The sequence below is a fragment of the Podarcis erhardii genome (assembly GCF_964252035.2).
Source record: "Podarcis erhardii genome assembly, chromosome: 2".
Taxonomy (NCBI): domain Eukaryota; kingdom Metazoa; phylum Chordata; class Lepidosauria; order Squamata; family Lacertidae; genus Podarcis; species Podarcis erhardii.
The window spans coordinates 55570613-55858970 of record NC_138498.1 but is presented as its reverse complement, the minus strand read 5'-3'; the positions used below and the strand labels follow the sequence as shown (position 1 = coordinate 55858970).

At 41.8% G+C, this 288358-nt stretch overlaps 2 protein-coding genes and 1 long non-coding RNA gene across 6 annotated transcripts; 2 read left to right on the top strand and 1 right to left on the bottom strand.

The window, feature by feature from the left end:
* Positions 1-89859: 89859 nt before the first annotated feature.
* On the bottom strand, positions 89860-99123 carry YIPF5 (Yip1 domain family member 5). Of its 3 annotated transcripts, none has more exons than XM_081852184.1 (6): positions 98967-99123; positions 97273-97389; positions 95266-95438; positions 94372-94517; positions 93132-93313; positions 89860-91559 (listed from the first exon to the last, which is right to left on the bottom strand). In XM_081852184.1, exons 2-6 carry the CDS (start codon positions 97377-97379, stop codon positions 91397-91399), a joined length of 771 nt encoding a protein of 256 aa, XP_081708310.1. In that variant the 5' UTR covers positions 97380-97389; positions 98967-99123; the 3' UTR covers positions 89860-91396. The 3 variants fall into 3 exon arrangements, with proteins under 3 accessions (XP_081708310.1, XP_081708311.1, XP_081708312.1); XM_081852185.1 differs by lacking the exon at positions 98967-99123 and adding an exon at positions 98758-98780; XM_081852186.1 differs by lacking the exons at positions 97273-97389; positions 98967-99123 and adding an exon at positions 96237-96328.
* A 13591-nt stretch (positions 99124-112714) lies between these two features.
* Positions 112715-261016, top strand: KCTD16 (potassium channel tetramerization domain containing 16). Of its 2 annotated transcripts, none has more exons than XM_081852133.1 (3): positions 112715-112774; positions 115693-116872; positions 257611-261016. In XM_081852133.1, the coding sequence occupies exons 2-3, from the start codon at positions 116041-116043 to the stop codon at positions 258060-258062; spliced, it is 1284 nt and encodes a 427-aa protein (XP_081708259.1). In that variant the 5' UTR covers positions 112715-112774; positions 115693-116040; the 3' UTR covers positions 258063-261016. The 2 variants fall into 2 exon arrangements, with proteins under 2 accessions (XP_081708259.1, XP_081708258.1); XM_081852132.1 differs by lacking the exon at positions 112715-112774 and adding an exon at positions 114670-115435.
* Positions 261017-265791: 4775 nt separating this feature from the next.
* LOC309335953 lies at positions 265792-272165 on the top strand. The gene is made up of 2 exons (XR_014153822.1): positions 265792-267618; positions 267662-272165. It is a non-coding gene; the product is annotated as an uncharacterized lncRNA (long non-coding RNA).
* Positions 272166-288358: the final 16193 nt, after the last annotated feature.

The window sequence follows — 288358 nt, the reverse complement described above, 5'->3', positions numbered from 1 at the left end:
CAACCTTTCTCCCTCCTCTATGTGACATCCTTTTATATATTTGAACATGGCTATCATATCACCCCTTAACCTCCTCTTCTCCAGGCTAAACATGCCCAGCTCCCTTAGCCGTTCCTCATAAGGCATCGTTTCCAGGCCTTTGACCATTTTGGTTGCCCTCCTCTGGACACGTTCCAGTTTGTCAGTGTCCTTCTTGAACTGTGGTGCCCAGAACTGGACACAGTACTCCAGGTGAGGTCTGACCAGAGCAGAATACAGTGGCACTATTACTTCCCTTGATCTAGATGCTATACTCCTATTGATGCAGCCCAGAATTGCATTGGCTTTTTTAGCTGCTGCGTCACACTGTTGGCTCATGTCAAGTTTGTGGTCAACCAAGACTCCTAGATCCTTTTCACATGTACTGCTCTCAAGCCAGGTGTCACCCATCTTGTATTTGTGCCTCTCTTTTTTTTTTGCCCAAGTGCAATACTTTACATTTCTCCCTGTTAAAATTCATCTTGTTTGTTTTGGCCCAGTTCTCTAATCTGTCAAGGTCGTTTTGAAGTGTGATCCTGTTCTCTGGGGTGTTAGCCACCCCTCCCAGTTTGGTGTCATCTGCAAATTTGATCAGGATGCCCTTGAGTCCATCATCCAAATCGTTGATAAAGATGTTGAATAAGACCGGGCCCAAGACAGAACCCTGTGGCACCCCACTAGTCACTCTTCACACAGTCCTTGTGTGTCTCATATAGTAATAGATTTAAAATAGTGCCATATTGTAACATGCGTATCTATGATTTGTATTTAAAGGTTTTTTGGTGGTGAGCATCCACATGACATGGGACACTAGCTTGAGTGCTCACCCTCACACAATTTCAAACACAAGAATGGGGAAGGCGGTTCATTCTCACTAGCCCTGCCATCTCTTTGACATTCATGACTGGTTCCGTTACCCTTCATGTATTGGAGGGGAAAGGTCTGAATTGGGGGGGGGGGAGGGCTGCTCTATGGATGTAGTCTCTCTTTGTGATTTAGAAACCTGGACAATCACGTGGAGTTCTACATTGTGTGGGGAGTCTATATATGTATGGCAGATTTCCCTCTACAAATCTCCTTCCTCCAACACATAGGGAGTAATAGAACCAGGTGTGGGGAGGATGTAATGGGCAAGCACAGTCTCACTCCTCCCCTTATTGAGTGAGTGACCAAATGACCAAATACGGCTGGTGTGTATTCTAATTCTGCCAGTGGGCATGCAAAATTAAAAGCCGAAATAAACACCCTTAAGAAAATTAGGCTATATTCATAAAAGCACTTGAAGATAAACTGTGTCTATATAGCATAAGCCAATGGTTACAACTCAAACTGGCAAGAGCTTGAAATCACTACTGTAAATATATTTCAGATGATTAAATCTCTCTTCAGTTTTAATATTTTGTTGATGCTTACAGAAGGAGGGCTGAAAGAGTTGGCATATGAAGTGATGAATGCCAATATACCTTACTACACTCGTTTCCTCTGGGATATAATATACTCATCAGATATTGCTGCAGTGGCAATGGCAGGTTCCCTCGCATGATTTCATCCCATGGGAGAACATCAGTCACATGGGTTGCTCACTGACTTGTCACCTGGCTTGGAGTTAAAGCGATGAACATGTAGGAAAGAGCAGCATAACTGGTCCTGTCCATGTGGTTCTTTATTATTATTACCGTATCGGCCTGAATATAAGCCTCACTCCCCCCCCCCATTCCAACCGTGAAAAGTTCAAGCGCAGCTTAAATTCGCAACCTTACATAAATTGGCTTTTACGATAGTGCTGCTGAAACAGACATACGGTAAAACGGAATGGGTGTGAGTGCCTGCAGAATTTTAAGGGAGTGGCTTATATTTGGGTATTGTCCCCCCCTTGAATTTTAAAGGTGCAGCTTATATTCGGGTGCAGCTTATACTTGGGCCGATACGGTATTTATTAAATTTGCATGATGCCATTCATCTGTACATTTCAGGACAGTTCCCTGACTTCTGCTATTGCAAGGCCATGAGACGAAGCTACAGAAAAGTGTATTTCATATCACAGTGCTGAAATGTAAACGTCTTTACTTTTGAATATGCTGCTATTAAAGGGGATGCAATGATTCGTGAGGACACAGCCAGCAGCACAGAATCACTTTGTGATCATCACATAAGTATCACTTCACATCAACAGACTATAATATGCCTCCTATCGAAACTGAGTATTTAGGAGCTCTTTCTTTCTCTTTCTCTTTCTTTCTCTCTCCCTCTCCCTCTGTCAATTCATTGTCTCTGTTGCATATTTCAGCAAACGTGGGGGGTTGAAATTCTTTTGTCTAACTGATCTTGATAGGCAAAAGCAGACCAATCATAATAAGAGCTGCTGCAGTCCATGAAATTAGCCTGATTGTCTATGTTTCCAGGGCTTGGGAGTGCAACTTTGTTCCACTACTACTGTATGTGGAGAGCGCTCCAATTTGTCATTAATCATTAATTAAATTTGTTCTGCATTTATGGATCAACAGATCAATGTGGAAAATGATTTATGCATGGCCTTCAGAGTGCCCCATATAAAGCATGACAGTGAAATACTAGTTTAATTTCTTTCAGAGTAGCTAGCAACCACTCATCACGCACAATGCAGGCATATATTTCCAATGCATATATAGTTTTTGGTTTCTGACAGCACTTTTCTCCACCGTGCTGGCAAGCTATTGAATTTTCACTATGCTGCCCATGCGGCTTGATTTCTCCTGGTCCCAATGGCAGCAATGGGGTTTTTTCTTTTAATGAATCATTTTGATGGCTCTTTAAAAAAATGAATGTGGGAGGCATAAAAAAAAAATCCTTCTGTGCATATAGAAGAAAAAATCACAACAGATAAAAATTATTTCAAAATATTATCATTGGTGGCTATGATAAAATGGGCACAGGACATTGGGCATAACATTATGTTTGAGGACTGGGAAAGGTTGTGGACCACTGGGCTGAACTTCACCGCATGTAATGCTCTGAAGGAAAATGTTATGAAAATGATATATAGATGGTACATGACCCCAGTTAAACTTGCCAAAATATACCATTCGTCTGATAATAAATGTTGGAAATGTAAAGAAAATGAAGGAACATTCTTTCACCTCTGGTGGACATGCCCTAAGGTGAAGGTCTTCTGGGAAATGATATATAATGAGCTGAAAAAGGTATTTAAGTATACCTTCACAAAGAAACCAGAGGCCTTTCTTCTGGGCATTGTCGGCCAGAAGGTGTTAAAGAAGGATCGAACATTTTTCATGTATGCAACAACGGCAGCAAGGATTCTCATCGCAAAAAACTGGAAAACTCAAGATCTACCCACACTGGAAGAGTGGCAGATGCAGCTGATGGACTATATGCAACTGGCCGAGATGACCGGCAGAATCCGTGATCTGGGAGAAGAGAAGTTGGAGGAAGACTGGGAGAAATTCAAGATGTATTTACAAAAACATTGTAATTTGGTTGAATGTTAAGAAGGATGCTAGATTATAAAAAACTGGTCACCACTAAACTAGATTTAAATTTGATGATAAGTGAGACTAAAGAAAATATAAAACTTTTTGGAAGAAGCGCTAGATTATATGTGTGAGTGGACATGAGATTGTAAACAAGTTGATAATTTGTTGGGAAAAATTTTTTTAACGATGTAAATGGGAGCGGGAGACGTGAGTGAAAGAAGTAAGATTGTTTATTATGTTTTATATTTAAAAACCTTAATAAATATTTATTAAAAAAAAAAAACAACAATTCTCAATATCAAATATTAATTGGATTCGACAACCAGAAACTTAAATAGATTCTAGTACAGAAGCTGAATTAATACCGCAGGAAAAAATGTTGGACAGATACCCATATCTGAGGCATTTTGGGGGAAAGGGGCATCTGAAAGGTGACAAGAGATTAAATATCACGGTATTAAAATAAGTTAAACATGTAAAAAGCACAGGGTCTGGATGGTATACCCTGGGGAAATGGGGAAATTGTTAATATTTAAAAAATATGAGCATTGTTAAATCAGCCACCTTATCGCAAGGCGGCAAAAAATTACTGGCCTATTATCTCTGACTCATAAATTGGTAGAAAGCATAATTAAACCAGTATTATGGAATGTGTAGAAGAACAAGCGTTGCTGAGGCAGAATCAGTATGGCTTCTCCAAAGGGAAATGCTGCTTCTTCAACTTGATTGTGTTGAAAGTGGTGGTGGTGGTTTTGCTTAGCAACTAGGTAGGGTGGCATGATTTTCACGGAGCTAACAAGTGTTCTGATTGGCTGTGTATAGAATCACAGAATCATAGAATTGTAGAGTTGGAAGGGACCTTGAGGGTGATCTAGTCCGACCCCTGCAATGCAGAAATCTCAACATGCAGTCCCCCATCCAGTTTGAAACCATACCGAACCCTTAGCTTTGCAAATGCGCTAGCAGTATTATGGCTACAACACTAGTTCTGAAGGAGCTTTTCTCTGCATGTTTGGCTGAACCTTTTCCTGCTATGTTCAAGGCCTGAGCTAAGAAAGACAAGAACTCTTTGTTCATTTCTCCTAATTTTTGCTCAGTTTTCTCAGTAAAGTGTTATCAAGAGTTTTCTCTTGGGAATCGGTGTTATTTAGGTGACTTTACTAACACTTTTTCTCAGCAAGCATGTAGAATGTAGGTGCTTGTTTGTTTGTTTGTATGAATGAATGATTTGCAAGATTATCACATGATATGAGCAAATTTGCACTGGAGCAAGCTGTCATTCAGACACTGGTCCCAAGCCAGAGTTTTATATATTCATATTAGCATATTAAATTGTGCTTATAAAGTCATGGGAAGGAGGCGAAGTTTTTTTTGAAACCCTATAGTTGCATTTTGACTTGACCCAGTTCAAGTTTCTGGGTGTTCAAGTAGAGGCCCAACAAATAACAGAATGCAGTAGTCAAGCCTGAATGTTACTACGGCACGTAACCATTTGGATACTCCATGGAAGTATTCCCTTTCTACCTCACCCATGTCCTTTTCTTTGACTTTCTACCCAATATCTTCTTTTTAAAATGGCTTCCCATGACTCACTGTGGAAAGGCACCTGATACCGCGTTTAAAATGAAACACATTGTGTTGGAAAAGATACCACTTTTGCCATATTCAAAGGATCTGGGTGAAACGGATTATGTTAAACCAGCCTGTGGAAAATTCATTACATCTTTACATGTGACCTTTTGTTCTTAAATCATAATCTGTCATTATGCATTATTAATCCAGGCACACTCCTCTTTAAAAGCTTGGTGCTGCTGGGGTGCTGCTGAACCGAACAGAGTTTATGAGAGAAGATGATGTCTCCGAAGATCTGGGGAGGAAGATAAGGAGACTGACAAAGTGATTAGAATGTTCCACCTTGCATTACCAGAAGTATTATCAAAGCAAGCAAGCCGTGTGTTTGACCTTTTATGTGACTTCTTTCCAACAGACTAATTATAGGCTTTTGCTATTCGATTAAAAAGACAGGTTTAAATACTCTTCTCCCCCACCCCCACCCCCTGCAACAGCTGAAATGAGATATTGATTTCATTTTTAACCTTTCTCTGTCCCTGCTAATTTTCATTTAGGCTTTTATTTTCATTGCACAGCAATATTCAAGACTATTCCATGCAATGCGTTAAAAACAAAACAAAGCAAGCAAGCTGGGAGTATCAAGGCCTCCGCTCAATTTAACCCCCAGTTTTGCACCGATAAATAGTGGCGTTCACAGTTTCCTGAGTTTTTATATGTTGAATTACCTCATGCTGCCAATAAATCTCAGAGACATCCATCGCAGAGGGCTGGCGAGGCATTTGGAAATAGCTGCAAATTTGAGGAGCGTCATTAAGAATGCACTAGAGTCTAAGGGGTGGAAAGTCCAAGCAACAAGACATTTTTGTAACATTCCCTTGGAACAGGAAAATGGGAAGGGGGGTTTTCAACTAGGGAGCAAGGTAAGGATATAAATAGATGGTTCAGGTACTTCCAGATGTTAGCATTACTTGTACATGGTTAAAATACTCACTCATTAGCTGGAAAACTAGTATGGATGTAAGATACCTTGATTACTTAAAGACTAACTAATTTATTATGGCCACAGATTTTGCAGACTCAAGTCTGTAGATAATATATTTATGTACGTAAGATGGATGCATATTTTTCTACTGTATTTGGCTGCATTTTACTTCTGTAGCATTCTATTGGTGAAGAGAGTAGCTGTGGGTGGCCTATTTTAATCCTTGCAATTCTACACTTATGTTTGTGAGAAACCCCCCTTTGCCTCCATCATTTTCAAGGAAAGAATATTGACAGATAGATAGGTAGGTAGGTAGGTAGAGTACTTGATATATTTGCCTTCAGTCGCTTTATAACATGAAATGGAAATGCAATTAGCGAGACCAAGAAAGGCAACAGGAAGAAGGTCACTAGTTCACACAAAGGTGACAGCTCGGTACATTATGGAATGCCCTTGATGTACTGAAATTTGCAGCGTAGGTGGTGCTGCCTACCTAGGACTCGTGGGATGGCTTCTCTTCTCCACTCACAAACTCTGCAACCATTATTGCGGCTTTTGCATTTGAATAGTACCAGCATCCCACACATTCCCATTCATTGGATAATACATGTGGAAAAGAATACCCAGGTGGGTATATGTAGAAGCATGCGGAAAAATCTGGTTAAAAGAAATCCAGTTATAGCACTGGAGGTGGTACACCTGGAAGGGCCCTAAATTATAGGAAAACCTAACCCTACCAAAAAACACACAACCATCTTCAACAAAAATAGATTGGTTAGGCATTCACATTTGCAAGAAGAGCATGCCAATGAATATAACAAAGTAATAAAAGTATGTGAGCAATGTTGCACATATAGACTTATCCTTTCAGGGCTGCTATTTAATTGCTCCCAGGCATTTACTTACGGAGCGAATGAAAAATCAATAAGTGAATTAATCTTATTGCAAAGTGGCTAAAAAGAATGGAAGTGGCATAGCCCAGCATGTTAATTAAAATGTTGCTATTTTGGATTCCTTTGCTTTCTCAAATTCTTTGATCATTGCTAAACAACATAATTAGCTAATTAAGATCAAAGCCAATTATGCCTGAGCCACTGATTGTCTGAAATAAATGTCATTTGCCCAGAAAAAATACTTGAATCTGCAAAATATTGCCTGTCTCCATTATTAACATAGCAACAGAACATCATAATGACAAAAGAGAGACTGATTAAGAAATGGCAAGGTGTTTTGTTTTGGTGCTCTAGTCATAGAACCCTGGGCATATTATCACCTGATGCAGAATTCTGTGCCCTGTGTTAGAACAGAACTGATTGTTGTAATAGAATGCATTGCATCATTATTTTTAAATGATGGCATAATTAACATACTGTATCACCCTTATAATTTTATAACCATAGCAGATCTGCTAATTTGAATTGTGCCCTAGAGGTAACTAGCAATGTTTAAGCAAGATGCTATTTGCGGTGGTTTTCCTGTGCACTCAGCCGCCTAATGGGTGCGGTCTACTTTTAACGCTGGAAAATACTGTCCCTGTATGCTGTAGTGCAGCCACCTGATCCTGCCCTTAAACAGACACCAGAGTCTGTCCTGACTGGAGGACAGGCATCCAGGCCTCAGCAGTCAAGCTGGTGAATGCAAGAGCAAGAACTGAGTCCTCTGCTAGCTCTCCGTCTCCCATTCCCCAAACCCTTAGGCAGACAACAACAGAAGAGATGGAGTGGGGGACGTGTGGGCCACAGGATTGTGGTTTTCAGCACCACATGAGATCACCAAAAGCATTGGTGAAAAGGTGATAATGGAGAAGGCAGGCTTCAGAGGCTGATTCCACGGTCCCATACTACACACTGCCATCTCATGCCACCTTAAGCTACCTCTTAGATCCTGCCTGCTAAGCTGACAGTGCTTGCCTTCAAACTGCCTGCTCAAGGCACCCTTTAGTTGCTACCAGCATACGCTGCTAGAATCTTACCTCCTAGCTGCCTTTCTTTCTGACTGATGTGTTGGGAGTCAAGGCGGACTCTAACCAGCGAGGGCTCAGAACCGCTCCATAGATCTTTGTTTCATTACTTTGCCTAATAATTACAATGCCATCTAAAAGCCATTGTCCAAGTTGTGGCAGTGAATTCCATAAGATGCGTGAAGAGGTGCTTTCTTTGGTCTGCTGTCAGTTTAACAGGGTGTCCAAAAATTATGAATGAGGAAGGGGAAACTATCTCTCTCCATAACAACCCTAATTTCTCCCCGTGCAAACTCATTAATAAGCTCATGTGGAGCCCTCCAATCTTCAACAACTTACAAAAAGTGACCTCAAAGTCAAACTTCTAGGAAACGCCTTCAAATAAATTGGCACCACTTTTTATTTTATTATGTTTAAGGTACTGAATTTATTACATTTGAAAGTATCCTCATCTGAAAAATGGGGAATGGGGTAGGGCCCCTACAATAAACTCTGCTAATATTAATGAATAAACATCGCCAGAAGATGAATAGAGTCTTTTCAAGTGCTGGCGAGAGTACAACTTATATATCTCCCAGTCATTACAGGCATATGTATTCCATTCATAAATTAAAAGGACATTTTCAAGGTTGGTGGACCTGAAAATTACCTTGCCTTGACAAGGGTGCCTGATTTAGAGAACTTGCTGAACTGAGTAATCAGTTAGGGACCTGCTCACACAACCTCCTCTGGATGGCTGTTCCCTCTCCCTTCTTCCTTCAGCCCAAATGGACTGTTTGGCATTCTCAAGCAGAAAGCAGTCAGGCTTGCATGCACCTGCAAAGACACTTCCATCCAGTCCCGATGAGCCCTCTGGGTGTGCTTGACTCGAGATCTTTCTCATCCTACATGCAGCAAAAGGGCAAGTACAAGCAGATTGTTCTTTGCTTGGATTGCCCCCAGTAGAATCTTATTCCTGTAGCATAATTTGCCATGGAGACTGCTATCAAAGATTTCTGCATTAGCCTCTCTGCCTTTGCTCAAATTCCAATTGGGGGGGGGAGAGAGGGGCAGGAGTGGCACGTTTAGTGCAACAGAGCCATAACAATAGCCCCCCGAAAGCAGTGTTGCAGAGGTGGCAGCAGGGTTGTGGCTGCATGAGTACACCAGGGGGGACACTGGATGTGTTGTGCCAGTGTGCTTGCACAGCCCAGACCTCACTGCTGTCCTGTCCTGCTCTTCCCCTTCCCAGGAAGAAACACTGCAAACAGGAGACTGTCATAGTGCCTTTGCCTGGTCAGGCAAGCTATTCCTGAGTTCCGGTCAGTTCCAGCTGGAAAAAAAATGCCCCGGTGTTTAGTGAAACTGACAGAGAATCCAGCTGCAAAAGAGACTGCTTCCTGGCCTCCTCCATCAGTCACCAAGCCCAACCAATCTTACAGAGGTGAAGTAAGATAAGAATTGTTAACCCAGGTCTGGGTTGAGGTGAAAGACAAGATTGTCCCCTGCCCCCATACCCAAATCCCACATACAGAAGCTGACCAGATGGGTAGCTGAATTGAAACTGCCTACCTTTGACCTGAAGGGAGCAGGCTAGCTTAGGGGATAAAAGGCAGGTTGTGTGGCAAATACAGCTCTGGAAGATTGGCACTCGCTGTCTCCTGTCCCCAGCACCCATTGCCTAAGGTGACTACCTCACTCAACATAGTAGTTGTGCCAGCTGTGAATTAACCAATGAGACTAAAACACATTTCAGTCTCCCATGGTTGAACTATTGACACCACAGGCAACAAGTTGGAGGATCTACGTTATCGCAGTGCTTGAAGCGGTTCATCTGGTAAACCTAAAAAACAGCTGTGCGCATCCCAGTCTCTAAGCAGCAAAGGACTATGGGAGACTACAGTCCCCATGTAAAATGCCTGACCCCTAGGTCAAAGGTTAAGATTTTGACCACTTTTCTCCCCCACGGATCAAGAGATTTCTGATCCTGGTTGAGGGCTGGCAAAAGCCTTTTCCCCAAATTGGCAGTGAAGGGAGAGCATGTGGATAAGAGAATTGTAGATCTGGTAAGAAGGTGCCTTTCTGGGTAACAGCTTGAGCATTTTTAGGGAACCCTGCTCCCCACTTTGAGAGCATCTGGAGCAACTGGAGAGAAAACTGTAACATTTGGCTATCTTTCCCCCCTTGCAATTGCTTCTTGCATTGCTTTGCTGTTTTCAGTGAATCTTTAAACATTATGTGATTTCATATTTCCCCCATATACTTTTACATTTATAAATCCCAGACGTAAAAATGAGATAAGAGCTTATGGGCTCGAAAATTACTTAATAGTGCCCTTTAAAGCATTGCTTCCCTTGTAGCTCCTCATCTTGCAAATGCAGAAGAGATTTAAGTATATGCTTATGTTCCCCATTGAAATCAAGATGCTTTGTTTGGGCCAGATATGGCATTTTAAAGCATCCGTACTTGCATGCTTCCCACAGAACATGTTGGTTCTATATAAAGAAATCTTTCCGAAACCTATCCTCAAGAAAAACGAGGAATCATCACACATTTTGAAATACATACTCTTTTAGGCCACTCTACAATGATTATATTGTTTAGGCTAGATTAGAACCAGACACGTTTTTAAGTAATATTTTCCCATTGTCTCCTCCATGACTCTAAACGCCTGAAAGTATCCTGAAACCACCCGCTTGTGTTTCTGCCAGTAAGGCCACAAAGGAGAGCTGCATGAGCTCTTCTCGTAAGTTATCAGTAACATCCCAGGCCTGGGATCAATGATCAGCCTGATCAGGTACCTGCCAACGCTCAGGGCCTGGCACAGGGCCACCACCAACTGGAGACCCTGGGGCCATCTCCCATTTCGTCCAGCCTGAGGAGAGACGTGCCTGGCAGCGGAGCCTGAGAAAGGTGCACTCTGTTCCCTTCACAAGATGAGAGAGTTGGAGAGGGCCTTGGGGCCCACCTAGTCCAACTCTCTGATTGGTGCACTAGAACACACCCCCTTCAGCATTTCTCTGATGAAAATAGGGACATCCTATTCCATAGTAGTAGAAGTAGTGGTAATAATTTTACTATTTATACCCTGCCCATCTGACTGGCTTTCCCCAGCCACTCTGAGCTGCTTCCAACATATATAAAAACATAATAAAACATTAAACATAAAAACCCCCAAACCCTTCCCTATATTGGGCTGCCTTTAGATGGCTTGGGGACTGCATAACTCCACATCCTCCAAGATTTCTCCGATGTCCTAAGGAAAAGCGGGACAATCCAGGATCAAATTGGAAACTGGGACAGCTTCTGTAAATCCGGGACTGTCTCTGGAAAATAGGGAAACTTGGAGGGTCTGAACATCCCTAATAGGCAGGGGTCTAAGGTCTAATCAGTGATGGCCAAACATGGCCCTCCAGCTGTTTTGGGACTACAACTCCCATCATCCCTACCTAACAGGACCAGTGGTCAAGGGTGATGGGAATTGTAGTCCCAAAACAGCTGGAGAGCCAAGTTTGGCCATCACTGGCTGAACACTTCCTCCAGTGACAGAGAGACCACCACCACTCTAGGTAACTGGTGCTGCTGTCAAACTGCTCAGAGTATCAAGGCATTTTGTCTAATGTTTAGGAAATGGGAGATGGTTTCAAGGGCTCTAGCCACCCTGCTTCTTGAGAATGCAGAGCCTTCCCACCAGGCTACATGACACAGTGGTGTTAAGTTCCAGACCCTGTAGCCAAATCCTGCATTTCAAGCCATCTGCACTGGATTTCCTGATGGTGTAATATGCTATGCCAATTTCCACGGTAAGTTTTATACTGAAGACCCTAACAATGAATAGCATTCTGAAAGAGCTGAAGAAGGAGAAAGAGAAAAACAATGATTTGCCAATATATTGTGGTGGAGGGGAGGAGGAGGAGGAGGGATCAGCAAGCAATAGACTGCTCTCAGTTTGAAAATGAATGGAACTAATGACAAAGAAAAGGCTCACAAAGTGCCGTCCCCCTTCTCTTAGATCAGTGTTTGCCCACGCCTCTTGCAAATAACAAAAACAGAATAAGGATTGTGAGGTCTGGCACAGTGCCAGTGTGATTTTCTTATATATAGCCTGGCTACAGTTTCCAAAAACTCCTGTGAAATTTGCCCATGATAGTATGATATATACCTTCTCAAATGAAAGGTTTTTTTGGGTTTTTTGCAACTTTTCAATGAGTTGTGGGAGCCTCAGTTGAAACACACATTTGAGCAGTATTTAAAACAAATATGCACTCTTTTTCATACATGTATCTTATTGAGTTTTGTACAATCTAAATGGTACAATAAAGAATAACAGCAATAACAAAACAAACACAGGTGTCTTGCTATTTGTTCCATTCTTGAATGTATTTTAATGAAGCACTCTCTATAACGAGTAAGTGTGTTTTAATTACTACTAATAGGAACTGCACTAACACTAATGGAGAATCTATTTTAGTTAATTTCACATGCAGGTTTTCATATCAAAACAATGAAACTATTACTGTCAGATATTATATTCTATTGTAATGTCAGTATATGTATAGGTTTGTTTTTAACTTACACAGTTAAGAAATTTGTAGTTATGGTCTTAAAAACTTTAAAAGGCAAAGCAGATGTTATGAGGAATGGGAGCCACTGCGGAAAACAGACACTATTCACCTTCAACCCTGAAACTTGCAACTTCTAGCAAAATTTACATTCCATCATGATGTCACTGTAGGAAGGATTCACACAACCTCCACCAAATGGTGAAAAGAGGTGTGTGCGTGGAGGGAGTTTGCAGGACCACGTGGGACTCTGGTTCAATGAGGCTTCCTCCTTGTGTGAAGGCGCTCCACACATGTATATCAGTACATGAGCAGAGTTCCTTCTGACATGCATGGAGCATAATAGTGGTACATGATGGTGGGCCCACCACCATGTGCCACTATTACTGTTTCATGTTTTATTGTGTTTTTATATATGTTGGAAGCTGCCCAGAGTGGCTGGGGCAACCCAGTTAAGATGTGTGGGGTATAAATAGTAAAATTATCATTATGGAATGGGACATTTCATCGGAGAAATGTTGGAAGGAATATCAGTGCCTATGTGTGGGAGCCACGTGTAGCTGCCTGGCAAGCTTGCCCACACAGCCCCAAGCCCATTTCCACATTTCCTTTCAAGGTTGGATGGCTCCTTGGATTACTCCTTCTGGCAACTCCTGCGGCTGAGCTAGTGCCTAACATATTGTTCTGCTTTGCTTTGGACTACACCAGCAAGGCTGAGAGGGGGGTCTTGTTATCTAGGCAGCCAAAGACCTCCATATACCTGAAGGAGCATCTCCACCCCCATCGTTCGGCCCAGATACTGAGGTCCAGCTCTGAGGGCCTTTTGGCGGTTCCCTCACTGCGAGAAGCCAAGTTACAGGGAACCAGGCAGAGAGCCTTCTCGGTAGTGGCGCCTGTCCTGTGGAACGCCCTCCCATCAGATGTCAAGGAAATAAACAACTATCTCATGTTTAGAAGACATCTGAAGGCAGTCCTGTTTAGGGAAGCTTTTAATGTTTGATGTTTTATTGTACAGTGCTACCTCGGGTAAAGTACTTAATTCGTTCCGGAGGTCCGTACTTAACCTGAAACTGTTCTTAACCTGAAGCACTACTTTAGCTAATGGGGCCTCCTGCTGCCTCTGCACCGCCGCTGCACGATTTCTGTTCTCATCCTGAAGCAAAGTTCTTAACCTGAAGCACTATTTCTGGGTTAGCGGAGTCTGTAACCTGAAGCGTATGTAACCCGAGGTACCATTGTATTTTTAATATTTTGTTGGAAGCTGCTCAGAGTGGCTGGGGAAACCCAGCCAGATGGGTGGGGTATAAATAAAATAAGAATAAAATAAGAATAATAAGTATTATTATTATTATTATTATTATTATTATTCACACTGCCCAGGCTTGTGCCCCAGGGAGGTCACTTCGGTGCTCCCTATTTGTGGAATGGTCTCCCCAGGGAGGCTCGCCTGGCACCTTCATTATACATCTTTAGGTGCCTGGCAAAAACGTTTCTCTTCAACCATGCCTTTGGATGATTAACATCCTATACCCTTTTAAATGCCTTGACATCATTGAATGAAAGGTGGTATACAAATAAATAATAAATAAAAATAGAATAAAATAAAATTTATATTGACTAGCAGCAGATTCCCATGGGTTTCCAACAGAGAATCTCTCCCAGCCCAACTTGGAAATGCTGGGGATTGAACCAGATGCTCTAGCACTGCGTTATGCCCCTTCCTCAAAGGCCTTCCCAGATAATGAGGTCTGCTGGGCCTGGGGAGTGTTCACCACCAATTTTTGTATCTTTATCCTAGAAGAACATTTAATGCCGCTGGTTCTTCCAGCTCTGTATCTACACGGGCTAGCAGCACTACAGCACTGAGGCGGGATGTCCTTTCAGTGCTTAACAGGAAATGCTAGCGATTGAATGGCTACCCCTTTGCATGCAGTGCTCTCCCATGGAGGTATGTGAATTAACTTTAGCTGGCAGATCAGACTCATGGTGTAGTCTTATTCTCTCATGCTGGTGTCTTGATTGCGATATTAAACCTGGCTAAGCTAATCTGTCAGCAAAATTTGTTTCATTAGATACCACTGTAGCACGCCAGTCAGAACTTCAGTTTGTGCAATACTTACATAATATGGAAAGAATTTAAGCACACCACAATGTTAAAAAGTATTTCAAATTATATTTCATCCCAACAGCCTTATGAAGGCAGAAATAGCACGGCCCATGCTTTTTCTGTGGGGGAAAATGGCTGATTTTGTAGCACCCAATTGCAAAGTGTTGTCCTTTTAAACTGTAGTCAAGACTGCAGTTTGGTCAACATATCCTTATTTGATCAAAGGTTCCTAAAACAAGTTTGATGAAGTTATTAAATGGAATAAAGTATTAACATCATAAAAAGCAGGAGCAATAAAATGATTTAGCAGGCTCAAGTGGAAATCTGCAAGATTTTTAAATCCTTAAATGAGAAAAAAATAAACCCAAACAAACTCAAGAACAAGCTAAAGAGACCTCACACAAGAATGATTGTGTCAGTGATTTTAGAAATATTGGAAGCCACATGCAGAGTCAATCCAGCTATTCTCATGAGGTCAAATAAGAATTTCCAGTTTCTCAAAAGGTAACATGGGAATGCATGGCAAAAAAATCATCACCATCATCCAAATTCTACAAACAGCAAAGGGCTGTTAGAGGACCACAAGAAACACTACTAACATCTCCCATCCACACCAGGGCTCTGAAGATCGAAACACAATATGTTCCTTCCCTTTATAAAGCTAAATGCCTATCTGCATCATGAATGGAACTTCACCATGGTCAGCCAATGGGTTGTCTTCAACTTAGCACTACAGTGAACACACCACCCATACAAGGATTTTTCCCTGTGTAATGGAATGTTCTACCCTTCCTCCACCCATGTGCCCCCTAAATCTGTATTGGGGTTTTCCCCAACCCTCCAGACCAGATTTGGTAATGCTATGGGGGGGGCACATGGGTGTGTGTGTGTGTGTGTGTGTGTAGGACTAGTGCTACTACACATAACTGATTTCTGTGAAATGCAAGTATGGTGCAGCCACCTTGCACATTTTCCCTGGTACTGCAGAATTCTCCCTGTTGCCATTAGACAGCAACAGCACCAGTGGGTGTGCATGCATGTAGGTGTGTGTAAAAGCAATATTGTGTGATATACCACAAATCAGGACAAGCAGCACATGGTTGCCTTCCTGTGGTAAGAATAAGCTTGTCAGGGGTACCTGTCTCTTTAATTTTGTGTCATACCATGCCCCCATGGCAGCCATTTTGTGGTTGAACTCCAGCACTCTCTCAAAGTGTAATATGTGCCCATTGATCCAAAGAGATTGGCATCCCCTGTTCCATGCCATTCACAAGTCCTTGCCTCCTTTGCAAAAGAAAGCCTATAATTCATTTTATCTTTGGCATTTGCTTTGCTTCTAAGTCACTCCTGTATTTGCATATCCAATTACATTTCTTTCTGAAATAAGAAATACTGGATGGTGCGCTTTATTTCCCCCCAGCCTTTATGTTAAGAAAACAGTCAGCATTTTTCCTGCTATGTTTTGATGCTAATGATATTTCCTCTCTCATTGCCAAAGTAGCGTTCTTAGCTGCATACCAAAACACAGGCAACAATGGATTCTTCTTTGCTCTGTAGAGCTATTAAACTTGGCATAGTCAAGACATGCTTTCTTCTCCCCCTTCCCCCACCCCAGCAAACTGGAACATAGTTAATTCCAGCTTCACTTTGTTTCCCTGTTTGTGGTTGGAAGTGTGTCCCTTTAGGCTGCAATCCTAAACACTTACCTGGGAGTAAGCTCCATTGAACCCCATGTTTCTGAGCAGACTTGGACTCTCAGTGCTGAATCCAACAAAGTTGTGGCTGCATGCACAAAATGACTTCTGCTTGCACAACGGAGCTTCTCCTCTCCCCCCCTTCCTCCGTCATGTTCCCTGTGTCTCTCCAAATCTGCTCAAAGGGGCTGAGGGGAACCACATGTGGGGTGTTTGTGTGTGGCATGGGGTGCATGTGGGAAAGAGAAGGAGAGGGAAGTTCATTGCACAAGTGGAAGTTGTTCCACTTAACAGAACTGCTTTGTTGGATACAACCCATAGAGTGTCTGTCAATCTAATCCTCAGGACTGGATTTCCCACTCTGCTTAGACAGAAAGGGAACACAGGGGAAGAGGTGGAGGAAGGAAATGGGCATGGCCTGTAGGGAAGGATGTAAAAATAAACAATAGTTTTGTGCTTCAAATCTTGTGCAGCGTGTGTCCCTCCCCTCCTTGCCAAAGATCTGCTACAAAAAATAATCTAACAAGACATTAACTCTGGTAACCTGCTTCCCTAATACAATTCTATTCTAATACAATTCTACCTTGTCATCTGAAAGGGCTGGCATTTGGTCTTGCACCAGCTGATGAGAGCAAACCCTTTCCTTCATGCTAATTTAATTAAAGGGATGTTTGGAAATTAGCCTGTTAAACACAGGAAACATAGTTTGTGCTCACTTCAAAGAGGGGACAACAATGTGTGCTTTGAATATCAAAGCCACTCCCTAATGTCTGCTTGACTCATCCCAAGACTCAGGGCTATGAAAATACACTTGAGGTTGATGGAGCCTGCTGGAACTGCATGGGCTTTGCAAATGAATTAGATGGTTGAACCAAAGATCAGTGGGGTAACAAAATAACTTACTATTTCCATTTTTTATGGTGCACAATGAGATCGTGCCTACTTCATGCACACCCGCAACCCAACGTGACTACAGAATACAGTGGTACCTCGGGTTACAGATGCTTCAGGTTACAGACTCCGCTAACCCAGAAATAGTACCTCGAGTTAAGAACTTTCGCTTCAGGATGAGAACAGAAATAGCGTGGCGGCAGCAGGAGGGCCCATTAGCTAAAGTGGCGGCAGCAGGTTAAGAACAGTTTCAGGTTAAGAACGGACCTCTGGAACGATTTAAGTTCTTAACCCGAGGTACCACTGTATGTGTGACACATGGTCAGGCCTAATCCAAGTCTGTCCTACCCCCCTGCAAAGAACCACACAAAAAGCTATGTGTGTGTGTGAATCTGGAATGTCATTCTGGCCTCATATCACAGCCACCCAGGAAATTGGTCTAGTGGTGTGGCATCCACATATCTACAAATGTGTGCAGCACAGTCAACACACTGTGGGGACCACTGATGCACCTTCCTTCCAGATACACACACACACACACACACACACACACACACACACACACACACAGCTTTTTGTTTGGGGTAATTCAACTCACATGTTTGGAGTTCTAATTGCTCTGCAGATGCGCAGCTCTTGCATGCATGGCAAAACCAACCAAGCTAGAAAAAAGAAAGGGGGCGAGAAATTCACACATACACAAACACACCATTCCACCCTGACCCATACAAGCATGGCTTACGATGTAGTGATGATTCCATCACTTTGATCCTTCTGAAGCCCAGTTTAGGATTGCTCTGGCCAGCTGCTATTCTATAGACACCTACCAGGGAGTAAGATCCATGGGACATAATAGGACTTCCAGGTAAACACAAATTGGATTGCAATGTTACTGAAGTCAGTGGGCTTATCTAGGCGTATGTGATTAGATGAGCATTTCTATTTCAATAAGTTTTCTCTTCCATTTGGTGGATAGTAAAATGCTCACCTTCTTCAAGGAAACAGTTCAGTTTAATCAGAAGCCCCACACAACTGGCTCAGATATCCGGGCTGTTCAGTTCAGTAAAGGCAGTTTTCATGCATGCATTGGTAAAATGACCAAGCTTAAGACTAAAGAGTACCAGTGTACCGAGGGTTAAAAATGTGCTGTCAAGATGCTGCAGGTAGTCTGCAGCCTAGTTAGATCATCCCCAGTAAAATGCAGATTCTGCATATTTGTCAGGCTACTCCCAATGACATTCAGCCACCAAGTCCTCACCTCACCCTGTGGTTAAGAAACAAGTTTCGTCACCAGCAACATCACATTGCTTTAGAAAATCAGGAGAAAAATAATTAGCTTGTAAAAATTAAACAAAAACCCTTATGGGATGGCAGGCACCCTAAGTGATTTTAAACTTCCTAGTGAGGTAGCCCTGTTAAACTTTATTGCATTATTTCACACACACTTCAGATGCAGATTAATCAAATATCTCTCCTGGTGAGCTTGGTGTTTTTTTTATGGCATACTTGAAAGATGGAGTCATCATTTTTATGGATGTCGTTCTTTGTTTATCATTTTATCGTGTTTCAGATTTCATGTTTTTGTTCTATTTTAAAATAGTTATTTTATTTTATTTTAAATTTTATTTGTAGACCACCCAGAGAAACCTTGTTATTAAGCAGTGTATAAATACTGTAAGTAAACAAAGCAATAAAATAAAGTTTGTGGTTTGTCTAGATTCAGCCAGCTTTTAAACGCCTGCTGAAAACCTTTCTATCCAGATAGTTTTATAAATAACAATACATATTTCATTTCTGTATGTTATTTCACTCATATGTGCATTTCACCCCAAATGGGGTGTTAGGGGAGGGGTAGAATCTCTGGTGTGAGAGAGATGCACCCAATGCTTTTATTCTAGGGGAAAAAGGTGCCACTACTGCATACCTTTGAAAAAGCACTGGATGCACCAACAGCGGTGGAGCAAGCCGATCAGGCGCCTGAGGCGGTGTGTGTGCCCTGCGCCCAGGGACGGTGCCAGCCGCCTGCAGGGGCGGAGCCAGTTGCCCATGAGGCAGGACACTCTGCGGGGCCGCCAAGGATCCGGCTGCCTCCACCCTCTCAGCCGCCCTACAGCTGAGGGGGAGGCGGCGGGCGGACCCTTCGGGGCAGCGTGGAGTCTGCAGGTGCCCAAGCCACTGTGTCACTCCCAGGAGTGATTATGGATTTAACTATGGATTGTGGATTTAACTATGGAGCAGTGGTTTTTTTGGGGGCGGATGCAGGGGTACGCCATACCCCTAAACATTTTGTGAATCTTTAACAGGAGAAGAAACTAAAAATGGAGGCCTCATTTCCTGTCATGTTATTTCCTGAGTCTCAGATGGAAGTGAGCGTTTAATGTGTGAAGCAGTGTGGAATGTGGGTGTTTGGTGTTTTACTGATGATGACGCACACCAACAGCAAGCAGAGGAATCGGGAAGATGTTAGTGCACACAACCTCATGCCAATGTGGAAGTTACTGTGAGCTGTCAGCTATGTAATACAGTGGTACCTCGTGTTACAAACGCCACAGGTTACAAATGCTTCAGGTTACAAACTCCGCTAACCTGGAAGAGTTACTTCAAGTTGAGAACTTTGCCCCAGGATGAGAACGGAAATGGTGTGCCGGCGGTGCAGTGGCAGCAAGAGGCCCCATTAGCGAAAGCACACCTCAGAGGTTAAGAACAGTTTCAGGTTAAGAACAGACCTCCAGAACGAATTAAGTTCGTAACTAGAGGTACCACTGTATGAGGTAATGCATGTTCTTTGTACTTTTGTCCATTTGCTGTATTTATTTTCCCCGATTTGAACTATAAAAATGGTGATTTTCTTGAGTCAAAATGAGAATACCCCATAACATTTATTTTAAAAAACAAACAAACACTGGTTAAGAGTAATCACAGTTTGGGGGTCAGACATAACAATAAACCATGGTAATTTGAAAATGGAAGCCAAAACCGTCAATCTCTTCCTCATGGCATGCTGGTAGAGAAAGTACCTAAGCCCAAGGCAAATTCAAGTAATGCTAAACCATAGTTCAGCATTATGCCAGAAACAGACCACTAAGATCTAAGCATGTTTTCTTCAGAACATATGCCACTGGTTAAATGCATCTTACTTTCAAGTAAGGGTGCACACAAAGCAGCTTTAGTGTCTGGTGTTTAGCCAATAGTGGGGTGGTATGACCTAAGAAAACACATCCAAGTACCATCTTAAGCATACCAACAGTCAAATACTTTTGTTTGGGCAAAACCCCCTCATCATGGCGAAGAATAGAGAGATTTGTGGTCTGTCCCTAGCATAGTATCTGATAGTCGTCCATGACATTTGTTCATCTGGATCCCACAAACTATCCAAATTGCAGGGATGTGTTAGCATGACGGGGTGTGTAGGATGCTGTAATCTCTCAGTGACAAGAATAATAATAATCATGATTTGAGTATTGGGAGAACCTGATGACCTCATTAAAAAATTGCTAATATGAGGGAAAACATCTGGCTCCGCAACAATGCATGAGTCTTTGATGGTTCTCAGAGATCATAATGGAGCCCAAGGGAGGAAGCAGTCTTAAGTATGTTGGTATAATTAGTGGAATTCTCCCAATTTTTTATGTATGCTCATGTGGAATTGTTTTCTCTGAAAAGAATCATTATTTTTTATAGACTCTGTAATGGTTGCGGGGGGGAACCTACCTATTATTCGCTCCTGTGACATTTATTGTAATAATATTAATCATAACGATCACATTCAGCTTTCATGTTGTGAAAAGGATTTTTATAACAGCATCACTGCCTTAATCAGATAGGCAATTACTTTTATTTGCCTTTTTCAAAAGTTAACTTAATGTGTTTGAACAGCTCTGAACTGGAAAACTTCAAGTTGCCTACAAAACAAACAGATACCACCACTATGGAATGTAAAGATGTTTGAAATGTTTGAGAGGCCACTACAATATGAAATATCTAGAGAAGCATTATATATTCTCTCTCTCTCTCTCTCTCTCTCTCTCTCTCTCTCTCTCTCTCTCTGTGTGTGTGTGTGTGTGTGTGTGTGATTTTGAAGAACCTAATACCAGGAAACAGGGCCAGCCCAAGACATTTTGGCACCTGAGGCAAACCACAAAATGCGACTCCCTGCCAGGGAAGAAAGGATGAAGAAGAAGAAGAAGAAGAAGAAGAAGAAGAAGAAGAAGAAGAAGAAGAAGAAGAAGAAGAAGAATTTGGATTTGATATCCCGCCTTTCACTCCCTTTAAGTAGTCTCAAAGCGGCTAACATTCTCCTTTCCCTTCCTCCCCCACAACAGACACTCTGTGAGGTGAGTGGGGCTGAGAGACTTCAAAGAAGTGTGACTGGCCCAAGGTCACCCAGCAGCTGCATGTGGAGGAGCGGAGACGCGAACCCGGTTCCCCAGATTAGGAGTCTACCGCTTTTAACCACTACACCACATTTACATCAAGAATAAGGGATTTAAAGACTTATGTACATTAGGAACAAGGTGTGTGTGTGTGTGGGGGGGGGAAATAAAATCAACCTTACCCAACAGTAAAAGTAGGCCTGCCATAGGTCCGGATTTTCCCAAACATTACTGGGGTTTCAAAGGCGGAATTGATGTATGGGGATTTTGGGGTTTTTGTTATGTACTGAAGTTATGTCCTGGGCCAGCAGGGGGAATACTGTAGATAGTTTTCACTCAGGTCCACATATGCAAATAAGGAATTGAAAGTAACGTTCAGTGATTGGGTAGTTACAGAAAGTTGTTACTGTTGCCTTGCAGTTGAGCTCTATATAAGCAGGTTGGCTGAACCCTTCAGCCCACTTCTGTTCTGGCCTGTGAATAAACAAGAGCTGTTTGAAGAATCTGATATGTTCACCCACAACTTAACAGTTTTCCTTAAAAAAGCAACCCTAATTAAAGTGGCAATCAAATGCCATTGAAGAGGGGAAAGGGCCCCACTCTGAATCACACTGGATGAATGCAGAGCCCAGGAGATCCCAGAGGGCTTAATCCCTGGGGATAAGAGTCTCATGCTGCACCATCTGAGCTACTCTCATTCCTACAGGTTGGGGAAAGCCAGTGTATGGTGTGAAGTTGTCATTACTGAATTATTATTATTATTATTAATACTAAAAAGGTCACTAAAAGCAAATAAAATGGCAATGCTATAAGTTTAGGGGTGTGTGTGTGGGGAAATATTTGTGTCGTTACTACATAATCAGTAAAATCTGTTCCATCTAAGAGGCATCTGTAAAATATACAAAATTATGCTGTTTTTCTAAGGTACAAAGTTTAATCAAACAAAAGGCATCTCTATTCGAAATCTCCATTCAAAATGTACAGCCTTCAAGACAAAGATACGCCTCACCCATTTAATAAGGTATTCTTACAGTTTAAACTTACCTTAAGTTCTTAAATTTGCGTGTAAATCAGCTTCTTAAGGCAAGTAAATAACATAGAAGCATGAAGATGCTATGCATGCAAGCATATGCATGTCTATTCTGAAGTAGGTAAGCGTGTTTGGGGCTCTAGCCTTAAACTTACCTCGACACAAAAGGAGTCAATATTCCAGCATTATTGTAAGTAACTCATCTCTAATAAAGATGCCGTCCATAATTATATATGCAACACCAGATGTTCCTATGCACCAGTTTGAAGTAACCAGAAAAAAGTTCATTTGAGGATGTACATATTAGAAAATCTGGATACGTTCCCTGTTTGGGGTATATTTTAAGACACAGTTTATCATGCCAGGCAAGGGTTTTAAAAGATAAATAAATCTTGGATTGTCACTAGATTAGAAAAAAAAAATGAAGTTGTAATGTAATCAAAATCAGCACTTGGAATGGAGACAACCACATGGAAAGATAAGGCAGAGAATGGAATTTTCAGTATGAGTCTAATGCTAAATTAGACAACAAAACTTGCAGGAAATGTTTACATGGCTTCTAGAATATGTTTAGAGGACCTTAGCAGCTGCTGTTCTTGGAATCAGCTGTGCACAAACAAAACCTGCTCTGCACATTACCTTATACTCTTCAGTATTTTCCAGCTCTGGATTATTTTTATTTTTTAAAAATGGAACTTTCCAGTGTGATGTGGTCAATAAAGCCCCCATTTGGTTTTTGGTTTTTTTAAAAAAATGTTTAGAAGGCCAATCTTGTAAGAAGGCCATCTATTCATTTTGTGAACCACAGACCATTTCCTGTCGTCGTCGTCTTCTGGCTGTCAGAAAGAAAATTGCTCAACAATTAATCAGTCATTTTTGTTTGGTTTTGATGCTTTGATACACATTTTGAAAAGGTTTTTTTTGCCCAAAGTTATATGCCTTCATAATGTATGCTGAGGCATGTTTGGGTTCGCTTCACTTCCTCCGATAGAAAGTCAATAAAGCCAGTTTCTCTGGGAGGGTAAACGCCAAGAACATTTGCTTTGGGCTTCTCCTCCTCTGCCTGCCCCAGTCTGAATTTCAGTAGAGAATAATGTCAAGGAATCAGCAGCAGCAGCAATTGTGCCTGTACTATATCAATGTAAAAGTTTTAGGAGAAACCACATCCAGGGAGAGGGGGAATTGGTGACTGGAGCTGATCCCCCCTGTACAAGGTTTGATAAATTTCCCCCCTTTTTTTATTTACACCAAAATAATATTTATTAGTTACTACAACGATTTACATCGCCCTGTCAAATCCTGCCAACGTTACTTACAAGTAACATTTGGGGCCTTTCTGCACTACAGTAGTACAGTTGCTGAGTCTTAAATTAGAGTTGCCAGATTCCCAAAAAGTGAAAATCTGGACAAAGTTGTTGAGTTTTTTCTTTTTTTTTCTAATTGCCCTACTTGCCGTACGCCTGGGTTTCCGTGGACATTTTGCCAATTCAGCAAAAATCCGCCTGGACTCCATTTTTGTAGACCGATTCCCTGATGTGTTTGGGAAAATCCGGGTGTATGGCAGCCCTGTTTTAAAGAATGTTTTGGCATGACGTCTCATGGCGTCATCGTGATTCAGCTAGCAGTCTGGAATAATGTACTAAAAATGCCCAGCCTTTTATCCTCCCTACTAAAAAGCTGCCTTTTGTGAAAGAACCAGAATGGATCTTCAACATGAGTCCTTCTGGATCCCATACCCTCCCAAGTGCCCCAGAAAAAGTGGAGCGGCCATTTTGGGCATTGCACTCTCTCGCTCTCTTGCCCCATGCTCTTGCATTGAAAAAGCTCTTTTTCAGGAGCATGTTTTGGGGCACCGCACAAGATCTCACCCTGAAAAGGCACTTTTTTTGATTGAGAGCATAGACCAAGTCACTTACCAGGAAGTATGGCTTGGAAGATGCATTTGGGCTGATTTGGGCTCTGGAAAAGTGGGATGGTATGGGATGCAGTGCTGTCACTTGTGGACCGAGTGACTTTGATAGGACGCATTAACGTCCATCAGCTTTGATTGGTTGCCTAGTGTCAGGCTTCAGGGAATCTGCTTCCACCACCACCCTGGTGGCAGTAGATAAGAGATCAAATGAAAGCAACGCCTTACCAGTTAGAATCAATAATCACAGTGAGAGAACAAAGAAGGTCTCTTCTAGAAATGGCGGTGCTCCCAATTAAGAGAAACTCCCTCCTCCTTCCCTATTAATCTACCTCACTCCTACATCTTGTAATCTGAGTTTGTAGTCTCTGTGCTTTCTGTTCACTTTTGATACTTTCTGAGCTCTCTGTGACTTTGGAGAAGGGGGGTGGGTGCTATCCAGAGACTGTGAATCTGTTAACCGTCTCTCTTCCAGTGTTTCTTCTCCTAGCTGTTCCCCATCCAGTATTTCCCAGCTTCTGCCTTCTGAACTATGCCCCTCTGCAAACCACTGTTCCACATCTATACTGTCCTCCTGCTCCTGGCAGATTCAGGAGCAGGAGCAGGGAGAGGGGGAGGGGGTGGTTTCCACCATTCCTCCTCAGTGCAGCCGTCCTCAGCATGGTCCCTGACATCTAGCTGCACCCATATCTTGACAGGGACAGCCAAACATCTGTGTATACATTCTGGTAGCCTCCAGGCTAGATTACTGCAATTCATTATGTGGGCCTACATTTGAAGATGGTTTTAAACCTGCAGCTGGTACAGTAAGATGACGACATATGAACAGCCTTTTCAGTGGTGGCTCCCCCTCTTATGGAATGCTCTCCTCAGAGAGGTATGCTTGGCACCATCACTATCTACTTTAGACACCAGACAAAAATATTTTTCTTTGGCCATTAACTGGAGGGTTTTTGATATTCCATGTCCGATTTCAGTGGGTGGAATGTGTTTGACCTTGATTTTATACATATGGATGTATTTTAGGTTTTAATTCTGTTTTGATTTTTATAGTTTGCAATGTTTTGTACAGATAGGTAGCCGTGTTGGTCTGCCATAGTCAAAACAAAACAAATTCCTTCCAGTAGCACCTTAAAGACCAACTAAGTCAGTTCTTGGTATGAGCTTTCGTGTGCATGCACACTTCTTCAGATACACTGAAACAGAAGTTTCCAGACCCTTCTATATAGTGAGAAGGTGGGGAGGGGTATTACTCAGAAGGGTGGTGGGAATGGGTGATTGGCAGATAGCTGTGATGAGCCTGTTGATGACTCTTAACGACTGCAATAGGTCTTACAGGAAAAAGCAAGGGGTGAAAAGGTGAAAAATGGCTTTGCCATGTATAATGAGATAAGAATCCAAGGTCTTTGTTCAGACCAGGTTTCTCCATGGTTTTAAGTTTGGTGATAAGTTGTAATTCAGCAGCTTCTCTTTCCAGTCTATTTCTGAAATTCCTTTGTAGTAAAACAGCTACTTTGAGATCTTGTATAGAATATCCTGGGAGATTGAAGTGTTCTCCTACTGGTTTCTCTGTCTTGTGATTCCTGATGTCCGATTTATGTCCGTTTATTCTTTGGCGTAAGGTCTGGCCTGTTTGTCCAATATAGAGAGCTGAAGGACACTGTTGGCATTTTATGGCATACACAATGTTAGACGATGAGCAATTAAATAGTCCCGAGATGGTATGTGTGATGTTGTTGGGGCCAGTAATGGTGTTGTCCAGGTGTATGTGGCAGCAAAGTTGGCATCTGGGTTTATTGCAGGCTCTGGTGCCAGTGTCCGTGTTAGGTCTGGTTGTAGTATTATTGTGGGTTAGGAGTTGTTTAAGACTGGGTGGCTGTCTGTAGGCAATGAAAGGTCTTCCTCCCAGAGCTTGAGAAAGAGAACTGTCATTGTCCAGGAGAGGTTGCAGATTTCTGATGATGCGTTGTACTGTTTTAACTTGGGAGCTGTATGTGATGACTAGAGGTGTTCTGTTATTTTCTTTTTTGGGTCTGTCTTGCAGCAAGTTCTCTCTGGGTATCAGTCTGGCTCTGTTGATCTGTTGTCTAACTTCATCTGTTGGGTATTTTAGTTCTAATGTTTTGTAGGTCACTCTGAGGTTTTTATTAAATAAAAAATGCAGCTAATAAGCACAAATATTAGTAATAGTAGTAATACTGTAATACTGTAATATGCTTTTCCACACCTTTGGCACTTTGTAAGCATATATTTGTGTTGTTTGTCTTAGTTATGCTAACAATATAAACAATGCTAATATGCTAAAGACCTTGATATTTATAGCATGCACACATACAATATTAAACCAATTCTCCTCTCATATGGTTTAATATAATAATGCAGATTTTCTTTTGGAAATGTTCTCCCAGATAGAGTCATCACTAAACAACACACCACCCCTGATTAGTCTAATTTTTGTTTGACATTAATTCCTTTAGCTTTTAACACCAATTACATATATTTTTGGTATTTCACTTGGCACTAAACTGACTTTCCTAATTTTCCTTATATTTGTAATCTATCAACCTTTGCTTAGGATACAGCTGCGCCATGTGTTTCTCTAGGCAGCCGTCCTCTTGAGAACACATACATGTAACTGGCTACTATGCATGACTGATTATTTTTATTAAAATATATACACATTTAATGAGACGTGCAAAGGAAGTAGGGAACGAGGTTTTTTTAAATATGCCCGCATCTTTTACAAGCAGCCTTGGGAAATGGGTATTTTCCATTATTTCCCTTAATGGTGATGAAATCATTCAGTAACGTTTCAACTTAATTGAGACAAAAAATGCAGTCTTTTGTCGTCCGGATGAATTGATTCCACCTCTTTCGCCTGCTCCTTTTCTCTGACAAACACACCGAGTTCCTAAAGGTAAAGGGAATTAAGTACTGCAATATGGAATAAAGACTCCACTCAGGGGATGAAGAATTCGACGCCAGCAAATGTATGGATGAACGATAATTGCAAGCATGTGCATACTAGTTACCAGCAGCTGTATCAATCTTCTTGTGGTCTATAAACTCAGCTCCATGGTTCCTTCAAGCCTAATGTCTCCAGAACTGTTAATAGTATTTCCCCCCCTAAGGCATGGGAAAGGGGTGGGGTGGGGGGAGAGCACTTGTGCCTTTCTCACAGTTAGAACTTGTAATGAGAAGCGTGAGGGAAGGGTGGGAGCGCTAGACAATCCAAATTCCTTTCAGAAAGAAACTGTGGGGAGTGACTGAGAACGGAGTCAGGTTTTACTTATGGTGTGAACAATCATCCCATTTCCCGTAAGATGTACGCTGTGTGGGTTTTGTTTGTTTAGCTGATTTATTATTTTAAGATTTTACTTCTACATAATCTCTGTGTGTATGGCGCTTTACAGAGTACACAATGTCAGGTCCCTGCCCTGAGGAGCTTACAAATTAAAATTCACCACGGGGTAGTAGCAGGGGGTGGAGACCAATGGGAGGGAAATGAAGGCAAGGGTAAGTAGGGACCCAGCAGGCAGTTGCTTCCCTTGCATTCTGCTTAGGCTCAGTTTCACCTAACGCAGTTAGTTATTGAGAGCAGGAATTCATTTTTGAGCCAGGGCTTGGCTCCATTTTACTGCTTTTCCACTCCAACAGTGAGTCCTGGAACTAAGGGTGGGGGAGAAACTCTGTTCAGTTTGCTTGAACCCACCTATTTTGCATTTTCCAATATGTGAACTGAAATGCAGGGATCCTTCAGGGTTCGCACTGTTTCTGAATTTTGCAATGTAGCCATGTAAAGTCTGTAAAAAAATAAAAATAAAAATGCATAAAACACTCTATGATTCTCGGATGAAGGGGGGAGGTATAGAAATTTAACAAGTAGATAAATAAAATAAAACATGTATAAAAATGCATATATTGGTAGAAACAGTGTACAAAAATGCATTATATTAAGAAAACTCGCTTTGCAAAAATGTGTGTATTGGCTCCTGCCAGTCACTGATGGATTTTCATGACGTCTATTTTTAAATCATTAAATAAAGAACATTCTGACAGTAAAAGCTGTTCAACAATGGAACAGACTCCCTCAGATGGTGGTGGACTCTCCTTCATTGGAGGTTTTTAAGCAGAGGTTGGATGGACTTGTGTCATGGATATTTTAGTTGAGATTCCTGTATTGCAGAGAATTGGATTGGATGACTCTCAGTGTCCCTTCCAACTCTACAATTCTTTGGTTCTGTGATGCTATGTAATCAACTACTGATGTGGCCCTTTGGGCCTTGCTATCTGGACCTTGGGAGCCTCCCCTAGTCATACTCATTCCTCAGCCACATCCCTCATAGGCTTTGCTTCACATCCTGCTTGAGTGTTTTTACCTGGCTGAAATGTGCTCTTGAACTCTGATAATGCCTCTTGTGGCCTGAATGGAGAACAGAGAGGCGTGCGTGTTGAATCTCGCCTACTGTACAAAGCTAATGTTTATATCCACTGCTCTACCCACTTTTTCCTCTGGTCCCACCCACCACTGGCATGAGACCCCTGGAAAGTCGCCCAGAATAGGATGTGGCCCTTGGGCTAGACAATGTTCTCTGTCCCTGGTTTGAAAATACCCCGTATTTAGTCAGATTCTCCTGCCTTTCAATTATGGAAGTTGAATCCTCAAGAAGGTGGTTGTTTGCTAAGAGCCCTCTGATTTAATCATTTATAGGAATTATGAATTAAGGCTGCTGAATAAACATGACTGGCAATTAATAGATTCTTTGTTGAATTCTCATATGAAACCAGATGGTCTAGTGATGCATGCAAACAGATCATTTATTTCATTTGGAGAATTGAGTGTTGAATGAGAAATTAGATATTTGTAATTAGTTGGTTACCAAATGCTGTAGCGAATGCAGAATTTAACCGAGAGGGTAGGTTTTTTTTTTTTGGCAGATAAGAATTAATGCAAGCATTTATCTAGAATTTGCAGTGCATACGAAGGAAAAACATTTTTACACTAATTACAATGATGATAGATAATAATTATTTGTTCTCTTGTATATTTTAAGACCAAAATAACACATTTGGCAAATATTTATTTATATAGTCATAAAGAAACAAAGCTTAACACAAAATATTGATTGCTTATGAATAGCTTCCAATAATTTATAAATATGTTCCACGGCACAGGACTTCACAGGAGCTATGCTGCATTTTACCCAGGCAAATTTAACCAATTTAACCAGTTTTAAAATTCCCTATATTTGCAATAAAATGTCTCCTTTTGAAATGAGGAACATTATTTTTCATATTCATGAAGTGCCAGGCAATGTTAATTATTTCATTTCATGAAACACAGTTATACAACTGAGTGTTCATGCTGGGTAATGTCGAGCCAGTTCACTCATAGTTGTTTTAAATACACCTTAGTCACTGATAGGTTTTAGAAGAGCTTTTACAACAGTTTTGGGATAGAATATATCTCTGTTTTAAGACAAAGCTGCACTCATTCTCTGCTGTGTCTTTAATCTGCTACTGCTAAAGCTGAAAATAGCAGACCTCTAGCATGTGAAACCAAGTGCCTAGGCCAGGGATGCTCTGAAATGTTTGCACATAATAGCAGCAACTGTTTCCATGATACTGATCCCTGTGGTTTAACTGTTCGATAACACATGCATATGCATCTAAGGCATTGATAAATAAGCCCGCAGATAAAGCCACAATGCCTGCTTAGGTATTTAAAAAAGTCAGACTTGTTATTTTGAGCAGAGTAGCATTCTTAGTCTCACTGTGACAAACCCTACGTAAGGGAGATGTGTGGGGATAGCAACCTAGACAAATACAGAAAGCAGTAGCACCAACTCTTGTATACTGAGAGCCAAATGGATTGTGACATAGCTGGTGTTTCAGAAGTATTTCAGACTCATTTGAGAAGTATTTTGGATTCAGTTGATGACAAAGGGACTCCCCCTTCCTAGACTCTTGTTCGAAAAGGCACTGTAACAGACAAAGAGCACATTTCTGGGCAAACAGTGTTCCGTTGGTTTTGTTGTTTTTTTTGCAACAAAACCCAGCATGATAAAAGACTAACAAAACAGTGCATGTGAAAAAGCATTAAGCCGTCCCCCCCACCAGATTTTACCCAAACAACATTTGAAATGAATTTTGAAGTTCCACAGTTCTTCCTTTAAAAAAAAGAAAGAACTGTGGAACTTCAAAATTCATTTCAAATGTTGTTTAGGTAAAATCTGGTGGGGGGTTCTTCCTTTAAAAAAAAGAAAGAAAGTGAAGGAAACCAAAGATTTCAATAAAACTAGCAGAAATGTCAGGTTTTATGCAGCTCTGGATTTAAAATGTGGACTGTCAGAACTATGCAACAAGCTGTAGTAGAATGAGATTTGAATTGCTCAGCTGTTCTCATATCAGGGGAGCAGATAAGCATCACCATGTGGTCCCCAGTGTGAAGAAACAGGGGAGAAGTGAGTGTACATTCCCCATGTCATCCATTTGCCGAAATGGAGAGCAGCCTTAATAGATGCGTCGGTTCTTTGCAGCAGAGTTCACCATCTCTGTAATGTGGTTGATGAAATGCATGCCTCTGGGATTTGAAGCTATGTTTTTCAAATCAGATAAATAGATAGGTATTTGTCAGGTCGCCACAGTAACGTAAAAGAAAAACCCCCCAGGAAAAACACCAATATTTTTGAAGTGGCTGTCATCAGGAGTGCCTCATGAGGCTGTTTACTCCCAGCTTCTGCCACTAGGCCCAGATTTGTTTATGTTATGTTAAGTTTTATGTTGTTATGCTATATTATGCTATATTATATCCCACCTTTTCCTTCAAGGAGTTCAAGGTGACATACAAGGTAGCGGTCCCAGTTGCAGTGCCACCCTCCCCTGGCAGTGACTAAAGTGGGGTGTGATAAAATAAACTCAAGCAGACAATGATATGGATTTTTAAAATGGCCACAGCTTTATTGATTGCATATGTAGGTGGGTTTTTGGCTCAGGCATTGGGTGTTGTCAGGGAACTGCCATCGGAGCCAGAGGCGGAGGGAAGGCTCCAGAGCGATGCCGGAGAGGGTCCCAGCAGGGAGAGAGGCAGCCCATCTGCTGGGGAAGGAAATCAGCGTAACACCAGGGGTGAAGGGGGGCAGATGGGGGAATCGGAGAGAATGCTCCAGGACTCTTCACCGGAGACCAGTGGGGAGAGCACGGGTACTCCGCTGCCCACACCCTCCCTGTGCAGAAGACTTCCGCGCAGGGAGAGTAGGAGGAGACTTGGAGTCAAAGAACTTCTTTGCTGGAAGAAGTTTAAGAAACGCCCACTGACAGATTCTGCCAGTGACTGAGACAGCCACGAGTGCAAGGCTGTCCAGAGAGAAAGGGTTCAACCAGGCAACCTAGCCAGGAGTGGCGGCAACTTACGCACGAGCAACCCCCTTAGAACCATTACAGGTGTATATCCATTCCTGTTTCTTGCTGGAGGGCTGAAACTACTTCAAGGTCATGCCAAGGATTATGGCCTCCCCACAATGCTGATCTACTGAGGTAGCCATCCAAAGGCCACCTCTGGAAGCTCTCAAAAGGCCATAACTGCTGCCCACCTGAGAAAGAGGTGAGCGGCCGATGTCCTCCTTCTCATTTAATCCCCACAACAACGCTGTGAGGTAGGTGAAACTGAGAGGCAGCGATTGGCCCAAGGTCACCCAGCGAGCTTCATGGCTGTGAGGATTTGAACCCTGATTCCCAGGTCCTAGTCCAACATTCTAACCATTACACCACATTGGCTTTCAAGAGCTTTGCAATTCCTGTCAATCAGAGGTCCCTGCAAACTCCCTTTGGCCTAGTTGTATCTTTACCTGCCCCACACCTGATATTATATATGATGTCAGATGTAGGCCTTGGCCAAAGCAGCCTGGTGGCCCTAATTAGGCAGGAGGTTCTCCACGCCTGCTGTAGGAAGAAGCTGATACCCTGAGTAATGTGAAGGTGCATAGCTATTGAGTGTCCAACACTAACTGCTGGTGTCATTGCATAAGCCAGCAGTTTTTTCGACATTCCCAGCCACTCAACAGCTGCATATCAGCACAGTGCTGAGCTAGCAACTCCCATCTTTCCACCACTGTTCCCCGCTTCCCTGCAACAACTTCCAGTAATGTGTTGCATTCCCTTTTCTCATGCAACAGTACACAGGGGCAAAAGGCCTCACAGCGAACCATTGCTGGAAACTGTTGCATTGCAGTGTAATATATAACCACATGAATCGCCAGTGCTGTGACTGGCATAATAATGAGAGCTAGCATTAATACACTGGAAAGGCTTTTCATTTAAAACTGCAATGCAGTGTAACATAACACAGAAGCAAGGAAGCTGATACTACATTTCTAGAAAGTATGCGTTTCTGGAATAGCTGATAAACTTCACCCTGCCAAGGTTTAAGTGCTCCCTCTAATGTTAGCATGAAGGCTCTCTGATGTTTGTTGCTTCTGCCTCATTCATAACCACTGGAGATTGCTCCAGCCCTGGGAGAAAGTGCACAATTCCTTTCTCCTCTGTTGTAATAAACACAGGAGATGATTCATGCTTATCAAATGGGTAAGTTATCTTGTGCGTCACATCGGGAGGTTTATTGCTCCTCTGCTGCAGTCACACATCTTGGGGAGAAGTGAATACGTTCTTTCTTGTGAAAGTGGTGACAATTTTCCTATATGCACAGAAGAAGAGTGATTATTCAGTCTGATGCCTTTAACACCTTGTAGCAGGAGCCATATTTTAGAATTCATGCATGTATTAAGAGCCCACCATTTTATGTTAAACTATAGCAAGTGTCTTGTGCAGCGTTTGCAAGTATAGCAGCACATCTCCTCTCTCAGAAGTTCCAGTGAGAAAAATAAGGCCCAGGTGTCTCTGGGACTGGCCTAGCATAACACTGCACCAGAATTAAAATCTGTAACCTGACAGCATTAATGGCATCAAATTGGCCATGGGATGATGAGTGGGCATCGGAAAGGAGGAGGATTATTGAGAAAGGAGCTATGTGCTGAATCCTATGATCTAATTGTAAACTGAGGGATGAATGTTGATTGAAGTTGAGCCAAAATGAGGCACCTAGAAGCAAGAAAGAGAGAACCCTGAGGTTTGCAGGTGTACAATTTGTTTGGTTGTTTTAAAGCAAAAGGACAAAGGAGCACACCTCAAAACAAATCCGAGAGGATTTCACATGTTCTGTAGCTTCTGAATGCTGAGTGTCAGGTGAGAAAGAGAAACAGGAGGTGGTGGTGATAGAGGAGAATCCTGCTTGTAGGGAAGAGTGGGCTGAAATGATGAATAGGAACACTTCTGTTAGGAAGGGAAATACGCTGCAACATTTTACTGCAGGTTTCACTTGAACCAAAGCTTACTGTAGATTTGAGAAAATGTGCACCTGACAGAAGGGCCATCTTCCAAGGGGTAAGACTTATGAATCTATGATCTTCCTTTGCCATCAGTTACCTGGTGAATGTTCATTGCTAGTTGCTACTTACGTTGAAACTGCAAAAACCTGAAATTAGCTGTCGTTGTTCTTTCTCCATGTTCCTTCTTTAATTTTTGGAAGATTGTCAATGCCCATGAGACCAGGTTGCCATCATATTCCTATATCCACTTGCTGGGTAAAAAGCCCCACTAGGACTGAGTAGTCATGTATAGGTTTCGACTGGAAGAGTCCATTTTCTTGGGCTATTTTCATCACAGCTATATGACATGGGTCCAAGATGGATAAACTATTAATAATTTTGCACAACATTAAAGGCTAGCATATGCATAGTGAGCATATGCAAGAAGCTACAAAGTTATGTTTTAATGCTGCAAAGAGCATTTATTTTACTTCCAACGTAGGGCCATCTTAGCCATAGGCGCTAGTTGTGTGGGGCACCTGGGCTCTGGGCTCTCAGGGGCGTCAGGCCGCTGCTGTGGGTGGCTCTGTGCCACAAGTTTGGGGGCAACCAAGCCAGCGAGATGCTGAGGCGGGTGGCCGGCTCCGCCCTCGTGCACGCCTGGGACTGGGCAACCTGGGGGGGGGGTGGTGCTGGGTGGCTCTTTGCCCCTAGCACTGCATAGGCTTAAGGCAGCCCTGTTCCAATGATAGGCAGAAACATGAAAAAACCATAGCACCCTATCAATGACTATAAGTGTAAGGTTTAAGGAAAACATACTTTCAATATTATTATGTTACAAAAACTGTTCTGCTCAGCCAGTCTCATTTTGTTCCTCTCAGATATTGACCTAAGTATGGCATCCTAAGGCTGCACTTGGACAATCATATATGAATCTGTGAACAGGGCTGTGCAATCCTCTTTTCCTTTGACTGCATATTTGCTTCAGCACAAAGATCCCGGCCTGCATTTACTCATACTTCCCTCTTGCATCCAAACAAGGGAAATCCAGTGTTATGATGGTTAACAAAATAGGGCAATGAGCCAGGATATAAGATTCTGCCAGCTTACCTCTTTTTTAAAAAACTGATTCAAGTCGACATCCCCTAGTTTGGGTGTAATGGGAAACTCTTAATACAAATCAGGATCTTAAAGCTGAAGCTGAACCAGAATGGGAAGGGGTGTATGAGGGGAGACCACACAGTCACTGCACTGGTCCGCAACTTCATAGACAATGATTAATAAATCCACAGATAATCTTCCAAATGTGGCATTAGGTTCCAAGAGAGGACTAACACTGACTGGTTTCCTGTTGAAACCTTGCTCACATAGTGGCAGAGTGCAATGTGCTAATCAGTTTCCTGCTAAGGCTTTGACAGCAGAAATGACAATGAAGATATTAACGAATACTTCCTGTTTTAAAGATCATGGTAGATTTGCTTGAATAACAGAAGAGGTAGCCTTCCAGATGTGTAAGCCTAAACAGCATCTTTATGCAGATGTGAACATGTATCCATGTATAAAATACATATAGGTTCCCTGTGAATATTATATATATATTGCTTAGCAATTCTAACCAAATAAAAATATTTTAAAACCATCCTACTCAGAGTCAGCCTGGTCAGACATGCAACATTCTGAATTACAGTGTTTTTGTTGTTGCTGTTTGTCATTGTTCTCATAAAGGCAAAGGGACCCCTGACCATTAGGTCCAGTCGTGGCCCACTCTGGGGTTGCAGCACTCATCTCACTTTATTGGCCGAGGGAGCCGGCGTACAGCTTCCGGGTCATGCAGCCAGCATGACTAAGCCGCTTCTGGCAAACCAGAGCAGCGCACGGAAACGCCGTTTACATTCCCGCCGGAGCGGTACCTATTTATCTACTTGCACTTTGATGTGCTTTCGAACTACTAGGTTGGCAGGAGCAGGGACCGAGCAACGGGAGCTCACCCCGTTGTGGGGATTTGAACCGCCGACCTTCTGATCGGCAAGCCCTAGGCTCTGTGGTTTAACCCACAGCGCCACCCACGTCCCTATAGTGATTTTAGTTTTTTCTTAGAGAGATGAAATGACCTTGTTCATACCTTAGGTGACACAGCTAACTGCAGGCTTAGCCCAATTGTGAGATACTCCTTTATTATCTCCCTTGCTTTGTGTTAATAAATATCAATTAAAATGGAAAGAACATGGTGAAGCTACAATTATCATCCGAAAGCTCCAACAGTGGTAGCTGGCTATGCTGAGAATCAACTTGCCCCTGGACTGACCGAGTCAGAAGCACAACTTAGAGTGTTGAATGCTAGATGGATTCCCCCCCACCATCACCACCACATCTGACTTCAGTGCATTCAGGAAGGCTGATCTGTATTTTTTGGATTGGGGGTAGACTGCTGAATGCAATTAAAGTAATTTGATGTGTATATTAAAGGTAGGGATGGGAGTAGAATATGGTTTAGTTTGCCTTTTAAAGAAAGCCTACTTCATTTCCACTTTCTGAAACAGTACATGAACCAAAACATACCTTAAAACAAAAAATTCCTTCCAGTAGCACTTTAAAGACCAACTAAGTTAGTTCTAGGTATTTCACCTTCTCACCCCTTGCTTTTTCCTGTAAGACCTATTGCAGTCGTTAAGAGTCGTCAACAGGCTCATCACAGCTATCCCACCACCCTTCTGAGTAATACCCCTCCCCACCTTCTCACTATATAGAAGGGTCTGGTGACTTCTGTTTCAGTGTATCTGAAGAAGTGTGCATGCACACGAAAGCTCATACCTAGAACTAACTTAGTTGGTCTTTAAGGTGCTACTGGAAGGAATTTTTTGTTTTGACTATGGCAGACCAACACGGCTATCTATCTGTAAACAAAACATACCTTTCTTTTGAAATTTGCACTTCTCCAAATTTTGCAATGCAGCCCCCAGCCACAAAATGTGTATAAAAATGCACACATTAGCAAAAGTAACATACAAAAATTCACTATATTTGGCACAGTTGCATACAAAAAGGTTTATGTCATGAGAAATGCACACTATGATACTAATGATTTTTTTCTGAATTTTTCATCAACAGATATGGAATTATAGTAGCCCATCTAGGTGAAAGATTGGATTTTATTGGAAAACACCGATGTCCTAGATCTGGAAGGGTTTGACAATGCTTTTGGGTGGCATGCATACTTGTGGTATGACAAGGTTAAAGTTCACAAATTGTTTAAAAACCATATTGTCAGAAGAGCAATTTTGATGGTCTGGACAAAATATAAAGACTTATTGGAGAGTAAGACTCCGAGGTGGCTCTCACCGGTGGAGGCCAAGGCACGTAAGAGACTTAACATGGAAGCCTACTGGCCTAAATATTGGGAAATAATTGAAAAAATTGGAGACAATTGGAGGTTGCTGAGCTTGGAAAAATTGAAAAACAAGGTGCGAGATTGGTTGCACTATGCTCAAATCCAGGAGGTTTTTAAAGTGGATAAAAAGGTTGGATTCCAGGTGGAAAAATCGAAATTAGAGACAGAACTGTTAGAGCCAAAAAATAAACTACTTTCGAGAATGTATAACTTGCTGCTTAAATGGAATACACAGGACGAGACAGTCAAATCCGCCATGATAAAATGGGCGCAGGACTTGGGGCACAACATTATGTTTGAAGACTGGGAAAGGTTATGGAACACCGGAATGAAATTTACGGCATGCAGTGCCTTGAAGGAAAATATTATGAAAATGATATACCGGTGGTACATGACCCCAGTTAAACTTGCTAAGATATATCACCTGTCTGATAACAAATGTTGGAAATGTAAAGAGGCGGAAGGGACATTTTTTCATCTCTGGTGGACTTGCCCGAAAGTGAAGGCCTTTTGGGAGATGATTCATAATGAACTAAAAAAGGTACTTAGATATACCTTACCTAAGAAACCGGAGGCCTTTCTTCTGGGCATTGTGGACCAGAGAGTACTTAAGAAAGATAGAACTTTTTTTATGTATGCTACCACAGCAGCAAGGATCCTGATTGCTAAGCATTGGAAGACACAAGATTTACCCACGCTGGAGGAATGGCAGACGCAGTTGATGGACTATATGGAACTGGCTGAAATGACTGGCAGAATCCGAGACTTGGGAGAAGAAACAATCGAGGAGGATTGGAAAAAATTCAAAGACTATTTGAAAAAACATTACAAGTTGTATGAATGTTAAAAAATGCTCTTTTCAGAAATTTTTGCTTCAGCATTGGTAAACTAATGAAATGGAAATTAAGGCACAAGAATTTAAAGGTGGAATAATGAAATAACTTTATTATGTTTAAGTCAAAACATATAAGATTTGTATTACAACAGCATGAAAATTAGGAAACATGATAAAATGAAAGATACAACAAGTTTGGAAATAAGTTAACAAATTGCTGATATTCTGTATTACAGAGAATGCAGGGTTTGGAGGATGTGGGGAAGTCCAATAGATGGAAAAAAGGATTATGGAAATTTGTAATCTCTTTATTGTATTTTTCTCTTTATGTCTTTATTTCTTTTTTCTGTACTTTATAAACTTAATAAAAATATAATAATAATAATAATAATAATAATAATAATAATAATAATAATAATAAAATATAGTAGCCCATCTAGGAGAAGGAAAACTTTGATCCTAAACCTCCTCTGCCTTGCAGAACATCTTTGGGAGAAGAAAAGGCTAAGGAGTAAACCCTACACAAATCTAGAGTGGAGACCCAAAGATGGTTGGATGGCGCCTTGTACACCTCCTTCTGGCAACTGGTGCCAAACAAAGCAAAGCCAAGTGGGGGGTGTATGTGTCTTGTCATCTGGGCAGCCCAGGACCTTCATACACACTGCCCAGGCTTGAAGAGGTCACTTTGGTGCTGCTAATGCAGCGGTTTGATCTCACCCCCCAGAAGCACACTCCATTGACTCTCGAGACAGACAGATGCCAACAAATCCTTCATTACGTGATTACATATTGCAAATGGCTCTCCTAATGAGTTTTGTGACATGAAAGTACCACTTACGCGACCTTCCTTCTCCAAGCCCTAACCTTGATGTTCAAAATACCCTGTCAGAACACAGACACAGTGACAGCAGCAGCAGAAATAAAGTCTTGAGCATGCTTTGTAAAGACATTCTCATCATTTTGCAAAGGGTTATGGTCTGAAACTGAGCTCTAAGACTGTTTTTTTATGTGCTTTGATTTTGAGACATGCTGCTTATGGCATACGTTGATAGGACGCTGGATTTCCCCCTTTAAAATACCCAGTTCTCCAAGCACATAATGATGACAACGATGATGATAAACAGCAGTACTAATTTGGACATGATGGTGCTTTGCATGAGAGAGCCCAAAAGCACTCAGCGATCGCCACCCATTCACACGCACAAAGCCTGTATGCTTCCCCACTATCTCATTTACACTCAATATATGGTAGAACCTCAGCTGGCAAGAAGGGATAAGTATTTACTTTACCCCACACAGAATGCTGTTGTTACTGCAAATTACTAAGTGTCTCATTTTGTTGTCGGTTATACATAGAGAACAGCCTGCAGTGTTGTTGCGCCATAAACGGAAGGAGCTTCCATTCATGGAAAGCCCCTTTCCAATCACAGAAGCATCCCTTCTGTGAACACGACTCTTGTTCCATGAATGGAGGCTCCTTTCTGTTCACGGGAAACAGCATTGGCTGCCTCCCAGCACTGCCTATATTTTATCTGAAACTACATGATGCAGTTTCCTGGATACACTTTTGGGAATGATTAAAGATAGCACCAAAGTAAATAATGGCATCTTGCTAGAAAATTTACGTTGATCATTGCAATTAATTTTCTGAAGATTTTCCAGCTAATAACCACATCCTGCTATGACCACTTTCATAAAGGCCACTGGCACCGTTTGGAGTTTTGGAGATCACTGAAAAAGAGACTTAAAAAAAAAACAGTCGACACTTTGGATTCCAATGTGTCATTTGAGAAATAAATGTTTTAAAGGTAATGTGTATTTAGTGCTGTTTCTGTTCTTGTTTGACTGGGGCTTAGAGAAACAGGACTTTTTACATTCACAAATCATATTAGATTGCTCGCCCCTCTTTGATAAGTGTTCAGATTAGAATTTACACTCTGAGAGTTTGGGCTTTTGTTTTTATTTCAGCAGTTGACTTTGGCAATGGTGATGTCACCTGGTTTGCTTTAACCGAGTTGACAAAAACTAAACAATGTATCCTGTTTCTGGTGCTATGGTATCCGTCACACACAGTTTCCGGACACAGACAGTTTCACAAATTATATTTGACTGGTGGCAAAACCAAAATTCCAGTGGCAAATATATAAATAAATCAGAATTGTAATCCGGCACATAGTTACAGAGTCAAATTCTGTTGATTTTAATAAGACTTAACAGCCAGATTCTAAGCAATATTAGAAAGACAGAATCACAGAATTGTAGAGTTGGAAGGGAACGCTGCAGGAATCTCAACTAAAGAATCCATGACAGATGACCACCCAACCTCTGTTTGAAAACCTCCAAGGAAGGAGAGTCCACTGCCTTCTGAGAAGTCCATGGGACTTCTTTACCATTAGGATTGCAGTCATCATTAGAGACTTTCAGATCCATCTAAATCCTCTCTTGAGGAATGTGTTGGATTGGGTGGAGCCATTTCTTCACTTAGCCCTGTCAGCCTGCCTGTTGAGTGGTGCCAGTGTGACTCCACCGGCATAGAGATCCTTCTTGACCCGCCAAATGTGTGAACAGGTAGAACTGTCACTGGCAGATTCCTCTCTACTCCTTGCTAGCCTGCCAGTCTGCAAAAGGGATCTCAGGTAAGTTGGGGACCCTTGTCTTATATTTTCATTGCCTATCTTTGCCTTTTGAGCAGCACCAACAACATCAGTGAAATGGATCCATCTTGGGTGCTCACTTTCATCTGAAAGAGGTGCTGGGTCCCTTACTCTTCCAGGATGTTTCACAAATTGGGGAAAGCATTACAAATTACATACAGCAATTATTGTCATCTGCCAAAAATGATGGCGAGAGATTATGAATGCATGCATCACAACACTGATGAAACACTAAAATACCATGAGGTAGGTCACTTCACCAATTGATTCTAAATTCTTTATGAATGATGTATTAATTAAATACAGGTACTTGCTCAGATCTGACAACTAGGTGTGTGTGTGGGTGTGATTGATTACTTTTTCTGTTGTCCAAAGAAACCTAATTTACATAGATAAGGGATCAGTGTAGCAATAAGAAAATGATTCTTTAATATTTTTGGTATCTTTCCTCATATACCTGATTAATGGCAGGTGGCACTCCAGCCATGAGGGGTGTATGAAAAAGTGATCTGCAGTCAGTGAAATTGGCAGTTTTATGGCTACTGAGTTATATTTTCCGTTGAAGCTGATATATTAAGGAGATTGTTGAACTGTAAAAGCACATCCAACTTTCTCAGCTTTTCCGAATGAATGTATGATTTGCAGTTGCAGTTCTTCTGCAGAGCTCAGCAAGTAGTCAACGAGAAGAAGGGTCTCCATGCCTACAGACTGGTCTGGCCAAAGGCATTTTGCCACCTGATGCAAAAGACAAAATGATACCCTGCCTCATCCCACATACAGAGGCTGACTGGAATGGCAACTAAATATTACTTCAACACTTGCCACAGGACTACGTCCTTCATTGCACTTTAGAACAACAAGCTAGTTTGAGGGAGTGTTGGACAGACAGATCGCACACCTCTGCCTCCAGCACCTCATTGCTGCCCAAGAGCGGCTGCTGCCTGAGGTGACTGCCACATCCTGCCCCCAATAAGCATTTCCTCTGTAATCGTGATTTTGCACTTTTGCCTTTTTATAATAAATTTCCTTTCAAGATGGAAGGGCTGTAATCTTGATGGATTAGTGGAAATTAGCAGAAAGAGAAGGACTTTGTATATTTGCAGGTTAAGAAGGAATAGACTGAAGACTGCAGTCAGTACAGGTGAATGATTAGAGCAGGTGCCATTATCAAACACAATAATGATGATCCTACTCCAGTCTGTTCTGAAAAGCCTCTGCTTTCAGGATTCTAGACAAACAGTTCCAAAACAAAAAACAAGCAAACAAAACAAAACAGAGTCAGTACTACACTGAAATCCCTGCATTTGATTTCTAAGAAATGTTATAATCCTGTGTGGCTGGCAGATTTTGAGGCTTTCTAGCTGTCATGGATTGGGGATGAAACAAATTAAGTCATTGTAGTTAAAGCTATGGTTTTCCCAATAGTGATGTATGGAAGTGAGAGCTGGACCATAAAGAAGCCTGATTGCCAAATAATTGATGCTTTTGAATTATGGTGCTGGAGGAGACTCTTGAGAGTCCCATGGACTGCAAGAAAATCAAACCTATCCATTCTTAAGGAAATCAGCCCTGAGTGCTCACTGAAAGGACAGATCCTGAAGCTGAGACTCCAATACTTTGGCCACGTCATGAGAAGAGAAGACTCCCTGGAAAAGACCCTGATGTTGGGAAAGATGGAGGGCACAAGGAGAAGGGGACGACAGAGGACGAGATGGTTGGATAGTGTTCTTGAAGCTACCAGCATAGCATGAGTTTGACCAAACTGCGGGAGGCAGTGGAAGACAGGAGTGCCTGGCGTGCTCTGGTCCATGGGGTCACGAAGAGTCGGACACGACTAAATGACTAAACAACAACAACAACAGCAACAATTACATATAATCTATAAGGCTGTCTTTGACGTTTGTTTCAACCAGATACCCAACCTACCCCCCTTTACAAGGGGCAAATGTGCATGTTGGTACCATTGATTCATCTTTCTTTTTGCTTTATAGTCTAAAGAAAGGATGTTCCAGATTACACATTTATTGAGCATTCATCCTGATCTGCTTGTGCAAAATTTACATGGAGGATATATAATGTCTGCTTTTTACAGAGCATTTGTTCTGGTTTGTTTGCTGGAAGGTTATATAAGAATGAACATTCAGAATGATTTGTGCGTAGTGCTTTTTTTCCCTTCTAAAAAACGTTTAGGGGTATTCTCATTTCCTACTCATATTGAAATACTGCCCCTCAATGAGGCCAAACTTAGATTCACAAAATGTTTAGGGGTAAGTGCACCCCTGCGTCCCCCCAGAAAAAAGCACTGTTTGTGCGTATGTGAAGGTTAAATATCAAGCAATCCTTATCCCACACTTTTTAGTGCAATTCCACATGACTTTCCTAACTGCAAACAGTTGTTTGTTTTTTAAGAGTGGATTTGTTGTGACAGAGTGGCAGAGTGCTTTACTCCACCTTACACAAACAAACCTAAATTCTTAGTTCATAGTTTGCAGTATTCCTGCTGCAAAATATGACAGTCTGGAGGAGACTTAGCTGTTCAATTTTACAGGTGGTCCTATAATTACAATAGTAAGCTTTTTGTAAATTGTCTTGAATTTTCAATTAATAGAAGCTATGCTTCTTGGGTTCCATACTGCATCTTCCACCAGGAGGGTGGAGACAAGCTTTTGATTTCTGGTTCATCTATTGCCTTCATAGCTTAAGTATATGTTGATGAAGCTCTGCTTTAGCTTCCATGACTTTGGAGATAAGCAGTGATATTTTTCTAGAAAAAGTGGTGCTGGAACTCACTATGAATGCCTCCTTTGCTCTCTTATTGTGGCAATGGCTCCTACTGAGAGGTGTCAGAACTGAGTTTCACTGAAAATAAGCCCTGGAGATAAGGTTGCCATCTACCATGGCAAGGACCTTTTTGTGGTGACTCTGGAGCTGTGAAATGTTCTTCCTCGGCAAGTCTATAGTTAGGATTACTCTATTAGCACTTAAAGTTAATAAAAAATGTAAGTGTCCAGCTCAGTCAAACTCAGAGTATGGCCAATAAAATATATGTACTTAAGTCAGTCATGGCTAAGGATGAATTGTCAATTTTCGATTCTATCAGTTTCTTACTTTTCTGCACACTTCTGGTACAATCAACACTGGCTTAAATTACTCCTATTCCAAACTCCATTCAGGATAAATTTTGCTTACATCAGCCCAGCGAAACCTAGCTGGCAAAGGTGATGTAAGTAAGAAAAACTCACAGCGCAGTTCAAATTTGATGGATCATGGTATTTTACTAGCTGTAACTCCCTCACCCCAAAATTGGGAGTGGCTGGGATGTGAAAAGGCAAGGAGAGTTTTCCAGTTATTCCACACCCTTTTCAGTTCTCTCTTCTTGTTCTTTCACATCCAAGCCACACCCTATTTTTTTTTGGGGGGGGGGAGGATTTATGCCAGCATAAATTCTGCCATCTTCAGCTCAGCTGGCTGAGACTTCCTGGGGCTCAGCGGGTAAAAGCCCATCATTCATCAAATTCAAACTCTCTCATCCTGGGGAATATTAGGTTTGGATTGCACCAAAGTTGATTTGACTTGATTTTATTCTGGTTCATCTTGGGTTATATTTCTTGTTTTGTAAACTGCATTGTGAACACTTTTGTTGAATGGCAGTCTAGCCTAATTATTTATGATTATGATTAAGAATTGGTTGATAGTAGGAAAATAGAAGAATGGTCTCTTTTCCTATACTGCTGTGATTGTATTGACTACAACATCTCATACACAATTAAAAATAATATATTTGTCCGGTGCCACAAGAAGGTAATCTTATATTCCTTCCAAGGCTATTTGAATGTTCATTTTTAATAACCACCTAACCTTGAGCAGCTGTCCAATGCTTTTTGTTAGCTTAAAAAAAATCATAAAGAGCATTGATTTTATTTCTTCTGTCAAAATTTCTCATGCTGAACTAGAATTTAATCTCTGCATTAGCCGATCAAGTTGGCAAGGGGATATTTCTGAGGTATCTGAAAACTTTTAGAAGGATTATCTGAGGTGACATTGAGATGCAACAGCATCTTAGCACCATCTGTTCCCTGCTAAACTCTCCTAGAGGGGGAAAGACATTATCAAGTTATTTATTTCAAACTCAAATGCTTTATTGTTTTTGCAGCTGTAGGACAACACAGGTTATTCATTCTGGTCTCTTTCTAGACTTGATATCAATACCTTGGGCCAAACTTTTCTTGGTTACATATGAATCTTCAGTTGGTTTGAGGGAACTGTAACCAAAGGCATAATTTATCTCAATATATTTGCCAAAGAGCCATCTTCCCTCTTCTTTTAACACAAGACATCATTCTTTATTCTGCTCCCCACCCACATTATTTGCCTCCCTGACAGAACTGAATTTTTTCCCTTCTCAAATGCCCAAATGCGCTTAAGAACCAGCCCAGATCTGAATGGCAGCCCGAAAGTCAACCCTTAAGTCTTGAATTTGGGTCCTGCTCCAGAATATGAAATTGCTTTTTAAAAATAATACTGTTATTGTTCTTTGGAATTAGGAGTTGCATCACTATGTTAATATCTTTCAGTGCAGAAAAAAAGTCAACACCTGCTGCAAACATTGCTCCCTCTACCTCTCTTGCTACAATATGAAGAAGCAGCAGCCCTGGTGTCACTAAACAACAAAGGGCAAGCTTATAATGGAAGGAACTAAATTAAAATAAAATAAAATAAATGCATGGGCCCAGTAGTTAAGGATGGAATAAAATATTATCAGTATGCGACATTTGCTTCAATATGCCCATCACAGGAAAGTTATAGAAAATTAAATTTGTGTAAATAGAGCAGGAGAACATAATTGTTTAAAAATGAGAGTGTAGGTTAATATGGCCTCTAAGAACTTGGATGAAATCATTAATGGATAGATTGCTTAATTCATCAGTTGCAGATTAACAATGCAGATTTGAAACAATCTTATAATCATATTCTCCATTGTAGAAGGAAGCTGGTGGGGATGGTGTAACCCTAAGCAACTTTGATTTACAAATGGCTTATTTGAAACAGTTCACCCCACCTGGCTTTCTCTTTTTCTTTTTAAACTGCTTCCTAGTCTAATGTAAAATGATGGTGAAGTTTTAATGAGGGCAGAAGTTAGGTTTCAGTAGAAATTATTTGTTGAGCTTGTGGAGTCAGCTTGCATTCTGAATGACTATGAATATTCAGGTGGACGTGTTTTACTGAAAGAGTACTCAAAACAACAGAACCTGCATGGACAAAATGTACTCCTCTCTATTTTTAATTAATGTTGCATTGACACCAAAATTTGTATGTAGAAGAGATTTAATATTTCTCTGCTATGTCATCGTGAAAGAACTCGGTGAGTTCCATTAACTTTTCTTCAAGGGGCATGTAGACGTGTTGCCAATGTAGAAATGCTGCCAATGGAGCAACGGTGGATGTACACAGTTTTTTGTCTTTGTGGCTTTCACAAGCTTTTCAGCAATGTAGACTGTGCTTCTTGTTTTTGCAAGGGAGTATCAAATGGTCGCGGGTGGCGCTCTGGGTTAAACCACAGACCCTAGGACTTGCTGATCAGAAGGTTGGCGGTTTGAATCCCCGCGGCGGGGTGAGCTCCCATTGCTCAGTTCCTGCTCCTGCCAACCTAACAGTTCGAAAGCACGTCAAAGTGCAAGTAGATAAATAGGTACCGCTCCGGCGGGAAGGTAAACGGCGTTTCTGTGCGCTGCTCTGGTTTGCCAGAAGCAGCTTAGTCATGCTGGCCACATGACCCGGAAGCTGTACGCCGGCTCCCTCGGCCAATAAAGCGAGATGAGCACCGAAACCCCAGAGTCGGCCACGACTGGACCTAATGGTCAGGGGTCCCTTTACCTTTACCTTTACCTTTATCAAATGAATACTGATGCTTAGCCCTTAGACATTTTATGTGTTCCAAGCAATACAGATATTTGCAATCCTCATTTGCTAACCTACCAATGGGTGAATTTTATCTAGATGTTTTTATGTGTGCCTACTACATGTTTTCATCCTAGCATAATAGCACAGACCTCTTGATTCCACCCACCACCCGCATTTCCACAAAGAAGGGTTTTTAAAGGGTCTAGCCTTGAGGTGTAAAGAACATTATGTGAAGCTGGACAATAACAGCAATGCACAAAAAACATAAGCTTTAGATCTGATAACATTTGCCTGAAATTATTCATTTCCTAGCAGCATAGCCACTGGAAATAGGGAGTCTATTATACTGAATCATAAAGACTACAAAACTACTGAGAGTGTTTTAGATAGTTATTTATATCTTTTATCATAAAGTTCATCATGGTTTCACCTTCTCCAGTAATGAAATTCTTGCATTGTATGTGGTTAATAGGCTTTGATCATAGGCCTTGATCTAAAGTTTCACGGTTTTACTGAGGAATCAGCATTTGAAATGAATATTCTCTTTCTGGATGAATTTCAACTTTATTTATTTTTTAATCTTTAAAAATTCTAGAACAAATGGGGGCAGGAAACCTTGTATGTTGACTAAACATTTAGCATCAAGAAAACACTTGGTGTTAGAAATGCCGCAGTGTGGTGACCTACAGAAAGCAAGAAAAATATTTTATCTTCCCACCACCACCACAATGTTGAAAATTACATATTCACAAGTGTGTCACAAATATTGCACAAGATTCCAAACATTAAAGCAGATACATTGGTGGGGAGAGTGGAGGACCTTTACAGAACGTTATGCGAATTGAGTTCAATTCTATGCACACGTATTAGGGAATAACCCCCATTGTCTGCAGTTTTGCAAGTATTAGGATTTCACCGTAAGCCAGGCCTGATTCTTTGTGCCTTTAAATGGAAAACAAGAAGCTGTCTAAAGACGCTCACCGGTTGTTCTCAAAACATGAGAATTACAGAAAACTCATGGATATAAATCACTTCTAGTTCTGGCATGGAGCTTTTTTCCTTGAGCCAACTACTATAAAAAACAACAACTACACATGAATCATAGAAGCCAATGGAAACGTATCAAGAAGACACCATTAAAAATAACAGCCTGACAATGACAGAATTACTCAAATGCAATTTCTTCTGAAATTATAGACATGTTGGCCATAGTCCAACAGAGTGTTAAGCATAGCCAAGGGGATTTATTTCAATGGGCCAAAGCATGACTAGTTCTGTGGCTAGATTGTGGCTGCTACGTTTATAATATCCATACAGCAATGTTTATTTTTTAAATGGCGGGGGGAAAGATATTGCACAATGTTGCATCTGTGGCTGTTATATTTATTTATTGCTAGTTCCCTGAATTTTTCTGTTGATCAGTCTTTCCAGATGAGTAGCACTGCTGTGGTCTAGACCAGTAGTCTTCAACCTCTTCTACCTCAGGACCCACCCAAACTTGCATTTGGGGTTCCATTTCTTTCTTTCTCTCACCATACATTTGTATGGTGGTTGTGCTGCTGCTATGAACCACTTTTGAACAGGCTGTGATCCATTGCTGAGTGCAGAATACACAAATAAGCATTCCCTCCCATTCTTACAGTGTAATATTGGTTTCTGGCAGAGATCACGGAATCCAGTGCTATCTATCACTGTGGTGGAATCTACAAACATACACAGAAAGGTTCTGAAAATGCTTTTTTTGGTGTGTGTGTTTTTTAAAAAAATACATTGAATTTTCCATAAGGCTCCCCATTGCCAACTAGTGGCACATGGTATATTGCACTTAAAACATTTTATTGGCAGCTGTATAGCTGAGTCCTGTGTTTAGATTCCCAGAGCCACCCAAGAGACTACTGGACTTATTCCTCCCTGCCTCCGCTACGACAGTTTGTAACTCCATCCTCCTCTCACTGGTCATCTCCTCACTGTAATGAATTTCCTTAGCATGCTCTTGTAGCCACAAATAATAGCACATCAGAGGCTCTCTGCCTTTGCACCACGAACCCCTTCTCTGGCAACTGCTGTGTTGGCTAGACTACAGTGGTACCTCAGGTTAAGTACTTAATTCGTTCCGGAGGTCCGTACTTAACCTGAAACTGTTCTTAACCTGAAGCACCACTTTAGCTAATGAGGCCTCCCGCTGCTGCCGCGCCGCCAGAGCCCGATTTCTGTTCTCATCCTGAAGCAAAGTTCTTAACCTGAAGCACTATTTCTGGGTTAGCGGAGTCTTTAACCTGAAGCGTATGTAACCTGAGGTACCACTGTATTGGCAATTTATTCAGATGCACTCTGAATGGCATTGATTTGTCATGATTCCTTGCTGTGTCCACCAACTGCTTAATGACTCAGTTGAAAAGCAACATAATAATAATAAAGAGCTGCCGCATTACATAACAATAGGCAGAGCCATTTCCCAGATCTCCAGTTGTTTGCTCTCTTGGAGACTCGTTCTTTTACAAAGCAACGTTGTGCCTTGGATCTGCTTGCCTGCAGCACATGTCGTTGCTCCTCCAAAGGAAGGCAGCATGCAAAGAAACTTAATGCCATGTTGGTGCTCACAATGACTTGGCAAAGGAAATGCAATGGTCCTCCTTCCGACATCCTTGCCATAGTTGCATTGTTTATCCCTAGAAGATGCATAATTTCCAGTGTATAATTTTCATCGGCTTTAATTGAGAAATATGCTGAAACTTTCTTCTAGTCTGAGTTGAACATGCAGTTAATACCAGCCACATTTTCTGATTTAGCCATGGGGTGACCAACAGCAGACAAGAAGGGAATCTGGGTCATTTTACTCTAATCTCCTTTGAGTGTATTTGTTTACTTTCAGGCCATTCAGCTTTCTAGGGAACTGCTTCCATAAATGTCTCCCATAGTGAAGATGATAGAGGATATTATTTTATTTTCTAGCATCTATGTCCCACCTTCCTCATCACAGTATTTCTAATATGGGGAAAGTCTAGCATTCTATGATTGCCAAGAAATTTTATTGATGTATTCAGGGTCACTTCCGCTGTTAGGCATTTTTTTTTTTAAAAAAAATGTTTGATGTTTTATTGTGCTTTTGATATCCTCTTGGAAGCCGCCCAGAGTTGCTGGGGAGGCCCGGCCAGATATATAAGTAATAAATTAGGGAGGCCAGGGTATAAGTAATAAATTATTATTATTATTATTATTATTATTATTATTATTATTATTATTATTACCTCAAGCAGCTCATTATCAGTCAAAAAGGCAGTAGAAAGCTCCTTGTTATATAATTTATTCTTGCAATATTTTTACATTTAGGGAGGGGAGGAGATGCTTGTGGGATTTTCTGCCTCAGGAACAAAAATAATTTGGTCAGCATGGCTAAACACCATTTGCTGTTCAAAAATCACCTTGGGGACACCATTTGCTGCTTTGCCTCGGATAGCAAAATGTCTTTAGTCAGCCCTGTACACATTTATGCTTTTATACCTGTAGTTCTCCCCAGTCATTTTTAAGGAAGCACACACTAGATAAGCGGTGGGGAATTGGATCCAGCAGGTGGGCTGGATCCAGAAGGGGTGAACCCTCCACGGGTCCCTTTCACAGGTGGGAAAGGACCAGTATGTGATGCTCTCAATACATCGAATGACAGTGAATGTTATCATGCGTTTATTTTAAATATTTATTTCTTTTTCAAAAAAGTATATGCCAGCTTTCTTTGTCAGGATTCAGGGCAGCTTTGCAAGAAATAATACAAAACATTGTAATATGCCACATCATAAAATGCAAGTAATTAGTTGATATATGGTATTGCTTGGTTGTAAAAATGTATATGCCACTTGAATGTTTTTTAAAAAGAAAGAAATATCTTTAAATGGTTTGCAAAAAAAAATAATAATGGTTTAAAACATGTATTTAAAAATATTGCAAAAAAAGGATTTTATAATCACCAGTAGCTTAAAAGAAATAAAATATATGCATCTTCTACATGTCTGGAATCTGGATAGGCTTGCTTGATGTCCCATCTATTGGAGTGGTTGGTGATAACAGATATGGCATTCTCTGTGGTAGCATCCTGCAGATGGCATTCCCTCTATTATTTGCACATAGCAGGAGGCAGTGCTTTTTCCGGGGGGGGGGGGTACACATACCCCTGAACATTTTGTGAATCTAACGGGTGAAGAAACTAAAAAAATAATAATATTAATTTCTTGTCTAGCACGCTGAATCATCAGTTCTGTTGAATAGCACAGTGATTGGTCAGTTTTGTTGTTACCACCTCCAATGGCGACTTCCTTTCCTTTCCCTGTGTTTCCTGAGTCTCAGACGGAAGTGAGCATTTAATGTGTGAAGCAGTGTGGAATGCGGATGTGTGGTGTTTTACTGATGAAAGTGTGGTCTCATTGAGGGGCAGTATTTTCATACGGGTAATGAATGCTCTTTGCACTTTTGTCCATTTACTGTATTTATTTCCCCCGATTTGAACTATAAAATGGTGATTTTCTTGAGAAAAAATGAGAGTACCCCTAAACATTTTTTTAAAAAGGGGGGGAGCACTGGCAGGAGGTGTTCAGAGCTGCACATGAAAATCCCTGAATTAGAGCTATTATCTACAAGTAAAATTGGAATATTACTTATAGGGGGTGAATGCCACAAATGTCCAGACAGTTCTGGTCTGTTTTCCTGCAGACCGTTGAAGTTGCAGACAGTCAGTGATACAAGAGAAAAGAAAATGTCCAAACCTGCCATCAGCAGTTGGCCTGCGTGTTTTCTTTCTTGCTGCCTTTCTTTCTTTCTTTCTTTCTTTCTTTCTTTCTTTCTTTCTTTCTTTCTTTCTCCTCCATGATGCTTACAGCTGGAGAAATGTGGCCTGAAGTTATGGCGTACGCGCAGGAACACAGACGTCTGGAACATGTGGTTTTCATTTTCAGCTCTTGTGGTGTTCTACTGTGTAATCATTTCAAAGACTTTAACAGTCTGGTAGTAGGGTGGATTGAAACTGTTACCAAGGTGCCTTAGGCTTTGGATAATAAAAATAAAAATTAAATGTAATCCTTGTGTCAAGACCCAGTATATACAGAACAGCTCTCAGAGGAATTAACTGGAGTGGATAATGGAGGCAAGAGATTAGCTGGAAAGCAAAACACCTGTTATCCAGGCTAAGCAAAGACCTGGTTATAAAGTGGCAGCTATGAATGGATGTGAGGGCACAAGACTCAAACAGTGAAAGGGAGGGAATCAAAACATTTAATGTTGCAACGTCTTGTTTTAATGTTGTGACCCACCCTGGGACCTTAGGGTGAAGGGTGGTTAATATATTAATGATGATGATGATGATGATGATGATGATGATATATGTGTACTTACAGTGGTAGCTTATACTCAAATGCCTTGGTTCCCAAACGCCAAAAACCCGGAAGTAAGTGTTCCAGTTTTCGAACGCTTTTCGGAAGCCGAATGTCCGATGTGACTGTTGGCTATTGTTTCTGGGGTGTCTGCACCAATCAGAAGCTGCACCTTGGTTTTTGAACATTTCAGAAGTCAAACAGACTTCCGGAATGGATTAAAACAAAATAAAAAAATTCCTTCCAGTAGCACCTTAAAGACCAACTGAGTTAGTTCTAGGTATGAGCTTTCGTGTGCATGCACACTTCTTCAGATACACTGAAACAGAAGTCACCGGACCTTTCTATATAGTGAGAAGGTGGGGAGGGGTATTACTCAGAAGGGTGGTGGGAATGGGTGATTGGCAGATAGCTGCGATGAGCCTGTTGACGACCTCGCAGCTCATCGCAGCTATCTGCCAATCACCCATTCCCACCACCCTTCTGAGTAATACCCCTCCCCACCTTCTCACTATATAGAAAGGTCCGGTGACTTCTGTTTCAGTGTATCTGAAGAAGTGTGCATGCACACGAAAGCTCATACCTAGAACTAACTCAGTTGGTCTTTAAGGTGCTACTGGAAGGAATTTTTTTATTTTGTTTTGACCATGGCAGACCAACACGGCTACCTATCTGTAACTGGAATGGATTAAGTTTGGCGCTTTTGTTTTTGCTATTTATTTTATGTTTTTGTTTTTGAGACTTTTTCGGTGGAACCCAGTTCAGCTACTGATTGATTGATTGATTGATTGATTGTGTGACTGCGGAAATGGATAAAAGCCCCCCAACCAAACAATGACTATCATCAATGCGGCTAAGAAAAAAATAAATAATTTTTATCATCTACAATACTGTCTTATTTATTTTATAGTGCAGTACATTGATTATTGCTTTTTATGGTTCAATGGTCTCATTAGATAGTAAAATCCATGTTAAATTGCTGTTTTAGCGGTTGTTTTTAAAAGTCTGGAATGGATTAATCCTTTTTGCATTACTTTCTTTTTAAAAATATTTTTATTATTTTCCTCCTTGAACAATATTTTCAACAATACAATACTAAAAACTTTCTGCTCTGCCAAGCATGCAACTTCCCTCCTTCCCTTCAGCAGGTTTTCCACTTTCAAATCCAGTCTCGCAATTTTGATCTTTAACCTATTATCCACATTGTAGGATTTATTTCAGTCCTGCTAGTATCTTCAGATTTTTGCAATTATTATTCAAATATACAATAAATTTACTCCAGACCCTTTGGCATTTTTGATCTTCCTGATCTCGAATCCTGCAAGTCAGTCTAGCCTGTTCTGCAAAGTCCATCATCTTCGCCTTTTTGCATTACTTTCTATGGGAAAGTGCGCCTTGGTTTTGGAATGCTTTGGTTTTCTAACAGACTTCCAGAATGGATGAAGTCTGAGAACCAAGGTACCACTGTGTGAGATAGTTGGAGCATCTTTTGGGGTGGGGACTCAGTAAGCAAGCGGGCACTAAAGATGACATATCCAAATATTCAGATCCATAGGACATTGAAAATAAGCATACAGTGCTCCTAGATTGATTTAAGGAACACAGGAAGCAATGCTTTGTGCCTTTTGTCTGTCTAGTCCAGTACGGCAGGACTAGCTGGTGGTGTTTGCCTGGCCTTCCGGACTCTGGTGCTGCTGAGTCTTATTGGGAGGGAGAGAGGGGCAAGGCAGCAGCTGTGACCCACCAGATTGACCCACCAGTTCCACCTGCACAGTGCTCAACTTCCCCCACCAGGAGGCCATGTGTGTGCCATTGCCCAGGCAGACTGGCTCCTCCTGCAATTGTTTCTACTAGAGCTCTCCAAGGTCTGAGGCATAAGAGAGTGTCCCCCATCCCCCGACGTCACCTGCTACCTGATCATTTAAATGGAAGATGCCAGGGATTGAAACTGGAGACTTTTTGCATGCAAAAGTGTGCTCTCAACAACAGACCTACAGTGGTCCCCATGAAGGAATCACTGAACTATGGTGCCTTTAAGTATAGAGTGGACATTTCAAGAGAATAAAATAGGTGCTACCAGTCATGACTCATGCTACCAAACAGTTTATCCTTTTACAAAGAACATGATTTTGACTCACAGGCTGAGTAATTTCTTTTCCATGAATCAGGGCTCATTTGTAGCTGAATTGTTTAGATATGATTGAGCACATTGAGCTTTCAGTGTAGTGTGCTTTCCTGTCCTTCTCAGGGCACACACATATGTTGCTGTGACCAAGGGATGGCGGAGACAAGGAGTTTTTGTGTGTGTGTTCTGTTTACGAAGGTCTCAAGCAGGGTCCAGACTCCGTTGGTGCTTCATCAGTCTCTCTGCAAGTAACTAAGACAAAGAAGGTCAGGAGAAGCAGGTCAGGACAAGCTCTTCCCAGTGCTTCATTGAAATACAGTACAGCCAGACATAAGACTGAGAAAGCTGAATGCTTTGCCATATCGAGGCATAATTTGTAAAATCCAAACCCATACCTTTAATTCAGGTAGTTTGTTGTTTTGTAAGGTTTGATGGGAGTGGTCTAGTTTGTCCAACTGTATGGATCCTTGAAACAAAACTTATTTCACAAAGTATTTATGGAGATGAATCGTGGGAGCTTTGCAAATATGAACATTTCACAAATTATCCTTAGAATATTTTTAAGGTGAGTGCTTCCTTTGCAAAAAATAAAGTAAAATATCCAAGCACCCTCTGATGTAGTGGTGGATGTGCTTTTCCCTCAGGCCTGCTGCAAAACATTTGTGAGAGGTGTTTTTCTTCCTCTCTCATAGTGCTAGAACTTGGAGCCGTCCAATGACGCTGAATGGAATGGCCATTTTTGCATGTAAATTATATATCAGTTAATAAATAATATTAATAAATAACATTGGGAGAGTCAGGCCAGGCAAAAGAAAGTACTTTTTTGCATAGTATATAGTTAAAAGAGGACATCATTGTGAAAGAGACATGTTAAAAATGAGCAAATGTTGACTAAAGAGCATGAAGCATGGTGTTGTTGTTGTTGTTGTTGTTTTTAAAAACTATTTAAAGATGGTAGTAATAATAAAGCCATCAGGCAAATCAAAACTGAAATATTGCACTGATTATTAATTAATTAATATACTGCTTAATTGCCAAAGTGCCTTCTAAGTGGTTTGCAAGTATCAAATCAATCATCCACATAATTAAAATACATAATAAAACCATCTCATAAAAACATTAAAATAAACACCCACAATTAAAATGTCCATTAAAAACAAGTCCTTGCATAACATTGAAAGCAGTGTTTTAAATGGGAGATTTAGGTCAGGAGATCAGGGCAATTGTCTATGCAGATTTCGATTTTGTCACAGACGCTGAGAAGTTTTTGATTACTGAAATGTGACGTCCTTCACAACGACTAATCGGTTACTTAGTCATTTTCCGTTTCTCCAGTTGCCAAAATCTCACTATTAATTGAATGTATTTTGGCCATTCATCTCTAATTTAGCCATTTTGCCCAATATCTTTGTAGTAATAGTGCCCATGGGGCCTATCCTTTGTCTTCAGCCTTTTTATCCTCTAAAAGCTTTGGAGTCTCTTAAAGAAATTGTCATAATGTCTGAGTTCAGAGCCTAAAAATACTTGGTAATTAGAGTTACTTTCATTATTGGTTTAACTTGAATGGTTCCTTAGCAGTCATTTCTCTTTATGAGGCCTTATATGACTTGTACTGTGATTAATCTTGACACTTTAAGAAAAGTCACAGGCACAACTGTAGGCAGTTTTAAGGTTATATAATCGGGAACTGGGATATAGAAAAGACTTTTTTTTCATGAATGTGGCTACTCACACATTCAAGTCAGGTCAACATCTGAGGCCTGCTCCTCCGTATGTTTACACAGAACTGCCACATGTGTTCAATGGCAATTTACTCCCAGGAAACTAAACATTGGATTGCAGCCTCAAGGGCCAAGAGCCATGCATTTCTGAAGTTGAATGTCCTCAATTTTCAGTATGGAGTTACTTCCTACTGTGTGTGGGTGTGTGCATGCACACAGACACACACACACACACACACACACACACACACACACACACTGGAAATAGCTGCTTTTTCATAGCATGATGCCCCTTCAGAAGTCTAGCTCTCTGCTCCTCTTTGTAGGTGGCCAGATGAAAAACCAGGCAGTGCTCCCACATCTTTAACAATTGTGTAGAAGAGGAAATTTTAACAGGTTTAACTTGCATTGCACTTCCTCTGAAGTTCCTCTTCTAGACAATTATTAAGCACCTAGGATTTGTACCTGTATTGTCTTCTCCTATACCGAGGTCCCAGGGAGACTGGATTGAAGGTGCCACATCTCAAAGGACAGGGCAAGTCTAGTTCGATACAGATAGGTGCTGCCAGATGAACAGGAGAGGTGGACAGTACCCTGGAGAGCTCCCTGTGGTCCTACACCTCTCAGGGAAAGCTGCTGCTTCAACAACATGCTAAAGCTTTATGAGTCCTTATAATGGCTGAAAAGATACTTTGGCTGCTGCTGCAGAGCCACTGAGGACTGCTGTACTGGAAGGGTGTCATATGAGCCAGAGCACTCAAGCAAGGCCATCTCCTAGATGGTTTCAGAGTGGTGGATGATTGTTATCCAGGGGATGCCTACTGTTCTTCCTAGTCTGACTCTGAGCCTGATGGTGTGGCTCATGGCCAGAGAACATTGCACTGCCCCCTTTTTCACCTAGTCACCTTACTTCACATATTTAACAGAAACAGAAGCTTACTGTCCCTTTCTGCAATGGCCACTGTATTATTTGCTCAGGATCTGCAGAGGACTCTTCCTTTTCCTTTGTCTCAAATTTGTTTCATTAAATGTCTTGCCTATGCACATCCATCATACATATGTGTATAATGGTGCCTACAGACATGAATTTCTGCCTCTTTCAATAACCATCTGCATAGCTCACATGCAGGTAAATGTTCCTCTTTTTTTTTTGGCTGCTAGAGACAACCTCGTGTAGGTAAAAGGTAAAGATAAAGGACCCCTGGATGGTTAAGTCCAGTCAAAGGTGACTATGGGGTTGCGGCCATAGCTGTCAACGTTTCCCTTTAAGGGAAATTCCCTTATTCCGAATAAGATTCCTTGCAAGAAAAGGGAAAAGTTGACAGCTATGGTTGCGGCGCTCATCTCGCTTTCAGGCTGAGGGAGCTGGCATTTGTCCACAGACAGCTTTCTGGGTCATGTGGCCAGCATGACTAAACCACTTCTGGCACAACGGGGCACCATGACAGAAACCAGAGTGCATGGAAATGCCGTTTATCTTCCCACCGCAGTGGTACCTATTTATCTACTTGCACTTTGACATGCTTTCGAACTGCTAGGTTGGCAGGAGCTGGGATAGAGCAAAGAGAGCTCACCCTGCCGTGGGGATTCAAACCGCCAACCTTCCGATTGGCAAGCCCAAGAGGCTCAGTGGTTTAGACCACAGCACTAAGCTACTAGTATGTTAATAAGACTTCAGTTTATGGCCCCTCCTCTTATCATATTGCCCTCTTCCCCTCTACCTCTGTTCCTGCAATCATTTCAAGTTTCATTTGATTTGAGCTGAATTACGAGTTGGCTTATCTCAGATGCGATGGAGCTGATGGACAAGTTTCACAGCTCCCTTTTGAAGTTTCAAAAGCTTGGCTCTTTCGGAATAAGATTGGGTGAGTCTTTTGTTTGTTTGTTTGTTTTGCAGGCTCTGGCCCATCCACATGCTATGTTGCTTGCTTTTTCACAAGTGCCTTAAGCAACATATTGTCACAAGCAATGCTGTTCTTTTATTCAGGGTATCTCTGCCCAGAATGAATTATGTTTTGGACTTGGTACAGAAGTTCCTTGGTTTGACTGACAAAACTAAAGAAATCAGCAATGCGGGGTGGGAATCCAGAGGGAAAATGCCATTTCAGTGGCAGTACTGTGATAAAAAAGAAGGTCTGAGAAGAGTGGCTGCTAATTAAGTGTGCTTGGTGTGAAGTGTGACATTTTTACATTATGTTACAAACCTTTTTTTACAGGGGTTAGACAATATGACTTTTTTCTCTTCAGAATACTTTGTTTAATTATGTCAGTTCAGAGGCTATTTTGGTTCTCTGAAATAAAAATGTGATCTCTCAGATCAAAATGCTGTGACAAAAAGAAAACAATGATAATATTCTTTGCAATAATGAGCTATATGATTAACTAAATGGCTCACAATGCGAGCTGTTCTCATTGCTTCAGCAAGATTTGCAGGCTTGCTTTGCACTTAGCAGAGTAAGGTCATAACCTGGTCATTTCAATCAGTATGCAGACCAGGGAATAAATTAGATAAAGATGGGCTTCCAAATATCAGTGTACAACTGCTAGAGTTAACCAAACTTGCCTTTTATTAAGCTAATCCTAAAGTCAGTCAATGCAGAAAACTACTCAGATGATTAATTTTTTTTTACTCTCTGCTTTCTGTTATCAGAATAATTAGAATCACAGAGTTAGGAGTGACATCAAAGGCCCTCTAGTTCAACCTGCTGCTGATCTGGGAAAATACAGGACTACAGCGTCCCTGAGAGGTGGCCATCCAGCCTCTGCTTAAAATCCCTAATGGAGAAAAGCCCACTGTCTTCCAAGGCAACAGTGTTCCACTGCTGAACTGCTTATGCTGCTTCCTAATGTTTAGTCTCATTCCTTTCTCTTGGAAGTTTGACTGATGGTTTAAGCCCTACCTTTTGGAGCAACAGGAAACAATTTCATTTCATCATCTGTGTCAGGGCTGGGGCTGATTGTGGCCCTCCAGCCCTCTCTATCTATTGGAACCATCCCCAAGGCTACACCCATCCCCAGACCACATTCCTGCTCTCTGGACCACACTCCTCACCAATTCTGCTCCACACTCTCCTCGACTACTTTTGCCTGACTGAAACGTGTCATTGAACTGTGACGCTGCCATTTACTTGCCTAGCTGGAGGATGGAGAGAGATGTGTGACTATAGAACACACTGTGGTTGAAACGTAGCCCACTGTACATGTGTAGCCACACCCATTTCTCCACCTACTTTCCCCTCGGGCCTCACCCACCACTGGAAAGTGGCCCCTAGGAAAGTTGTTCTTATGAGAATGTGGCCCTAGGACTGAAAAGAAGTGCCACACGCCAGCTGTATGTGATAGTCCTTCAAATATTTGAAGATGACTAGCATACCACCTATTTAGTTATGTATGTGTTTATTTAGGTGATTTATAACTTGCTCTTGATTAAAACCAATCACAGAGCGACTATGGCACGAGAACACATAATGCATAATAAAGTAAAGGAATCTGAAAATCAAACCACCACCATTACATTTCAGAAGTCCACCAGAGTATTGTGAAAGTGGCCAAAAAATCTAGTCTTCTCTTCTCCATTCAGAGGCTAAACATTCGTCACAAAGACTGCAGTTTTTCACACCAGGTTCTGCTTGTGGCAAATTACTTAGATGACTCATCTGCAGTGAGTAGGAGCAAAATGAAAAGAGTGGCTCTCTGTACTGGTCCCAAATTGGCCAAGTTAATAGCTAATGACTTTATTCCATATTTCTTTATGGGTCTCTAGTTGCCCTCATATGGTTGGTACATAAAAGATGATGCTACTGTAGAATGTGGATATCAAATAGTCTTTGTGCTATCTTGGGAAGCAAGGTCAGAGGAAATGCTTTTAACTCAGTGAAATCAGTCTATCTAGGGACCTGGAGGTTCTTTTTGCCCTTTTCTGTGCAGACCCGCACAGCTTGGGACCCACCACATTGGACGCAATCCACCAGCTATGTATTGTGCCTGAACCCTCCTCAATCAGGCAGCTAAACCAATAAAACCAGGAGATTTTCCAACCCCTTAGTGCACAGGCTCACAAATCCTCCTCCATCACTGATCACTTGAAAATTGCTGAGAGTCTTGGAGGACCACTTAATAACTTTCCTGCCTGTTGCAGTAGGCATTAATTATTTTTAATTGTATTTTTACAAACACACGGTGGACCACCTGCATGAAGCTTCCCAACCACCAAAGGTCCGTGGACCACAGATTGAGAAACCTATGTGCTAATGGTTCACTGCCACCAATAAGCTGCTGTGCATACAGTCGTACCTTGGTTTTCAAACAGCTTATTCTTGAACGTTTTGGCTCCTGAACGCCACAAACCCAAAAGTGACTGTTCTGGTTTGCCAACTATTTTTGGAAGCTGAACGTCCAACAGGACTTCTGTTGCTTCTGATTGGCTGCAGGAGCTTCCTGCAGCCTATCAGAAGCCATGCTTTGGTTTCTGAAAGTTTTGGAAGTCGAACAGACTTCCGGAACAGATTCCATTTGACTTCCAATGTACGACTGTATTCATGGTTTTATGAATCATGATTTGAATTGTATTCATGCCTGTTCTAGAAGGTGGAGCCTTCCCCACTTGCACTTATCTGTTTTGTTTTACTAAGTTGTCCTTGAGCTGACAAAATATCCTTTGAATGGAGATCCTCCCCTCAGCTCCTACTCCAGTGGTGCTGGTGTCCATTGGGACTGGTGCAGTGGAAGGCAGGGAGACCAACAATAGACAGAGACAGAGACAAGTGCAGCCAACTGATTCTAGTTTTATTCTCATACTTGTCCATGAGGACAACACTGAGACTAAGGAGACAGTAGCTGAGAGGCAGTTCCACCCCCTACGTAGGAAGGAAGTCAGATGGTGGCATGCTGAGAGCAGACTAAGGCTGGTGGGGTAGTGCCGCATTTCCCCCAATGGGCTTGCATCTTTCTACAGCCCCAGATGACTTGAGACATTTCATAAGAGCAGAGAATGGAATTTGATACATAGACTGTTCATTGCATAAGACACCTAACTGGGGTTGATAATCAATGTTCCCCCAGCACTGTCATTCTGTGGGTCAGTTTACTTCTTTGTTAGATTTGTCAGATCAGAGAGCATCACTTTGTGATTAGCCCAAAATTTTGTCAAGCACTAAAACTGCCCATTCAGCACGGGAGCTAGGGCATTAGCTCATGAGAGACCTTAAAAAAATAACAATGACAAGACCTTTAAAAAATAACGATAAGACCATTTATTTGCAATTTCCACTCCAGGTGACCGCATTCAGAACCCTTTTGCTCAGGAAGGAAAACAATTAACCAACTAAGTGATTCCCATGCAGCAATCACTCAAAGAACATCAATCAGGAAGTGTGTGGAAATAGCCGAAGAGTTCAAAAAAGTACAACTCATCAGTCAAAGCAAATATCTTACTGTACCTGAAACATTTCTTGGAAGTGTTTGGACATATTTAGTATGTTTAAGCAAGAGCAGAAACCACCAAATGTGGTTTTTCTGATAGGAAAATCCAGAATTGCTTACTTCTCAGATATGACACTGTTCCTTTGAAATGACACCTTTCTATATAAGACCCCCAGAAAGTAATGTAAAAAGATTTAACAATTTCCAAGCCAGTGCACTGCACAAGTCAGAAGGTTCTCACTAATAATATTAATTTGATACCTAGTTTATATCCTGTCTTTAAGAATACCAGTACTTTCAAGGTGGCTCACCAAAAACAACAACAGTTGAAGTGAAAATACAGCTGTAAAATTCATAAAACCAGATCATTCCAAAAAGGGAAAGGCCTTTATAGAATAAAAACTTGGCCCCACATGCAACAAAGAAAGGGCTTTGCAGAGTTCCTGAGGAAGAGCATTCCTCAGCAATGGAAAGCCTTCTTCCTGGTACCTACTATTCTAAATCTAGTGTGCCTCCCTCAATCATCCACTGAGTGAGCAGTTTTTCACTGACCCTCAGGGCATGTTAACCCAGAAGAGTGGGAAGCCACAACCAGTGGGAGTCAGCCCGCCTACTCCTTCAAAGGCTTGTTCCATCTCCAGCAGCTCAGGCCATTTCTCCGAGAGGCAGCACACCCAACCCCTCCTTAAAGAGGTAGCATGGGAATGGCTAGTCACTGTTTTGCTGGGCTAAGTAGGAATTTGAGGAGCACCCTTATAACTGTGTAAGCAGGCAATTAAGAGAAATTATTTCTGTAACAGCCCATTGATCTGCACTTTTTAAAAATGTGGTTTTTATTGTGTTGTTATGAGTTTGTAGGGGAGGGACATATCCCACCCCCATAATTTAGTAAATGTAGGAGATCACGGAATGCTTGAAGCCTTCACCCAGGTGAGAGACAGTTTAGTCTAAAACTGCAGGCTGAATCAGTTTCCTGGCCAGGAATCACCTGGGAAGAAGAACCATCATGTAGTACAAAGGAAGATAATGGGTGATTGACACAAACAGTTATCCTGTGTGTGGGGGGGGGGCAACAGAGAGTATGAGCCCCTCCTCCCCTGAGAAGAAACAAAGACCTAAGAGGCATTTAAGGGACTGCCTTTATAGGACTGAAGCAGAAAGAGGCTTAATTATGATCACTTCTTCTAAGTGTTCACTATGGTTTCTGCTTACTAAAAAGATGCACTTTTGGGCCAGATATTTGACAAATCTTCCACCTGCCTCATTAAGAGTCGCCTTCACAGAACTATGCTTTCAATCTATGCCCTTGGCGGTCCTAGATGGATGATACAACAAAATACCTTATGAAGAGAGACTCTGTGCTTCACAGAACTATGCTTTCAATCTATGCCCTTGGCGGTCCTAGATGGATGATACAACAAAATACCTTATGAAGAGAGACTCTGTCTGTGTGGGTAACTATGTGTAGAGAACCTTTGCCATTTCTTACTACAGTGGTACCTCGGTTTAAGAATATTCCTGTTGACGAACAATTTGGTTTATGAACTCCGCAAAACCGGAAGTCGTGTCCCGGTTTGTGAACTTTACCTCAGTCTAAGAATGGAAGCTGAACGGTGGAAGGGCACTGGTGGTGGGAGGCCTCATTAGGGAAAGGGCGCCTCAGTTTAAGAACAGTTTTGGTTTAAGAATGGACTACCGGAACGGGTTAAGTTCATAAACTGAGGTACCACTGTACAATGCCCACTATATACAGACCCAATAAACCAATTCATAAAACCTCTTTTCACGAAGGAAGCAAATCTAACCAGAGTGGAGAGAGTGAAATGGCTGCTGAGTGGGCCAGTTTAGGGTTTCAGTGTTCGGTAATGTAAGCTGGGAGGGGGAGTTCCAGGTGGGCAGTGTGTGGTGACATGGGCTGAGGGAAAAAATGTGGTATTTTTAAAAAGAGGTTTGGAAAGGGGGGCATGAGGAGAACTTTGGGCAGGCTGGCAGAGGCAAGCTGGAGGAAAGACACAGAGAGGTCGTTTGGGATGCCTTTGAATCCAATGCTGTGCTCCTGCAGGAAGCAAGCCACTCTTGAAGTGTGAATGCTGGGAACTTCCTCAACAGTAGACTCGTGTAAATATGTATGAATAATTCATATTTCATAATGGCACAACAGAGACTGAAGGAAACATAAACCCTGCTTAAGTCCCAAGTTGGGATGGCCAGTAACAATAGATATAATTGTCTCACAGTAGTCTGATATTGTTTTTTAATGAATTGCAGTATATACATGTATGAAAAATCGAAAAATCAATCAATCAATCAATCAATCAATCAATTAGTGGTCAGGAGCAATGTGAGTCCAGCAACATCTGGAGGGACACAGGTAATCCATCCCTGGGTTATATAATTACAGTGCAGCATTGACATACAAGTCCAAGTTATAAATCAATAGGAAAGCTTATGGTACCTCCTCTAACTTGGGTTGTGTTACCTCAATGAATCTTAACATTCCTTTACCTTGTCTGTACCTCCCACCTGCAAAACAGGCTGTGGCATTTATTTTTTTCTGCTTGAACACATAACTGGATAGATCTGCCTAGTCAGACAGAGGCTGCCTTGATCGGATTTCACTTCTTTGTTTTGTCTAATGCTGTCAGGAAGACATACATTTTTAAAAGCTGCTAACAGTTATTGTCAAGCCAGACTTGATATCAGTCAAACCCTTCACCCTAACAAATATGTCCCAGACGAGGAATCAGTTTAACTGGTTATTGAGGCATTACAGTATTTTGTATTTCTGTCATTAAAATCAGTTATGGAGTTTACAAAGTTTTATGTGGTGTTTTCCTCTGGAGATTTTCAAACAGCATCTTCTGCCTAAGGAGCAGAATTTCTAACTCCCTGCGACATGATCACTCTTGCGTCTCCTGTTTGGGTTCTTTCAACTTGGGAGTGACGATTGCTAGTACCATAAAAGATTCAGCTCTTGCATCAGGCCCAGCAACAGCACCAGCAATCAGTACAGTGAGATCAATGCTGGGTCCCTTACAATTCCTACTATTACAGCTGATGAGACTCAACTAGGTGGCAGTCATCTAGGTGTACTAACTAGCTTAATTCAAATGGCAGCTATGGTTGCATGGGCCAAGACCTCTGTGAGGGCTGTGGTAGATCAGAATTATTTGGCTGTGGTGCTTACAATAGGCAATCTAAAACTACTGATAAATGTATTGTGTGGATATGACCTTGGTTACAACATCTGCAGCAATGACAACAAAACACTTCTGTGATGATGTGCCATTTTTCCATCTTTCCACATGGAACTTTTTATGAGAGCATTCCCGCCACATGAAAATTGCAAAGTTACTGTTTGAGACTTTGCCTCATTTCAGAACAAATGAGCTGCGCTTCAGCTGCAGTCAAATGAGAAAGTAGTCAAGTGGGATTGGCTTGCTTTTTCTATTGGAAGACATCATTGGCAGCCCTAGGTCAGTCACACCAGGTCCTGTCTTTTAGCTGAATCTGATTGAGTGAGTTGGCTGCTCCCACATTGGCATGGACTTTGGGTATATAGGACTCCTGAAGTTAGCAGGACCCCAGGAAGGAGAAGATCATGCATCAGACAGAGCATCTTCTCTCACCTCCCTGTCTTCCATTGCAGCCAAAGTATTACTGACAGCAAATCTCTGAGCTCAAGCAAAGGAGCTTTGTGGCACATCCTCCTCCTCCAACAGAGACAAGGAAGCAGAGAACATTCAGAGATGAAGTGTACCTGCAGAACTGAGCAACTTGAATATTCCCTTACGGCACAGGACTGCTCTCCATCATCCCACACTGACCTAGGAAGAAGAAAGCTTTGTTTATATTATGATTCTAGCACATGCAGTGACATCCTTGTATCTGTGAAGCCAGCCCCATTCCCTCGACTCCCAATCTTCATACAATGAGCAGGAAGGTCTGGAGGGGGGTTGTCAACACAATTCACCCCAAACTTGGAACCCTGATACCACAGAGTTCCTGAGCATGGGGAAGACTGCATACAAGTTCAGCTAGATTCAGATATAATCCCCCTTCAAAAATTCTTGCTAAACACTGAAAGGTCTGGGCGGTGGAGAGGGCAGGCTCACACAGTAGCAAACTCTCTCCATGGATACAGATTCCAAAAATCTGAAGAGAGCTTTGAATGTCACAGGTTCCCACATACATGACTGTGCACAAGGCTACTCTGCACTCTTTCCATAGATGGTTCCCCCATTTTTTACTGAGTTTGGGCCTCCAGTGACTGGACTAAATTCAAAACAGTGGCGGGTGGTGTACGTGGGGTCTGTAAGGTGGAAGGCAAGCAGGCCTATAGAGCCAGAGCTGAGGGCAGGCACAGACAACCAATTCTAGTTTTGCCCCATCCTCCTCCCCCTTGAGTTGTTTAGGGACTGAGGAGGAGGAAGTAACTGACAGCCAGTGCCGCCCCTGCAGCTGTTTGTAAGGAAGAAGGCAGGCAGGTGGAGACTGGCAGGTAGAAGGGAGACAGGTTGGTGTTAGTCAGAGCCCCATTCACCTTAATGAGCCAGCCTCTACTGCTTTAGAAAGGGAGCTCTGTTTACTACAGATTCCTAGCTTGGATGGTTACTGAAAGTGACACGCTTTTATTTTTCTTCCAGAATGACGATGTTTTCGGTCTCTTTCACACCTGTGTTGTGAAAGTCGAAGAACACCATTTTCACATTAAGTCTTTGTTGTGTTCTATAGCATCAGATGCTTTGGAAATTCACTTGTTTAAATTTAGCCACCCAGTGCCTCTGCTGCTGACATAATTGACTGTTTGGCCTTTTTGAGAAGTAGCAAGAATTAGGCTTGTGGTTTTGTATGGAAGCTATATGCTACCAGAAAGGTTAATGTGGGTGCAACTGGTTGAAAGAAATAAAGTCATTTCAGTGTTTTTTCCATTGTGTAATGTGTTGGTCTCCTGAAGCTGCCTTAGAGGCAGCACGAACAATGGAGATTTATGCAGCAGCAACAACAGTATTTCCACCTAATTTTTTCCCACAAATTTGACATCTTTTTTTTTAAAAAAAAACCAAAATATTGATTTTAAATTTCTCTCCCTTCCCCAATTTCACACTAACTTTTTCTGTTTTAGCTTTTCATCCCTTTCCCCAGGGGGTGGGGGTGGGGGAACCATAATCACAGGAACCGAAATAAATAACAATTGAAAACAATAGAGCACCGAGAAAGCTCTATTTGGGAAAAAAACATTTTGGTTAAAATTATCCTGATGGTATATTTCAATGGAAAAGATTTACACCAGGTTTTGCTGAACTGCTCAGCTTCCCACTCCCACTGGTTGAAAATCAGCAAACGACTTCCTTCCAATTATCAAAGCCCTTATGAGATGGGATGGGGACTCTCCCCCCCCCCCCGTCCCCCATGCAACTAACACCTACAGTTTCCTTGTCACTAGGTCTGTACTGATACCTGTGGCAAATTGCTTTGGGGTAATAGAGGGTAACATTCAGCAGGTGTTTTTTTTTTTTTAAAGTAGATGAACAAGTCTTGACAGACATTCTTCCTTGTTCAATCTGGCACTGACAAAAGAATACTACAAAGGAGTTTCAGGAGCTAATTTGGAGAGATGTGCTGAAAAGAAATAAAATTTGCAGTTTTAAGATCTGTTTCTTTGACCATTCTCAGCAGAAAACAGAACCCTTTCTCGTTGCATAAAGGCAGCAATATGCATTTCATCTGAAATGTGCCTATCTGTAATCCCCACCTGCTGATTCATATGACAAGCAATACTAAACTGGCACACAAGTGGGAGAGAAACTCTTGAAAATTCATTGTACTATCAGTTGACTGTGACCTGACCTTCCGTTTTAACTTGTCATGAGGAAGAGAGTGTTAAGAACAGTTCAACCCCTGAAATTCTAGGATGTACAGAGACCCAATGTGTAATTTTGCTGTGGGAACACCTAATATGACTTGCAGCTCAGCAGGAAAAGAATGGGAAATTCCTAGAATATATTTTGAGATGTCTGTGGGGGGTTTCTGTTCCAGCTAATTGAAAAGAGCAGCCGTTCCCCCACCCAGCTTTCAAATTTCCACAGAACCCTCTCACAAAACCCACTGCATCATGAAAAGCTCAGCAATGTCAGTGGGAAAGGGGCAAATAATTTTCCTACCAATAACATATGCCGATCTTGCTCATCATTTGAACTTGCATCTTGAAACTGAACAATGTTTTCTTAGTCTTTCTCTACATCTCAGGTGGCAGTCTTGAATTACCCCGATTCATCATCATTATTTTTTACAGGGGCAGCATCCCTTGTGAGGAGAAAGTGTTGGAGATGTATGGTGTTTTATTTATATCTGTTTAGTTACAAAGATGCAGGTTGAGAGAGGGATGTAGTCAGACAGTGCTAGTCTGCAAATGAGCACCCACAGTTTTAATCAGCCCCCATCCTTGCAACACTATCAATCAAAAGGCCACACACCCTGGAACATTTTGCTAATAGAGTGATGTAAAATGGAGGGTCATTTCTGCATGGGACTACATCTTGCACCCCTTTGTTTTGTGCTCTTTGCAAAGGCACACAAGTCTCCATGCAGCGCTGTTTCATCAAGGATGGTGTTACCCTTGCTGGTGTCCTAATATGGATTGGGCACAACTGCTTCTGCACCAGAACCTATGCCCTATGTAAAGGTAAAGGGACCATTAGGTCCAGTCGTGACCGACTCTGGGGTTGCAACGCTCATCTCGCTTTATTGGCCGAGGGAGCCGGCATACAGCTTCCGGGTCATGTGGCCAGCATGACTAAGCTGCTTCTGACGAACCAGAGCAGTGCACAGAAATGCCGTTTACCTTCCCGCCGGAGCGGTCCCTATTTATCTACTTGCACTTTGACGAGCTTTCGAACTGCTAGGTTGGCAGGAGCAGGGACCGAGCAACGGGAGCTCACCCCGTCACAGGGATTTGAACCACCAACCTTCTGATTGGCAAGTCCTAGGCTCTGTGGTTTAACCCACAGCGCCACCCATGTCCCTTCATGCCCTATGTATTTCATGTAAATTCCAAATAAAAAAATAAGACATCTTATTCTGAAGCTTATAAGCTAAACACATGCGGGAGGCATAAACATGAATGTGTCACCATTCTGGTAACCTTCTAACTCATGAAAGGCAACTTTTACGAAGGTTCCCCGCTTCAAGAGGCTTCCTTCAATGAGTCAGAAGGTGACTGGGATGATGACAGTCAAAACCTTATCATTGGTGCCTTTGAAATTCTGAAGAAAGAGGAAGAATTTACAACATAATAAGTCAGAGTTAACTGTCAAAAGGAAAGGCACCTTTAGCAATTTATTTTGTTTCCTGTTTCAGTAGCTCACCAGAATCGAAATAACCTCAAGGCAGCCTTTACTTCTTAGCCCCACAATTAAAACTCACCCTCTTTAAAACTGCCTCCACTTATTCATCAAAACAGAAACCTTGGTTGAACTAGCTACCAATTAAACCTGTAGCCTTATATGTATGCTAACTCGAGATGAAGTGTCATCACATTGGGATTTATTTCAGAGTCAACTTATCTAGAGTTGGGCTGTACAGCTTGCATGCTAGAAGCTTGAAATTCACTTTGAGATGATAGCACAACAAGCAACTTTTCTGGCCTTTTTTATTTTTCTGCAGTGCTGAATTGATATTTCCGAACGCCTTTTCCACCATCTTCCCTGGTGAATTACATTAATGCAGCTGAAGAGAGTCTGTCCTCATCAACTGTTGCATTCATGAACACCACTACTCCATGGGAATTTAATTACAATTTATAAGAGGACTGCAGCTGCAACCCAAATCCTGACACAACAAGGCTGTCCCCCCCACCCAGTCCTCTCCATCCACCCCTCCATTTATATACTCCAGTGATAGTAATTTCCAGCAAACTTTCGTGCAAAAGCAGCCCCTAGTGGTAAATGAAGCAATTAAATAGCTGTACATGTATTTTTCACTCTATAACATGCACCTGACCATAACACACACATAGTTTTTAGAGGAGGAAAATCCGTAGGCATGCCACCCGTAGGCATTCCCTCCATAACACGCACAGACATTTCCCCTCACTTTTTAGGAGGAAAAAAGTGAGTGTTATGGTGCAAAAAATACGGTATTTATTGACAAAACTATGAGGTATTTACTTTCAGTAGGTGTCATGCCATTTTCAAATTCTCTTTTCTAATATTTTCTTTTGAAATAAAATAAATCCAAATTATTCTAGTTGGGAGAAATATAAAGTTTTCCTCCTGACTCCTTTAAGTTCAAGCCAAACTGTTTGTGTGTGGGCTGTCCCTCTCCCTCGAGTCCTGTTGCTTACAGCTGCCTGAAAGGCAGAAATTCAGTACATGAATTTCCTATCACTGTATCATCACACTGGGAAGAGCTGCACTTGTTGAATTTATCAGCAGCTGTTTAAAAGGACAGGTGCCTGAGTTTTCTCTACAAACCAACAAACATGTAACTACAGAAAGCAAGCTGAACTGGCCTGCTGAGAATCTGATTCAGACATATTAAGTATTCCCATACTATAAACCTTAGGGCTTAGGGCTAGGAAGGGTGTTCTTTGTCGTTTATTGCGTACCTGATGCCAAATACGTAACCAACCAGCTTGCCAACTATCTTCTGCTGCTTTGCTGCTATACACTTCCAGTGCATTTTTTTTTTAGTTCTTGTACAGAAACTTAACTCCCCACAATGAAGGATCAGATTCTTTGCAAGCCTGCGCATACCAAGTGTGGAATCCAGTTGGTGTCATTGCATCTTCACTGGATACTTCGGCCCATGAAAGAAGATGGGAGGCAATTTTTGGCTGATTCCCCTCCCCTCCCCGTAGCACTCTCAAAAATTGGCTCCAGAGAGTTGAGGGTCTTCAAACAGGGTGGAGAGTGACATGTTTAGATGTGGCAGACAGCAGTGGTGGATTTATAGGCATGCAGAGTAAGCATCTAATAAGGGCAGCTGCTAAGGGCCTCCCAAGTCTTCAGTAAATTTGAGAAGATACCTTTGAGGTGTGACTAGAAACAGTGACTTGCTATTGCTGAATTCTAGTATTTTGGTGTGTTATGCCATTTCATTTCTTCTGTAATCCCTGATTAAAGTTAGTGGAGGGTTGTTCATCAGGGTAACCATACTTTAGCCCTACTAAACCAAATATCAAGCAATTATTTTTAAAGTTTCCTTCCAAAATCTCAAACCCACACTCTTTTCTATCCCACACACCTTTCTATAATCCGTTTGAATGCGGCTCAGGGAGGCATTTCTGTAAATCCCATTCTCTGGCCAGTAATTTCTCCACATCATTCAGTTAGTGATCTTCATTCATTTCCATCGGTCTACTCTGAGCAGGACTACACTGGATACAGTCCAAAGAGTTTATATTTCAGGTTGCCATTACTGTTGTGGAAAGCTCTTATTAAATCCAGAGATTTATTACTGGAGAAGCAGATGCACTCTGCATTTTCATGCCGTTTATTTCAGAGCCTCATAATTCTGTCTCCCCTCCCTCAATCAGATTTCATCACCTTCTATTTGAGATATTATTCAAATATACCATTTCATGCTTGAATTTTCAATTCGTTCATTCACTGAAATAACAGTTCCATGGAATAAAGTGCTATATATCTTCTGTCACCAGCCCTCAGAAATTACTTTCCTAGTTGCATTTTTTATTTTATTTTTACAATATACAAGTTCATCTCTGAGATTCCAGTACAGATATTCTCAGAGATAGTAAAGATGTATTAAATTTTAAAGTCAGGGTGGCTAACCTGGAACTGGGCCCCAATATTTCTTCTCTCTCCAAGACCCCACCAATTTTGGCAGCAGTGACAAAAAGAAAAATGAAAATAAAGTAGATGGAGCACTGGGGCACTCTGATGGGGGATGTAAATGTCCCCCTCCCTGGTCATTATATAGCATAGCTCAGTCTGTGTGTGAGACAGACTCTGAGTGTAAGAGAGGGGGGTGGTCACACCCTCGTGGCCCTTGGGGGGGGGGTTGGCCAAGGGTGAATGCAGCCTTGGGGCCAGAAAAGGTCAGCCACTTCTGTATGAAGTGAATTTTAATGATGTGTGGAAGGAACTTGTGGAAGAACTCCAGCATTGTACACGTGCCATGTGCACTGGCAAGGAAACTTGGAATGGCAACGCTTGCAGTCACATAGAATATTTGAGGACTTCTAATTGACATCTTTGAGCAAACTTACTGTAGACTTAAAAGTGTGTGTGGGAAAATATTATACATAGCAGGACTGAAAATCAACTGTTAAGATGCTTTTGCCAGAGCTGTGTGACAGCACAGGACTCAAATGACAATAAGCACGTACGAGGCCAAAAACTGCTAAGTGCTCAAATGTACAAACCGGCCCGTCTGTGTCAAGCCTGTCATTAGCTTGCTAGCATAGTCTGGATGTCGGCTTCAGATACTGGAATCACACTTGCCCAAATGTTTTCTTCACTGCTGTTGTTTTAATCAAAGCTGGGGAGAAAACAGAAAACATGGCCATAGCAACCAAGCTGACACAGTTGCTTGGTATCCAAACACCAAGCCTGTATATATTATAACGGAAAGAGCTATGTGCAGGATTACGCTGTCAGTTTCCATGGAAAATATTCTCGTAAAACCTCCTTCCTGCTGCCTTACTACGTGGAGTAAAAAACCTGAAAGCAGGGCTTTGAGATTCAGTAGGGTGATCTTAAGTACAGAAAATGGATAGGCTTTTGCCAGCACTCTGCCACTTCTTGCTATCCGGAAGCCAGCTGTATCCAGGATTCCCCCCCCCCCCACTTCTTCTTGCTGCCCTCTTTTTCCTCAGACAGCAGAAAACAAATTGCTTAAGGGAGAAAACAGAGGAAGAAACGTCAAAGACATGCACCAGAGGGAATACTTGTCTTATTTAAAACATACATCACATTGGTCAGGTAAAGTACCTCCCAGCATAGCTAACAGAAGTGAAACAAGCAGAACAAAAAACACAAGATATTTTGGGGGTAGGGCGGGGTATTCAACCAAGTTTTACTCGGAGCAGACCCGTTGAAATTAATGCACTTGACTAAGTTACAGTATATCCATTAATTTCAGTAGGTCTGTTTTTTAATAAAGTTCAGTAGAATATCACCACCTTCTTTTTTTTTAAGAACAGGGTGAAACAGCAGCAGAATGAACCAATGAGTGAGGTTCGAAACAAACAAACAAACAAACAAACCCAAACACTATATAAAAACTCAAGCTAAAAGTACTGGACAAATAAAGGCATTTTCACCTGGTGATTGAAACATTTCCCAGCTGCAAAGCTTGACAGTTCTGCAGAACTGATGATTCCCCATGATCCCCAGTTGCAATGTTGAACAGCTCCACCCGGTGACTCCATACAGCCTCTTATGGCAATCAATTATGGCAATTAATTGCTTACATCTGAGGGGTGTTTTGTCTCTTCATCCCCAACTGTGTGGACTTCTGAGGCAGGCTACGATAAGTATTCTGAGCAGGAAACCAGCAATATGCACTTCCTGTATTTGTTATGAAGCCAGAGAGAGTTCTCCCTTTGTGTGCCAGGAGCCCTTTCATGATCGTACCTGCCATCAAAGTTCCCCTATGGATAGACTCAGCAGAAAATGGCAGAATCATAGAACTGTAAAGTTGGAATGGACACTGAGGGTCATCTAATCCAACCCCTTGCAATGCAAGGATCAAATGAGGTGCACGTCGGTGACAACCCCATACCAACCACATGGCTTCTTCTGAGCTGTAGTTTTCCTGTCAGGTTTTTCTATACTATGCTGAATTTGGCTGGAATGGGAGGAGGTATGCGGGGCAGCTTTCTGGGGCTTCTCGTTGAATCACTTCATCTGTGGACAGCTCTTTTGCTGTCATAAAATGTATACTGGTGGGATGGTGGGACTTAGCCCTGGGGGAAGATAGGAGCCAGTCAAAGTTGGCAACTCCCCCAATTTTCCTCTCCCTTTCCCTGGAAACACCCATTTCCTCCCCACTTTATGGGGGCTTATAGTGTCTTCAAATTATTCCATCTGAACCACCCTAGGCCGTTGTAACTTGGAATAACTCTAGCCAATTTCTAGGTGTGGTAACATCTAGCAAACTTGAATGTGAACATGAAAACAGTGACACCACCATTAAGATGGTTGTTAAGTATTACTAGACACTCAAAGATGAAACAGTAATCAAACAGTTGAAGAAGAAGAAGAAGAAGAAGAAGAAGAAGAAGAAGAAGAAGATAGTGTTGAAATATTACAATGTGAAAGAACCAACACACTATGTCTGCAGATGCAAGTTCTATATGATTAGATTCATGAATAATTGGCAACACTTTTTAGACAATTAAGCCACTTTTTTCAGAGGCTGAATATTGGGGCATTGTACAGTTAATTAAATGTTCATGTTTGCTCTTTGAATCTGAACACTCTATTTATTTCCATCCCACAGCTATTTAATATGCAGGAATAAGCCTGTTTGCCTATATGGTTCTGGGACAAAATGTTGCCATGGAAAAAGTGTCTCCAGTGAATTAACTTACTGACATATCCTTGGTTCATTCTATACAGTATATAGTGATTTATCAATGTGTAGGAAAGCCAAGGAAATTTATTCCCTCCTGAAGTGCATTCTCTGCCTAAATACTGGAACATCTGATCCAGACAATGCATTGGGAATTGTTTTTCTTTTTTTCCTTTGTCTTTGTTTTTAATTTTTATTAACTAAACGCTATGAAATGCTGTTTACCTCATTATGAAACTTGGAGACCTTTCTGAGGCTCCTTCCCACAAGAAATTCCACAAGAAAATCAATGCAGACATGCAACAGGTTTTTTTTAAAAGCACATCTGCAAACTGTTCTCTTTATCCATATGTTTCCATAAGTTTAGGCAGTTTGCAGTGAAATATGATAGCAGTAAAAAGGGGAAAAGCTGGGTAAAGGGTGAAAGATGTCCTCTGAGTTATGATACAGTCCAATTCATATTTTATTCAGCTGTGTCAGTCACTACAATGAAATTCTGCACCTCCTGTATGAACATGTCAGATGTTCCCATACCAGAAAGTAATAATGACCACCAAGAACACAGAAAGATTTCCAAGATTAAGATTTTCTCTCTTTTTTAATGTTCCATTTTTTTTTAATGTATGAACCGGTCCAGTTTAATCAGTTGGAACCACGTGTTCATAGCCTCCAACATTTCTCCAATAAAAAAAAGACACCCTATTCCATGATAATAATAATTTTATTATTTATACCCCAGCCATCTGACTGGGTTGCCCCAGCCACTCTGGGCAGCTTCCAACATATATAGAAACACAATAAAACATTAAACATTAAAAAAAACCTTCTCTATTCAGGGCTGCCTTCATATGTCTTCTAAGGTTGTATGGTTACTTATCTGCTTGGCTCAAGGGGTCACATAACTCCATACCCTCCAACATTTATCCAATGAAAATAGGGCCATCCTAAGGAAAAGCGGGACATTCCAGGATCAAGTTGAAAATAGGGACACTTGGAGGGTCTGCATGTTTTGTACCATTTATATTAATGTTAACATAAAACCAGGATAAAGATCTACATACAGTGGTACCTCGGGTTACATACGCTTCAAGTTACATACACTTCAGGTTACAGACTCCGCTAACTCAGAAATAGTACCTCGGGTTAAGAACTTTGCTTCAGGATAAGAACAGAAATCGTGCTCCGGCGGCATGGCAGCAGCAGGAGGCCCCTTTAGCTAAAGTGGTGCTTCAGGTTAAGAACAGTTTCAGGTTAAGTACGGACCTCCGGAACAAATTAAGTACTTAAGCTGAGGTACCACTGTATATGTATTTCTGACATAAATAAGAAACCACTACATCAAAATGAACCCAAAGTTGTAATTGACCAGATCAGACAATGCTTTTCCCTAGTTTAATACCATGCTTATTATGAGTAGCAAGAGTGCACCAGCCCACCTGGTGCATTTGCTCGGTCTCCAATGTTCCTGGACAGCTGCACAAGGGTACAACTTTCAATATATGGCCTATATGCACCAATCCAGTGTGCATGGGCTTAGATCAGGCAGTCTGTTCCTGGGCTTCATCAGGGATACTGTCAGGCTGAAATGGGCTTCTGCCTGTTAGATCTTATGCAACCAGTTCCTATCTGAAGGCTCTGCTGATCAGAATGACTTGTTTCCATAGCTTTCTATCTCACCTTTCCCCCACCATGGAACCTAAGACAATATACACGGGGTTCCCCGGTCTCCCATCCAGGTACCGACCGAGGCCAAACCTATTTAGCTTCAGAAAGGCGGTTACATCATGGCCTTCAGACTGTGCCCTGTCATTCCCATCAAGAAGCAATGCCATGAAGAAGCAACTTCAACACAGCACAATGCCGTGGCGCCATAATGCATCAAAGGTGGTGGCAGAAAACAACACTGCAGCATTTCTGGTATAATTTTTTGGGATATTTGCTGGAAGCTATGGACCACACACAGAGTTCTACTTATGCCATGTGTCTGTGCTGGGCCCGGGGGTAACCCGAGAAACATGGTCCAGGTCCGGTCCAGAATCCAAAGGCTCTGCTAGGAGTCAGTCCGACAGGGCCAAGGCAGGACACAAGGCAAGAAACCAGGCAAGGACAGGTACAGGATCTCAGGCAGGATCTGGCATACAGCAATGTTGCTCCCGCAATCTGGGGCAGGGTCCGACAGCCTTTTATCTTTTTCGGGGTAATGGCCGGTCCTGATCCCCCGGAGACTCACCTCCCTGTTTTGCCCAGACACGAGCACTCCTCCTGCGAGTAGTCAGGTCTCTCCTTTGCTCAAACCTTAGTCTCTGCAGCTCGGGAGATGTCGGTGGGTTACTAGACTCAGGGGCCATCTCAGCCTCCCCTTACCAAACCGGTAGTGGAGCAGCTGTAAGTGATGGCCCAGCTGGAGGCAACAAGGTAATCCCCACATCTGGAGCCAGGGCAGGCTCAGGCCCCTGACTCAGCCCAGCTGGTGTTTGTTGCAGGGGAACCTGTGCAGACTGGGACTCTTCAGGATCAGGCCCAAGACTTGGTTCAGATGATACCTGAGGCAAAGGATCCAGTGCAAACTGAGACTCCTCTGGTTCTGAGTCTGAGCCTGAGTCCCAGGCCATCACAGTGACCACCCCAACACTGTTAAGGCCACAAATCATCCTGAATGCACAATAAAAATGACTTCTGGAGGGACTCATAGTCATCTTAGCTGCCTCCCCAAAGGCATGTTAAAAGCATTTCCTAGTATTAATAACTTTCAAAAATTCAAAGCTACAATCCTAAACACACTTGAGAGTATGTCCTATTGAACCCAATGAGACTTACATTCTGAGTAAACATGCATAGAATTATGGATTCTTCTGTGTAAGTTACTGAATGATCTAAGGATATTGCAAGCTCTAATGTATTATTTCTCAGTCAGTGCAATGGAATATAAAAGCTGTCCAAGCTGGTTTTAAAAAGTATAAAGTTCTTACCCACTGACGCCAAGAAAACCTTCATTTGAGAAGAAGTAGCTGTGGAACCAGACTGGCATTGCCGCAGTGTACCTGAACATGGGTGGTGTGCAACAAGGAGTTCTATGCTTAAGAAAATTAATATGGATTGCAGTTAATTCTAAACCTCTTTTGATGTCATTTAAAAGGTCACTTTAGCTAACAGACTCTGTTGGGCTGGGAAGCTTAAGGATTGTTGGACACATGTTCTATTTGGAACGTACCTTGCTACTACTGCGCTTTGTACTTCCTGAATGTTGTGATAGTAGTCTCAGTAGTTTAAACATATCAGACTACGTGTAAAAATAATGTCTGAGGAAAAATACATTTATACAAGCCTAGTTTGAGAGAACATAGGTTTAGAAATATGTATTCAAATGTGACTTTTCCATGAACCTAGCAGATTAAGGTGGAACCAAGATGGCAGACTCTTACAAAAATGTCACGAGCTGGAAAACCACTGATTGGCCTTTCCTAATTATATGTTCCATGCAACAGGACACACAGCATAGCCGATCTAGCATTAATTCTGAACTATAGTTCTCCTTGAGAGGTAACAAATTGTCTCCTTTCTAAATATTTAGGATGCTATCACTTTGTAATGGTCAGTTCTTGTCCTTTTGACGTAAACTAATAGCTTTAACACAAACTCATGTGAAACATTGACCACCGCTTATTATTATATACATCTGTCTACACATGAAGAACGGAACTGCTGGCAGAATTCTTAGAGAAAATGACAGAAGGGTCCATGGAGACACAGCATGTCTTCTGGAGAGGTGTGCTTTATATGTCTCATCACTTTACATCAATAGTGGTGCTGCTAGGGCAGGCATTCCCAAACTCGGCCCTCCAGCTATTTTGGGACTACAACACCCATCATCCCTAGCTAACAGGACTGGTGGTCAGGGATGATGGGAATTGTAGTCTCAAAACAGTTGGAAGGCCAAGTTTGGGGATGCCTGTGCTAGGGCTAGACTGCTGGGTGCAGGTATGATCACCTTAAGGCCTTAAAAGGCATGTAGCCCTTCCCTTCCCAAACAATACTGTCATAGTCGCAGTTTCCACAACATCTTTCTTTTTATTTTTCACAGTGGATGTGCTACTGTCAGAGTGAAGCTTTGAAAGCCCTCCTCTCCACCTTTAGTTCCTTGCTTTTGGACCCCACTTGGAGAACTGAGTACCTCAGAGGACTGAAGAGAATGTATACAACTAATTGGAGCTTTGCTCCAGCAGCACTGCACCCGCTGGGAAAAGTTAAAATGACATTGAGTGGACTGCTGTGGCTGCCAGCTGGCTGATAGAGGAGGAGGGGACCAAGCAGAGCCAGTGTGGTGTAGTGGTTAAGAGTGGTAGATTTGTAATCTGGGGAACCGGGTTCGCGTCTCCGCTCCTCCACATGCAGCTGCTGGGCTCCTTGGGCCAGTCACACTTCTCTGAAGTCTCTCAGCCCCACTCACTTCACAGAGTGTTTGTTGTGGGGGAGGAAGGGAAAGGAGAATGTTAGCTGCTTTGAGACTCCTTAGGGTAGTGATAAAGCGGGATATCAAATCCAAACTTCTCCTCTTCTTCTTCTTCTTCCCCCTTTTAACATTCCCCTCCCTCTCTTATCCCTGTAATCCTCTAACAAGATTTGCTCTAGGGAGTTGCTGGGGACCTGCAGAAAGAGATGTGGGGTGTTTCGTGGTGGGAGGAGAGGAAAGGTAAGTTCTGATGTGCAAGGAGAAGTCCTTGTGAGAACAGGATAACTTTGTTGCATACAATCCAGTTTTTTCATCATTCATTTTCTTTGCTATGCTATTTACGCGAATGAGATCCGGGTTTATAGAAGGATCAGGGAAATGGGGTGACTGTACGTGTTGATATCACAGTGCCCTATGGGGGGATATATCTACATTTGGAACCTTCAAGAGCCAGCTTGGGGCTCCTATAAACAGAAACCAAATTAGTTGCTTGCCTAAATGCTGTAAAGTGAATCTGGGAAGAGAGCCACAAAGATGTGAGGGGAGGGAAATCTGACATCTGTCACTGACTGTGGCTAAGTATGGCTCTCTGTAGAGTCTATACGTTGCATCTCCTAACCTTGTCTGAACCAAGAACTTCTAATTAGGACAAATAGCCTCAGAACAAGAAAATTATACTGAATTTAAACATTGCCAGCTGTGATCCAATAAAGATGCCATAGTTGCCACATATCTTTGCCAAGATGCTAGATTAACTTCTCCTGTTGATAATTAACATTTGAAGCAATAACGGAGGGTGAAATCAGCTGATGGCCTCGTTTTAATAAAGCAAAAATTAAGTCATCAAAGCAAAAGGCATTGATTGAGTCCATTAAAGTTATCATGGGCCATCCAACAAATGTTTAGTATTTGTCTCCATAAAGGTAAAGGTACCCCTGACCATTAGGTCCAGTCGCAGACGACTCTGGGGTTGCAGCGCTCATCTCGCTTTACTGGCCGAGGGAGCCGGCGTACAGCTTCCGGGTCATGTGGCCAGCATGACTAATTCGCTTCTGGCGAACCAGAGCAGCGCACAGAAACGCCGTTTACCTTCCCGCCGAAGCGGTACCTATTTATCTACTTGCACTTTGACGTGCTTTCAAACTGCTAGGTTCCATAGTTTACTGGTAATCCACACTGCAATCTGACTGTGACTGGCAATATAACCAACCATTAGCATTCCCACTTTTGTGGGCTGCTGTGGAGAGGGGAGGGGATGCAGAAGGCCACAGGGCTTTGCATTTGCTGGTCCTTTTCTAACCCCACTTCTCAATGCAGGCTGGGAAACAAATCCTGCTTTCTCAGACCTGAGCAAGATTCAACACAATGTGAAAGGCTGAAAATGGTAGCACTTTCTGAATGGGGCTTTTTCAGTCCTGACCTTGACTTCATTTGTAAAAATGTGTTTGTGAGAATGTAATTTGCACTGAGTTGTAATGCAACATAGGGGTTGTTTTTGAGTGGTATGGTGGGCAATGCCTGATATTCTGTATTCTGACAATCCAATGTGCACATATTTACTAAAACCAATGGAACTTTTAACATGTTTGGATCAAATCATATATTGCTACCTTGGAGTGATTAGTAATTTGCCGTTATGTGATGTCTGACTTATGGCTTTCCTTACCTGTGAAATGAGGAGTGCTATACAGTGGTACCTCTGGTTACGAACTTAATTGATTCCGGAGAACCACTCTTAACCTGAAACTGTTCTTAACCTGAGGTACCACTTTAGCTAATGGGGCCTCCCACTGCCGCCGCGCCACCGGCACACAATTTCTATTCCCATCCTGGGGCAAAGTTCTTAACCCAAGTTACTACTTTCGGGTTAGCGGAGTTTGTAACCCGAAGTGTTTGTAACCCCAGGTGTTTGTAACCTGAGGTACCATTGTATTTGTTTTTAATGACAGCAAATGTATTACTTTCCCTTAAATTAAAAATAAAATAACATTGGCAAGTTTTCCAGTGATAAAAATGACTGTCAAAGTGTGGTGAAAATGTCAGGTTGAAATTGTCTATTGGAAAAATTATTTGGTACGATTTCCCACATGATATGTGTTCCAATGTGTCTGTTCACCTCAGAAGTGCATCTCAGAGATAATCTTTCCCTGTTAATTTGGTAGATTTCCATTGCTAATGATTCTTAAACTTATGTGCAACAATAGCTAAAGAACATCAAGCTCAGTGTTTATCGGAGTATGTCCTTGTTTCTACCAAAAAACCCAAAGATTTCTCTTGTTGGAAGTGACGTGAGCAAAGAGGGAGATATGAATGCTGTGACCACAACAAGCAGCTGAAACTGTTTCCGCATTAGCGTGAAAAACAAAAGAATAGATCTGTCTTTTTTGATTACCAATCTTTTTGAATGTTAAGCTTACAAAAATGTAAGTAAGATTTCTGTTCTTCACTTTTGTGTAAGTTACTCCTTCTAATTCCTCAGGTGAGAAATTGTTCAGAGCGCACATGATGCACTGAAAATAACACGTCACAAATGCTCTTTGGTGCTTGCTAATGGGCTTTATAAAAGAAAGCTACACTACTCTCTCTCTCTCTCTCTCTCTGTGTGTGTGTGTGTGTGTGTATCAGACTGTGAGCATATGTGGAGAGGAAGCTTCTTTATTTTTATAGTGTTGGAAAGAGGATTTACTTTAGTTGAGGCGCAGAGACTAGGGTGTGGACTGAAAGGCTGACATAGGCTTAGTGAGAGAATCCTAGCTCTCTGTGCTGCATGAAGGATAGCTTAACACAAATTTATGTAATAACTCTTTGTGTTGGGGTGGGAGCTCAATATAAATAAAATTATTACCCACAAAAAACAAACGCAACCCCTCTATCCCTCTTAATAATACTGTCAAAGGAAAATGAGAATAACTTTGAAATTATGCAGAAAAGAAAACTTTGAACGGAGGAAGGCAAGAGAATTCTTTTTGGAATGGAAAAAAGCTGATTTTACGAGAGAGAGGGAGAGAGGATTGGCTTAAACTGCAGAACTGGAGCGTTAAGCATACCATGAAGTAGCAATGCTTTCTCACCCATCACCAGGGTTACCCAGCTCACTCAGGCTTGCAACAGCATCTGTGCTAATTTGAAAGGCCATGATTAAAACAAATCCCTTGTGTTTTTCAGGAAACAGAGGCCTGAATTGCTAAAGTGGTGAATTTAGCAACTCGCTTGGTGAATTCCTCTGGATAGAATTTAGGATGAAAGAAGAATATAAATCTTTTCTAAGTATCGGCTGTGGCAGCTTTGGATTTAGCTGTGAATGAGTAAATTGTAAAGTAGACTCTGTGAGATATGCTATAGGCCCACCCAGTGGAGAACTAGAACATGACACAAGTAAAAATGTAAACACTGCAAAATGCTTTTTTTCATAAACTACTTATTGAGGTTTAAGATTATATCTAACCTTTGCTGACTTTTGCTTGTGCACTTTGAAGCATAACATGGAGAAACCATAGGATAAAGCCTATGGTTCAACTAGTTCAAAAAGTTCTTAACTACATCTGAATGCTACTTTGGGCTTTACGCTTAAAGATACACACACACACACACACACACACACACACACACACACTTTGCATTCCACTATGTGTGTGTTTTGATGTTTTCTTAGTCTTCAAAAAAATCTTTATATTTCAACATGGTGCCATGCAACATTCTGAATGCTAGGAATTTTTTTGCCAAGGCTCATTTCTAGGGTTGCCATGTGTCCTCTTTTTCCAGGACATGTCCTCTATTTCAGGGGTAAAATTTCTGTCTGGGTGGATTTTTTAAATTTGTGAAAATGTCTCTGGCTATACTTTCCAGATGAGACATAGACATAATTGGTGGTTGAAGACTTGCTTTCCGCTTCTTTTTTCCTGCCCCCTTCAGCAATATATCACAGCTTCTATAGCCTACATATTAGGGCAGTTCATAAAAAACTTTTTTTGGGAAAATGCTTGCTCCAAATGTCTTACCTTACTACACTAGGGATTATATAGCTATATCTGAAATTTCATGCATATCAGTTAATATCTTGACCCTCCTCCATGAAAATAGCTGTTTACTTGGCCGTTTTCCTATGTCATGAAGGCTGAAATTTCAATTCAGTGGAGCAGTGTCAAGATATTAACTGATATGCATGAAATTTCAGATATAGCTATATAATCCCTAGTGTAGTAAGATAAGACCTTTGGAGCAGGCATTAAAGAAAAAAAGTTTTTTATGAACCGCCCTACTACATATAGTAGGGCTTTTTAAAATGAGAGTCATCAGGACATCCTCTTTTTTGCTCTTCAAAATATGGCAACCCTAGCTGAACTTAAACTGAACGGAGAAGTGAAGTGAATCAAACTAGATGGTTTTGTAAAGGGTTGAACATGAAATAGAATTATTTCTTTTTAAGCAGATAGATTTGTGCTTTTGGTGTGCATAAAAGGTAAAGGACCCCTGGCAGTTAAGTCCAGTCGCGGACGACTCTGGGTTGCGGCACTCATCTTGCTCTTGGTATGCAAAGCTGGTACCTAAGCCCATTTCACTGCTTAAAACAGATGCCATTCAATGATTAGGACTATAGAACTGGGCAGAAAGGTTGGCGCTGTTGAAGAATAATCCCATGGGATCAAATAAACATGAGGTGGGGCAGTGCTCCCTACTGCCAAGTCAAAATATATCCCTCAAAGGGTGAAAAGTTATATAGGTGTCTGAAGATAAGGGTCACATCCACACCATACATTTAAAGCACATCTAGTGCACATTTAAAGCAAATGGTCTTACCCAAAGAATCCTCAGAACTGTTCCCTCTGGCAATATCCTGAAAATGCTGATCAGACGTGCTTTTACTCGCAAGATTGAATGCATTGCCCTCAGCTGCACTTGAGGAACGATTCCAACAGATTCCACATGGAAAATGCTCATGTCCCTGTGGAGATGGCAGTACCGAATTGGTGGTGCATGGCCTTCTGGCTTGCATTCTTTATAAAGACTAAAGGAATGAGATTATTACCCCTCTTTTATTGTCCATTCCGGGTCGCCCAACCACTGCCACAGTGTCCTTTCTCTTGGCAGATCAAGATGAGCAGGTGACAGCAAAGGTTGCAAGGTTTTTAGCTGGGGCAATCAGAATAAGATCCACTAACCGACTATTGATTCAAAACCCTAAAATATATTTTATATAATTGACTTTTCATTTCTATTCTTTGTATATTGTATTGTTGTTTTATTGCTATGGCCGATGGCTGACACAAATAAAGATTCATTCATTCATTCCTCAGAACTGTGGTTTACCCTTCACAGAGCTACAATTCCTAGCACCCTTAATGAACCATAGCTCCCAGGACTCTTTGAGGGAATCATACACAATGAGATCCCCAGACTATTTTCATCATCTGGCCTTCGTGTAGCAAGCCCACAGGAATGTTTGTTGCTGGATCTGTAATGGAAAGTCTGTTATTAAAATAAACGTGAACTCACTTTGGCATCCCATTTCTCTGTATGGCAGAGAGCACAGCTTGATCAGCCTTATAGAAAGGAGCCTTCTAGACTAGGCATCCCCAACCTGTGGCCCTCCAGCTGTTTTGGGACTACAACTCCCATCATCCCTAGCTAACAGGACCAGTGGTCAGGGTTGATGGGAATTGTAGTCCAAAACATCTGGAGGGCTGAAGGTTGGGCATGCCTGCTCTAGACATAACTGTCCTGTTTCCACGGTTGAACCAGACCCCACAATTATTGAAGGAATCATGGCCACCCAAAAATTCTTGCCTCTTGCCTATTTGTGCTCCCTGCTGTTGCAAACATTCGTGAGGGAGCCATGGGCTTTTTTCTAGAAATAATTATTGGAAAGCTGTGAGCTAACCAACCATTGAAAACCTTGAAGTTTTAAGTGTACTTTGACTCTACCTAATTTCCAAGGAAAAGAGAGGTGGGGATTCTGAGGGAAGGGATAACAGAGAACTCCATCCTTTGGTATGAGTTCCTTCTAGTGTACTATTGTGTTTTGTGAGATGAGCTTGAAGAGGACAGGGCCTTAATTTTGGGAAGACGACATTGATATTTCTGTAGTTCCTGAATCATAAATTTATCTTTAAAAAGATATTCATTGTCTTTTTGGAGTCTGGTTCCTGCTTACAGGAGGTTGATAAACAGTAAACAGGCCTTCCTGGCAAATACAAGGATTAGTGTTCTGATCTTTTCTGCAACCATTAGGATCAGAGTGCTAGCTGTTCTTTCCAAATCATGTAGAAGATAATGTAGGTGCTTGTACCAGGGTCACAGTTCATTCATAAGGGATGTATTTTATATTAAGTTCATGCCAGCTGTTCAAATGCCATGAGCCGTGGAGATAAACCACATAAAATTCCCGACTAGTACTCATTGTTACATTAGGTTCTCAGAAACATGAAAATCCAAGCCGTGTAAGGAAAAACCAGGCAATTAGCAGTGCTCATCCATTCTCGACTAACACAATATAGTACAGTTCCCTGTTCAGGGCAAAAAGCAGCTTGATATGTGATTTTTTAATTGTGAAATGGTTTGAGGAAATCGCTTTTAAAAATCCTTCCTCATCCCTTGTGCACCAAACTTCTGCTTTAGTTTGCATCCTTCACAGCTGCATGGTGCAGAACAAAAAAAGCCAGAGATAGAACTACATGTGAATGATTATCAACACTGGAGTGGATATTTAAGTTGTAATTAGAAAAATCTTAATAATTGTTCATAAAGGAAACAGTTTATAAGAAGTAAATAAGGAGGGTTAGGATACAGGACAAAGGAAGTCTTTTATTTGGTTGTTTGTATTGTTGTATGTTATGCTCATGTTTAATGAGAGTGGATTTGTGTATTGGGGGGTGGGGGTGGGTTGTGTTATGTCGTAAATAAAATTCCAATAAAAAAAGGAAAAAAAAAGAAAAAAAGATTAACACTGGGGCAGTCTTTCAACTATCGGTCATGGTATGAAACTTTTCTGGTTTACAGTGGTACCTCTGGTTATGAACTTAATCCGTTCTGGAGGTCCGTTCTTAACCTGAAACCGTTCTTAACCTGAGGTAATACTTTAGCTAATGGGGCCTCCTGCTGCTGCCATGGCGTTGGCACACGATTTCTTTTCTCATCCTGAGGTAAAGTTCTCAACCCGAGGTACTACTTCTGGGTTAGCGGAGTCTGTAACCTGAGGTGTTTGTAACCTGAGGTATCACTTTACATATTGCAGATTTTTGAAATGCTGGGTCTGCTTGAAACCTCCGGGGCCTCTCAGGGTGCACATGGAACTCTTTGCATGTACAGATGCCCCTACTCAGCTGGGACTGCAATCAAGTTGAACAGAAAAGACAATATGTACACTAGAGCTATATGTATGCTTCATGGGGTGCCTATACATAGGAAAAGCTCTAAGTTCTTTTCACTGCACAGATTTTGCTTTTAAACCTGTCCTCACAACAGTTTTGTGGTTATTCATATTTTGTTTCTGAATCGCTCAATTGGTAGAGTTTGAGACCCTTAATCTCAGGGTTGTGGGTTCAAGCCCCATGTTGGGCAGAAAGATTTCTTGCATTGCAAGGGATTGGACTAGATGACCCTAGTGGTCCTTTCCAACTCTTGACAATTCATAGAATCCTAAAATTATAGTCACATCGTTCTAGAATCTGAACATGAAAGTGGCTTCTATCTTCATTTTAGGTAGATTTCTCTGTGGCACCCATGCTTGTGTTGCATTTTTACTTCCACTGACATTTCCGAGAACTGATGCATTTGCTCATTTACTGTTGCATTCAAATCCCACCTTTCCTCCAAAGAGCTCAAGGGTAGTGTTCATGCTTCTATCCCTCCCCATTTTATTCTCACAGTAACCATGTGAGATAAGTTAGGCTGAGAGAAGGCACTTGACCCAAGATCACCCAGTGAGCATCAAGGCAGGATTTGAACCCTGGTCTTTCAAGTCCCAGTCCAGCACTCTAACCACTGCACCACACAGACTCCATTATATGCAACGATTATAATGCATGTGTCAATCTGAACATCTTAATATGACCAAAACGACCCCCCCCCACAAAAAAACCCACATTCTACTGTTTCACACCTGTTCTCTGTCCTCCAAATTACAGCTTTGTGTAATGTTGTGCCTGAGAGATTTCTGGGGAAGTCAAAATTATCGCATGCTATTTTGCAATTTAATTGATCCTCACAACAGTATTCACTAACTGTGGACCCCCCCCCCCCTTTATGGACAAACAAAGCTGCCTTAAAAATAATAATGCTAGTATTATGTTTCAGTTGAGGTTTTAAAAATAACCACCCACATTGGTATTCTAAAGATTCAGCTTCAGAAAATTCAAACGCCCGTAGTATCAGATTTCTTTTCCAAGCATTAACAAGTCTATGTGAAGAGAGAGAGCTAACACCATTGAAAATTAAGTTCATAACAGCTAGTCCGTCACCATGCAAGCTAGCTGAAAAATTAAGAGCTAATTGCCATAAAAGGTCCAAATTTAAAATAAAATTGAAGTGAGCTATACTAACCTTATACAATATCCTAGTATTAGAACTTGATGTGCTCAGAGAAGAATTTGATCTTTCATATTTATCAGAACAGTTTGGAATACAATTAGGTCTCATTTGAAAAAGTAATCATTTTAATTTAGTTGCGCAGAAACAGGACACTGTGAACCATGAACAGATAATGTTCCTCATTAAAGCAGAGTAAGAACTTTGTGCACCGGGGCAGATGTACAGTGATAACCAGGATACAATGAAAATATACAATTTCTAGCTAAAAAGTACTCTTTAAAATTATAATCAGGTTTCTCATGATGCATGACTAAGAGATCAAAGGGACATGGGTAAACCTTAATCAGCAAAAGTTGAAATTAACGTTTTTAGAATAGCTTCTTCTGCATTCCTTTGCAACATAGGGCTTTTGGGGGGGGGCAGAATGCTTTATGTAAGATAGTAAGATTTAAAAAGATGGCTATGAGCAGAAATGCCCAAGTGTCATGAATAAAAGAGCCTTATGAAATCCCTTGTAATTAATTTCAAGGAACTAAGTGCTGTATTGCTGCTGCCTATGGACAGGATCCAGAAGACTTCAGGGATCACTTCCAAGGATTTCCATCACCACCAGTCCTAACACTATCCCCATAATTGTGGTTCAAATGCTTTTTCTTTTTAGATGCTAAATGCATAGATGTGCAAAATGCTGCAGTGAAACCTAATGATGAATGTAGTCAACAAAGAGTAACAACTATGGTGGAAACCACTGGGTTTTCCAAGCAGGCGGCTCCTGGACAATACCCTGTTATTTCCATTTTGGGCCTCTACCTAATCACCTTGGCTCAGAAGTCTCCCATTCTGCCTGGAAATACTAGCAAGTTGGGGAAGAATGCATTTGGAACTCCTGCCGCCACCCTACATTGAGACAGATCAGGAGTGTTGTCCTTTCTTCAGTATACTGGCCTAGGATCTCTTGGAACTGGTAAAACCTACACTTTCTCCGTGTCCTGACTCAATAAGGCACCTTGCAAAGGCATTCGAGAGAATACAAAAGGGTTTAAATGAGAAAGGGTGAGAGGGCATGCAAACCCCAGCCCTGATGTCCCCAGGCATGCACCACAGAAACCCAAGGTGTTTTCAGTGTGTTCAGCTGAATGTGCTTAAAACGCCTCTTTGTATATTTGGGATGAATATGCAAATATTGGGGGGGGGGGGGTTATAGAGGAAGAGGCTTGCATGTGTATTTCCCCTCCCTAATTTAAGCCATTTGCTTGTTTAAATACCAGGCTGTTGTCACTGCCCACTTGGCTATTGTTAGGCCCCTTCCTTTTTGTGAGATAAACATTCATCCTTCTTTTGCTCATTTCAAAATTCACTTCCATTCTAGCACCAGCCCAAGCTTCCCAAGACTGTAACTCATCTTAATACTCTGAAACTTGTGAAATTTTAGACTGACTCCACTGGATTACAGGTGCAGTGAGATATCAGAAACGGTCCTTTGTGCAGACATTTTGTCCGTCTAAAACTCCCAGTTGTGCCTTTCGTACACCCCTGAATGGCAATTTCCCTCTGGCTGCGGGCAGTAACTTTTTTTGGTGTGGGTGTGTGTCAAATTCCGATTCAGACATTGAGGAGGCAAAGGGTTAAAGCTCTCCTTTCCCAGATCATGGTCCCTGTCCGGCTTAGACCTATGCCAGCAAATCACACACTAGGCAAGGACAAGCTACGTGACATATGTCATATCTACTTTGACACTCAGATCATGAGTCCTCACTAGTCAGTGCATATACCCAAGCCCTGGACATCCGAATCCTGCCAGGCTATGCTCACACCTCCCCCCTCACTTACCTATGTTGTTACTCCAGCAAGAGGGCAGCCCCCATGTCCTCCTCCTTCTCTCGAATGCCTTTGTGTTAGACACAAGACACCTTGTGCACTTCCCCCCATTTTATACTAGTTTCGCCTGCTGTCATAGCAGCATGCTGGGCATTTTGAGAAGGAAAGTACACATACCTGCACATATCTTGTAGGAGGGGTAGTCAATGTTGTGTTCTCCAGATTTTTCTGGGCTACAAACGGCATCCTTGACCGTGCCTACTGGACATGATGGGAGCTAAAGGTACAGCAGTATATGGGAAGCATATTGGCTACCCACCCCTGACTTAAAAAAAAAAACCACAACAGGTAGGAATGTGTGGCAAACAGATGAAAGGCCTTGAATCCTCCTTTGGATAAGAATTAACTCCAAGTTGCAGAAGTACTGTAAGGTTTAGACAGCTTGATTTATATCATCCTAAGTTATGTCTCAGGTTGTGCTCAGGTAATGTTCCAATCCATCATTAGCTGCTTGCCTATTGCAGTTAAAAGTTTTTATAGGTTACCCAAAACGTAATTAGGAACAATTTGGTGACTGAACTCTTCACACAATGCATACTTACAGAGCTCCCAAGGGCATGCTATACTAATGGCAGGAATACAAGCACACTATAAAAGTGCAGAAGCTCAGATTACTCATAGTAGGCAATCTCCACAATCAATGCCAAAGTATTAATAGCTAGCCTACTTATTGTGCAGATTTCTAGTTGCAGAGCCTTCCTTGGTTAATTTTACCTTCCAATGATATCTTAAAACATTTTTCAATGTATGCTACACTGGATATCACTCAGTAGAATGGTAGGAAATATTACATGAAAATTAGATATCTTTTAAGTTAGAAAATAAAGAAACACAGAGAGAAACCATTCATTGCAGACCTGTGTTCAATTCAAGAAAGATTGAGGCATTAGAGACTCAAATTTTAAGCTATAAGTGGAAGAAGCTGGAAATGTATCTTTACCATGCATCTCATTGAACTTGCTACCCACAGGTAGATTATTTTTCAATGTGGGGAGAATGGGTATGAATCTGAGGATTGCTCCCCATCATGGTCAAATTCTGAAAAAAAATTGTCCCGTCCATTCTCTGCTAAAATAGAACTAATGAAAGATCAATATATATATTTCAGAGGAAAAACTGCCAAAGCACAGAATTTAATTTGCAAATACCCAAGATTTGAATGTGCAAAGTTATCTGAATTTCTTGCACAACATTTATTTAAAGTGTTTAGCCAACAACTCTGGGCTACATGAAAACAGATCACATGGAGAATTGTGCAGAGGCATGGAAAGGAGCAAAACCTAGTGTATGACCAGGTATTTGCTGACAAGGAGGCTGATTGGTTAAGTTACACTGGTTCACCGATATTATCCAATGGGATACTCAAAATCTGTACCACTATGACAAAATTAAGACTTGTGAGATACTGTTAGCTACTTCCATTTCTCAACAAAGGATGACAAAATTATTACTTTCTCAGATACATGCAAGTTTTTCATGTGAAGTGTAAATTAAAGTATTTGTTTGTCATTTTGGATAGGATTCCAACACTTGCTTTACAATTAATTATAAAATGCCATTGGTGCAATCCAACATTTGGCAAGAGCAACTTCACCTTCCTCTCCAGCAGCTCCCAGAGACCCCAAAATCTGCTCAAGGGTTCCCTAAACCTCTGAAGCAGATTTTGACAGCACACATGGGGGTGCAAGGGGATAGGAGAGGAAGGCGAAGCCCTGTGCTATGCTCCATTCATGCAGGGATGTCTTTGGATAAACCACATTGGATACAAGCATGCCGTGATTGAAATGTAGCATTTGCTCGTTAGGAACAAATTCTCCTTTGAATAAATGAGGCTTTTTTTTGTTATTCAAGGCTGGACAACATTACTGGGAAGATATATTGTTAAAGGTCAAATTGAAACACTTTCAAAGAGCATTATGGGGACAATTTAATTGTTGTAGGACAACATTCATCCAAACCGCTTTCTGAAACAGGTTGTTTTTGGGGAACCATTTGAAAGTCTATTCTTAATTTCTTAGTATGAAAATGAACATCTTCTTGGATTTATACAATTATGATAGAGTTATTTACAAAATACATACAAACTGAAACATTTATAAATGCGGTAGCTTTGAGCCTGGAAAGCCTTTTGGACCATTTACTGTAAACAAAAACATAATCTAAGTTGGTGCTGTAAACTCTTCAAAAGTTATATGTGGGACTCATTCTGCTTTGCTTCAAGATTAGGTTTTATTGAGATAGTTTTCTAGTTTGCTAAACTGGTAGAAAAAAAGGGAATGTGTATCTTTTGTTTAGGATTGTAGTTGCATGCTGCCATGGGAAAGCAACTGTAAAGTTCATGGTTTCATTTCCTCTTATCTATAAAAACTTCTGAACTACAAAAGTTTTCAAAATAATAATATTTTGCCAGAGGCTGTTGGACTGGGAAAGAAATGTTACATTTTAAACAGTATAATCATGAACCTGTATTAAAGGTATAGACATTACAGGACAGTTCAAAAACATATTCAAGAGTCCTATAAAAAGGAACACAAAAGGCTTGTTTGTTTTTGTTGCTCCAGACGACAATTCAAGCATTAACCTTGCATGATAGTGACTAAGAGCTGGTTTCTGGTCCCAGTTTTAAGTGTCTCAAAAGTGAAGGCTTTTTCAGTTTGGCCCATTTAAGTCCAACAATAAGGATAAGTCAGCTCAAAACACAGAAATGAGGGCAAAGACTCCATATAATAAAGCACAGGGATATGCTACTAAAAGTTGTTGTCCTTCCATTGCCAAGGCTGAAATGAAGATTTTGGAAGCTGAAAAGCTACACCATCCAATAATTCCAGCAGCAAGAATAACTCCCATCATACCCCTGAAAAACAAAATGATTTAAACACAATGTTGGGTAACAGCTTCACATCACTGTGCACACGTCAAAACAGTCCTGTGCATTCTTCTAAGGTATTCCAGTTGCTATGGCTTTTAAGCATATTTTGGGGAAGGATAAAAAAATTTATCCAGCTGCACTCTCAAGCATGCTACCACCAGTATTTGGGGCTTCAAAATATAACTATATCAATCAATTAAGCCCGCCCACTAGTAAAGAAAGAATGGAAGGAAGGAAGGAAGGAAGGAAGGAAGGAAGTCTTTCTACGTTCCTCCCAAAAGAAAGGCTTGCTGAAGCCCTACAGAGATAACTGTGTATAAAAGAAAGACCAGGTAATACAGGGACAATGGCATTCTCAGTGGTGACCCCACGATTGTGGAATGAAATTCTACAGGACATCAGATAAACCACAGCCCTTGCAGATTTTAAATGGGCATTAAAGATGCAGATCTTAACTACTGCCTTTGGGAACTAATTTAATCCCAGTTGAAGAACTCCCTGATTTTGCTGTGTTGATCCTCTTGTCTTTTAGTAATATTTTGAAATATTGTTTTCAACTATTAGGGGTGCTTTGTGGTTGTTGTTTTTACTATACATTTAATATGTGGCTTATATTTTTTTTCAGTTGAAAAGCAATATACAAATTTACCCAACAGAGCAATCTAAACTTCCCATCTGCCATGCTGCACAGGTTTTGGATGAGGTGGAGGTGTCCCTCTGCTCAAGCCCTACCAGCCTCAGCTTTTTGGGGAGCTCTGACATCAATGGGGGAGCTCCACCATCAGTAGGGAAGCTTGCTGGTAGCAGCCAGAGGGACCCCCTGAAAGAGGGTGAGACTGGGCCAGCTCAGCGGATCCCGTGCAAATCCTGCCGCCACCATGTGACAGAAACAGCCAAATCCAGGCTTCCTCAACCTCAGCCCTCCAGATGTTTTGAAACTACAACTCCCATCATCCCTAACCACTGGTCCTGCTAGCTAGGGATCATAGGAGTTGTAGGCCAAAAACATCTGGAGGGCCGAGGTTGAGGAAGCTTGGCCTAATCCATGTCTCTTCACTGTGCCACCCTGGGAGCTGATACATTGAAGGGACATTTTTCCCCCTTCCCTTTCTGTAGGGCACTGTGGGCTGCGGTGCGCTAACAAGTCCCACCACAACAAGACATGGGCTAGGATTGCCACCTAAATAAAAGCACTATGACCAAAAGAGAAAGGAACCAAAGTAAATCACTTGATTGGAAAGTAGAGCTGTCAGTCATAGAACTACACCCCTACCTCTTTGGTGTATTGTATTCATGGGGAGCATCTTTTTCCCCTTTTATAAAAATATAGCAAATGGCAAACAAAATCTTAGAAGCGCCCTCAAAGCTCCAAGGTGAGCTCATATTGCCTGGAACCTGATCTGATCCTAATATCTACAAGGTGTGGCTCTTTGTCTCCAAGGTGAATGCACAGCCCTAAGTTAATACAAGCTGCTTTTGTAGATTTCCCCACCACTAGAATTTATAGATGTAACATCAGTATATCAGTGTAACATAATATTTGACGGCAATACTTACTGTAGAGAAAATACAACTGCAAAGCTGGAAAGTATGATCATAGGAAGGAGACAGTATCCTAGCACACTGGCAACACAGCCAAACGAAACGCCCGTCATGCTCATTAAATTCAGGAGACAGAACATTCCTAAGCATCCGATTGCACTAATCCCATACACATAGCCAAACTGAATTTTGCCAGCCTAGAAAGGAGAGAATACAAATCAAAAGTTCAAACCACATTGTCTTATTAGGAGTTTTGTATATTAGATTCCCTTACTCTGAGCTATTTGGAGAATGGGAAAAATAGAGTAAAATCAAAGAGGGAGAAAAAGAAAATATTACTTTTTATTAACAGTGAAAATTAAGGATTACAGGCAGAATCATTTTCGTTACTGTTTTGGTATTTTTACTTACTAGGTTTACAATAGTTTTTAAAACTCTAGGTTGTTTATTTATTTATTAAAAAAGATGAATGGGGAAGATGTTGCAAGAAAAAACTGTCTGTGCATGTTTTTTCGGGTGGGTGGGGCCAAGGCACCAGATGAGTAACAATGCAACAGATAAATACTCCCAACAGTGAGTGGACCACAAGAAGCCAGGTCAGTCGCCCATACATCTTTCCAAACCAAAAAGCACCTAGCCATACATCACCAGAGCACTGTAATGGGGCAGGGAAGATATAGGTTCTGTAAATTAATAAAAAGGCTTTTCCAGGTGCAGAAGTTTATATGAGACCCAGCTCATGATGTTTCTCCCCCAGGAGCCAGTCCTTGTCTGTAGCAGCCCCACAAACTACTGAATCCTTTTCTTAGAGAAGTTTCTTATCCTTGCTCACTTTCTGAAGACGGGTGAGAAACTTTTCAGCTGGTCTTTGAGAATTAAATACTTACATGAAATCTTTGATCAAAAGCAATAGAAACAATTTAATAAATAAAAGTCCACCCAAATCAGTTTTTCATCTGAAGAACTGTGTAACTAGATCTAGCTCCTCTGAAACTTGTCCAATAAGGTCCTAACAAAATATTTCACACTCATGCATATTCACCACATTGCCTCTGTAAACTTATTATATTTTGAAAGTATGCACACAAAAAATTACTCTTGTATTTTTCTTCTGCATTTCAAACAGCCTCATTATGTATTTATACGTTTAAGAAACCATACCTACTAGGAATGCCTTAACTTGCAACTTTTGTTTTTGCCCAACATGTTTTAGATTGATGCCCCCACCCCCATATGCATACCACTGACATCTTACCAGCAATAATGTGGCACCAAAGGCTAGGCAGAAGACCATGGGCCCTGCCATATCAGTTTCATTCATTATGCTGCCATCTGCTGCTTTTAACGGGTGCAATACTGTAAGAGTTTTCTGCCAGATGTGGTCAAAATTGATTCCTAGTTCTGCATTATCAAACAAAGAACAGTATTTTAACATTTGTCATCAGTGGAAATATGTTGTTTTTATTGCTGTATAGACTTGCAAGGCATGGAGTGACCCAAGAGAAAACAAACAAACTCTTAGATATGGTTGCAGCTGCAAAATTCTGCTATGCAAAACACTGGGGAAAAGTTTGAAAGTACCTGCTGTGAGAGAATGCAAATCAAAAATCGTATCTGAATGTGCAGAAATTGGAAAGCTTACAAGTTACGTAAGGGTGAAAGAAGGGAGGCAAAAAAATCAACAGATTTGTAATATGTTTGTGGACTGGCACAATGAGTCACAAGCATCACTAGATACGAGCTATTAGACATGCTGTAACAAGAAATATTAATTGTGGAAAAATATTTGCAAGGTATGAATGTGTTATAAAAAATAGCATAGCACCACTATGAAATATATTTAAAATAAAATAAAAAACCCAGATGTTTGATGGGGGTGTGTGTTAGGGCCATAATCAACTTTATCTCAGCCCTGTAATTAATTTCCACTTAAATCATACAAGAGCAGTTTGTAAGAGGCAAGTTAATGGAATAAAACCAGAGACCAGAGAAACTGCTAACAAAACTCAATAGCAGCTGTCTTACTATGTAAAGATAAATTTAAAAATATATGCATTTATTCTCTTGAAAATCAGCTGTCAGTGCTCCTTTTTAGCATGCCCCAAATATATTAGCAGATAAATAGATTTGCAAAAAATAAAAACCATACCTTCTAGTAAAGGTGGCTCATCTTCAAAATTGCTTCCATAGAAGGATTGTGGGGAGGATGGAGTGTATGTTTGCGTTGGCTGAAAAATCTGGCCAGTGTAAGGCTGTTGTGGCTGCATCATCTCTGGAGGGACGTATCCGCCTTGCTGAGAATAGTCGTAGCCAGCATACTGTCTGCAGAAAGCAATTTTTAAAAATAGTATTAGATGAATGCTTACAACACAGGAATTTTAGAAACTCTTTCAAAGCCCTTATATACCTACTCCACAAGAGACACTTCCATATAAACGTTCCCTATACAATATCAAGGACACGGGTGGCGCTATGGTCTAAACCACTGAGCCTAGGGCTTGATGATCGGAAGGTCGGCGGTTCGAATCCCCGCAACGGGGTGAGCTCCCGTTGCTTGGTCCCTGCTCCTGCCAATCTAGCAGTTCTAAAGCACGTCAAAGTGCAAGTAGATAAATAGGTACCGCTCCAGTGGGAAGGTAAACGGCGTTTCCATGCGCTGCTCTGGTTCGCCAGAAGTGGCTTAGTCATGCTGGCCACATGACCCGGAAGCTGTCTGCGGACAAACGCCGGCACCCTCGGCCTATAGAGCGAGATGAGTGCGCAACCCCAGAGTCGTCCGCGACTGGACCTAATGGTCAGGGGTACCTTTACCTTTAAACAATATCAATGAATACAACACTGCAGACATGAATTCTTGGAACGTAATTTCTGGAAGATGGCTGAATATATTCTGACAACATGTAAAGGAGAAGCAGAAAGAACTCTACCACTGTTTATCTGGAATTCAATGGTTTGGAATGCCTCACAACTATCAGTCCTATTAAAACCTTGTTTTCTTTTTTTAAGCCATCATTTGTACAGTGCTTGCCTTCTGTCAAATGTTCCTGACAATTTCTCTCCTCGCCCCCATCCCCTTCAATGATCACTTCCAGACAAATCCAACTGCATACTCAGATTAACTAAGATTGTTGTCAAGGCTTGGTTACAAGTTCCTTAATGTAGTCCAACATATTTCCGGACCTTAAATGAGGACCTAATCTAAGTCACCTTACTCTCCTATTCTAAAGAGTTGAATGAATCAAGTGGATAGTAGCATTTGTTTTAACACCTGTGACATGCACAATGACCTGGTACCCATTATGACACAAACCACCACAACTGGCCTTCTGGGTTGTTTGTATTTGTACTTTTCCCTAATTTCTAAGCAAGCTTCTTCACAGACAAGAATGCAGAACCTATCCAGAATTGGGTTCTAAGGACACATTCTAAGTGATGCATTGTATTTATTCATTTTAAGGCTCACTGCTCTTTAAACCTTGTAAGACAGGCTTGCATTGAATAAAATGACTGGCTGCCAGGCTGCCACAGGCAACAAGAAATTCCATGCAGGTGAGTGTAGGTTGGTGGAAGAGGGCAAGATTGCCAAGTCCCCTTTTCCCTTGGTTTCTAGCCACAATAAAACAAAAGTCTCTTCCTCTACTTGGCTGTAGACTCCCCCCCCCCTTTCCTTTTTTAAAACCAATCCACTAAAAAACCAATGGCTTATGTAGTAGCTTGCATTTCAGTGATAGCTGAAAAGAAGACTTCTAGTCCGTGGCAGCCAGCTAGAAAATGTAAGCAGAATAATGTGCAGGCTGGTAATACTGATGGGCTTATTTACAAAGTTAGTTTTTGGTAAGTAAAGTACAAGACCTGCTATTAATGAACTGGTGATACATAAACAGGGCTCTCTATATATGAGCTACTTATAGCAGTATAAAATGTATTGGACTAAATGTGATTTTTTATGAACTGGAGCAAAGTGTAATTAAAGAGCATTGTAGTTTTATTAGTAACAGTGAATGTTTACAAGCATCCAACTTTTAAACACTTGCATATAAAAACTGGCCTATGTTTATGGCACCAATGTCCTATGTTTATCTTAAGGAATTAAATAATTTCTACATTTTTCATTTTCTATTATGATTACTAAAAGAATAAAAGAAACTCAAATTACTTGTTGTATGTTCCTCCTGCATAGTCTCCTCCATAGGACTGTGCTTGATCATCAATGCTGTAACTTGTTTGATAGAAATCTGTATTGAAGTTGTCGAACCCAGACATTGCAATCTGTCTGCAAAATAAATTACATTTCAATGTATTCAAAAGTTAACACAATTCAACTAATTATATCTTCACTCCTAAGAGGCAGCTGGTAATTTTGAAGCTCCTTCAAGCAGAATACAAAGCCCTACCACTACAAAAGCACGTTCTCAGTGTTCGAAACCCCCATTGTTCTAGGTGCATTTTGCGACAGAGAATTTCATTAGCGCAAACAGTTTTGAGTTCTGGGCCAAAGATTTCAGATTAAAACTGCAGAGTGGAAGGAAATGGGGACCTTTTTCTGTCTCCCCACTTCTATCTACTCTCTGAAGACTGAAGAAGAGACCCTCTTAAAAATATTAGGGGGTGGCCATAGGAAGGACTAGACCATGTGAAAAATGAACATAATATTTTAGCTGCAGTGCATTCATTTTTAGCTCTGTATTCTTGTTATAAAAGCATGCCTAGACATTCCGTTGTTGCACCCATAATTAAACCTAAGTTTAATGTGTCATTTAGCTCCTAGCTTTCATATCTCCGTTTCTAGCACTACATGTTCTTATAATCAATCACAGATATAAAAAGGCTCTTAGAAAAGAAATCAATTAAGTGCAAAAAGATACTACTGTATTGCCAAATCAAATAGTAAGTGGCATATACAGGACCTCTTGAAAAATGACATGCCTGTAACTTCAAGTGAAATACTATAAGTACGTTAACTTAGTATAGGCAGTGTCTCAGGTTCTGTATCAAAGTAGGACTACTGACACATCTGGCTCTGCACTGTCAACTCCAGCCATTCTCAATGTGGTGCTCTCCTCCAGCTGTTTCACAACGCCCATTAGCCATGCTGGACACCAGGCTGGGGAACGCTAGTTTAGCCCTGCTACTCAAGGACCTTTAAACTAGATCTGAATATGGAATTCTGTAGATGCAGTGCATATGCTCTACCACTCAGCTACTGCTCTTCTCTAAAACAAAACCTCTTTAAACCAGTTTGCTGTTAATTATACCCCATTGCATTTGCAGCACTCTAGATCCCGCCCCCTGGCAGGTTCTACACTGCCATCACTGCACTGAGAAATATGCCAGGGCATATGTAGCCATCACCCACCATGTTTTATGCATAATAAATTATTTCAATTTATCCAAGAAAGACAACCGAAGGGGAAAACCCTCACCACCATCACCACTACACACAAAGCTGCATGACATTACTGCAAAGGACGTTCTGAGCAAGGTTATCTGCCTCCGCTAAAACCAGTTATTTTAAACGGGATGATTTCAGCATTTCTTCCGACCTCTGGCATGAATGAAACTGGGATGCGGGTGCTTGGAAGCCACTAGCTTTTAGGATCAGACCCAGTTTGGGGGGGGGGGAGAGATCAGCACTGCAGACCTTCGTGCTACACAACAGAGAACGGGGGAGGCGATGACGGCCGCTTGTGGGCCACGTCTCTCGACGAACCGCCTGCTGCAAGTGTATTTAAAGCTGAGTGGAGCTCAGCATCCCTGCCCCCCCCCCCAGCCCCTTGCCTCCCTTTCCCACGGCGCCTGTGGTTGCCAAGAGAGGGCGGGTGGCGGGTGTGACGAGCCCCCTGAGCTCACCTTCAGGCCCGGGCACCAGACCCCCTTCGCTACGCGCACGTCCGGCGGCCGCAACCCCGCGAAGACCCCTCACCCCTCCGCTCGCTCAGACGCTACGTGTCAGACGCCCAAGGAGAAGCACTTCCGGGTCGACAGGGGCATGCGTAGTGGAGAGCCGACGTCTTCACTCCCAACCTCCTCCAGCGGAAGCCGGTCTTTCCCCGCGTCTCTATGACGAGGCGAGGACGGGCGAACGTACGCCAGCGCGCGTCGCAATCCGAACGGCGTGAACGTGGGCGCCTTCTGGTGCCCCGTGAGCATGCGCAGAGCGGAATGAGCCTGCGGGTGTCGCGGGCTGAACGGTTAATACACAAACACAAACGCATATGTTTAATAAAGGGGAACCACCCCCTCTTGTTGTTGTGCCTCTTCGAAAATAGAGGGCTTTGCCTTAATGCTGTTTCTCACGATGATCCTTTCTAGTTTTTGAGCTTTGAAGATAACGTCCTTAAATATATATATTTTTTTCTGAGGGGAAATTAATGCGCTGCTGGCTCAGGTGCTGACCTGCGATAAGGCGCCCATTGCTCGTTTCCGCGCTGGCCCGCTTTCCCGCTTCAGTGCACGAGGCATTTCCGATAAGGAGGATTTATTTAGGAAACCCCTCGTGCGGCTGGGATGCTGGCTTGGTTCTCTGGCGTCACATGGCCTTATAAAACTCGGAACAGACCGCGCTGATCTGCTTTGCCAGCAGTCTTTGGACGCCATGTGTAACACGTAGCGCTCTCTTTGTGTGTCGCTTTTCTTTTGTCTACCGAATGCTCTTGGTCTCATTTTACTGGGAAAAATATGGAGATGGGATTAGAGAGACGTTTGAAGCCTCAAACCTCTTGCCGAGGTGGGGAATCCACATTCCAAGCCACAGTATTTCCCTGCTGTGCTTCACTTGCCACTTCTCTTCCAAGTTGAGGAGGACTCCACCAACCAGCCAGAAATCCACCCAACTGTAGAAAGGCTTGCTGGAATAAAGAGATGCTGTATCCACAGCTTTCTCTTGATCTATTGAGCTCCTGTTGCGCTCTTACTCAGATTAGTCTGTCTTGTTTTAAAGGAAAACCAAGCTGGCTCTTTGTAATCATAGCATTATCTTCTAAATTGCTCACAAACTGAAAGTTATTGACCTGCTCTAGAGCTTTCTAGGTATCAAGATGACCAGTCAGTAAGTTGCATAGATCCTTTACTTCACGGACCCTAATTCTTTCTGAAGATGGAAACGACATTTCCCCGCTGCCAGTCTCCCAGTACTTCACCTGTTCTCCACTTTCCCCTTGTGGATTCATCACTGCAGATATGTATCTAGTAAAACTGCTTAACCCATTGAACATGAATGCCAAGTAAGACACTGAGAATAGGTAGGGGCCTGAAGAAGGAGAAGGGGGAGGAGGAGGAGGAGGAGGAGGAGGAGGAGGAGGAGGAGAAGAAGAAGAAGAAGAAGAAGAAGAAGAAGAAGAAGAAGAATAAGAATTTACAGGAACATCTTCCTGGTTCAAAGCAGTGGATTTCCTGCAAGAAAAATGGTTGGGTGTAAGAGGGCTTCCTTCAGTATTGACGGGGTAGATGCTGATGGTGTGATGTGATGTGGCATGGGCTGCCTCAGCTTCTGCTCTTCCTCTCTGACTGCTCTCCTTCATTTCTGTCTTCTTGAAACTCAGATGCTACTGCTGGAGAAGGGGTCTGCCTTGCCACTGCCTCAGAGTTGCTGCTGAGGACCTGCAATGAGAAGGTGGCTCTTGCCTGATGCAGTGGTGGTAAGCTGCTCAGCTCCAGATGTAATGGCCGCTGTGGGGTGAGAATGGCTGTTGGCAAGTGATTAGCCTTGGCACAGTTGTGCAGCCAACCCATGCCAAGCTTCCCTGATCCCTGGCCCACACCTTCTGTGAACCACCACCTGTCACAGAGCACTGGCCTCCATACCTGCTCCCATAGCTGAAGTATCAGCACATGGGAGGTAGGTGGAACACCACTGAGGGCACCATGATGCTCCTGGTCCTTGTGCTCCAGATGGAAGGACAATTTCTCAGTCTTCTGCTGGCAGTGGAGCATTTTGTTGAGTGCATGGGCTTTGGAGATACCACAAGGCTCCTAGTGCTGGTCTTCTTGTCTCCTATAATCTATTGAAGCTTCATGCTATGCACGTAGCCTTTAGGAATTTATCTGCTAGAGAGATATATTTAGTAATTTAGAAATGGAATTCTGTAGGTGGCTTGAGACATATAGATCAATGAACTGCTTGTCAGTTCCTAAGAAGAATTTCATATTAAAGTTAATAGAGAATTTTTTTTTCTTAAAGCCTGCTGGATTTAAATGCCTTTCTACATTTTTCTACCTTAAAAAACCCCCAAAGAGTTAATTTAACTACAACGAGAACCCTGGAGCAAAATTAATTTTATGTTACTTTGACTGAAGGAAATGAAGCCAACAAATTGGTTGCACCTACATATATATATATATATATATATTCATAATTGAATACAAAAAGCTTTTCTTTACAGTGGAAGCATTGTTAGAGAACTGTCATTTTATAATGATTCCTTTTTGTGTGTGGAATCAATTTTCAGAATTGCATTATTGTTGGATTGTTATTCTGTTAGGGTTGAAATCAAAGATGAAAATACTGTTCAACTGACTACAAATCAGAATACCTGTGGGTGGGGAGGGTGAGGGGACCAAAGGAAGGAAGGAGACTGTTCAGTAGAATATAAAGATTTCATACATAAAAAATAAAAAAAAAATGATGCAAAATGAAACAGACCAAAATCAACCACAGAAATAGCATCAACATAAATAATTGTGTTATAGGATTAGGAACATTGGCTGTTGCCTTCTGCTAAGTCTAGACCACTGGTATTCAGCTGGTGAGTTAGGACCCATTAGTGGGTCACAGCCTGATCCAAGGAGGGTCACAACAGGAGCACTAACACCACACAATTATATGGTAAAGAAATGGGTCCCCAAATCGGTTAAAAGTGGGTGCTGGGTCTGAAAAAGTTGAAGATACCTGGCCAAGACTATTGATTGTCAACACTGACTGGGATTGGTTCTCCAAGGTTTAAGGCAGGACATGGGGCCCTTCCATACCTTCCTTTAATGTGGATCAGAAATTTCTTGTCCCACCCTTAAAATGTCCTATGTTTGTTTGACATACCCCAGGAATCATTGCTATCACATTTTCCTTTCCCTTAATCCAGATTTTCTTCACTTGACAATAATCTGGAAAGGAGGGGGAAATTCAGAGCAAATTGCAACTAAGAACAAGTGGGGGTTTGCATCTCCTGTGTGGGGTGGTTCAACTCCACCTACTTCCACTTTCTTCCTCACTTCCATTTCTGTTTCTGCCTAAGCCCCTGATTATTTCAGGATGTTGGTTCCATTTTTTTATGTTTACTGGCATACACACACACACACACACACACACTGTATATATATTGCAAGCAATCCAAACACACACGCACACGAGTGTTTGGAGGTAGAGTAAGTAGCACATGCTCAATTTGTTGCAGAGAAGAGGAGTGTGTACAAAGGAGGTGAAAAAGCAGCGTTAAGCTCCTTCATGTTTTCCTCCTCACATCAACACAATGATAAAAACAGCAGTTGCCAACCTTTATGGGCCAGTGGGGACAATATTTGGAATCCTGAGAAAGTGTTGAGGGTGCCAATCACAAAATGGTTGCCATGAAAGATTGACAGAATACAAAATGGGTTTCACATCTAAAAGAGCAGGAAAAAAATGCAAGCGTGGCTCCCATCATTTCCTTTAAATGGAAATAAAGCATTCACGTCATCACCCTTAAAGAGAGAAGCTATTTCCACATCTCTCCTGTTTTGAACAGAAGAGTGGGTGAGTGTCCAATGCTGGCATCCAATGAAATGTGCCTTGGTATGGTCTAAGTGGGACTTTTACAGAAGTCAGAGTCCCTTGCACTGCTTCTCCCTTCTGCAAAGCCAGGCTGAAGGAAACAGCCCCTTTCCACTGCCGTCACCACTGCCATTTGTGGAGAACTTAGGAGAGCCATGCTGTTGGTATCTGAGAAGCCCTCTGTCCTTGTCTGATATTTAATCATACTTTGATATAAGGGATTTGTTAGAATTTGATCTTGTACAACTTTCTAGGGTTATGAAAACATTTGTGGCCATCCTTTCTTTTCTTTTTCCCCTGTATGAAGGATGTTTCTGGGCATCCTTTGATCAATATGTCTCGCTTGGTTTTACCACATGCTTGAATCTTCCTTTGTGTGTCAGAAGGATGAGTTCTAGATTCAGGGTTGCCATGATTTATGCACCAGAGCAACCTCAGCTTTATTTACACTTCAGTCTATCAGAACTGTATCAAAGCACTTTATCTTGATCCACATAATTTGTCTACAGACAAAATACTGCTTTTGAATATACCGTATTTATTTTAAAACACTGTTATTTTATTGTGAGTTGCAGTACTATAGTTTGACACACTCTGTATCTGAGAACATTTATGAAAATAACATTTGCAAAGATTTGAGGGAAATTCAGTTTCAAGAAATAGATATGTTATTTTTTTAAGTCAGCTTCTTAACATTCTGCATGCTCTAAAAGCAGTCTAGAGACAGATTTGTATGACCACAAAGTGACCCCCCCCCCACTCTCTTGTAAGGGACACCACCCATATGGTTGCTATGTGTTAAAATGAGTGGTTTAAAAAGCAATCTCTCTCTCTCCAGGGAACTCTGGGAATTGTAACTTTGTAAAGGGAAAAGGGATCTCACAATGCTCAGCTCCCTTAACAAGCTATTCTTCAGGGGAGGCCATGAATGTTCAGAGTGGTATGATGATGTTTTAAATGTATAGTACAGATGTGCTCCTCCAAGGTTTGAAACATATTAAGAAATAATAAAGCTTTGCTCTTGGTATTTTTAGACCACTTGTCTTTTCTTTTTTTTTTTTTAAAAAAAAAACTTTCTAAAATGAAAAGCATATTAAAAGGGGGCACAAAGTATCTAAAAAGGTAAAGGACCCCTGACAGTTAAGTCCAGTTGCGAACGACTCTGGGGTTGCACTGCTCATCTCGCTTTACTGGTTGAGGGAGCCAACATTTGTCCGCAGACAGTTTTTCTGGGTCATGTGGCCAGCATGACTAAGCTGCTTCTGGCGAAACCAGAGCATCACATGGAAACGGTGTTTACCTTCCCGCCAAAGCAGTACCTGTTTATCTACTTGCACTTTGACGTGCTTTCGAACTGCTAGGTTGGTAGGAGCTGGGACTGAGCAACGTGAGCTCACCCTTTCGTGGGGATTCGAACCGCCGACCTGATTGGCAAGCCCCAGGCTCAGTGGTTTAGACCACAGCGCCACCTGCGTCCCATATAGTATCTACCTAGGGTTTAAAAGATGTGACCCTCCAAGCTGAATAAGCTCTATCAGCTTTTGGCCTGTGAGGTGCTTATGAACCCACTGAAACTGAGAGGAAAACCAACAGCTTTATTTATTTCCTGGCCAATAGTCCAAAAACTGTGCAGGTGTGATCTGCTGGATACTTAGACTCATCATGTCTGAGTATGCCTTGTGAACATAACTACTGAAGTCTATCAAGTGCCATTTTATTTTGTGGTTCATCATCAAAGAAAGTCATTGTATATCAACGGTTTAGGATTACCAGTCTCTTCCAATGAATCTGTTTTGTCAAATCATTGTTAGAGCTCTTGATCAGGTTATCTCGCCCTAAGTCTTTGAATTCTTAGATTCCCTTGTCTGTTGGTATTTAACCCCTAGGTGCAGTTACAACACAAAGATGTGACCCAAACAGACCTCTGGCTTTATGTAAGCTACAAAGGACTGTGAGTCGTTTGGTGCTTGGAGTCATCAATGGATAAGCCTCTTTCTCAAACTGAAAGTGATCATGCAAAGAAAAAGCATTGCACTGCTCCTAACATGGAGACATATATATCTTTTTCCTACTTATGCGTTCCCATGTGTTGGAAAAGATTATTACTTTCATCTATTCAAGCTTCAACATATGATTAGGAATGGTACATGAGAACACATTCAGATGTGCCCCCAAGGAAAAAAAGGCTATGTTTCATGTTTCTCCTACTGAATTTTTTAGGAAGAGACGACATGAAATATCGAAGAAAGTATAGCTGCCTTATACATTGGCAATGGATCAAAAGTTGGTTTTACCTTACCAGCTCCTTTCTTTCTCATTTTCATTTCTACAAAGTCACTTTACCCCAGCCCTGTTCAGGTGATGCAACTTTCACCCTTAGTGAGCATATTATTTGTAATTATTATGGCTTGCAAAGCTCAAGCTCATCCGTGTTTCTGCCTTGCTTACAGAGCATGCCAGATCCACTATGTTTATTTATACTGAACTCTGTAACTCTTTTTCATTGGGATACACACTTTTATTTCACCCGATGTACAAGTACAAGTAAGAAAGTCTCCAGTTTAAGCTTTTATGTCAAAAATATCAAAGGTCATTGTATGGATTTACAATGAGATGTCTTTCAGCTTCCATAGCTGTTCTCAGCTTATCTGGGGTGTTTTGTTGTATTATTTATTAATTACAGATGACTATGGAAGCAAAGTTGTTGTTGGATGGGTGTGTGTATGTTATAAAGCAGATTCTTTCTCTCACAAGCTTTCTCCAGAACAGTCTCGTTGGCTTCAGTGAGATCACACCAGACTGTGGTTTAAATCCTTCTTATATATTGCTAAAATGACACAAAATTCTGAAAGTAACAAGAGCAGGACTCATTCCCAAAGTGTGGATAAAACAGGCATGTGACACACTTGAGACCAACTGGAGGCCAATTAACATGACCACTCTTGCCTGATTTTCAGGCAGCAAATTACACAGCCTTCAAGAGCAGCCTCAGGCTCCACCTCACAGCTCCATGCAGCTTGGGGACGCTTTTACCAAAGTATTTTTTTACAACATAAAACAACCAAACAATCTAAAACTGGAAGATCAAAACCCATAGCATAAAACAACACCAAACTAAAAACCATCCAAATTAAAGGCCAGCTGGAACAAGTGAGTTTTTAAGGCTCTTGAAGACCATTAATGGTGTTGCCCAGCACTCTGGGATGTTGCAAGGTAAATTGAAATAATAACTTTAAAAGGACTTTCTGCTCTGGTGAGTTTTAATATTTATGGGAGTGTCCATACTTCCGTCAGCTTCTGTTGTTGATGTTCAATTAATTTTCTTAACATTATTATCAGTTTTCAGAATAATTCATAGTTTCCTTGTCTTCTTGAACCATCCACAAAGCAAAGTAAAGGCTAGTAACATTAAAAGAAGGTTGGAATCTATTGGGTAGCCAAGAATAAGGCTTATTTTATTTTATCCCTACTCCAAGCTTGAGAGTTCAGTATTCCCATCACGGATGGAAAAAAACCAAACTGCTTTGGATTCTGAGCATATCCAGCAATTCTAATTGCCATCTGTATATATTTTATTCAGATACTGTGAGGCCCTTGTGCTTTTTCAGTGTATTAAAATGTTTGGAATTAAGGCAAGATGCTGTCTTAAACATACATGATAGAAGATCCTTTGTTCACTGGATGAGTGAATCTATTAATCTTTGTTTCAGTTTCTCATTTTCTAATCTTGATTTAATTGGAATTCTTTTTTTATGTATGGACAAAAATTCTTAACGCATTTCCATATTCAATTTTGCCTAAAGTACACATTTCCTCAATTAATTTCCCCTTAAAAATACATTCCTGTATACTTTTTTCACTAACATACATTTCTTTGCACATTTTTCTCTAAGAGATGTTTTGTATGCATTTTTGTTGTTGTTGGAGAGGTGTGTTCCAAAATTGGGGGCTGTGGAATGCCCTCCCATCAGATGTCAAAGAAATAAACAACTACCTGATGTTTAGAAGACATCTGAAGGCAGCCCTCTTTAAGTAAGTTTTAATTACAGATGTTTTAATGTATTTTTAATCTCTTGTTGGAAGCCACCCAGAGTGGCTGGGGAAACCCAGCCACATGGGCGGGGTATAAATAATAAATTGTTGTTGTTGTTGTTATTGCTGGACTGCCCAATTTGAATTTTACTCTGGCTTTACTGTGCTGAAAATGCCATGCATGTTTACAGATAGAATCCACAGGAAGCTGTGTAATAATCAGATCATTGATTCATTTAGCTCAGTATTGTCTACACTGACTGACAGTGTTTCTCCAGGAGTTCAGAGAACTGTCTCTCCCAGCCCTCTTTGGAAAAGCTGGTGATTGAACCTGGACCTTCAGCATGCAAAACAACAATGACATGTGGCCCTTCCTCTTTAACTACTTTAAACTTGTCCAAGGGTTTGTCTGCACATGATGGATTTCTTGACAAGTTTTCTATGAACATCTGAACCTCATTTCGTAACAAGCTGTTTTTAAACTCAGCTTCAAATGCAATTTTCTATGAGGCATTTTCAACTTACCACACAGTGCTCTTGATCTTTGGTGAACTGTCATGCCTCTCCAGTTTTCTCCATCTTGTATTACTAACAGCATTTTCATTGTGGAGGAGCAGGAAAGTATTAGTACTTCAGAGTTTCAATATGGTTAAGTCAATGTGAAAGGCTTTTCTCTTTGATGAGGGTACAGGGTTCTTGGCCAAAACACCTGGACGCCGGTGGCACTGTGGGTTAAACGACAGAGCCTAGGGCTTGCTGATCAGAAGGTCGGTGGTTCGAATCCCTGCAACAGGGTGAGCTCACGTTGCTCAGGCCCAGCTCCTGCCAACCTAGCAGTTCGAAAGCACGTCAAAGTGCTCCTGTTGCTTGGTCCTTGCTCCTGCCAACCTAGCAGTTCGAAAGCACGTCAAAGTGCAAGTAGATAAATAGGTACCGCTCCGGCGGGAAGGTAAATGACATTTACGTGCACTGCTCTGGTTCCCCAGAAGCGGCTTAGTCATGCTGGCCACATGACCCGGAAGCTGTACACTGGCTCTCTTGGCCAATAAAGCGAGATGAGCGCCACAACCCCAGAGTCTAACTGAGGCTGGGCGTAAACCTCCAAAGAATAACACTGAGAGGTAGGCATGTTGGCGGCGGCTCTATGAATGAAAGGCTGCATCGGAGTTTACCTCAGTGCTGCGCAGAGGCTGACAAATCAGTCCCTGTGCTGCTGAAAAGCCGCATTGGAGATGCTTGCTGCCCTACCCCACATTGTGGTAAATGCCGACGCGGCCTTTCAGCCTCAGACACTTGGCGGGTGTTTTCAAATGGCAGTGCGGGCCGGATTCGCGACCCTTTTGGGCCGCAACCGGCCCCCAGGCCATAGTTTGCTGACCCCTTGTCTAGACTTCTTCTTCTTTTGCCAACAAAAGATTCATCCTTCCGAAACCAGCGTATCATCTTGACATACAATACAGGCCATGTCTTCCCTTTTCGGAGAGTGTGGATCCTAAGAATGGCAGTTGATGTGAAAGAAATGAAATGTGCAATTTTCTGTGCAAAAACCACGTATACACATTTTCATTTACATTGTGGCTGAGCACAAACTATCCATTTAAAACACCTCCCCCCTCAAAGAATTATGGGTGCTGTAGTTTGTTAGCTGTTGCCGGCAATTGTAACTCTGTGTAGGGTAAACTCCAGAGCCCAGAATTCTTGGATGGAAATGATATGCTTCAGATGTGCTTCAAAGGTATGTGAAGAAGCTTTATCTTCTTTCTTTTCCCTGTGTTGTAATTGCTTGCGTGCTCTTGCTCTCTTGCTCTCCCCCCCCCCACTGAACAGCTGGGGAAGACATTATTTTCTTTGGCATCTGGGGCAAAGTTGTATAATATCACACTATAAATTGCTGGAATGTATTATATTTTATGGCACTCAAGCTTCTTACATTGATGACTGCCAGGTTTGGGATAAAGCCTACCATTAAGTGGTGAAAGGTTTTTATTAGGATTTCAGCTGCATTTAAGTAGACATTTACCACTTGTAAGTCTTACCACTATGTCAATAGATAACCTCTTATTGCAGTGGATAATTTACACTTCATTTTGTCACACTCCCTTAGCAGTTTGTCAGATCTTGGGAACATATAGCATTAAAGGCAGTGGGATGCGGGGGGGGGGGAGCACCCTGTACTATGAAGCAACTTGCATCTTATGGCCTAGTTCAAATATGTTGAATAACCATGGATTTCTGATATGTGAATGAGCAGCAGTGACTCTGTGAAATCAGAAACTTTTGCTTCCAGGTTTTTAACAAACCACAGTTCCCTGTGATGTCTAAACTTGGAGTACTGTGGTTTGCTTAAACTCTAATTAGTGAGAACAAACCAGGATCAAATTGGGTTATTAGCTTTAGATTGTTCAATTAGAACTACAACAAGCCACAATTCCTTGAGTTTGGACATCACAGGAAATTGTGATTTCTTAAACAAAGATACTTCCTGTCTGCACTTCTGGCATGTAAAAGAGGAGGAAAGGAAAGGAAGCATGCACAAACCCAATACTTGTTGTAGCAGGAAACCATGGTTTCCACCATTTTATATCTGAATCAGGCCTATATGTGCCATGGTAGCATAACACATTTAGAGCAGATGCCTGGCTAGATTTTCAAGAGTTTCCTGGTGAACATCCTTAATTGAAATTTGACTTATTCAGTTTTTACTTGGATAGCAATGTGGATGTAAAATGGGCACTAATCAACTGTGCTAAAATCAAAGTGATGCACTCACCCCCCTGATTGAAAGTATTACTTGTAGACTCTATCGATTAAATTCCATGATTTGTTTACTCAGTGGTTTCCTAGATTTCATGTTCAAACAGAAATGACTAGAGTATGCTTTCCTGCTGTGAAAGCTAACCTCTTCAGTGAGACAAACCTGTCTTGGGCAAGGCTCTGCTGTTGCTTCAGCACCAGTCAGCCTTAGACTGAGCTGCAAGCTCTACCTTCATGGAAAGATGCTTCTTCAGCTAAAAGGGCCTAGCAGTCTTTTACTCCACTGGGGCAGCAGGGAGATTCTGGTTTCCCTACGCTTTCTACAATGGGGTTCTCTGATTCAGAGAACAGCAATGCAGCATCCTTGGGCTGGAGGGGCCAATGGCACCAGGGAAGTGTTTTTGGGGCTGGAGCTGCCCCCTCTAACTCCTAGTACTCGTCCTCATCCCCTGAAGAAGGGGCTGGTCCCAAACCTCAGGGTCATGATGCATGTTCTGAGAATGTTTCCCCAGAGTAATTTTATTGTTTCTTTGTTTCTTTGCCTTACTTGCAATTAATTATTCTCAGAAGTAAGCTCGGGTTTTGTTTTAAAATGATTTTATTGAACTTTATGAAATATGACATCCAATAATAAGTTACACTATATATATAAAAAATATTATTTGACAAATTGCATCAATATTAGTTGAGCTAAAAAGAACAAATCCAGTCTGCCAATTTATAATATTAACCGGGGGTGGGGGGACAGAAAGGAGGGAGAAACAAAAGGGAGACTGAAAAGGGGTAGAGACCCACTCCGCACTACATTTAAATGGGCCTTGAACTAGTTTTCTCTGTGGCATTTGGAGATAAGCTATGGCCTGTAGAAATGGTATCAACTAGAGTAAGTTTGGGTTGTGCTGGCTTTTAATATTTTGGGAAGGAAATCAATGTTTTAAATGTTCAAAGCATTTAATCGGCACCCTAAGCCAGTGTTGGCCAAATTTGGGTCTTCAGCTGTTTTGGGACTACAATTCCCATCATCCCTGACCAGTGGTCCTGTTAGGGATGATGGGAGTTGTAGTCCAAAAACAGCTGGAGACCTAAGTTTGGCCCTCACTGCCTTAAGCAGTGGAGAACACCGTCTTGTGGTCCCACAAATGAGACAAGCCCACCTGGCATTGGGCCTTCTCAACGGTGGCACCTCAGCTCCAGAACTCTCTTCCCCTGAGATACGAATGACACCATCCTTCATCTTCGGGCGCCAGTTAAAAAAATTCCATTCCCTTAGACTTTTTGTGGGGAACAGATATAAGTTGTAGATTGGCTTCTGCTATTGTTTTATTGGTTTGAACTTAATTGTTTACCCTTTAAATTGTTTTTAGTTTGTTGTTATTCTTAATGGACATTATTCCTCTCTTGTAACCGCTGGGATTAAGAAATGATGATGGGCTAGATAGAAAAGCCTGTCTGTTTATCTAACGTGTTTTCTTCGTTATGGGTTATATTAATGATATGCAACAGAGGAATCCAACATTAATCCAATCTGATTTTCACCATCCCCTCCTTGTGCTGCTGTTGCTCCAAGTGGGCCAGATATTAGTTGGTAAAATGGCATGACACAGGGAAGGATTAACCCCCTCTGACTCAGTGCCACAGGTCACACCGCAATCTCCTTCCATCCTAGCAGCTTCTTTAGTCTTTTAAAAAGCCTGTTGAAGTTAATAAGGAACGCACCCCTGCTTCCTCCCCCTAAAAATACAATGCTATACTACTTGTGATGTTTCATTTAAATTTAATAAAGGGGCTAGCCTCTGTAAACTGCAAGCACAACTCTGCATAAATAATTTCAAGTAATCATGCCTTTGCATAAATTATGTTTCAGTCTTATGAACACACACCACATTCAAATGTCTACCGCTGATAATTACGTAGCCAAACTATGCAAAAAAGCTGAGCCATTCTTATGCATGCAAACACCATGCATATAAACTCTCTAGCCACTTTTTGCGGGGAGGACACTGTTGTTCTGCGTCACTTACTGGACAATTTAAAAGACTAGAAAAGGTAAAGGTAAAGGACCCCTGACACACATGTTTACTACATCTTTTGATGCAGTAAATATGCAGAAATTCAGTTAATTCATTTTAAAATCATGACTCGGGTCCAATGAACTGGGACCAGAAGGTGAAAATGTATATGGCTAGTGCCTGCACAAGGGCCAATGAAAGTCTTGCAGCACAGCGTTGAAGCGTATTAGGGGTTGTGCAACAGTATAAGAAACATGGTGAAAAAGGGAGATACAGGCTGTGGCACATGAATTCTACTGGGCCAGAAAAAGTTTCTGAGAATATGCTTGTGGAAAGTTGTGTGTAAGACCTCACGAAAATGAAATGCCTTGGGCCTGTTCTGTTGGAACACCCTCCCATCAGATGTCAGTGTTGAACAATTAAGGCAGCCCTGCTCCGAGAAGCTTTTAATGTTTGATGTTTTGTACCTTTATATTTTGTTGGAAGCCAGCCACAGTGGCTGAGCAGATGGGTGGAGTATAATAAAATTATTATTATTACTACTACTACTGCTACTACTATTAGTACTATAACTACTACTTTTTTTTAAATAAGACCCTGTATGTAAGTGGCCTCCCTAACCCTTTCCACTGGCTCATATAAGACCAGCACAAACAGTTGGGCCTGGTGAGCACTCAGTGCTCCCAACCCCTATAGTTATAATCCGTGGGTTGCCATCTGATTTTATTCTGCTGCAAATTTGATTTTAAGCTGTATTTTAATCAATTGTTTGATTTATGTTTTTAATGTATCCTATACTTTGATGTTAGCTGCCCTGATCCTGGCTGGGGAGGGTGGGGTATAAATAAAATTATTATTATTATTATTATTATTATTATTATTATTATTACTACTACTACTACTAGTATTATTATTATTAGACTTGGGGTCATTTTTTCTCACACAGCACTCTTACTTTAGATCAGAATCAGCCCTTCCACAAGCTAAAGAGGCTTTCTGACAGCAGAAGCACAGCTCTGGATACAAGCCAAAGTGTAATGACTTATGAACTGGGATGGATTTAACCTGGAGTTTCTAGGGAATCAGATTTAGGTCAAAGTGAAGCAAGCTCAGTCATGGTAAGCTTTCTCAATCTATGTTGCTGATATTTTCTTTTTCACAGGACTGTTATCTGTGGCTCGTGCTCTCTTTTTTTTGGCTTGAGCCCAACACATCCTAGATGACCACAGAAGACAGCGGTTGCTTCTAGACTGCTGCTATTTTTTGGTGGGATTGAATCACAGACCAGCAAATTTAGGTTACATATTAGAAGGTATGTTCTTAAAAAGTCTGCCATCATCTCATTTGGCCATGAGGTGGTGCTGTAAACATGCAAAATAAAACCAGCAGAAGGTTTTATTTTATTTTGCTGGAGCGAAATTATTACAGAGGCAACAGCAGATAAATATGTTATGGCCAAAGCAAGACTGAAGTTAAATGCAACTAAAGGTTTGTGTGTGTGTGTACGTGCACATGTGTGTTGAATTTCCAGAATTTGCTGATCACTCTTAGCCATATGGTTATCAGTTTTGCTAGGACAGAGATCTATGTTTTTGAAGTCCCTGGTCAAGATTATAAAGATTTGAAATCTCAGCCCTATAAACCAGGCTGAAGCACCCAACTATATTGTAGCAGAACACCCAGTGAATGCTACCTGGTTGGCACTGATCCATCACAGGGCCTTTTGGGTGGTGCTTTCCTGTTTCTGGAATAACTTCCCTAGGAAGGTGTGTCTGTCTTGCTCATTATGAGCTTCAGGGAGAACTTAAAAACATTCCTGTTTACCTGAGTGTTTGATAGGTGAAAGAAACTGCTCCTGACAGCCTTGAAACTATTATCCGTGAGAGCATGTGACTTTTGTACATGTTTTTAGTTGTGTTAAATGTTTTTAGATGTTTGAAATTGTTTTAACATGTTTTAAATGTGTCTCATCTTAATTATAAATGCATTGTTTTACCACTTTGGTGTTGTTTACCACCCTGGTTCCCTTTCGGCAAAAAGGTGGGATAGAAAATTAATGAATTATCGTCACCATAAAGTTTGTTGCTGTGTTTTCTGGAGCCCATACAAACACTTTGAGCCAGTGTGTGATTTGAGTGATTCCCCCCCTCCCTTTTACAACAAATGTTTAGCTAACACATGTCAAATACACACAGTGTAATAAAGTTTTTGGAAGCTGCTTATAGACCTTGTTCAGAAAATGCCAAAGCCTTTAAGCAAATTACCTGGCAGCTTAATCCAATCCTTGTAACATCATCAGCAGTAACAGAATTAGCAACGACTTCATCCTTGAAAAGTGCAGAATATAAAATCTTGAGTATCTGTGTTGAATTGCTGGATTCTCTGCACTTAAGTGGGTGCAGGCGCTACTGCTTTTAAAAGCACATTTTAGGACCCTACAGACTTCACAATGAAACTTGGTTACGGTGCTTTATCATTTGACTCTTTCCCTAACTTTTCGAGACCATTATTACTACTGCACGATGCCTTTTTCTGTTTGCTTTCCATTCCACCCCCTGATTTTTGGTTGCTCTGCTTGACAGATCCTGATGAGTTAATTTGTTGTAGAACGGGCGACATTTCCCTGTGTATGTGTGTGGGGAAATCAAAGCTTTGATTTGCATATTTGTGTCATTTAATTTGTACTGTGTGTCTTCGAGGGAGCAGAATCAAACCATAAGGTTTCATTTTGCATCGCACCACAAAGCAACACAAGTTTATCAAGGCAGAAAAATGTGCAACAGGAACGTGTGTGTGTGTGTGTGTGAGAGAGAGAGAGAGAGAGCTGCGTTTAGAACAAGAGAGAACTTAAATACTCTCAAATACAGAGCTCTGCAAGGGACAAAATGTGGAACTGGTCCTTTTCACCCAGTGGCTGAAGCAGCATAAGCTTTCCTGGAGCTTCTCTGCTGGTTCAGGGGAGCTGCTTGTGGCAGCGTCACGTTGTGCTTCTCCTCCTGCAACTCGTTAAAAAATGAAGAAGAGGGGAAACGAACTAGCGCGCGAGTCCCACCCCCTCCAGGTTGCTCGGCTTTCTCAAAGCCATATTCCTTTAAGATGATGTAATAGTCATTTCCCTGGATGGTTTCTTCCCTGCACTGCTGAAACAGCATCCGAACTGCACTGGGAACTGTGGAACCACCCAGCCCAGCAACCAGAGGCAGCAGCCTGGGTAGTGAAAGCAGAGAGCAAGCAGCTTCCCTGGGCATCCTTTTCCTCTCACCCACCCCCGCTCCACTCCACTTCAAACTGCTGCAGGCTTGTGCTCTCTCAATCTGGCTGGGAACATGGGAGGATCTCTGCCCTTCCTGATGGAGAGGGTACCACTGTGGGATGCCACTGAAACTGCCTTTCACTGCTCTTCACATTATCTGGGCTTTCTGCAAGTCATCTGAAGCAAGGTCCTCCTCCTGAAATTCTCTCCTGTCCTAAAGAGTCCTGACCTGGGATTTATGCTGCTTTTGCCTCTCTCTCTTTCTCTCTCTTGATCTCAGCTATTGTTGCACAGCTTCGTTTCTCTCCGATGCCCAGCCTGGTTAACTTTCCTGTGCAAGGGTTTTAACAGTTAAGTTCTGCCTGGATATTGCCAACTGAGCTGCTCTCTTCCCCGCAAACCCCAGTCCCTTTCCTGCTTTTGGATTTGCTTCTATACCAGATTCAACCCTGAGTGCTGATTTTCTTTGGGGTTGCTTAGGAAATGTCGCTTCCCTTCGCAGGAACTGTGCATTTGTGTAACCAAGGTAAGGCTCAATGCTTCTATCCCCTCATTTGCATAATCTAAATGAGATGCTTGTGCAAACCTGGAATGTGTTTTTTAAACCTCCTTCAACCTTTCTTTAAACTAAACAAAAATGATAGAGCAAGGTAAATATTCCCTTAAATAGGTTGTATGCTGAGCGTTCAAAACTCAACTGCTTTTTACCCTTTTAAAATAGTGTGGGTCCCCCCCCCCATGCATAGAGGAATAATTCTTTCTCATTTTCTTTTTATTCAACAGGCTTGTGAATGATAAGGAAACGTGGCTTGATCCTACTGTTTGGAGCTTTGATGGAAGATCTGGTTATGTGATTGTCTTGTGTGAAGGGAGCCCTCTTCAATTCTCATATTTCTTTGTTTTTGTAAGGTTCAAGTCACCTTGTCAGTTTTTGTGATCACCCATTTCTGGACAATTGGGAAATAAATCCTGTAACCTCATTTCTGTTTCCTGTTCCCCACCCACCCATCCATCCCAGTCTCCTTAAATGCTAGGAGACCCCTGGGGGAGTGGGTACAAGGAGCCTTCTTGAAACCTTGGATGTGAGTGCGAGTTCCCCCACAGCTTGTGGTTGGCTTGTTTAACAATATCATGGCCTTGAGTGGAAACTGCAGGACTTACCTCCCTCCCAGAGAGCAAGCAACAGCTGCACAATCCTACCCAGAGGTGATAGAGCTGAATGTGGGCGGCCAGGTTTATTTCACTCGCCTCTCAACTTTAACAGGCATTCCCCACACCCTGCTTTGGAAAATGTTCACCTCCAAGAGAGAGTCGGCCAACGATCTTGCAAAAGATTCCAAGGGAAGGATATTCATCGACAGAGATGGCTTCCTGTTCCGCTACATTTTGGACTATCTCAGGGACAAGCAAGTGGTCCTGCCTGACCATTTTCCAGAAAGAGGGAGGCTCAAAAGGGAAGCCGAGTACTTTCAGCTGCCAGACTTGGTCAAAATTCTGAGTCCAGATGAGATCAAGCAGAGTCCCGACGATTATTGCCATAGTGATTACGAGGAGGTTTCCCAAAGCAGTGACACGAGAATATGTGCCCCGTCATCACTTATGCCCTCGGATCGAAAGTGGGGCTTCATAACTATTGGCTACCGGGGGTCGTGCACCATGGGTCGGGAGACCCAAGCAGATGCCAAGTTCAGGAGGGTCCCGCGGATTTTGGTTTGCGGCAGGATTGCTCTAGTCAAAGAAGTTTTTGGAGAAAGTTTGAATGAGAGCAGGGACCCAGACCGGGCTCCCGACAGATACACCTCCAGGTTCTACCTGAAGTTCAGGCACCTGGAAAGGGCTTTTGATATGTTGTCAGAATGTGGATTCCACATGGTGGTCTGCAATTCTTCAGTCACGGCTTCTTTTGTCAATCAATACACTGATGACAAAGTTTGGTCCAGCTACACGGAATACGTCTTTTATCGTAAGTACATCTGCTGTGGCGACTGTTTGGGTTTGATGCATGCTGGGAGTCTGTTTCCTTTGGTAGCTGGGTTGTTATCCTGACTTGATCAAGCCTCTGTGTCCTTTCTGCTAACTGAAATTTCATTCTGAATCGGGATGCAAAGGGGGTATTTAGTGCAAGTCTTTTGAGCATACACTGGTGGTGAATTCAGTGGTATGGTCTTGGCTAGGGGGCAGCACAGACTGCTGGAATTTCCTCCCTTCTCTGCTCCTATGACAGACATTCACACACGCACACAAACATGGAGAGATGCATCTATCCCGCCATAGTTAACCAGCAGTTTAAGTATCTTGTGTGCATTTTGAGTGCTCATTCAAAACAGGCGAAAAGGCGCTGCTGATTTAGTGATAGAAACTGTACAATGGTAATAGGTGTTTGGTAATAATCACACACTGCCAGCCAAGCCATCTAGGAATAAAGCTGATATGCTTATATGCAGAGAAGGAAAAGTGAAATCTACTCATCCTAGCTCTTTTTCAGCAGGGGTCTTTTTCATAGACAAGGTCTATATATTGAAATAGACAGTGGATGCCTAAGAATGAGTATACTGCATCTTGCTATGGTAACTGATTTAACTGGATAATTTTACTGTGCTGTCTGGAATCTCATCAGAGGATTGGATTCAGATCTGAAGCTTTGGCATTGTATAGGGAACACTTTTGTCTGGTCACACCAGGGTAGTTTTGCTTCCGTAAATTATTATATAAAAGGCCTTGTCTGATCTTCAATGTGTGTGGCTGCAGTATTTTATTGTGATTTTACTTGGTTCATTATCACAACCAGGTTTTTCCTGTCCCCTTCAAACGTGTTTTGTGAAGACAAATGTGAAGTAGAGTTGTCTTATCCAACTGACTTGCTGCACTTTGCATAACTAGCTAGGGAAGACGATTATGAGGGTTGATGTTGAAAAGTAGTGCAGAAAATTGAGTGAAGGCTTAGTAATAGATGCAAATACTCAAATTTAAGGCATTATGTGAGCATCCAGTCTGAGATGCAAAAGTTGGGAGCCTGTATCTTGTGTTTATGATATAAATGAAATTGTTAATACGCCCAGGTATTAATTAATTTCAAAACAATTCTTCCTAAGATAAAACACTGACTTATTGAAAATAATAATGGGAGATATAAGGAATTGGTATGATTGTTATTATCGATTGTTATTATTATTTGGCAAAATAACGATCCAGAAAGTTGCTGGAGTTCTTAGTTGCTTCTTTGTCCAAAGTTTAGGATTGAAGTTAGAGTCTGATTAAAATTACATCAGAGATTACTAGTATTTCATAGTTGATGTAATTCACACTCAGTGCATTAGTTCCTAACTTTTCTTTTGGCCTGTATGTTTGTTGTCATGAAGAAATAACTTTTTGAAAGCAGACACAAGTTGAAAGAGGAAACTATTAAGGCTCGACCTTAAATCCCTACTCTTTTTTTTTAACTTTTGTTAATTCCCCCACCCCCACCCAGCACACTCCCAAGTTACAATCAATGGTCATATGATAGATATAAAAGAAAAGAGAAACAGAAAGAAAATAAAATACAGCAAAGAAGGTTCCTCCTGAAGATTTATGAGGAAATGACATGTAAAACTGCTCTTGAGACTATGTAATTTAATTATTTAATGCATTTTATACTGCTTATCAGGCAGTGCTCACAAAGAAATTTCCCTCTACTCTCTCTTGGGAAATGCAGCACCTTTCCAATTATCATGATCCACTGATGAGTTTTTCTACCTTCCCTTCTCACTTGCCCAGTGCAAGCAGCTGAGAAAACCTCTGGCACAGCCATCCTTGGATCTGAGAGCTGGCCCAACCACTGAACATGCTAAAACAAAGCAAAACGCCCAAACACCCTATAATTGATGGGAACAGTTGCAACAGTTCCTAGCCTACGAACAGGTTCCATTTGCTTATGGTGTCTTGTTGATCCGAGAAGAGGCAGCTGGGGCTCAAATTGTTGCATAAATGTTGGGTAGGGTAGACTTAGATATCCAAGGAGGCTTGGGGTTTGCCAGAGCTAAGGCGTCTTGAACCATCACTGTGTCTCATGGTGAAGTGTGACACAGCCAAGATATGGATGATGCCTTTACGATTTGTTTGCTATCATACTGCTCATGGTGCTATTCTAATTCTTTCTGGTTAGAACCAAGTGAAAAACCAAGGGTGGTGCCCAACAAACTGGTTCAGTTCCTGGAAAAACTTCGGACAGTGCAATGGAACTTCTCCCTCCCCTTTCCCTGTGGGCCCTCTGCAACCTTCTTGAAAATTTATCCAAAGGATTGGGAGAACCCCCACAAAGATTTGAAAGGCATGTGGGGAGAGGAGAAGCAGGGGAACTTCCATTGCATAGTCATAAGCCCTTGTGTTAATGGACCTCCCTTATTGGCTGACTCCCCCAAGGTCTCTCTCCTTCATAAGCCAAAGTTTGTCTCATTTGCCAGCCTGTATGCCTTGATCGAACCTTCAGCTCAACCTATTTATTAGATCTTCTGCATAGATTCCTCATTATGTGTACCATTCTTGATGAACATATTTTGTACTGGATATCTTCAAACTATGCCCAGCCAACTTTCTTTATTTGTTAGCAGGTGGGACTACTTTGTTAGCTTTTATCAGCCGTTGGAATTCTAGATTTGTATCCAAAATTTATCAAATGAGGTGTGTCTGTCTTAAGTGAATTGAAAAACTACATTTGTATGATGCTCTGAAGAAAGTTTTGGCACTATCCAAAGGTGTAGATATGGCTCACCCAAGTGGCAAGGAAATGCACAATTTGACAGGCAGGTTTAAAAATGTTTTGATGTGATATGCAAGCTACCAGATTCCATGCAGATGGCTTGTAACTCCACCACCCATTCTTTATGGTGCATGAGAGACTATTAAAGGTAAAGGTAAAGGACCCCTGACAATTAAGTCCAGTCTCATATGACTATGGGGTTGCAGTGCTCATTTCGCTTTCTTGGCCGAGGGAGTCAACGTTTGTCCATAGACAGTTTTTCCAGGTCATATGGCCAGCATGACTAAGCCGCTTCTGGCAAAGCCAGAAATGCCGTTTACCTTCCTGCCGGGGCGGTACCTATTTATCTACTTGCACTTTGACGTGCTTTCGAACTGCTAGGTTGGCAGGAGCTGGGACAGAGCAACAGGAGCTCACTCCATCTCAGGGATTTGAACCACCAACCTTCCAATCAGCAAGCCCAAGGTTCAGTGGTTTACACCACAGCACCACCCGCGTCCCTTGAGAGACTATTACCTTTGCTTAAACTAGATGTACCTCAGTTGACAAATCTTGTACACGCATGAACACAGCCTCCCCCACCTCCTCTACATTCAGGGATTCTCTTTCTTTCTGACCCATGTCTGAAATCTTATGTTCATTTGCCTTTTTACAATATTGGTAAAATCAGATAGGACATTTCTTCAATAAATCAGCAGCAAAACCGTTGGGCTCCTTATATTCAGCATGCTGGGGACAGTTGTGTCCACTCCATTCAGGGGATCCAAGCTGGTGGTCTGCTCTTAACTTAGTAGCTGTTAACTAATAGATCTGGCTCCTTACAAGTCAGATCCTGCCTCCAAGAAGCAACCATGAGGAGGAAGACCACTGGTGCAAGCCACAGAGTTGCTGAACCCAGCCTCAAAGCTGCCCAACTGGGAGATAGCACCGCTTGTGCCATATCATCATCATGAGCTGGTCTCCTTGCTTCACATCTCCTGGCACTTTCTCAACAGCGTATACAACAAGCAAGATGGGAGCTGACTGAGATGTGACCAAATGCAAGGCTCTGAGGCAAAGACCAAACCAACAGGCTTGAACTCATTTTTTTTTTTAATGTAAAGATCAGGGGACTGAGACATTACCTGGCCTGATCTCATCACTGCTCAATAATTTTCTTGAAGGTTTGAGGTCTAACTGGGCACCCTGTCGTTCAAAGATTGGGAAGCTTTGGCTCTCCAGATGTTGTTGAGCTCCAGCTCCCAGCAGCCCTAGCTAGCATGGCCAATGATAAGGGATGGTGGGAGGTGTAGTCCAGCAACATCTTAAAGGCTGCAGGGTCCCCCTCCCTGCAGTGCAGTAGTTCCTTCCTCTGATCAGTTCTCAGTGGTGGTTGATGCGCTGAATCCACACCTAACATCTCTCCCAGTTCAGGACCCTTTCTGTGGATTCGCATGTTAGCATTCACTCAGATTGCTTATCCCAGGATAAAGCTGGCAAAATGCTTGTGGGAGTCATTATAATGACTGTTTGTGGTATTCAGTGGCTATTGCGTAGTGATACCTTGCTCTTCAAAAAGGAAGCCCTTGTCTTAAGTATGTTGATTCTGTTTATCATTCCTTCATTGTATTTACCAGTTTGAAACAGCTAGCCAAAATCCGAAATGCAAATTTGCCTTATGCAAATGCACCTTATGCAGGTGATTTGAGCAGTTGCTGTAGTGATGACAATAATTTATATCATACGTGCTATGTAACAATGTATGACTCTGATGGGAGACAGCAATTATATAGATGCATGCACACACTCTTTTCTTGGATGTTTTAATATGAGAATGTTGGCAATCCACACCGAGAGTCTAGAGTGGTCAGAGATCCTTCACATCAAATTCCTAAAATTCTCTTTTTCAAAAACTCTCAGGACCAATAAAACTTGACAGCTGGTTTTCCGATGGGACATTCCAGCTTCTTTGCAGCTGTATAACCATAATTATTTAATTAGAAGCTGCCAACTGTGCCTATATAAGCATTAATTCATCAAGCTGTTGTGCTGGGGTTAATGGGCCGAAACAGTGGGAGGTATTCTGAAGCAACTAGTTAGCTACATGCAAAGATGTTCTGTGCTGATCAGCTTAAATACCTCCTGTGCGCGCGCGCACACACACACACACACACAGAGAGAGAGAGAGAGAGAGAGAGAGAGAGAACAATAACACAGGGAGCTTGGAAAGCCGATGGAAAGATTTCATAGTTTCAAAAGGCGGTGAGACAAGCTGCTGTAATTCTTATATTTCAGATCCTTTGCTGATTAAGCCATTGGTGATGTTATTATTTTTTAAGCTAGCAATGTTGCACACTTCTATCAACCTATTTCAAAGTATCCAGTTGGATTAAAGGAAAATACAATGGAAAGGTGGATTAATTCAGTTTTAATAGTGCCAGAGTATTTAACAGCATCTCAGATGAGTGGCATAGATAGATTGATACTGGCTTTTAAAAAAATGGCTGATAGATGTAGGCGTCCAAAATTCTAGTGGGAGATTCATTTTTCACTTTGCACTTTCAGGAGCCAATGAAGGCAGCTAGCACAGCAAAACAGTTTCTGCTTTGCTGGGTGAGTGGGGATAGTGGAGCTGAAGAGCAAAAGACTAGGATGACAATGCAACGTGTGTGTTCAGCACAGCTGGGCTGTGCTCCAACTTTAAACTAGGCCAGCACAAGAGGGAATTTGGAAGCAAGCTGTGTGCCTTGGTGTATGCTGGGTCCATTATTTAACAGATCCAGGGATTACAGGCTCTTTGTGTGGTGTCTGTTGGAATAAAAGCCTGCTCAGAGGATGAGTTGCCAGTCAAAATGGAACACAGGCTCCAGCATTCTGTTGGTGTGGCGATTTCCCAAAGTGCCCCTCCCCTGTCACCTGTGGTTAATCTGAATGGGTGGCTGGGTGAACCTTCCTCTTTCCTCTGTTAGTTGTCCTGTCCCTTTCCAACCCATTCCCTGTCAACTGTTGCATTGCCCCATGGTCAGTCCTCAGCTGGTCCATCCTGTGTGAAGGAAAGACAAAGTAGGCTTTACCAGATACTAGGCAGCTCCCAACCATTTTCCTCAGCGGCCAATCCTTAGTCAGTCCTTGGGGGCTCGATGATGGCTGTGCAGGTATGAGGAGGCCCTGCTCAAAGTGTCCCCTGGTGTGGCCTTTGCTCCATCAATGGATTTACATGGCTCTGGAAACAGTGTCCATAGCAATGCTCTGAAGAGCACTGGACAGCTGGGTCCAGTTACAATCTTAATTTCCCACAATGCAGTGACACTATATTGGGAGAACTGGGGGAAATTACAGTGCTAATGAGAGAAGCTGTCTGGTGCTTCTCAGATGCAGCCATGGGGTGGGGAATTAAAAGTGGGCAGGCTGACAATAGTGGTGGGCCCCATTGGGGTAAGGGGAACTGGCAGCTGTTTAAGGATGTCAAGTGCTGATGCTGACCCTGGGTATGGAAGATAATTATGGGCTGTATCCAAATAAGTTCTACTCAGGGTAGACTCATTGGCTAGGATTCAAATAATGATTACCATCTGTGGAAGCACTGCTTGTGCAATGGGGCTTCCCATCTCTCCTCCTCCTGCACCTCTCCATTGACTGGGGGTGGGATGGGAGAACTGGAACAGTGCGTGGGGGAAGGAGAGGGTTGATCGTTCTGCCTGGCAAGCCAAAGTACTTGCCCTGATGGATTGATCCCCTTGGCACAGTGTTGAATTCTTCCTTCTGAAATTAGTGGGCCTAAGTTAGTTGAATCCATTAATTTCAATGGGTCTGCTGTGAGTAGGACTAACTTTGGATAAAACCCTATAGCATTTGTGTGACCCACACTGTGCGTCTACAAATGTTATACAAATGGTGTGAGGCACAGTTACATAAAGGCTCTGGCAACATATGGATCAGCCCTCAGACTTTACAGCTTCTTCTTTGACTTTTTCTGTAAATGTGGCAAATATACTGCCATGACATCCATGCTTAGAAAGAACACATTTTTGTATTGTTTCAACATTGGACCCTTTTAAAATGGAATGAAACAGGCTCTCCATCTTTCATCTCTCTGTCTGCCTTTTTCAGCTCCACCCAATTGTTTTATTTCGCTCAAATGCAGCAGTATACTATGGAGAACATTAAATATGTTTTCCTTTGTATTAAGTAGCATACATATGTACTTATTGAAAATGCTGTGTTTTCCCTTGGGGAATGTGGCAATGCTATATAAAGATGTAGCAACGCTGCAATTTTAAAGCAATGCTGCCTTCTATAAAGCAGACCATTGGGCTTTGGGTGACAAATAAAGAAATCAAGAAATGCCCATAGCTGACTCAACAGTGGCTTATAGTTCATGGCCCCATTTTACACCACCACCCTAACTATGTCAGCCTTACTGAATTCAATGGAGCTTACTCCCTGGTAAGTGGGGTTGGATTGGCAGCCTTAGTTATCCATTGCCTTTCATGCTTCCTGAATGTTGTGATGCATATCTTTGCTCAAAAAAGAGGTTGCTTTAGGCTACTCTGCATTTCGCAGCACTTGGGAAAGTGGAAATGAAACTATGCAAACAGATATAAATGATAGATGTTGGGAAATGGCTGGAAAAAAGACTGGGTAGAGGTATTAACCCTCCAGGTTAAGGTAATGACAGCTCGGAGGTACTGAGCTAGATCCAATATTACCCATTTACATAATGAGTTCAGATATACCTCCAAATGAATGTGCCCGTTATTCTTAGAGATATTTTTCCAAAGTCTGAACAAGTTTCCTCCTTCTTTTTTAATTTGAGAGTATTATGCAAATTTCCTTAAGGCTTGCCTTGCCTTCATAACCACACATATAAAGCATCTTGGGTAACTGTAATGTTCAAAGGAAACTTTGAGACATCCATAGCAAAATGACTGTAGGCTGAAAATTAATTGACAGGCTTTGTGAGCCTTCGAGTCATTGGCTGCTTTCATTCATTATGCTTTCCCTGTGGGTTGTGGCCTGATTTTTCACCTTACCATTTTGACAAAGCACTGTTTGGTTTATTCATTCTGCTGTTAAAGTCTGTTATGAATATTAAGAGATAGTTATGGGGTACTCATCAAATTATACGTGTTTAAATGAACGTATGCTATTTGATAGGGGCTGGTATTTGAGAAAATGTGTGCAATAATTGGTGCCTACTTAGAATTCAGATTTATGACCTTTTAACAACAGATGCGAAGGAAATCCCAAGGGTATATCCGGATGGCATACTTTACCTAAGATTAATTTAACCAACCAAAACATGTCACCATTTCTATTTGAACAAAGCCTGAGACAGCATTTAATTAGTAAGTGCATTTTAAATTCATATACATACAGTGTGACTAGAATGGTAAGATGTAGCGCCACCACCACAAAATGCTTGCTGAGGTGGAGTTTGTTTGTAACAGGAACAGCATCGCTGTGTTGTCAGCATAATGTCATGATCTCTGAGAGAAATGACAAAAGAGTCTCATGGCACCTTAAATTGATTGTGGCATGGGCTTCTAGGGTCAAGATGGGTTCATCACACGCATGCCTGGAAAACTGGTAGGAAAAAATAAGTATGGATATTGTGTAGGATGGGAAACCTCCAGCCCAAGGGTCAAATCAGGCCTGTCAAGCAGACCAGTTTGACCCCATGACCATTTTCTGCCATTGTCACTCACCTGACATCACGTATTATAGTAGAATTAAAGATGGGTTTGCAGGTGGTATTTCTGACTGGACTGTATAACTGTGTCAATACCATTTACTTTTTTTTGTAAAAGATGCAGACTGGAGTGTTTTAATTTATTGTTTATTGTTGTATGTTATACTTCAATACTATCTGTCTGTCTATCTGTAATTGCCCAGTAAAGTTAAAAGGCAAGGAAAATATAAGAGAGAGACTACAGGCCTGAGTCAATTAGGTATGTCTCATTCCCAGTGATATATTAAAGCCAGGGTGCACAACTCAAACAGCTCCGAGGGCAACTTTCATTTACTCAAGAAGGATACATCAATACATTAACTGCAGAAGAGCATTATCTCACATATTTACCCAAAGTAAATATGTAGTCCAGCTAGAGCAAGGCCAGTGTATGGCTGACACAAATCTTCCCTGTAAAATTAGGCTTCAGGAGAAGCACACATACAAAAATCCCTCCTTGATTCTTTTATATATTTTTTGGACTTTGACTGTGGTTGTTCACAGCCACAACGATCCATTTTGCTTGCAGTGTGGGGATGCTTGCCTTGGCTCCAGCACGGTGCTGTGAAGCAGCAATATAGCGTGGAATGACAGGGAACGCGGCTTGGGCTGGCCTGACTATTAGGCACAGTGAAGCAACTGCCTCAGGCAGCAAATGCTGGAAGGGGGCAGCATTCCCCTCTCCTGAAGTACAGAGGTATGTGTGGTGCTTGGTTTGTCCGAAATACCCTAAACTGGAGTGCTGGCCTCAGGGCCCCTGAAAGACTTCCTGTTGTCATTGTTGAAGTAATATTCAGCTGCTGCTCTAGTTGTCTTATATGTGGAATGGGGGAAGTGCCATTTTGCTTCAGGCAACAAGATGTCATGAGCTGAGCCATGTATGACTGGCTTCTGTTGACATCAATGGGACTCAGTGCTCACTGGTCAATTTTTGCGCCCTGGTCAATTTCAGTTTCTCTCAGCTCCCCCCCCACCCCTTTTACACATCACATGGCTGGGGAACCGCACTGCAAAAATCAGAGAAGTGTGAATTCTGAAAGATGGTTGTGTTCCTGTTTGCCTGTTGTTTTGGAAAGTTCAGATTCAGTAGGTTCATTTTTAAATGCAAACTGGGTTTATCTAATTTCTCCCCCATCCGTAGTTCATTCTGCACGCAGTGAAATCTTGAAAAATACCATTCATATTCATTACTGTTTCTGATGTGGAGTGTTCTCGTGGGGAGGTCACTACTGCATTGTTCAGCACCCAGATAGAAGCGTCTTAAGATCTGCCCCTTCCTTAATAGCGCCACAGTATTATTTAATGGCAAAGCACATTTTAAAAAGTTCCAGCACTGCACAATAAAATATACAAAATGAACTGCTGATTGTTCCAAAATTTAATGATCTCTCATGAGAGCTGGAGTTCTGAAGTACGCAGAGTGGGTAGGAGGAAGAGTGGGAGGGAGGAAGTTCAAATGCTGTTGGATTTATGCAGTTCTCGAGTGCAAGACAGACTGTGAACAGGATGGGGATGGATAGAACCGAAACGCTGTCCTTATAGAGGGCAGATGTTCCCTTAAGCGGAGAGGAAATCTTCATTTCCCATGTTCTTACATCCATATTAAGTGCTAGATGGAAGGGAATGTTCACTAAGATCAGACTGGCTGGTCTGGGTATTTTGCCTTCTCAGTGATTTGTGTTGTTTGTGCCATTTTAAGCTTTGAGCTGGCCATTTTCTCTAGTGGAGTTGCTTTCTGCTTCTGGGACACAGGCACACTTCACACAGTCTCTGGAATGGGTCCTCCATATATGTGTGGCAGGGCAGGAGTGCTCCTGTGTCCCTACCATGTGTAACATTGCCTCTGCTTTGGGCTGTAAAGAAGGGGGGGGGGAAACCACACCAATGCAGCGCCAAGGGGGGTCTGCAGGGCACCGCAGCTATGATGTAATGCATGAGCAGAGTGGAAGGCAAGAAGTGGGGGTGCCTAATTTTGGTCTTGCACAGGGCACCGTTGAAATTTGAAAGACCCAAGTCCACCCCTGTTATGATTCTAAGCTGAAAGCCAGTGTGATATAGTGGACAGAGTGTTGCATTTTGACCACGGAGACCTGGCTTCAAATCCCTCATCAACCACAAGGCTTTCTAAGTAGTCACTGTTTCTTAGGTATCCTATCTCACAAGGCTGTGGTGACATTAAAATTGGATAAAATATTAATAATCCTTATTTCTTTGGGGCAATGGCAGAATATAAATAGGATAATAGTCGCACACTCTTTCCGTAGCAGCTCTTCCAAACATTGCTTTCTCCCAAGGATGGGGAACCTGCCACTCTCCAGATGTTGTTGGACTCAAGCTCCCATGAGCCCCAGCCAGCATGGCCAATGGTCAGGTGTGGTGGGAGTTGTGGTTCAACATCTGGAGGGCCAAAAGATCCCCATCACTGGGGGATCATATGCATGCCACGAAGATCCCTTCTTGACTGGCAGCTAAAAAGAAAAACAATCTCTCCTCTAACTGTTAATTGGATAAGGCTTGATGTTAGCCGGGATTTACCAGGAGGCAATGACGATGAGGACTCTGTGGGTGCCATTGAATCAAATTTAAAAATTCATGCAAATTACAAATAACTGACTGTGACATAGTATAACAACCTGTCTTATACTGAGCAAAACCACTGGTCCATCTTGCTCAGTATTGTCTACACTGATTGGCAGAGTGTCTCTCAGGCCTACCTGGAGATGGTGGGAACCAAATCAGTGACATTCTGCATACAAAGGAGATGTTCTATCAGTGAACTACAACTTGAGTAACTATAGAGCTCCTTTATGCAAACTTGTATTAAGTGGGGCTTAACACTGGGCATTCTGAGTAGATCTTGCTGAGGGAAATTAGAGATGCAGGTGAATGGCTGACTGATTGACTTGTCATTTTGCATGTTCTCCTCAGGCTGAACAACCATCTGTTCTTTGGTGCTCTTTCTAGTCTAATAAGGGTTTTTAAAAATAAAAGGTTAGTTTGTTTGGTGCAATTCTGCTTAAAAGAATTAAAATGGGGGAGGAATTGAGGGGGACAACAAGGAGGATAACATGGGTGTTCCTATTCTGAACTTGCAGCTGACACAAAAGTAGCACCAGCGATAAATTCCTTTACTTGTTCTAGTTATATAACACACACCACAAACACACATATGGACTTGAAGAGTTCAAAAATGCTCTTGAAGACTGAGAGTACAGAAATGTTCTAACATGCTTGCACTAGCAGAATTGATTATTTTGGGACTTCATCTTAGGCTCTTCTTAAAAACAGCCAAGCCATTCACATTCTTGCCTTTGCTAAAGGCAATATGATATTTGGACTGGGCTCTTTTTGGCCCAGGAAACCAACTTCATGTGACTTAATTAATGGATCATATTGTAGGAGGTGATGAGGAACAGTTAGAAGAATGCCAACAGATTCTTAAATGTGTCTTCCTTCAAAAGCTTTTTGTCATTTGCATCCCGTCCACTCTGCCCCCTAAGCCATTATGTCCACCACCCAAACAAGCAGATGCGAAGACTCTAGCCTGTTCACATGCCTGTCTATCAGGTATCGAACAATATGAGGATGGTGTTACCTAGCAATGACCCTTCTTGTGTCTTCTCACTCCTCCTAAATTGGTTACAAACAGGAATAGAGAGAGCTGTTGCCAGTCAATTTTTCCACCCTCTGTGTGGAATTCCGTGCAGATTTTCCTTAATGCTGCGGATCTACAGCAGCACCACTACTCATTGCTTGTGGGGTGAGTTGGTGTGGACGCCAGCAATTCCACATGGAATTCCTGATTCCTATAATGAGTCTTGGAATTAGAAGGGAGTAGGAAAAGGGAGGCGAATGTGGCACAAAAATGGGATTTTTTAAAAAAACAACAACAATCAAAATAAATGGATCATTCTGTAAAAAGCAAAATTTCCAACAGTCCCATTTTTTTCAAAAGAGAGCAATCCAGAGCAGCCTGGGCAGCATGCAACTCAGATTAAAGTCCCTGAACAGATCAGGGATGGTGTGTTCCGGACTACTGGTGCTCAAAAGGGTGCTTGCAGGCCTTGCAAGTTCTCCCTTTGGCCATGGTGACATGCAGAACAAATCTCTACCAGGGTCTAGATCTGCTGTAAGCTCATCTCTAGCAATGTGCTGTAGCAGGTGCTAAATGTTGTTGCCTTTACAGTTCCAAATGCCTGGCTGGCATCAACAGCCGGCACACTCAGGCAGCTGCCAAGGACTGCACCGCTTGGCATGGGCTACTGGTGCTGATGCCTACCCTGACTGGGCTCTCCCCCAATGTGGATACTGCTGTGCAGATTTTCCTTAATGCTGCTGCTCTACAGCAGCAGCAGTACTCATTGCTTGTGGGGTGAGTGGGTGTGGACGCCAGCAATTCCACCACAGAGAATCATCAGAGGCATTAATGCCAAGGGCCCACTCAGTCCTGGCCCCAAACCTGGGTAGTCATAAAGGTAACAGTCACATTAGCGTTCTAATAGTAACATATTTTAAAAACTTTAACGCATCTTCTCATGACATGCTAACAAGTTTAAGTTCTCAGCTGCTGGTTATAGTTAACGGCTGAGGTCCCTGTGAATACAAACCATCCTTTTAGAGTGCTTTTCCTAGCCTGTTTGCAATTTGCCGCTGAAGGTTAGTCATATAAAGTGGCTTTTCATGTGTAAACTTTAAACCTGACGTGGATGTGAAAACGGCACAGCAATAGCTGACAAACAGCCTGAGGAGGGTGGTTCTTACGCTACTAATGTTGGATCTCCCCCCTCCCCAAGACTTCGACTGAATCTGCCATCATACAAAATGATCGTCAAGTTTTAGATACTTGCTGATTAGCTGTGGGGGGGTATATACAGTATATATTACGATGACTTACTGAGTGCACTTTGATAACCCCTTAGCCTGGTTGGTGGGGGGTGGGGGGTGGCAAGGCTGGAGTAGCTGACTGAGTAGCCAAGCTGATGAAGTGAATGTTGAACTTAGCTCTCTCCCAGCACTTGAGAGACCCTTTTTGTAGCAGTCTGAAGCCACAAACTCATATAGTGCTTTCTTCGGGGCAGGGGAGTGTATGGATGTCTTTTTGCCACTTCAGAGTTCCTGAGGAGAAAGCACTTAGCACTACAAGGTACATCTTGGCTTTTAAAGCAGAGAGGTGCGCGGAAGCCATGACAAATGGCATTGGGGTGGAATCCAGCAGGCAGAAAGGGTGTACAATCACTTCACAAGCACCATTTCAGCTTTCATTTAAAGGGGAAGTTTTCATTTAGAATTAGCCACTATCGGTGCGTTGTTGAGAGATACCACTGAATCACCAGCATTTCTAAGTGGTGTACATGAAAATAAAGCATACAGGGAATAAAACAATTTAAAAGTAATCATAAACAGCAGCTTACCATCTTCCACTCCAGTTCTTAAAAAAGTTGTTTATAAGCTTATACCATAAATGGAGATACAAAGGTATCTTGGTTCTCAAACTTAATCCGTTCCGGAAGTCCGTTCCAAAACCAAAGCATTCCAAAACCAAGATGTGTTTTCCCATAGAAAGTAATGCAAAATGGATTAATCCATTTCAGACTTTTAAAAACAACCCCTAAAACAGCAATTTAACATGAATTTTACTATCTAATAAAACCATTGATTCATAAAATGAAAGCAATAATGCATTGCAGCCACACAATCAATCAATAGCTGAAATGGGTTCCACACAGTCACAAAAACAAAACAAAAAAGCCGCAAAAACAAAAATGCAAAATAAATAGCAAAAACAGACAGACCTCAGCGTAACACTCAAAATGGAAGTGTGGCGCTCAAACTGGAAGTATAACACTCAAAACAGAGCACTTTGGGCTTCCGAAAAATGTTTGCAAACTTCTGGGTTTGCAGTGTTTGGGTTCCAAGTTGTTTGAGTACCAAGGCATTTGAGAACCAAGGTACCACTGTACCACCATTTAATATTTTTCAAAGCAAAAAAAGACATCACAGACTATTTTCATGAATGCATAGCACAAAGCAATCTTCATCTTGATTTCACAACTCTATGACATTATTCCGCTGTACAAGTTTAGTTTTTTGTGTCAGGGAGATTCACAGCAAATAAGAATTGCATTTTTGGGATTTATATTCTAGATATTCTCTTCCCTAAAGCTCTCGGTTTTAAGAGCATGTTGCATTTATTTTATGTAACATATTTTAATACTGCCTTTCTAAAGCAGTGTACTAAAGGCACAAAGAGAAACCTAAGCCCACAAAATGGATGAGACAGCAGAGCGGAAATGGTTTCGGCAACTCAACTTTGGAAAGTGCAGCTGAAAAGATCTGTCTTTCAGAGGGAGGGAGCATTCCAGGGTTCCCAAACTATTTATTTGTTATTTTATTTATTTCATTGATTTATATATCATTTAATCACACACTTCTCTAAGCTGTGTACAGGGAGCTCAATGCAATGAAACTAAATATGAATTAAAACAATAAAATCAGAAATCCTGCCGGAAGGGGAAAAAAATTATTCACTATGCACCAAAAGTTCAACACAGAAGGGCTCTGCCTGACCACAACTGGGAGGGAGTTTCATAAAATTGGCTCCATGTTATTAAATGCATGGCTGCTGGTGGATATGAGATGTGCACCAGATGAGAAAGCAACAGGATTTTGGTGTGAGGTTTTGAGTTTTTTTCACAGCTCTAAATGTGTGATGTCCATGTGAACCTTGATGGAAACTGAATGAAAGCAGTTTCTAAAGAACCGTTGCAAAACGAACAGATCCATTTTCACATAAATCTGAAGAGGACGGCTTGGGCTGTGGTTTTGAAAGGCCACTGCAAGATCAAGCTGAGCAACTGAGACCATGGGTGGCTTTTTCAGATTACCCTCATTGTACAATCTTTTCAAAAGCGACTCATTGTAAACCAGTGTCATCTTTAGGAGAAAATGCTCACATCTGGAATTCATTACAGACTATATCCCTCATCAAAGCTGGACAGCTTTTTGTCTTGCTGTGTGAACTTCTCAGGACTAGCTTTAGAAAGGATGCTTGGATTGGGGGTGGAAAAAAGAGGCATGATTTTTGCGATGTTTTCAAATGACGAAGAAATTGCTTTTGTTACAAATGGCATACAAAGCTCTGCTTTATCCCACTTTGATTGGGATTGCTTTTTGTGTCTTGAACCCCTTGAATCTGAAGATAGCATGATTGTCTCAAGATGTTTTGGCTCCCATCATCCCTGAGCATTGGCCATGCTGAGTGGCATCATTGGGAGTTGTAGTAAAAAAATTAATCTGGAGGGAAGTCTGCTATAATGTGTTAACAATTGCATTTCTGTGTCTGTATACACATGTGGTGAAAACTTGGTTCCAACCATGGCTTCCTAATAAATGCACACTATAAAATAGGCATGTTGAACTTCCTTGGTGATATGGTGGTGTGTATATTGGAAATGGTCATGCATATGGTAACACTGATTGTTTTCTTGTTCATTTGCTCCTTCCTTTTGCAAGTGACTGTCAGTTCATGGGAGGACCAATTTTCATCAAGTTTAGCAACATGATTTATGAAGCTGCAGAACTTCATAAACTGAAATGGACTCTAGTCCACAAAAGCTTATACCATACAAAATGCCTTAGTCTTTAATGCAGGGGTCAGCAAACTTTTTCAGCAGGGGGCCGGTCCACTGTCCCTCAGACCTTGTGGGGGACTGGACTATATTTTGAAAAAAATATATAAATGAACGAATTCCTATGCCCCATAAATAACCCAGAGATGCATTTTAAATAAAAGGACACATTCTACTCATGTAAAAACATGCTGATTTCCAGACCATCCGCAGGCTGGATTTAGATGGTGATTGGGCTGGATCCAGCCCCTGGGCCCTAGTTTGCCTACTCATGCTTTAATGTGCACAAGGCTGTTGCTGTTTTGCTACAAATTGCTTGGAAATACTTAGCAACAGTGGCATGTGTATCAGGATCCAAATCCCTATATAGTTCCCACCCCCCACCCCGCCATTTGTTGCTTTTAACAGAACAAAGTTTCAAAGCCAAGAAGTATTTGTGAAAAAACATCCATTATCTGCACTGTTAGATGTGTTGTTATGTTATGCTTGGAACACCTTGATACTTTTGTGTCATGCTACTCTCACATTTTGCCTGCGTGTTGAAAGCCAGAGCTTCAGTAGATCTATAGCAACATGTTGCTCTTATAGCAGTCATTTCCCAAACTTCAGGCAGCTTGCCTTCTGAGGAATCCAGAGTACTGGGCACTGTAAGGCTGCAATCTTATAAACAAAGCAGGGCTTCTGAGTAGACATGCTCCTGTGCATGTCGTTCACAGTGAATTCACTGGAACTTTATTTCTGAGTAAACATGCTTAGGATGGTGCTGTTAATGCTAGTTTATACAAGTAGCAGAATCAAACGGTCAAGCTTTTCCTGAACTGAGCCAGTTCAGACTGCAGATTGTGTGTGCACAGAATGCAGCGTGTTTGGAGGTGTCATTCCCACATTCCACAGCCCAAACCAATCGCCACCTCTTGTTGCATGTACAAAGGGTAGTAGTTGCCTGAGCAGGACAACTGCTCACTCAACAGAACTTCCTTGCCCTCTTCTCCCTCTCTCACATGCTCCTGCACCTCCAGATCTGCTCCTCCAACCCACCAGAGCAGACTGGGAGAAGTATGGAAGTAGTGAAGGGGGGGGAGAGAAGGAAGAGAGGTTCTGTTTCATCAGCATAAGTAATTCCATTTGCACACTGACTTACTTGGATTGCACTCAAAATAGCAGGGAGGTAAAACAAAAAAAATAATGGGGTGTTTTGATTTTCTTGTAGTTTTAATACATTGCAGGTTTTCCTAATGAAGGTAGAGACTGAATATCAAACAAGTAAGCTTTTCAGTTCTTTGTAAACGAAAGCAAAATGAACAGGTGCAGAATTGTGCTGACTGGTTTGATTGGCTTGTAATAAATCCTTGCACAATGGAAACCAATGGAAACCAGCCAATCCAACTGAGAAAAACTGGTCATCTTTTAATCTCTGAAATGTCATGCCCAGAAAATAGTGCTAGCTGATCTCCTGGATTTTTTAAAAAAATGACTTTCCCCAGACTATGTATACGATGATTCATTATAATGACTCTAAAGCTCCAATAATTGTGATGTTTCTTCTTTTCCATTGCCATCTCTTGCATTTTTATTCATGTTAATTTCAAGCAGGTGGTGAATTAACAACCATGCAATGTAAGTGCTTTGGGGGGGGAAAGATTGATTCCTCCTTTTTTTCCTTCATAATTATGGACCTATCTGCAGTTTTGTATGACTTTCTTCCTCCAAAATACTTGGATTTTTAGTTAAGTGCTGGTGTTGACCATCTTCTTAGGTAGATTTCCCTATCGCCTTTGCAGAATAACAGTTTTCAGGACCTCTTCAGAAGATAGGATATCAAACCAATTTATCTGCCCAGTGGTTAGCCCCATGCATTTTATAGGATTGATTTGTAGGTACAAGATCAATAGCTGATCTTTCCTACTTCTGAGTAAACTATCCTATCCATCAGACACTTGTTGAGCATCCAGAAGTTGTAACCTATTCTAAAGTGGACATTCTAAAGTCAGCTGTATTGCAACAAGCATTGAGATTGCAATGAATTGAAAAAAAGTTCATAGTTAGAACTTAAAATTCTGCATAGATGCAGGAATCAGCTTGAAAAAAAACCTCACATATTACCATATATTATTTTGGGAACCTTACTTTTTTTCTTTTAATGAAAACCTGGAGTCTAAGGCACCTGCCCAGGAGCACCTCTGGAAGCCTTCAAAGGCTAGATTGGTGACCCCTTGCATATTGTGACCTAGTTCACACACCCTGGAAAGCTCCTGGACAGGAGTTTGCAGTCACCTTGCTCCTCTTCAGTCTTTTTCACTGGGACAGTGATATGTTAGGCATCTATAGAGGGTGAGCATCTTTCTGTTGCTGGAGGAAGTTTCTAACCCAAGGTCTCAGTGTAGCCCACATTTCAGAATGAATGGTACTACTGCCATGGGCAATGTTAGAATTTTGTTCAATTAGTTGATCATATTTTTATTATTTGTAGCTGATGGTCATAACAATGTAACTCACAAAACAAGCAGGACAATCTAGGAGGAAGTTTAACATATACATTTTTTTGAAATACAAGTTGTGAAAACTTAAAATTGCGAAGTTCTCCAAATAAATTTAAAAAAGAAAACCCTTGGCATCCAAAGTGTTTTGGGTTAAAAAAAAAAAGCAAGCAACTTTTCTCATTGTTACTGAGATTTTTTTTTTTTTGTTATTGGTCTAAAGGCAGCATGAGCATATTAATATTGTTCAATCTGTTATCTTTCTCAAAATATGGATTTTAACAGAGAGGGAGGGGGAATTGAGTAATGAGGGAGCTCAACCTCTGAAAGTGATTTGTTTTCTTAATGTTGTCTGCACTAATGGATTTGAAAATTTAGCAATAGCTCATCAGACCACAAGATAAAATACTGGCTGATGTAGAGTAAATAAATAATTACAGAAAAACATATACATCAGTTTCCTTGAGGCAGTGAATTTAAATTAGAGATTGTTTATACTCATCCAATAATCTGAATAAATGTACTTGCAGGGATGTTTTAGGGGTTTCTGCACCTAACGATCTAAGCTCGTCACATGGGATGGCTGTTATGTGTACTTTCCGGTGACCTGCCTGTGAGCTCATGCAGATATGGATGAGTATGCATGATCTTGTTGACCTCGTACTTTGCCTCTGGGGTTCCAGAAACATTGTGGTATGAAAAAGCATAGAGTAGTTGATTGGAACCTTGACCTTTTCACACATCAGGAAATATGGTTGCTTGTGTGTATGAGGCGGAAGAATTGTTACAGAAGTAGGATAACTAAACTAAAACTTCATACCTTGCTGTATTAAAACTCCACAGGACTTGGGGTTGCATCCAATGAAATCATTGCACTTAAGGCATGACTTTTGCAAGCACCACTGAACTTTCACTCCCCCTCCTCTTGCTGTACCCCCCCCAATCTACTGTGGAGTCCCATCCCCCCAACACTCTGGAGTAGATTTGGGGGCAGCGTGAGAGGTGCACAAGAGAGGAAAGGAAGGGCAAGTTCTGTTGTACTTGTGGCAACTTGTTCCACATGCACAATGATTTTGTGGGATACAACCCCTGCTATCTGTGGCCTTGCCACTGAGATTTTAGCTCACTTCCAACTTGTGTTTTTCCAAGTGTGGTTGCAATGTGGACAAAACATACAACCTTAGGCCCATTCACGTGTTTTGTGGAACACATATAAGGGCTTAAACTAGAAGGTGAGTATGTAGACATGCCTGTCCCTGAGTGTCTCCATGTGTGATGGATCTACTTCTGACCAAGATCTAAAGTAGGTTTTTGTGCATGTTCAGCTGATCATCCTTTAAATCTTGTCCATGATTGGTAATCCTGATAAGGAAGGGTTGGTGATTGTGGGGAGGCTTCCTATCTTGTTCAACTGAATACTCATAGATTCTCTCTTCTGGTCTGAAGCTTCTTCCCATGATGACAGGAGCACTGGGAGCACAGCTGACATGCAGGGCCCCATTTCCCCCTATATTCTGAATTTGTCTGGCAGCATTTTGCCATACCAGATTTAACCCCATCCTTGTAGAACAGAGGAAGCCACCTTAGTGGTCTCTAGATGAAGTTGGCTTGAAACTCCCCTGGTCATTGTCCATGGCTGGCTGAGATAATGGGAGTTATGGAGTAAAACAACATCTGGAGGGCACTGTGTTGGCTACTCCATTCTGGAATGCATCATCTTTAGACACTGGCACAAATCATATTTCTTTTGCAACATGATGTATGAACTAGCACATCGGATCCAGTGTCCTTTAGTAACATAGGAAGGTGCCTTCTGAATCAGACCACTGGTTGTCCTAGCTCAGCATTGACAACACTGCCTGGCAGCTACCCAGAATTTCGGGTCCTACCTGGAGATTATGGGGATTGAACTTGGGGCCATGTGTCTCTAAAGCTGCTGCTCTATCACTGAGCTGTGGATGTTTCCTTGCTCCTGAAAATTTGGTCAAGCCATTCTACCTGTACCACCACCCCAGTTGGTAAAATGGTACTTCTTACACCTGTACCTATGATGGCTGGGCGTCTCTCTTTGCTGCTGAAAATGTTGATCTGGCAGTTAACTGCTCGCTCCTTCCATTTTAGGAGGAAACTTGCAGTTTGTGATCTGCCTGGGATGCCAAATGGGTAGATCCATCTAATCAGTGACCACACTGGAGGTTCCTGGTATGGTTTCCTCTGGTTTGTGTCTACCATCATGTCTAAAGAAGCCATGCAGCATCTTGGCATGAAAACAGTACTGATGCATGGGAACCAGATGGGAGCCTGATCTCAAAGTCTGTGCTTTATCTCTGGGGGCAGGATTAGGGAAGACGCAGGAAGCTGCCTTCTGCTAAGATGAACCACTAGTTCATCTAGTTTGGTACAGCCTACAGAGAGACATAGGATGCTGCCTTATACTGTGTCAGACCACTGGTCTACTTGGTTCAGTGTTGTCTACATTGACTAGCAGTGGCTCTTTGGGGTTTCAGGCAGGACTCCCTCCCAGCCATCTCTGGATGGCTTGAACCTGGTACTTTCTGCATGCAAAGCAGATGCTCTACCATTGAGTTATAGCCCTTCTACAGTGGCTTTTCTGAGTTTCCAAGCCCTGCCCAGGACCTTCTGCATGCAAAGCATGGGCTCTAGCACTACTTTAGTTCATAAAGCAGCCCTTTCCCTTGCTTCTTACCGCAATGATGAATCCTCAGTGGGTGAGTGACATGGCACGTGAGCATGAAAGAGGAAAAACTTGGCACCAGCAGGCAGTCCATCTGGGAGGGAGCATTTCCTTCCCACTCTGCTCTGATGGAGGGGGGAAGTTCCCTACACCCTCCCACCAGTGTTATGCCCATGTACGGTGTGCGTAATGAGCTGCACTTTCAACTGCCGAGCCCCCTGTTTTGCTCAGTCTTTAGGGCTTGCAATGCCAGTTGACAATTTTTCACGCTCTCTGCAAGGATGCCAGTTTCTTCGGCTCCATCGACAGCATGTGTGCCCTGTTTATTCCATCTCAGTCCTAGCAGCAAGCTTGCCGAGTTCTGGTGCTCCAAGTTGGCTACCCTTCGGTTCCTCGTTTCATTCAAACAGGGTTGCAAGTTATTTTGTAAGCGAGGAGGCTTCTGTCCTTACTGACATAATTGTGATTTGGCATATTGAGTACAGTGGGAAAATTTTTAGCTGAGCAGATGGTGTCAGGATTTAAACTAAACACTTCTGAGATGCAGCTAGCCCAACTGCTGAACTTGTGTACTTGTTATTTTTATTACAAGCAGGTTGGACATAAATTACGATTACTGTTTTTGCCATTGTTCTTGCCAGTCTGTGGCAGGCAGTCACTCTCATAATCCCCCTTTCCCTGTAATGTGTTCAAATGACCCACTCCCCTACACATGAACCTGAACTTGACCCTCCTCGCCCACCCTGTGTTTCTTTCACAATATCTAACCCCACCCCCCCGGAAAAACAACAACCCCTTTTTCAGCTTCATAGCTGTCTTGTTCTGGACTTCTCCTTGAAACCCTTGCAGTGATAACTACTGAGGAGAACCTGCCTGATACAATTATGGATGCTTTGTTCCCCAGAGGTGTCAACAACTTGTGCTTAGACTCACATGCCCTTGGGAAAAACTGTCCTTTTTGTCACCAAAGAGAACAAATCTCCTGCCAGGCATTTTGAAATATTTTCTGGATACAATAGCCCAAAGCAAATGCTGAAAGACAGAGCAGTTTTTATAAATAAGGGCTCCCTCCTCCATGCTACTTTTATAGCATTGATGTAATCATGCAAATCCAGCCAAACTCTGGAGATAAGGGCAAACATAAGATACATGGTGCAAATTTCTCTCAAAGAAAACTGGGGTGGGGGTGGGGGGCAGCTCTGATGTTCACAAGCCTTTCTCTCCAATTTTATTCCTTTATTTGAAGTGTATAACTAGAATCTTTAAAGATCAAAAACACCAAACATACCCACTCAGATGCCTACGGAAGAGATTCTGCACATCATGCAGCTCTCACATTGTTTTCTACTTCTTATGCCGTTACCCAAGAGCACCCTTCCACAGAGGTCCATGTGTTGAGGGAGATTGGCAATTACATTCTTCATAACTTCCTCACATATAAAACGGAACAGATCCATGTGTCCCAAAAGCTGTGCTTTGACTTGTTGTTTCTTCATGCTCTAAACTGCTTGGTAGGTTCAAGTCTTTCCTTAGGAATTCAGATCCGATGGTGATCTCCAGTCTGTAGACAATACTGAGGTAGATGGACCAGTGGTCTGATTCAGTACAAGGTGGCCTCCCATGTTCTTGATACTTATGAAATTAAGCACATATGTATATGTATTTAGAGGTTTAAAGACTCTCTCAAGGCAAATCTAAAAAAAAAAAAAAGTAGTATAAACACCAACAGTTGAGAAACAGTGGCCTGCAAGCACTCCAGTTGGAGAACAGCCTTTACCACAGGTGTCATGGACTTTGAAGACGCTTGAACTCAGGACGAAAGGGAGAAACATGCTAAGAGGAAGGCACACTTGGCAAACCCTCACCTTGATCAACTCCCACCCGGAAACTTATGTTCCCACTGTGAAAGGACATGTAGATCCAGAATTGGCCTCCACAGTCACTTACGGACTCACTGTTAAGACTGGGTTCACGGAATACAATCTTACTCGGCTATGTGTGATTGCCGAAGAAGAAGAAGAAGAAGAAGAAGAAGAAGAAGTATTCTTTCATTGGAGAGAGGAAGCAAAGAGAAGGATGGAGCCTCATCTTGGATTTTGAGCACATCAGTCTTGTATGAACTTTTGCCTTTCCCATTCAGTCATGTCCAACTTCTGACTCACATGATATAACTTAATGAACTTGCGTGGGATCAACAGTGTTTGTCAGGTTAAAGACCAAACTTCTTAAGATATGGATTTGTGGATTTGTTCTGCTAATGGGCTGTTAAGGCCATTTGAGTAAATAATCAGCATCCCTTTTTTAAAAAAGCCCCACAGTAGCTATTTAAATGGTAATGTAGGCTTTTTACTCAGATTTTTAAAAATGAAAATCATTGGCCTTTTTATTCATCTGACACAATAGGCAATTAGGTAAACAACGTACTTCCAACTGTTTGGGCGGTTGTGAATTCAGCCATAGCTGCAGAATGCTTATCCAGAGAGCAACAGTGGTCAGAGACTGATCATTACAGAACATTGTGACTTTAAGAGAGGTGTGCTTAGTTGAAGATGATGACAACCTGGAAGCCATTTGTGGAGAAACCTCAGGAAATATATACTTTATTTCAGGAAGGGTCATTCATAAGCCCCAATCAGTTATTCTCTTTGGGTGGTCAGAGAACAATGTGAGAGATGTAAGTGCAAAGGGAGCACAGGGGACAAACATTTCAGGATTCTAACCAGTCATCCAAATACTTGCTCTTCAACTGTTTAACTGGGTGACATATTCAATCAATCTGGAATAACTAGCTCATGCCATCTTGGCTTAGCACCAGCAACTTGCTGGTTGAATGCAAGTTTCAGGGGGTCTCCAAGGTTTGTGATGAATCTGTCCTTGAGATCCAGGGTTGTGTGTGTGTGTTTTGAGACCGCTTGCCAGTCATGAAAATACTGCACTGAATTGCAATAAGACAAATCCTTGTACTTCCCTACCCATAAACCTCTTCCTTGTTGATTTTTAGCAGGTCTAAATGTATGTCATAAGTAAGAGTTGCCCAGAGATCTTCTTTGCTGCACAGTGACTGTGATTGTGTAAAGTTTTAGAAATGGCTGTGAGTCCGACAGCAGGACTAATCAACTTTGTACAAGGGATGCTCTTTTCTCTCAGTAACTGGGTTGTATCTAATGTTAGTCACACCCAGAGTCGGCCCACTGAAATTAATGGACATGGTTAACTTAGATCTATTAATTTCATTGGTCAACTCTGTGGAAAAGTTAGCTTTGTATACTTGTATTCAAGGTAGCCATATTATTTAATGTCACAGATAGATTGCATTAGGAAATTGAGTTGACTTTTCTCAATTTAAATGAATGAACAGATCGACTGTGATTCTGCTCCTAAATTATTCTGCTGTGGCTTTTTAGAGCTCTTTTAAGCTGCTGCTGCTTCTCCTCCTCCTCCTCCTCCTCCTCCTGACTGCTAGCGTATATCCACTTACCTGGGAGCAAGGTCCATTAAATTCAATGGGACTTACTGAGTAAATATGTAGAGGATTGCCACTGTTTACATATATTTTAAATGTGAAATTTAAAGAATGAGGATATGATGAGAAACTTCTTGCTGGAAAAAATGCAGCATACAAAGCAATATATATCCCAGTCTTACTGTCATTTCCTTTTAGAACACCTTTTTTAAAAAGTTACATGATCAGGAATGAATCACAAGTCAGTGGCAGAGGAGAAAGCACAATGCACTAATTCAATGTGCCATGTTTTGCCTCTGAAGCATAAATATTTGAAAGTCTGCATTTCTGTTTCTGAATGAGTGAATTAAGTAGCTATGAAATATTAATTCCTATGCTTTATCCTAGGATAGGGGTATCTACTGAAACCAAACACATTGCTCTGTGAAACAGGAAAATATATTTTGAAAGAGATTTGATTTAACACTTGATAGCATTTTTTAATACAAGAAGACTATTATGTAGGTACTTTTAAGCCACATAAGCTGCAAAAATTCATATAAGAATCATCTACACAATCAAGCTAAATTAATTTGACATGGTTTAAAGTTGCCGAGAGCTCTGGATGCCTGTAATTTATGGGTTTTTATGCCTGTGTGAAGAGGGTGTGGCAGATATATTTGATTAATATTATACATGTGCCCTTAGTTTTCATTTCTTTTTTTAAAATAATATTTATTGAGCATTTTCAAATATAACAGAAAAAAGAAAAGAAATAAAACATCCATTTTGTAACCTTATTTTCATTAGCATCTTTCCAGGACTTCCCCATCCCACCCTCTCTTGTATTCCAATTCCTTCAAATAGATTCAACAAATTCTTACCCCAAATTTTAAACTTATTACCATTAACCCAATGTTAAAAATGTTTTTCCCTCCCCTAAAATCGACCCCGCTCCCTTCCACGAGTTCCCCTCTTTAATATGCAGAACAGATTAAGATAAAAGAAAATAGAAAAAAGAATAAAGTATAATTTAACACCCTTTGGATTCCAAATTTCCCTCCCCCCTTTCCCGGTTGCGTTCCCCAATGTCCATCAATGCCTGTTGTCGTCCTGGAGACCCCACATCTAGGCCGAAATCCTTCACAAGTCCACTTTGCCGTCTTTTTAATAGTCTTTGTTGTCTTTTTGATCATCTTTAGTTTCGAGCGTCCAATCTTGGAAAAACTCTGTCTCAAAAAGGTCCATTTTTTCCATCCAGATCTCTGTATTTAAGAGTGAAAACTCCAATTTTGTTTCTTTAGACCTTTCAAATCTGGATGTCCCAAATGTTCCCACTTCCAGCTTTGTCCAATTCTTGTTGTTCATGTTGTTCTTATTATTCTCTCTCCTCACTTTTCTCTAGTTTCTTTTCCTGCTCTCCTGCAAAAATGTTCCAATTCCAAAAGCTTCTAATTCCCCTACAGAGGCTTTGTTATTCAGGAACAAAACTTTACGTCAAGTCCCTTCCATTCTTCAATAGATAAGTCTATTGTCTCCTTTAGTGTAGAGACCTCTGTAGACAAAATAGTGTTCCATTTCTGCAGTTTCCCAGGAGATAAAAAGTCCAATTCAAATTCCATGCCAGCAATACTTGTAGTGTCCCACAGCCCCTCTAGAGGGATTATAGTAACTCAGTTTCCTTCCAGATCGCACCCAACAGTCAAAGTAACTTGTTGTTCCTTGTTTTAAACAATTTATATCTAATTTGTAACAAATGTAACCGGCAAAGTCCTCATAACAAAATTCTCTTTTTATTTTTCAGCTTTGACAGCTCCTTTGACAGCTGTCAAAGCCTCTGTTTCTCCTCTCCCGGCGCTCTCACGGATCGCTCCCGGTTCCCGGGGGGGTGGGTGGGTTGCATTTTAGCTCACGTTCTACTTTTCTCCTCCAGCCCAGTCTTATAATTTTCCATCGTGAAATTAATAACTTTATCAAACTTAGGTAGCACTCGATCTTAGTTGTTAAATCCTTTGCTTTAAATCCTCTATGACAGGGGGGAGACTGACTTCCTTTTTGCACCTCCCCGGCTCGCTCCGAATTTAAAATTTAATTTTTTTCCCTTTTTAAGTCCAGTTTCTAATTACTCACGGGTTGTTCTTTTAATCTGAATTTTCAATGGAAGAAGTCAGCGCTCTCCGCCAAATGGCATGCGGCTTCGCTCGGTAGGGGAAGCGGAGGACTCATAGCACCACACCCCCCCGGCACCCACTCCGCAGCCTTTAAAAAGGCTCCTTCGTGGGTCGGGGGGGCGCAAATGGTGCCCGCCGAGTCACCATGCCCATGGGTTTCAGCGCCCATGGTTTTTGAGGGTCCCCGCGGCGCCGACGCGGTAGAACCCAGCCCCTGCCGAGCAGGCTCCCTCCGGAGCTTGGAGGGAGTCCGCCATTCGGCGATGGCGCCAACCCGGAAGTCCTTAGTTTTCATTTCTTGGGGCATACAAAACTTGGTGGCTGCTCAACTCTAAGAAATCCTGAACAAGGCGGTGCACCTAGACCAAAGATATTATTATTAATCCATTTTTTGGGCTAGTTCTCAGAAGAAATTATTTGGTTGCCGTTGCTAATGACTTGTGCCAGGAGATGGGTAGAGGGAATATGACCCTATTGATTTTCCTGAGCCAAGGAGCACAGTATTCTTCTTGTCGAAATGTGTTGGGCATTAGAGGCAGTGTATTGAGATAGATGCACTACTAGCTCACTGCACTTAGTGTTAGAATATGAAATGAATCCTTCAAGAGTGAAACCTGCTACTTAAAAATAATATAGCCATTTTTACCAAGGAAAGACAGGTGTGTATTTGCTGCAAAGTATTATACAGTGAAAGGAGTGAGAGTTATTTTCATCCAGATAAATGGAAACTCACTCCATGACTTTGGCACAACCAGAGTTCTTATTTTATAGAAGGATGGCTGTCTATTACATGATACTACATGGGACCAAGGAGGTTGTGTCTCCTTGCCCTGAGTGACCCCAAAGTCTGCTCCAGAGGGTCCTCCAATTCTCCGCAGATTTTGAAGGTGTGAGGGGTATGTGTATGTGTGTGGAAAGAAAAGGAGAATGAACCTTTGTGCATTTGGAAGTTTATTGTGTGAACAGAATGCAAACACTGGATGCAACCCACAGCTAATCTCCTTTGCTTTCTTCTGTGAGAAGAAAGCAAAGTGTATTCTCTGTTGGATTCTAAGATGAACTCAGCTTCCCTTTGTGACAATTTCTCCCTTTCTGTTTGTATGTGTGCTTAATGTTAGCTGTGTATTATTGGCTATCCCTCACTCCTTTTTCAAAAACAACCATATCGGTGTCAGTAAGACTGGACAGGAACAAGTGCTTTAAGAACTTTGACCCGTAGCAGCAGAATTTGTGTTTCATGTGACTACCTGCCCCCATAGTATCTGGCCACAAGGAATGAAGGAAGAGTATAAATAAACATTTGCTCTTCGTTTTAATTAGCATGTAGCTTGTCTGGAAAATGTCTAAAAATCCTGTAGGGGTGCTGGGTGTGACCACAGAAGGTTGTCAGTATTAAAAGCCCACAGATTCTTCACTGTTTCTGCTGGACAATGCTGTGGCTAAAACAGGCCCCAAAGCAATCAATTTGCTGACCGAAATACATCATGGGCAGCCTTTCTTTAGGAGAGTGAATCTATTGACCCATCATATTGGTAAAGAACTCCTCGATACTTGCTCATTTATTTATTTTTTTGCTCGGCTCCTTCTATCATTTCCATCAGGCTGTAGTAGCAACTGAAGGGTTCATTTATCTCTCCCTTCTATTTGATACCATCAACACTTCTAGCTAATGGGATACGAGGAAGAAGGGGAGCATGAAGTGGAAATGAAGCTACACTTTACAATGAAAGATAGTGCACAACAAAGCAGGAGAGTCCCTAGGGAACAGGTGAGCAAAGAAGAAGCAACATGAGGCAGCTGTGACATGAAAGCAGGAGAGAGAGAGGGAGCAGGAACAAGTGCAGCAATATCCATGGGGAGGTGGGGAGACAGGCTTAGGAAGCAGATACCCCTAGGGCGGTTTTGGTTTTAGGCATCCACTTCAAAGTGACCAGGCGGTACAATCATCACACACTTTTCCTCTGTCCTAGTTAACACAATACTGTTTACGAGGCAGATGTTCTCAGAACACAGCACCTACCTACTTAAAACAGTCCTGTGCTATGTAGGTAGCTCTGCTTTGAACAATAAGCAATGTACAGCCAAGTGCTCTCTCTCGTTGGAAGTAAATGCCATGTTCAACAGGGCTTAATTCCTAAGTATGCTGAATGTGTGTGTGATTCCACCTTGCTCTTCTGTAAGGCTCCCAGAAGATCATTAAGAACAGACTCTGACCACAGGCTTTCAATATATAGTGGTACCTCGGGTTAAGTACTTAATTCATTCTGGAGGTCCGTTCTTAAGCTGAAACTGTTCTTAACCTGAAGCACCACTTTAGCTAATGGGGCCTCCTGCTGCCGCTGCGCCACTGGAGCATGGTTTCTGTTCTCATCCTGAAGCAAAGTTCTTAACCTGAAGCACTATTTCTGTGTTAGCGGAGTCTGTAACCTGAAGCGTATGTAACCTGAAGCGTATGTAACCTGAGGTACCACTGTAAAGGCATGAAACACATACACACGCAAAAGGAAAAGAGGGGTGAGGATGGGAAAGAAAAACAAGCCAGCTCAGGCACCAGTTCTTAAGGTTGCAATAAGAACCAGCTGGAACAGAAACATTTCAAGGACCGGAGAAGTCCAGCAGGGATGGTCTTCGAGCAGAGCGGCTGGAGTGAGGCTACTTCCATTCCCTCTGTTGCTCTCTTTGCTGCAGCCTGATTAAATGGAAGTTGGATTTTGTTTATGTGGGGGTGTCCCCCCCCATCTTATTAATTCTAGAGCTTCAATTAATATGCCAGAACTGACACATTCAAGTCTAAAATTCCAAGCACTATGTTGATTTCTCCTCTCCACCGCCCCCACCCTCAGTCAACAACAGACTGTTTTCTCAAATAACTGCACCTGGGTTTATTTTGTTAGACATTCCATGACTAGCATAAGATTGTGAAAGCCCCTTTAAATTGAGAAGAGAGCTAATTGCAGTCTGCTCCACATACTGTGCTATCTCCGCAGGTTAATTGCTCCGTTAGTCGCTACATTTGAAGCTGCCATGCTCTCTGCTTTTCCTTCTCCACAGGTTACACGATAAGTTGCTTTAAGGTACTGCATGCCTCTGGAAAAAAAAATCATGGTAACCAGCTTGTTAGCTTGTCAAACTTGTCAAAAAGCATGTTACTTTCGTTCCAATATAATAATAATTTTCACCCCCTGGGTCAATTTCACTGCAGCTTCTTTTCTTAGCAGTGTGATGGTGACACTACTTCTGAAGTAAGGCAGTAAAAAACAACAACCCTGGAATATTTTATGAGCAACTGTAGCGTGTATTGAGGGGAGTCTAATAAGTGTAAGGGAGAAATTTGATCCAAGTAACTGGAAGACCACTTTATGATGATTAATGGTAGCTGTTCCTGCATACTGACTTCTTAATCCTTATTCTTGTGAATGTTCCAGAAAATGGATATGCTTCACTACCTGTTGCATTTTCAGGGGTCCCAGTCCCCTCAGAGCAGGAATCAAGAGATTCTGACTCCTAAGGAGACTGTCACTAGGCAGTTACTTTCAGACAGAAGTAGCTGGACCCATGGGGTGGGATGGGAAGAAAAGAGGGAATCCATCTTCTCTCTCAAATCCAGCTGGGGGAAGTTGGTAGGCAACAGCTGTCTGACCTCTTACTGAAGTGCCCTTGTATTATGGAAGAGTGGGCAAGCAAAGGCCAGTATTGTTTGTAATCTTTATCCTTGATATGGGTATGAGTATTTGTGTGTGTTTTTAATGGTGTTACCACTATTAAGACCATTGCTTTACTATATTGGTCAAAAAGACATAATAATTCTGATTATTATGATATTATTGGACCACTAAAGACTAGTTTATGGTTGAAATACATGTTTGTTTTAGCAATGCATCAATCTGATTTGGGTGCCCCCCCTTTTTGTGGCTATTAATTGTGTTACATAAACATGAAAGGTGAAAGTTACATGCTTTGGGTTGTATCCAGTATTAATCATACTCAGAGTAAACTCACTGGAATTCATAAACATGACTAACTGATGTCTATTTATTTCATTGGGTTTGGTTCAGCTGAGTTGTTGCACTAGCAGAAGCCAACACACAGAGTCCTGCTGGCACAATGGGACTTCTTCCCCACCATGTGTCCCTGCCACCCGAAATTGGCTGGGGGAGGGTCAGGAGAATCTTCAGAATAGGTAGGATGAGGAGGAGATAGGAGATTGTTCCACCTGGCAAGCAAACATGTTTGCACTGATGGAGAAATCATGTTAGCACAACACTGAATCTTTCCCACTGGCTTGTATCCCATGTGAGTCATATTAAGAGTAGACCCACTTAAATTAATAGACATGGGTAGCTTAGGTCCATTAATTCCATTGGGTCTACTTGGGGAAAACGTAATTGGATACAACCAATTTTTTTTTATATCACTCACCAAACTTGGTGGTTGTTTTCTTGCATTTGTTGTTGTTGGATTAGATTGATTTTCTTTTTGGTTTTTTCCCTCGTGCACTTTGGAGTAGATTCTATCTACTCCCTGTTCAGGATTACAATTGCTTCCATTCCATTCCATTCCCCTCCCCTCCCCCCTTTTTGTACTTTTTGTAAAACCTGGGATCCACCCAAAAGTCTGCTGATACCTGTGTATGTGTGTGGTGTTAAGTGCATATATAAGGGCACTCACACCCTGACGATTGGAAATAGAGGTAATAATGTCTTGTGGCTGACTATTAGTTCAGAACACATTATTGTGCTCATATAAACTGTGAGACTAATTGAGGTAAAAACTTACTTGCATAGTAAGAACAGTAGGAAGCTGTTGAGCCAGAGAAGCATCCATCCAGCTACTGGTAGATATCATATTACCTCTCAGTTCAAATTACTATTATATTCTTCAATTATGATTCCCATAATTTGGGAAGTAACATTGTCTCACTAAATCATAATACACTGTTAAGTTACTACCCTAATTCAAATGTTCTATCAGTGATGTGGCTGCCATTGAATATTGCTCCCATATGATTGAGGCTCAGCCCATGGCTGCAAGTAAAATCTGACCTCACTGCAATGCATAGGAAGGTTGTGTGCTACCACTGCTGACTCCTGCAGACCCTCCAAGTGTCCTGATTTCCCAGGGACATTCCTAGAGTTACAGAAGCCATCCCGGTTTCTGATTTGATCCCATATTGTTCTGCTTTCCCTTTGGGTGTCCCTTTTTTGCTCTGAGAAATGTTGGAGGGGATGGAATAGGATGTCCCTCTATTCATTGGAGAAATGTTGGAGGGATGTTCCCATGGAGGTGTTGTTCTGGTCTGGCAGATGCATGTGAGATGCATGTCACGTGCAACATCACCTTATGGGTGACTGTCCCCAAAATAGTCATGGGAGTTAACTTTGGCAAGCCTTCATACTTAGTTCACTCATTTGAAGGAGATGATTCTCCTTTACACATCTCTCCCCCTGTCAAGCGCCACCACTAGATAAACTAGTTTTTACACTTCATGGAGTTTTCCCTTGTTTTCCCCTTTAAGCGTGAAAACTTCTGTTGAAATATTGAATCCCCTCTATTTGTGGGAAAGCTTGTATTATCATTGCTTGCTCCTTTGGCAGGCATTGAATCAATAGGCAGTGATGAAAAACCTCCTGAAAGTACTAAACTGAAGTATGTCCAGTAGCAACCTAACAGTAAAACGTTAACATAAAGGGCTTCTGGCACAAGAGTGATTTATTTCTCAGATATACAGGAGATGCAATCATTGGCAATCTACACTTGGAAGCAATGGCTGCAGCTTCATTTATGCATTGGTTTGAAAATTCCCTACCATTCAAACTTTAATATTTCATGTATTGATTTGATTTTCATTTTTAACCTGTCTTAATCCTAAGGCTCGAGGGATGCCTTGCAGCAGTTTTAAAAACATATAAAACATGCCCAAAGTAGATTGAAATGGATTATAGATCCTGCTAAAATAACTGCATCATTCCTCAGCTAAGAAATAACCTGCTTAAATAAAAGTGGTTTACCTTGCGCCCCGTCCTTCAGCAGTGTCAGAGGTGCTGAACTGGCATGATGAATGTCCCTCCCTGAGCTTGTTCTACACCAGTAGTCTTCAGCTGGAAGGCTGGTACCTGTAAGTGGCTTGAGCAACAATCTATTTTTTTAAATAATATTTATTATTTTTAAACCTTACAAAAAAGAAGAAGAAGAAAAAAGAAAAAAAGAAGCAAAAGAAAGAAAAAACAATACAGTACAATATAACGCAACATTAACACATTAGACTAAACAAAACAGAGCAAAAACAATTTAAAAACATACATCATACCATTTCAATGCCTTATCTTTCATTCCCTTGTTTCTTCGACCTCCTCTCACCTCCCTTTTTGTATTCCACTTCTATTAATTATTTCAGCAATTCCTTTCTTACCTTAACTTATTTTAACCTTATTTTCCATTAATACTATAATACTTATTTATGCTTAACTCCTTATAACATTTCTACTAAAGCCATATAATTTCATTCCAACATTTTTCTAACACTCATTAATTTTACAGTATTTCTATAAATAAACTTTAAACTTTTTCCAGTCTTCTTCCACCGTCTCTTCTCCCTGGTCTCGGATTCTGCCAGTCATTTCCGTCAATTCCATATAGTTCATCAACCTGGTGATCTTCTGTCCGAGGCTCTTAACTCTTTTCCAAGTCCCTTCTGCAGGTCTTCTTCATATTTATACATGCACTTTACTTTGTCTTCTGCTGATCTTGTTCTTAATTTCCTTCCTTTGATGCTGAAGAGTAGATCTCTGGGAAGCTCCGACCTAGCAGTGTTTTTATTCCTTCTCGACAGGTCAGCCAAATCTCCGTAGTTAAAACTAAAATCCAAAAGATATTTCAGGACATGTTTCAAAATCCCTCCAAATCTGAAAGACCCCACAACTCCAATCTCCTCCTGACCCAGGTCCAGGTCCCAAAGGTCAGTAAATCCCTGCATGAGGTGATCTATCCAACTTTCCTTCTCCAGTCCAAGCAGGGCTCCAATCCTCAAAGTCTGACTTTCTCTGAATTCAATCATAGAAGGCAACAACTTATAGTCATCAAATTGCCTCTGTAAGGCTGGGGCTCTCTCCCTCTCCACTTGTATTACTTTAGGTTCAACAACAACAACTTTCTCCCTCGCCTTCTCCACAGTTTGCCATGTCAAAGTAGATTCCTGTATCGATTCCTGAATAGTTTCTGTATAGATGTTCACTTTTTGTACCAAATTAGTCACTTTTTGTCCCAAGTTATCAATTTTGATAGTCATCAGATCCGTCTTCTTGTGGAGCTGTTCCAATGAATCACTTATCTTACATAATGCAATCACTAAGGCTTCTTCTGTCGACATTCTTAACCTATCCAAGGTCAATCCCTGGTTCTCACGGTTTTTTATCTTGCAGCTGGAGATTCCACCAGCTCAACTCTTGTAACAGTTTCAAAGGCTCCCTCTAGAGGGAAACAATTTCTATTTGTATCAATCCTTTTAAGCACGGTTCAAGCAATAAAATTAGTTTCAAATTTCAGTTACTTTTACTCCTTTTTAAACGCAGGAGGAGACAATGGAAACCATGTATTTCTCTTATTTAACTAGCTGTCAAGATACGTTTTATTCACAGTCAATGAACTTTCCCAAAACGTCGGTCTTACTAGCAGCCCGTTTCCAGGTTCAGAGCGGTGGTAATTTAACTTTCTCCACTCTCTTCTGCATGCTTACGCGATCCCAAATTTTCCCCCCTCTACTCCTGCTTCCAAGGGGGGTTTAATGATTTTAGCCGAAGGAAGTTTAATCCTTTACAGAGGACTTTCCAAGACTTTAGCTTGCAAGCTCTTTGCTTCAATCTATTTACAAAAGGGGAAGGCGGACTTCCTGTTTGAAACCTCCCCGTTTTGGTGCCAAATTAAGATGTTTAAAAAATCCAATTTTCCGTTCTACTCACGGGTAGTTGTTTAGGATCAAATTGTCCACAGGAAAAAGTCAGCGCTCTCCGGCAACAGCAGTGCGGCTTCACTCCGTGAAAGAAGAAGTCAATTCGAAGCACCGCGCCGCTCACCCCACGTCGCTCCGGATCCCCGAAACCGGGTCTCCCCTCGAGTAGGGGAGGCGCAAAAGGTGCCAGCCGAATCCCACGTTCACAGGCTTCTCCCGCCTGTGATTTTTAGTGGGTCTCCGCCTTTGCCGTGGCGGCCAGACCCTGGTTTCCACGGAGCAAATTCCTCCCAATCAGAGGAATTCCACCATTGTCGGAGGCGCCAACCCGGAAGTCCGCTTGAGCAACAATCTAAGGTGGATCGCAGCCATGACATCACCACTGCAATCTCTGCTGGTCTGTTTAAGGCAATAGCTTCCAAATGTTTTCTTCATGGACTATGTGAAAATAGTTGGGGGGCTCAGTAGCCAACTAATAAGCTTCTTCTTTCCACTGTCAAAACCAGTGCCATATTATGAAAGTCAGGAGCCTATGACAGGCTGCTGAGGAGGACCTCTTTGAATGGTAAATGCTTAGAGAAGAAATAGTAGACTACGTCAGTGACATATTTTGAAAATCACAGGCCATAAGCTAGGGCCTAGTTCACTTTGATAAAATCTAGCCCTGGGCAAAACACTGTTGGTGTCAACTATCAGGGGAAGAAAAACCTCAAGTGCAAGTCCAAGTACCAATATTCTTGATTGTTTCACAACTTTTCTATGGACAGATGAATGGAGTTTGCAGTGAGTGGGAGCCAGCGTGGTCTAGTGGTTAAGAGCGGTGGACTCATAATCTCTGGGTGACCTTGGGCTAGTCATACTTCTCTGAAGTCTCTCAACCTCACTTACCTCACAGAGTGTTTATTGTGGGTGAGGAAGGGAAAGGAGATTGTTAGCTGCTTTGAGACTCCTTAAGGGGAGTGAAAGGTGGGATATCAAGTCCAAACTCCTCCTCCTCCTCCTCCTCCTCCTCTTGTTCTTCAAATTCTGGTTTAGGTTTTTTGTTTTTTAAAAAAGAGGGGGTGATGAGATGCAAAAGATGACTGTTCTTCTGCTCCTCTAGCCGTACAAGCCCATACAAGTCTATTTGGAACCAGGTTACACTGAGTTGAACAGGCTTTATTCTCACATAAATGGGAGAGGGGCTTTCCTTATCTCTGCATGACAAACAGCATCAACCAAAATCCCCTCTTCTATGCAACTGTTATTGCAGGGAAGTGGAGGATTTTTTTTTAAATTACAAGGACAACCTTCACTCATGGGTTACCTTCCAGAATCAAATACCAATGGTGTGTGTGGCAAAACTATGTGTGGCCAAGACATGCATGACTTTCCATCTTTCTTCCAGGCAAGTCAGAGGTATTATCACAGTCCAAAGACACATTCAAGGCTGGTAGAGGAGGAGGATGGAGGAGGATGGAGAGCAGAGCCAATGAAGGATGTGGCCTGGGCAGAGTCTCCAGAGAGGTGTCAAGGGCATTTGCACCCATCCTGGGCCTCAGGTTTCCCATCCCTGTATTAAAAGTATTAAACTATTGTTCCCCTATGGGCAAGCTGTGATGTGCCAGATGTTGCTGAACTACAGCTTCCATAATTCCTGACCATGCTGGCTGGGTCTGGTGGGAATTAGCATTCATCTCTTGCTTTAGCAAAGCCTGTTGAATCTGCCCATGAGCATTGATATCAGGCAGAGAATACCTCTTGCTACTTATTTCTCTCATGCAAAGGCACTTGACCTTTTAAATGCCATTAATAAACATTTCTAAACTCAATACATTTTAATCTATCCTTGCTGTTTTTCTCCTGGGGTTGTTTATGAACTGTGCTCCAAGTGTCACAATGAATAATATTAGGGGTCAAAAGTCAATCCTATGGAAGTCCACAGCAACAGTGGCTTCTCTGAACAGCTGGCAGGTTTGAAAACCATGAGGAGGAGAAAGGGTTGTGCTCTTCCCTAGTCCTGTGTCTCCAGCTTGCCTTGCACAGCTGTTGTACCTCTGGGCAGATCCACGTTCAAACATCTCAATGTGACTTTTACATTTGCTTATTACCCAATTGTGAAATAGCAGGGCATAAGTGGTGCTGACTTGAGGCATTTGCCTCACCTAGCTTCTGTCATTACCCACAGGCATCCCCCACTCAGCACATGGTCTATGAAAATGTTAAGCAATAAAAAAAGAATAGTAGCAACAGGAAGGCCTTAATTAGCCATCTGTGAATTTCCCTTGGCTAAAAGTGCAGCTACAGTAAACTTTATAAAAGGCCTACAGAATGAGAGATTAGCAGAATTGGAAGTGATCCTGACTGCCACTGATTATAATATAAACCACTATTTTGATAATGAGAACTTGTTAACTCTCCCTGCTTGGATTTGCTCAACCCACTCAAGTGACTTATCTGGAGCTTTGAGTCCTCCCACTTTTGAGTGTGGTTCTTCATAGATAAAAAATGTTTCATTTTTTTTTATCAACATCTATGCAATGATTAATCCTTATTTAGCCAATAGCCAAAACATCCTTCCATTTAGGAATGCTGGAATAAAGTTGGCCAGGCCAGACATCAGCACCTAGCATTCATGGACAGCTCCCAGGGCCTCAGCACTCTTAACAGGACCAACTGCTGGTCATTGTTTTATACTGACTAGAATGGTATGGAGGAAGTTCTCAGTTTGCTTGGTAAGAGGAGGTTGGGTTACCCTATACCTCTCAAGGTAAAGGCTACAACCTCTGCCATAACAAAATCCAGTGGCTCTAATCCAAAGGAAGTAAGCCAAAGGTAAGACAAAATTGAAACAATATTGGATTTCAATGGAGCTTGGTAGTTTAAAGAACTTTCTTACACCATAGTAACAATTTTAATTCACTTTTAAAAACTGAGACTGTTTGGAGTTCAATGCATCTGTGGCCTTATTACTTACCCCATCCTACCTGAGAGTCAGCACTCCAGAAGCTGGCCTTCTGGGTCATAGCTGCTTCTATTAAAGTGGTCATGTGTCAGATATGTAATTGTTATTTTTGCAGCCTCCCTTATTTTGGATAGACTTTTAAGTATTTGAAAGCTACCTACCTGCTTCCTTCTATTCCCTTGACTACATAAACAAATTGCCTTCAGGCTTTCCTTACAGAATTGGCCTCACAGACCCTCTCTCATCCTCATCAATCTACTCCGAATCCTTGGTTAACTTTGTTCTTGACCTGTGATGCCCATGCTCCAGATCAGATTTTAAAAATGCTGTTTCTTCCCAAGCCTTTCAGTGCTTCATTTAATACAACCTAAAATTGAATTAAGTCATTTGAAGGGCCACAGAGAACCCACACACCCATCCCCGTTGAACCTGGGTTTATACTTGCTTATTTTTCTGAAACAAGCAAACAAAATGAGGTGAAATTTATTCAGTGGGTTCCCAGATTGTTAATGATAATAACATGCTCATCCTATAGTTAACAGAGATTTAGTGAACTCAGAAGATCAACTTTGTTACATCAAATGTGATCTTAAAGATTAAGTCTGCAATTATACTGTAACTTTTGCCTAGATACTAGAAGAATTTTAAAACTTGCTTGCAATGGGATTATAGGGCATTTTCTTCTGTAGAGATATTCTGATTGTTTGAATATGCTTCTTCCCAAGAGATGAAATGGCTGAAAAGAGCATATTAAGGGTAGAGTTAATAAACTGCAAAGCTTCTTTTCCGCTACAGTTCTTCATGACAATAATACTTGTATAAAAGTCTCTGATTTACTTTCCAAAAAAGATTATCTAGGTGTTTGATTGGCATTCTAATTCTTAATACTGTTGCCTGGGTGGTGAAGAGCCAGGACTGCACACCAAGAGGCAGCACACTGAAGCTGAGGGTAGTGCAAATCATCTCTCAGTCAGCATTTGAGTACAAACCACTTTTAAATTAACCCCTAGGATTGGTGCTGGAAGCCACTGTGCAGATTTTTAAAATCCATTTGTCATTTATATCTTAGCCTTGGAGCTCAAAGAGATTTGCATGGGATTATTTAATTTTATCAAGCTGATGAGGTCAGATAGGCTAAATGAAAGGAATTTACTAAAAGCTATCCAGTGGAGTTGGTTCCTTAGTTAGAATGATATATTCAATCTTTAGTCTGTCATGGAATCCAAGGCGGTGTTTAAGTGGTTACCCATTCAGGCACTGACCAGATCCAGACCTTCTTCCCTTCAGCAAGCTGGTAGGCCTTCAGAGACCATACCCTGTGAGTTCATAGCAAAAACAGTATGTTTAACCTAAGCTCCACACCATGCATTGAATTACATTTAGAGCATGTGGTTTCCCCCAAAGAAAACAAACTGAGGACCACAGAAGAGCAAAATTACATTGGTCAGCTTCATTATTTGGGATTAAAAACAATGTGAGCATTTACTGTTATACCTTCATACCAGCTGCACTTAGCTCTATGTTTCATTTAATGATTTAGCTAATGCATTTGAAGGGTTGAAGGAAATCCCAACCTGTGTTCCTTTTTCTGCTTTAAAGGACAAATAAGCAGCAGCCTAAGCAACATTTGAGATAATCCTCTGTATGTTGGCCTGTCATAATGGGCTCCATAATTTACTGTTTTATCTTTAACCTCTAGTGACACAACATCATCTCAAAGATGCATCAAGCTCGAGCAATTCAAAAGGACATGGTTTGCCAAAAGCTGTTCGAGTGTTTGCTATCTGAGTTTTCACTAAGCTGCTCAGTACATGTCCATCTGAGTGCAAACTGTGTCTAATATAGCTGCCTGAAAACCTTAACCTCATCATATACACCATGATGATTCCTGGATAAGAAAATGTTCTGCGCTCCTTCTCCCAAAGGACACTTGAACCTGGTTGACCTCCTCTTGATAGAGAATGTTCACAGGTGCTTTCAAATGTCATGCTTTGTGTGTGACCAGAATGCTTTATTCGCCCATGGTCCCAATAACTGAAGTGTTTGTCTTTTGACCTATCACTTTTGCTTCAGATAGATCAGTAGGATCAAGATACCTACATTTGTATCCAAACTCCAACAGCAGAGACAGTTATGGATAGGGGAGAGATTCAGTTCAGTTCACATTATTGCTAACCTACCTGCCACATACTTCCTGAAACAATATGCAAACTGAAACTCAGCTATCCTGACTTCTCCAAAATGCCCACAAATTCTGCAGTGTGGTTCTCACTGCAACACCCCACCCCCCAAAAAATTGTGTACAAAGATGTGCATATTAGGGGAAAGTGTGCGTGGGCATTCATATATCAGTGAAGAATAACATGTAAACTTTGCTTGCAAAATTGCTCATTGAAATGCTGGTGAATTTTTCAAATTGCAAATGGATGAAGAAATATGGTGAACTGGAAACTGGAAAATGAGAAACAGAGAAGCGGAAATTGACAAACTTGTCCACCCTTAGCAATAGTAGCCAGGGCCTGCTTGCCCATGAGATAGGCTGAAGCAGCTGCCTCAAGCAGCAGAATTCCAAGAGGTGGCACCCTCATGGGTGCCCCACCTAGCTGCTGCTGATTTCCAGTGAGATCTTATAAGATCTTGGGCACTATGTGAAATCTTGCTAGAATCCGCCACCATCATTGCCACTTCAAGGGTGCCACCACACAACCCAGGTAAAGGAGGCTGTGGGGATGTGGGGGAGAAGGCTGCTGGAAGGCTGCTACAGGGTGGTAACTTCCCATTTTGCCTCAGGCAGTGAAATGGAAAGAGCCATCCCTGACAGTAGCTCCTTTTTATCTAGTGGAAATAACCATTTTGTTGTTGTTGTTTAGTCATTTAGTTGTGTCCGACTCTTTGTGACTCCATAGACCAGAGCATGCCAGGCACTCCTGTCTTCCACTGCCTCCCGCAGTTTGGTCAAACTCATGCTGGTAGCTTCGAGAACACTGTCCAACCATCTCGTCCTCTGTTATCCCCTTCTCCTTGTGCCCTCCATCTTTCCCAACATCAGGGTCTTTTCCAGGGAGTCTTCTCTTCTCATGAGGTGGCCAAAGTACTGGAGCCTCAGCTTCAGGATCTGTCCTTCCAGTGAGCACCCAGGGCTGATTTCCTTCAGAATGGATAGGTTTGATCTTCTTGCAGTCCATGGGACTCTCAAGAGTCTCCTCCAGCACCATAATTCAAAACCATCAATTCTTCGGCGATCAGCCTTCTTTATGGTCCAGCTCTCACTTCCATACCATTTTACTGAAGCTTAAAAAAAAAAAGTTTCCCAGATTATGTGAAATGCTAGAAGCAATGTCTGGAAGTACCATTAAAGCTGGATGGCAGCATATTGCCCCAATCTGGGAGCAGACTGCAATGTCTTTCTCTAATATGTTTGTTGTGCAAGTAAGTGTGAAGAATGCTGTCCCCTATCTGCATGGCTTGGTATCTTCTGCTACCTCAGATGCCAGGAGTCAGGTAGCCTGTGCAGCTGGCCTTCAGCATTTGATTTTTTTTAAAAATGGCATTGATTGGCATGGTTTTAGAAGGTGATGTTGGAGGACAAGGCAGTCTCCATGTCCAAAACACGCTGCATCAGGCCAAAGACCCATCTAGCCCAGCATCCTATTCTCATAGGGATCAACCAGATGCCTATGGGAAGCCTGCAAGCTGAATCTGGTTGTAGCAGCATTTCCCCCACTTAGGATCCCCAGCAACTGATATTCAGAGGCATAATATTTCTGAGACTGGAGGGGGGATGTAGCCATCCTGGCCAGTAACCACTGTTAGCCTGTATTCTCCATGTATGTGTCTAACCCTCTTTGAAAGTCATTCAAGTTGGTAGTCTTCATTACCTCTTGTGGGAAGAAATTCCACTGTATAACTACGGTATATACTGTGTGAAGAATGACTTCCTTTTGTCTGTTCCGAGCATTCAGCATCTTTGAATGGCCCCAGGTTCTAGTATCATGAGGGAGGGATAAAAACTCTCTATCCACATTCACCACATTACACATAATCTATCACGCCTCTTTAATGTACCCCTTCTTCTCCTTTTTTTCTAAACTAATTTGCATTTTTACCAAGCTCATTTCCAAAAAAGGAAACAATGTAGATCACAGATAACTTTTTGCCTTCCTCTCCTGCAAGTGAATAAGTATGTAATCCAGTATCAAAGACAGCTTCCTGTGTCTTTTTATTTTGCAGCTTTCAAGACAGAGACAGTAACAATAGCTTGGAAATGTTTAACTAGAAAAATGGGATTAATCAGAGTTTATATATTATGCAACTGCTCTGCTAGCTTGTTTGTATCATGGCGCAGCTAGCAGGAAACACAGTTTCTTCCCTAGTAAAAAAAAAAAAAAAGGATGAGGAAAAGGACTGTGCCAGAGGACAAGCACAGTTGACACAGAATTTAGGATTAATGATCACATTATGTACTTCCCAGAAAGCATATTTTCAAAATTCTGTGTCTATGAAGGAGGATTCAAGCATTTGCAAGAGCTGGATGTGTACCGTTAAATGGAAACTAGTTTCTGACATTCTGTTTTTGGTCTTGTGGATTGTTCTTCAAGGCCAAATTTGGATGTGCTAGGAGAGTTTCACTTGCGGATATTGGGTGGAATTGCAATTTCCCAAGCACATAAAAGGCAAAATCATTTTCATTGCGCACCCCCCCCATATCTTGGCATGATATATGCTACCAACAGCGTGTAGCAAGACAACTAAGTTGATGCAAAGCTAAAAGATACCCTGGAAATAACAGTTGACACGTAAGAGGTATTTTTTTCTTGCTCTTTGGTATTTCTGGAAAATGGTGAAGGCTAACAGTTTATTTTAGTAATTTTACATTTTCAGTGAAGTTTGAAAAGAGTTTGAGTTTATTATCACAGGGTTGATTTTTGCTTACGTATCTCAAATTCAGCTTATGAGTTTTTGTCCATCTCCAAATATATATCCAGCAGACTTTATCAAATCAGAATGCAGCAGGCCAATGATCACTGATGCAGCTAGTAGCCATCCTTCTACAGTTACAACATCAGGTAGTGGAGGGATGCTTAAAAGCTCAGTGCATGAATCAGCTGGTTTAAATGATGCAATGTGGAAGGAAAGGAACATTGTCAGGGAGGGACTAGTTTTCTAAAAATAATCACCTTGGCTTCCTCTCATCATTTATTTTTGATAAATGCTTCAGCTTTGTCTCACATTTGTCTAGCACCAAGAGACATTTATCCTCTGCCCTGTATCCCACCGGCATTGTCTTTCACGTAACTTCTTGAAGTCTGCAGGAATTGATCTCGAGCCGATGACAATGCCGCCTACTTTGTGGAACTCTGTTTATATCTCTATCTCTATCTCTCTCTCTCTCTCTATCTATCTATCTCTATCTCTATCTCTATCTCTATCTCTATCTCTATCTCTATCTCTATCTCTATCTCTATCTCTATCTCTATCTCTATCTCTCTGTCTTTTGCAATCAGCACAACGTGCACTTTGGGCTTTTCATTTTGAGGTTAAAATAAAAAAGTGCTGCTGAGTAGGAATAATAAGAGAATCTTGTAATGCTAGTTTTGTAAGTGTCACTGATTTGGAATTGGGAATCTCCTGCACCTTTAAACTGGTTCTAAAAGAATTAGGGCCCCATCCTCCATTCGCCTTACAGTCCTAAAAGAAAGGGAGAACACCTTTCCTAGAGCCCCTTGCCAGAGTTTTGAAAGCAAAATTGGAATATGTTTGAAGTTCTGAAAGATGAAGTTAAAAACCCTGAGAAGGTTGCCAAATTCCAAATGCATGTAAACCAAGGAATGGGGGACAATTTTCAACCCAAGGACCACGTTCCCTTCCGTAGGCCACGTGACAGTGAAGGTGGAGTCAGAGGTGAAAGTGGGCGGAGTGACAAATGTGAACTTCACCTTTCTACAGACACGCTAGTTTCTTCACACAGACCTTTCTAGCCTCTGCCCAGGAAAGGAGGAAATACCGTCAGGGTTCAAGGGCATATTCCAGCCAAGCAAAAACACTCAAGGAAGATGCAAAGCAGGCCCAGTGAGGGGTGTGGTCTGCGGCCAGACAGAAAGGTCTGGGTGGCTGCATTTGGTCCCTGGGCCTGAACTTCCCCATTGCTGATGTAAACATTCATTTCAGCTTTACTTGTTAGTCGAATTTGGCAGGGGGAGGGGAGATTGGTGGTGCTTTGCATTAGGTGGAGCTGCAGCCAGCCAAACCTAATACACATTTCTGGCTTAATTCCAAGTGGTTCTCAAGGGCAAGCTCAGTGTAAACAAACAGATTGATTCTATGGGTGCCGTTGCTTCTGGAGAAAATAATCTGGACAAGAAACATTGATATGAGGGCAGGAAGATGGCTATGTTTTCCTCTCCAGGCTTTTGTTAGTCACCATTCATTAGCTGAGTACTTGTCACAGAGTTTCTAATTGTATCTCTTTCAGATCCATCCTTTAGCCTATTTGCTGAGGTAACATCAGGATTCAGCAGCATGACATGTTAAATACCTTTCCACTGGCAATTCTCCCTCGCCTTGAAATAAAAAGGGATTATTGCCTGTGGAGAGAGAGGGGAATGTTGACAAAATCTGTTTGGTTTGTTTTTTGTCCAGCAGAACCTGATATTATGTAGAGTGAAATAGCATAACCGGGGGGGGGGGGGGACATTAAAAGGATAATCATTATGCATATATGATGTATCAAATGATGATGGATGTAACAGGTGCAGAGGGCTGCTTTCCATGTGGCACATTTTCACAGCAACTCCCCATACACCGGAGGCTTAAAGAACCTAAATAGCCTCCAGAATTACTATTTCATGTTGCCCTTTCCCCCCAGTTGTGCCTGCATTGAACTAAATTCCAAATGTGATGCCAAAGCCATCTCCCTTCCACCAGCCCTGGCAGCTGGGGCATTAAACGGCAGCTTTCACAATGGGTTTCCTCACAAAGCCCACTGCATGCAGGCCCTGACAGTCAAGCTGATAATCAGAGGAACAGATTATTGTTTTTCTTTATTTAAAGACAGAGTGTGTGCTTGCGATTAGCATAATAAGAGCAGAACACAGGAGCATTGTGCTGCTTTGAAAGGGGAGGAATGTAAACAGGGAATTTCAGACATCTGCAGGGTGGCTACAAACCCATTTACATCTGCTGGCCAGCTGCATGAATCTAGTAGAACAGCTGAAGTCTGACTGGGTTTCTTACTACAGCAACATGCCCTTTAATGCATTAACTAAATGACAAATTATGCAGAAAACGTTTTATCAGATCTCCTAACATTTTTACTTTTAAAGCAGCCACAATTTTTTTTTTAAAAAAAAACAACAACCAGCCATGGCAGCTTTGAAATTTGATTGAGGCAAGCAGTGCACGCACTTTTCCCACTTTAAATCCCTCCTTGCTGCTATTAGCCTCACTGGTTTTCTTTTGTGGGAGGAGGTAAAGGGAAATACTGGTTAGCAGGACTAAAGGCAGCTACCAATGTGTGAGAGAGTGTGGGATAGTTTAAAACAAGGAAAACAATGTGGGGAGAAGATTTAGGCTGTGTACAAATTGCCATTCACTTTGGCTCCATTGCCCTCCCACTGCTGGTGTTTGAAGCCAAGGACCCATGATCTTAGACACAATCAATATATTGTCTTTGTCCATGGAGTTTTCTTGGCAGGGATACTGGAGTGGCTTGCCGGTTCCTGCTCCAGGTGGATTAGGTTTGGCAAAAACTCTCCACTATGACCTGTCCATCTTCGGTGCCCTGCTCAGCATAGTTCATAGCTTCTCTGAGTTATTCAAGTCCCTTCCATTCTTAAGAAAATCAGCGCTGAGTGCTGACTGGAAGGACAGATCCTGAACCTGAGGCTCCAATACTTTGGCCACCTCATGAGAAGACTCCCTGGAAAAGACCCTGATGCTGGGAAAGATGAAGAGCACAAGGAGAAGGGGACGACAGAGGACGAGATGGTTGGACAGTGTTCTCAAAGCTACCAGCATGAGTTTGACCAAACTGCAGGAGGCAGTGGAAGACAGAAGTGCCTGGCGTGCTCTGGTCCATGGAGTCACGAAGAGTCGGACACGACTAAATGACTAAACAACAACAAAGGTGTGTGTGTGTACACACACACACACACACACATTCTTTATTGAAAAATAAAAAGTACAAGTGTACCTACCGCCACGTGAGGATGCTTGCAGAGGCAGGCTGAACTCAGCAACACATCACTTACTGGAACACCTAGAGAAGTTTGGTTGGCTCTCCTTCTCTTTTCAGTTTCGCTTAGAAGTTGGCAAAAACTTCTTTATTTCTTTGTTATTTTAATTTGTTTTGTGTATTTAATTTCCCCCTGTGCCATTGTGCATGCGCGCACTCATGCACCCACCCACCTATAAGATCCATGCTTATATGCTCTTCTCAGGATGCTGTCTTAGTGACTTCTTGCATTTGTTTTCATTCTCTAATATTTCCCACTGTATTTTTTTGTCGGAAATTGTGGGAGCAAATCTTAGGGTAGAATTTTTCTTAAATCAATAAATAAGCACGTGATAAAGCCGTTTTAGTAATGCTGAACATATCAGAAGATAGCGTGAATATCTCCCCAGGGTGCTTCTGAAGGTCATCTCTTTAGTCAAGATCAAAAGATGGTGATGGGATGTTCATCTTAAGTCTTCCATGTTACAGTTCAAAGCGTAATTGAAGGTAGGGCACAAAGGAGGAACTCTGTGGGCCCAAGAGAGGATGTTTCCACCAGCTGCACATGGGCCAGGCTCAATTTGTGAATGCAGCATAGTTACTCCCAATACACTGCTTTGCTGTTCTCAATCTCCTCATCACATAGTCCCTTATTTTATATCATTTTGTTGAATTATCAGATTGTGTGATTGTTTTCCATGCCAAGCATCAGGGCCTCAGGGCTTAAGCAGGTTCTGTCTGGCAGCCACAATGTGTCGTTGCGGTGAACACCAGCCCTTAAAACAGAGAATCACAGTCAGAGGCTTTCTACAGGGTAATAATGGAAAAAGAAATGCACCATAACACAAAAAAGATCACTGAGACTGTGCAGGATGTCAGGCTGCTATATAGCAATAATAACTTCCCCCCCTAAATAAAACCTCTGGATATGATCATTCAAAGAATTAGAATGCCATCAGCATGCTGATGGCTTCCGGCTCTGACTCTTCTTGCTATCTGCCTGTGGTCAGGGGTTGCATAAAAGCAAGCTTATTGAAGCTGTATCTGGATGGGACTGAAATAACAATGGTTGTGACACCTGTCATTGAGGGTTGTTGTTTTTTTGCTTTTTTTTGGGTTGTTGTTGTTCTGCACCCTCTTCTAACAGAGGCTAGTAGCCCTGTGCTGTGGCTAATCTCTGTCTGAACACTTTGCAGCACTCCATGCTATGATTCAGGTGGGTAGCCGTGTTGGTCTGATGCAGGTGAAATATATTAAAAAATAAAAAAAAAATTCTAGTGGCACCTTAGAGACCAACTAAGTTTGTTCGTGTGCATGCACACTTCTTCAGATAGGCTTATCTGGTTATTCAGATTGTGACAGGGCTTTCTAATCTCCACACTTGACAGAGCAGTGAAATGGCAACTTGTGACGTTCCTGTTTACTCTTTGAACACGTTAGCTTGATTGTAATGTTCCAGCCACCAGAAAAGACATTGTGCCACTAGTCCAGAGTGTTCATCTAGGTGGCATGTGAGCAGACAATGTTGGGTATAAGGTGGATTTCATTCATTGTTCTTCAACTAGAGCATGCTAAATAGCTTTGGCTAATCATACCTCAGATATTTCCTCCTTTTTCATACATATCTGCAGGCTTTGAGGTGAACTTGGTGCCCTTTCAGGACATAACTTGTATAAAAAGAAAAGCGTTCTTGACTACTGTTCCTCAGTTATGAAACTCGTGTTCCCTCAGACCCAACTAAAGCCACTTCTGGAAGTGTTAACAATTTGTCTTCTGGGGCTGAAGTTAAGCCAATTTTGTAAAGAAAGTATTAGCTTAATGTTTTGTATTTTAGTAAGCTTTTCAGAAATATATTGTTATCTGTTCTGAATCCTTCGGATGAGTGGCCTAAAAACCTTAATAAATTTGTGGTGTGTTTCCTTCTCTCTCAAGATTTGCAGCTTCAGTACAATACTTGGGTTTCTGAACTCAATACAATAATGTGGTGATATCTGTGAAAGCTAATTTTGTTTGAATTGTTCTCCTCTGTAGATCGACAGTTCTCATTTTCCCTCAAAATGTGAACATTGTACTGATAATACTGTATTCCCATTAAAAGAGTTCTTGACGATTTTTTAAAGTGTGCATCAAAATGCAAATCAGTAGTTTTATTAAAGATTTCTGTAAGTTCTCTGACAAGGCATTTAAATGCAAATCACTGAAATATAGACTCAATATTAAAAACCAAGCAGTTATTTGATCCACATGCTGAAGAATAAAATGGGAACACATTATGTGTTTCAGTAAAACCAGTGCACAATTTTTCAAGTGCATGGGAAGAGGGTTGGCATGTGTCATATTTGGCCCTTCTTGACACTGATGTGTAAGCTGAATGGGAGGTGAGCTGTTAATGGAAGTATACTCTTGTATGTTACAAGGTCAGGGTCTACTGAAACTGGTGCTGGCAGGTGATTTGTTTTATGAAGAACCTGAGATGCTGTAGAAGTGGCCATTTCCTTATGTGACTTTCTGTCTGCACCCATAATATATCACAGGCAGATATTATCTACCTTACAGTTTCCAAGTGTGAGAATGGATGTTTCACATCTCATGGGCATCACATAGTAAGACAGAAAACAACCTTCCTTCATACCACATGTAATGTTCCTCAAGACCACAGCAAATGTACATAAAACACAGATCTCTTTGTACAATTTACAATTGAATATATCTAAGAGCACTCATCGAATCATTGAATTGTAGAGTTGGAAGGGACCCTGAGGGTCATCTAGTCCAACCTCCTACAATGCAGGAATCTCAGCTAAAGCATCCAAGCTCTGATTAAAAACTTCCACAGCCTCCCAAGGAAGCCCACTCACTGTCGAAAAGCTGTCACTGTCAAAAAGTTCTTCTTGATGTTTAGTCGGAATCTCCTTTCTTGCAACTTGAAGCCATTGGTTTAAGTCCTACCCTCCAGAGCAGGAGAAAACAAGCTTGCTCCATCTTCCATGTGACAGCCCTTTACCTATTTGCTGATCGTTATCATATCTCCTCTCAGTCTCCTCTTCTCCAGGCTAAACATACCCAACTCCTTCAACTGTTCCTCATAAGGCTTCACTCCCAGACCACTGATCATCTTGGCTGCCCTCCTCTGCATATGTTCCAGCTTGTCAGTATCCTTCTTAAATTGTGTCCAGAATTGGACACAGTATTCCAGGTGTTGTCTGACCAAGGCAGAATAGAGTTGTACTAGTACTTCCCTTGATCGCGACACTATACTTCTGTTGATGCAGCCTAGAATAGCATTAGCTTTTTTTGCTTCAGCATCACATTGTTGACTCATGTTAAGCTTGTGGTCTGCTATGACCAACAGATCCCTTTCACATGTACTACTAGTAAGCCAGGTGTCCCCCATCCTATATTTGTGCAGCTGGCTATTTCTGCCTAAATGTAGAACCTTACCTGTGTCCTTATTGAAATTCATTCTATTAGTCTGAGCTCAGTCCATTGGTCCTTAGTATAAATCTTGCCCCTGCTGTAAATATTTTTAGCATGCCCACTGAGAGTAGAAACTGTTGGGTTTGAATAAATGTGGCTTTTGAATTTCAGAAATTTTGTCTTGTTTTGTTTTAAGTTAGTAAGTATTTCCATTATGATATCTGTTTTGAGATGTCAGCTCAAAGATGAGTGGAATTCTTGTTAGGGTCAGTTTGCTCAGCCACTTTGAAAACAACAGACAGTACTGAATATATCTGAATCCAGAGACTCATCAGTCAGGTACACTAAATTACATGCTGTGATGTAATGTGACATGTTACTAGGAGAAGCTAACATAAATGACTTAAATGGTGTTCTTAAATTGGTGAGTTTGAAAAAAAGAACAACAGCCACCTCAAATGGAAAGGAACAGCAAGTTTTGAAAACACACACACACACGCACACACATTTAAATAAAATAAAATAAAATAATTGCTTGCACTCTGAAGGAAAGCACATTATGAATTGTTGCTGTTTGATGCTTTGCTGACTCTTCATGCAATGCATGCCTGATATACTGCTGTCTAATCTATATTCTGGTAACACAAATACCCAGAACAAACTCAATGTTTTGGGAGTTTTTAAAAAGACAAAACAAGGTCACAAATTGGTTGCTGCAGAGAAGTCATAGTCATATTTGTCACCGAAAGGATTAGCAACAGTTATGGCTTTAATGCCTGCAAAGTGAATGTCAGAACTTATAAAGAAGAAAACCAAGTGTAGAGTATTAAACTTCACAGCAAAGAATTTGGAAGGCCAATTTGAGCATGCCTCTCACTCTCCTCTGACACTTTTTTGATTTAAGCTCATGCCCAAGGCCATTGCCATTGTATTTCTGAGCTGGAACACATCTAGACTCAAGCCTACATATCCTTCAATTAGAAAAGAAGACCGCTCTTCCGAGTACAAGTTGATGACATGTTGTCCCCTCTTAAACATCACTGCCTCTCAGCAATGCAGCTTTCCTCTAAACGATTTTAGCCCAACACTGAGATTTTTAGCCCAGCGCAAAGAAAGAAGACGGGGATGGCAGAAGGACAAATATACTACTCACATTAGGAATAGTTAGTAACATTTGACAGACCCCCGCCCCCTAAATATGATGAATGTAGTCATTTGCAGGCTATTCCTGGTTTCTGTGATTTCAGTCATAATTCAAAGTCACTGGTTGTACTGACTGAATAAACTGAGATCACAGGCTCATTTTTCAGGACCCCGCCCCCCCCCTCCTGAAACCTTGACATTTGTAAAAATATAGCTTTGATTTCAATGCCTGTTTTGGCTTGTTCACACAGGAACCTGTGAACCAGCACCACCTTCCCTCCATATGTATGGAAGACCTTAACCGTTGCATGCATAAGTTCTGACAGTTGCTATGAATGATAAAAGAAACCCTCTTCTAGCACTCCCAACAATCCCCCCATTACAGTTACCGCTACTGCCTACACATCTCCTTGGTGTAGCATTACTTTTCTAAGTGACCAAGAAAAGGAGCTGGGGTTTTATTGTATGTATTGTTGTACATGACCATGTTATAGTGTATGAATTGGCAGTATATAAAAATTGCCCCCAGCCTATTCCACACTGAATGAAGTGGGGTTCCTCCTTCATGGCAGGTTGCTGCTTAAATATGTGCCTTGAGGGTCAGTAGAGCAGGAGACTCTTAATCTCAGGGCCATGGATTTGAGCCCCACATTGGGTGAAAGATTCCTGCATTGCAGAGGTTTAGACTAGACAATCCTTATGGCCCCTTCCAACTCTATGGTTCATGGTTCAAGGTTCAGTTCCATAATGAACAGGTGAGGAAAAGTTTGATGATTGCCCTGAGGTACTGAGAAGTTGAGGGGGAGATCCTGCGTGACGAAAGGGGAAGAGAAATGAAATTTGCTTGAGGCTTGTTTGACTCAGCCACACACCTAAAGGTAATAGGCCTAGAGGATGGTGTCATAGACAAATCTTATTCTTCTCTTGCATCAGTTGAACTATGGGTGCTAGAGACTGTAAATGGCTTGAAATTCCATGCTGGGGTTTTCATAGACTGAATGTACGACACACACTGGGGATGGGAGATAATTAAATATTTTATTCTTATTGCTTATTTTTGTTCATTATATTCAGTACAAAAGTTGTCCACTGTATTACTTAAAATGATGGTATTTTTTCTTGGGGTTTGGGCTCTGTCTGTTGTTTCTGCTCCCTGGGTGACAAATGATAACTGGCACACAGCAAATGAGGAAAATCAGGTTTTTAGTATGCAGTCTGTGGTAAAAGTTAGCAAAAAACATGTCTTATCCATCAAAGGCTGGCTACAATAGTCACAAATAATGACTGGCATAATCCCAGGAATAGCTCCAAATCAATTTTGAATCATTTTCTGCAACATATATCTGTAAATCCAGATTTTCATTATCTAGCTTGTTTTTTACATGGATAAAACAACCTATTGTTATGCTCCATTCCTCTGTCATTTGCTGATTCACTTTTTATTAATGGCTGATGCAGCTTAAACATTTCAAATTCCATCCCCTCAAGAAAAACAAAATGTAATCAGCACACCAAGCAGTTGCTTCAGTGGACACACTTGACTATTCCTCAGTGCTTCATTTCTAAATTGAGGGCTTTAGACCGTCTGAAACTCCCATTTCGACAAATTTATTCCACATAATTCCAGCGCTCCCATCTAGGGAAAAAATGCACTTAGGTACTTGAAATCTGTGGGACAAAGCAGTAGCAACAAGTTTAAACCCAATTCATTTCACTTTCTTTTTTCTTTTATTTTGAATGATGTATAGACTGCTCACATTGTACAATATCTGAGTGTTGTACAAAAATGAAAAATAACACATGAGGGGGGCTTGTAATCATGGTTGTTATATGGAGTGGTAGTCAACTAAACTTTACTCAGAGTAGACCCAGTGAAATTAATAGACCTAACTAAGTCATGGCCATTCATTTAAATGGGTCTAAACATTGGTTGAGTACCAACTGTTGTGTTCTATTTTATAATGCTGGTGGTTTTATTGTGAAATGTTTTTGTTTGAGCCACTCTGGGATATGTTATTTGCAGTGTTGGGTAAGACATTTATTAAAATAATAATGCTGTATTTATATTATGGACTGAAGTACACAACCACATCCTGTCCATCTCATTAGGCTATAGAATGAATGGTAATTAAGCCTTGCTGATTTTATTCCTGTACCGCAAGCAAGACAGAATTGTGATTGCTAATTACACAGGATAATGCTTGATAAAATTGCTTTAATATACTTTTTAAAAAAGATAACGCTTATATGAACTGTCAAAATATTCCGGATTATTCCAAAATATTAATTATTAATAATAATTGTTAGTAAAGGAAATATTTTAAAATTAAGAGTTATAATTAAAATGCACAGAAGAGTTATTCAGATAATCACAAACTTAGGTGTGATGTGAATTGTGATAGGTATTTTGTTTGGAATTCTGTATTTGCAAGTAAAATTTCATATTTGTTCTTCCTGCTCCTTTGTCAGTATATGGAGGGTAGCATCGTCATCTCAGGACTCTGAGTCCTGGGAAGGAAGAAATGTCCTCTCAATTGCCCTTGATTTATAACTCTTAATATAGGAAGTGTAACTTAAAGAGCTAAAAGCTTGGAAATTCAAAACGAGCACTGGCCCTCCATCATCTCCTACCACCATGCCCAAATGTGCATGAGATGCTGTATTACAAAAACACACACCACTTTATTCTTCTGATACAACCAGTATTACTAGTGTCAGCAAAAACCAGAGATATTTATGGTAAGATCCCCCCATCTGCAAGATCCTATTTAGAACACAAAGGGATCTGCATATCTCTTTCAGGTACATAAAGTGTTCTGCTTATTTTTAGTTACATTTTAAAATGCTTTTAAAACATATTCCTGCGCAACAGCAGTTTATCTTCTTTATTTCTCATTAGCAGGCAGTGGAAATAAACTGTGACAGTCTTCAGATTTCATAATTAGCAGGTCATAATAATCCTCCAGGTCTATGATCTTACAGTTACACCGTAGTAAGGCAGATTGAACTCAGTGGAACACCAAGGCCACCTGAACAGAGTCTTTCCCTATTATAATGAGATATATTAGCAATTGTTTCAAAATTTACATCTCCGTGTATAAATCAGCATATGCAAATTTCATGCAGACCTGTGTCCTTTTCTGTCCTCTTTTTTGGGGAGATCTATAAGTGGCTCAAGGTGGCCTACAACATATTAAAAAATACATAACTACAAACATAACAAAAATACATAAACAATAAACAAAAAAATACACAACCAAATTGAACAATTTCCACTTAAATCATAAGATACAAAATAAAGATACAAAAATATAACATCAGCAACGGCAACAAATAATACCCCAGCCCAAGATTCTGTTCAGGAGCCTCAGTTTTTGTAGCATGCATCAGTCAGGGAACTGTCCTCCCATGAAAAGATTGAAAAGGCCTGCAAGGCAGGGAGCAGCTCTTCCAAGTCTCACAGCCAAGATGGTCACATATTACACATGCATACAGATACCAACCAGCAAAACAATCTCCTTATAGATGACTTGTTGAAAGAGGAAAGTCTTCAACAAGTGGATGAAAGACAAGACATGGCACTCATCTGATATATAATGGGAGGGAGTGCCAAAGGATAGGCTTGATTCCAACATTGTGCAGAGCAGTCCTTCTGATAAGATGGTATCTGCAGGATGCCCTCTCCTGCAGGATGCAGTGATCAATTGGGTATAGATATGGGATGAGATGATCTTTTCTGTATCCTGGTCCCAAGCTACATAGGGCTTTGCACACCAATACCAGCTCTTTTAAATTAGTCCATTAGCTAATTGGCAGCCAGTGCAATTCTTTCAGCAACAGCATAAAAGTTCTGCCCTAGTGAGCAGTATAGTGACTGCATTTTGCACTAAGTGCAGCTTCTTGGCCAATCTCAAGGGCAACCACACACTTCAATAATCCAATCTAGAGCTTGCCAGCCCATGGACAGCAGTGGTCAAGCTATACAGTCTAGAAATAGCCATACCATTTGAAGCCAGTAAAGGTTCCAGCCACTGAGGTCACCAGTACCTCTAGCGACAGCAGCATTCCATACTATGAGCTTCAGACTTGGGAACTGTTCATCTGCAGGGCCTTTATCTTGATAGGGTTCAGACTGAGTTTATTATCTCTCATCCATCTTGCCACTGAGTCCAGACACAGGTCCAGGGCTCGTGTGGCCTCTCCCGATTCAGATAAGATGGAGAAATAGAGCTGGGTATCATGAGCATACTGGTGGCACCTGGCTCCAAATCTCCTAAAGAATGCTCCCGATGACTTCATGTAGATGTTAAATATCATTGGGGACAGGGTGGTACTCTGTAGCATCCCACAGCAGAACCACCAGGGGGCTTAGAAATCATTATCCACTGCTGTTCTCTGTAACCAATCCTGGAGGTAGGGCCAGAGCCACAAAAAAACAGTACCCCAAAGCCCATTTCACAAAGCCAGTTCCAGAGGATACCATATTTAATAGTATCAAAACATAAGAAGAGGTTGCTGGATCAGGCCAATGGCATCCTGTTCTCATAGTGACCAACCAGATGTCTATGGGAAACCAGCACAAAAATAATTGTTCTTGTATTGAAGAATGCTCTAAACCAGCCAGCAATGGCAGGCCTCCAGATAAGATCCTGTTTTGAAAATCTTCCTCATATGATAACACCTCAAAATCAATTCAAGGCCCTGATTGCAGTTTTCACAGCTGGGAGGACTTCAGGAATATGTCTCTCCAAAGATGTTTCTTGATTCCAAGAGGGTGATATCACTTTAAGGCTCCCAAATTAATCATTCTTTCTGGCAAGCTGAAATGCTTATATCACAAATCAAATTAGTGTGAGGTTGAAATCTCCCCAACTGAGCTAAAATAACATATTCAGGATCCAACTCTTTAGCACTTTAGTAAAGGTCTATTTTTTTTAAAAAAAGAAAAACTGGACATCGAGGCTACAAGCTCACAGGTCCCTCAAACTTTCCTGAGTGCTGATTCCCAAGTATGCACTTTAATCTCAAGGCTGTTTATTATCTGCTTCTTGCCACTCTTTCTTCCTTTGAGTGGTAATCACCTGCCTGCTGAAAATGCACGTCTTCCAGGTCCCAAAGTGACAATTGCAAATAGTTCATGCTCTCTTGGCTTCCTCTACTTTCCCTTTCCCTTAGAGCATATTGAAAGCAGACAACATCCATTTCCCATCCTCTTGGCTTGTTAATGCAGAAGAAGAAGGGCGGGGGGGGGGGGGAGAGGAAGCATTGACAAACTAGAATTTATTGGATGTTTCTTGTAAAAATAAAGTCCTGGATATTTTCCCCTTCTCTAAGCATATCCACATTAATGCATTGAAGGCACTTGTAACAAAAGCCATTCTGCCCACTCATCGTGACCTAGATAATAATGGACAAATGCATTTTGTAACATGCTCCAAGAACACTATTCAGTGCTTAGCAACATTCTCTAATTCCACTTTCTATGCTCCTGGGGGGTGCAGGGTGGGGCAGAGGGAGAAAGGATGATAAAGAAGCAGGTTTTGGAAAATGTGCTTGAAACTTCTAGTGATGAAACTTGGATGAGCACGGAAAGAGCACCAGACTCAGGGGCAAGCTGGAAAGGAAGTCAAAAAATAAGCCTCAAAGTTTCTGTTAATATATTTACAGTTATTAAATCAATGTTAATGTTTAATTTCCAGCTTAGAACAACTGGATACATTTTTGAGGTAGTCGATGAAAAAAAGCCAGACATCTGTTGGCTGGAAGGCCAAAGACCTGTTAGGCCTGAACAGGGAATAGCAACAGGGAGTAGCCATGCATAGTAGCCTTAAGCACACTGTCCTTGCACATGGCAGCCTTGCCCACTCCCCCTCTGACTTTTGTTTATTGTTTTGGACAGTCTGGAGAAGGATGGAAGGAGGGGAGGAAACCTGAAAGTTCTTCCTGACCTGAGCTAACAGAGGTGGTGTGCATGCTGAAACAGGTGGCTGGATGGAGAGGGAAAAGATGGGGTAGGGGGGAGGACCGTGAGAGAGCTACACAGTGCTGCAAACTACCCACCTTGGCTCTGACCCCATCCACCACCAGCATACACTGCCTAGCAGATCACCACCAAGGAAACTGGGGATTATCTGGTGGTGGTTCAGCCCCTGACAACAACAACAACATCAACAACAGCAACGGCATGCTAGGTATACATAGAAGAAGCCTCCTGGGCTGGGCTGGGCTGGGCATGACAGGATATGGTCATTATTTTAAGGACAGCTTAAAGCAGTGTTGTCTAAACTTTTTGCAAAGAGGGCCAGATGTGATGAAGTGAAGGGCTGTGAGGGCCAACCAGAAGGCCAACCAAAGTTGTTGACCTTTTTGGATTGAAGTTGCTGAGCTTTTTTATGATTTTACCCCAAAGTGGTTGAGCTTTTTAGGATTGAATTTATTGAGGATTTTTTAGCATTTCACCCCAGGAAATAAACTGCCGGATTAAAATGGACTTTGGACATGCCTGTTTAAAGAGTCAGATGACACTCTTCCAAGGTTGCAAATTGTTGACCCCTAATTTAGGTCATTCATCTGTCTGTCTGTCTGTCTGTCTGTCTGTCTGTCTGTCTGTCTGTCTGTCTGTCTCACTAATATCATGATTCGCATCAAAACAACAGCTTTCCCATTATCCACCGGACCCAATCATTTCTAGGGGGCTATTTCAGTTCACATCGCTTGTGAACTGCAGTCTCATTTGGCAAAATTAGATCTGGAAGAATAAACTACTCCATCTTTCAGCTCATTAAATGCAAGGGCAACTTCAGTTAGATGTACATTTTAATGAAGCAAAAGATAAAATTCCATATGACTGGAAAATCTTAGATGCTTAATTATGATATGAACTTTAATTTAGCCATACTTCTCAGTAACTGTATTTGCTTCACTATTTGAGGATTATTTTGTTAATCTAAAATGGCAATAATAAATAATATGCAGTCATTGGAATTTGATAGTCCCTTTTCTCATCGTCTGTGAATGTGAGTAAGCTACATTTTGTTTGGCTTGCTCTGACATTAAAGTGAGGGCAGTAACTAAGTAACCAACAGTATTGATGAGCGGTTTTTTTTAAAAAAGCATCTATTTTCTTTCTCTTCTGATTCTTGAACATATGCCTGGGCCAGTAGCTTCCATCATGGAAAAGCAGAGTAGCAGACCTGTCCCCACAACACCATCAGCAATACAGCTTACCTGGCAAAGTTCAGGTCATATGGGTATATCAGCTGCTAATGCTCTGCCATTGTGCCTGCCATTCAAATAAGCTGTAGCAATGCTAGTACAGTGGTGCCTCACAAGACGAAATTAATCCGTTCCGTGAGGCTCTTCGTATAGCGGTTTTTTCGTCTTGCGAAGCAAGCCCATTGACAGCTTAGCGGATTAGCGCTATTAGGGGTTTAGCGGCTTTTAGCAGATCAGCTGATAAGCGGCTTATCAGCGAATCAGCTGATAAGCGGCTTAGCGGCTTAGGAAAAGGGGAGGAAAGGGGAAAAAACCCGCAGGAACTCGCAAGACATTTCGTCTTGCGAAGCAAGCCCATAGGGAAATTCGTTTTGCGAAGCGCCTCCAAAACAGAAAACCCTTTCGTCTAGCGGGTTTTCCGTCTTGCGAGGCGTTCGTCTTGCGGGGCACCACAGTACAGTCATACCTTGGGTTACAGACGCTTCAGGTTACGCGTTATCGGGTTGCGCACTGTGCCAAACCTGGAAGTACCAGAATGGGTTACTTCTGGGTTTTGGTGCTCGCACATGTGCAGAAAAGCTAAATCATGCTTTGCGCATGTGCAGAAGCGCCGAATCATGACTCGTGCATGCGCAGATATGGCGCTGCAGGTTGCGAACACTGTCGGTTGTGAACGTGCCTCCTGCACGGATCACGTTCGGAACCTGAGTGTCCACTGTATCAGGTGACTGGCTTAAGGACTGCACCCCACTACACTGGCTGCTACAGGCCAGGGCTGCAAGGGAGAGAAGAGGAAGGAGAAGCACCGTTGCACAAGTGGATGAGCATAATTCCCCCCCTTCAAGGTCTTAACTCACTCCGAATCTGACCGGACACAGGTTAGAGCTCAACGTCGAGCCTACCAAGTGGCGATAGCGACGGCGAAGAAGACTTTCTTCACCGCCTCTATTGCATCTGCAGAAAATAGTAGCAGGAGACTCTTTCAGGTGGTTCGCAATTTAACGGAACCACCTTTACCACCGGGGCCTTGTAAAGACCCCAAGATCTCCTGCAACAATTTTGCAAAGTTTTTTTGCAGATAAAATCACTCATATTCGGAAGGAGCTAGACACCACCGTGGGAGCAGGGCTGGGGCGGGAGAGTGCTGGAGCTCTGTCTGGTCAAGTTGCATGGAATCAATTTCAATCCGTTACCCCCGAGGATGTGGACAGGCTGCTTGGACGCGTGAAACCAACCAACTGTCTCCTTGATCCTTGCCCATCCTGGCTAATAAAAGCAAGCCGGGAAGGGCTGGGCGATGGGCTCTGCGGGGTGGTGAATGCTTCCCTCTGTGAGGGAACATTCCCAGATCCGCTGAAAGAGGCGGTCATTAAACCGCTTCTTAAAAAACCATCTTTAGACCCGGCCAGTATGGCCAACTATCGCCCAGTCTCAAATCTTCCATTCTTGGGCAAGGTGATTGAGCGTGTGGTTGCTGAACAACTCCAGGCACGCCTGGAGGATGCGGACCATTTGGATCCCTTCCAATCGGGATTCAGGCCTCATCATGGGACTGAAACTGCCTTGGTTGCACTGGTTGATGATCTCCGGCGAGCTAGGGACAAAGGTGAGAGTTGTTTCCTAGTTCTGCTGGATCTCTCAGCGGCCTTTGATACAATCGACCAAAACATCCTTCTGGACCGTCTAGAGGGGCTGGGAGCTGGGGGCACTGTTATACAGTGGTTTTGCTCCTTCCTCCTGAGTGGTGTTCAGAAAGTGGGGGGGGATGAGTGTTCAGACCCCTGGGCCCTCACTTGTGGGGTGCCTCAGGGTTCCGTCCTCTCCCCCATGCTTTTTAACATCTATATGAATCCGCTGGGAGAGATCATCAGGGGGTTTGGACTGGGTGTCCATCAATATGCAGATGATACCCAGTTCTACCTCTCTTTCAAATCAGAACCAGTGAAGGCGGTGAAGGTCCTGTGTGAGTGCCTGGAGGCGGTTGGAGGATGGATGGCGGCTAATGGATTGAGGTTGAACAGAAGTACTGTTTTTGGGGGACAGAGGGCGGGCTGGTGTGGAGGACTCCCTGGTCCTGAATAGGGTAACTGTGCCCCTGAAGGACCAGGTGCGCAGCCTGGGAGTCATTTTGGACTCACAGCTGTCCATGGAGGCGCAGGTCAATTCTGTATCCAGGGCAGCTGTCTACCAACTCCACCTGGTACGCAGGCTGAGACCCTACCTGCCCGCGGACTGTCTCACCAGAGTGGTGCACGCTCTAGTTATCTCCTGCTTGGACTACTGCAATATGCTCTACGTGGGGCTACCTTTGTAAGTGACTCAGAAACTACAACTAATCCAGAATGCAGCAGCGAGACTGGTGACTGGGGGCGGCCGCCGAGACCACATAACACCGGTCTTGAAAGACCTACATTGGCTCCCAGTACGTTTCCGAGCACAATTCAAAGTGTTGGTGCTGACCTTTAAAGCCCTAAACGGCCTTGGCCCAGTATACCTGAAGGAGCGTCTCCACCCCCATCGTTCTGCCCGGACACTGAGGTCCAGTGCCGAGGGCCTCCTGGAGGTTCCCTCATTGTGAGAAGCAAAGCTACAGGGAACCAGGCAGAGGGCCTTCTCGGTAGTGGCGCCTGCCCTGTGGAACGCCCTCCCATCAGATGTCAAAGCGATAAATAACTACCTGACATTCAGAAGACATCTTAAGGCAGCCCTGTTCAGGGAAGTTTTTAATGTATGATATTTTAGTGTATTTTTGGTTTCTATGGAAGCCGCCCAGAGTGGCTGGGGAAACCCAGCCAGATGGGCGGGGTACAAATAAATTATTATTATTATTATTATTATTATTATTATTATTATTATTATTATTAATATTCCCACTGAATAACAGCAAAATATAAACCCATTCCGCACATCAGCGCTCAGGGAAGGCTTTCTTGCAAAGGAAAGTCTTCAGCAGCAGCTGAGAACTTATCAGAGAGAATAGCAAGAGCTGGAAGGTCTTCCTTAGGAGAGAATTTGGTAACATGGCTGCCACAACAGGGTAGGCCATATTCCTCACTCTCATGTTCCTCACTTTTTTTTTGCAGGTGAAAGGATGGCACAGTTAGTTTTCAAATATTCATTTTTCTCCTCACCCAACATTCTAAGCTGCTCATTTGGAAACTATTTTGGAATGTCACGTACAGACTTACGTATTGCTTCACTGTCAGGAAATTTCTAACACACACCAAAATGCATACTTGCCTAACCTGCAACGTCCTTTTGTTCTTCCTGATTTAAAGCTCACTTTCACTCAAGACACTTGGGCTGATATCCATTCTTGAAGTAATAGGTAGAAATCCCTAAGAACCTCTGATCTGAAGGGTAAAACACAAATTTAATTAATATTAATAAGAAGAATATGGTGGTATTTGCAGCATGTTTCCCTTAAGTAGGACCTGTCAGCACCATGGAATTATTATGTAGTTCATTCATTTGGCATCTTCCCATTTTGAATCTGTAGAACCTCTTCAGAGGGACAGATTGTACCAGAAGGGACTTGGTAATTTAGACAGAACCATTGCAGCTGACATTTCTGCACCTAGCCACTGTGTTCTGATATATGAAACGGTAAACCTCCCCAGGTATAAGGCCTTGTATGTAAAATAAGAGCTGACAGGAGCCATACCACCATATGCTCCTGAAATGCATGATGCAGAACTACCATATTTTTTGCACCATAACACTCACTTTTTTCCTCCTAGAAAGTAAGGGGAAATGTCAGTGCGTGTTATGGAGCGAATGCCTGCGGGTGGCGGGGGGGATCTGCTGCAGTCGTGAGCAGAGGATCCATGGTTCCCCTTCCTTCCCTCCTCCGTGGTTACAAAGCATGGATCCACATGGATCCTCAGGATTTTTGCATTGCGCTACTCCAAACTCACTGTCAGATCACATGTCTGTGGCCACAGCATGAACCACAAAAATCATATATCCACTATTTCATTTAGATTATTTTTTTTCTTGTTTTCCTCCTCTAAAAACTACGTGCGTGTTATGGTCTGGTGCGTGTTATAGAGCGAAAAATACGGTACCTTAGAATATTAAACAAGGAGAAACATCCTCTCTTACCATTTACTTTTTTCAATTAAGAGTTTCCTTTTCTTGCTCAAGATTTGCCTGTGCTGCTAATTATCCCTGGACTTGATTTGTTTTTACGGATTGTCCCAGTTTCCTAACTAAGCATCGACAGTTTGAGAAATCTTAATGGATGGTACATGTCATTGCAGAGAGAAATCTTGCTCAGAGCTACTGTGAAAAGCAGCCATCGCACTGAAACCTGCAGCTTTAGGGTTTTAATTTAAAACCTTCCCGAGGGTTTAGAAACCCTCTCCAGATTGATAGCTGGTAATCTGTATTCTTATGGTATTAATATTCTTGCACTAATGGTATGTATTATTGTAGTTTATTACACTCCTTTTGTGCTACATTGAAATGTGACAGTAGCATTGCTCTTCTTACAGTTTCTCATGATAGTTTGCTTCCTGCACTTTCCAAACAAGATGCTGTTCAAATTATAATTTGCCCTGAGCCACTGCTGTAGTCCAAATAATAACTTATCATGAGAATAATAATAATAATAATTTATTATTTGTACCCCGCCCATCTGGCTGGGTTTCCCCAGCCACTCTGGGCGGCTTCCAACAGAGATAAAAAATACACTAAAATGTCACATATTAAAAACTTCCCTGAACAGGGCTGCCTTCAGATGTCTTCTGAATGTCAGGTAGTTGTCCATCGCCTTGACATCCGATGGGAGGGCATTCCACAGGGCGGGCGCCACCACCGAGAAGGCCCTCTGCCTGGTTCCCTGCAACTTGGCCTCTCGCAGTGAGGGAACCGCCAGAAGGCCCTCGGAGCTGGACCTCAGTGTCCGGGCAGAACGATGGGGGAGGAGACGCTCCTTCAGATATACTGGACCGAGGCCATTTAGGGCTTTAAAGGTCAGCACCAACACTTTGAATTGTGCTCGGAAACGTACTGGGAGCCAATGTAGGTCTTTCAAGACCGGTGTTATATGGTCTCAGCGGCCGCTCCCAGTCACCAGTCTAGCTGCCGCATTCTGTATTAGTTGTAGTTTCCGGGTCACCTTCAAAGGTAGCCCCACGTAGAGCGCATTGCAGTAGTAGTGAGAATAGGTGGCATGTCTGTAAATACAAATATGGAAGGTGCTTATGCACTTATAATATGAGAAAATCCTGTCCCTGCTTGCCTGGGAGTAAGTCTCATTGGCCTCTATGATCCAGTTGCCCACAATTTGGAGCAGCTAGCACGTGGGGCTCTTTGCCATAATGTATTTTGAAAGCAACATACCAAGTCCCCAAAGGAATGATGGGGCGATGGTGTTTCATAACTCTCAAGAGGAGATGCCGAGGGAGAGGAACCATGGTTGACTTCCCAGTTTTTGGTTCCAGCTGTTGTTGGACTCCAATTCCCATCATGCCCAAGAAGCATGGAGCTGTGGTCTAGCAACAGCTGTGCCACAGGTTCCCAACTCCTGCATTGAACATGTCTAGGGACCAAGTGAGGCTTGTGATAGGTGGTAAAATATGCATGTGAGAAGTAGTATAGTAAAAAAATACTAGGTCTAAACACAGAAGCCATAGTAACTGTATACACGCAGCAGTGCGAAACCTCCATCATTGTGTTGGTAATGCTTTAAAAGTATGGAAGTGACATGAAGTCTTTTGCTTCTGGAAGATACTACACATTTTTAGTATAGGCTTGGGATGTGCATTTGAGAACTAGAAGATGCTAAAAAGGTGAAAGATACATGCGCTTCCTGTAAAAGTTTCATTTATTCTATGAAGATGTAAATGTGTACACGGGATATAATGGGATTCTTGGGAGGCTACAGACAACCTCCTTTGTTACAGAATGGTAATCACCTTATTTTCCTTCTATTCCCAGACTCATTAAGTCTGTTCTTTCTGTTGTCTCTGCTTGCCTAACCTCCATTAAAGTTATTCCCGCAAGGTCATATTTCATCCAGATGAGTTATCAAAGCCTTGCATAGTTGGAGCTCTGCACTTTTGCTTCTGAATATATTTCGGTTGTACCTTCACTTGACTGTCCCGTTAATGACCACCCACAATTCAGCATTTTGAAAAATAACGACAAATTTAATCCTCCAGTAATCAGAGTAAAAATATAACAGCTTGTCCCAGAATGAATGTTATTGTTATTTAAACATTCTAGTTCCTGAAGGGCAATGTATGGTTCAAACAGCTTTACTTAGATCCTGAGAATACCAGGTTTGGGTGAATATAGTCCTCACACTTATGGGGGAAATAAACATAGCTTCATAAATCAATCATTTGATAAGCCATTTCAATTCATTAATCAAACCTCATAATTAACTTTAGTGTTTAAAATGTTTGCTAGACAGGGCAAAATATTTTGGTCCCCCCCCCCCCATATTTTAAGAATGTAAAGGCCATTCTCACGACATATTTCTGAGAGGACTCTCTAGGTTCAAAAGGTTGCCTACACAGATTTGATTATTATAGAGTCATATAGAATTTAGGGCCAGAGTTCTCACAGCAGTTTGCATCAGGGTAAGAGTTCTGCAGATCAGTTTTATAGGTGGAATTGCTGAGACGATCAAAGGGAATAGAATTGTCAACAATCTCCAAGCAAGTCAAGTGAATGAACAGGGAACTAACAGAGGTTGTTGATGCCTAATGTAGATGTGGGATGAGATCAATGGACTCCCTCAACCAGTAAGAAAAAGGGCACCCTAGCTCCCTTTGTGGTGGCATCACATTTCCCAGGAACCAACTTCCTGGTATATACCCATCCCTTCTATTTCTCCTAAGTCTCGGGGAATGTGAACTCTCAGATCAAGTAGGCAACCAGAAACATGGCTCCATAAAAAGCAAATCTAGAGCGAGAGACTAGGGTGATGTCTGCTGATTCCAGGAACTTTTCTCATTGTGAGATTTTTGCGGGTGAGCTGAGAGTTCGGTTGGACCCTTGGTGCATAGCTGTCAACTTTCAGATTTGAAAATAAGGGATCAGCAGCCTCACCTGTCCTGGGGACAGTCTACGGGATATCTAAGAATCTGGGATAGCAGCAGGAAGCGGCGCTGGAATAAGGGAATTTCCCACTAAAAAAGGGAAGGTTGACAGCTATGCCTTGGTGAGAACCTGGCAGTTGAGAGGGTGTGTGTATGAATAGGAAAATGAATTGATGTTGATTTTTCTATATTAGTAACTTTGTGTTAATGTAACATTTTAATATGTGACTGTGTATTTTTTATAATATTTAGGTTTTTTGCTTCAGTTTTTTGTGCACCACTTAGAGATATTTTAAATATATTAAGCGGCATAGAAATTAAATAATCAATAATCAACCAATGTTAAAATATGTATCCTAGGATCAAAGCTTAAAGCAGAATTTCCTTTTAGTAAAAATCAGCCTTGTAGCATGATCTTGAATACATTGATTTTTAAATGTCACAGTGACTTCAGTTCACACTTAGGACCTCAGCTTTCATTTCACCACACACAGAGTATGATGGCAAATTTGCAGTGTTGCACCCGAAACAACACCAGATTCCTTCATGGTTCTGAGTTTCAAAGGCTTTTAGATACTGGAAGTAGAAGATGAATATTAAGCTGGACATTTGAATGAAAATTCAGGCCTAACAAACTTTCAGACTGGGATCATGTGCAAATTTGATTTAAATTTGCAGTCTGTATGAAAATAAGTAGAAAGTTTTGTAAATCAAAACAATTCCAGCACCAGCAATTACTCAAGTTTTGGAATGTTTGATGCATTACAGTATTGCAGGATAAGTAGCAGGAGACTACCTAGGGAGGTGGTTGGACCCTTGGATGATGAGGGAGTCAAAGGTGTGCTAAAGGAGGATAAGGAGATTGTGGAGAAGCTGAATGAATTATTTGCACATGTCTTTATAAAAGAAGATTATAGGGCAGATCTCAGTGCCTGAACTAACTTTTGCTGGAAGGGAGTGGGGGGTGATGAGTGACAAATACAAGATGAGTGGCCTAATACAAGATAAAAAACGTTGAATCACCAAGTCTGGATGGCATCCACCTGAGTTTTTAAACATGAAAATGCTGATCTTCTCACAAAAGTATGTAACTTTTCCCTCAGATCAGCCTCCATACTGGAGGACTGGAAACTATCCATTAAAAAAGAAAAGAATCCCAGGGGATCCTTGGTGTAACGTATTGTTAGAGATAAAATAACCAAGCATGTAGAGGAAGTTTGGGATGCAATTACTGCTTAAAAATAAAATAAAGGTAATGCATCAGTGTCTGCTTTCAAAATGTTGCTTATTTAGAAATACCAACACAACACTAAAAAAAAAAAGTTAGAATAAAATAGCTGCCTGCAGGAACTGTAACTCAAAAACCATTTGTTCTGCAACCTCTGAGCGAGGATTTTAGAAAGACAGTTTAATAATTGTTTGAGTAGGAGTTAATTAACAGCATGAATTTGGTTTAAAAGGCATTCAGCATTTTACCTAGAGTATATGCATTGTCTTTGCATTTCATTTATATGCAAAATTGTTCCTTGTTGAGTTTACATGCACTCGCCCTGGATTTTTATTAACTCGAAATGGTTTCATTAGCCAATTGTAATTAAATCTTTATGCAATATTGTGTATATGATGCTTCTATAAAATATGAGAAATGGAAATTATTAAAGTTTTTATGACACCAAGAAGTGGGTTAATGTGTCATCTGGTGTTCGTCATGTTGTGATGTATGCTGCCGTTTTTGCTTATAGGGGAGGGGGGAAATCTGGCTGCTTTTAGTCCTTGGCTGCACAACAGAAATACAGCCTTTTTATCCATACAGTAGCTCATAATTAGCCTTTGCTAACAGTTATGGGACTTTCCTCAAACAAATGCTTGCTCTCAAGCAAGGTGTTCCTTCTTGTCCTGTTTTTTTACCGCCTCATAGTTTGGATATTCGGAACGCGGATGGCGCTGTGGGTTAAACCACAGAGCCTAGGACTTGCCGATCAGAAGGTTGGCGGTTCGAATCCCCGTGACGGGGTGAGCTCCCATTGCTCGGTCCCTGCTCCTGCCAACCTAGCAGTTCTAAAGCACGTCAAAGTGCAAGTAGATAAATAGGTACCGCTCCGGTGGGAAGGTAAACAGCGTTTCCGTGCGCTGCTCTGGTTCGCCAGAAGCTGCTTAGTCATGCTGGTCACATGACCCGGAAACTGCACGCTGGCTCTCTCGGCCAGTAAAGCAAGATGAGCGCCGCAACCCCAGAGTCAGTCACGACTGGACCTAATGGTCAAGGGTCCCTTTACCTTTACTTTTAGTTTGGATATTCAAGCATGTTTTCTAAAGAGAGGCCTGGGATACAAAGTGACCTGCCTGTGTTTGGATATATCCATCGAAGAACACTTAACTGTATAAAGTTAGACCTATACATGGGACCTTCTAGAAGCAGGTGCTTTCCTTCACAATATTTTTGGAGGATGGTAGCGCAATGGTTGAGCATGTACTTTGGATGCACAAAGTCCCAGGTTCCACCCCTGGTGTCCCAACGTAAGGCTGGGGACAGCGGAGGAGCAAGCTGTTTGGACACCAGGGGTGGCACATGTGCCCTGCACCCAGAGGTAGGGCCACCCACCCACGGGGGTGGAGCCAGCTGCCCACAGGGCGGGGTGAGCTGGGGCAGGATGCTCCATGGGGCCTCCGAGGAGTGCGTGCCTCCTCCCACTCAGCCGCTCTACAGCTGAGGGGGAGGTGGTGGGCAGACCGTTTGGGGCAGAGCGGAGCCTGTGGGCGCCCAAGCCACCACGTCACTCCCAGAATAGACATGTGGCTCAGGTGCAGTGCAGGCCCCGTGGTGAGTGCCGCCTGGCATTTTGTCACCCCCCTCAGTAGTGACACCTGGGGCAGCCCGCCCCTACCGCATCCCCTTCCATCGCCCCTGGCTGGGGAGAGCTTCCGTCTGAAACCCTGGAGAACTGCCACCAGTCAAAATAGACAATAATAAGCTAGATGGACCAACAGTATGAGATTCCTAAGAAGAGCTGCCATCAAGTTTTCATGCTATGGTGAATATGCTACTCTCTCTGGATTAGCAGCGACTGATACTGTGGCCATGTGAAACACAAAGTGACCGATCTTCTGATTTAGAACCTTGAACATCCACCAAGCAGAATGTGAAGGGGAAACGTACGTGTCAGGAGGTTGCCACATGTGAAGGGGATATCATATGCACGCTTAAGCAGGCTTCCATGTGGATACCACTTGTTGAATTAGGGGAGGGGCCATAAATCTGATATCCATATCCAAATGTGCAACTCAATGTGAATGCTGCCTGTCTGAACTGCATACATATTTGAATGTGCATTCAGATATTCATGCCCATTCATGCCTAAGAAGTTGTGAATAAATAAATAAATACCTTTTGCAATATGACTACAGTTAAAGCAGGTGTATTTCGAGAAGTACCTGTAGGCACATTAAGGAAGGTGAAATTACATGCTACTAATCTAATTGATATTTTCACAAGATTTTGGCACTGTTAGGAAGAAGGAAACAAAATGCTGTTGATTCTTGAATACCATACTGTGATAATCAGGGGAGGCAGAGTTCTTATACAATGCAGACTTTGATTTGTGTCTCTTTTCCTCTGTATATACTGCCAGTTTGTTATGAAGCATTTTGTATGTGCCCTATTCATTGTGACTGTCACTGTTTGTAATTCAGGCTAGTAAAATATTATGGAAATAATACATTGTAGACAGCATCCAGAAATAAAACAGGGTCATTTTATAAAATTTGAAAAGCAGCACAAAATGGTCTATACCTATTTCCTAGAAGTTTAGGTGTCAATATTCATTTCCACTTGTCTCATAAGACAGCATTGTCCTTGGTGAGGCAATTCTCATTGTCACAAGTCTCTCATCAGTGTATGAATAATTCACAGTATGAGTGTGTGTGTGCGCGTGTGCATGCATGCGGCCATTGATGCAGACTGAAGGTGAGAATCCAGGACACATACAGAGAGTGAAAACTAAAGCCCATGTGTTGAAAAAGACACCTCGGAGCATGGGTTGCAACCCCACAAAACTCTGAACACATGCAGCTCAGAACCCTGAAGACAGCCAGCCTCTCTTTGAAGTTTCCAGTTTTTAGTTTAAAATCAAGTAGCTAGTTCATCTGTGTCAGCTGCTGTGGTAGAAACTTCAAAGATACATCTTGCTGTGAATATAACCACCCCCTGCCCGCCACACACATGGATCTGAACTGTTGAGACAGTCTTTTCCTTTATATGCAAAAGCCAAGCTATCTTCCCTGGCCCTGGATTCAGAAGCACCCCATGAAACCAGGTTTTGCTATAAAATCTTTCCCAGCATTTGTCCCTGACTGCATTCAGCTTCCCTCGGTAACCTGAGTTGCAGGGCATATGAACTATGAAGTTGTGATATTTTTGTTTATTTAAGGCTGTTTTGTAACTGCTATAACCTTCTTCCTGAGATAAAGCAATGTTATGGTCACTGCTGGAAGTGAGGGAGAACAGCTGAAAATCACTGGTGAACTGTAAGCAGTAGGGATAGAGAACCTTTCTTCAGCCTGAGTGCCACATTGCCTCCTGAGCAATATATAGGGGGCCATATGCCGGTGATGAGGAGGAATTCAATTCAGTTCACATTTAAAGGTGAATGTATCAAATCTTGACTTTCTGAAACAATAGGAAAACCAAAACACAACCGCCCTTTGAAATTCAGCCAATCTGAATTTTGCAGTGCAGTTCTCCAACTGAACAATGTTTACAAAAAGGCATATAATATGTGAAAGTATGCATAAAAATGAATACATTAGAACACAAGAACAAAGTAGACGCTGCTGGATCAGACCAAAGGCCCATCTAGTCCAGCATTCTGTTTTCACAGTGACCAACTAGACACCTATAGGAATCTGGCATCACCTTTTTTTTTTTTTGTTTCTTGTTACATAAATCCCAGCATCATTGCAGCCTTTCTCAGCCTTGGGTCACCATATGTTTTTGGACTACAACTCCCATTATCCCTGAACCCTGTTCCTGCCAACTTATGAGCATACATTTAAAGCGCATTCAGCACATATCCAAAGCATATTAGGGAATATACCACACAAAAATGCATTACATTAAGAGAAATTTTCCTCTAAGCTATATACAGAAATGTGCTTACTAGGAAAAAAATTGACTAAAATCCTGGAGTGTTTTGTGAGGATTTTTTAAAAATAGAAATTGCTGCACAAATGTGGAGAACTGAATTTCAGATGGGGTGGGGGATAGAAACTTAAGAGAACTGACATTGACAGAGCCTTCTTTCCCTAGCGATGAATGGGGCAAAAGTAGAAAGTGCAAAGGAGGTTTCAGGAGGTTACATTCCAGCCTTCCAAACACCGCCCCTCCCTCTCCATACTCTAGCCAGATAAGCAGGACGCATTATGACAGTCCAAGATCACATCTGAGTGATGGGAAATAACAGGGCACAGAGCAGAGCTTGTGAAGGGTTTGGCCCAGAGCTTCCTACCCTTGGTATACAGTCTCCTGTGGGGCCTGATATCCCACAAAGAGTTAAAAGTTGTTTGCTCATAACCACACATTAAACTTAGCAGCCAAGTTGGAAATTAGACTCTAGGAGCAGCTGGCTAACATCAGTCCACATTTCACCCTCATCTCTTGACTTGGAAGGGATTCAGGTTGTGTTGACACTGATAAATGAAATGGAAAAATGAACTTGGAATCACTGAAAAGTTTATCTCAGTTTGGTGAAGCTGGTTATCCCAAGTTTGGAGGTCAGTATTTGCATGAACTTATCTCGATAACTGGAGGAAAACATGCCAGATCAGTCATTCAGATTGAGGGGTGTCTCCTGCACCCCCATGCTCACATCCAAGTTTGAAAGAAAAGGCATCTTGACTCCCCCAGTCAACAATGTTTGGATGTAGCTTCCATGGTAAAGAATCTAACATGACATGACCCTGTCCAGATAGCCATTCAAAGCTTGTCGAACACTAAACTCATGTTTATTAGAGCCCAATGGATGCTCTAGAAAATTGTGCTAAAGATGAATCTGACACTTTCCTGCCAATAAGATACAGTTGGTGCTTTGTGCTTTGTTGCTGTTCTATTGTGATTGGGTGGCAAATCATAGAGTTCTTTTATGTTTCTCTTTGGTGAGAATCTCAGCAGTGTCAATAAAATGCTGGATTGATTTAAACATCGCTGTCCTAGTATGTGGCTTGCAAAGCTTACAAAAGTACTAAACATTCTGTACTTTGCCATTGATTTACTTATTTTTATTCCTTAGGTACAGTGTGCAAATAAGGCTGGCACATAAATGTTAATCCACAGAGGTGAAACCCTGGAAGGACTAATTTTATTTATTTATGCCTTTCCCCCCTCCATGATAATAAATTCTGGATGACTGCACAATAGACACAGGCACTGAATTGCTACAGAATGTTAAAATATAAAATAAAATAAAATGTCAGTGAAAAAACCCTGTGTGGTCTCTTATAACTACCTGGGCTCTGCTGGATCAAAGAGGCTTAGTTGGTGAGATGAGAAAGAGCAGGCAGTAGACACGAGTTCCATTTCCCCCTCAAATCAGGCTTTATGGAGGCAGTTTTCATAGAATTCCTGGATGATGGATACAAGGCTGCTATCTATCAAATGGTATATAAATTTGATTGAATAAATCCTGAACTGATAAGGTCAACCTATGTCTGACCAAAAATATTCGCATTTATAACCAACTTAGCATCAGATGGCACGCGATTCCATCTTCCTGTCATTTCCTTAACTATTAATTTTTGTGTTTTACATCATCTTTCCCACCACATAAAAGTCACTTCTGGAAATCTAGTGGTAGTTTAGCACATTTCCATGTTAATTGTTTCAAGAAGAAAAGCTAACTGCTACTATGGATACCCAGAATATCACTGTAGGTTTTCCACAGTATTTGTGGTTGTGGCATGGCAACACCACAAATGGGAATGAAATTTCTCACAACATGGTGGTACATTGATCCAAAAGTCACAGCACCATAGTGCAGCACATACCGCACTGTAGCAGGAATGCAGGCAATTGGGACGGATGTGCTGCACCGTAACCAGGAAAACTACTGCAATGAACCCCATGTCTCAGTGCAGCCTTAGTCAACTCCCTATTTAACTGAGAAATTGAAACTTTTCCCTTCTGCAAGATGGCTCTGTGTAGGACAAACCCTCTGGGATGAATATTGGAGGAACTTAACCTTAACCTTCGTAAAACTAAGTTGCATATGCTACATTTCCTGCAACCTGCCCCCAGTACATTGATCTCTGAGTAGTTCTCTTAGCACTCTTTTGACAGGATTTAATTTACATGCAGTGGAAGCAAAGCAACAGTCCTTACTGTTTCACATTGTTTTTCAAAGGAAGTTCAGTCGGAGAGGGAAGTACAGTAAACTCATGGGGGTTGGAACAGGGGGGAGAGAGAGAGAGAGAGAGAGAATGGAAAATCCTCCATTGAAGCTTAATTAAGGACATGACAATACTTATGCTAAAACTTCATACTGTTGCAATATTTTAAAAATGTTGTTAATCAGGGAGGGGATTTTATAATTGCTTCAAATAAGAATGGCTTAACCTCTGCCCCCACCATGTTACTATTGCATTTTAATATTTTGTTTAATATTTTGTTGGAAGCCGCCCAGAGTGGCTGGGGAAACCCAGCCAAATGGGCAGGGTATCAATAATATGTTGTTGTTGTGTTGTTGTTGTTGTTGTTGTTGTTGTTGTTGTTGTTGTTGTTATACTGAGCCTGGTTTTTTGTATGAATTGAGAATAGAAAAATACCAGCTTTGTGGTGTACCAAAATATCAAAACTGACAAGGAGAGGCAGAGCAGAGTGGTGGATCCATAGCCCTGCTATCTTGGGGTGTCCAGAGACTTTCTAGTTATGATAGCCACTTGAAGAATTCTATGGCCAAATGAGCAATGTTGGTGTCTTGCTGTGGCGGAGCCCTTCCCGTTGGGGAAGGGCTCCTCTCTGCTGACAGAAGCTGGCAGACAGGTTTTAAAGGAAAGCTGGGAGGGAGCCAAACCCCTGACCACACAGCAGCCAGCAAGCCAAACATGTAGCTGAAGACCCTTAGATAGAAATCAATGCAGGCTCAGCTGAGGGAGTGAAAGTTCTTCCTTCAAACTTTCTGCTCCATGCACAAGAGTCTCAGATTGCAGCCAGCAGGGGTGGAATGCTGGGGACTGAGCTAGCACATGGGTAGGCAAACTAAGGTCCGCATGCTGTATCCGGTCCAATTGCCTTCTAAATCTGGTCCACAGACAGTTCGGGAATCAGTGTGTTTTTACATGAGTAGAATGTGTCCTTTTATTTAAAATGCATCTCTGGGTTATTTGTGGGGCCTGCCTGGTGTTTTTACATGAGTAGAATGTGTCCTTTTATTTAAAATGCATCTCTGGGTTATTTGTGGGTCATAGGAATTCATTAATTTTCCCCCTCAAAATATAGTCCAGCCCCCCACAAGGTCTGAGGGTCAGTGGACCAGCGCCCTGCTGAAAAAGTTTGCTGACCCCTAAGCTAGCATATGTAACTCTGGCCCTCCCTCTATCAACAGGGGCTCTAATAGAGCTAATTAAAATAGTGCTTGTAATTAATAAGTACTGCATAATATGGATGTATGCTACATTTTATTGTTTTTAAGGTATTAAATATCTGTGTGGCTGATCGTTTAGGTTTTTTTTTTTTTTTTTAAGCAATGCTACACACATTTACCAGTAGTTTTTAGCATTGCTATATGATACTGTGAGCAGTTGGGCAATGTACACCTTCTTTGTTGTGGGAGCTATACATTACCATAAAGAACGAGAACAATTTTTGGAAAATAAAGACGGAACAGAAGACTTGGAACACGGTATTTCTTTTGACAGCGATTGTGTTCAGTCTTGGTCCTTTGCAACAGAACATGGAGTACAAGACTTTGGTGGGAAGCCAAGGGTAGCATCTGTACTTGCATTCTGTGAATTAGCAAACAATCTGTTACTAAATGAAATGGATGCGATTTCCCCAGCACGCTTCCCAAACACCCCTGCTTACAAAATCAGTGTTGCACAAAGAGATTACTGTAGCAAACTACCTTATATATAATGATACTTTTTGTCCATCTGATTTAGTGACAGGGAACCTCAGGTCTGAGGGTCAAATATGGCCCTCCAGGTTGCTCTGTCTGACCCCTGGGGTTCTCCCTAGGCCATTCCCCCTTCCTGACATGCTTTGGATCCTCCTTGATTTTCTTAGCTGGAAAAAGAGGAAAATAAGAGGAGCCCACTGGAGCAGGCCAATGGCCCGTCTAGGCCAACATGTGGCTCTCAGAAGGTTGCCCGGAAGGGAATATGCACTTGGTCTGAAAGCTTTCTCACACCTGTTCTGGCCCAATATTGTGAACTCTGACTGGCAAAACATCCCTGCTTTCTCTGGACTCTCTGATAGAGGTCTTTACCTCTGTCTGTTTTGTGACACTCTTAACCAGGTGCCAGGGACTCAATCCAAACAGAAAGCCTTTGTCTATCACTAAACTAAGGATCATCCTCAATATGGTTTTTTGCCCTTGACAATTCATTACCAGGGTGGCAAATTTAGACAGTCTTTGGGCATCATCCTTTGGTCAGGGATGATGGGAGTTGTAGTCCAACATCTAGATGGCCACAAGTTATCACTCCTGGTCTGAGGCTTCCCCATGGTTTAAAGCATTAACTGATTCGAGTTTCCCATGTTAAAGAGCAATTCAACAATAGCAAGGGAACAAGAACATCTTTTAGATGAAACTTAACCCCCCCCCAAAAAAATATATCTGTGCCTTTGAGTATATTCATGTAAAGTGGGTAAGAGTCTGGCAGTTCATGTATGCCAGTGCTGGAGGATATCAGCCAGCTGCCTTGGACTAGTCAAACCAAACTTCACATTACATTATCATGCAACGTGCATTTCTCCCCACTTTCCCAAATAAAGTAAGTGACCCATTAGAAATGACCCAGTTCACTCAACCAAAATGGAGCTGCATCACATGCAGAACTAGGGCAGGTGGGTGGGGGTGGGGAACTTCAGAACACTTTTTATAAGCATTTCCTTCTCACGCCATATCTAATTTGCTAAATCAGTAGTTGGGTGGGTGGGTGGGAATCTGTTTCAATTCCGTACATTTCAATTTTGCATTCTTCATGGCATAGAATATCCATTTCTGTGTGTCTCAGGAGATTTACCATTTATTTAGTTCTTGATACTGATGAAATAATCAGATATTTACTCTTGGATATTTGTTCCTTTTCTGTTTGCAGTTCATTGCTGAAAGCTGCAGATGGATCATTTCATTGGATGATTCTCCTCCCTCCCAATGTTGTTAAAGTTCAATTAGTTTGAATGTTTAACTCAATGAACCAATTGTGTGTGAACCTGGGCATTTTGGAACAGTTGAATAAATAGTAAACAAATTGAACTTCAGCTATAACTTCATTATCAGTTGCACTAATCAAATGAAATACTGCTCTAATAAACATAGGCTATAACAATCACATTTAAAATTTGTTAGTAGGAACAGATCTTTAAATAGTATATCCTAGAAAGCAGGAATCTTTTTAGCCTACACACACACACACACACACACACACAGGCTGTAATTCTAATTGTTCATTTTTTAAAAAGTGAAGTCTTCCCCCCCTTTTCTTTTCAAAAACTTTTAAAAAACAGCCCTTAATTATTATTTTTTTAAAAAGAAAAGTAAAAGGAAGAACTTTATATAAAAATAACACCAGCAAATGTACCAGTCTCAATTAGATAGCCACCACCCCCAATTTCCTGCACCTCAGCTAAAGCCCCATAGAAGATGTCATCAGGCAACTCTGCCCATGAGGTATTTTCAGATAAGAAAATGTGGGCAGCCAGGGAGGCTACAAAATGGAGAAATGCTTTGTGGAAATGATAAAAGGCATGCTACTCTCAGCCACACCCAGGGACAGTCAGAGGGGACTCCAGGAGGGCCATTGAGTCTGAAGTCTCAGGCAGAAATGGGTCCTCATATTTAGTACATTTGGTAACTTTTGCAACTTGTTTCTATGCAGATTGGACCAAATTGTGACACACTCTCAGCTGGCGATGTAGTATCCATATTTGCAATTTTTCACTTGATACTTCAGTCAAGGAGTAACTATTGTGCTGTTATGAACAGTCCTTAGTCTTACAAACCTACAATCCTGGTAACAGATCGTATAATGGCATTGGTCTTTTTATGCTCAACCATCACTTTTATGTAACCTTTCTCATCCACTAGAAGCCTTTATTCTTTTAAAGATGAGCTGCATCTTGCATATAACTGCGACGCGTTGGCTCTTCTGTTCTGTGCAAAGCAGTTTACATTTGTCTTGGGTGAGTTTTATTTTGCTACCGTCAGCCCAGTCTCCAATTTCAGATTTTGATTGTATCATCTCTGAATTTAATACTTTTTATTCTCCAGTCATCAAAATCCATGGTCAAAATAATAATCCATTTCATACAAGCACTGCCATTATGAAATGATGCTGAATGCCTCTTTACAATTTGAAGTTGACCCGTACCTTATTTTCTTTTGAATCAGCTTTTAGCCATTTTCTTGCTTTTGTTTTGTACTAAGGGTTTTTAGAACTGATTTGCTAGCTAGCATTTGGATGGAGAATAATAAATGGACTGGAGTTGTTTCTGGGTTGTTTCTCTGCTTCTTTACAGTTCCTTATTTTAAGTCTTCCTGGGTGTTCAATCAATTGTTCACACATTATACTGAATGCAGGTACAAACTGTCTCTACACATGTGCAAGTGTTTGTGTGGAAGAGTGTAAACCTGTTGATTTGTACAGATCAGCTATGGTGTACACAGGTACAGAGACTGTACATTTGTTGAGCGCCACATATGAATAATTGTACAAGTAAACAGCTCAACTATCTGTGTGCACAGGAAGACATGGGGAAAAGGGTTGAGTTCCTGCCAGCAGGCTGTTTAAATAGAGCACGCCCCGCCCCCTGGCCGGCCGGATTGGTCAGCCTAGGGCGTGATGCGGAGGGGCTCCCTATGATGCGGGGGCTAGCCACACCCCTGCTCATGGGGTGGGCTTGTGTCCAGCCCGCAACTCCATTTCCCCGGGGAAGTGAAATGGCTTTGTGAAAACAGCTGTCAAGCCTGAAACCTGCAATTTGAAAAGGCTTAATAAAGATGTAACAAAACATCATATTGTGTATGCAACAAAGTGCTCACCATCTGGTTTTTAGACTGCATTGTCATGTACAATAGGGACATTCAAATGTTACATTCATTGAGTGTTTTCTGGTTCAAAGGTATCCCGTTAAAGGAATCCAGGGGGCATGGCCCCATCTGAAGCCCAGCTGAAGGGGCCTGGTAGGATTTTTTTCCCACTTGGCAAATTGGCACCAGTCATTTGGTTTTTTGCCTACCTCGTAGCAAATCATCACAACTTTGTAAGGTTAGGCGGTTAGGCATTGGAATATTCGGTTGGAGGTGAGGGGAGGTAGTGGCCATCACCTACCCCTCCTATTTCAAGGGTATTCTGCTAAAGGAATCCAGGGGGCGTGGCCCCATCCAAAGCCCAGGGAAGGGCTAGGGCCATGGCACGACCCCTATAGTGACCCTGGGGGAGTTCCTAGTTGATGTGCATCAACAGGGCTCCCCCTACTGGTGGTTAACCCTTCTGAGACTTCCTGCAGGCGGGCAGGAGTCAGATATAGTTGGTTCGGTTCACATTCTGTAACCAATAAAGTTGTGGTCTTTTTTAGCCCATTGACCTAAAATACTGGTGTCAAGTGTCTTTATTCCAACAAAGGGGGAGGGTTTGGGGCCTTGCCACACAAGCAGTGGTTAACACTGTCTGCTTAAAGACTAGGCAACCCATGAGTGGACTTTGTCCCCATCTCCGGTGCTGAATCTATAAATACTTGCTACTGTGCAGAACTCTGGCAATTATGCAATAAAGAAGAACATGAGCATTAGGATTTTCAGCTGAGTTTGATATGTCCAGGTGTGCTTTGGCTGAGACTTTCATTGTGAGATTGATACCGGTACCGAAGAGCAGATCTTGTTCTCAACAGGTTTTCCCTTCCCCTCAAGCCTCCCTGGGGTTTTAGATGTACTTCAACTGTTTTCTTAGCCAATTATGGTGATTCCACCCCCTACCCCCCCAAAAAAGTTGCCATGCTGTCTGAGCACAAATTGAGATGCAAATGTACTGCAACAGTTCTGTGCATGCACGCACACACACACACTCTCTCTCTCTCTCTTGCGCGCGCGCACACACACACACATATTTAAATGACAGGGAATGTGGGAAGGGTATATTAATGTAGTTCGCTTTAAGCACATATTGCCAAGAAGCAAGCACAACATCAAAATAAAGCCCTTTCCTTCCTGCTTCAGTTTAAAGTGAGATCAAAGAGGCTGAGTAATTGCTCTTGGCACTTTGACTGTGGGTTTTGAGTGGCTCTGTTCTCTTGGTGGCATATAGTATTTATAGTGATATCATTGTGAAATAGATGTCATCTCTCCTCCTACTCTCTGGAAGTCTTCTGAGTGAATCTCACTTGCTGGCAATACACCAGGAATTGTAGGATGTCACCGTCGCATGTAACGTTGAAGAACAAAAGCAGATTTGTCCCCTGGGCTCCTCGAGGGAGGAACGGCTTCAAGGTTTCTCCCCCTTCCCAATGTATTTCAGTGTTCCATTTTCAACAGTGCTTTTCTTCTAGAAAATAAGGTGCCAGTACTCACCATGAAGTTGTCACAGTGAGTGCCACACTTTTAACCAGCGTTTTTCTTCTAGAAAAAAGGTGTTGGGAGTGCATACCCTGGAGTAAAAAAGGTAAAGGGACCCCTGACCACTAGGTCCAGTTGCGGACGACTCTGGGGTTGCGGCACTCATCTTGCTTTACTGGCCAAGGGAGCTGATGTACAGCTTCCGGGTCATGTGGCCAGCATGACTAAGCCGCTTCTGGTGAACCAGAGCAGCACATGGAAACGCTATTTACCTTCCCACCAGAGTGGTACCTATTTATCTATTTGCACTTTGATGTGCTTTCGAACTGCTTGATTGGCAGGAGCAGGGACCGAGCAACAGGAGCTCACCCCATCGCGGGGATTCGAACCGCCGACCTTCTGTTCGGCAAGCCCTAGGCTGTGTGGTTTAACCCACAGTGCCACCCACGTCCCTGGAGTACCCCCAGAAAAAAGCACTGGTTTGTAAAATGGCAAGAGGTCTGTTTTCATTGTAATCTAATCAACAGCCCTGTAGGAGTTATGGGAAGGACCATAGCTTAGTGGAGGAGAATCTGCTTTGCATACCAAAGCCCCCAGGTTAAATCCTGGCATCTCTAGGCAGGACCCTGGAGAACTGTTGCTACTCATTGTACACAATACTTAACATATGACTCAATGGCATGACTCAGCATTGCAGCACCTCCTACATTCTTACTGAAATATGGTTATGGAATGCAAGGGTGTTCTCAGTTTTCTTGAATGCTTTGATCATTCCAGTGATGTCTTGGCCATTATCCTGTACCTCATCACCTATTGACATTTTGATGGCTACATCTGGCAAATGAATGGTTCTCTGTGCCTAATATCCATTCATGGCTATAGTTCGCTATACTAATTTTATAGAGCAAAGACACTGAGAATATTGGAGATGGAATAATAGGGAAATCTGACTGTGTGCAAGACTTGAATGAAAACCGCTGTTCCTGGTTTGAATGAAATGGAGGTGAGAGGAAAGATACCATGCAAGAAGTCTGCAAAGCAATTTTATCTCAACAAATTTAGAGCATGCATTTTCTTCCTGGTCAATCAGAAGTTCTTTGACAGGATCTGGAAAACTGATGCACTGCCTTTGTGCATCCTTTGCTACGGTTCAAAGGGGACATTTAACAGCCTCTCTCTCCTTCAGGGAATACCTGTTTAATACCACACACACACACACACAACCCCAGGGAAAGCATGTAATCTCCAAAGAGGGTAGTCTGATTTTCTCCCTTTTTCTTTTCCAAGTCTTAAGCAACTATTATGACATTTATTAATATGTAATTCCATTTTCAGGGCATATTTATGCTTGGGTGATTACATAATTGGGGTAACAGCAGCTCTATAATTTATTGCACGTTGGAACAGTTTGGAGTGCTCACAAAACCATGCCCTGCAATTAGATAGTGATTGGCACACTGTGAGTAAAAAGTACGAACCAATAAAACAAAGAGCAACAAGAAATCACTTTATAATTATTTGGAAAAAGGAGCTCACTCAGCAAAAGCAAGTAGATACCAGCAAATGAATCTTTTAGTCCACTAGCTAAGATCATTAATAATACTCCTGAATCCACCTACTCCATCTACTCTTTCAGGTCTAGGGAGCTTTGTTGTTGTTGTTGTTGTTGTTGTTGTTTTTCTATACCACCCTTCATATGATCACAGGATGGTTTACAATATATATATATATATATAAATGCACGTCATAGTAACAAACAAAAACAATACCCCTCCACACACATAGAGTTTAAAAGGCCATATATTGTTTAATTATTAGCCAAAGGCTTGGGAGAAGAGGAATGTTTTTGCCTGGCACCTGAAGGTATGTAATTTGTACTGGTGATCACTAATGCCAATGTATATATCACTGATACCAATATCTGCTTTGTGTTCTAGAAGAGAAGCTGCTGAGCATGGGGTAGCCAGTGCAAAGGTCGGCATGGCTCTTCCACTTTTAATAGTTGTTTAGAAGGAAGATTTTACCTGCTGGCATTCCTTCTTCTACACTATATTAAAGGTGCAGTAGCCCTGGCCACCTTGACTGTGCAACTTGCTGTATTTTTCTGTGTATTGAACGAGGTTTTTGAACATAAAAATCATGCCAGAAAACTGGGGCCGTCCAATAGTGGCATGGGGGGGGGGGAGAGAGATGCCACTGTGCGCGGGGAGCGATCTGGATGCACTGGCTGGTGGCACACAGCTTCTCCTGATGCCGCAGTGAGCAAGGAGTGATCTGGGGGTGCTGGCTGACAGTGCGCAGCATCCCCCGATGCCGCTGCACGTGGGAAGCACTCCCTAGATCGTTTTCCGCATGCAGCGGCATGGGGGAAGGTGCCCTCCAGCCAACCAGCTGGCTGGCTGGAGTGCAACTTCCCTCAATGCTGTTGCACGCAGGAAACGGTCCAGGGAGTGTTTCCTGCCCGCAGCTGTGTGGGGCGAGGAGCTCAACAACTTTGGGCCAAGGGAGTCTGTTCTACTGTTGAACAGCTCTTGCTGTCAGAAAGTTCTTCCTGGTGTTTAGTTGGAATCTCCTTTCTTGTAACTTGAAGCCATTGGTCTCTACACTCCAGAGCAGGAGAAAACACTCTTGCTCCATCTTCCATGTGACAGCCCTTTAGATATTTGAAGATAGCTATCATATCTCCTCTCAGTCTCCTCTTTCCCAGGCCAAACATACCCAGCTCCTTCAACCATTCCTCATAAGGCTTGGTTTCCAGATCATCTTGGTTGCCCTCCTCTTTGATTATGGGAACATACAGGACAATTTACATTATGTCATGGTATCATCATGTGGCATGGTTCCTCACTCCAACTCTGCACCATTGACTGGAGGATCTGGATAAACACTGGGCATCACTCAGTATGGCACTATGACAAATACTCCCCACACATTGTTATGGGGGTTCCTCCAACCTCCTCTGAGCCAATTTTGGGAGGGGTCATGAGGGAGGGAGAAGGAGAAAAGCCCCATTTCGGAAGTGGAGGCCCATGCTCTGACTGGGCTCATCAGGTGAACCCCCCCCCAACCCGGGTGGAATTCAGCGTAGCACTAAGAGATGATTCAGTCATCACAAGCATTTCTGCACACATGCCCCACACAGCACCCCACTGTTCTATGTGTTCTCTTGATGGAGGCCCATGAGTGCATGGGGGGGTGTACTGGGGAGGAGAAGGGTAATAGCCCCATTGCACCAGTGGCCCTAGGCTTCAGCCTATACAGTGGTACCTCGGGTTACATATGCTTCAGGTTATATACGCTTCAGGTTACAGACTCCGCTAACCCAGAAATAGGACCTCGGGTTAAGAACTTTGCTTCAGTATGAGAACAGAAATTGTGCTCCAGTGGCATGGCAGCAGTGGGAGGCCCCATTAGCTAAAGTGATGCTTCAGGTTAAGAACAGTTTCAGGTTAAGAACAGACCTCCAGAACGAATTAAGTTCTTAACCCGAGGTACCATTGTACATAAATACGGCACTGATGCTCACACTATGTGCAGCCAAAGGGAAAAGTTGTACAGGATTAAGAGTTTGTTCTGAGTGCAGGCAGGGTTGATTTATCTCATGGGAGTGTTCTCTTTTGCACACACAGCACTCAACAGCAAGCATTTAGTGGTGATATAAAATATCCTCGATATATGCATGCAAAGGGATTCCTTCTGGGACGATTGCCCAAATGGTGATCTATTGCATTACCATAATCAGAGAACAACACTGTTTGCTGTTTCAATAACTTCCAGTGTCAAATATTTTACTGTTAATATGAACACATGGGGCTTGCTTTAATTCTGTTTAGAGCTTCAGTGTTAAATTATATTTTCATCAGATGCATGATAAATTACTTAATGGGTTTTCCCAAATGTTTTAAAACTCAGTTTCTATTTTTCTTAAAAATGTCAGTTTCATAGGCTTAATGGAAATGATGGAAGGTAGCTGAGGGAGCATTCCCAGCCTGCTAGAAAATGTAAAGTCATTTCTTTGCGTTATTTGCAGAAACCAATTTGCATTGAGTTGCATCTGCTCTGCTGAATGCCTATGCAAGCCTTCTTGGTAGAAAGAAAAAGTTAGATAGGAGGTACAAAGGAACCTTCTTAAACCATTAATCATTTCCAGCTTCTCGTGAATAGATTCAGATCAAACAAAGCTGCTTAAACCTTACACTAAGAAACAGGTGGCAAAAGATTCCATATTTCTATAATTTTTATGTATGTTACCCAAAATTGGGGAAAGCACAAGTAGCAAGTCATGGATAATGAATATGTTGTACAAGATGTATAAGAACACATTCTAGATGACGACATTGTTTGTTTAAAGTGGGCTTTCTTTGGGTTTATGTGGGGACTGCCTGGGATATCAGTGCTGATGGGATATCCACTATTTTTCAGCTAACAGCTGGGGGGAAAACCAATCAGTTCTTCTCCACTGTCAATCCAGCTTTGTGTTAACCTTCTGTTGTTAATTTGTGCAGAAATTTACACCTGTGACCATTCAACAAATGGTGTGTTTTCGTGACAAGTGTGTGATTAATTATGATAATATAACGCTTGCAAATTTTTGTTTCATAGGACAGGGATAAATCATGCCTGCACATCATTCATCAAAGTTGTGAAGGGGCAATGATGATGATGATACTATAACAAAAACAAGAACAACAGTGTATTCAAAAGTAGAATAAACAGAGCAATGTAATAAATGGTCCTTGTCAGAGATATTATTTGCTTTCAGGCCTTCATTAACAGAAGAGCTGAGGATATTTGGTGATGTGAAGCATGCACATTGCAGACATGTGAAGTGCCATTTTGTGTTGCTGTCATCAAGTGAACATGCATATGTGGAAGGGCCCAGGAGATTTGGGAAAAGGTCAGGTTGCATGCGCTAAAGGATCTTCACTGACCCATGGAGCCCAATTATATAATCTATTGATACCCGCACTCACTCTGCACTCACTACAGTTATAGACAACAGGTTGGAAGGGACCCTAAGGGTCATCTGATCCAACCCCCCTGAAATGCAGGAATCACAGCTAAAGAATCTCTGACAGGTGGCCATCTAACCTGTGTTTAAAAACCTCCAACGAAGGACAGTCCATCACCTTCCAAGGCAGTCTATTCCACTGTCAATGACCTTTTGCCACCAGAAAAATCTTCCTAATGTTTAAGAAGATTGCTGGTAAGCCTCTCTCTCACACAAACTTTTACCTTATGTCCAAGGTATGCCAAGATTTAGAGCAGCCTTTATTAACCTGGTGCCATCCAGATATTTTGGGTCATAAGTCCCTTCAGCCCCATCCAGCATTGCTCTGTATCCCCAGGTTATGGGAGACTGCTGTGAAGTCAGATTTCATGTTGTGCATTAAATAAGAACGAAGGAGGTCCCAGTTTCAGTCCTCAGCATCTTCAGGTACGGTTGGGAATGTCTCCCACCTGAAACCCTTCAAAGCCACTGTGAGTAAGTGTAGACAGTGTTGAGCTACATAGATCAATAGCCTGACTTGGCTTAAGGTAATTTTCTGTGTTCTAAATGCAGTGTTGTGAAAAGTCTTCGATTTCATCCTCAGCTATATTATACATTTCTAGGTCAAAAATCAGAACGTCATGGGTTAAGCAGTCTTTGCATGATGTGGTTGGAAACCAACATTACAAAAAATTGTCTAGTGCCATAAATAACACACTTTATGTGTGCGTCCTTGGTCCCTGAGTGGCATGTTCATCTTTCTTTGTGACTGGTTTAGGAAGAAAATGTAGACTTCAGAATGAGGTCAGACAGGCAAAAATTCTGCGTGGTTTTGAGAAATTGTAAATTGTGGCACTTATCAGTTGCTTTTCAGAAACTACCTAACAATTTGAATTTAACTGGAATGTGGTGTTCCTCCCCCCACCCCAGACAATCTTTTCTGAGGTTTCATCTCCACTATAAACTTTTTCAAGCTGGATTGTTGTGGCTTCTGCCTTAGGAAACCTGGAAACTGGAGATTTCGGAAGTAACTGATTGTGCTTGTTCCAGCATCATTACAAACTGCAACATCCCTTGGGCCCTTACATAAGTCACAGCAACTACACCAGTTTTAATTGCATGCCGTTTTCCCCAATCATACATAGTGAAGCAGGCGAAGACAAAGAGTTGAGTTCAGTGCAATTTTATTTAGAAGTAAGTCCCACTGAATTCAATGCGGCTCACTGTCAGATGAGAGGGTATAGAATTGCATCCTAAATTAGCTGAACTTTGGTCCCCTTGAAATCAATGGGAAAAGTTCAATCACACTTTAATTTAAATCCCATTGATGGGAAGTACTTGCAACTATCTTGCTCTAGATCAACACCAAAATCTTTTCCATGCAACTTCATTACTGGAAACCTCTATTTTTTTTAGAGAGAGAGAAACAAAAAAACAAAACAAAAACAAAAACAAAAACAAAAACAACAGCTTTAACTGCGAAGCATGCACCTTTCCTAGCTTTCTGTAAATAGATCTCTCCCTTCCTTTTCTCTTTGCATTTTATTAGAAATTTTGCAATAAACAGTGACTAGAGACGCAACATGAAAACTTCTTTCTCCCCGCCACCCCCACTTCCAACTCAAGTGAGATAGTAACAAGCAGAAACTGTTCTTTTTGCTTGGATAAAGGCAACGAGATGGACCCTGTTGTTGTAAATTATTCATGTAGGGGGCTAATGCATCAAACCTTTACAGGGCTGTGCAGAAATAGTACTCGGCTATTTTGTATGCTTCACTGCAATATAGACAAATGATTGCTTTGTCTTAGGCAGCACTGGATAATGTACTGGTCATCAGCTAACACTTATCATAGCAGAAATGCAAGCATCCATGAAATGAAATTTCACTCCATTAATTAAATATTTTGTATGAAGAGATTTATCTCCTACGCAAGGCTACTATGTTTTCTTCCAGAAGTGCGAGGAGCTGACATGAAGCATTACTCCTCTGATGATACATGTATTATCTAACTAGACCAAAGTACGCAATTTGACCTTCCTGTTGATATATGCACAGAATTAGGAGCCTCTTTATAATCTTCATCAAATGGAGAGAATTATTCAGGGCTTGCATCCAGGGTGGGCATCCAGTTGGGGCACCTGCAGGCCTTTCTGCCCTTTGCTCTTCCCCTTTCCTTGCTTGCTGTTGCTGCCTGGTCACTCCCCAGCTCTGAGTGAGTAACCTTTGGAAAGGGCTGTAGTCCAGTGGCAGACCCTTGGCATCTCCAGGTAGGACTGGGGAAAGATTCATACCTGAAACCTTGAAGACTTTCTGTTGGCCAGTGTAGACAGTGCTGAGCTTGATGGACCAATGGTTTAACTCAGTTTAAGACAGCTTTATGTATTCCTCCTTCCCACGGAAGAAGGGAACAAAGATGAACCAAGCAGTCCTGCTCCCGGCATTCACACAAGAACACATCTATCTGTAGTGATGGAACCAGGCATACACGCCAAGGATTCCACATGACCCAGAATCTAAATCACACAGGGCCCTGAGTTGCATGGAAGCCTTCACACATATAGTCATGTGAGGAAACACTCTGGCTACAGATAATTGTGCTGTTCTTACCAAGGCAAGCGGTGGGAGTCTCAGTGCCTGAATAGGGTTTGTGTTTCACATTCTATAGTTCTAATTCCAGCTGCAATGCCTAACACACTTACCTGGGGATAAGACCATGAGGCTTAGGCTGTGTACACACGCCTGCTTACTCTGCATCCAGTGTGCTCCCATTGCTGGTTTGGGAGCTGATGTATACACAGAGTTAGCCACAATCCATATCTATCCTGTATCTATCCTATTGTTTCTTGGGGAATATGGACTTCTGATGTGCTTCCCCCCTGAACTAGCTTTGTTCCAAATTGACGAAAACAGCAACCTAGCTGCATTTTGAGCTAGAAATGTGTGCAGAGTTTTTATTCTAAGTGAAGACGCATTAGTCTGCACTGTCAGACGTAGTTGGCAGATGGATAGACAGGACATTTGAGGGAGGCATTCCCCCCTCCCCCGCCACTCCTTCCCTGATGCTGCCTATACACAGCTGTCATCCAGCTCTGACATCCACCACTCTATGAATCAAGTTAAATATAGGACAAAAAGACAAGAAAGAAAAATAACAATAACTATGTGATTGTTCATTAAGGTTTTTTTCATTTAATCTTGTTCTTCAGGGGAGATCATACCCCACACAATTTTGAAATGAAATAAAAAATAAAACAAAACAAAACAAAATGCAGTTTATAGAGATCAGCATTATCTATATCTATCTACCTCTAATCTATATGTAAAGTTTCAAAATGTTTAATGTTGTTGAGATATTTGATACCCTGAGCTCCTTAAGAAGGAAGGGTGGGATATAAATTTAGTAAATAAATATATTGTATCTATCTATCAAGAGTAAAAAAAACAGCAAGTACAAATCGGTGCGGACAATTCCATCAAGGGTTGAAAATTATTTAATAAGTCAGGAAGAATAGAAAAACTCCTTATCTGGTGCCAGAAAGATAAAAAATGTAGGTGTTGGGAGAATCTTCCATAACTGAAGTGCCACCAACATTGAGGCGTCTTCTCTCGCTGCCACCCATCTCCTCACATATGTCCTCTTCTTCTAGATCTGTTTGATAAGAAATGCACTCAGTTTTGCCGAATACTGTTAAAACATGCAAGTTGCTCCTGTGAAAAGTCCACATTAACTCATGCTATACTGCAGTCCTCAACCCATTTGGGAAATCGCAGCCCCAAATTACTCATTTGTTCTTTTTGATGATCAACCAGAAGAAAAACATGAGGTACTTGAAAGGCAGGATTTGCTCTGCTTAATCTCACATTTACACAATACCTCTATTCTCAGTCCCTGTCTATGCTACAAACAAATTGGCTTTACAGCACTTTAAAGTCACGGCTGCTGTACATGAAACCTGATCATTATACGTTCATTGAGGGACTGACAATTCAATTGTCAGATTGCTACTTCTGAATTCAGTTTCATAAAACTGTAGACGTGCACTCATCCAATTCACCATCAAACAGGATCTGTCCTTTGATTTTAATCCTGCTTCAGCTACTGACTAATTTTCTTCAGAATGTGACTTCGGCTAAGTTCCTCCATCAATTTTAAAAAATGAGAATAATGCAGTTTCACTTGGGTGTTGTTAGAATCCATTAGTTTCTCTGTCCACAGAAGTGCTTTGAACATGAAAATAGTCTTACATTCAGAGCTGCAATTGACCTTCATCCATCTCATCCAAGGGTATTTGCTTTTGTGCTGTTTTGAAATATTACTTGGATCCGTGTACAAATGGCCACAGATTAATTTGAAATCCCATCCTGTGCTTGCCTGCAATTTCCCACTAGAGCTTGTGACAGCTGTTATGCTCTTAATGACAGCCAGTCATTATTTCCTCCAGGAATATTGGCTGTGATCACATTTTCCCAGAGTAATGCCATCGTTGTGACATTGTGTTATCACATGATAATAGCCTGTTTAACTGTTGTCACCTATGAAGTTAACATTGCAGAAGACTCCCTGTGATTAGAGGGATCACCTTGGGATGCTGCGGGGAATTAATTTAAAACCGAAGTCAGTGGTGGGTTGCAATATAGGTATTTTCATTAATTCATTGCGTGGACAGGCGGAGTCCCAAGATCCCAAGTGGTCCCCCCCGTCATGTGGAATAACGACTCTAGACAACGTGCTATGGGATTAAATTGGCCACAACTTTATTAAATTTCAAATGTGGGTAGACCTTGGCTCAGGCATTGGGCGTTCTCCCTCCCTAGTCCCCAGCCGGGGACCTAGGGAGCATCAGGGTTATCCAGTGTGTGGGGGGGGGATGGGCCGGCTCTGGAGAACATATGTTCAAGCAGAGATAGCCGCCCCCGTTACGCCGCCGCAGGGGAGAGCAATGACGACCTTTCGGCGTACGGCCAAAGCCTCCCTTCAAAAACCCCTTTAAAGGGGAACCCTGGTATCGCCGCCGCAAAGAGGAAGATGGACTAAAGGATTCTGCCCAAGGCCTGATACCGCCAAAGTTGTGACGTTTTGCTACAGGAAAAGCGAAACCTGCCAATGCAGGGAAATTCCTTTCCGGCCCTTTAACAGCGACCTTATCGTAGCAGCGCCCGCATACCTGTGGAGACAGGTTAACCTGCAAAACCTATGAAGAAAAGTTAACCTGCAAAAGAAGACATTAACTGCGGGTGGGTAGGGTGGGAGAAGCTCTGGAGCCAAGTGAGGATTACCAATTAAGATCCACCCTCTATTGTGTGGGCAGGTAATCCCTCCCCCTACCTGGCCTGGTTTCCCTGGCAACACTTCCCCCAGGTGGGATTGGGCAACTCACTGGGGTAGGCGGGGACCTCCAGGTATCCCACCTGGGGGAAGGCAAAGCCTATGTTGATGGGGCCACTCCAGATCCAGGGCTGCGCGCGTCCACGCAAAGGGCGCCCCCCGTTTTTTAAGTGGGGAGCGGTCATTATTATTATTTTTACTCATAACCATATATATAGCCATGGTTGGGATTCAGAGTGTTCCTTCTGTGAACCTCCAACCCTGCTTGTTTCTGTTGGTTTGTTTTCCCATCCAGGTGAACAAATGAACTGCAGTAGAGATGAAAAGCAGCAGCAGCAGCTGAGAAAATAATAAGAGCTCTGCTGGATCAGCCATTAGGCCCATCTAGTCTAGCATTCTGCTCCCACAGTGGCCAACCAAAAGCCTACAGGGAGCTCAAAATAAAAGGAGCTGAAGGCAAAACCCCTCCCCACCACCTGTAATTCTCAGGGACTGGTATTCAAAGGCATACTGTCTCCTGTGATGGAGATCATAAATTCTTATCACCACTACTAGTCGCTGATAGTCTTATGAACTTGTCTAAGCCCCTTTGTAAAGCTGCTGAAGTTGATGATAGCTATCTATCGCTACATCTTGCGGTAGCAAAGTCCATAGTCAAGTGCTGCACTGTGTGAAGAAGCATTTTATTTTTATCTGTCCTGAATCTTTCAACATGGATGTCCCTGAGTTCTGGTATCATGTGAGATGCAGAAAAACTTATACCCATTTTCTCCATAGCTTAAACAAATTCATGCGTCTCTATTATATCCCTCATTTCCTGGTTCTCCCCCCCCCCCACTAAACCCCAAATCCCAAAATGTTGTAACCATTCCTTGTACTGTAGGGAAATTGCTCCAACCACTTGATGATTTTGATTGCAGAGTATCTCAAATGTGGTCACACCATAGATTCATATAATTGGCCGTTTTATTTTCAATCTCTTTCCTAATGACCACTAACAAGAAATGTGCCCTTTTCACTGCTGCTGCACAAAACTTTTCATCAAGCTATTCACTACTATGCCAAGATCTCTTTACTAGTCAGTCATAATCAGATTGGACCCTGATCTGTGAAGTTAGAATGTCTTTTGATTTAATGAGCACCACTTTACCCTTGCTTGCACCGAACTGCGTTTGCCATTTTACTTTCTATTGACACACTTGAGAGAGACTCTTTTGCAGGTCCTAGTAGTCCCCTTTTGTCACCCTGAACAATTCGGTGCATTAGAAAACTTGACTACATCACTGCTTGTCTCTAACTTCAGGTCATTTATGAACAAAAAGCATCAGTCCCAATACAGATATCTGGGTGATCCCACTTGTTATATTACTCCACTGAGATAACTGTCAATGTATTCTTACTCTCTGCTTCCTCATCTTTAACCAGTTACTGACCCACAAGGGTACCTATGACTGCTAAGCTTACTCAGGAGTCTTTGGTGAGGGATTTTATAAAAAAAATAATAAAAAATAGAAAGTCCACGTATTCCCCCTATCTATCCACATGGTTATTGCTACTCTCAAGGTTAATTAGGTAGGACATATTCTTGCAGAAGCCAGGCTGTTCCTCCTTCAGCAAGACCCCTTCTGCTATATGCTTGGTCATTTCTCTTATTAATGCTTTCCATCATTTTCCCACAATAAATTAGCCAGCTTGTAATTTCCAAGAACCACTTCTTCTTCTTCTTCTTCTTCTTCTTCTTCTTCTTCTTCTTCTTCTTCTTCTTCTTCTTATTTTATTCATGCCCCACCCTTCTGACTGGGTTGCCCCAGTCACTAAGGGATGCTTGGAAGTTGCAGTTCCATTCCTTTTTACACATTAGTTGGTGGATAAATCTGCTTTTCTGGCAGAGAAGTAAGGGAGGGAGGAAAAAAAATCATGCCCTAGGTGGCAACACACATGCCAATGGAGGGAAGTAGGGTGGGAGGTGGTAGTGAATGCTATTACAGGTGGGTCCTCCTGAGGCCTTGAACAGATGGTATCAATTCCTGACTTAACCTTGATGTTTTTTGGAACTTTGACTCCCATTCACACAATATACTTTGATCAGTGCAAATATGCATTTCATTGAGAAGCTTCTCATGAAAATGGCCTTATGCAATGTCACCATTTGATGTCCAAACAAGTTCTTAATTATTAGCAATTCAATTCAGCTATATTGGTATGGTTGCCTCAGACAATGAACAATGATTGTGTAGCGTTAACTGAAAGTCATGTCTGAACAAGTTCCAATTCCCAAGGACATTTTCTTTGGAAATAAGTCCCACTGAAATTGGGACTTAACTGTACGAGTACAGTTTTAATAAAACATTTAGCAGAATTTGTTTTAAGTCAGAAATGTAGGATTCTTCACCTGTTGTTTTCAAGCTACATCAAACCTTTCCACATCTCTCTCTTTCTGTGTACCCATTCATTGGAAGATGAATCCCATTTAATACCATGCTTTAAAATGAACTGGATGCTGGGGAAATGTTGTTATATGTAGAATGTCTGTCTTAGGCTTCTGTGGTGAAGATAGCTCCGCTTCTTGGCAAATAGGGTATTCCCTTGTTTCGTAATGCCTAGCAACATAACAAACCACAATCTCTGGGGGTGGGGGCGAGAGTCATCTGAGGACTCTCTTAATTGGTAGGGTAGAAATGTACAAAATTGCTTGCTATGGCTGTGTGTCTCTCTCCGCCCCTTGAGAACTGATTTGCTTTACTTCCTCCTCTTGAATGATCACATTCCATTCATTCACCCACTGAATATTTCTGTTTTCTTACCCCATATCGTATTTACTTACTGTGAACTAAATGCACTTTGAAACACATCGTCCAGCTCCACTTATTTGGGGGAAATGGACAGAGAAAGAAGAAAGTCTAGATTTCCTATATTTTCTTGTGCTACTAAACTGTATCATGTGCTAATAAGTATGTGTTTTGTGCTAAATTACTTCGTTTCTATGGCTAATTTGAAGACAAAAAGGGCCCAGAGGCTCTAAAGGAAAAAAATTGAGACATTCTCAAGTAATTAGAATCATTACAACAGTTGAAAAACTTGTCTTACTAAAATTGCATTTATTTTCTCAGGAGATTTTTTTTTTTCTTTTTTTTGCCCGCATGGCTTTATAATATGGATGTTTTCCAGTCAATGGAGAATGGAAATATTTCATTGTAGAGCTGTATGAACTACATTCAAGGGATGTTTAAAATCCCATTATCATAACAAGCTCTAGGCTGATTTCAGACATCTTCTAGCTCCAGCTGACTTTTCTGCCTCCTTTTGTTGAGACTTAGAACTCTGTTAAAATTGCCTAAAATTGCCTAGTGAGATTTAATGAAGGTGTTGGATATAACACAGAGCTGAATTTATGCAGTGGCCCCTGAAGTTGAATTACAGCATCTATCCTGAAATCCGGAAAACACATGTGGCCAAATGGAAGGCATTTGTGTGTATGCGTTAGTATCTGGAAAAGGCTGATAAATATTCTGTCCAGTCAGTTATTTAGTACTTATGCATAGTATAAATATACTAGCAATATATTTTGTATTAATGGAGTGGAGAATTATATTGAATAGCTTTCAATGAAATTTTGTATGTCCCTTTTCATCTTTCTCATATTGTAACATATTTAGAGAGGATTTTATATTATATATAGTCAGTGCTTTTTCTGGGGAGCTGCAGGGGTACACATATCCCTAAACATTTTGTGAATCTAAGTTTGGCCGTATTGAGGGGCAGTATTTCAATATGAGTAGGAAAATGAGAGTACCCCTAAACATTTTTTAAAGGAAAAAAGCACTGTTATAGTTATTAATATTTGTAATGCAATACAAGTGTGTATATCTATATCTACCTATATCTGTATGTTTGTGTGTATGTATGTATATGCATTCAAATGGAAATGCTCGATCTGGTGGACGTTATGTTTTTATGGTTGTGCTTGAAGAGGGGGAAAACATCCAGGTATATAAACAAACATGCATAGAAATGTATCCCAATCCTATCCATTTGTTTGCATTCTCCCATTCACCTTCTCTTCCTGGAGCTTTTGTGTATTCTGGCAGGCACAAAAATGCTTTCATAAGAGGGAAAATAATTTTTAGTGAAGCCATGAAAGTTCAGAAATAATGGGTTTGAAATATGATTTCCCAAGCTGCCCTGATGTATCCCAGGGAGAACCTCCTGGCCCTAACATTCTCACTGTTCTTGGAATGCAAAATGAGACTGTTATGAATTTATGTGCTCTTTTAGTGCCTCTGTAGCCTGCATTTATTAGGCAGGATAATCAAAGCCACTAGCAACTGTTGGTGCATGCTTGGAAGTTGATTTCTTTAACCCCTTATGCTCAAGGAAAATGTCCTTGCTTGCACAAATTGATTAGATCGTTTCAAAAGGGGAATTGTGATTTCCTGAGCAACCAGCTGGTCCAGGAGTTTCCATGTAAGAGAAAGTCTACATCCCAAGGGCAGGTAGGGTGCAAAAAATGACCTTTAAAGTAATTCACAAGTCTTGTTAAAACAACAACAGTGGCAATAACATTATTCCTTATTGGGATATCGACAGAGCCTGCAGAGGACTGGACGTTAATGTCACACAGCTCCTGCCACCTGTTTAAAAAGCCAGCACTGCCGTCACTGCCTCCCCTTATCCACAATTCCCAAGGGTTCTTAGCAGAAGTAGTGGAGCATCTTAAGTCCCATGGCTGCACCTGATTGGCTTGTCTGAAGTCCCGCAGAGCTCTTGCTGGTCACTGAGTGTAGAAAATACTGAGCCACATAGACCAGTGGTCTGACTCCTGTGTTCCTTGTGAGAATGCCGATACATCACTGAAAGGAAGTGCACATGCACAAACATCATGACCCTAGTTCGAACTCTCAATACAATTTCCACATTGAGCCACGGGCAGTTCATCCATCACTACTTGTTTTCTGTGTGATTTGTGAAACATTGTTCTTGTTGTTAGCTGCGACCAGAGGTTCCCTAGGTGTTCTTCTGAAATCCTTTGTGGAGATTAGTTAAACTCATTTCTGTAATATTGTGCATTATATTGTAAACTACCCTGTGATGCTCAGATGAGCGATGGTATAGAAATTTAATAAATAATAACTAACAAGAATAATATTCTGGTGGTGGTAATCAAGAAGGTTTTCACTTATGCCCACCTTTTATGGCCAGATAGAGGAGTTGGCTGATGCAGGTTGACGTGGCTCTTTTTTGCGGATTTACTTCTGAGTAAACATGCAGAAGATTGCACTGTATATATGATACCAGCAGCACTAACAAATGGTCTGTCAAGCTTCCCCCCCCCCCGTCCTGTTCCATCTTTTCAACTGTAGACTATGACATTTGTGATTTATGCTTTCTGTCTCCTACATGGCTCAGGCTACATTCATATGCCCACAATCCCTCCATCACAAAGTGATCTTTGCAGTCACCTCTTGCTGAGATTCACAGGGAGAGAATGCTTTTGAATGAGTAGCACTTTGGGTTCCAACACCACCATATACTGTATGTGAAAACGTTTAGACATCTGGCTCTCCAGGAATGTGGTATTTGGGGGACAATATAAAATAGATGGGATGGTTTCAGAAGTGGATTTCAGTATGAGGGGATATGAAAGAATCCAGAATTCTGAGTAGATGTCACAAAAACTGAATTAAGTCATCCAATTTCTCTTAAGCGGGGTGGATTTCATTATAGTAGATGTCTCATATACATATACATATACATATATGTATATGTGTATGTATATTTATATCTATATACACACACATATACATACACCTATATATGGTAAATTTTCAATTTTACAAAGCAATAACCATTTAGCAAATAATACAGCAAACAGAAAAAGAGCAATAGAAAATAATCACATGCACACACATAATAAAATAAATGCATTTTCTCAATTATTATATATTGTGTTACTCTTGTTTTATCATTAGCATAACTTGCCAGGTTTTTCTTAGTCGTTCCATTATAGTTAGAGGTTATTTGTGCTTCCATTTGGGGGCAATACAGAATTTAGTGGTTGTCTGTGTGTAAGACCTCATCATGAAGAATAATACAGTAGATGGCTTAAATTACAGATTTAGTGCATGGATCTGTGTACAATCTCAATCCTTATAAAATATAATATATAAAACATAATAAAATAACAAGAAGTTATTGTTATCAGCCTCTGATCAGCTTTGCTGGTTCTGAAATAATGGGAAGTATCAAAGCTCATGCACCCTTGAAAGAGTTGCAGACAGTGACATCACTTGTTCCTTTCATCAACGTACCTGTTCATTTGTTAGGGAGTTACCAACAGAGCAATCCAATCAGAAGAGAGGTTTTCTGTGCAGCTTGCTTGTTGCTTGAATGGGACTATCAAAAGAAAGCCATGAAATACATGCTGGCATTTCCACTCATCCTGCTATTCAGATGATGGTGGTAGCATCACACCTGTGCAGCAAAAATAGATAGAGGAAGACATGTGATTAATGAGAAACTTGCTATGCATTTTCAGATAGTAGCACTGGATTAAAATATTTCCCACTCTAGTGCCATAACAGAAATGCAAGCACTGACTGGGCAAAATGTTAATGCCAACACATATTTCTCAAGAAGCTTTGGGGAAAATAGTATTTCCCAAAGGAATCTGACTGAATTTTCTTGACACTTTGCTTATTTTTTTTTAAAATACACATTGTTGGCACATTAACAATGTGTATTTTTTAAAAAATAGATATTTATTCATTTGAAAACTAAAGCTGAGCGCTAAATTTGTAAAAGTAAACAAAACTCATTTATCATCATCATCATCATTCGGCCAAAGAAAGCTCAACAAATCTTCACTTTTTGAAATACGGCAACGTGTCTTCAACATGGGTGGTGCTGTGGTCTAAACCACAGAGCCTAGGGATTGCTGATCGAAGGTTGGCGGTTCGAATCCCTGTGACGGGGTGAGCTCCCGCTGCTCAGTCCCTGCTCCTGCCAACCTAGCAGTTTGAAAGCACGTCAAAGTGCAAGTAGATAAATAGGTACCGCTCCGGCGGGAAGCTAAACAGCGTTTCTGTGCACTGCTCTGGTTCGCCAGAAGCGGCTTAGTCATGCTGGCCACATGACCTGGAAGCTGTACACCGACTTCCTCGGCAAGTAAAGTGAGATGAGCGCCGCAACCCCAGAGTCGTCCGTGACTGGACCTAACGGTCAGGGGTCCCTTTACCTTTATCTTCAACAAACCCAATTGAATATCTTATTTGGAAGCCGACACATTTTGTCAAACCAGTTTGACGCAGGGAAGAAGGGACGGATTGGTGAGCACTGGTGTCACCTAGTGGTCCAAGAGCCAAAGTTACTTTCAAAGCAATCTTCAGTATATGCCAGGGAGAAGTAATGGAGAGTGACTGGGCAGAGGAGCAAAGGGGAAAGGTTGAAATGACACAGTGCAGACATTTGCATGTTTCCTGTAAACTACTTAGGGGGTTTGCTATAATTAAGCCATTCTGGATCTGGATTTATTCTCCCTCCCCATCCAGGATGAAATTCACAAACAACCCACATATTTGGTTAATCTGTGCCTCTTTCTGCTACACTGTAAAGCAATTGCCTGAAGATGTTTGTGTTCCCTATACCTTCCAGTCTTAAGACAAGATGCTGTTTGTCCCTAGTAATAAGAGTCATGTAATGGACTCTTCCCATGAGTCAGATAATAGATTTAAGTGTGTACTGTATATAAAGGGGTGTTAACAAATGTAACCATAAACCAACAGAACTAAGATCTACAGGAGACCATACACCCTGTCCCATTTCAGTACGTGAAACTAGCTTGAATAATTCCTGTTCTGCTGACCTGATTAGTATCTTGGAAGAACATTTGTGCCCCATCAATCTGGTGAAAGATAACCATAATCTGTATGCCACTCTGACCTTTTGGGTATCTTTGTAATTGGACTAGATGGCTGTTTCCTTTCTCCCGCAGTTATCTTGGAAGAGAAAAATAAAATGACCAGACAGTCATAGTGTAGACTGATGAAAAGGTCACAGTTATGAGGTGTTTGACTTTTCCTATCTGATGGTTCACACATTTATCTTGTCACACGATCATGTCCATTCTTAGGCTGAGCCACTCTCAAAACATGGCCTCCCTCTGGAAACGTGTGATGTATCCTTTCTCTGAAACCCATAAATGAATGCACCGTCCTGTTCCCAGGACCTTATAATGTACATTTCAACATAGCGGGGAGAAGAGAGGGAAGGGAAGCAGGGCAGGATTATGCACAGATGTAGCTATCCACACTTAGATGTGCACTTCGGTCCTGTATTAGTTTATTCAGAAGTAAATCTCAATGGGTTCAGTTGACATTACAAAAAGGTGAGACTACAACTTTCAGATTAGTTTAGTTTGGTTGGTTCCAGTAGAGCAGGAGTATCCAATGTACTTCCATCCAGGTGTTGTTGGGCTACAGCTCTCACCAGACCCACCCAGTGTGGACAGTGGTCAGGGATGATGGAAATTTTAATATAACAACATCTGGAAGGCACTATGCATTTGCCCCGCCTATAGAGGACGAGGATATCAGTTATGGTTATGGGAAAATCCAGCTAGGCATGTACTGGAATTATAACAGTGATGGTGCGTGATTAACCAAATCTGGAGACTGCCTTAGAAATAGATATGATTGGGCACTAGAAAAAGGCCACCTTTTATATCAACCTGTACATGTTTAGACTCACAATATGGGCATTATAATCTATGACTATGTTTGGTCTCTTAGAATCAAATAATTGGAAGGGACAACAAGGGTCATCTAGTCCAACCTTCTGCAATGCAGGAATCTTTCAGTCAACGTGGGGCTCCAACCCATTACCCTGAGTCTCATGCTCTACTGACTTAGCCTTACCTATATACATTAGATCAGCCATAATACAACACTGTGTGCCGTTCATTAGTTGACCACTGAGAAAGGCTGTCTGGGGAGTTGAAACACATTTGGTCTTTCTTCAGCATTCATTTTATTGTGGTTTATCACATTAGCTTGATGTTAAGGTATCATTCTATATTGTTGAGTTTATAATCACTGTAGTTTATAAATTTCATTCGTATGTTTCATGCAAGTTCATACTTTTTTGTAAGATTATATGTGAATTGTATTTTTATACATTCTTTAAATGGTTAAGTACAATTTATAGATGACATTCATGGTCCTATATAATTTGTAGCCATTTCCATTTATGGTGGGGAGAGTGCTATAGGTATGGAAGAGTTAACTGTGATCTGCATTTTATTGGAAAATGCAACATTTCATTTCATATTAATATTCTGCATCATCTGTGCCAATTTGCAACAGCTTGCTTCTCAGCCTCACATTTGTTTAAAGCTCCATAACAGACTGATTCATTTTATGCTGTTTTTTTTTTAACTTAGAGGAACATGACTTTGCACGTGGTTGCAAAACCAGATAAACCTCCCCCTGGAGACAGTGATTGGCAGCAGCCCCATTGTGCAGATGTGATACAAGGAAAGCTAATTTTCTAATCTGACTTTCTACTTTCTGTTACTATCTGTCATATCACAGTGCCACTCATTAAAGCCATCTTCTTGCCAGATGGAAGTCTCCCTACTTACAGGATGTCTGTTTTCTGCCACTCATGGATCATGACAATGTCAGGCAATATGTTACTATATTTCCTCCTCCATCCTCTCAATGGTGATTGAATCTGCCATCTCCTTTGATGTTCTCTAAAGAGAATGTTGCTGAAGGGGAAGCATTTCACTCACTATTCTAAGGGTATGTTGTTTATAATCCTGCTTGAGATGGGTCGCAGGTGGCAATGAGTCATTTTGGAACCATGGCTGATCTCTCCAAACCAGACAGGAAATCCTAATGACCCGTGAGAACAATATAAGACCTCCAAGTGTTAGTATGTCAGCTGCTGGAATAAGTAGATCATTTGCTTGACTTGAGTGACAATTACTGCTACAACTGGAAGACAAGCACAGAAGCAATTCTGTTTCTCCGCTATGTTCTTGCTGCCAAGATTTGGTGGCAAAAGTGAGTCTCACTGGAGGACTTCCTGCTCTAGCACGAGGTCCCAAAACTGTTAAAGAACAATTGCTATTCAGGAAAGTTCATAGCTTAGTAGTAGAACATCTGTTATGCTTGCAGATGGAACGACCCCTATCTGAAACCTCTGCAAAAATGGCTCAGAGCTGTCCTTTTAAAAAGCATTTTGCTGTTTAATCATATGAGTAAGCTGTGCATTTTTATTATCAATCATGCATGTTGGAAGATTCAGGACAAAAGAAAGCATTTTGTGACACAACGCATAGTTAAGCTATGTGACTTGGTCCCACAGGATGTTATGATGGTCACCAACTTGGATGGCTTTAAAAGTGGATTAGACAAATCATGGCAGAAAAGGCTATCCATTGCTTCTAGCCATGACGACTGTGGCCTACCTCTACTGTCAAAAGCAGTACGCCTCTGGATGCCAGTTGCTGGGAATTGCAAATGGGGAGAATGGCATTATGCTTGCCAACTTCCCACCTAGGCATTTGGTTGGCCATGGTGAGAACAGGTTGCTGGTCTGGATGGGCCTTTGGCCTGACCCAGCAGGGCTTATTCTATTCTATTCTATTCTATTCTATTCTATTCTATTCTATTCTATTCTAATCATAATATAAGTCTGCTAAAGAAGGATCATCATGACAGTACTGAACTAGATGGATCAGTGGTTTGAATTTGTATACAACAGCTTCCTATATTGCTAAGTTCCCAAGAATCATTAATTTTCTCTTGTGTTGTATTAAATACCTTATTGGGAGCTCTATTAACAACAGACTGACCACTGCTGGAAACTAGATATTTGACTAAGTGGATCCTTTGTCTCATCCAAGAGGGCTTTTCCTATATTTCATAGGTTTGTCTACACTTCTGCTTGTTCCATGCCTAGAAAACACAGGCCCGAGTGGTTTCCCCCTTTCCCCATTCGTTTCCCAAGGAAAACCTGCTCTTTAGTACCAAATTGGAGCAAACATCAATCTGGAGAAAACCAGAATTGACATTTGCTCTGATTTAGTGCTAAAGAGCAGTTTCCCCTGGGGGAAAACAGCAGGAGAAGAAGAGGTGTGGATAAGCCCTATGTTCTTAACTCTGGAGATAAATATGCTGTTTTACTTTTTAAAATTTATAGCTTTTGCCAAAACCCCAGGTGGTAGTTGTGCTTTGGAGATTTATTGATGCATTAGTGCAAAGTTGTATTATCTGATTGTTCTAACAGGCTAATTTAGCTTTGTAACATTGCCAATAATGTTATAGGAGGGCAGCTTTGCAGGGTACATCTTCATGAGAATTTAATGAGCAGAAGAATTTCCATTTCCACTTATCCTATCCATTCACCAGCATAAAATTATCATTTAGTATGCAGATGCAAACATTTCCCAACTCAGTGGTTCTCACCCTTCATTGGTGGACACAGAACTCTTGAAGAGAGACACAAAATTCCTGGAAGTGAGAAGATGCCAAGGCAAATAAAGCCTTCTTCCCAGCAGCAATCAAGAACATAGATTATGAACATGGCTGTGGTGTAATACATTATTGGTTCTTCTGGGATTTAGGTCAGGAAGGAGAGCTGGAGTTCAATACAGAAGGGTTTTCTCCTAAACAAGAGGCCTTTCAGATTTTACTTCAGCATGACTGCTGGTCTTTCTTCTGTATAACAGTGACTAGGAGAGTATCACAACTGGTCCACACTGGATTTGTAAGGTGACTTCTCTTCCATGTTCATTTTCATACCAATCTTTCCTGCTGTTTTTGCTTCCCTGTGTTTCATTTTAGGATGAGTAAGAGAGATCCTTTTCTATTCCGCTTCTAGCACTCTTTGTTGGATTCGTAATCAATCCAAACCACATGTCCTTGCGCCCAATAGTGTAGAAGCCAATCTGTGCAACCGTTCATTGGTGCTTTGGATGATCATTTGCCTAATTTACACAGCACAGTCCTCTAGTTGAAGGACAGTCCTCCACTCCACCCTTCCTCAGACTCATGCCCTCCAGATGCTTTGATCTACAACTCCCATCACCCCCGACCCTTCACCATGCTGGCTGGGAATGATGGGAGCTGTTGTTCAGCAACATCTGGAGGGCCACACCTGGGCTGCACCCCTAAATTGCACGGTGACACCATAACAATAACACCCTGAAGTCACAAAAGATAGAAGCATGGTGGAGCATTTTCCCCAAACTAGCAGGTATTAGTTAATGCCTTCCCTTTGATACACCATTGCAGGACATATCACAACACATTTTTTTTAAAAAAAATTCCATGCCCATGGGATGAGCTGGTGTAAAAGTTATTTGCTAACATTAGATGCTGTTTCTGGGTATCATATTTGCAGTGTGGGTGTATCACTAGTAGTCTAAAATCCATTGACGTCAATGGGTGCGTTTCTTGAGGTAATTAGCATATCTAGGTCATGATAAGGTAAAGAATGCCTGTATAATTCATGTCAGCAGAATTGCCTCTGCATGACTTTCCTGCTAGCTGTTTTACATACTTCATGTTGTGCGAAAGCATCTTCCCTACTGCTTGTATATTAGTGTTTAGTTTTGTAACAAATAACATTTGTTCCCACAAAATGAGCCCACAAAGGGGTCCTGGTTCTTATCTTCTGGACACAGTGACCCGTCTGCTCAATGGGATGTCTGCGGGAGAGATAAGTCTCAGATTGCTTGGCTACAATCTGAGTATGAGGCAGAAATAGAAATATCCACTGCTACCAAGTGTTGATGTGTTCCACTTCAAATTAACAATGCGCTTTGTGAGAGAACATTGGAATGACACATAAAAAAACCTCTCTGCTTTGTCTGAAGGGGAAATGAAGAGAGGGTTTTCCTCATATTTTTCTTGAGGAATTCTCTTCAGTAACAAGGTTACTTCAGTGGCTTCTCTCCTTTTTAATGGAATAAAGTGGTTGCTTTGACAGAATGGCTGGGGAAATTGCCTGGCCAGTATATCACATAATTGCTATTTCCGGAAGTATTCTTTCACCATCACCTGGCTTAAACAAAGCATGTTTTCCGAACTACATAAGGCCATATGTTCAAAGCACTACTGTACCACTTTAACAGCCATGGTTTCCCCAAAAATAATCCTGGGAACTGTAGTTTGTTAAGTGTGCTGAAAGCTGTTAGGAAACCCCTATTCTCCTCACAGAGTTACACTTCCCAGAGTTCCCTGGGAAAAGGGATTGATGGTTAGAACATTCTGAGAATTCTTTGGGGGAAGCTATGACTGTGTAAATGGTATAATAATGCTATAAATGTAAGGCAAAGTTGGCATCTGGGTTTATTGCAGGCTCTGGTGCCAGTGTCCGTGTTAGGATGCCAACCCAGATGCCAACTTTGCTGCCACATACACCCGGACAACACCATTACTGGCCCCAACAACATCACACATACCATCTCGGGACTATTTAATTGCTCATCGTCTAACATTGTGTATGCCATAAAATGCCAACAGTGTCCTTCAGCTCTCTATATTGGACAAACAGGCCAGACCTTACGCCAAAGAATAAACGGACATAAATCGGACATCAGGAATCACAAGACAGAGAAACCAGTAGGAGAACATTTCAATCTCCCAGGACATTCTATACAAGATCTCAAAGTAGCTGTTTTACTACAAAGGAATTTCAAAAATAGACTGGAAAGAGAAGCTGCTGAATTACAACTTATCACCAAACTCAAAACCATGGAGAAACCTGGTCTGAACAAAGACCTTGGATTCTTATTTCATTATACATGACAAAGCCATTTTTTACCTTTTCACCCCTTGCTTTTTCCTGTAAGACCTATTGCAGTCGTTAAGAGTCGTCAACAGGCTCATCACAGCTATCTGCCAATCACCCATTCCCACCACCCTTCTGAGTAATACCCCTCCCCACCTTCTCACTATATAGAAGGGTCTGGAAACTTCTGTTTCAGTGTATCTGAAGAAGTGTGCATGCACACGAAAGCTCATACCAAGAACTGACTTAGTTGGTCTTTAAGGTGCTACTGGAAGGAATTTGTTTTGTTTTGACTATGGCAGACCAACACGGCTACCTATCTGTAACATTCTCCTTATATGACATCTATAATTTTTTTAGGCTCTCAGAAATCAAGGTTGGGATACTGAGTTTGCTCCCAACGGTAGAAGTGTCCACTGAGTGGCATTCTGCTGATGTTATGCTTCCACCAGTGGAATGGGGAAGACAATTTCTACCATTTCTCCCTTCCAACTGCAGCCCTTTGTGCCTCCCAAAATTTGCTCAGTTGTGGGGAGCATCATGAAATGGAGGGAGGAAGATGCAGGGGGAGGGGGCATTAGTAAAAACAACAGCAACAACAACAAAACCCTGCCCATTCCACCAGTGGGATCTTCCTCTGGATCTTGGTTGCGTGCAGAGGGTCTCAGGTTCATTTCCCAGCCCAAGGGAAAATCTCTTCCCTGAAATTTCAGAAAGCAGCTGCCAGTCAGTGTAGACAATACAGTGGTACCTCTGGTTACGTACTTAATTCGTTCCGGAGGTCCGTTCTTAACCTGAAACTGTTCTTAACCTGAAGCACCACTTTAGCTAATGGGGCCTCCTGTTGCCGCTGCGTCGCCGGAGCACAATTTCTGTTCTCATCCTGAAGCAAAGTTCTTAACCTGAAGCACTGTTTCTGGGTTAGCAGAGTCTGTAACCTGAAGCGTATGTAACCTGAAGCGTATGTAACCTGAGGTACCACTGTACTGAGCTAGATGGTCTGGCTCAGAATAACGCAGCTTCCTATGTTCCAATAAATAGGAAAAAAAAAACCTTTTTCATTCATGAAAGCCCCGTTACAGTCTAAGCCAAAGAGGCTACCAAAAGAAAATGCACACTTTACATTTCTAGAAAACAAGGAATCTTGTATGCCCTTTTGATCCAGCACCACTCCAGGCAAAAAAAAATTTGTAACATGTAACCCACCTGAGAAAATAGCGTTATACTTGTTTTAATTCAAATGGTTTTACTGAGGTCTCCTTGCCTTAAGGTTCTGTTTCCCACCTGTTTACCAAGGGGGGGAGCATACAAAAAATGACCTGAAGAAGTTGAGACATTACTCTTAAAAGTATGTGTTTATTTATTCGTTTTTTAAAAAAAAAAAACATGTCAGAGAGCTATTCGTATAATGTGACATACAATGTTGTATGCTCAAAGCGACTCATGCAATGAACGACAGTTGGTGAAAAATAAAAAGTACTCTGAACTCCTCCAACTACTTCAGCCTGAGAGCGGTTGGCAACCAAACCTTAAGAATAATTAGGAAACACAGAAGAAACATGGCCATAGCGTGGCATGGCAGGTAAGAGACTGTTATATGAATGAGGGACTCTAATCTGTTCAGCTCTCACCAACTGCATCAACTCACTAGGTGACCTTCGGCAACCCAAATAATAATACTGACTTCTCTTACAGTAATCCTTTGAATACAATAAGGGGCTATGTAAATGCTAAGTACTGCTGTTATTTTACATAAACAAGAAAATCACTTAAATGCTTGGATGAGTGCACTTTTCTTGGCTGAAAAGTGCTCTACATATTCACTAAATAAATACATTGAAATGTTGCCGTTTACAACAAGAGAGCCCCAAGGCTGCAAAACTCCTTTGCACCACTGGGGCACGGGTACGGAGAAGTGCTGGATTACCAAATAGATAGAGTAGACACCAGCCTATGGGCCCCAGAGCTTTTACAGGCCCCGCAAGAACGGATCAAAAAGATATTGATTTGATATTGAAAGAAAATTACAAAAACGTATTAGAGATCATTTGTGAGCCCCCTTCCCAGATTTTCAACTGCCTAGGGTTTAATCTGGCATTGTTGGGGGGAGGGAGACCTGCCAGATTCTGTCAATGAAGTGTCACCCAGCCACTGCAGAATTTCCTGCTCCACCTACCGAATGTGTGCATGGGCAAAAGTACTGGTGGCAGCATCTCCACCAGTAGCAACCCACAGAAAACCCCCCTCGCTCTCCAAATGGCATGTTCTGAGGGCAGGGAGGGGCTGAGTCCATCAGGATCCATCAGTTAGTCAGAAGATAGCCACGGCTCAAGGGCCATGGCTCAGCATCAGGGCCCCTGTTTTGCATGCAAAAAATTGCTAGTGTTTAATACCTGGCTTTTCCAGCTGGGGCTGGGAAAAACTTCCAGGAAATCTGTTGGCTGTCAGCACAGGCAGTACTGAGGTAGAGAGACTATAGGTCTGACTTCCTGTGTCATTCCAAAGCTATGCAATTGTGTTTCCTTGCAGGAAGAATTTTATCAAACGTAGCAATAAGCTTAGGTAGAAATAAGGGAGAAAATCATAAGCTAGTAAGAACAGCCTTCTGTCAGCATTCATCTCAAAAGCTGTAGGCACTGTGCTATTTATGGAAAATGGAGCTCTGTATCCCTTATTATTTATTATTTATATACTTCCTAAAATATACCCAGCACTTTGTATTTGTTCATTCAGTCACAGAACATTTTCCTTTTGTTTCATTAGTGTTTTCTTCAAAGTAAAGTCTTCTCTTTTCTTCATTTTCTTCTCCTATCGCCTCTTCATTTTTATTATTGTTTTCTCTGCCAAAATTTCCACTCACTATTGCTTTGTACCTTTTTTTCTGCCTTTGCTCAGATTGCTAGTTTTTTTAAGGCATGTTCAGTTTCTTAAAGGCATGAACAGGCAAATGGTGAATCTATAGGTGGGTGTGGGTGTGCAGGGGTGTGCACACAAACCTCACTCCCAACATCCCTGTGCCGTCACCTCACACACTCGGTCCCCAACCTCTCCTGTGTGGACTGGAGGTCTGCAAGGAGATGTTGCAGGCATCCTTAATGTGACTGGGAACCCTATCACGCATGGTGTTCTACATGCGTTCGAGCTCAACACAGAAAGATTGAGGGCTAAGAACATGGGGCAGAGTGCATGGAGGTGTTGCGGGCACCCACGCCTTCCACCCATGGATATCCCTTCAGGCGAAACCAAATTAGGAAGAAGCAGGCCTCTCAAGCACAACTGCCCTCTATTACTGCAACACAAATCTCAAAAATGAAACTGCACCTCAGAGCTCCACAGTACAGTGGTACCTCAAGTTACAAATGCCTCAGGTTACAAACGCTTCAGAATACAAACTCTGCTAACCTGGAAGAATTACCTCGAGTTGAGAACTTTGCTCCAGGATGAGAACGGAAATTGTGTGCCGGTGGCGCAGAGGCAGCAAGAGGCCCCATTAACAAAAGCACGCCTCAGGTTAAGAACAGTTTCAGGTTAAGAATGGACCTCTGGAACAAATTAAGTTCGTAACTAGCGGTACCACTGTACACAAACATCAGGAGCTCAACGGGTCCAAAAAGTGTTACACAGAACTCATCACCCCTTGGGATACATAGCACAAACTAGATGTGATGCTGATTATGTGAATGCAATTAGCATACATGCTATGTAAGTTGTAGAGCTGTGCACTGGATTTGGCCCAGTGCTGAGCCACATTAGGCTTATTTGGAGGGACTTGGGTGTTGGTTGGGTTGGGTTCAGACAACCATGGATCACTACAGGTTGGATTGGATGGTCCAGAGCAATATACAACTGTCAGGGGGTGGAGAATCAAGCAGGAAAGAGAAGCAGGCAGAGTGAGAAAATCCCATGAAAAAGCTAAAGCCCATACCTTCCAACATTCCTCAGTTGAAATAGAGACATTTCTCATTCTCCCACAACTGACCCTTCTCACGCCCTCCTGCATCATGTCCCCACCCAGGGCAGAGCATTTCCTATCTACCCACAAGTAAGAGAAGATGAAGCCAGTTTTGTGTAAATGCTGAAGTGGTGTGGGATGAATATAGCTGCAATCCTACGCCCGCTAGGACCAAACTATTTATTTATTGAAGAGTTTTGTATATTGCCCTTTGACAGTAGGCCCCAGAGTGGTTTGCAGTAATAAAATATAAAACAATACAGTACAATGCAATGAAAACAAATATAATAAAAATAATTTCATAACTCCAGCACACAAAAAGAAAAGGGCAGCATTAAATTATTCACCAATTCTATAAAAATCCAGCTTTAAAAAAATCTTCCCAGGAAGCAACTCTATGTCATATCATGCAGTCCCTTCCTGGGAAATTGTACAGAGGAAAATTTGGCTGCTTCGATGTACTTTGAGGTGACATTCATTGTATACATGCAGTTAACGCATATGGAATTGTTGTTGTTATTAATACACCATCCAATGCCAAAAGAAGCTTGTCAGCAGTTTACAAAGTATAAAAACCTGGTACATTAAAATATAAACATCCATGATTAAAATACACAGTGTAACAATTTCATTAAAACAATACAGGAATTAAAACGGCAGAATCAGGTCAAAAGACTGCTAATACAGATGGGTCTTCTCGTATTTCAACAGAGAGTGCATTCCATAGCACTGATGCTATCAATGAAAAAGCCTGCCTGCACACTACTACAATCCTATAGCAATCATGCTGAGACTAGGCTAACTGGGTTTCACTTGTTATTCCAAAGGCAGCTACAGGACCAGTGGCGTAGCGTGGGTTATCAGCACCCGGGGCAAGGCAAGTAATTTGCGCCCCCTAACCCATGGATTTGCGCCCCCTAACCCGTGGATTTCCCTAACCCCCAGATGTTGCGCCCGGTGCGGCGGCCCCCCCTGCACCCCCCATGCTATGCCACTGTACAGGACTAAGGGATTAGGCATAAGAAAGGTCATGCTTGGTCCTCCCCCCTTAGGTGTCCAGAATCTTCAGAGCCCCAAGATATCTCTTACCCGTTGACCATTTGGTGAGTCATTCACTCTTTGTGTTTGCAGCTCATGTCACCAACAGATCATGCCCTTTTTGCTGTAAAGCATAGTCCCTTTCACCACACCTTTTAATTCTCCCTCCTCTTGATTCACCAGTGGGGAATTGACAGCCCCAGATTGTCTCCTGTCTCCCTGCTTGTTCCTTGCCCTTTCCTCCTCTGAGGTAAAGCTTCCCTTCTCTGCTCCATCCCCTTTTCCTCTCTCCTTCCTTATTTCTGCCACTTGCTTCCCCACTCACCCACCATTCTGTCTCTTCCTTTCCTCTCAGTCTCCCACTCAGCTCATTCAGGACCTTCTTGAGATGCACACATCCACCGCTTGACCTCTTGCTTTGTGTGTGTCAGGGCTTCTTCAGCCTCGTTCCACATCCCGATTTCCAACCCTTCTGGTGCAACTTTTTGGCTGTGCCATGGGAGTAACAGAAGGGAACAGGGTGGGCTGTGTTGACACCTCCCAACAGGAAGTTTAACTCTCTCTGCCACAATCCTAACCCAAAATAGCTCTCAAAAGTTGCTGTTTGGGTTTCAAAGAAAACCTGTATTGGCACCAATGGGAACTTCCACATGGAACTGGGCTCTTTGTTGTGCCTTTAAGCATTTGATTACCCTGTCATATTTCTTCCCACAGGCTCTTTGTATGGCATTCTCGAGCATAGAACATCTTAGCATTTTTGGGTTTCTCTAGAGTCTAGATGGTATTGAATTGAAATACATGGAGCACAAAACTAGGCTCCAGGTGCACCACAGGCAAGATGGCAAGGTGACCAACTTCATGGTGGGTGCTTAAAAGATGTTGTATGTGGGCTCAAATACTTTTAGGGACCTTCTATAAAGAAAGCCTGGTGATTTTTTAAAAAAGAGAATTGCTGGTTGGGGGAGAGCATAAGCTTGGTTCTGTTCTATTAAAAAGGAATAAGGCTCTGCTGAAAAGAGCATGAGTTATTTATTATTACATATTGTCAGCAAGAAATACCACAAAGGATTATGTGCAGACCTGAATGGCAAGTATAAGGTGACAAACAAGGCTAGCTATGCAGCAGAGTAAATTACATTTCTGAGGCTATGATAACTCCTGATAACTACAGAAATAATTCATGTCACTTACTCAAGGATACATCGAAGAGATGTTTAAACATGATAGATCAGCAAGGAAATAAACAATGGTCCCTCTATGGTTAATATAGACATCTTCAGTTGTTGTTGTTGTTGTTGTTGTTGTTGTTAAGGATACTAATACTTAACATTTTATATAATGCATTTCAGCATTATCTCAATGATGAGGGTGAGGATGGCTGGTGTTGTGATACCTGCAGTGCAGATTGGAGTCAGAGAGAGTATCCAGCTATGTAATATTCAGAGTAGACCCATCTAAATTAATGAACATTAGTAATGACTATCAAGTCATTTCATTTCAATGTGCCTACTCTTATACATTCTGTGAGAGTTTCCACTGAAAAACATGCACATGCAATTGCAGATTCTGGATTCGGGTCACTTGATAATTTGGTTTATTTGAACTTTGCAATGATACAGCTGTGACACATACCCTATATAGCTACATGCTTTGATTCTAAACCATCAAGAAACAGAAAACCACTATGTGTGAAAGCATCATTTCCCACACCCCAGTTGTCCTCTCAATGTATCTTAAGTGAGCCACTATTACTTGGTTTGTATCCGGCTTGAGCCAAATTCAAAGAGAATTATGGACCAGCCTCTACTGTTTCCAAATGCTGTTGGACTACAACTCTAGTAATTCTGACCACTGTGTCATGAGACAAAGGTTCTTGAGAGCAGAAGAAGTAAGGCAAGTCCTACAAGGCCTACACAATCATTCAAGCCTAAGCCTGCTAACTTCTAACTGTTAACAGCAAACTGCTGAATCATTGTGACTCATCTACAGGATGACTCATTCTCTCTATAAATTTGTGTCCTGTTTGCAGGCAGGCCCAGTGTAGTGTCTGTGCTGTTGCATGTCGAGGACCCCCAAGACACCCCTGAATAAAAACATGTTCACACATCATTTTTGTTTTGGTTTTTGGCATAAATTTGGCCACAACTTTATTGAATTACAGTAAGTGAGTGGTTGCTTAGGCATTGGTTAGCGACTATTTGTTCCCACTTGGAGGTAGGAACAGAACTGACAACCACACCCATGTGGAAATCAGTAAGGGTAAGCAATTTTGGGGAGAGAAAAAGCTGGGTGCCAGGCTCACATCTCTCCCCAAATGCTCCCTGGGGCTCTTGCATAGCCCTAGCCCTTTGTCAGGGATACAAACAAAAGCATGGTGAGCCCTGGGATTCCTTTAATGGAATACCCTTGCAGCAGCAGCATTGAAGGGGCAGGCACAGCCAACCTCATCCCCTCCACCAGCCAAAAAATTAACCAATGCCTAACCGCAGCTTACAAGTTGTGACGATTTGCTACGCAGTAGGCAAAACCCAAATGGCACCAGCCAATCAGCCAAATGGTAAAATTCCTACCAGGCCCCTGCTCCAAAGCAAATGACCCCATGACAGGCATAGCAAGGTCAGCGCAAACAAACTCTAAATAAAGGGAGGGTGGGTGGGTGGGTAATCCGATGTGCGCAGCGAAAAGAAGAAGCTCAACGCTGCATACAGGGACCTATATAGCACCCCCATCAATCAAATAAAATTGCAACAATCAATTTTCCCCAGCAACATTGGAGGTGCCCAATCAAATCCGTGGCCATCCAAACTAACCCGCCCAGCAACAGGGAATGCCATGGTTGCTTCCACCACAACACATGCTCTCCGTGAAGAAGAACCCACTTTCTAACATGTTGCTGTGAATGTAAATCTAAGACAGACAGGGTGGCTCCAGGACTCTAATAAATCAGTAACTAAGACTATGCCTCTGTGAAGAGTCAGATAGCTGCTATGAGCACTCTGTGTATGCTCTTTAACTATGCTGTTTCTGAACAAGTTTATTTTCTTCAGTAAAGTTTCATTCTGTTTATAAAGAAGACTCTGCATTGATTGCACATTGCTCATGCTGGTTAGGGGTAATGAGAGCTGGAATTCAACTACAGCTGAAAGTTGTATCACAAGTTCCTCATCTCTGATGCAGTAGGGACTACTTGATGGATGCAAAAGCTTTAAACCAGGTATAGAATAACCTAAGACTTTCTGTAGCTGTCACGTTAAGGTTCTCTCTATGCACAGTACACACACCTATGTTGTCAGCAGGAGGTAGCAGTTACATGGGATTTACAGTTACGTAGGTTTGCACTGGCTATCTCTGGTTTATACAAAGTTAGGGAAATGTCTGACATTACTGCTTCCTCCACAAAACATTTATGAACCTTCCTCCATCATTTTTAACATGACATTTTGCTGCTACCTGATCTGTTGTATTTGGGGATTCTCTACCGAAACTGTGGAACTGTCCAGATGTACGAGTTATGGTTCATCTCATTTAATAGCAACAGCATACATCACCACACTGTTGATAATCAAGGACGCACCTGTCCCCTATGGTGCTGCCAAGATCAGCTGTGCCTCCTCTAGCAACAGAAGGGTATCTTCTGCAAAGAGAGCTGGCTGGCTGAGACTGAAGAAGGCTACAGCTCAGTAGCCTGACTGCATCACTTAGCAAACATGCGTTTTATTAAAAGTTATTTGTAATAGCTTTGCATTTAATGGGCTACACTTCGCACAAAACTTCAAGTCTGCTTTATATTCCCTCCACCCCACCCTCAAGATTTGTAAGTTTGTAGCAAGTGATCCCAACACCCCTATTCCAATATAGCCCTTAGCTATGGATTAAAAATGAATAAGGAGGACACACTGGAAAGTTATAGGGAATAACCTTTCTTGTTTGTACTTCTTAGAGACTGAAATCTGAAAGCTTTGCAAGTTCAGTAAAAAGTTCATTGGCCTAACTACACTATGTTAACATTAAGCATGGTTTGACACATGGAATTTCTATTGGTAATTACAGTGCTGGGAGTTTTTTGTTTTGAGGGTGTGAAAGTGGCAGGAGAGAAAAAAGTTTAATCTCCCTACTCTACACTCTGCAGTGTAGTTGAAAATGGGACCTCACTATGTCTAGGATGAAAAAAATAGGGGGGAATCCCCTGATGTTGTTGTAATCAATATAGTTAATGTAAATGTAGTTAAACCCTTAAGAAACTGAAAAAAAATATGTTTCAGTAGAATGATCAAGGTACCTAGCGATATGCAGTGGATCAGAAGCAGGGCAGGTTACATCTAAATCTTATTTTTTTCCTATTTTGCAGAATTTATTTTGAAACTGGTTGTCATGTCTGTGGACAAAATGTGTTCACAAAGTGGGCTCAGGGGCTCAGTAGGCAGGGAGCAGGGTATTTTCACCTGAGCTCTCTTCTGGCTTTGATGATTCCTCCATATATGCACAGTTTCAAGACTATCTTCACAGTCATAGGTTACAGAGATAAACACTTGCTCTAAAGAAACAAAAGTAGTGATTTTCAAGATGCTATATTCCTCACCCAGAATACCTATAGCCTTAACTATAACCCCTTTCCAATCTGCAGCAGTGATGGGTGGAACTGGAGACATGAATTACAAGATATCAGAACCAGGTTATGGGATTAGATGTGTAAACTAATTATGAAATAAATATGCATAATCTAACTGTACATAACAAGCAATTTTGACGTGGAGGGCTAAATGGGAATATACTGTATATTCTGAGACATCTTCCAGAGGCTGTGGATTGTACAAAGTAAGGAAAGCCCTTCCCACCCTCCGGTTACCTAAAATATATAATCAGAAGAAATCAGTGGTATCAGAAGAAATATATGATAATGGGAAATTCAGCTTAATTTAATAATGCTGAAAAGTGTGGGGGGGTGGGGAGAGCTCAGATAACTAAAAGGAAGGGCTGGGGGATGAGGAACATTGTGTGTCTTTTGCCTGAACTAATCAAGGCAGGTTGAGCGCTCCTTTAATGAAAAGAAAGAAAAGAGATGGTGATACTGGAGTGTTAATCAGGGACAATCAATGACAAAAAAAAGGGAGAAGATGGAGCCAGCACCAACTCCAGACAGCCTTATGAGTGACAGACTTTATTAAAATGAGATGGTGCCAGCCAACTCTAAGAGAATCAGTGTGTCAAATGGCCAGAAAGAAGAAGAAAGATTTAAGAATGGGAGTTGAAAGATGAAATGTGGAATATCTGGAGTAGGGAGGGAGAAAGAAAGAAACTGATTTTTATCACAGGGCAAAATCATGCAAAAAAAAAAAAAGTGCAAGAGAATTGGAACTTCTACATTAGAGGATCCTAAAAAAATATGAGTGAGTGGGAGGAATAACTGACAGCAGATGTGGATGGTTAGATAAAGGAAGAAGGGCGAAAATGTAAGAGTAAATTAGATAGGATAGGAATGGAATCAGAATAAAATTGGTTATAGAATCCAGGCATAGGAGCCAACTCCTAGGGGCCAAGGTCTCTAGGCCTCTCCCCCAAATAAAGTATTTGAAGGGGCCCTTGATGAGCATTGGCATTCAAATCTTGTGTGTGTGCTGTGTCTTGCATAGGGAAAACTAAAGGAGTGTGCATGGACGGGAGAAATGCAAATGTTCGTATATATTTCAGGGATAGAAATGGTTTGTATTTGGTTACAGGATTAAAAGATTATGCATGGGATTTAAAACCATGTGTCAACAAGACCTAAGACTACACTGAGTACCAGAATGTACTCAATTTTAAATCTATGTCAAATTGCAAAAAAAACCACACCAACAACCAACAATAACCACAAGCAAATAAAAGAGCAGTTATTTATCATCAAAACCAATATCATTTAAAAAATAATAATTACAAATATCCAGTTAAAGGTTGAGGCTGGTGCATTAGTGCAAATGGGGCACTGTCCCACAAACCTTCCAAGTACTCATAAATTTTAACGGTTTCAGAATGCACATATGTTCACTCACTTTTCCTTACACATGGTGCTGAATACTTTTTCGCATTGACATAATGCTTTAAGTTTTTAAGAAATATGATTTCCTACACTTCAACCTATCCCAGTAGTGTTCTCCATGTTTCTTTCCCTCCCACATCCATAGAAGACCAAAGGTTCAGATGCCAGATAAGGTCCCACGTTATTGGTGGAGACAGATGGGAACAGAGAGTGGTACTTGAATTCCATTCACAAACAACCCCTGGATGATCAGTGGCGTCAGAGGTGACTGACCAAACATCTGTTGGGCGCATACTGGTGAGGTTCCAACCTGTCATGGATCACTGCAAGTGAAGATCCCGGGTACAGAAGCTGTTACAAGGAAAACTAAGATAAATTCCCTGAATGCACACACTTGAAAATGCCAAGAAATATAGTTGGCTTTTTCTGCCTTGTGAAAAGCCACTCCTGAAGGTTGGAAGCCCCTTCCAAATGGACTTAACTTGAACCTCAGACCTTTTGCATGCAAAGCTTGTTCTTTTTCTTACTTCTCCATTTCGTAGTGGACATGTTCTCACCTATATGGACCAGAGAGTCAAACATGCCCAGGTGCACCAACTCCTAGGGAGTCCCCCCCCCCCAAGTATTTTTGAGGGGGTCAAACCACCTCAATATTCAGGAGGCACTCTGCTACACCCTCTGGCTCCTCGCAGCGTCATGCACGTGCTGTCATAATGTCATGCGGCATTGTGCATGGGCCCTCTCAACCCTCTTAAGAAGATGGCACCTCTGACTATGCCAAAGACAACAATGATCATTTCCTAATGGAGTTTTGGGATCCTTCCACTTATTGGGTCCTAATCATTGTTGTAATGGTTGCATGTGGACCACACCAGAAGGCAGGCAAAATGATGCTCTAGGTTCTGTGATCAACACATGACGTACCATGCCTTTTGTGACCTACTGAACATGTGTGAGGGGGAACAAGGTAGGAATGGCAAGAGAGCAGCAGTTTCTCAAGATGCTAAGCAGATTATTTGCAGGAGGTTTCACACAAGCAGGAACATGCCGCGTTGAGCTGATAGCTGTGGCAAAAAAGAAAGGGGGGGGGCCTTTAGAAAAAGTCCTCATTCAGATATCTTTGTCATCTATGAACATGCCCCAGCTGAAACAAATAGTAATATTGCCAGGCCATCTCTTAGTCTTGTTTGTCTTCCAGATTTTTATTCAAGATCCTCGTACTAAAAAGCACATCAATCTACCCTATCCCCATTTACTGCCTGAGCCGATACTACAGCCAATTACTTCCCTGGCATTTGTCATGGTTCCTGTGCGATACCTTAATAATTTTACTTAGACAGGGGCATTTTCTGCTGATAAATCTAGCTATATTATCAAGTCAGAGTGTATTTATTAAAACACCAATTAGATCTTGCTCCCTCATCAATCACAAGCTGTTTAATTCATGTGCGAATGCAAAAGGCTGTTTGAAGCATTGTGCATGCATGAATGAGTGATCTAAATCAAATTGTCACTTTACCGGCATTACCTTACCCCCAGACCTAGAGGCAATCAATTTTTTATTTACTGTATGAATAATGTCCTGTATTTGTTAAGCTTCCTATATTTCAACTCCCAAGTTTGAAAGAAGGTGGCTTACTTTGCGGAGTTGAAAATAAAGTTGAATATGGCAGGGATAAGGCAAAAAGATAAAAGTTGTGCACATATTTCCCCTGTGCACTCCCAAAGGTAATGATATGGTTAGGTACATGGCAGGGTGCAGGTACATAAGAAGAAAAAGAACATGTATGCAAAATTACAACGGCAGTTAAGACAGTGAACAGAAAATACAATGATGGTGAAGTAACACTTTATAAATTCATATAAGAGGATTGATGTCTATATATGTACATACACAAAATTAATTTCCCCATTGGATATTTCAGTAATATGGAGGCTACATCTGATGTATGTGTATGTATGTATGTATGTATGTATGTATGTATTACCTGCCCTTCACCTTAAGGTTACAGGGCATGTTACAATTAAAACACATGTTAACAACACTCCAAAACAACTTACAATAATATAAATAACATAGTAAAAGTTAGCCTGGGTGTAATTGTATTTCATGTTCAATGCATATTTTTATGGATTTTTATGTGCTTGTATGCTGGTGCTGACTACAACCCATAACCATGTCATAATCTTTCTAGGCAGGAAAAATGACTTTGTGAGTGTGCAAATTTTACTGTTTAATTCTGTCTGTTTTATGCATCAATCTGCATTTTAAAAAACCACATACACACAATGCATATAAATACTATTCTCTCAAAATATACATATCTTACATATTTCTAAATGCATTTCCCCCACAAAATGTGCATTTTGAAATGTATTGATTTTTTTTTTTTTTTTTGAGCCATGAACTGCATTGGACTATTTAGGAAATGCAAAACCAAAGCTAAGCCTTCAGTCCTAACACTATTTACCTGAGAGTAAATTCCCATTAAATTCAATAGGATTTTTCTTCTGAGTTGACATGGTGAGGATTACGCTGTAAATTCTGGTGTGCACTTTAGTCCACCTCATTCAGACACTCGTTAACGTGTTTATATTTAGAATATCGTATGCAATTCTGCTTGCTCCACCTCTTCAGAAAAGGATGTGGTAGCTGACAGAAATATAAAAAAGGGTAGCTAAAATGGCCCAGAGGTATCTTATAAAGACAGCTGGCAAATACATAAAGAGGTTAAGATATTTAGTGCAGACAAAAATATAAAACAGAAAAGTGAGATAATGAACACAAAAAAAATGAGTAGGGAGAGAGAGAAAGGGGCAAAAAAGTATTCAGTATACAGCTGAAGGGGTTGTATCCAATGTTAGTACTACGCAGAGTAAACCCACTGATATTAATAAACTTGAGTTAGTTATATCCATTAACTTCAATGGGTCTACATTGAGTAAGACTAGCCTTGGATGCAATCCCAGGACCATCCACTCCCATTGAAAGGCAGCACACACTGTGTAATCCGTCAGAAAATTATGTATTTATTTAAAAGGTTTTATAAATGCCTTAGTATTTTGAAGATCTCTAAGCAGTGTACAGTTTTGTTAAAGGAAACCTTGGAACTTAACCAGTAAGTATAGTTCTGTTCCTTTTTTGAATATTGTGGATCACAAAGCCACAGATGAAGTCAATACCAAACGTTTTCCCACTGAGAAATACAGTACACTCAGATCTTGGGATTATTTATTCAGTTACATGTTTCCCTATTTGTAGCAACAGATCTGCTACTTACTACCTTTGCCTTGCAACCTTAAAAAGTAAACACACACACACACAAAGATATAAAAAATTGAATCAAATAAAAATATCAACCTTTTATGTCAGTTAACAGAACAGTTTGGGAATCAGCTGATCTGCCCAGAAGCTGTGCAGCAGTCTTTCTGCATTGCCAGGTGTTCTCCACCAGCTGTGGGCTGCTATAGGGAAAAGGCCCTCACCTTAGCTGACCTCCGAAAACCAAATAAATACTCTTGTCTCATCCTGTTCCAATAATTTCTTGTGGTACAGGAGTTCCGGTGTGCTAATGTATCCCTCTTGCTCTCAATTGCTTCTATAAATATGCATGCTTTTGTTCTCACTGGTTCTACGTGAAATGAGTAGGGAGCCCTTGTTCATGTAGGAGCTGCTTGTATATCCCAGATCTGCTTCCAGATTCTAGCACAGTAGTATGGCCCTTAAGGTAAAAGGTAAAGGACCCCTGGACGGTTAAGTCCAGTCAAAGGCGACTATGGGGTGCGGAGCTCATCTCGCTTTCAGGCTGAGGGAGGCGGTGTTTGTCCACAGACAGCTTTCTGGGTCATGTGGCCAGCATGACTAAACAGCTTCTGGTGCAATGGAACACCGTGACACAAACCAGAGCGCACGGAAACACCGTTTACCTTCCCACCACTGCGGTACCTATTTATCTACTTGCACTGGTGGGCTTTCAAACTGCTAGGTAGGCAGGAGCTGGGACAGAGCAACAGGAGCTCACCCCATTGTGCAGATTCGAACAACCCTTAAGACCCATGGGGGCTATATGGCAGCAGAGATGGGGAACTAGAGGCTCTCCAGAAATGGTTGGACTCTCCCATCAGTTCCCCCAATCAGCATGGCCAATAACTAGGGTTGTGCAGTAGCAATAATATTCTCCCTCCCTGAACTATGGTATGAATTAATAGATTCCTAGGTGGCATTTTGTCTGTTGGTGATATTCAATTCAAATCTTTGCTTTGGATTTTACAGAATGGTCATGGGTGCTTTCCTTTAAGCTTTTGCTTCAGTTATATGCTGAAACACTTTCCATATCTGTACCTTCACCTCTTTTGCCAAATACCTTACATATAATAAAAATGCAAGAGTGTCATCACACTGCAGTTCTCCTGGCTACAGACAGGTGGCGGCACTGCAAATAATAATAATAATAATAATAATAATAATAATAATAATAATAATTTATTATTTGTACCCCGCTCATCTGGCTGGGTTTCCCCAGCCACTCTGGGCGGCTTCCATAAAAACCAAAAAACACTAAAATATCATACATTAAAAACTTCCCTGAACAGGGCTGCCTTAAGATGTCTTCTGAATGTCAGGTAGTTGTTTATCGTTTTGACATCTGATGGGAGGGCGTTCCACAGGGCGGGTGCCACCACCGAGAAGGCCCTCTGCCTGGTTCCCTATAGCTTTGCTTCTCGCAATGAGGAAACCGCCAGAAGGCCCTCGGCGCTGGACCTCAGCGTCCGGGCAGAACAATGTGATGAGAGGTAGTTGGTGGTTGGCCCAGGAAATCTGTCGAGAGACAGACAGAACCAGCTGCAGTAGCCCTCCAGCTCCACTGGCCCTTTGCCTGTCAGCCCTGGGGCCCCAAATCCAGAGCCCAGGCTGGCCAACACCACTACTGGGGATCTGCTGCTTCTACCACTACTGTGGCCAATTAAAAGTACAGCAAGGTAGCCAGAGGTGCTGCTGGCCAGCTTCATAATCCGAGTAATTGCTGTAGTGGAAGATCCAGTAGAGGATCCCCAGGCCTGCCAGATGCCACTTCTGGCTTCATTCCTGCGCCTCTTCTCCTGCTGGGCCAATCTTCACCCTGCTTGGCTGCAGTGAAAAGGTGAAGGTCTTAGGAGGCCATCTCTCTCAATGAGATCCATTCCATAGAACAGTTTCCACTGAACAGTTTCCATTTTCATGCTTGCATGTTTTTCACAGAATCCATACTAGGTCATCAGCAACAAATGAGCAGCCTATATTTTCCTTTTATTTAATACAGATTTAGACATCTGAGGGGGTGGGGTGGGGATCTGGTTAATTGTGTTTGTTTTTGCCAGCTACCACTTTGCGATTTCCAAATGACTTGTTTGCGATAATGAGCTTGCATCTGGAAGCGCCCATTTTCTTTTTCACATTTTAAACCCGTTACGCCTTATATATTACTTTTATACGGTTGGAAGCCAGCCTGGTAGGTTTCTGCCATAAAAAGGCACCTTATAAATACAGTGGTACCTCGGGTTACAGACGCTTCAGGTTACAGACTCCGCTAACCCAGAAATAGTACCTCGGGTTAAGAACTTTGCTTCAGGATGAGAACAGAAATCTCGCAGCGGCAGCGGGAGGCCCCATTAGCTAAAGTGGTACCTCGGGTTAAGAACAGTTTCAGGTTAAGAACGGACCTCCAGAATGACTTAAGTTCTAAACCCGAGGTACCACTGTAGTAGTTGCAGTTTATCTTGAAACTACTGAAAAGGCTACGTTTCAAGTAAATGCAAAGTTTCTGTCCAAATAAGCCTTCAACATGGCCTTATTGACTGATCTTTTAAGTGTGGAGGAATTCATATGGGAGATGGAGCTCACTGAGATACTCCAGGGCCAGACAATTTAGGCCTTTATAGGTGAAGAACATAACCTTGAATTAGGTCCAGAAATATTCGGGTAGCTTATGGAGCTATTGTAGGGCAGATGTAATAAGCATGCATTGGCTTCAGACCCTTCAAGTGTCCCTATTTTCTAGGGATGTTCCTGATTTAGAGAAAGTGTCCCGGTTTCTGATTTGATCCCAGAATGTCCTGCTTTTCCTTAAGACACCCCTATTTTCATTGGAGAAATGTTGAAGGCTATGGAGTTATCAGACCCATGAGCTGTCTGAAGGCAATACCGTATAGGGAAGTTTAAAAATAAAAATAAAAAAATGCTTAGTTATTTTTTTATATAGGTTGGAAGCTGCCCAGAGTGGCTGGAGAAACCTAGTAAGATGTGTGGGGTATAAATAGTAAAATGATCATTGTGGAATAGGACGTCCCTATTGTCATCAGAGAAATGTTGGAGGTTATATGGCTTGAGCCTATCAGAAGATAGTCAGCATCATTTTGAACTAAATGAAGTTTCCACAAAATGTTCAAGGGCAGCCCCATGTAGAGGGCATTGCAATAGTCTACTCTGGAAGGCAAAAAGGCATGAATTGATAGTATAGAAAGTTAAACTGCAACCTGGTATAGTTTATTATCTGGCAGCTTTTTCTTTAAAAAAGGAAATGTTTCTAATGCATATCTTGTAACTTAAATTATTTTCTGAACCAACAAGGTTTTAGTTTAATGCACACCTATTTCTTATACATGTGTGCAAGTGGTTGTCTTGGTGTGAGTGGTGCAACAGAGGGAATAAGAGAAATAATGTGCTGTGAATATTTTATTTATGTGGACAGAGATTTAATGCTTCATAAATATTTATAAGATTCTTAATACTTATGGAAATGTGATACGGTGTATACAGGAATGATGGCAATGAAATAAGTGCTTCAAAAATCCAAAAGAATTGGGCCAATAGCTTTGAAATAACAACAGCTATGATGCTGTGGTTAAATGAGTAAACTCTTCGTTTTATTGATGAAGGGCTGCAAGTTTGTAGACACCCAGTTTCATAATCTAACTTCTTCCTTCAGCAAGAAATTGTCATGCATGTTACTCTCATTCAAGCTATTTTCATGCCATCTAAAAATGATGCTCCCTTAATAAGCAGAGATGCCCTAGTTAGAAATAGTATCTTTAGATGGAAACAGATTTTCAGCCCCAGGAATGAATAACCTATGGCTTTTCAGATGTCATTGGGCTCCAGATCCCATCAGCCTGAGCCAGCATGGGCAATGGGGCAGGGATCATAGGAGTTGTAGTCCAACAGCATATAGAGAGCACCAGGTTCCCTGTCCCAGCTCTATCCCAATCTACCCTACTGAGGCCACATTCACACCATACCTTTAGAACACTTTAAACAGTCCTGGCTCCCCTCAAATAATTCTGGAAGATGTAGTTTGTTAAGGGTGCTAAGTTAGAAGGTTGGAATACTGTGGTAACTTGGTTTAAAAACAGCTTAGTTTATGAACAGCTTGGATTAAGAACACTGCAAACCCGGAAGCAGGTGTTTTGGCTTGTGAACTTTGCCTTGGAATAAGAACATGTTTCACTTCCTGTTGAGTGTGTTCCATTTGTAAATTGAGTCCCCAGCTGCTATGGGAAAGCACGCCTTGGTTTAAGAACGCTTTGGTATAAGAACGGACTTCTGGAACGGATTAAGTTCGTAAACCAAGGTACCACTGTACAGTACTTCTATTTCCTGCCAGAGATATAATTCTGATCATTATCAATCCCTCTTCACAGGGAATTGTAGCTCTGGGAGGGGAATAAAAGTAAAGGTAAAGAGACCCCTGACCATTAGGTCCAGTCGTGGCTGACTCTGGGGTTGCGGCGCTCATCTCGCTTTACTGGCCAAGGGAGCCGGTGTACAGCTTCCAGGTCATGTGGCCAGCATGACTAAGCCGCTTCTGGCGAACCAGAGCAGCGCACGGAAACACCATTTACCTTCCCACTGGAGCGGTACCTATTTATCTACTTGCGCTTTGACGTGCTTTCGAACTGCTAGGTTGGCAGGAGCAGGGACCGAGCAACAGGAGCTCACCCCATCGTGGGGATTCGAACCGCTGACCTTCTGATTGGCATGTTCTAGGCTCTGTGGTTTAACCCAGTGCCACCCACGTCCTGGGAGAGAAATAGGGATCATCAAATAACTCCCACACTCTTAACAAAAAACAGAACCCATAATTATTTGGGGGAAGCCATAACTGTTTAAAGTGGTATCACAGTGCTTTAAAGGTACGATGTGAATGTGGCTTGAGAGTACAGGGGGAGTCTCCACATCTCCACATCTAATGAAGCACCTGTTCCATTGTAATTAACCTATATGAATGCCGACACTCTGCCCCATATTGGTTTTGAATTATGGAGAGCTTCTGAGCCGATGCACTCTGACAAAACATACAGAAGTAAGCCAGAGAGAGAGTACATCTTCCATGTCAGATATACTACCGCGGCATTCGACTCCATGCATTTCAAAACATAGTATGAGTTGTGACATCACATTGAGAAAGATTCCATGAATTATAGCAGAACTGGCCTTGAGAAAAATTAAAAAATGATGTTCCCTCTCCCTACTATAGACCGAAACTCATATTTTGAATGGCACACAAAGATTGGGTGCAAGAAAATGGAATGTGCTGCCCCCAGCAACTTCATGGTAAGGCTGAAACTGAATTACATTAGCCCTGGAAATCACAGAGAATGTGTGTATGTCTTTATGCTTTAGTAGCTAACATCATCAATGGACAACACTAAGCTCTGCTAAACTGTGAAATTGTTTTCTGTGTTCTAGCACAGTGACAGTTAATTGCTTTCTGCAATGAAACAACTATCTCCAATCAGGCCCTGTGCTCAGTGAGATCATTCACCTGTGGCAATTAGTTTTATTCTTAAAATTCTACAATACAATAAAACAGAAGCAGCAAATTGACCATGCAGGAATTTGTTTATTCCTTTTTTTGTCTCAGAAGGTGGCTTTTAGAATATAAAGTTTATTCCCTTTATCATCATATTATTCATAGACTCTATAGCACAAATTCATTTCTAATGTCCCACCACCCGGCTGTTTTGGAAGAAAGGCTTAATGTAATACCTTATGCAAACCATTTATGTCTGTGTGGTAGTGAAGAGTTAGGCACTGTACTACACATGTTGGTATTATGTATTTTTTATATAGTGATGAAAGAACCAGACCAACTTGTCCCTTAATTACATTATTCCCACGAAGGTCGGAATATACTGGTCACACATACACAGATCAATTAAAAGGGGTGCATGCTAGGCTTTTGGAATTGGCAAAAATTTGCAAATAACTTCTGCAGAATTCTTAAGGGGTACCAATTCTTTCCATTTGGTCCTAAAAAGGTAAAGGTAAAGGTGACAGATAAGTTCAGTCGCGAATGACTCTGGGGTTGCAGCGCTCATCTCACTTTACTGGCTGAGGGAGCCAACGTTTGTCTGCAGACAGTTTTTCCGGGTCATGTGGCCAGCATGACTAAGTCACTTCTGGCAAAACCAGAGCAGCACACAAAAATGCTGTATACTTTCCCGCCGGAGTGGTACCTATTTATCTACATACACTTTGATGTGCTTTCAAACTGCTAGGTTGGTGAGAGCTGGGACCAAGCAACAGGAGCTCACCCCGTTGAAAGGGTTTCGAACCGCCGACCTTCCAATCGGCAAGCCCAAGGCTCAGTGGTTTACACCACAGCGCCACCCGTGTCCCACATTTGGTCCTACTCTTGTGTAAATTTTAATAGCAAAGAATGTTGGGGGGAGGGGTGTTCTTGGGGATTTATTTATTTATGAGAATTTACAACCTGCACTTTGTCAAAACAATCCCAGAGTGGGATCCTTTGTAAGTGGACTGCCCAGCTCCACAGCCACTTTAATCAAACGTCTGCATCAACAAGGTTTTATGGGGCAGGACCACCCAAATATGTGAGAGGGGAGTGTGTCACACATGGTAAGGAATTCTATAGTTGTTTTTGGAATCCAGAAGTCTGTGGACTATTAATCACTTGAACATAACATACAGCAGATACATTTTGGCTTTTAAGGATATGAAAATTCATTGATCATGGAAGTAAACAATTTAAGCAAATTACATTCATATGCTTGCTGGCACCTACTTGTGCCATCATGCAAATGAAAACATGTAAAGGAAGAATATCTCAAAAAAATGTTTTTCACTAATTTCTGCAAAGCCAAGCCTGTGCCCTTTGAGCAGAAATGACATAGCAAATAATGGGATAGTGAAAGCATCTAAATTCCTCCTGAAAAAATACTAGATTGTGTTTGGCATCAGTACAGTTCAAGGCAAAATTCACATGGATGAAAAGAGTGAAAATAAGCACTCTTTCTTCCGTGCATAACAAAAAAGTCAAGAAATGGCACTACATCCATGTATAGCACAATCATTCTTTTGAGGAGTCCTTTGCACCTGGTCCTCCAGCACACTCTATTTTAATCTGCGCATTTGCAGCTCAGCGATTTTGTTCCGCTTCTGCACTCTAAAGCGTTAGCTGCAGCTCAGCAATCAAGTGCATGCTAATTGATCATGCGAACAATCCCCCAGAGCCTGGTTGAATTCCTGAGCCTCTTTGCGGAGTTTGCAGAAGAGGAAAAGGGTTCCCAATTTTCAAGAGACATCCTGTTTCGGCATCTTTTGGAGCAGCCTTTCTCAATTTGCCCTTCAGGTGTTTTGGGCTACAATTCCCATCAGCCCCAGCTGAGGCAGCAAAGCAGGCATCAAGGGTTTGAGAGTTTTGCATTAGGGGTGGGGTAGCCAGAGCGAAAGAGAGATTTGTGCTCCCCACATCCTTGCCACAGTGGAAAGAACAGCAGCCACAGCTCAGTGATGTGACACATGCAGAAGGCCCCAGATGCAGTCCTAGCTTCTCCAGTTAAAAGGCAAAAGAAGAATTGACAAAAGTTGTCTTCCCCTTTTCACCAGTGGGATCCTCTACTCTGTCAAAAGCATTATTTTTGCTCGTGGAACGCTACAGTTGGACACAAGCAATAATATCCAACTAACTTCTAAACATGTGAGTATTTCAAGCAGCACAAGGGACAAACGAAAATAACTGGGAAGAATGCCAAAAACAAGAGACAAAGTGCACATATATGCATGTGCCAAGGCAAAAACCCACAAACCAAACCTGTTCCAATATTTTTCCCATGTGATAATTTTGCAGTTTACAGAATGAAAGAGGACCCAGAAGAGATGCAGGAATGCAAAGGAGAACCTTTAGTTTTCCTGATACTAATTACTACTCCCTTGCTTTTAAAGTGAGAGGTAAATCTGAAAGCTTTCCCCCCCGGAAAAGAAAAAATCCAAAATCATAAGAATGCAGGAAGCTGCCTTATACACTGGCCCACCATCTCTGTATTTTGGCAGCAGCTCTCCAGGGTTCCTGGTAGGGGGCACTGCCAGCCCTGTCTGGGGATGCTGTTGATCAAACCCAGGACATTCTGCATGTCCTTGAGCTAGTCTTTCCACACTACCAAAATGCACTGGGTGTGCGGCAGGGCAGACCAGCTTTCCTCCGTTATTCCTTCCTTTCTTGAGTAATAAGACGGCAGATTGCACCCCTGAGTGTGATCTTCCTACCCATTCAAATGGTTATTGTTGTGAGCGCTGGGTGTTCCCCCTGAGGCTCTGCTCACATGATTAAAATCACAGACAGCAAACCTACACATGCAGCCACAGACCTTTTAATTAAATGGTGAAGAAAATGTTTTAACTTAGCTTCCGGATTTCTATTTCTCATGTGGTGACATATTAAAAACATAGCCAGAAAGAAAAGGTTGTTAGGGAGGTGAATGTGAGTGGAGGGAGGGGCCCATTGTCAGCAAATGCCCTGGCAGAGAATGTTCTGTTCACAAACCTCGGTTTGTCTGAAATCATCTCCAGTCATTTTGTGTGGCAATGTGGACTCCCTCCAGTGGGCAATCAAGCCCCTGATTGCCACTGCAGTTCTGTTGATTAAAAGCTTGCTCTTGTCCAGTGGGGGGGGGGGGGAGACATTATTGTCCTGGAAGCTGTTATATTGAGGGGCCACTAGTACTATGGCATCAGAAACACATTATTCAGATTGATTTCCTGGTGGTGAGCTGTAGAAAGGAACATACTTGTTCTCTTCTTTCTCTCCCTGAATGTTTCTTGCTTCTTTTGCATCCCAGGTGAACCACGTCTCTGGGTGATATATAACTGCCTTGTCAAATGCAGATAGAAAGAGAGATGCTGGACTCTCTATATGATAGATATGTCTGCTCTAAGAGTATTGGGACTGAAAGCTCTATGGCAAAAGTTTTTTTTTTTTCCTTCTCACACTCTGTGTTTGACTGAAGAGAATGGAGGGAGATGGTCTGAATCAACACTGCAGGGAGTTTAAAGCGTTTGATTGTTCCACAGATTATTTACTCTTGGAAGAGCAAGGGAATGCTCAAAAATTAGAACAGTAAATTTAAAATCTTCTAAGCCTTGCTGCATTGTGAGTAGTATTGTGAGAAAATCTGTCACTCACTCAGAGAATATATCAGAGCCCATGGCGGCACACACAACAGCATCATTTAAAGCAACAATAGTGTTTTCAATAGTGTTTCAATAGTCTTTTCGTGAATTATGGTGCTGGAGGAGACTCTTGAGAGTCCCATGGACTGCAAGAAGAACAAACCTATCCATTCTTAAGGAAATCAGCCCTGAGTGCTCACTGGAAGGATAGATCCTGAAGCTGAGACTGCAATACTTTGGCCACCTCGAGGGCACAAGGAGAAGGGGACGACAGAGGATGAGATGGTTGGATAGTGTTCTTGAAGCTACCAGCATGAGTTTGACCAAACTGCGGGAGGCAGTGGAAGACAGAAGTGCCTGGCGTGCTCTGGTCCATGGGGTCACGAAGAGTCGAACATGACTAAACGACTAAACAACAACAACAAAGTGTTTTCATCAAATGAAAACAAAAAAGGATCAATTTTTTTAAATCCTTATGGAGGCCATTACTGTACAACTATAATTGTCCTCAGTGTTTCCTTAATGAGTTCTCTCAGGTCTCATAATTTTCATCTTATACAAAATTGGGGTCTTTAGAGTTTTGGTTCTTTCAGTTCATTATTTTGCTTTAAATAGGGAGATAATATGTTTTCTAATCTCTAATGGGAGAGACTTTAACCTCAATATGAGTTGCATTAGCTGAACGAAGTATTTGGTTTATTTAAACTTACATGGAATTTGCTCATTGTTGCTGGGTTGGGGTGCAGGACGCAGGGGAAGGGGCCTGTTCAAGAAGGCATCTTCCATAGCTTCCATGGGTCAAACCCAGAGGTGTATTGATGGTGTCTGCTGTCGCAGGAAGAAGAGATTTGCCACCCCCATTTTAGCAATAAATTCTGTGTAAGTTTGTTGAATGAAACACTCACTTGGTCTGTAACCCTAAGATAAAAATAAATTTGCTTTTCAAAAAGCCTGCTGATATATACAACTGGAACCTCTACATTCGGATGGGAAGCACCCTTGTCAGACAAGTATTTTCTCTGGCAGTTTCAGTTTCAAAAATGGAGTAGAGGAGAACAATGTACAGAGTATTGCACTTCTGAGAATGAAAGCAGGATGCAAATAGACTTGGCATTTACAGACCATGGCAAGAGAAATAAAATGCACAAAGCCAGGCAGGTAGCCTCCACCCCATGCTGCAATTGAAGCAATTCTGATATTTGATAGCTTTTTGATAAAGGGGGCGGGGGAGAGACCCTCTGCATATCAGCAGTTTTGCTGCTCCACAGCATCACAGCAAGAATGGCAGAGAGGGGAACTGCAGCCCAAAGGTATCAGGTGACCAAGAGAGCTAATGGGGCTCTGCTGGCCTTTCAGAGGAACTGTCCTAGGTTTGCCTCTTTAATCTGAGCAATTTGTTCTCAAGAGGAGCCACACAGATGCCTCTCCTGTGCTTGCGTGCTGGAATCCAGTCATCTTTTTTAAAAAACTAAGTCAATGGCCTAAAGGGCCCTTGGATTCATAGTGACAGCGTATGGACTTTACCTGTGCCCGCTCTGGAGCATGCTGTTTGCTCCTAACCCCACTGGGCCCCCAACAGTAAGCGAGAAAAAAATCTAGCTCACTCTAAATGGCATCAACAAATGATAGTAACACTTAGTTACTGAACCACAGAATGATCTTAGTTTTCTAGCAGAAGGGAGTTCATTTGAGGACATTTCCATTTTCCTCTTTCATGAAGCACCTTTTTGGGCTTCACTATGAAGTCCTAGACCAGTGTAGCAATTATTAAATGCAAAAAGCAGCACTGAAGGGGAAAGAGAGATATAACATGGCACAAAAGTCTTTCCTTCCTTTCTTAATCAACATCTCTTAATGGAGGAGGGGACTATAAGGACTTGAAGATGTTGCTGGACTACAACTCCCATTATCCTTGGCCATTGGGCATGTTGACTTGGGCTGAGAGGAGTTGGGAGTCGAACAGTATTTGGAGGTCCACAGGTCCCTCACCATTGAGATATGGTCATGTTGGGACTAACATGATTTCAACTTTAAAATGTTCATATCATGACGGAAAAACCCCCAGAAACATTTCAGAGACTGCTGAAATAGCATGGGATAAGACACAAATCCAAACAGTCTGCTTTGATAGAACTGCCGTTTCTCGCCACATTTTTTACCGTTAGATCTCCCAGATTGTTTTGTTTTTCTTGTTAAACTTTCCAGATTGAAATATGAAATAGGAATGGTTTGTTTTGGTCAGCACAATTCTGAGCTGAGGTGCTCTGTATTCCAAGCCTGATAAATACCCTGAAGATGGGTGAGTTGCAGGAGCAATGCTAAAGTAATTAATCTGGTTGAGCAAATAGCTGGTTGAGATTATTTGGGGTGCTGGTAGTATTTTGCTGTCCCAGTTCTACAGCAGGAGAGACTAACTTTTTTGTTATTGACCAAATTTCAAGGCCCACATGCCTGCAGTCAATGTGCCACCGCATGCCAGTGTGGCAACCCACACTCTTGCACACACACCCAGGACACATAATCCATGAACATTAACTGAGGAGGGAATTATTGCCTCTCTTGACTGATCAATCTGGTGACCATTGAGGGTGTAATTTCCATTCCCATCAGAGTGCTTAACTCAGTGGAGTGTTATGCCTACTTGCCTGTCATCACTGCCAAAATCTGTGGGGCCTTGTAGGATAAGGAGCCTCATTCTGTCCTGAGGCTGTGTGTTAGCCACCCCTGTGATAGAAAAAAGTATAATGGCAAAGCACTTATATTTTTACTGAAGCCGCAATAAGAATAACAGGTAGTAGTGGGTAGATTATAATTAATGGGGAAAGGACCCATGTTGATTTGCTCCCTCTTGCTAAGCTATCATCTCTATTGATGGGCCTGGTCCATAGATGACATTACACATAAAGTGTATAATGTAAGTAAAGAAGCAAGAATATCTATGCAGTTCCGATATCTATATTCCTGCCTACAGGAACCCCTCTGCATCTCACCTGTGGGACCCCTGTACACTATGTGAATGTATGAGAGTGGACCTTCTCTGCTGTTGCTTCCCCTGGCTGTAGAAGGTCCTCTTCTCAGAAACCCAGTTGATGCCATCATTGGTATAATTCTGGTCCCAAGCTAAGACCTGGCATTCATGATGTTGCATGGTAGGTTGATCTTGAGATGCTTTGGGAATTCGATTGTAACAAATACAACTCTGTGCTTCCCAGATTTTGATGTGGTTCTCCCCACAAAATACACCACAACACATTTTAAAATGTGTATTTCGAGAGAAAATGCATTTTAAATCCATATTTATATTCATGTTGTATTTTCAAACACACATTTAGATATTGATTTTTTAAAAATAAATAAATCACAGATTAATTCAGAAGCAGAATGAAATATACTTCTGAATAAGCCCATGTAAAAGTGCTAAGTACCAGGTGCAGGCTCATTCATCCATCTTTAGACTGATCCTGTGACAAGTCCGCTCACCTCTCTTGGTGTGGGCTTGTTGCTGGAGCAAAGAGGCTACACTGGGGCCCTGACGGTGGAATTCAAACGGCAGTGCTCTTCCTGATAGGTGGAGGGGGAATATCTCCTCCCCCTGCCTATCAGAAGCTGGATCTTAACCTGCACCCTGCATTGGCGAATGGGGATGTGGGCTGTCCCAGGGGGCGGAGCCAATGGAGCTGATGGTGGGCTTCCCTCGGCTCCACCCCCTGCCCAAATAAGTTTTCCTAGCAAATAACTTATTCCACTTTTCTAACAGGGATGAACATTTTCTAACCCTTAACTGAACCTGCAGGCTTATTCATACACAACTCTGTTAAAGTAATCTTCTGGCTCTTCCATTGCTTCACTTTCTGATTCCCTCCCCCCCAACCCCAATCAACAAATTGTTAGTGATGCTGCTGAAGGCTGATAATATCTGAGTTGCAAAAAGAAATTATCCAGCTCACCGTATGCAAATGTGAACTTCCTTGCCCCCTGAAAATGGTCTACTGCTTACTATTTAAATTGAGATCATGATGAGCTGATGGGCCTATTCTGTGCCTGCAGACTCTGCATTCCTCCAGCTCGGTGCTCCAAGGAGGCAGCTGTTGTGCAGGAAGCCAGTTGATGCATTTCATTGCTGAAATTGACTTGAACTTTTAAAAATGTATATGTAATTTACAGAACAATACTGTGGCTTCTCATGTATGCCCCAAGGGCAGGGCATGCATCATGTAAATGTGACCTTTATCGGCCAGTGTTCAGCGTACTCATTATCCCCATTATCACCAGCATATGCTCAACATACGGTATGCAGCTACCTGTGCTTTCTGCAGAGATTGATTGAGAACGTGCAATTTTTAAAATGTTGCACCCTGTGCAATATGGGGGGCACAGAGAAGATAAATTTCTGATCTCAGCCTTTTAACTAATGTGCCCCACTTCCACAATTACTGTCCAACTGGCAACCTTCATTGTTTTGCTTCCATTTGGGAAGGGGGACTTGGGTGTAAATATAGCAGATGGGGCTTTGCAAGGCACCTTTTGTTGTGTTTAATATTCTGTTGGGAGCTGCCCAGAGTGGCTGGGGAAACCCAGCCAGATGAGCAGGGTATAAATAAATTATTATTATTATTATTATTATTATTATTATTATTATTATTATTCCCAAGCTGAGATCGGTCTTCATTGTTAGGTTGCATATCGAATTGATGTTATGTTCCCCCTACCAGCAAATCCTCAAACTTGTAGCTCAGTTTAAACCTATTTACACCCCCTGCCTTCCTTCAGTGGTAGAGGCAATGTTAAATCTTGGCTTCTCTTTGAGTATCATCAGATTTCCTTGTCACGCGGGTCTGAGAATCATCTACTGTATTGCAGCCTTCAGTGGATACAGACATAAAACAATGTCATGGCATATTCTTCTACCTTACTTATGGCACGTAAACTTGAAAGAGAACACTGCGTGGGATTTGGGGAACACCCCCCATAAATTTGTTCTGACACTGAAAAGTCTTTCTTTACATCTCACTTGTTACCAAACATGCAATGTCTGATTCTGATCCTAAAGGAACCAGTTTAAATCTAGTACGAACCAATGTTGGTACCTTATACTTCTGCTTATGATTAGAATTAGACTCTCGGGCTGGCAAAAAGAATATCAGAATGGCCTTACAATGAAACCAGAATTTCAAAACACTTCACAAACACTTTTTCTCAATAGAAATGTGCTAAATTGCTAGGGTCTCACATTTAGTCATTTTCCCTCTGTGCTTCACTGGGTGAATTCATTTAACTGGTGAATGCATTTTTGACTGATAAATGTATAGGTTGGGTTTTAAGAACGTTGGCTGCTTAAATTTGCCCTGGAAGCACTGCGTTTGAAACAGCGGGAGCGTCATTCTCTTCCAAAGGAGGTGTGAAAAGCCACTTTGCCAAGTACGTGTCTGAATATACCATTGATTCAACTAGACGTAATAATACTAATTTGCGCTCCGGCACCCTCTTTTCCACTCCAGGATCTTAACACATTATGCAGTGGTAAAATTCCATCTCAAAAGCCCAGCTTGGTATGCAATGTTTTAAAGTAGATCTTTGCACAAGGAAAATGAGGGAGCAAGCAAATAATAAGATTGCTTCATAGTGACCCCAAAATCGGTAGGCGTACTGCTCACCTGAAAAGTCACTTATGTGAGCAATGAGGAGGGAACTCATGCAATCCCATAGATTAATTCTGTATGTCAGAATTTTTGGTTTCAAAAATATACAAAGCATGTCAGAATTAGTCTAATGGATTGCCTTCTCTGATTAATTTTAGCAATTATTATTGATCGCAGTATTTCTACGGATTCCCCCCCCCCCATATTTGTACTGCTGTTTCACACCTCAAAGTCTTTTGAGATTAATGGATACTGCCAATTCAAAGTGCGTGTGATAACAGTTAAATTTGTGATCCGAGATGTGTCTGGTCGTGGATAAGAGCTTCTTTACCTCACCCTCATGGGAATAAATGGTTCCATTCATCCCTATGGGAGTGGGGGAAAGATATGGGGGCAAACTCAGAGGATGGAGCTGGAAGCTAACCCCCCAACCCAGCGGGTTATACATGGATATGGGTGGGTGGATTTCTGCCCCCCGTCTTCCAAGAAGAGACATCCTGGCTGGTCAAAACTGCACCCTTCAGACAACAGATTGAACATTGAGCACACACACATGGATACTGTGGGGTTTCGATGGTCAGTATGGCTGCTCAAATGGGCCCTATTCTTTCTGAGCTCAAGTAGCCAACTGCTTGGCCATCTCTACTTATATAGACATATTTTCTGAGCTACTTTAACAACAGGGAAGGGTAGAGCATGTGATGCATGATCTGCTTTGTTCCCAGATTCAATCCCTGACATCTCCGGGTAAGGCTTGTAGAGAGTCCTGTCTGAAACCCTGGAAAGCTGCTGCCAATCAGCATAGACTATACTGAGCTGGGTAGACCAATAGCCTGATTTAGTATAAGCTGCTTCTTTCCCTGTCTAAGGCTGCGAGCATCGGATAGTAAGAGGAGCAATTTCAGAGAGATTCCAAGAACTCAGGAAAAAAATAGGGCGGCCGGGGGCATGTGGAATACTGCCACAGTCCAGGCCCAGAAGTGGAAGGTTGTTAAGATACTGCATTTTGATTAAAATGAGAAAGTGTGTGTGTGTGTGCGCACACACACATAATGAAAAGTCAGTAATTAACTGAACTGCATATTTATCATAGTCTGTCATTGTGTACAAACAATATAATGAATCCTGATTGTAGAATTACACTCCAGACACCTAGGAAACAGAATCAATCTAGCAAGACCCAGCAGCTGCTCAGGAACAGACGGCCCAACTAACCTGATTAAGTAGTGTTCTCAAATACAGTTGTGAGATTGGTGTTGTCAAACATCATGGCAGCATGAAGCAAGTTAAGCCAAGCACAATCCAAATTGTTTGGACTGCTTAATGGAAGGGAAGTGCCAAAGAATGCTCACTGGCTTCTACATGCAATTGGCAGGGCTTCTTCAAAAAGTCTAAGGGAAACTTGTTCATGGCCTCGTAATAAATTCCAAATGACAGGGATGTTATTAATATTGAGATTTCCTTGACTAAACGGATGATTACCAACATTGTCTCCTCTTCACGTCCATCAGAGCCCTTCCAGAGAGTTAGGGAACAATAGGCTGCTTCAGAAATAAGCTTAAGTGGAAAAGAAGAGGAAATAATTTCCATGCAAATAGAAATGCAGGGGTGTAGGTCTTATTGCAAAGTAGAAACTCGTGGACATGATCTCATATTCACATTATTGCAAATATATTAGTGAAGGGTGTTACACCTGTAAGTACTCTCTTTGATGATTTGGGTTATCAGTATTGCAAAAGTCCCTTTTCACATTTCATGAGAGAAAACCCCCGCATATCTATGAGAAAGTCCTTTAAAGGTTTGTGAGGAGGAATCAAGTGCCAAGATAACAGTATGGAAGTATTTTATGGGATTCGTGACATATTTAACTACCATTTGAAATGTTAGCAATGCTGCATAACAATTAATTTGATATTCTTAATTCATTTTGCCTTTCCCTCTTCCTCGAAGTTTCTATAATCCAAGGACCTTGTTAGCTGGATTGGTTCTCTTATAAAGATGATGCCATGGGGTTTTAGCATAAGCTAAGAGAGGGAGTGTTTGGAAATATTGCTGACTTGGAACTCAGGTCACTTAGAAGCTGGGGGCCAAAATTATGATACCATTAATATCGGGGGGGGCAGGGACAGAGGAAAAATATTAGGACAAAATCTGGAGGTGAAGTCGTACTCATCTTATAACAGTAAGTGTGATATTTTGGAGAACGCATAACAGACTTTCAGAGCTTCACTAAACCTTTCCAAATTATTTGTAAATCCAGAGACTTTTCTTTGTTCTTTGTTGTTGGTATAGAAAAATTCAGAATGATCAATATGCACCAAAACACATTATCCAGCATTGCTTTATTTCTCATTAGAAAACTCAAATTTCCTGATCCAGCAATCTGTCTTGCCTATGGGAGTTCTCCAGCCTGGAACAGTTTTCTGCTTAATTGCAATGATGGGAACTGATCCATGCACACATTCCTTCCCAAAGGGGCAATGTTAGTGGTGTTCCGTTGAACCCAGAAGCCATGCTCTGAATAACAATATAGAATAACTCTGTCTTATTAAAAGTTAATGGCCCGTGCCTGTCCCAACCACCCCTAGAAGACATTCCACACAAGTCTCACACTGACTTAGTCAAAGTCCAGTAGTTGGTGCATTTGAAGCATCAAAGAGGCATCAGTCCCAGTACTATATTCCCATTAGCAGAATCCTGTAGCAGATCGTGTATCATCTTGGTCTCCTCAGCCTTTCAAAAAGTTTCCTCACATTTGTCAACCCTGCTTCTAGAAGGGGACACAGGGAGCATGGGAATGAAGAAAGGAGGGGCCAATAAGAAAGAGAACCTGGTAAACCCTACTTCCTGTCCATCAATGCTGGAACAGGAAGCAGAGCTTTGGAAGTCAGAAATTAACCGAACTGCATATTTATCATAGTCTTTCATTGTGTACAAGCAATATAGGGTGCTGTGTTCAGAGCTTGAGAGGGCTCTTATACCCTCAAGAGTTGCCGAGGGGACATTCTCCCTCATACAATTTACCCTATCAGCACAGCATTATGATGGGAAAATCCAAACCTGATAAAATTCTCACTGTTGCACATTTTATTTAGGTACAGAAACCTTAAAGGAGACAGTGAAGTCCATGAGGTAGAATTTCACAAATGTGTTGGATCTAAATGGCCAAATCGACCATATCCTACACAGCAGGATCTGAGAAAGCAACACGGCACAAAGCAGTTTAATCCTAACTTCCGTAGCCACCCTGCTTTAGGTAATGCTTGTAATATGAGAAATAGAAACTAGACACAAAATTAGTGTGGGGAAAACCTGTGCCTAACACATAAGAAAAACAACACTCATTAGTTTTGACAGATTTGAATGGCTTTTCCTCATACTACATTCCTCAGGACATAGCTATCAAGCTGCCACGACTGCTAATACCCATCCACACAAGACTTCATTATATGTTTCCTGCTGCTGCACATTTTAATTAGCAGTATACTTTTCCTTACCTGCATTAGCAGAGTTTCTCAACCCTAAATAATATATGAAAAATGGTAGCTGATGGATATAAAAATGGATATAAATCTTTATGCTTTAAAGTCTAAATGAATTCCTAAACCTGTGGTGGGAATCCTTTTTCTGCCAAGGGCATTTGGGTGCCACATGTTGATGGAGGGCAGAGCTAGTGCCAAAACTGGTTGGAATTTGCAGGGCTGCAGGATCTCTTTCTGCCACCTAAATTATTTCATGCACAGAAAAGGAAGTGATTCTCAGAGGAGTGGTCAAGAGAGCATAAGAGGACTTGCAGCGTCTTGGCCAGGGCGGGGAAAGCTCATGCAGCCTCCAAGCCATATGTTCCCCATCTTGACCCCTAAACCATGAACGTTCTTTGCAAAATGCCTCCATTGTGGGAGAAGTCATGTAAGAGCTCTCCCTTTGATTTCTTGCATATAGCCAAGGAATGTTGACGGTAGTTAGAGAGATGAACTCAAGCTTTTCCTCCAATGTGGCATGGGTATGAAGCCATTTCCTGTGATTTTTGGTTTAGACTCTGATTCTGCACACATCACTTACTTGGCCTACATAGGCACTGAAGTGTGCAGCTCCCTCATTAAATTATTTATGGATTTTGAAAGTTTCATGCATTTACAAACACATGAAGTGAAAAAGCACCCCCCCCCCAAAAAAAACCACCCCACAATTCTTCATCAGGTTGGGTTGTTTGCCTTGCACTTAAAGGGTTTTAGCCATACAACAGAGAAAACTATAACCTTGTGACTATTTGTGACCAATCTTACGACGGCCAGTAAGAAGAACTAAATGTAAACATGGCTTAATAACATTTGATGTCAGGTTTATCCCCATCAAATGGGCGATCTAATGGCATAAAGGAAGTAAATTGTTATGGGGTGTGCTAGAGTTGTGAGTGCATAGGCTTTAAATTCAGTCAAATGGATTAAACTGAGGGGGGGAATTATTTATCTCGATTATGCAGACTGAAGAACTGAATCGTGAAAATAATCAAGGCTACAAAATAGTTTTATAGCTTATGCAACCATGCTTTGTGTGGCATTCCCTTCCCTTAGAATGGTTTGTGCTTTAACAGAATAAATAAAGTCAGTCAATCAGTCCATCAATCAATCTGTTGATACAGTCAACAGATCTCACCATAAAACTTGTCCATCAGTTAATATATGCATCATAATTACATATTTTCTTATGTAAGTGCTTTTGTATAAACACTAATCAACCATTTTATCCTGAAATGCTTGGCTTCAGTTCAGAAAAAATGCATAGGGTTGCCATATTTTGAAGAACAAAAAAGAGGACACATTTGCTGACTTCTACTTTTAACTATAGATTGCTATGACGACTCTACCCATGAAAAAGAGGACAAACCATGGAAAAAGAGGACATATGGCAACCCTAGCTTGAGGACCATTTGGGATAAAGTGGTTTACATCAGATCTATTTGTTAAAATGTGTTGGATACCAACTTTGTGTCTGTTGATCAAAATATATGGCTCTGTCCAAATGTTTATGGTAGATTTCTGGTGCTTCAAGGCAAAATACATATGCAAATATGAATAGTGTTTCATTTGATGGTTTCTAAGGTCACATGACCAGGATCTCTTAGGAATTATTGTTATGAGCATAGGTGACTGTGATCCAAAGGAGTGTTGCACATGTTGCTACAACGGTGAAAGAAACCATGATGATGTGCACTTGTGTAGAGTCTCCAGCCATACAGCCCACAATGGGCTCGCCCCATTTCTGTGCGTGCTTCTGGATTAGATTTCTGGATTAGAGTCACTATTGTGTTTATAAAGTCAGTGTGTATTATCTTAAGGAACAATCCACTTGCAGAAGAGCAGGAACATCAAAGGACTAGAATTTTCCTTCTGTTCTGGCCCAGTGCTGCAAGGCCAGTTTATACAATCAACAGAAGCACGTGGTAAAGATTTTGCTGGACTATATAGCATTTCATACTAAAAGTGGGAGGATGGCATGTTTCAAAGCTTCCCCTATGGGTTGGGTAGCGAGTGGAACCTATCCGTAGAAAAGCAGTATATCGTGGAAACTACTTCAGCCTAGCTCTCACACTGAGAAGTTATTACTTTTACTACAAAATGTGTAATGTTTCTGATGTGGTGAAGTCCAATGAAAATGGCGCAGTCCAATGAAACTTTAACCATTGATTCTCCTGAATATATATACTGGTCTGAAAAGAAACTGGGTGAGCTTATTCTGTGGAATTCTATAGCGTTGCTTTCTTAGCTGGAAATCAGATGGATTAGCAGTGAACCTCAGAAAGTTCATTCATGCCTGCTTTGCTTTTGATGTGGCACTGTTGTCTGAGAGAAAAACCAGAGAAGATTTATATCTGTTCTATATCTGACAAAAGCCCAAAGACATCCATCTCTATCTGTTATTCTCCTGCTGAATTGCCTTCTTTTTTTAGCCTGTTGAAAGTTGGCAGTTAAATTTTGGAATAAATCATCCTATGATTTCTGAATACTATTCTAACTCTGCTCTGTTTTCCGCAATGAAACAATAGGTCACTCCAGTGGGGGAAAATTACCGTTGAGTTAAAATGTCAGCTACAAACTAAAGACTTGTGAATCAATAAGGCTCATAGATGTATTTTTCAAAAGTTCATATGATCTGTTTTTAACTAAGCCTCTGTGTGCAATGCCTTTTACAGAGATGGAAGATTTTTTTTATTTTTTTAAAAAAAGATTCAATTTAGCTATTATTGACTTTTCCCCCCAAGCTAGACACAGAAGGACTCTCAAAGCAGGTCTATAAATTAAATTAGCCACACAGTACACAGACTGTGGGGCTCCTTCGTCATGAACAGAGAAGAGCAAGTAGGAAGTGAGGAGAGAAGCTATTTTCCGCTGCTTTTGTAAATCACGGGCATTTTGTTAACGTGTGTTGCAGACATAGAAAGATGGGAATGAAGGCAGTGGGAGGATTATATATATATATATATATATATATATGCATGCAGTGCACATATTTCAAAAATGCATGAGCACTCTAGGAGCTCACAAAGTCATGTTTTGCTCCACTGCAGTTGGCTTTTTCATGAGGGGGGAAAAGGATCAGCTGCTTGATTTGTATTTAACTATGTACCTAACAGCTGTAGATAGGCTGTGCAATGAAGTCTTGAGAGAGGAAAAATGCCCTGGATATTTTGAAGGATTTCTTCAGACTGGCACAAGAAGGAGGTTTTTGTTCCTGAGGAAGCAAGGCTTTGCATCTAACTGCTTTAAATGGTCTCAATGAGATGAGACACCTTCAGTTCAAACTGTCCTCACACCTTCTTTCTGCGTACAATGCATGGATGGAGACAGGAGGAGTGGGATTACACTGCTGCACCCAAATCCATCACACATAGACCCCAAAGGTCTGAAAAAGGATGCTTAACTGTGTGTAAACATATGAAGTACTTATATATGTGCACAAGTCAAACACCACTTTCCAGACTTCACAAAGGACAGAGGGTGGGAACAGGAGGGTGCATGTTATTGGGGACAGGACTAGTGGTGCAGTTCATCTCCTATCTTGTCTTCCCTTGTCCATGTAAATATTCTATATATGGAGGAGATGAAGATCAGTAGCCCGTGTGGTGCCTTTCAACTCACATGTGCCCCAGTTGTTGGACTCAGGCTCCCATCTGCCCAGCCAGCATGGCCAATGGAGAGGGGTGATTTAAGTTGTAGTCCAACGACATCTGCAGGCCACCACATTAGTGACCAGTGATCTAGGTGCTTAGGTGGTTTGCTAAAAAAATAAGTTAAAATGCACAAATATGCACAGAAACCCTTAGAAAAAGGCATAACAATCTTAAGTCAAGAGGCCAACAACTCTTATCTATACAAATGTTTCAGAACATTAGCACCCATTGGCAATGAAAAGCTTCTGTTCAGAGAGAAAGGGAAATTTCAATTTTCTTCACTAAGGCCTGTCCAAATTGCCATTCTTGGTGCCAGCATGGTTCTCTCCAGAACACCTGTTCCAAATAGTCTTTGTCAGTTTGTGATTTTCAGATGACACAAGAAGCATACGCCAAGCATAAGTCCTCCTGATGCCACTAGGCAGTCCTACAGTGAAGTACAAATCCCCTTTGCCACTGCAGCGCAGAAAACCCACCTCTCACTTGGCAGCTGAATGAGATCTTGCTTTGAAATCAGAGCTGGACACCCAAAAAATAATATAAGGGATTTTTGTTTGATTATCTTTTGATCATTACTGTATATCCCTTTGGAGATGGTTATGTTTTTAAATCCCACCTGGGATGGTCTGGTCTGCAGTCTTATATGAATAATTCCCATTGAAATTAGTGGGACTTGCCTCTGAGTAGAGATTCATAGGATTGGGCTATTACTTACTTTAGAAAATAACAGTGAAGGTCTGTCATTATGGGTGGTGTCTCTGTGTTGCTTATTAAGTCTCTGATATCATGTATGGGGCCCCTTGATACAAGGGATGGCAGTCAGGTTCTGCCCTTACTGCACTCCATAAATATAGAAGAAAGGAAAAAGATGTCCCAGAGAATGGGGAAGGGGGTAAACCTATTTACTGCTCCTAATGGCTAAAGCATGTTCCTGTCTGCATAACCCACTCTGAATTCTGTTTATTTTAATCACACAAGAGTGTGGCAGAAGTTTAGAAACTGGCTTTATTTTTCAATACAGAAAGGCAAAAGAGGCATCCCGTCCCCTCATTTGCATCTCTGGAAACTGTGCCCCAGTTTCTCTTGCAGATGATGTGTCTCTGTTAAGAAGCTGCTACTCAGCAAACTAAATTATATTTGGCTTGATTTGAATGATGGTTATGGTCCCCACAGGTTGGGAGTGATGATTATGTTCTCTCCAAAGACAGATGACATTTTAAATCCATCATTAGCTCAGTATTTCATTCAGAAGGCAAATGATTTTTTTCTTTATTTTTTCTTTTCTTTTTTCTTTAAAAAAAATCTGTTCTAGATTTTTCTTCTAGCCATAGGTTATTACTTTGGGCACATCTTCAACTAAGCATTTTTAAAGGACAAATCAAGAAACCAATTAAGACATATTTAGTCTTCGGTACTGCACCCACTTACACACACTTAAATCCTATTGATTGCAGTAGAACCTAAATGCATGTAACTGGTCAGGGGATTTCAGTCATAAACATTGGTTTGCGTTGTGTGTGTGTTTAATGCTAGAGGCTTTCCAGCTGGCTGATTACAAACCTCAAAGACAGTAATTTTTCTTCCCAAAAGAGCCTCAGTTCTCATTTGTGTGCTCCATTTATCCTGCCAATATATTCACTATGTGGCGATGACATATAATCCTTTTTTTTTAAGCCTATGAATGAAAGCTGCATTGTATCTCTCTCTCTGAATCTTGCCAGGTCTACAGCAGCATGTCCTTACCACGTTCTCTGTTTCTATTTCCAGGAGAGCCTTCAAGATGGTCTTCATCACACTGTGACTGCTGCTGTAAAAATGGCAAAGGCGACAAAGAAGGAGAAAGTGGAACCTCTTGCAATGAACTCTCCACCTCGAGCTGCGACAGCCAGTCAGAAGCCAGCTCCCCTCAAGAGACTGTCATCTGTGGCCCGGTCACCCGCCAGTCCAATATACAGACTCTGGATAGGCCAGTCAAGAAAGGCCCGGTGCAGCTACTTCAGCAGTCCGAAATCCGGAGGAAAAGCGACCTGCTCCGAACTCTAACTTCCGGCTCTAGGGAATCCAATTCTAGTAAAAAAAAATCGGCGAAAGAAAAGCTCTCTATTGAGGAAGAGTTAGAAAAATGCATCCAGGATTTCCTCAAGATCAAAATCCCAGACAGGTTTCCAGAAAGGAAGCACCCTTGGCAATCTGAACTGTTACGAAAGTATCGTCTATAGGAGCGGGGTTAGGGCAAGGAAAATCACCTTATTGCAATTTACAGAATGAGATCCTACATGATAAAAGAAATAAAATAATAATGGTAATAATTTGTTAGATCACACACACAAAAATGACGATGACCCACAATCCATCTCTATAGTACAGCCTAATTTGCCTATTTCACCAAAGCATTCTTAATTACACTATAACAACATCCTCCCTGTGATAGGAGGATTAACAAGGCATTCATCATGTGTTAACCTCCTGACATATGCCATATGCTTGCAGTGCCACACACACAGCTAAGGAAACATGTGCAGTATGGTTGTGGGTTGGCACCACCAACGACGAAAATTCTCATATGGTCGGGTAGAGTTTTATGGTGGGCGGTGATTTTCTAAGCTGCATGCCTTCTTGAGTTCACCTTTAATGTCATTTATTTGGAGATAGAAGCTGGGTCAGGCAGATGTCAATGGTCTTGAAAGGAAGACGTGATGTCTTGCCGGTTTACACCAGGAGAGTGTATATATGTCTGTGTGCCACATAAAAGCTTTCTTCGTTTCCTCCTTTTAACTGTGTGTTACTCTCAAAAGGGAACTACTAGAGCTTACTGGATGACCTATGTCCTCTTCCCCACCCCTGTAGAATTATGTACAGAATAAGTATTTGCCCCCTTCTTTTCTTGGAGAGGAGGGTCAACTCTTGATATCAGCGGTAGATCTGAATTTGCTCTGTTTGCACACCATGAATGTTTATGAGCCACAGACTGCACTCAGCTTAGCAGGAACATCTCACAAGCCAATGGCTGCAATCCAGTAGGGAGATACGTGCGGGGTCCAAGTGGTTGTGGGCTGTCACACTTCAGATTTTGCTCAGTTTCTCTTTCAGCAATTTTCATCCCAATCCCTTAAACTTGGAGTGTTTAAAAAGTAGCCCCGTGGATTCAGGAGGGAGAGCTGCTGGAATAAAAACTGATAGAACTCTAGTGTGCATGGAGAAATGGCAGACATCTGCATTGTGAATTGTAAGTGCTGCCAATGTTTTATGTGTTGGTTTTTTTTAACTGGCCCTGCCTTCCAAAGAGACTTTATGTGCATGCAGAAATCAAGCAGGAAATCCTTTCCCATCATGTTATCTCCACGCCAGAGAATATTTCTCTCTCCCTTTTTTTTTTTTTTTTTTTTACATATCAGTGATGGCACAGGGGCAGTAAAATAAGTAACTAAATGGCAACACTAACTGTACAGTACCTAGTTGTTGGACTCTTTCTGCAGCCTTCATTTCTTAACTTGAGGATTTGGCAAGTGGTGGGGGGGGGAGAGAGAGAGATTAGGTTCAGTTCTAGTTGTGTACAAATGGTCTTTTGACCATCTTGATACCATTTACCTGGCATCTCTGTTAATATGTTAGGCGATTTTGTCTACCTCTCTGCTCTTTCGTCCTTTCTCATGCTATAGAGCTCTCATCCCACCCCACAACAACAAATGTGTTTAGGAGATTAAGGATGAAAAGGAAAGGAACCAGTTGAAAGAGGAGATGCTGATGATTATTCCTCTTCTGGAGGAAGAATATGGGCAGGTCAAGCTGCTGAGTTGTTGATTTATGTGGGCTTGCCAAGCGCTGCTGCCAAGAACGTCTTTGGCCCAAATAAATGGGGGAGAGCAGGCTCCCATCCCCTTTTGACACAGATGCAATTAGAAGAAATTATAGGCCTAACAAGATGCATTTTGCACTCCGGTTTGCAGGAAATGGATTGTTCAAGTGACAGGCAACATTCCGCTTCTAGCTGCATGCATTTGAAAATGAAATTAAAAATTGAAAAGTATCCAAATGCACTCAGCTAATGGGGATTCATGGCGGGGGGAGCAAGGGCCTTCTCAGAACACAAGAAATTCCCTTTGAGGGGAAGAGCTTCACTTACTTATGAACATCTTTTTTACCTATAGCATTAGACTGAAAGGGAGGCAGGGTCTAAAGAAGCTTTTGTGGGAATGTGTGAAGAATAAAGTGAGATGTGCAGACACAAAGCACTTGAGATACAATTGAAACTTATCTCCTGTAAGCAGCAGGCCAGCCCTTCAGACAAACCCCCTTTGTCTATTTTGTAGACACAGGTTTATTCCAGTTATGAGCACCCTTATATAAAAGCAGGTTCTGCTGTAATAAACTGGGCTATACCTCCCAGTAAAGATGATGGTGATGACTGATGAGCTCAAGATAACATGGTTCTTTCCCCTACATCCTATTTAATATCAACAACCCCATAAGGTAGATGAGGCTGCAGGTTAACCAAGTGAGCTTCAGGCTGAGTGGAAATATAAACCTGACTTTTCCATCCTAGTACTCAAGAGCAGCACATGTCGTGAGGTTCCTGCTTACCTGGATGGGGATAATGTGGACTGGCAGGAAGGTCACCTATGGGAGCAGCAGACTGCAGTTCTGCTTGTGCACCTGTGCACCTCCCTGCAGTGCTGCCCAACCCTAGACCCATCCAATTAAGCAGCAGTGCAACAACCACTGTTGGGATGATGCAACTTCCATGATTATTGCCATATCTTAGTTGTGAGCTCTCAGGGTGCTGAGGAGTCAGAGGAAACATTCTGAAGCATGAGAAGGGAAATATTAGGAAGTTCAGTATGAAATGATGCTGAAAGCATGTACCCTACCAGTACTTTCTGGAAGTAAGAACTGTTTGGCTTCCTTGGGAAGTGGTGGACTCTCCTTCATTATAGGTGTTTAAGCAGAGGTTGGATGGCCATCAATAATAATAATAATAATAATAATAATAATAATAATAATAATAATAATAATTATTTATTTATTATTTATACCCCGCCCATCTGGCTGGGCCTCCCCAGCCACTCTGGGCAGCTTCCAACAAAATATTAAAATACAGTAATGCATCAAACATTAAAAGCTTCCCTAAACAGGGATGCCTTAAGATGTCTTCTAAAAGTCTGGTAGTTGTTGTTTTCTTTGACATCTGGTGGGAGGGCGTTCCACAGGGCGGGCGCCACTACTGAGAAGGCCCTCTGCCTGGTTCCCTGTAACTTTGCTTCTCGCAGTGAGGGAACCACCAGAAGGCCCTCAGCGTTGGACCTCAGCGTTCGGGTAGAATGATGTGGGTAGAGATGCTCCTTCAGGTATACTGGACCGAGGCCATTTAGGGCTTTAAAGGTCAGCACCAACACTTTGAATTGTGCTCGGAAATGCACTGGGAGCCAATGTAGGTCTTTCAAGACCAGTGTTATGTGGTCTTGGCGGCCGCTCCCAGTCACCAGTCTAGCTGCAGCATTCTGGATTAGTTGTAGTTTCCAAAGGATTCATCTCCATCTACGTTTTGGGCTTTCAGGGTGAGCCCTGGCACTGAAAATATTGACGAGGGCTGAGCCCTGCCACAAATCAAACCAGTCTCTTTCTCACTGTGATTGAGTTGAGGTAGTATGAGTAGTAATTGAGTTGATGTTTAGCATTAGTGACATTTTTAACAGCCTGTTAAAGAAACCATTCGCACCACAGAACCTGGATTTATATTGATTTAGTTAATTGGAGGTTAATTAGAGTAAACTGACTTAAATCCAAGCACTGTGGAGTAACTTTTTTCTTCTTACAGCAGATCAGCTTGGAAAGCCTGGGTGGCATGATGGGTGTAGCACCAGCTTAAACTGAAGAGTGTTTGCTTTCAGCAGATCTGAAGCCTAGTCTTCTGGTTTTATGGCTGCCATTTTCTCTCACAATTATGCAACTAAATTATTTATGGAGAGAGGTAGTCACAAATAAATCTGCAGAGATCATTAGCCAGGCCTAAATTTGCTTTTCAATGAAGTCTCAAAAGCTCTTATTGAGTACAGGTGTAGTGCAGGGATGAAGGAATCTGTCAGCTTTGGTTCCCCATCTCCCCAGTCCTAGGTTCAATTCTCTACATTTCCACATCAGTTTGTTCTTTTTTAAAAAAACCACAAACCATGAAAATCTGCCCGCATTTTAATGGAAAATTTCCCTAATATACACATTTTTTTGCATGTGGTTTCATCTAATATAATGCATTTTTCTTTGTCATTTTCACTAATACACATCAGCAGAAACAACTGCTGCTTACTGGAAGTGAGAGTGGCAAAGTCAGCACTGTGCAAACACGTCGGAGGAGCCAGTTTCTGCACTTTGTGTATTTTTATTCAGATTCATAATGGATTTTGGTGCTGAGAAATAGGGAGAGAGTAGAATGATGAAGTCACCTGGAGCCCTTGTTAGCAGAGCTGTCATGGTAGGGAATCTGCAGGGGTCCCTCTGATAAGAGCCCCCTGGACCTGCTAGACGAAGTGAGAGAGAGCGGCCCATGGAGGGAACTATTGTCAATCCTTGGGATGGGGAAAAAGTCCAATAAATAAGCACATAAATCAGAGCTTTTTTGTGCTGTAATCTTAGGAAGAAAATTAATGAAGAAAGTTGGAAACTGAAATTAATAATAATAATAATAATAATAATAATAATAATAATAATAATTCATTTGTACCCCACCCATCTGACTGGGCTTCCCCAGCCACTCTGGGCGGCTTCCAACAAAATATTAAAATACAGTAATGCATCAAACATTAAAAGCTTCCCTAAAGTTCCAGGAACAAACCAAGAGCAACTCCAGTGTCAAACTGAGATTTGATGTCTACGTATATGAATGTATTTCTTATTTGCCTTTATTTGAGCCTGAAAGATTATTAAGGCAGTTTCTCCCTCCAATTCATCATGATTGCCAGGACATGGAGTCAAAGTAGCAAGCAGCAGCATCTTAAATAACTGTGCTCAAGTCCACAGAGGTGGGAGTGTGTGTATACACACACACGCGTGCGCGCACACACACACACACACACACACAGAGAGAGAGAGAGAGATGTAATAATCTTACATGTACTTCATAGTAGAGTTTCCTCTAATAAAGTCTATAAACAAATCCAATTAATTACAGAAATCAAATGGACTCCCACAGTCCCCAGCTGTAAGGTTTGCCTTAACCTAAGGCATAAGCAAATTACAAAAACTCTGTGAATAGGAATAAGCTCCCACACCTTCCCTGATCAACTTCTTCCATGATTTCACTGACCACTTAATTCAGGGGTGGGTAATTTGCAGAATTGGGGATCCATGTGACCCTCAGCCTATTTTTTTTTTTTTTACAGAAATTGAGAGGGGGCAGGGGAAAAGGAGTTTGGCAGAAAGAGAGAATAGGGTAAAGGGGGACCTCCCACTTTTGGCTCAGACCCCGTCTACTTTTGCTTCTGATGCCACCAATCACTGGCATGTGGCCAAGAGGAGCCAGTGGCCCATCTAGTCCAGGATCCTGTTCTCTCACCAGATGTCTGTGGGAAGCCTGCAAGCTGGACATGAGTACAGGAGGACTCTGCCCACCTGTGATTCCCAGCAATTGCTATTCACAGCCATATTGCCTCTGACAGGAGAAGTAGAACATAGGCATCCTGGCTAGTAGCCATTGAGAGCCACTAACAGATAGCACCTGAGGTAATGTAGCCCTCAACAGAAAAAAAGGTTCTCCATCCCTGACTTGGTTATTCCACTTTAACCCTTTCCCAGGTATAGAAATGTAATTAATAATAATAATAATAATAATAATAATAATAATAATAATAATTCACCTTTTGATTTATAATGTACTTTTCAGAAAACTGATTCCCTTCCCAACTGAATTTGTCCATAGATATATACACTCCATAGCTATTTTCCGTCTTGCCTTCTGGTTCTTAACCTTCTTTTTTTGCATTTATTTTTCTTCTGTCTTCCCTCGATACTTCCTCCAGAGTCTAAGCTGGCTCCAGAAAAAAAAGCTATCTAAGGTAGTCTGGGGGTTCTGCCATGTCTCCATGAACAGCAGCATGAAAACATGTCAGAAAGGCACAGAATCTTAGACAGGTTTTGAGTTTTGTTTTGGGGGTTTTTTGTCTCCCCCTCCCCCTATCAAGACTTGTGAAACAGATTCTTTGCCCAGCCAGGTCTGCAGAACAGTAGAAAACAAGAAATTAGTCTTTTCCATTATTATTATTATAGGCACTTGATAAGAATCAGTCATTCCCCAGGATCATCATGTGCTCACAGTTCTTCTCACTGCAAATCACAAAGAAGACAGCCTAGCATTAATTCATCTTAATAGCAAATTATAGAGAAAAATGAATGTGGGGTTCATTCGCCCGATAGCACTTCAGCAGGGATTTATCTTGCAGTTTACATGCTGGATTGTCAATGAGGCACAGGCTGAAGCTCAGCATGGCTGACACTCTGCAATCTCAAATGCAGTCAGCTCCCCCTCCCCCCCTCTATATATGAGCGTATTGGATATTGTAGCACAAACCCTTTGGCCAGCAAGGAAGGAGGAGTAGAATGCTTAGAATATTTTCTTTTCCTCTGAGGTTGAATAGAACTGGGTTTCATTTTACACAAGCTGGTTCAGTGATTAATATCTGCAGGGAGGGGGGAAATCAGTCCATACAAAATGTGCCAGAATAGATATGATTTATGTGGCCTTTCCCCCCCCAGTTTTAGATGAAATAGTTGTTGTTCTTTTCCAGTGCCTGCCCCAAGAGTCTTAAAATTTAATGTCCAATATCATATATGTGTACGCATATATATCTAGCAGTAGCAAACCTATATGCATGCAGCCCCCATTACAGATGTACACATAGAGCTCTTCAGTGGACAGAATAGAAGAAAGTGAATGCAATATTCACATTTATTTATTTATTTTAAAAAAAGGTAAATGATTGCAGGCAAAAGAGCTCTGTATGGGCAGCGGAACTCTGGCACCTGTAAGAAATTCAAATTCTTTATATGAATTGTAATACGGACATGACAAATTCACAGTCTCACTAGGAGTTTTTAAAGTGTTTATAAAACCTGTGATAAAACACTGAGAATGAAAGGCTTCTTTGAAAAGAAATTGGAGAGGGGGTGGGCAGGAGGATGAAGTTTACTTAACTGGGATAATAGCCTAAAGCTTTAATAACTACCTTGGTCCCTAGGCCAAAACTTTCAGAGGAGGTGAGGATGGTGTGGCAGGGCATGATTTCTAACCTCTGCCAGACAAGAAGAGTCCAGCTAATTGTATTGGCTGTTTCTTTCATTATTATGATTGTTTATATTATCAAAAAGAGTCTCAGTTAAATTCTGGATGAAACATTCACTTCATAAAAACCAAGGATGGTGTTTCCAAACCCCCAGCAGTGCATTGGCTCTAATGTATCCTTAAACACTCTGGAGAGGAGGAAAGATGCTCAGTATTACTATTACCTACAATAGTGGTGTCTTCAGAGGTTTTTTCTATTCTTCGCTTAGGAATAAAGAAACACAGGGAGGTATTCAGTGATGTTTCCTCTGCTTCATTCACAGCACAAGGAGAAAGGCATTTTTTTTAATATTCCTTCTCCTCCCTTCAGCCCCCATCCCCAGCCCTCCTAAATTTGCTCGGATATATTGTGTGGTTGCAGATAGCAATGAGGAGATATCCAGTTTGTTTCACATGTTGATGGGAACCTACCTAATTCACACATCCCAAAACAATACACAAATTGAAATGCAGCTATTGTTTGAAGGAAGCACTTCTCCAAATTTTGTGATACAGTTTTCCAGCTGGGAAATGTGTACAAAAACTCACATATTAGAGAAAGGATGCGCAAGATGCATATGTTTTATGTTATGCATATTGGGGGAAATTGCTTGTAATATGTGTGTGTGTCTGTGTGTGTGTGTGTGTGTGTGTGTGTGTGTGTGTGTGTTAGAAAAAAAGGCTTGAAAAAATGTTTCTATCAGCAGAAATATGCACTAAAAATTCTGACAAATGCTTGGGAGGATTGTTTTAAAACAAACAAATAAATCACAGACTGATGCAGAAATGTGGTGAACTGACGTTGAGACTGGAAGAATTAGAAACTGAGAGAAACTGTTATCGGCAAATTTGTTCATCTCCAGTTGTAGGGGGCTGTGGGGAGGTGGATTGCTAAAAAAAACAACCCCTTTCCTTCTCCATTCCACTCAGGGATGCCTTCTGTCAGTTACAAGAACACCACTGGATGCCAGCCTTAGGTAATGTTGCACTCCTGCAGCTTGCACTGATCTTCAAACGCTTTGTGAGAAGTAGGAAATAGCAACATTTGTCTCTTATATTGTACATTCCAGTCTGAAAGATAGAAAATGTTCAAATATAGCCAATATCTCACGATCAACAAGAAGGCAGGTCATCCAGGTGGTGATATCACTAAAATGCAAAGGTAATACGCTATGTAGAAAAGCATGACTAAAAACATATGTTGTGATAATGATGATTGTGATTAGAAATACTTATCTTCATTCAAGAGGGTTACTTTAAATCATTCTTCTCAGTTTCCCAAGGATTCTACCATAGGCAGTTACACACCCAACAAATTTCTAATACTTTAGGTTGCAGGACCAACATCAGCCATGCACAAGTCCCCTCAGGTCCCCCAATTCCATGGTTTGTATAGTAGATATGCTAATTTATACCTCATCACATTCATTTTATGAAAAGTTCACATATATAACAGGGAATCAGGCAGAGGATGCACTTGCATGTCACAGTAAGCTATGGTTAATAGTTTACCATGGACATCTAAATTGCCTCAACATTGTTCCTTCCCACTACCAAGTGTGAGCAGCAAACCACAATTCCCGGTTTCACATTCCATTTGAACTGGGGATCATCATTTCTGTTCTCATTCATATCATGTCCTGAAGCCAAGACTTGTTCTTCACTTAGAAAATCTAGCTTGAGTATTCCTGGTTGAGCTGTAATACAAAGCCAAGGATTGTGGTTTGATCCTGCTTGTCACCAGGGCAGAGTGAAATGGGAGTGATTTACGCATTCACAGGAAACCATTAATCATGGCTTACATTGATGTGCAAATGCAGTCAGTGACTTTGGTCTCAGAAATAAGGAAGCTGCCTTATATTCAGCCCGATCCTTGGTCCATGTAGTTCAGTACTGTCAACACTGACTGGCAGGGGACACTTCCAGTCTGATCTAGAGATGCCAGGAATTGAAACCGAGACCTTCTGCATGCAAAACAGATGCTCTACCATTTAACTTCAGCCCAGATCTGATGCTACTCTGGCATTTTTTATTAGAACTGAAAGAGGAAAGATTCAGAAAATGCAGCAGCTTAATATTAATAGGCTTGCTCTCATAGCAAACTATTTAGTTACTGTATGTGCCAGCAATAGGACTCACTAGTTCTTTTCAAGATGGTTGCACTTGTCAGCCAGCTCTCAAAAACCTTTTTTAAAAAACCTTTTGCATTCCACCTATCTCCACAGCAGGTATATCCAGCCTGTCCTTGCTGAACTGGGCCTTAAACTACTGCTAAGAATTTTTTTAGACCCTAAACATAGAGGAAGCGGAAATGTTCTCCACTGATTGCAGTGAAGTGCAGAACTCCAGACCCTTCAAGTGTCCATATTTTGTAGGGACAGTTCCAGATTTACAGAAGTCGTTCCAATTTCTGGAATGTCCCACTTTTCCTTAGGACGTCCCTATTTTCATTAGAGAAATGTTGGAGGGTATGGTAGGATGTCCCTATTTTAATCGTAGAAATGTTGAAAGGGTATGGAGTTATGCAACCCCTGAGCCAAGGCGATAAGTAACCATACAGCCTTTAGAAGACATCTGAAAGCAGCCCTATATAGGAAAGTTTTTTTAAATGTTTAATGTTTTATTAGGTTTTAATATATGTTGGAAGGCACTCAGAGTGGCTGGGCAACCCAGTCAAATGGGTGGGGTATAAATAAAATAATAACATCATCATTATCATTATCATCATCACCATTATTCCACGAAACAGATCCAGAAGACATATGCCAGTACAAGGCATAGGCTCAGCATCTTACAAAATATGGAATAGGAGATCCCTATTTTCCTTGGATAAATGTTGGAAGGTATGGACCTCAGACTTAAAAGTCTCAAATGCTGGGATATTCAGATCCTGCTTCACAGTTCTTGTAGGCAAAGGACTTCGATAACTTAAAAAATGAGTCTGTCCTTGCTGAAGCAATGTGAAGCTGCCAATTCAGACAGTAAATCAAAGACATGTAGTCATTAGCATTCTTCCAACAATTTGATGCTATTTTAAGTTTTCACCAACATGAATGCTAGTCAAACCCATTAAAACTGAGTTGACCTAATGCATTTAAGTTACTTCCCTGACATATTAACTTTTTCTTCTCAAATAAGCATCTAAACTCTTGTTACTACAGTGGACCAGGATAGCATCTTAGCAAAACGAAAGTGCAAGGGATACTTAGAAGAGTCTTCACTTTTTTCAGTAGATGACAGAAAACTTTAAATGTATGTTGCAAATGTACTGCTCACTTTATCAATCCATAAGTGAACAAGTGTCATCCTTTTGATATGGCTACTTGTAATCTTTACCTTAAGTTTTATTTTTTGAGTATTTTTATTATTGCGTATTATTATTTTATTATTGGGGAGCAAATGCCAATTTCTTTAGATCACTGATGACTATACAAAAAAGTAGCACAAGTACACCCTGGAAGCAATGCTAAACTGTCATCACACTGCGCTCATGAACATCATGGTTTACACACAATTATTTTGACCTAAGGGAACCATTCAATTTGACATTTTCTGTTGACGTAAGATGATACAACTCTGACAAGGACACAGCAAACCAGTGCCACATTTCACTAAGATGTAGGATTTTTTCAGGGTCCTGGGATAGCCTTAAGAAAAATTACTTGAATCACTTTGAAAGTTGTTTTTTTTTAATCCCCCTCCCCCCACATAGGAGTCAACTCCTAGAGACCGAGGGGTCATTGCCCCCCAATAAAATATTTGAGGGGCCTGGGAGGCCCCAGAGTTGATGGACATAGCCATTCACATGTTGTGTGCGCACTGTGTCATGTGATCAATCATGCGGGGTGGAGCTTACCTGCCTGCCCCCCAAATATTTTATTCAAGTTGGCACCCCTGCCCCTAATTGATTTAGGAGAAAACACCCCTGGCCTGAGCTAAGGAGAACCTGAAAGTTTTTAAAAACTTAGATGGATGAAAACTCTGGTGAGAGCGAGTGTGATATAGTGGTTAAGAGCAGTGGACTCGTAATCTGGTGCACCGGCTTTGCTTCCCTGCTCCTCCACATGCAGCTGCTGGGTGACCTTGGGCCAGTCACACTTCTCTGAAGTCTCTCAGCCCCACTCATCTCACAGAGTGTTTGTTGTGGGGGAGGAAGGGAAAGGAGAATGTTAGCCGCTTTGAGACTCCTTAAGGGGAGTGAAAGGCGGGATATCAAGTCCAAACTCCTCCTCCTCCTCCTTCTCCTCCTCCTCCTCCTCCTCCTCTTCCTCTTCCTCCTCCTCCTCTTCTTCTTCTTCTTCTTCTTCTTCTTCTTCTTCTTCTTCTTCTTCTTCGTGTATGTATTTGCCATGATGCTGCTAGGGACTATCCTCGGGCAGGAGCAGGCTTTGGCTTTGGATTCCTAACTAGGTGGAGAATGGCCTGTTGATATCATAAAGATATATGCACACCCATCCCCAGCCCCATCCAATAGCCAAACCCACCAGGGCCTGGATCCAGTCCTGCTTGTATCCCCTGCCCTGCTCAAACAGCACATCAGCTTCTATCCCAGTTGTGTGCCATGCAGCTGTGGCTCTGCAGCTGGGCTGGTGATTTGTGTCCACTGAACATACTGTACATGCAGTTTACCACAAGCCCCCATCTGCTCTACACCCACTCTTGTTGAATCAGAGCCATTATCTGAAAGTGCAATATTTTCCTCTTGATTACAATGCTTTACAGAACATTTAATTTTAATGTTCCTATGGAAATAGGATAAATCAGGATGTTCCTATGGAAGTGGGAAAATTCTGGTTATAGTTACAATTTTATTCCTTTTCTCAGTGGTGTAGGTGATAGTTTCCCATGCTAAGAAACATAAAAACAGAAATGATGCTCTGGGCAATGATGGCCAGAGTAAAGATGAACATCTTTTTTTCCAAAACCCTTTTCTTTCTTTTTTTACTTACCTAATTTTCCACTTTCCTCAACTGTGCACATGCACCTGGAGGAAAATCTCATAATGTTTATTTGTTGAGTTGCTACTGAATGCCAACTAAGATGAAATTGCATGGCAAATTTAGCACTTCCTGCATATCTGAGGAAAGCCAAAAGTAGCTGTTGTTTTTATTTGAGAAGGAAAAAATGCAAAAATATATATATAAATGTATATTTTACCAAAGCGAAAAAGAGAGACATATAAGCAAACAGTTTTGAATGAACTAGAGGAACTAGTGGAGTTTGTCAGAGGGATTCCACATATTCCCATCTGGAATCCACAAAAAACACTTGTGTCATAACTACATAGAGCTTCACTGGCTAAAATCTGTATGATTCTTGTTTGAGTTTCATGATTAGCACTGGGCTATTGATTTACAAATTTCTTATGTACACACAGGTTTCTTTGTATACCATAGAAGACAAACATGATAGATGTGTTGTTTATAGTCCCAGCTCTGTGAACACTGAAAATTACCAGGATAAATCTATGAAATACACTTAAAATAAATTAAGTTTCTGATAATGAACATCTGCGAATGAACATCCCCCAATCTCTTATATAGGCATCAAAGTCAGGTCATTGAGATGAATTCAGATGGATAATGCTGTGGGTTATATAGTGCAATTTATGATGAAGTGATTTGTTTCCCAGTATGGTTGGGAGTTTTTCCCCCACTGATGGAATAGCAGTTTCAACTGCTCTGTAAATATGATGCAGATCTGTGCAAATGTTCAGGACAAATCATATGAGGGAAAGTGCTAATCTGTCTTATCGGGAGCGGGAATATATACTCATATAATTATTATTTTAAAGACAAAATTCTCACACATCAAGTTGTAGCTTTTGCTCCTGTGGCTGCTCTGAAGTGCAGTATCCTAAGCCTCTCACCTGGCATAAATTCTGAGAATCCTTCACACTTATTGGAAAGAGTAACAGGTCTTTCCCCTGACAAATAAAAATAAAGTAAAAAGTAGGATGACAAACTGGTTGAATCTTTGGCTATTTAGATTTCCTATATACATATCTGCACACAAATGAGTAAAATGCATACAATGCAATATTTTTCACAGCGGACACAGGATTTGATGTTTCTTTTGTGACTTCTGTTATAATGTGATCTATACGGGGCCTTGCTGAAGTTGCGTTTCTTTCTGACCTCATGTGAGCACGTCGATTCTTGACTTTGCCAGGCTGAGTCAGTCTGTTGCACTTTGATGTTCTGTCAAGTGGCACCCACTGAATTACCTCTTCGACTTATTTTCTTACGTGGTTCACTTTGTACATACGTGTAATGTCAAAACTGTTTACAGGTTATTTTGTGCGTATTTGTGGATTTTAAAGAAAAGCAAATTTAACTCAGAACAACAATGGGAGGGGGGAAGAAAAGAGAAAAATAAAGATTGACAAGGGATCAGTTTTACTGGACGGTGTTTAAAAATGAATGTGCTTAATTCAATATATACATCATTGAATATGGTCTCACATGAATGCATGTAACTCCATGTTGTCAGTTCCCACCAGTGAGGTTACTTGGCAATATTCTGCAGTGTGTGAATAGCAAATATACATAAAAAAAAACCCTACTGTGACTCTGACTTACAAATATAACTCAGTAATTGTTTTTTTTTTTTTTTTAAGAAACTGTACTGTGTAAAAAGAAATCGGATATGTAGCTTTTGGCTTGCTGTATTTTCCTGTTACTGACAAGATCCCGAAATACAAAAAAAAAGAAAAGAAAAGAAATCCTCAAACAAAAACAAACCACAGCATTGCTCTGATTGGAGTGAACTGGAGTCATTCATGGAATGGTACATAGTCCATTAAATAAATTTCCTATTTAGATGACACAGTGGTTTATATGTCGTAGATCTCTTACCATTTTGCCATAAATGTTCTTGTGGCAAAGGAAGAAATCGTCTTTTTGTTTTTTCTTTTAGAGTCACTCACTGTGGAAGAACCAATTACAGTAAAGGCAACACTATATTGTTCTACTCCTTGTATGGTAGTCTAGTGAAAGCATACCGTTATCAGTATTGTAAAGCAAAGTGGCTGAAAAACTGCCGCTACCAATGTCTCATAATTAAATAATAATAATAATTTCATGCACTTTGTGAGAGCACTGGTGGAGGAAGAGGAGTGCGGGGGGAGCGCACCGCCCCCGGCAGCACCACCCCCTGGGTGCCATCGCAGCTGCTCCCCCGCCTGCGCTGGGCACCCCACCCCCGGGACGCGCACCAGCCCCGCCCCCGCCTGCTCTCTGCCCCCAGTTTCGGAGTGTGAAGCTCCGCCACTGTGTGAGAGGACTCATCATTTAGCTGTTCTGAGGTTAAAGGCATGTTGATATGTATGCAACCAAAACTAGACTTTTTAAGTTCATTAACATCTTGATTCTATTCATACATACACAGATGTAAGTCCCACTGGTTTTAGTGGGGCTTACTTCAAAATGCATACCAGTTTATTTGACTTGCACACCCAAACTCACGTCCTCTTGCTCAGTACACTAAACCGGCAGAAAAACACCAGAACTTTGAACAGTGGCGGCACAGTCATATGGCTATTGATGGTTAGCCATTCTGTTTATATTACTTCCAAGATCAGACAGGATGCCTTTGAATACCAGCTGAGGATCATGAGCAGGAGTTATTGCCTTCATGTGGGCTTCCCATAGGCACGTGGTTGGCTGCTATAGGCACAAAAGACAGATCTGATCTAGCAGATTTCTTCTTATGTTCTTATCCCAGCCTGCGTTGAAAAACAGTGACTTGGAGAGGCAGCAAAGCAGTCATGCAACCAATTCACCATGCACCAAACTCGGCTCACGTTTCAACATTTAGCTCAATTGTTGCGTATGCTGGCACTAAAGGATTCCGAGTCAGGTGAGGTTTTATGGAGTTCTGGGGCCACCACCACTTCAGCAGCTCTGGTATTAACAGTGACCCAGGTGGAGGGGCAGGCAAATCATGGTGACACTCAGCCCTCCACTCGAGAGCCAGTGTGGTGTAGTGGTTAAGAGCGGTAGTCTCGTAATCTGGGGAACCGGGTTCGCGTCTCCGCTCCTCCACTTGCAGCTGCTGGGTGACCTTGGGCTAGTCACACTTCTCTGAAGTCTCTCAGCCCCACTCACCTCACAGAGTGTTTGTTGTGGGGGAGGAAGGGAAAGGAGAACGTTAGCCGCTTTGAGACTCCTTAAAGGGAGTGAAAGGCGGGATATCAAATCCAAACTCTTCTTCTTCTTCTGCACCTGGGAATCTAACTGGTGACACTTTGGGTGGGCATAAGTGCGAACACCATGACAGAGTAGTGATGCTGGCATCACCCCACAGTTGATGGCTGGCAGGAGGCTAGGCATGAGGGCTATGCTCTGCCTCCGTGGTAGGAGGCAGCAATACCACGAAATCACACGAGGAGAGAAAGCTCATGCGCTTGTATCCTGCATGGGGGTTCTCCGCAGGCATCCAATTGGCCACTGTGAAAACAGGATGCCGGACTAGATGGACCACTGTTCTGATAGGCTCTTCTTATGTTCTTAGGAGGCTGATGGAGGCCAGCAAGGCTAGATGGAGGACCTGCCCACTGCACTACCACCCAGCTCAGAGCAAAAGGGGTTTGGATTGCTCTACTAGACTGAAATTCTGTGCACAGTTGCTATGAAACAATTCTCATTCAAATCAAGTCTTTTTTAATACAGTATTATTATTAAGTTGCATAGGACAGGGCTGCAAGTATGTTTAGTATCAGGATTCTCTTTCATTTTCACTAAACACAAATCCCAGTACTTAGCTTTTCTGAGTTGTGGATTGCTTTGCTAGACTGGAGTCCATTCCTCAAAAGGGCAATGTTTTCAGAACTGAAAAGTAGAACTCAGTGGCCCTTAAGGCAGGATGTCTACTGTCCACCATTATTTCTGCAGGCTATATTTTGAATGTCATGGCTGTTGTTTGTTTTAAAAAATCTTACTGCAAAAATCAGTATCTTTATCAAAGAGATGAACTCCTTTCTTATATGTTATTCCCAGGGGGAAAGAATGTTCTGGTCAAACATGTGTGAACTAAAGAAGGAAAAACACTCTTGAGGTATGTGGCCATGATTTTTAATTCATCGTGACATTAAGTCCAAGATGTTGGCTGGATTACAAATGAGGGAAAATGCAGTCATTATGTCCAGGAAGAGAACTTTAGGGGAAATAGTGCTGCAATCTGAAAGTGTATGGAGTTTGTTACTTGCCCTTGATTACTTGCCCTCGGTATGTGTTACATCCCATTAGGGCTGTCAGGTGATTAAAGATTTTTAGTGCATTAATCAGTTGTCTTTTAATTGGTGACTCAGTCAGTTGTATTTCATTAAATTTTTACCCAAACCTCAATATTTTAAGGCTGTGGAGGACATACTTCAGTTGCATGAGAGAGAGAAAATGATGGTTTAATAAAGAATTGTCATTATTCTGTACTGGTTTTGATTCCAGCTGAACACCGTCCGCTTCAGTCAGCTGAGGTGCATGTTGCTAGCAGAAAAGTCATAAAGATTTCCACCCAAAATGTTAAATATAGATTTGTATACATACAGGAAGGAAAACCATCTTTACATTTACACCGTTACATTAGTGGTTCACCAAATTTGGCATAGGGAAGGGAAAGCACACGTATTGGTGTGACTTATGCAGTAATTGGCCCTTCAGTCTCAACCAATGGATCAGTGGGCCACTATTAAAACACACACATGGTCCTGTTTTGTTAACAACATGTGGGGTATGCAAACACACTGCTGTAGTTATTGCCCATAGGAACCAATATAAGGATTCTCTTTTCTTTTCAGCAACTGTTGGGGCACAGAAATTTCCCTAGGAAGCTCTATTCCATTTAGCCTTTTTCAACATATCAAGAATTACAAAATGCTTCTCACTTTTGCTGGTTTCAGATAGATCCTCTCTAGCTTGAACCACGCTGATTCAAATTTGCCACAACATTCCAATGAGGACTATCTGATCATTTATAAGTCAGACAATGTGTGTGCCTAACAAAACCCAAGCTTGTATTTATGCTTCTTACAAAAACAATTTGATTAATATTGAAAATGTGTGAAGCACTATAATAGCCAGGCCTTTCCCAATGCAGCTCACATCCAGCCAGTTTTCTGATTTTTATTTATTTACACATGTGCTTGTATAAACATGTCCAGTCACCTTACCAGTTATTTGCTTTTAATTATCAGAATTGAGGGCAAAACACTGCCCCCTTCCATAGTACTGTTCTTTCCTTCTCCAAATTCCTATTGCCTCTCAAAGGTTAACAAAGCTCTGGAGGTATCCAGTTTTCTAGCACCTGGGTTCCCTTAAGGTGGCTGCTAGTGATGTTGATAGACTTCTTAAACACTTGGTTTGGAATATCATTTTGAATAGTTGATTATGCTCAGATGCAATCTGAATAGAATATCATTCCCCCATAAACTTTTGAAATCTAGATTCTGGACATGTGCACAGAGTGTCTTTTCCATTTAAATCTATTTTTATCCATGACCTGCACAATAATTGCCATTCAGACAGGTGTAAACAAATCACCCACATGACAAAGTCTTTGTAGCTTTGACTGTGGGCAGTCTGGACTGGGGCATTTTGAGGAGCATGACCAGACAAACTCAGAGATTGAACAACAGCTTTGTCCCAAGTTCCAGAGCTTCTGGGACCTTTCAAAATATCCCCTCAGGAGAGTGTGATTAGGACTTTGACATAGAAGGAGATGAAAGTTAAGTCAATATGGCATAGTGTGGGGATGCTGGCTGAGGTCTCTGATGTCAGAAATGAACTTTTGAGCAGTCATTTTGAGAGGGGGGGATAAAGTCAACCCTCTATGTCCTCAAAAATAATCCCTGCCAGCACCACTCCTCACATTTCAGGAGCAAAGGTGGATCATTTCCAACATCACTCAGTGGGCCAAAACAAGCAAGCACAGATGGACATCATGAGACCATTAGCAATTAATGCGAAAGAAACTGCCTTCTCATGAGGTCACATCTATTCCCAAAAGACTGAACTCTCAACAAAACCAGCTTTTTTGGCCAGGCCTAGCAAAGAGCCAACTTCATGACACTCCTGATGTAGTGTAGCATCATTTCGTGACATTATGGGAAATTTAAATGGCATCTCCAAGCCCTGGAACCTTTTCCAAAGATGGGGGCACAGGGAGGGATCATTGGGGAGTATTGCTGGAGTGTTGCAGTCCTAGCAGTTGCCAAAGCTGACACTGTGGATGTCATGGGTGTCTGCGGAAATTACATGCACTCCACCACCAACAACAGCAACCACAATTTGTGGCTCAAAGCCTGATTAAACTATTTCCCATGCCACCATAACAGAAGTTCAATCAGTAGAAAGTATGGATCTACAGCATCTAAAGGACTGTGCACTCATTATTTTCCGTTACTTTATTCTGTTTTCTTTTGAACCAGGTGTACTGAATATTTCCCCCCCCCCCCTGAAAGCTCAGTTGGCTGACTTGATGAACCTTCTTGGCTGCTGTGCCCAGCTGAAAATCAGGCACTGAAATGGTTGTGACACACTGAGCAAAGATTGCAAAGGACATTATCACCACTTGCAAGCTAGTCCTCCTCAGATCAGTCTGACCAGGATGCTAATCATAACATGCTAACTAGATGAATGTAGGGCAATATCGGTGATGAGCAGGTGATAATGTTTTTCTCTGCAACAAACCACATGAAACTTGGAAGATTTATGGCTAGCGGCGGGGGGGGGGGGAGAGAGAGACTCGTTATTTTTTTCACCACAGAAAGAAAGAAATAGGCATCCTTCCCCAATTAATACTGAATTTGTTCCATACATTCAATTGTTTTCCAAATCAAAAACAAACAAGCATAAAGGAAGACACCAACTTGAAATTCTATCTGAATTTATTTTGTTCAGAAAAACAATCCGACCTTCTGAGCACTCTATGGACGGAGAGTGGAGTGGAATTGCATCATTCAAATAAAAGAACAAAATAATGAGTGAATGATGAACAATTTTGTTTTGAAGTTGTAAAATCTCCTTGTAAAATTGCTTAGGCTTTGCCTTCTTCCTGCAATGGCGTTAAATTCACAATTCCCTTTTCCAGGCAGTGTGTACCATGAAAATAACCACCACATGATATGAGGCTGTTGCATTTAGGAAAGCACCAACAACAACCATTAGCAATGGAAGCATCAACTGTAAGCCACTTTGGAAGGGCACTGGCCAAAAATATTTTAAATAAACCATTTCATTAAATTGAGGTTAGAAGCCTAGCACCCAGGCGATGAGGAGACTGGTGTGAGGAGGATAAGCATGTACAGAGGGCCTTCCCATACAAGTGGAAGAGAGAACTTATTCCTGTTATAAGAATCAATTATAATTATTTCTTTATTTACATTTATACTCTGTACCTGTAATAAATCTGTAAACAGTGTTGTTAAAGGCCATGCTGGCAACTGGAGTTGTATGACTGGAATGGCAACCCCTAGCTACTCATTCAACTCTTTGTCGCAGGATTAGAGTCCTCTCTCGGGACATGGTGCATCCCTGACCTTGACAGTGAAAAGCTGTCTGAACATCTATTATATGGAGATGGAGGCCTCTGACTGGAAGGAGGTTAATACTTCTGTTGCTTTCTGCACTCTCTGTTATTAGGAAATGACACAGGCCATGGCAGACAAGCAGGGAGAAGGATATAAGTCAACCCTCAGAGCTGTCAATCAGTTCAATAAAGTGACAGTAAATGAATACCACATCTGAAGGTTCGGAAACCAGAGGGAGGATGGTCCTGATATTCTGAGGATATCATTTTCATGCACCATGAAAAACAAAGAAAAGGAATAAGGGATGTCCACTTTAAAACAAAAACAAAAAGCATAAGTACAGTGGTACCCCGGGTTAAGAACTTAATTCGTTCGTGAGGTCCGTTCTTAACCTGAAACTGTACTTAAACTAGGTACCATTTTAGCTAATGGGGTCTCCTGCTGCCGCTGCACTGCCGCTGCGTGATTTCTGTTCTCATCCTGAAGCAAAGTTCTAAACCTACTATTTCTGGATTAGCAGAGTCTGTAACCTGAAGCGTCTGTAACCTAAGGTACCACTGTACCTACTTGTTTATAGCAGGGATGATGAACTCTTTCCAGCCTAAGAGCCATATCCCATCATGGAAGGGCCACGGTGGTGGGAGGAGCCAGAGACAAATTGTTGGCAGAACAATGGATGTAATCTTCATTGCACAGGCCATAATCCAGTGGCCATGCAAAAATCAGAGATTCCCATCTCTCCATTGAAGCAATGTAGAAGATTTATCACCATTTAAGGACATATTCCTGGGATGTGGGTGGCGCTGTGGGTTAAACCACAGAGCCTAGGACTTGCCAAACAGAAGGTCGGTGGTTCCAATCCCCGCGACAGGGTGAGCTCCCGTTGCTCGGTCCCTTCTCCTGCCAACCTAGCAGTTCGAAAGCACATCAAAGTGCAAGTAGATAAATAGGTACCGCTCCGGCGGGAAGGTAAACGGCGTTTCCGTGTGCTGCTGTGGTTCACTAGAAGCGGCTTAGTCATGCTGGCCATATGACCCGGAAGCTGTACGCCAGCTCCCTCGGCCAATAAAGCGAGATGAGCGCCGGCAACCCCAGAGTCACTCACGACTGGACCTAATAGTCAGGGGTCCCTTTACCTTTAAGGACATATTCCAGCCAAGCACAAAGCAGAGCCAGTGAGGAGTGCAGCCTTTAGAGAGGGTGAGCCCTGGGAAGAACCCGAAGGGCCAGCTAGAGGGTGCATTTGGCCCCCGGGCCTGGTTAATAGGGTGAGCGAACAAAAATGGCCTCCTAAAATTCATTTGTCAGAATGGGGTGTGTGAAACATAACTGAATATTCTCTGAGAGGGTGGATAGAGAAAAAGCCCAGAAAACTTCTCAGTATATTTTCTTCTGATAAAGTTTGGCTTGGCTAATACTGAATGAAACAAAAATGTTTGTCCCTATGTGTTGATGAAAGAAGCAGGCGGCTAAGAGAGCACAAATGGGAGGGGTATAGACCAGACTTACTGCTTCCTTCAGCAATCTTAAAATAATATTAAACAATATTGAAACTGGCACTCCAGTCATCCATCCTTATTTCAGGTGGTGAGATTAGGGTGGGGGTGTTATGGTATCAAATACTCTCTAGGGACAGGGTTAAACTTTTCCAGCAATTCAGAAAGAGCACTACTGTATTAGGAAATGTATCAGAAAAAAAAAAATTCTGAGAAATTATGGTTTAGCTCTAGTTCAAAACTGCAGCAATCCAGGAAGCTCAGCCTAGAGTATCATCCTATAATAATGCATGTTTTGTATGCAAATCAGGTATAGAAAAGTAATTAAGGCTTGAAGAAATCCCCACTGAACCTAGTGGAACTTATTTCTGAGTAAACACTTAGGACAATTTTGTGAAACAATTGCACAGCAATGAGGCATGACAATAGTCCTCTATACAACTTGTTGGTATGTGTCCTCCCTCCTTCTCTACTGAAATGCTCGGAGCAGGACGAGACAGTCTGTAGTGATTTTCCAGACACTGCTAAAACCCATAGTTTTCCACCTGGTTGACCACCTGGAAAAAACCACAAACCAGTGAATCAAATCTATAAATACAGTGGGTGAAAAGTTGACAATACACGCCAGTGCTAAATTTAATGCAGATGTTTCTACTGGTTTTGTCTTATAGTAGTAGTTTCCTGATAAAATGGGGTTATGGGAGCAGCTAATGGTCAGGGGTGGTGGGAGCTGAAATCCATCTGGGCTACCCCTGCACTAGCGAATTGTCACTAGTTTGATTGGAATTCTTGATGCTAACCTTCAAATACCTCACGTATTTTGATTGAGGAGAGCATCCAAATTTACCTTGAATTTCATATTAGGTGGAATTCAGTGGCAGTCTAAAATGCAAAATCTCCCAGAGGGAAGTCAGCACTCTTATCAAAACTCTTTTATTTCTCCTCAGAATTCCTTGGATGTTTTGCCCAGTGGCAATTCTAGAGAAATGAGAGTCTTTCACAGACAATTGTTTTCATAAAGTGTATCAGACATTCAACATATTCACTTCACTTATAATTCCTGGTAGTGTGACCTATGTTATCCCCTGCAGCTCTCCCCAAGAAAATGAATTCTTTCCTCAAATCATTCCCACCCCCCTTGTTCTTCCTCATTCCCATCCCCCACCCCGCAAGCTGCCACAGACAAAGTCACCTTCTGTCAAAGAACATGTCCTGCAGATGCATCTCTAGTATACGGGGAGTACATTGCCCTTTCTGCGGCCAGCAGACGACATAATGCTTTCTGCCAACAGACTAGAAAATAAATAGCAAACATTGACAGGCAAGAGATGTGGATTGTGGGAACTGAAATCCCAAGGACGATGCCAAATGCACTACTGTGTGGTGTGGAGGTCAGAAGAAAGGGGCTATGAATTCACATTGGTAAAGGAGACATTTAAAGGCGAAATATAATAGGTAGTGAAATGAGCTAGATCCTACTGGATCAAACCAAGGTCCATCTAATTCAGCCTCTTGTTCCCATGGTAACCTATGGGAAGCCAGCAAGCAGCCATCCAATACTGGAGGGACATAAAATAATATTTTTACTATATTTTATTGCTACCTTGCAACAGAGATACAAATAAATACTGGGTCTATGTGAGTTCACTTTCACTGCTTCCTTGAGCTAAGATGGTCTTCTGTGACTGCTCAGTACCTCAAATGTATTTGAAGATGGTTCGGAAGTTACAGCTGGAGGAAACACAGCAGTTAGATTCTTAATGGAACAAGAAGGCACGAGCATTCTGGATTGAATTTGTCTCCAGGCCCAGTTCAAAGGGTTGGCTTTGACCTTGAAGCTTTATACAGATCAGGACCACTATACATGAAGAATCACCTTTCCCCATATGGAATTCAATCATATTCTGAGGCCCTTCTCTGTGTGCCACCTCTGAGAGTGGTCTGCAGGGTGGAGACAAGAGAGCAGTCCTTCTCTGTAGTAGCCCCCATTTATGGAATACTCTCCCCAGCGAAACCCACCTGGTGCCAACCTGGTCATCATTTATGCACCAGGCAAAGATGTTTTTGTTTTCCTGAACACTTGGGCAGCACCAATGATGTGGTATTGTATTGTTAAATCTGTTTTTAATAATGGTTATATGGTTTTGTTATTGAATTATTATTATTTTTACTTTGGTTGTAAATTCCTTCAGTACTTTTTTTTAGAGAGAGAAGTGATAAATACCTTTAATAAAACCTGGCATAACCTAACAGAGATTATGTGTTCAGCACTTATTCACCCATTTTACTGAAAAAAGAACTGATGATAATGATGAAATAGTGATTGATTGATTGATTGATTGATTGATTGATTCATTATTTGGATTTCCACCTAACCTGTCCCAAGGTATTTGGGTAGCTGAAATCAATAGGATTTCTCTGCTTATGGGATTCTTTCCCCCCTCCATATTCATCTAGATGCAGATGCTATGTTTTCATTTCACGCAATTACGGTGGGCCTGGATCAAATGTGGCTCAGATCTTCAAAGGTGCTGCAGGGTTTAGCACAGGGGTCAGCAACCTAAGGCCCATGGGCCACAAGCAGCCCATGGGGGTCGTTTAACTGGCCCACAAGCAGCCCCTGAACCGAGGCACCTGCTCGGCGGGTCTCCACGCTTCTGCAGTGCTGGAAATCACATTTGTGCACACGCAGAGTCCAGAAATCATGGACTCGTGTGATCCGGCCCACAGAGGGATCTCCGCTGGAGTGAACTGACCCAGGCAAGGTAAACCTGCCGACCCCAGGTTTAGCGGATCATCAACAAGTTTTCCAGGCACAATTCAGAATGTAATTATCCATGAAATCCATAAAAAGCTTGGATCCAAGATACCTGAATGACCTCTTCTGCCTGCATGTATCCTGTATCTTCTCCTCTTCTTCCTCATCACCTGACTGTTCCCCTTTTGACAGCTCCAGATCACCCAATCTGACCTGGAATAATCTGGAGCTCCCTCAATCCGCTCAAGACAAATCCTGGGTTCTCCCAAATTGGCTCAGGATTCAGCTGCACAAACCTGCTGTGTACAGTGGTACCTCGGGTTACATATGCTTCAGGTTACATTCACTTCAGGTTACAGACTCCGCTAACCCAGAAATAGTGCTTCAGGTTAAGAACTTTGCTTCAGGATGAGAACAGAAATCGTGCTCCAGCGGCGGAGCGGCAGCAGGAGGCCCCATTAGCTAAAGTGGTGCTTCAGGTTAAGAACAGTTTCAGGTTAAGAACGAGGTACCACTGTACACTGATCACCTTTACATAATAATCTGTTCATCTAACATTCTTAAAACTTATTGGACCAAATGAAATATGGGCTCATACAGCTTCTACTATGAAAGCTAAACATCAAAAGAAGCTTATGAAAAACGAGAATATCAAAGAATTAATTAAAATAATTAGAAACATTAATTCTCTAAACATTCAGAGTGTGTTTTAAATTTTAGATTAGCAAAGTAATGTATTATTCAGCATAATACAAAACAATATGTTTTTGATAACCAACAGCCTATTTACTCAGAAGTAATTCTTTTTGTGTTCAATTGAACTTACTTCCCAGTAAGAGTTTCCAGGCTTGCATATAAAGTGTGCAATCCAAGTATAGAATATTAACTACAGTATTAAATGCATTTACTCATAGGGAGGTACTGTTGATTTTATTGGAACGTAACAGTGGCTGTTGTGAATCGAAATACCAAACTATTTTGAGTGTATTAAGCTCTGAAAACACCTTTCAGTTTTTAAGGCAATATTTTTTCCACACTGGGCTTTTCTAAAGCAATTCTGATCAGTTTGCACTTTGAGGTCCTCCACTTTGCTGACACAGAGCTAGGTTTGATGGAAGGAATGAGAAATTGCTCCAGTCACTGGGTCATGTCTCCTACTTTACCCTCTATTTGAAGGGCAGTCGGGGTCAGTTCTGTATTCCAAGCTGCTTCAAACTGGTACAATCTAAAAAATTTGGACTACAGACCCCACCATCCCTGACCATTGGCCATGCTGACTAGGGCTGATTGGAGCGGTAGTCCAAAACATCTGGAGGGCACCAGTCTGGGGAAGGATGCTCTGTTATAAGGGCTGTGCTTGTGCATGGTCAGAAATCTATACATAAACTGACAGATGGCTGTTCCACAGAGAACACAAGACATTTAATGCAGCTACTCTGGCTACTTTATTTTCTAGTGGTCAATCAGCTTAATCATTGAGAAAATGACAGGGGCAATTGTCCCCATCAGCTGAACAGTAAAAGAGGCAGAGAGAAGTTGGGCTCTCTTCCTCCTCCTCCTCCATATCAGTTTATATCCACCCTACAAGAGGCCAGGGGTGAATGAAGGCTAACTGACACCTGGGGTGGGGCAAACTGTTGGGAAACTGTGTATGTGCAGCTACTCACACAGAGTCAATTAAGGTTTGGCAGACAGCCAGAAGGCAATCTGAAGGAGTAAGTCTGCCTGGTGATAACAGAGACATGGAGACCGCTCTCTGGTGGGTCAAGCTCTCTCAAGGGAGTGATAATTAATGGCCTACTAACTGGAATGTGTTAGTTCAGGAGTTCAGTGTTCAGAGTTCTGTGTCAGTGTAGGAGTTGTGAGTCGTGTCAGAGAGAGCTAGCATAAGATCCGTGTTCTGTTCCTGTAAATAGTCCACTGTATATAATAAACACCTAACTACAAGTTCCTGGTTCCTGCTTCGTCTATCCTGTTTGCAGTCAAGTTGCCAATTGCTTCTGTGGATTCTGCGTGTACTCTGCTAGGTCTGGCAAAGGTCCTGCAACTAGTCAGAAAGTTGTGTCACTATGTAGGGTGCATGTGCAGTGTTGCTACGTACAGTGCATGTGTGTGACACCGCGCATGCATTGTACATAGAGGTTTGCTGCCAGTACCACCCAAGCGCCGTACGCACAGTGGCAGGATCCTCTGCTCACAGATGCAGCGGTGGCGGAGGGATCCTTCGCTTGCAGCTGCAGTGGCAATGGAGGGATCCTACCGTGGTCCGTACAGCACTCAAGCGGTGCCAGCGGCAAACCACTATGTACAATGCATGCGTGTAACACCACACATGCATTGCACATAGCAGTTTGCCACTGGCGCCGCTCGAACACCATATGGGTGGTGGCGGGATCCTCTGCTCTCGGCTGCAGCTGTGAATGGAGGATCCTCCACATGCGGATGCGGCGGCACAATGGCTGCTCGCCCCACCGTGCCTGGGGGCGGCGGAGTGAGCACCCCGCAGAGTGCCTTCTTGTCACCCCCCCCCAGACATGGCACCTGGAGCGCACCGGCCCCTGCCCCCCTTGCAATGCCACTGCAAGAGACACAGGTTAATTTAAAAGACAAATGAAAAAGAAAATGAAAAATGAAAAAATCCCCATGAAAATCATAATATGAATATATCTTCCCTTTACTCCCTTCCTAACAGACTGAGAACAAATGAAGATAAGCTAGAAGAAAATGACTTCAAGCATTAACAGGCTGTTCATATTGGTTTGGTGGGAATATGTGACCCAATATGAACACATATTCATATTCAATATGTGACCATGTTGAATCGGTTTGCGGAGTGTTTTTAATGAAGAAAACACAAATCAGTTAAACTTTATATTTATATACTGACATAAAATGAGATTGAGCATTGTTACAGCAACTCCTTGGTATTTTCTCAGAGATCAAAAGTGTATGCATTTGTAGGAAATTTAATATCGTATTACATTGTTTTACAGTGTTGACTTTAGACTGTTTTTATTGTTTCTAATTAAAATGTTCTCATTCATTACAAATAAGATTCTGCTAAGATGGCCAGGCACGTGCGTAAATAATGTCTTTGCGTGATATTAGCAACATACACTGCATTTGTAGGGAACATTAATGCGTTCCCTACAAAATATGTAGCTTTCATTTTGTACTTAGCTCAAGATGAAAGAAAACACTGACACAGAGGTAATTTTTGTTATTTCAGGGCCCAGCACAAAGACCCTAAGAAGTTTGAGGTTCTACTCATGTGAATTTCTAAGTCTAGACTTCAAACTAAACTGTTATTAGAAGGCATGAGAAGGCACACACCATTGACCCAAGGCTAGCTATGGATGAGGAGAAGCACATGTCTGCTGGTGAAATAAAACATCAGCATCAGAAACTAGAGGAGATCTTACCCTTTCTTTTATTGGATTTGTTGCAAAAAGATCCTTGTCTTTCTTTTGTGAGGATAATTCTCACACCTGTAGGTCAGGTAGGCCTGGCTTGTGTGCCCAATGGGGAGGCCCAATGGGTATAATTAGTCCAGAGCTCCTTCCCCCCTGCTATTACCCAACATGCATTGGTTGTAAACCAAAGAGTGGACTGCAAAGGGTGTTATGTGAGAGCAGAGGTTCCCCATCCTCCACCTTCCCTCACTCCATTTAACACACCTTTCTGAGGTTGCCATGTGGACTGAGGGAGGTCTTCCATATTATGAGATGCAGCAAACTGTAGGTGCTTGGATGCTTCACGCTTTTGTACTTCTGGGTAACATGCAGAGCAGGGATTAGTGTATCTCCTCTGAAGTAAGATGCAGATTTTCCAAATGCATCTGTGATGATACTATACTTCTGAAAGATAAAGTTTACCACCACTGCATATGCATGCATGGATAATTTCATATAACAATCCCTAGAATGGTGGCCTGTATCTAGACTAAGATTGACTCAAATATTATTTCATATGCTCATTCCTTCCTCTTATGATTGACTTACACCCTAGAGAACAAAACTTGATGTACCTTATAACTTTTTACACCTACATACTGGAGTTATAAATATTATTCCATAAATGTTATCTCTATAAATACTTAATCTTTCTTTTTCTATTTAAAGAAGGCTGCTAAAGGAAAAAAGTATATGACATATTATTCTTGTAACTGTTCCTTTAGCTACATTGAATTTTTATCCTAAAGCTTCATTTTAGAAGTGTAATAACTAATAATAATCTCTTCCAGTTTAAAGTTTCAAAGGTGTCCCAGATCATGCATTTAAATAATAGCCAGAAATTCCCCCACCTCCTTAAAGTTAATGGTCTTCATTTTCATTAGCCACATATTTCTGAGTTTGTAATAGCCATGTAGTAAATCGTCATGAGATTTTTATAGGTGCACAGAAGGAATATTTGCATAATTATTGGTGCATAATTTGCTTTAAAAGTCCCCCTTATTTTTTCCATAGTTAACTAATATATATTGTGTCACATCTGGCAAAATAAAATTCTGGGTGGATCATGGAATGAAACTAGAGGAAGGAACATGTTCTTCTTGTACACCTGTATTTCATTATTTGTGCACAATATCATGCAAACGTATCTGCAGTAATGGTTGTGCTACATATATTAGTGCCAACTAGCAATGGGGGAGAAATTCTGGAACACTTTCTAGAACAATACCTTAACTGAAACACAGCCGTTTTTTGAAATTCACTTCTCTGAATTTTGCAGCACAGTTCTCTGTGCAAAGTATCTTGTACAAAAGTACATATGTGCATAAAATACTTATACTGGTGAAAACAACATTAAAAACTGCATTGTATTAGGGGAAATGGCTTTGAAACCAATTTGCATTTTAGGGGAAACGGCATGCAGAAAGGTATATATTAAGATAAAATCACACTAAAAGGCTGGTGAATTTTCATGAAGACAATAGTAATTTCAAATTGATGTGGATTGAATGTAAGGTTGGAAGAATGAGAAACTGTGTGAATGTAAGGTTGGAATAATGAGAAACTGAGAGAAACCAGAATGGAGGGATTTGCATATACCTAGTTCTCACTATTGCTTCATGCACAGTGGCGTAGCGTGGGTTGTCAGCACCCGGGGCAAGGCAAGTAATTTGCGCCCCCTAACCCTGGATTTGCACCCCCTAACCCTATCCCTAACCCCCAGATGTTGCGCCCGGTGCGGCCGGCACCCCCTGCACCCCCCACGCTACGCCACTGTTCATGCATTCTTTGTATTTGCTTTAGCGTCTATTGCATCTATGGCATATTTTGAATTTGTGCTTACTGGCTCTGCCAGTGCATTTACACTGCACTGAACTACATGCTACCCCTCCCCTCCTTTTTCCTGTAAGCAACAGCGCCCCTCCTGCCAGAAAGCTTGTGTGGTGGCTGTCCCCCCACCCCCTGCCCTGGTAAGCCACTTCTGATGTCCACTGCTGTTGCTACTACTACTGGGAAAAATAATTCTGCATTGTGATCATTCCATAAATCCTCAATTGCCCCCCTTCTAAGGAGTCTGCCCATTGCATCTTTGCATGAGTCATACTCAAGACTTGTCTCCTTCCCTTTCTGAGGCACACTCAAGTAAGGACAGATAATTTCAGGACAGATAATTCTTACATAATCTAAAGATGAATCTGCTTTTAAGACAGAATTGTGACTTCAGTCTTATTCATAAAAAAGTATGCCTCATCTCTCAAAAGTCTGTAAAACACTGGGCTAGAACGTTGCCACTGGGAATGAAAAATGTAGGTTTGAATCCCCGCTCAGCTTTAAATGTAAGTAGCATTAAATAACTCTCTCTCAACTCAGCTAACCACACAAGATTTAATGGAGCTATGAGACAAACCACATGGTACATGTGAGATCTGTGGCTGGGGCTCCAACCATGGGGAACCCTGCATCAGACTAGGGAAAAAGCTCTGGGGAATTGTGGTTAATCCTCCCCCCTGTGCAATTTCCCTGCTCTAAATTCCTCCCCTCCATTTACTGTGAGGAAAATGATTTAGACTGGGTTTTAGACCCTATGCCCCAGCACTCCTTCTCTAATCCAATTTGTGCCTCTGACTGCTTTTAAGTGGGAATAAATAAATATACAGTATTGGCAAAAACAGTCCTCAGCAGCTTTACTCAGGCGCTGAATTCAGTGGGAATATCTCCCCATTCTGGGAGACGGACAACTCACCTGCTTTGCAGTTTGACCCTAAATTTATAATCCTGCCTGTGCTTGCATTTCCCCACCTATCTGGACCTTCAAAAGCTCTTCAATTGCCCTTCTGCAGGTGCCCTTTCCTTGTGAGAGATAGTGGGTGGCTAACTAGGGAGAAGGCTGGGTGGGCTTCAGCTTCTTGCATGTCTTTGGACAAAGGTGCCCATGCCTTCACAATTGTGTCTCATTTCTTGCCACTGTCTCCCACT

Bases quoted from the DNA above. Each gene is read 5' to 3' on its own strand.
- YIPF5 (XM_081852184.1), bottom strand. From the start codon at position 97,379: ATGTCTGGGTTCGACAACTTCAATACAGATTTCTATCAAACAAGTTAC. The intron at 93,314-94,371 runs GTAAGATGTCAG...TCTCCTTTCTAG, and splicing joins TTGGTGCCACATTATTGCTG to GCTGGCAAAATTCAGTTTGG. The intron at 91,560-93,131 runs GTAAGTATTGCC...TTTGTTTTTCAG, and splicing joins GCAGTTGTATTTTCTCTACA to GGGTATGATGGGAGTTATTC.
- KCTD16 (XM_081852133.1), top strand. From the start codon at position 116,041: ATGGCCTTGAGTGGAAACTGCAGGACTTACCTCCCTCCCAGAGAGCAA. The intron at 116,873-257,610 runs GTAAGTACATCT...TTCTATTTCCAG, and splicing joins CACGGAATACGTCTTTTATC to GAGAGCCTTCAAGATGGTCT.